This window comes from Pithys albifrons, chromosome Z (assembly GCF_047495875.1).
Source record: "Pithys albifrons albifrons isolate INPA30051 chromosome Z, PitAlb_v1, whole genome shotgun sequence".
In the NCBI taxonomy this organism is placed as follows: domain Eukaryota; kingdom Metazoa; phylum Chordata; class Aves; order Passeriformes; family Thamnophilidae; genus Pithys; species Pithys albifrons.
The window spans coordinates 58584098-58872455 of NC_092497.1; positions in this window are offsets into that span (position 1 = coordinate 58584098).

Genomic DNA, 288358 nt, shown 5'->3' on the forward strand with positions numbered 1-288358 from the left:
CCAATAAAAACAAACTAAATATAAATTAATATTTCCATAATCTTTCAAATATGTAAATTTCAACTGCACAAATATTTAAACTGTGCTTATTCTGTATATTAAATGGTCCTAGTGGTAAAGGGTTGATTTGCATTTGAACCTTTGAGAGAGGAGAGTGCTGATTTGTAATAAAGGAACATATGTTCTGAAATAACTGTGTGAGTCATATGACACCAAATACATAAATTGTAATTCATAAAACCAGCTTTTTAAGTATCTCCAACTTAGTGCATGACATTTTATATATGATAATGGAATAGATGTGGATTCTAAAATTATATATTAAAAACTGCTTGCACTTTCTTTTATAACCTACACTGAGCAAAATTTATTTAAGCTCATCAACTTGCTCAGTAAAAACCACATCAGGTCCTTTCTTTTTTAATGACACACCTATTTAATTAATGTTTTTCAAGATCATGTACCTTGCCCATTCTGCAGATTGAACTCAATATTTTCTTTGGTCTTCTCCACCATCATGTCAACTGCAGGAAATTAAAACTTTATGCTGTTGTACTTCAGGTTTTTTTTTTCACATTGTTATTATTCTCTTTAGAATATCATCCTGGTCAGCTCCAATCTTCTGTTAACACCAACCTCTAGGCTAGATTGTCAGTTTTTAACCACAAATTTTTCTCAGTTTTTCTCTGTTATTTACCCACAGAATTTCCTTTACTAGCTCATCTGTAAAGCTACTTTTAATTGTTCCATGAAATATTGCTCCAGAGAGCCCAGGGGAAATTAACCAGGTAACAGTAACTAGGTTGAATAAGAGTTAGTTAAAAAATTAACCAGATACAAGTGATCAATCTTTGAGGGCTACTGGTTTATACATTTAACTTACTCTTACCTTTCTCTTGCTTTTATTCCATTACCATGCAGTACCTCAAATTATTTTGAAAGCAAGAGTTTCTATGAAGGAAAAATGAAAGAAAGGAAATACAGAGTTGGATCTACCTTAGCTGCAGTCAAATAAAAGAAAGATTTGGAAGGAGTTATAATTTTCTGTAAATGCCCTGTTCTTGAGAGAGATTGAAACGTTTCAATTTGTTTCAGTATATTCAGTATAGCCAGACACTGTTGTACCTAAAGCTGGTGAGGCACTGGAACAGGTTGCCTAGAGAAGTGGTGGATGCCCTGTTCCTGGAAATGTTCAAAGCCCGGATGGATGAGGCTCTGAGCAACCTGGGATAGTGAAACATTTCCTGCCCATGGCAGGGGGGTGGCAATGCCATTATTTTTAAGGCCTCTTTCAACTCAACCCATTCTAAAGATTTTAATCAAATGTTCAGGGGAGCCAATGCCTGATTCACATGCAATACTACTTTGAGTACAGTTTCACAAGTTAGAGTTCATTAAAAGCAGTAGTAATTTGTGTTTGCAGAGCATTCCATCATTTCTGGTATTTTTCTTTCCAATTTCTTTATCTTTTAGGGCTTCATGTATCCATGCATACTCTTTTTAAATAAGAGGTTTTGTCTTTTATTTTTTTAGGAAATAGATAATGTAGAAATTCATCAATACTTTATTTGCACTCACTTATTTGGTGCCTTTTTTTTTTCTTAAAAACCAACCAACCAACCAACCAACCAACCAACCAACCAACCAACCAACCAAAACAACCAAAAAATGAAACAGTTGCTGTAGTTTTGTTTTATAAAATGTTTTCTTCATTTTCCATGCTTCAAAATATTTCTCTGATTTCCTACAAATAGAATCAGAGCAGCTGTGATTGGCTAAACATTCATTTCTGATTTATCTTTCAAATTCATGCAATCATGCAATTATCTTAATAAGACAATGTTTTCAATGAAAGTAGAATGGATAGGCAATTACCCACAAGAGATGGATTTATAACAGAATGCTATATAATCTAAAATTTTATATAGATATATATTTACTTAAATTCCATAGGAAGTTTTTAGAATCTGCTATATACATCTGAAGAATTTATTCTTCATACTAAGTGTGTCTGAGATTTACATAGACAGACACCTGGTTTCAGAGTTCATTTTGAATATTACCTCAAAGACCACACTTTTTAGGGAAAATATTGTGAAAAATAACCCAGTACAACGTGAACTCTTCTGTTTTCGGAGAATATTCTTGCAATTAATATTCTCTTGGGAATTCCTGGACTGATAAAAACAGTCTCCCACATGTATTGGAAGGAGTGGTAGGAGGCTCTTATTTTAACTGTTTCAAGATTTGTACAATAGGTAAGTTAATGCAAAATGTAAAAATTAAATTATGTGAATTATTTTCTTGAAATGTACAAACTTCTTAGATGTTTTAAAGTGCACATTGTAGAGCAGTTCTAATTCATAATTAAATCTAGAAGGAATGATAACATGTATCTTCTTTCTAGTTTAACTCTCAAAGTAATAACAGGGATTTAATTGAATAATAGTCATGAGATCAATACAATTAAAACCAGTGGAATGGTCTAGTGCTGTTATTACACGATGAAGCTTTGTATTCTGAGTGTTTGTACATTATCTCAAGGACCACTGTTTTTCTGTGCTAGTTATTTCAGCACATAAGGACCTCGTCCAAGACTTGGAAGAGTAGAGACATTGTGTGCTGTGGAGATTTTTTGCATCTTTCACTCCATAATTTTGTATGAGACAATTTTCTAGATATTCCTTATTACTGATGCTATTTGTAATAAAATAAGTATAGCTTGTTGTAACTGCTCATAGAGTCATTCAAACTACTACTAAGACAAATCATTTAAAATTGAACACCTTAAATACCTCAAAATATGCACTCCTCCATATGTTTGATTTGTTTACTGTGTTTTTAAATGGGTACTCTTTAATTAGACCTTGAAAGGCAAAAACTTCTCCTAAACTGAGCCATGCCATAGAAAAATAACAGAGGCACCATGAAGATTTTCAGTTCATAGCTCCACTAATTTAACAGACCTGTAATTTGCAAGTAAATCAAGCTAATTGTCAGAAATAGTCACCATTTTCTGGTTCCTTCAACAGCCAGTTCTCCAAGGCTCTCAGCAATTAATCTCTCCTGCTGTGTGATTCTCTTCGAGAAAGGGAGTATATTGTTTGAAGACCATTAATAATTTCAGCCTGATTGCAGAGCGTTCTAGCTATCTTGTGATCTGCAATAGACTCTTTACAGAGAATCTCCTGTATCAGTCACATTTTTCTTTTATTTGTTATCCATCAGGCAAAAAAAAAAAAAAAAACGCAATCAAATTTCTTAGGAAAACGTAAATTGCTCAAATTATTGTGTTTTTTGTGTTTTTTTTCTATGACTTCATCAAACTAGCAATGTTGATGTTAGTAGCTAGGTATTTTTCAGAAAGCTGTGTTTTAGTATCAAAGCTTTAAAAATAAGAGGAGATGGAACGTGTTTTATATTATTTTGATGGCGACTTTCCTGTATTCCAGTGCATTTTATTATTTCAATTGCAATTTTGAAAATAATTAGTCAGCAAATACAAGCATATGTGTACATTATGTTCTTAGCATATGATTAGGCAAATGACAAAAAAAGAAAAAATAATATGTCCTGAGGCTGTCCTTTTGTCTTCAAGCATAACACTCAAAATAAAGGGCATGTCTTTCCAGAAGATAAATAAAATATATTCCAAATGCTGAATCAATTATTATTTTAAGATAGTTTTTTTTTAATTGTTAAAGACCTCTAAAGTATATTTAAGATCAATGCGATATTTACAGGAACTCACTGACATTGGGGTAAGGTCAACATAATGACCTCAAACTGACACATATATGAACTCACAGCATTCCTGTAGAGACAGTAAATTCAAAGTCTTTCAGTGAAAATTATGTTGAGTTGTTTCCACTTTCTGTTGCTCAGATATATTTTAACCTGCAAGAGTCTGGCATTTTATCAAATTGTAGAAGCATCTTGGCATGTGAGCAAAGCAAAATACTTCATGCTATGATCAGACTGAAGTAGCAGTATTTGGCATTTTTGAGGTTCTCACACCCACCATAGCAAAACAAACAATCAAAGATTAGCAAGAGGTCTGAAAGTCTGCATGCAGTTTTAACAGCTTTTGTTCCTATGTGTATGGGTGTACACACAGCACCATTTCATATCAGGCTTCGTTAGAAGTAACTATCACTCACTGGACATTTTCTTTCATTTCTGAATCAAGACTGGGAAACATACTGCTTGTCATATGTGTGAAGCCTAGGAGCTTGTCTAGTTAAACAGCTTAAGAAAAAGCTTTTAAATATTAATTTAAAATATTATTAACAGATATTTTAAGCCACAGGAAAAAAACTTTGAATAAGTATTTTGAAGATGTTTTTTCTGTATACCGGATTTCTAAATCTCTCCAATTAAAAAGGCAAAATGAATTCCACAAAACCTTTCTTTAAAATGTAAAATCTAAATCCAAAATGTTGTCACACAAGAATTCATATCTCTTAATGAATATATTTTAAAGTAGGAACTAAAATAAATGTTTCATATACTCGAATAATACACCGACCTTACTGGGTGTGGAATTTTAATAACTAAAAAAATAGGTAAATAAATAGAACAGTACTAGGAACATTTAAGCTAGAGAAGAACAAGGAAAATAAATACTCTTATAAAAATAATACATTTACTCTTTAAACAAACCTAAAAATATTTTAGAGAAGAGGAAAGGAAGAGGAGAGGGAGAGACGGGGAGAGAGCAGGAAAGGGAGAGGTAGAGGGAGAGGGAGACAAGACGATACGAGATGAGAGAGCAGTTTCAGCTAAAAGGATGACAATTTAATGACTGCTCTAGGGTTGATCAAAAGTTAAGGCATCTTACTAGAGGCATTGTCCAAAAGCCTCTGCTGTGCTAGCAGAGCAAAGGAACTCAAAGCCTCAGTGGGCAGCAGCTAGGCTCCACTGGCTTCTCCAAAAAGGTAGCTCTCAAAGGATGCAACAGGAGAGAAGCTGCAGCCATGCATCTAGGAAAGCTACAGTAAAGAGGAAAACACTGTTTTCAATTGGTTAACCAAGGACCTGTCTTCTTGGCATACTGCTAAAGGTATCAGAAAAAAATCACTGAAGTCAAGGTAGCTGAAGATCCCTTCTGGAATTTTCTAAATTTCCTTTAACTTTAATTGTACTCAGGGATAGCAAACACATTTTGTGGAAAGGACTGAATGCTACCTAGACTTACAGATATTAGCTTCTATATGTATTGAGTATTGCATTACTTTCTCCTGCACAAAGTTCACAGTGACCTCACCAGATTGTACCCAACATTGTAAAGGAAATAAATACCTTAAATAATAATTATGAACAAACAACCTTAATGTTCTTTTATCTTTAATAATCCATTGTCTTTACACACATCATGGGAAAGTGTCTTCATTAGAAGAGACTTTTCTAACCAGGTTTCTTCTTTGATTATATCAGGCTGACGACAAATCACTAGTGGGGTTCTGCAGGGATCATTCTTAGGGCCAGTTCCCTTCAACATCTTCATTAATGACTTAGACACTGGACTTAAATGTATAATTAAATTCTAAAGATATTAGATTGAAAGAGACTGAGGGGAGACCTCATTATGATTTACAGCTTCCTCATGAGGGAAAGGGGAGTGGCAGGCACTGAGCTCTTTTCTCTGATGATGGGTGACAGGACTCAAGGGAATAGCATGAATTTGTTTCAGGGGAGGCTTCATTTGGGTATTAGGAAAAGAGGATGATTGGGCACTGAAACAGGCTCCCCAGGGATGTGCTCATAGCACCAGGGCCATCAGAGTTCAAAGAGGTATTTGGACACTCTCAGGCAAATGGTGTGATTCTTGGGGCTGTTTTGTGCAGGGCCAGGAGTTGCACTCAGTGGTCCTTTTGAGTGTCTTTCAAAATACGATATACTATGATTCAAAGGTCAGATCCAGGTACACAGTTTGGTTTCTATTTCTTTCTCCTTCTTCTATTGTTTTTTTGTGACTTCTATAGTTGGTTAGGGGGTTTTTGTATGTTGTTTTGTCCTTTTCTCTAATTTTGTCCCTTTGTTGTCTCCAGGGAGTAGGATGGAATGTTCAAAAAATTGTCACCCAGCTTCACAACTGACACTCCAAAGAATTATGAGGTGGGTCACACCTTAGTGAATAAATCCATCTGCAAATTTCTGCCTTCCATTCATTTCACGTTAATTTCATTTCACAATCTTTCATTTCACAACAATAAGGACTTGGTCCATACTTCTTGTACCAAAAAAAAAAAAATTCAATCCTGAGCAAGCTGAATATATAGTAAATAGCAAAACACCCCCAAACAACCAAACAAAACAGCAACAACAAAATGTATCCAGACCCAACCTAGATCCACCAGCAAACCTTGTTTAGCTTTAACTGAATGACAGTATCTGTATGCAACTTTTTAAAGTCATTCAGTAAACATATGGAGAAACTCCTAGTGACTGGATTCCTCCTTCCTTATGCTTCTTTGAAAATGTCAATCAAAACCAAACAGAACCAATCCTTTAACTCAATAAGCCCCCAAAACCCCAGAACAAAGAAAGAAACAAACAAACAAATCTCAAATCTTCCATCTGTGCATACTTGTCTATGCCCCTGAATTAAACAAGCCAAATAACTGTGGCAAAGAGACACTGGCTCTCAGCCGGATGCTGTAGCATTAATAGGGAGCAGAATGCAAATTCCACACATGGGAGAATATTTTCATGTGGTGACTCAATATTTTTCCAAATTGGATTCAAATAAATTCCAAGCAGTAACGTTATTTTTCACTATAAATATTAATTTTCGGGGCAATTTTTTTTCCTCTGACTTCTTTGACACTTCTCTGTCAGTGGTTTCATGAACATCACATGAAGGAAGTTCAGCTCTCCCAGAGCTTCAAAAGGTTAAAAGAAAAGTACTCCTTTTTTTTTCCTATGAGTTATAAATTTTGTTCAGTAGTTGTTGTATACTCCTGGATAGTTTCTCTGTGAGTTTACACAGATGTTTTGCTTTTCATTGCTATGCAACTAATAAATTTCTGGGCTAGTCCAAGTCTTTGCCTCTGTGTTCCATTCTCAAGCCATTGATTCATGACAGTTATTCTTTCACCCTTTTGCTAGCAGAGTTTGCTTGTCTTCTGCACTGGCTATATATACTTCTTTAGCTTGTGCAATACTGGGAAGATTTTTCCATGTTCATCCACTTGCTGTTCTTTCCAAGTGTTACTTATATGAGGAAGGTCAAAGAATCAAAAAAACTCCATTGTTTTTAGACTATACATATCAAATCAACCTTCACTTTCTAGAAGCTTTTGATTTTAACATATTGTCAGAAATATTCCTGAAGGTTTCAATTTGTTATTAATTCTGTGTATTGACAAAAACCAGCCATACGTATTTGTACATATTAGTAATAGTCAATTGTCCACAAGTGTAAACAACATTGAAGCAGTAATGAAAAGACAGAAACAGTTTTACCAAGAGTCATCCAATGCATTGAACTTTACTTAGAATTATCATCCTTTGAGTTGCTTCCTCTAGGTTTTTTGTTGTTTAATAAAGGGAAGTTGAAAAACCATCTTTAGTTACCCTTGAGTGATTCCTCATAATTTAAAAAAAAAGAAAAAAAATTTCAAAATTAAATAACAGTATGAGGTGTCTTGTGAGGGATACAGTCTTAGGAAATGTAATTCCTCATTACTTCCATGTTAAATCATCAGTCCATTATATAAATATCTATCATCGTAAAGAAAAGAACTTTTAAGGTTCTCCCTCTATGACAGCCTAATGTATTGATGGAACAATCTGATTTTCTTCCTTGTGATTTCTAGACACAGAGTAGAAATTAAACTCTTTTTCTAACTTTTTATAGGACTGGGTTTTGAAGGGATTTCAATAAAATTTACTCATAGGAACTTTATAACTCCTGAAAAGAAAAAGCAATGTATTTTGTTCAGGTTATTGTTTTAAGGCAATGCAAACAAAACAAACAAACAAACCAAAAAAACCTAAACCAAACAAAAAAAAAAAGGGGGGGGGGGGAGAGAGAGGGAGAAGGAGGGTGTAAAAAAAAAAGGATATAATTTTTATATATCTCTATTCTTATGCACCTATGTACATCTCAGCTGTATAAAATACTTCCAGAAACTGTGAAGGATTTCCTAAAAATTCATGTTCATCTTTAAAGTGCCTCACGTAGTAATTGCTGGTTTATGTAGAGTTCACTTGGAGTCCATGACTGAACTGAGGTCCAAGAACCAAGAACAATCACATCCTGAATAAGACTGGATCCTGCCTCATCAAGACATCACATATATGCACCACTAAGCGGGATACATTACCCAGGCTAGATAAGACAAATTAGACGAGTGTAAAGCCAAAATCACAACTACTTCTAAAGCAAGACCAATAACAGCTGAGTCTATCAAATCATGAAAACATCTGTTTTCAGCTGTTCTTGAATTTACATGTAATTCTTTATAGAAAGAGTGTGGTGTTTTTCTCTGATTTTAATTTTTTCCCCAAAAAATATAAAGTGACTTTGAGCAGATTTTAGAGGGTATAGTACTACAATGAGATGTATAACCTTAAAGAAAACACTGTGTTAAACTAGAGAAAATAAGAAAAAAATAAGGGGAAAAGGCAGATGGAAAAATAATTTTGTCTTAAAAATTTATAAAATTATGAAATCAGTACAAAGATCAGGGATCTTTTGAGCACAGTAGTAAGGCATTATTTCCTGTATGAATAGAGTTTCTACATGTAAAATGAAGATCATGTAGACTTTCATACCTTCTGAATCAGAGAAGGTTACTCCAGGTTTATTTTATAGTATATATAGCAGTTTAGAAAGCCAAAACTTATTTTTACTGTCACAATTATTTAAACCTTTCTAGATACTTGGGGTTTTTTTGTTTTGAATTTTAAAAACTCGAACATAATTTTATTTTATTATACATAATTTTTTTTCTGAAAATTATGTAGCCTTTGACAGAGTAAAATTACATTGTGCATACCATAGCAGTTCTGTCTTTGTCAGGAAGCCTGGTTCAGGGCAGGAAGCAACAAAAGAGAAGGAGCACATGAACTGTGAAGCTGGGATCAAATATTAAAGTGCTGTCACTGGCTCCAGACTGTAACACCAGTTCACTCAGAGTCTTGGTTTGAACTTCTGTGTTACATCTAAATGTGAAATCAGGTTCACAAGCACAGAAGTCAACACTTTTCTTACCCTTACTCCCTTAGAACAAGAAAAGCAGTGATTCTCTAAGACAAGGAAGTGTCTGCTAAGAGCTAACAGTAGTTTACAATATTATTCTTTTCTGGCACAAAATGTAATTTGCAAGATAGTCATATATTCTGTATTATGCAGTGATGCAGATCTTAACTTTTCAAAGTACCTTTGACAAGATTCAGAGTCACAACGTATTTATAATTATAGTATCTGTTACAAAAAGAAGCAGGGATTTTTTCCTATTTTTCCTCAGGCACCAAACACAGAGATAAAACAGAGTATCAGATTTCTCCATAGACATGCACTGAAGGCTGAAGTTTCATGGAGATTCATAAAAGAACACCTCAGTCTACTGGAAAAAATCACAGCATTGCCATGAAAACTGTAATACTATAATCAAATTTCATCATGCAATAAAATCCACTTCAATACTTGTGCTTTCAACAGATTATGAATTAGGGATCTGCACTGTTTATTCCTAAATAATCTCATTTCAGTATGTTTTTAAGGTGTATTTGCAATACAGTCTAGTTAACTTTGAAGGATAAAAATACTGTACTCTATTCTGCATTCGTCTACTTATTCCTCATTAATATACTTGAGACTGGCAAAACTAGAGATTCATAGGAGAAATTCATCTTCAAATATATCAGGAAGGGAAATTTCAGTTTTACATTTCATTGGGAATAAAGTATTTTTCTACTTTTTGTTCGACCTGAGTGGTGGTTGGCTTCTGACTCCTTCAGCCAAACAGGACAAAGAAAGAATACCAGGTGGTGAATATATTTGGTCAACAAATATAAAGTTCAAATACTTGTCTGCATGTGTAACAACAAAGGATTTTTTTAGTTAGTTCAAATACAGAGCACATTTTAGGGAAATCACAAAGGTCACACAGCCCTTGACCCTAACTGAGTAGTAGCACCAGGTTGGCTGAAGATGACCTTACTGTATTTTCTCAGAGAGATTTTCCACTGCTATAAGAAAATTGTGTTACATTGCATATATCAAATGTGTCGTCAGTATCTCCATCATGAGAAACAACCAAAGACTAAGGCAGCAGAATTGACACTTAGATGTCTGCAGAGCATGTAAATGCAAAATTGTGACTCAGCAAACATATTTTTGAGACAACAAACTTACCGGGTGAGAGAACGCACTTATGTCTATTAACATTCAATAAACTGTATTTCTGTGAAACACTTGAGAAGTTCAGCCTTTGTGGTCTCCTGTATCTCCCACAGATTCTGTTTTCCACTTAAACTTTGAGCTGTAACAGCTCAGTGGTGGAAGGCAGGTTTCCACTATGCTGTTTCTGAGTGTTGTATGAATTTTCCTATGGATAAAATTCTTGAACAAGTCCTCAATTTAGGCCTGTTCTATGCTGACTGTTTGGAACATTAGATTGCTGAATCAGAGTCTTTGCTTTACAGCTGGATAAATAAGCCAAATTCAGACCATGTGGTACTTTCTTTTTGGAGATATAATTTCCTATTTATTTTTGAAAGAAAATGTAATCATGTTTTACAGATTCGTTCTCCCCTACATTAGAAAAGGATTTAAGGCACTCTTCCATGCTCAGCTTCTCCTCTTTAGTTTGCTGTAGTTAGCTTTGACCTGATCAAGTTAGTTTTAATTACTACACCATTACTAGAAATGTATGAATATATGTGGGACTCTTTCTAAAGAGTATCCTGCAAAACAGCCTCTGTCCCTCTTGAAAACAAGACTCACACTGGTACAGGCTTATACTGTCTTCACCTGCACCATGCCTAGACTGAAATGGAGAGAAAACAGATGCAAATTTATCTTAACCCATTACCTATTTTATAGAACAGCATTATCATCTTTTTAGCTACCTTTTCAACATGATTATTATGACTTTAAAGAAGGGTAGAGTGTTGATTAACTTCTATAACCAACACAGAAACAAATCAGAGGAATATTAATTGCTGAGAAACCTTCATAAATTAATGAGGAATTGCACAGCCTGAAAAGAAGATTAAGGGCTGCTTTTCTCTATCCTTTTCTACTTCTGAAATTCCATTATTATGGTGGGAAAAGTGATAGCTTTTGGTATTCACAGAGAACACTTTCATTTTTTCAATCATGTAAATTTCATTTGCTCAGACATCTATAACGAGACAGAGGTAGCTTACAATAATTTACATTTCAATCTCCCAAATGCATGTGAAGTGGAAAACAGTTCTGTGACAATAAAATTTTATTAGCTGAGCTAAGTGTAATTTACAGTTAATATATGAAAAACTTCTCAGTTCACTTCATTCTGTCTGATAAGGCAGAAAGAGCAATATATTAACATAATGGATCTGTGAAGTGGTTAACACTGTTTACTCAACATGTCTATTACACATGGAATTTTAATTTGAGACTTTTTCAAAGAAAGTGACATCAACAATTGACAGTTATTGATTCAGCAGCAAGGTGATTTAACTGTTTTTACATAAATGAAAATCAAAATCCAATTAAACTTGACTTTCTAGCTGAACTATTTATCACTGACAGAATTCTGGGTGATGACTACTGCCACATAATAATTTAGGAGAGGAAGAACCCCTTGGTCTCTGTGTTATCCACAGATACAGCAAACCCAGGGGTATCTAAGCCTTCCTCCTCTCAGTCGATATAATGTCTGTCTGTCCATGCCCCCAGGAGTCCTTCACAGAGAATATTTCAGAATAACCAATGTGGCACTATAAGTCTGGTAAGCTGTCAGACACACAGGCAGCCTTGGTTATGCGCCAAGTCTGCTCACAGTCACCATCCCAGAAACATAAATAACATGGATCACACTGTAAGTCTGGGCACATTCAGTAAGATTCCACATTCACAAATAGTGCCAGTTATTGATTGTTGCCATAGAATAAGGCTCAGAAGTTTCTGTTGATAAATACTCTGGTATTAGAAAGTATAAGTCAGTAGAAGTATAAAGCTTATTCAATAGGTGTCCCTGTATACAGGGTGTAGCCCATCAACCACCCCAGGAGTCTCCTGTGACCTCCTCCCCTTCTTGTTAGCTTTCTTTGTTGGAGAAAATATGAAGTTTCAGTTGGTGTCACTTAATTATTAGGTGAAGTTTGAGTCTCTTTAATCTTAAATGTACAGAATGTATAAGCTTCACTTCTTTAGCATATGCAGGGATAGGAAATATGTATTTTCAAGTCAATGAAGTAAAGTTCTGATTTCTGTCACTTGTTGACCCATTGTTCTAGCTTACTTCCCATTAACAGCATTTTTTGAAACAGAGCATGACCACAACAGCTTTGTGCCTTTCATTCCTTTTTTTCATCTCTCTCAGGACAGTGCATCAACCTTCTTCAGTGTCCCTGCTCCTAAGGTGTGCAGAGAGTTTTTTTTCTGGTGAACTGTGGCAAACATAGAGACTACTTCTTGCTGAGAACTGTATTTCAGTATTTTTCAGCAATGACTAATAGTTTTGTAGGCCGCACTTTATTGTAAGGAAATCAGATTGATTAAATATAATATATTCTTAAAACCTTATCTTTTATATTCTTTTTGTTACTTGCAGGCAGTAGTCAACCATCCTGAAAAAAAAGTATTTAACAGTTAGCAGCATGGGTGAAATCCTGCACTTTTAAAGGAAAATCAAGATGGAAAAATCAAAAGCTTGTATTCAAATTTTGAAAAGCAATTAATCCCACAAACAAGATAATTTTTTAAAACTAAAATAATAATTTAATAATAAAGTTTCCTTTTGAAGTTAAAGTTAAATTTAGGTTAGTAAATTGCAACTCTTTTATAGAAAGAGTATATACTTATACCATGAATATAATCCATGAATATCACACATTCAGACCCAATGTTCAATTTATGTCTTTTGTCCCTGTATACTATGCTTATTCTCTTCTTACCACTGTGATGTATTGGACAAAATTAAAGGGGAAAGTTACAGAAGTTAATGAAGAAACAGCTCAACTCACTGCAAAAGTGAGACATCCACCTATAGGTGAAAGGTTATGTATTGCATAGGTTTCAACTCCTGAAGTTCAAAATAACTTGAAGGATAGTGTTGAGAGTATCTAACAGTCTTCTTAATTAAATTGCTTCTTGTTGGGAATTTCATTATATTTTATGACTTAGAACTAATAGCGTCTACTGCTTTTAGGTGCTACATTTTTGTTCCTTGGGACAATGATACTCTTATGAATTACGAAAATTGTTTGACAGTTTGATTATGATAGTGGTTCTTCATGCTTTTCTATCATCATAGAAGCTTACATGATGTTTTCCTTCCACAGACAAAAAGTATGATTTGTGGGAGCTTAATACCCCCCAGATTACACACAGTCAACACAGACTGCAGACCTGTCAGGGGTCTTCAAGCACCACATCTTCTTTAAATATATTTGCATTTATTTCCCAGAGTGTTGATTTATAAAGTAAAATGGAATGGTTTAACGCAAAAGAAATATATGCCAGTAGTTATTGCAAATATTAAAACCTGTCTTACACATCTAAAACTGCAATAGACCATGGAAGCTATAATAAATGTAACAAAAATTCTAATAATCCTACACTTTTATTTGGATTTGTCTTCCTTTTTTTTTTAATTTATTTCCCACCCAGTTTTTTTCCAAATCTGCCACTAGAAAGGGTATGGCATTTACCTCTTTAATGTCTATAAAGACACAAGTTTTCTGCAATGCTTGTGATATATCTGCTAGTGGAAGAAGCTGAATTTAGAAATGTCTCTGCACTTTGGAAATTCACCTCACATAAAAAGTACATATGTGTTGTGAAGGGAAGATCCTTCTGTAGTAAAGCAGGATGGCTTTTTTTTTTAACTGCCACTGGGCATAAATGTTTTGTTTTCCTTTTCCCTGGATGGTGAGATTATTTTTTGCCTGTGGCAATTCTCCATGTGGGAGGCCATGGAAGTGGGAGGCAGCAGAGGACACACTTCTCTGTTCAATATCTCTGGCAGTGTCCTGGTTGAGGAGAACAGAAAGATGTTCTGCAAAGCTGCAGCATGCTGGTGTTGCCTCCCATTTGTCATCTTTCTCATGAAGGCCTCCAAGGTGCCTGACCGTCTATTCTGCCCACTCGAAAACTCTGCTATGAAGTGATGCAGCCATTTCCACAACTGAAAAAAAAATTACTTGTTACTTTCTTAATTCAGATGGTGAATGCAAATAGCTGGTATGTCACCAGAGAGACTAATGTATGGAAAAAAATTAAACCTGATAACCCACTGCTGGACTGAGTCAGATCCTTCACTTTACATCAGGAAAATAATGCATCAGGAAATATAAGAGAACACTTGGCAAGTCAAAGCATTTTTGTTATATTTTATCAATTTAATTTAGGGGCCTTTTTTCCCCCATAAAGGTATGCAACTAGTGACAAGCTACCTGTTCCAGAAAGCATATGTATGTTACCAGCTTAAAAACATCAGATCTCATACACACATGGCCTATCCAACTCTCAGACTTGGGTAAAAAAGGAAATGTCCTGATCTGCAGGCAAAGTCTGAAAGCACTCAGTACCAATGAATCTTGATGGAGACCCTGAAAAAATTGCACAACCAATGCAGGAGCTCTGGCATCATAAAAACACTTATAGGCTACAACCTTCAGATATTAGCAGTGAGGAAGGGTTATTGACTTTATTTGTGCCTGAAAACATCAGAATTTCAGAGTGCTTCAGCTGATACAAGAGGTGGTCTGTTTTGTCTATTCCTGGGTCTATTCCTATAAGATGCGTATATATTCGTCTCCAGACTGATACACCATTTGCAGTGTTCTCTTCCTTTCTTTCAGAATTCTGTCTTCACTATGCATTTATGGCAGCATTTATGACCTATTTTTACAAAAACTGTAAGAAATAAGACATTACAAGAGAACTCACAAACAGATCAAATGATGTTTTGTTGTTGAACAACTACTCTTACAAATTCAGACAAGAACTATGTTATTTGATCACTACATTAGGTTTAACCTGACATTTTTCTTCTGCATTTTCCATTCTGTTGGGAGTAGAAACAGAATTTTGCAGAACTAGAAGAAAATTGCTGGATGAATATCCTTATCTAGTTATTAATTTATGTAACGAACTTGCTTAGAAATTCATGGCACTGTCATTACTGAGGTATAGTGACAAAACGCACTACATCTTATACACATTAAGGATTACAGTAATTCACTCCTACATCTCTTATTGTCCCCCTCTATGTTTCTTTGCAGTAGACAATGTCACTAAACAGCAAAGTAACATTTTCTATCAGGAAGTAGATGGTGCACTGTTATGGGTCTAAATCTAGGCTTCAGTTTTCAGAGTGGTCCTTAGATTGTCATCCAACTTAAGCTGGGTCAGGCTAGTTGACTTCTACTGGCCAATGGTATTCCATACCATATTCCAACATCATCTCAAATATAATTACAGTAGAGTAGGAGGTGTTCTCTCAGTTCCTGACGGCTGTGGTGCTAGGTGGATGTGCTCTGTGCTCCTCTGCTGATTAGGCTCAGCACCACCTCACCGCTATGTTATCTACAGGAAAGAAAAATGTTTAATTTTCTCTACTTGGGTCTGCCTCTCAGGCGATTGAGTTCTCTTGAGTGGTTTTGTAGCTAAATGATGGGATTTGTGTTTGGAAGAGTTCAGTTTTCTATTGTGTGGGGAGATGAAGGAATTATTTGTTCTATCCAACTTGTGTAGGTGTGTGTTATAGTGCAGTTTTCTTTTAATTTTCTCTTTTCTGTGTAAATATATAAACCAGTTTTAAGTTTTACAATTTTTTTTCTCCCTTTTCTCATCAGAGGGAGGGAGGCTTTGACTCTGTATTGGGCAGATGGCATTTTGCCAGCTCAATCCAATACATGCATTGAGGATGTAATATCCGTCTTTAAGTTTCTTGGCTCAGAGATTTCTGAACCTCTAAAACTCACTTTGGTTTCCTAAAAACAACCACAAGGTTGTTTTGTACTAAAGTGTATATGGTTTATTTTTGCTTGCTTTCTGACACAGGATCTATTAGTCCCTATTCTAAGGAACTATGGCTGTCAGCCATTACATCACTACATATTAATTAAAAGCTTCCATATTCAGCTTCAGAAACATTTTTTTTATTTTTTTTTTACCTTCTGAGTATTGCTAGAATGCACTGTGGACCAAAAGCATTACACTGGTTTCATTTTAGACTTCAAATTTTAATTCACAAACTAAAGGTTTAGAAGGTGAGTATGTAAAGACATTGTGAGTGCCAATAATTTTTTTCTACTCTACACTACTTAATACCTCTGATAGTAGAACTATCACTTTGCATCACATTAATTCTAAAAGAGATTTTTCAGAAAGGTGTAGATACGTATAATGATGTTAGAACTCACACACTCACTGGTTTAGAGAAAGAAACTGTTACCTAATCATTTCTGTGAACATACACAATTTCAAATTCAAGGTAAATATTTATAACAGCAGACCTGGATACTTGCATTTAATTGTAGCAAATATGACACAATTAAAGTCTGTTGTGTATGAGATTTATATATGTTATCTGAAGACATTGAAAAATCATATTGTAGAAATTAACATACAGACATTACTGCTATTAATTTTTAACTTCTCTTTTAACCATGTTGTGTAGAACAGATGAGTGTAAAGGAGCATTAAAGAAATTTGTCACAGCTCCTTCTCTTAGAATTCCAACACTCAATGCGCAACAAGCTAAAGATTTGGACCATGACAGTATTGATGCAGAATGCAAAGCAATCTTTGCAAGGTTGTTAGATCAGCAGAACTTATGTCTGAAAAATATTTCAAGGACAGAAGGTGCAAGAAGGGATATACAAAGCAAGAAGTTAATAAAGCAGTTCTGGTGACAGGAGTGAGGAATATGTATGTGTGAAAGTAGATGACAGAGAGTGGTAATAAACTGGGAAAAGATCAGTTGTTGAAAAACTTCAGCCTGCCAAACAATGAGGAACTGGCAAACAAAGGACTTCTGAAAGTAGGACTCTTGCCTGACCCTTGAAATGCAGCCAGTAGAATCTCAGCAAACAACAGTAAGACTGACCGAGGAACGCCATGTAGAAATGAGAGTATAAAGACATCTAAGCTTATAATTGCATTAGTTTTTTTCCTTTCTATTCATAAACTTCTGTTCTTAAAGGCTGTATAATGATCTGGTTCACGTTTCTTTTTCAGCACAGCAAACTTCAGATTCTTTAGAGTAATGGTGTGATATCAGAATGTTTGAGGAAAAGGTGACAATTTGACTCTTTATTCTCAAATTTGCAATGCTATTATTCTAACTGAAAACTCATATCTGAAAACCCAGGAGGTATTCTTTCCTCACACTTCTGAGCTGGTTTGAGCGAATATGAACAGGAATTTGGAACTTTCTGAACAACAGAAGGGTTCCAGCTGGTAGTTGATAGAAATAGATTCTCAGCCAAAACAGGAAGAATAGAAAGAAGCCAAAGTTTGGAGGAATGTATATTAGTACAGCATGCATTACCATATGTTTGCATATACAAAGATACATCTGCACATAGGCACTCAGTCAATATTAACATAATCTAGGTAAATGAAAAAATATTCTATAATAAAAATAGAATGTTCTGTGGTAAAACAACTGTCACTGAACATACCTACCTCTTGAATTATTCTCCATTTCAAAATAAAGTTCAGTACAAAGAAGATCAGAATTAGTGAGTGAGTCAGAACTTTCATAGCACAGTCTGATGGTGTCAAGGAGAAGAAAAAGCAAAAGTTTCCTCTATTGGGCAGGTGCATTTTTGGGATTCTTATATAACTGGCAATGTTACACATCAATTACAGATGAATAGATGCTAATTAATTATGCTTCAAAGAACATATGACATTTGGGGCTTTGTGTATTTCCTTGAATATTTGTTATACTTTGCTGTAGAGTGAACATCTTCATTATTTCTCTCCTAAATAACCAATGTACTGTTTACAGCATAAATAAACCCCCATATCAGGCAGTTGTTCTTGTCACAAACAAGAGCTTTCCGTCCATGTAAGTCTTGAATGACATGTTTATAAAAACAGCTGATAACATTTTACAGCCAACACATTCACAAAAGTTGGGGGGGGGTGTTAGTTTTTTTTTTTTCATTTTAAGTTTTGTTTGGGTTCTTTTGGTTGGTTGGTTGAGGTTTTTATAATGGAATTGATTTCATCATTAACATACTACTCAGTATTTAACACCCGCTCAAGATATACACTTTATTGACACAAAAATGATCGCGTTCAGGTGTCACTTCAGAGGGCACTGACTGCTGCAACACAAGACATGAAAAAGGGCTTCAGAAATAATGGTAAAAATATCAAGATGGAGGCACAGAGAGTGGAGTTATACTCTATTCACTATCCATTCAGAGTTCTCGATTTTTATAAGAGCTTTTTTGTCATTTTTGCTACCTGCTATGGCAATTGAAATTCTGGTTTTGTTAATATAATAAAAATTCACTTCACCAACATGATAGAAAGTCACTAATACTATATGACTTTTATCACATTAGTACCTTTTTCATGGCATTAGAAGCTCAGTAAAGGACAGGAAACTCAATGATCCTACGGCAAAGTCCCTAATAGAAAGTAGTAGTTACCAATGTGCTATGAAAGATGTATTATTTCACAGGAATTAAAGCTTTATTTGTTATATTACCTGTTTCTGAAAGACTATTTCGCTGGTGCAGTTATAAACAGCTGATTTTTTGTTTTGTTTTTGTTCTTGTTTTTTTGTTTTTAATCACTTTTGAGTTTTTTAAGCTAAAGCCACGATATACAAAATTGATTCATTTATAAATGTGCTTGTTTTTCTTAATTTGAAGATTTTAGCCAAAAGAAGTAGGGCCTGATCTAAAGATGGCTTAGAAAATTAAAGCGTTTTTGCCAAATTTTGTGGGTTAAATTCATTCATAAGTAAAAGCATAGCCAAATATTTAATACGTATCTGTGTCAGAGCCAGAAAGAGAGGTGCTCAAGTCACTTGAAATTCCATATGGACATTTATTTCAAAATAACCTTCAAAAGTTATCTAGTTTGACATCAGTCACAGAATGTTTTCAAGTCACTTTCCTAATATCCCAATTGAGACTTTTGGGAGGGACAGGGGGAATAAAAAAATAGTACTGCATTTTAAAAAATTATTTTTCCTATCCAAATGCAAATTTATTACTATCCAGATTATTTTTTTAGAAAAAACCTAGAACTTTCTTTTTTATTGGGTCTGGATTATTTTCCATCAGTCAAAACAACCTGTTGTAAAAACCAGTGGTGTTCCCCATGGGTCTGTATTGGGTCCAGTGCTGTTTAACATCTTTATTGATGATTTAGATGAGGGGATTGAGTCCATCATCAGCAAATTTGCTGATGACACCAAGTTGGGAGGGAGTGTCGACCTGCTGGAAGGCAGAAGGGCTCTGCAGAGGGATCTGGATAGACTTGAGAGATGGGCTGATTCCAATGGGATGAAGTTCAACAAGGCCAAATGCTGGGTCCTGCACTTTGGCCACAACAACCCCCTGCAGCGCTCCAGGCTGGGCACAGAGTGGCTGGAGAGCAGCCAGGCAGAAAGGGACCTTGGAGTACTAATTGACAGGAAGCTCAACATGAGTCAACAGTGCCCAGGTGGCCAAGAAGGCCAATGGGATCCTGTCCTGTATCAAGAATAGCATGACCAGCAGGACCAGGGAAGTGATCCTTCCCCTGTACTCTGCATTGGTGAGGCCACACCTTGAGTACTGTGTTCAGTTCTGGTCCCCTCAGTTCAGAAAGGATATTGAGGTGCTGGAGCGGGTCCAGAGAAGAGCAACAAGACTGGTGAAGGGACTGGAGCACAAGTCCTATGGGGAGAGGCTGAGGGAGCTGGGGGTGTTTAGCCTGGAGAAGAGGAGGCTCAGAGGTGACCTCATCACTGTCTAGAACTACCTGAAGGGAAGTTCTAGCCAGGTGGGGGCTGGTCTCTTCTCCCAGGCACTCAGCAATAGGACAAGGGGGCATGGGCTTAAGCTCTGCCAGGGGAAATTTAAGTTGGATATCAGAAAAAAATTCTTTACAGAGAGAGTAATCAGGCATTATAATGGGCTGCCCAGAGAGGTGGTGGATTCACCATCCCTAGAGATTTTTAAACACAGATTGGACGTGGCGCTGGGTGCCATGATCTAGTAAATGGACTAGAGTTGGACCAAGGGTTGAACTCTATGATCTTGGAGGTCTTTTCCAACCCAATCGATTCTATGATTCTATGTCTGAAACAAACAAAGACCTACTCCAGCAGGTGAACATCACCTCCAGAAACTGTAGGATCATCTTCAGGAATAATGAGTCAGTTGGGTATAAATTGACACAATTTGGTATGGTATAAATAAAGCCACAGGCAAATTCTAAGGCTTAGCATATCCCAAAGATTTGTGCTTCTATTGCATTCCTTTCTGAAGCTACAGACACTTGAGGTGACTCCAGCCAACGCAGCTGATATTTATATATGTCTGAAAACTTGTCTGTATGAGCAATGAGAGATTTCTGTGGCTTAGTTAAAGTATTCTGGAGAAAGAAAATACCTCTCCCAGCAGAAAACTGTTTCTGTATTTATCCAAGAGGTGATACTGTTAATTCTTAGATTTTTGCTGAAGCATTATTAGCACCTCTGCCATCAGAAGAGAGTGAAAACTAAACTGCAAAGTAGACAACTTTCTTAGTAGTTTCTGATCATTTGAATGAAACATTGCACTCAAATGACAAAAAAAAAGGGGCAACAAAACAACAAGAAAACAAAAAAAACACCACCCCAAACACCTAGGAAAATATTACTCATTTTCATGACCACAGAATTGTTGAATATGCCAAGTTGGAAGGGACCCCTGAGGATTTCCAAGTTCGACTCCTGGCTCTGCACTGGACGCTCCAAGAATCACACCCTATGCCTGGATTAGAAACCAAATATTGGAAAAATTACCTCCTGACTGAAAAATAAAATAAAATAAAATAAAATAAAATAATAAAATAAACACCAAAACAAAGAAACAAAATAAACAGCAAAAAGGTAGTATAATGACAACAACATGGTTTCCAGGAGCACGGGAGCAAAGGTCTTGTTAAATAAATTGGTTGGTTTTGTCCTGACTAGATTATAAATGCAGTAAATATAATGATTCTGATATTATTGTAGATCTGCACTTCATGGCATTTGACACGAGTGATTTTAAAATCTTGCATTGTAAGAAATTAGCAGAAAATATGCAAAATTACTTCGGAGTAATTTTTGTATTTAGAAATCTGCCAACAATGCAATCTGGGCATTTTCTAGCAGCAGAGATGAATATTTGGCCTGAATCTATTGTGATAAACCATTTAAATATAGATATTTCTGTTTTCAACTCACATTTGTGGGATTCCAAAGAATGAAAATAGTGCATGCAATAGCAGAGCTTCTTTAACCTGAAGATAATGAAAAAAAAATTAAATGTTGTTTATTGTGTTGTTTAATGTATTCTATTATTATTTGGTGGTAGGTTGGCCCATATAAAAGCAATAATTTTAAATAGAAGAAAAATTACCTGGCCTTTTCATATTAAAATTTTGAAATATTCTACCTTACCCAGGGTTCTCTCCTCAAGATTAATCTCAGAAAGAATAATGAAAACATAATGGAGCAGATCTGTGTACTAGGGTAATAATGTATTTTTTAAACTTTGACCCATGTGAGTTATTAAAGAGAAGTCTCATCAATATTCCCCTTAAAGTACTACAAATAAAATAAAATTAAAAAATTAGAACTTTGATGGTTTTCAAGACCTTCCTATTAAAAGCTCAAAATAACACGATTATATTCCTGGAAAGGAAACTAAATAAATCTTCTCTAGGGAAGTTTCAAAATTAAATGCAATGTCTAACTCTTAAGGTCCATTACATACATAAAAAACCCCTTCCAAAGTATATGAAGAATTCATTTAACTTGGCATTTCTAAAATGACATTGGATATATATTTTAAAGATATTTTGAAAGAGTGTTAGAAAAAATTGAAAAGTTGGTTCTGTATGGAAGCACAGGTAGATACCAAAACAGAGCTGAACCTTCTTCTAACGAGCTTCCACATTTCTCCTCTTTCCTCTAAAGTGGCCTGACTGGAGCACATCAATGAAATATGTTCGGATTTCTTCTGGACAACAGTGGATTTAAAGAAAGGAAAGTCTGTAACAAGGATACTGATAATGGTCATATTGTTGTGCTTTTTTCTGAAGATTGGGGTATACTGTTGCCAACATACAGATTGGGAAGGAATCACCTTGTGTTTTCAAATTTTACTTGGAGGACTATACAAGTAGGGAAGAGATCAGTACACACAGAGTCTGGGTCAAATGCTGTGATCATATATTTACATAATGTAATCTTTGCTCTTTCTCTGTTAGTCTTTAACCTCCAAAAATACATTTCTGATAGCACAAATATTTTGTGTTACTAAAATCCTTAGAGACTTAGCTGAGAATTTTGTTAATAAGAAGTGAAGATAAGTAGCAGGTTTAAGTGGGAGGCCCTGTGGAATCTACATCCTTAATTCCTTAACTCCATTACATATTTTAACTTGATAAATTCTCATAAAAATAATAAAAGTCAGATGCTAGATTCAATTGGTAATAGGAAGAGGAAAAATGATGCAACAAAGAAACAACAGTGCATTATATGAAGTATCCTGTATACTTTGCCACTTAATTTCTAGACAAATCTGTATTCAATTAACATTTTTGAAATGTGGTCATTCACTACCCTAACTTTAATGTGAGCAGGAAGCAGCACTTGCAACAACAAAAGGAACAGCAGAGAGCTTTAACATCTGGGAAGGAATTCTGCAGGACTGCGTTATGCCCCTGCATCTGTTCAGGATTTATACTGAAATAGTAATGCACATTTATCTTGAGGGTTACAATAGAGGAATTCAAATTAGAGGAAGCAAATGCTGTAATATCAGGTATGCTGCTGATGCTGTCTTTATCACTAAGTCTGAGGAATCACTTTACAAGCCAGTAATGAGAGTGGCTGCAGCTAGCTCAGACTGAGACTACCCGGGAATGTAAAAAAAGACAGAGGAGTGACATAGAGGACTGGAAAACAAAATATTACAAGAATATCACAAAAATAAGATCAGGAAGTCACAGAAATAAAGAGTCTTCACAAGTCTTTCACTGTAAGAATATGAAATTGAATTCTACCTAGAAGACTTTAGCATCCTCTATGAAATAAATAAACAAAATAAGTCAGGGAAGAAAATTGAACCATTTTTTATTCCTGATGGTGTGTCTAATCTGACAGCAAACAGTAAGTCATGGTTATAACCTTCATTTTCACTTTTATTTTACTTGCCTGATTTACATTGTTACAAAATATGAACAATCTTCTATTCTTTAAGCATCTTATTTTGTTTTCTAATTTGTTCGAATGCATTTTATGAAGAAACTATTTGTGTAGAAGGATAATATTTTCCCAAAATTCAACCGATATGAAAGAAACACAATAAATGTATTTGTACACTTTATAAACAATAATTTTATGTTTATATAGAAAGCAATTAGATATTATGGTAGCTGACAACATAATCAACTACTACCAACTAATTAACACAGTTGGAGAATTTTCATCCAGTCAAACTCTACTTACAGAATACAGAACTACCAAGATGATGGATAATAAAACATCTATTTTAAAGAGAAAATACACCATAATCTGCTATTCTGACTATTTGAAATAAATTGAAAACATAAGGGTAACAAAAATATTCTGGATTAAAAGTATGAGAAAGAAGAAAAGGTAGCAAAACAAAATTAAGATAAAGGTGCTGGCTAAACCAAATTAAATTAGGGAAGCATTTGAAACTGGCAAATTAACAGTTTGATTGATACAATTCATGGAACACTGACTTCTATGGAATCACATATAACCCTTCTTTCAAACCTATTGGTTGTGATAACTGGAGAAAAACAAGATGACACTTTTATTTATTTTTAAGATTCATAGAATTTTATAACTAAATAAACATTAAAATAGTTACTGAAAAAGCTATTTACATATTTTTACAGCGGCAGACTTTTGTGAAGGTACAGTACATAGAAAGTGTAATGAATAATTATCAAGACTGGAACTAGAGTTTTTTTTGCCCACATTTTCCCCAATTCTTTCTCAAGAGGGATGCCTATGTGTAGGGGCCATATATACTGTGAAAATGTCATAAAAATCAGATATTTAGAACTAGCAGTTGTAAGAATCATAAATTGTTATCTGAAAAACTTGAATTACTTGACTCAAGTTTTTCAGAAACTGTTTTCTCCATGTATCAAAAAGTATTAAATTTTTAAGGCGTAGTTTATGTATGCTACTAGATTATAATCTTTGCTAATTACTTTTACTTTTACAAATTCACAAAAAAAAAAAAAACCAAAACAAAACAAAACCCAACACTATAACAGGCAATGAAATTCTAAAAGTAATTTCTAAAAGTATTTAATACAGTACTCATTTCACAGTATTATTCAACATCATGTTGCTGACACAAAGACAATTAAATACATCATGCAGTGTGCTAAGTGCCAGTAGTAATATTTGATTATAATTTAAGGGTAGTTTAAACAAATAGCATAACTGCAGGATGCAACATAATTGCAAAATAGCAGAATGAGATGATACAAAACAAGAATTGACTGAGAATTTTACTTTCCTACAAATTATCTCTTTTCAGAGTTCAGTTTTAAATTCCCTTATATTTAAATCCCTATTTGCACATCTGCTTCAAATAGGGCCTGGAGGCTGCAGCAAAAACAGTGAAATCAATTTTCCCTCCATGTCCACTTCAAGTTCCAGACAAATCTCTTAAAAATATGCAATGCATTTTGGTAAGGTGTATGCACAAAGTCATATATTGTCATGTAAAGCTGAAGAAATACACACAACTGTAGTTCTACATAAAACTTTAGAAGTTTGCTGTAGTCCTTGCTCTTACAAAAAATTGCTTATCCTTTTGTGTTTACTGGTGTTTATTTAAGTATACATGCTAGTCTCTTAACAAAAGGGTATCTTTCATTCATGTAAATAGGGGACAATTGCATTACTGCATTAGTGAGCTTTCATCTTTATCATCATATTTGCAAGTATGTATAAGTTTTATGCATGAAGTTTGTGTATAATGAATAAGTATGTGAATAAATATATGCATCTATACATATTTATGTTCATATGTATGTATAATCTAATAAGCAAAATATTTGGCCATGCAAGCAATTGTGTTAAAACAATTCTTATAAGGGATCATTTCAATGACATCCCAAGTGAGAAAGCATCCATATTTCTGATCAGGTTGTATTTTAGGTTTTTCTTTAATGCAGAGTTGTAGGAGGTAGAATAAGTTGATCTATGACAACCTCCATCACTGTGAACTTTTATTCTGTCTTATGCTAATGGCAGGTCATTAATAACACTTGCATAAGTCCCCAAGCTGTCAAAGTAAATCAGAAATATTCCATTCACTCTGATGAGATAGATTCAAGATTTTGGATTGTGTGCAGTTTAATATCTTATGTTCTTTGGTATTAAAGATGTGTAATTTATAACACACTTGAGAAACAACTGTGGATGCTAAATTTGACTGTTCTCCATACAGAACTTAAAATAAGAAGATAGGTTACACCTGTATATGACCTATAACACATATAATTACTCAACATGTCATTTGACAAGGATTGGGCAAACCCAGTCAAAACTGTTTTCTTACTAATAATGAGGAGATAGAAATATCAAGGTGCATGTCATCTTTTCTCCAATGTTGAACTTTTATATTTTCCTCCTTTAGCTTAGTTTGAAAGGCTTTGTGTTGATAAAGTCTCCAAAGAAACCAGTAGGTTTTAATGTAAAATATCATCCTCAAGATAGACTCTAATTTTTCTTTTTTTTCTAAGGATAAAAATAGTATTATCTTAACATGAAAGGTCTATCTCTTCTCTTGCTGAGGGAAAAAAAAGAACTTTAATATAGCCCAATTCATCAAACTGATTCTTTCTTGCTCTAGGTTATTTCTCATTGATACTCCCTTTGGTTGCTATGAGTTTTTAAATTAGTGTTTCATACATCCATGTAGCACAAATTATTTAGCCAACTATTACCTTAGATTTGGATTCATTACATGTTTTTATGACTTTATCATTGTTCAGCATTATTACACCCATAAGGGAATGACTTGTATTGCCATAGTTACAAAGATAGAAGTATTTCATTTCAAAATCAGCATCATTTCTGTTCATAATCAGGTCAGGAGCAAACATTTCAATGTAAATAAGTTGTTCTTATTTATCAAGACATCTTTTCTCTAGAACATCCTTATCCTTTTACAGTAAAAAGGTCCAACTTTTTTGTTTGGTTGGTTTTTTAATGAAAACAGGTAATTCTCAAACTGTCCTAAAGCCATCTAATACTAATGCTGGAACAAGGGATATTGTAAGCTGCATGTTAGGAAGCACAAGAGGTTTACATCTTGCTTAAAAAACAGCAGTCTGGGCCTGAATGTTCCTATTGTATCTCACATTTTGGAGTCAAGGGAAAGTTTCTTTGCAGCTTACTCTATGGAATGCATAAGCCTACCATTTATATTATCATCTGTTCATCAGATGTCAGTAAAACATTTGTTTTAGGAGCTATTATCATGAAAGTACTTTGGTTTAAGAATACTAAGTTGTTTCTTACTTTGTTCCAGTACCAAGTGCAAGGCAGTACAACTCTTACAAGCTCTTTAGAAAGCAGTTCTAAGTGTATAAACCAGTCCCTTAACCTAACTTTCTAAAAATCAACCTGACTAAAATTCTGCCAGTTCAAACTCCACATTTTCTCATACAAAATCTAGGTGGTTGTAATGTCTTGCAAATGCTTGCATTAGTTTAAGCACTTGGTTTGCTCTGTATGTCCTCAGAACACTTCAGAAGACAGTCCAAATACCCTCAATGTACATTTAAAGTGAGATGTAGAACATAACTTGGGCATTGATATAATTCAACTAAATTGGTAGGAGACAGGTTACTAATGCTGCTCTTCTTAGTTTCTGTAGGTGATAAGACATGCTGATTCACATTCTGTAGCTTTTTGAGTAGCTGTAGTGTAGGTGACCTGTAGTTAACTGTTAAAATAAACAATGAATAATCCTTAACCTGTCTGTCACACAAAATTTGATTTCCAAGCCAAGATACACATCTTCAGTTCAACTAGTGTTTAGAAACTCTATGTAAAATAATTTGGACATGCTCCAGGTTTCTAACAATGTTTTGCACTACCATTATGTGTCTCATTACTTTGATGCTGAGAGATTTTAAATATAACCACTCTTTAAAAATAGAAGTCTACTGTTTATATGTAGTATGTTTATAACAATGTAATAGAAAGAGAAAACTTTTTCATGTACGAAAATACGTGTTTAAAGTAGCCTATTACACAAAGAGGTACAAAATACCTGGATTTTAGGATAAAATTCATTATCTTTTAAAACAGTAAGAAATATGAAACATGGAAAATCAAATACTATCCAGCAATGCATTACTTTATTCCAGCCATCTGTATATTTAAGCTAACATAACAGAAGTAAAAAGTTTGAAACAAGGTAAGCAAAAAGATTTAAAAAGCATTGATTCCCTTCAGTGGTATTCTTTGGAAATTCAGCAAAATAATAAACTAAAAAATCTTTGAATAAGATCACAATTACTTGGCTTTTTCTCATTATATACCTTTCACTCAAAGAGAAGAAACCAAGATTTTCTTTGCCAGAGTAAAGGGTTGGCAGAATGCAAAACTGGTTCACTGTTTTGTTTTTATGTTTTCTTCTTTCTGAATTATTCATATGGTTGCTCTTGAGAAAAAATAATGATTATGGAGCACAAAATCCCAGTATTTTTTTCTTAAAATGTATCATCTTTACAAAAATAATATTATTTCCTTGTAAAATGCTAAACTGTGAGACTAATTTAAGAGTGTATATACACAAAGAGAAATTTATACAATAAGCACAATATTTAATGAGAAAATCCTTTCCTCAGGGAAAAAAAAAAGTAACAGAAATCAAGACATCTAGAATTAGTGGAGCAAATATTCCCAATAGTTATGCCTACTACTCAAAAAACATATTCTAGAAAATCTCAGAGCTGGTGAAGGGTCAGTTGGCTCTTGAGACTGCTCCAAAACTTGCAGTGGTTAAGAGTGATGTTTTCAAGCAAACCAGGTCAAGCCTCTGGTGACACCTGTTCACTCCAGTAGAAATCAGAGCTGGTTCCTGAACTAGCAATAGAAAACTATGTTATCAAGCTGCTACAATTACTCCTTCATCTTCAGGATCCCCATTATTTCCATTCCTGACAAAGTTGAGGTTTTCCTGAGGTTTCCTTACACTTTGCTAGAAATTCTTTATCTTTTGCATATAGGGAGAACTTTCCCCCCCAACTTTTCCCCTCCAAATTTGTTTTTGGATTTATCACTACATCACACGGCAAATCATCCTCCTGGTGCTTCAAGACCTTCAAGACACAGCACTAGGGAAAGGATACACCAAGAAACTGTAATTAGCTGTTTGTCCTCTCCATCAAGGAGAAGAGAACTTTCAAAAATGGATTCATGTTGTGTTTTGTAGCTATTTCACAACCAGCTATCACTTTTTTTTATTATCTTCTAGACTTTATGCACAGTAGGACAGGTATGTGAGATTAATAGATCTTTAAAACTGGGACTTGTTTTTCTGTTTGGTAAGAAAGATAAAAGTACTAGTTTCATCAAAGTGCTACAAAAACCAGGTTTAATACCTACTGGAAACATATTTCTGATGGAAAAATGGTGTAACTAATAGGCTTTGCATGAACATCTTTAAAGCACATATTTGTACAAAAGGCATCCTCTTAGATAAAAGGCGTGCCTTATAGAGAGAGCAGGTTCTTTGATGATCAAAACAGTTCTCTGCAACAGTCATTAATCATGTGTGGTATTGTTAGTTTTTTCTTATTGTTATTCTTAATCTTTTCTCTCTTCAGTGATTAATTTGTTTTCTTTTAAGGTCACTCCCCTCTTTCTTCATTTCTGTTATTTCAGTTTGTCAATATCTCTAAGTCTACTTTTGAGTCTTGTGCCTAATAACAAAAAAGTAGTTTCTCTTTTATTGGTTTGTCCCCACCTCTGGCATTGAAAAGGACTTGTGAGGGTTACTTTTCCCTGTGAGCTTAGACCAAATATGTATACAGTGTAGCTTTTGTTTTTCCATGATTAATAGAGGTATCTTAGTTATGACACAGGCCTATTGTTTTAAGTCTTGAAACTTTTCCCCAGTGTACCTTTCTTTTTTTCTAGTTAATTGTCCAGGATGTTGAGTCAGGCTTTTTCTACTAGGAATAAATATATAAAAATTTAGTGTAGCTGTCCTTTACTTCCTCATTTTCATATTTTTGTTTATTAATTTAATATTATAGTAGTCAAACAAAGCAAGTATTTGAATATCTATGTAAGTTTGTGGGGGTTTTTAACATACCTCCTTTTCTTATGACAGAAAGATGTTACTGTATTTTAAATTTCAGACAAATGCTAAAGATAGTTCTAAAGGCAAAAGCTAGTTCTAAACTATCCAGTATAAATATTTCCATTTTTTTCAAATACTTATTATTCTTCATCAATTTATACTGTGGCCACATCCAAGTGGCCCACTGAGAACATATGCTTCAGTGTATTAGATGCTGCAGAAACTTAGTAAAACATTGTTCCTGTCTTAAAGATACACCTAGTCCTTCAAAGACAAGCTGAACCCAGTTAAAACAGATGCTCACATGCTTATAGCTGTCATGACCAGTAGCTAATCTGATGCAAGAGAACAGGAAGTACAGTACTATTAGTCAAGAGTGTTGAATAAGGAAAAACAGTTCACAGGACACACAGCAAAATTCACAGTTTCACATTAAGGAGTGGTGTGGTCAATTACTCTGAAATTTCATTGTAGTTCAAGCCATAAGGCTCTCCATAAAATATTTTTTTTTATATTCTAAAAGCACAAAGCTTCTTTCTCAGGATAAATAATCCACTATTTTTGTTCCATCAGGTAGCCACATTCATTATTAGCCAATTCTTACTTATGTTACCCTGAATTTTTTCACTGTAGAAATGGAGACATTTAGCTAACTTTGCTGAGTTCTTTACATCAAAATTCATCAAAGCAAAGCCTGTTCCTTAATGAGTTTCAACTTGTTAGCTTCCATTCACTGGTTCTTGTTGGTTGCTAAACTGAGGAATCCATTTTAAAAAGTAGTTCTTCCCATAAGTACCCTCTCAGGGACTGTGATCAAGTTCCACTTTGATGTCCTCTTAGATAAATTAAGTAAATGGACCTATTGGAATCTTTCATTATAAGATATGTCTTCCAATCCTTTAATCATGCACACAACTCTTCTCTGAATTTCCTCAAAACTATCAGCATCTGTTCTGAGAGCTCCAGAACTCTTTAAAAATATTTTCATCTAAGACAAGTAAGCTACTATCATCATCACTTAGTCATCCCTGATTCCTTATAGGAATTTTATATAGTTTGGCTATTAACAAAAAATCCACCATTCATTTTTGAAGCATTGAATCCTTTCACTGTTATTTCTAACTAGTAAGAAGAGGTAAGAAAAAGGAAAGAAAAAAGTCACAGAGAACATTTTCTTTTTCTCTTCACATTCTACTTACAAGTCAGTGCTACTACCATAGCAGAGAAGAATGGAATTGTATTACCTGAAAAGGCAGTTGCTTTTAAATAGTAATACAGAATTAAAAAACATGTTGTTGCTTGAAGCACATTAATGTTGATTTACTACCCAATAAATACAAAAAGCTTCCACTGAGCCTTACAGGCCAATGGAGAGAAACAGCACAAAGATACTTCCATGATTAGTTGTTTGCCTAATTACAAGCTGTGGCTGATTAGACATCTGTAGTGTGACTTTCATGCAGTGGTTTCATTCCCTGTATCTAAACCTCTGAGTCCAAAAAGCTGCAATCTAGACTGCCTGTAGGATTCCACCAGAATTTAAAACACTTTAGGGAAGTCATCACAGCCAGATCTTTCTTACCCCAAATTTCTACATAATGGCTGATAAAAACTCTGTTGCTGTAAAAGTATTGATTAAATGTCTGGTAATATGCTGTCTTACATGACAGGTGCACCTACTATGGGTTATTGCATTAAGCTAATACTTTCCACTTGCTTTGATTGTGGCTGCCTTCTATCATTCACCTGAGTAGTACAGCACAAAGATCTTCTGAAGCACATGTTCTGAGAGGTAATTCTAATGGAAAAGCAGGTTGTTTTTCCATCTGGACCAAAATAGGACAGGTTTTCTATTAAGGTTGGATTAAGCTGCTTCTGATGTCACTTGGAAGAGCTCTTATTTTATGATTCAAAATTTTTGTCTGTTATTTAGGAGGGAAACTGAAAAAAAAAAGAAAAAAGAAAAAATACATTCAAGAGAGCAACAAGGAGGGAAGAAACCCTTCCCTCTACTGCTCCCTCCACACCTGCTCAAAAAAAAAAAAACAGCCAAAATTTTGAAACAAAAAAGGATCCTCTAAGTGTCTTGTTTCTTCCATCTTTTCTCCCTTTCCCCCCCTTTCATTCCTTCCTTTATTTTTGTCTTTCCTTTTGCTGCACTCTTCCCCTTTTCCCACTTTTTCTCCTCTTGTCCCTTTCTTCTGTGTTCCTCTTTTCTTTCTTCTGTCTTCTCTTTTCTGTGCTGTTGAACTTAGCCCAAGCAAACAGAGTAACCGCTTGGCCAAAATGCAGCTGGGAGCTGTATAACCTGGTTCTGTTACAGCTGTTAATGACAGTGGAATGACTTGGGCTCCACAAACGTGGGAGAGACTGCCTCTCTCACTTCCCAGGTCAGGCTTCTGTTTAAGCTGCTGTCAGAACTGCAGCTGGTAGGAGCACTTTGATCAGATAGCCAAGGGACAGACAGAGAAAGAAAAAAAAATAATTGGTGTAACTTGACAAACCTGAGACTCTGACTGCCATTGCAATGAGAGAAAAACACTAAATACTGTTGAGAGAGAATGAAGGTTTTCAGAGCTGAGTGGACTAATTCCTTCCTCCTTACTCAGCTCAGCTCAAAGCAGGGCAAATTCATGTTAAAACCATCCTTGCAGAAATACCGTGATATCCTTGTGCTGTATGCAAGAATCATGCTTGAAATTTGTCAGTTTAGAAATAAAATTTGTGTTGGTCTTTTAGTCTTATTTTTGGTTCTGTACAATTCCATCTTACTTGTGTGACTTTTCTTAGAGTCCAAAGTCAAGGACAGTACTTTGATTCTGCAGCTCACTTGCCTTCTTTCGAATTTGTTTAAAATGATTAATTTTTAAAAGGCTTCTGTAAACTCCTCCTTTAATTCTTCCTCTTTGATCTTCCCAATATCCAGAACAGTATAGAGAAATTAGAAAGATTTCCCTTTTCCCTTGTACCTTCAAACATTGCTAAGGTTTTGAATGCGCTTAGTTTGCTGCCAAACTCCATTACCCACTGCTTTTTCACATGAATTACATAGAATTATTGACAAGGTGTTAAAACTCCCTTTGCTCTCCTAAGTATCCATAGGTTTTGTTATTATAAAGTACTTCAAAACTGAAAAGTTGGTGAATATTCTCTGTATGTGTGAAAAATAGCCAGGGTTGGACACTGATGATATAATCAGAGAAATAATAGTCCTGCAAAGAATGTTACAGCATGTTGTTGGGCCACTGACTGCACTATCAGCCTTCACTCTACATGTGTTCCTAACACTAATCCAAATAAATCTATTGATTTAGCTTACTAGTAATAGTTCTATCTATAAACATTTATTTTCATTCATTATCTTACAAAATGTATTTCCTTCCTGAACAAGTATCAGAGCCAAAACTGAAGAAGGAGATGAGAGAATGAAAACACATATTCCCACTCATAGTGGAATACAAGTTATTAATAACATAACTTTAGCTAAAATTAGAATGCTTTTCTGGAGAATTCTTTTCTTTTTCAGAGTTGTTTATCTGGACAGCTGTTGGCTCCGTAGCTCAACTGCATTATAGAACACCAAATAGGCAGAGAATGCTGCTTGTTTGCACCGTTCTGGCACAGATGTTGTGTTTGACACGGAAAGCGCATGGTAAGTCTGGTGCACATCACTAAATTGAACTTACTGTACATTTGCAGGCCAGCTAGGCTGATGTTGTCAAACCAAAGCCCCAGTGACTGGTCTGTCAACCTGTCAAATCTGTCAGTTGCTTCACAGTATTCTTTAATGAAATCTGAATTTCAGCCACTTCATTGAGATATTAAAAACGACAAAAGGCAGAATACTGAGAAAGGTTTATGTCATACTTGTACTAGTCATAGTCCTAGAGACCACAACCAATAATCCAAGTTGTGTTTGCAGTTTATGGACATCTAGGACTCATATTTTCTTTTTAATCCAAGAGGAACAAGTAAGTTAAGCAACTGTTTTTATAATAAAAAGTCATATATTTATATGATGATCTACAGCACAATGCAAAAAGCTTTAAGAGTCCAGAAGTCAAAATACTAGAAAGCTACAGAGGCAAATATATCCTATATGTAACATCACCGCCTATTGTTGCAAAACCCTATCTTGTCTGAATCTTAGTTACTATAACAGAAATAAACTAAAATTATCATAATGAGTATAGAAAACCGTTCAATCTACTTTTTTTTGATAATAAGTGTGATAATTTAATGAAGAAAAAAATGTACCTTATAAGGAAACTCCCCAGATCTGCTTGCATTCTTCAAACTTCTACATTTCCTTCTTTTATTTTGCACACTTATACTCCCACACACCAGAACAAGTTTCCCTGTGGCTGAGACTTCTACTAGTTTAGCCTAAAGCAAATGCCTATTGCTGAGTTATGAAGCACTGGAAATAGATATTTGTAAAGAAATTATCAGTGACACTATAATAACTTCCAAATCCTGTTTATACAAAACATGCTGTAGTTCTTGCTGTACTTAGAGTAATTCTGATGTGTTTCTTTTACTCCTTAGGTTTTTATAGCCTGTCTATTCTTTAAGGCTGACAAAATCTGCTGAAGCATCCTAAATCTTTATGTCATGCTGTTCTCAGATCACTTTTAGTGTTCTATGGTTATATGATATGTAAAATGTGAAAAGTGTTTTTCATCCCTCTTATTTCTAGAAGAAATATATTGTGTAGATATTACTGTCAAATTATGTGTTATTTCTTTGTGCATATCATTGCATTACTGTTACCTCCTAAATAAAAATAAAATTACTCACTTTTTTTTAGCAGATACTTTTTTCTTAATTACAATAATCTTTCCTATGAAATCACTTTTATAGATGCTCAAAAATACTCGAAATCAGAACTTTTGTTAATTGTTCTGCCCAATTCATAATCCTATGCCTCTCAGAGTTTGCTAGCTTCTTCTGGCTCTTCTGAGTTCATCATGAAAGTTCATAGCAACAGACGGTGTTACACCACACTACTCAGCCAGTTCAAATTCTGCTAGGTACCATTCTGCTCTCCTTCTACCCATTGGTGAAGTTTTACTCATGGCCATTGACCCAGATAGAAATGAAAATAAAAGACTTCCAGTACACTTCACCTGCAAATACACCAAAAGCCCCTTATTAAGGGAAACTCAAGTTTATAAAGGGCTCTGGGGGGAAAGTTCGGGAACTTGGACGAAATTGGGTAAAAGTAGGGGCTGAGTGTGTAACTAGGGAAACTGGATAGTCAATGGGGCCATGGTCACCAAAGGCCAATGGGAAAACAGGGTCTGGGGAAAAGATGGGAAGATTAACCAATGGGATTCTAGGGATCAGGGCAAGGGCAGGGAAAGGGTATAGAGGGAGAAGACAACATGGAGGACAAACTGGGGTAAGGTGTTAAAGGTTCAAACACAGGAAGGTGGTGTTGGGAGGAGTCCCTCAGAGAATTTTTCTCACCTCACCAACACAAAGATTTAGGGCTTGGAGTGCCAGGACTGAAGACAAAGGATGGCTGATGACTTCAGCTGAATGGTGGGATGGAGGTGAGAAAACAGAACCCCACCATCTGGGGATGGGGAGAGGGTTTTTTCCCTGTGTGCTGACTGGACTATTGGGGCTTTTTCTTTGGGCAGTGGCTGAAAAAGAACCATTGCTTGCTGGTGAAAGCTCTTTTTCTGGCTCTGCTCTCTGCTTTTCCCTCTCCATCTCTGGGCACCCTGAGCTTCAGAGAGAGAGAGAGAGAGAGGGTGAGAGAGAGAGAGAGCAGAGTCACGTCTGCTTCGAGACACACTGCAGACTCTTTTTTCTTCCAGGGGACCAACTTAGACTGCAAGGAGATTCCTGGGAATTATCACCACTCCTCCACTCCCAGCCTTTCCTTCTTTGTTTGGAACAAAGGACAAGGAGAGAGAGAGAGTCCACATGAGTGTCCACTCCTTGTCTCTGCCTCGCTGGGAAAAGACTGAGAATTCACCTCGCAGCCAGCTAAGGTGGGACACTGACACTATCCATAAATATAACTGCTCCAGGAGGAATCTACCGTTTGGAGTTTGTTCTCTTTTGTTTTCACTTTTGGTGCTGGGGTGTAGTTTGCTCTGGTCTATTTACAGTTATATCTATATCTACATTTATTATGTAGATATATAGTAGTTAAGAAAAGTTATCCTTCTTATATCCATTTTCTAATTAAAGTTCCTTTTTTCTTAAATTTAATAAGGAGTGATGTGATTATTGTGGAGGAATCCTCTCCTCTGTTTTTTGGTAAACATTTTGGGTTTTCCCTCAGACTGAGACATAAGGCTATGAGGGAGAAATGAGGAGAGGGTACACAGAACTTTTATGACCAAAAACACAATAAACACAATGAAGTTGAACCAAACTTCAGTTGTAAAAGTCCAAACAGTCTCTCAGGTTTTTTTGTGTTGTCATCTGATGTGTGTTCTCTCACAGTTTACAGCTAGGGTGGAGGAGGGGGTGGAACACTTCTTGGATTTTTTAAGTTTTACATTATTTTTTAAATTTGTTTGGGTTTTTTTAAGTTTGGTTTGTGTTATGGTTTGCTTATTGCTTCTGATATTCTGTCCTTACTGAAGTTGCAGTGACTGGCTTTAAATCGTTATGGTGTTTCCTCAAGGTTTTAACGTTTTATGCTGGCTTTCCTCAAGGACTGGCTGCATTCTAGGACTGAGAAGTAATTTTCCTTAGCTTGAGATAGATATAAGTAAAACCATTCAAAATTTGATGATAGAGGTGCATTCATAGGGTAATTTGTCATAATATTTAGGTATCATTTTTATGCTATGGTCATATGAAAATTATCATGTCAGTCCTAACAAGAGTAAAGTGAATCAGGCATGGGTGTGTCACATACAGGAAGTTTTAGTAGATTAAAACAGTAAAACAGAGTAGAATGAGAGAAGTGTGGTGAAAGTCTGACTGCAGATGCATGGATGCACAGGATAAACTTTTGAGGAGACCCAAGGCCACAGACTTGACTCTACAGATTGGCTAAGAGAGTACTGCATTTGTTGTTGATCTGCTATGAAACATCATGGGGATCATATCAGTTAATTGGTACTATTAATACAGTTTTCTTAATTGCTTAATAAAACTGTAGATCACATCTTAACAAGTTGTGTGTCACACTAAGAAAAGGGAACTGTGCTACTTCAACAGAAGTAGCATGTCTTGAGCTCTTTGACCTAGTTATCAAACATGCAAATGTGACTCCAAACTAAATTTATTAGAGCCTTGCACTGAGCACTGGGATTTCCCTTAACACAGAATTTATGTCAAGTAATTTGTGATGTTTAGGGCTTCTTTCTTAACACAAGTTTTCCCTAACTGCCTTAACTTGCAGTGTTGAGCAGTAGAAAAAGTAGAGCTATTTCTCTAATACATTGCCTCTGTGAAAATATTAGAGATAATGGATAGTGGAACTTCCACTACTAATAGGCAAGGCATTTTCCTGAAATTACAAAACAGACCATAGTAACACAAATCATAAAATTCTGTCACAGTTTTTTTTGTTTTTCTAAAATAAACTTATCTTCATAAAAGCAAAATAAAAGTGGAAAAAGGGAGTGTTTTTTGGGATTGCTGAGTCCAACCTTAAACTTAAAGTAACATCTTCATAAGTATATAAATTAACTACCTTCATATCTTTCTATGATTAGTTTTCAGGTTGCAATCACAAACTAGTTTCTGAGGTTTTTCTTGATGGAAGTCTACATTTGACATAGTTTTTGTACTTGTTGACAGGGCCAGATTTTAAAACCTACTTCATTAAATGGCAGTAAATCAGCCATGAAATAAAACCTTCCTTTCAACTATGTTAAGGGGACAGTAAAGTTAGAAAGCAGCTCAGGATGCCAATAAACAACCCACATTAAAAACAAACAAAAAACCCCCAACAACCAAAAAAACCCCAACAACAACAACAACGAAAAAAACAAAAACAAACCAAACAAACAAAAAACCCCCACACCCTGTGCCGTAGATAGTTATTTTTCAATATTTAATTCTAAATGAGAGTGTGCATGGGTTTTCCATAGCAGATATCTGAAAATAATGTAAGTATGTACCCAGATGTGAAAATATTTGTTGTACCACTCCCACTTACAGTATAAAAATTCCGTTGGGGAAATAAAGATGAAATTTCCCATTGCTGAAATTTCCTATTGTTGTCTTTAAGTTCAGTGAAAATTTTCAAATAATGGCATCTCCATTTTAATACTTCCTCATCTATTTTCTCCCAAGAGAGTATTAAGATGTATGATACTGAAAATATTCAAAAAGCAAGGAATTTCAGGGAAAAAAAAAAAAAAGTAAAGATGTGTTGGTTTGACCTTTTCAACTGATATTGAAAGCTTGCCCTTGAAAAGTCAGAATATCTTACCTTACTGGTTAATATCCAGAAAAACTGTAGTGTACTACTGAAGATGAAATCTGTTTATGGATTCACTGAAAAATATTATGTTTGTGATTCTGTAAGTTGTAAAACATCTGTTTCTTTATATTTCTGCAGAGGAAAAAGAAAGCAAACAAATCCGATACTGCTACAATAGTCCTTGTTAAAAAAAACCCACAAACAAACAAGCAAACAAACACACACAAAAAAAAACAACCCAGAAAAAAAAACACAAAACGAAACAGCCCGATGCTTTTTCTTTCACTAGCATTTTACTTCCATTCTGTAAAGATACTTCATTAGTGCTGGCTCAGGGATAATGTGCTGGTTTAAAGGTAGACCAGCAGGGAAAATGAACTCACCACAAGAGAGATTATAAGTCAGAGGCTAAAATTTAATAATAACATTACAATAAATAGACTGACAAAGAGAAATTGCTTTCAACTCAAAACCTAGCAGTATAACCCAGTGCCCTGGGGCACAAATCCAAAGGGGTTTGTTTGCCCTTGTGCTGAGACGCACATGGTTCCCCCCAAGTCCAAAGCAAAAAGAAGTGAGAAACCTGTTGGTGCAGATGATGGCTGTAGTCTGGTCAAGAGCAGTGATCTCCTCCTGTTGAGGTCCTGCTGCTCCTCTGGATCCGACAAGAGGTTCCCAAGGTCTTCTTACCTACCACTTATGTACCCTCAGGGAGCACCCAGTCCCTCCCCCTGGGTGGGGACTCACACAATGGGTGATTAACTCTGGGAGTCATGGAGTATTGTTGAACCATTGATGGCCCCTTAACAGCCACGCCCCCTCAGGCTGGGTGGAAGGTGCTAATGACTCCCTGGGCAGCTCCTGCTAATGGTCCATTGTCCTTGAGAAATTAATAGAGGGGGTAGAATACACAGCTTTGATCACCCCCACACAGTGTTAACTGGTCCCTCCTGCTGAACTAGGACAGATAAACAGTATTTTATGCTTAAAGTACTTGATGCTCTCCCTTCCTTTTTTTTTTCTTTCTCTTCCTTTTTTTTTTAACTCAACTAGCATTCTCTCCCATTAATTACTTAACATATATATATATAATATAAAGTAAGTACTTATAAAGTACTTGAGATATTTTTAGATCATAAAGTATAAATCATGTTGGCATTTCTATATTTTATTCAGCAAATGGGAAAAGCAGGAGACTCCAAAACCAGGGGATCAGAAACATTTGTTTTGATTCACTTGACACCTTTTGTTTTCAAATATTGATGGAGCCACACCTAGCAGAGCCAGTGTAATCAGATAAGGCCATCCGACACTATTCTTCTCTCAGGCTGATTAGATGAACAAGACTATGAAACTGAGCAATTTAGAGGTGAAGACTTGGTGATTTAAGAGCACTTAACTTTAAGAGCACTGCTCCATTCTAGATGATAGTAATTATATCTCTTCTGCTGAACTCAATAGGCTTACAAGTGTAAAGCTCAGTTGAGTAATGTGTACTATGAGAGAGTTTCACAGCTCAGGTCTTACTTGGTTTGAAAATTAATTGGCATTCTCACCATGGTATCTTCTCACAGCTACCGTGTCAAAACAGTGTTAGAGATAGGGTAATCTCTAACGCTTGCATGGCATATGACAGGAATGTGTTGGGTTGTACAGACATGATGAGGCAACATTGCGACTTTTAAGAAAAAAAAAGTTTGAAACTGAGTGGTGAATTTCAGATGGAAATTTTTTTAGGTCCCCTTTAAAGCCCTGATGGCCTGTCTGGAAAATGGTATAATATAATCTGAATATCTCAAATACTTACACACATTTGAGTCAAAAAGTATTGGCAAAGGCTCACTGTTCCCTCCCTAGTCAAGTGAAGGGCTCACATCATTGAGTTTTCCTATTTTGCTCCTGCATTAGTCAGTTCCTTTCCATTAAAATGTACTAATTTCTTTTTAATTGGGTAAGAAGGAAGAAGGGAGGAAGTAAATAAAATTGTCTTGGTTATAAGTTACTAGTACATGCTAAAAAAATATGGCAAATGGCAGTAAATAACAAATATTAATTCAATGTTTTTTGGGGTGTTTTTAGTATTTATTTAACAGCCAGAAACACCTGAAATTTTCAATTGTGTTGTAACAAATGAAAGCAAGTCCTGAAAATCAGAAGTCCATCAAAGATGTTTCAGTTGTATCAACTACAATATCACTGGCCTATACAGCCATTATTCTGATATGATTGCAAAGACTCTTCTTACACCTGGTCTGCTACATAGGAGTAAAAAAAGACTAGACTCATCACTACAGGAGAAAATTTTGTTCCTCAACTGGTATATGTAACTGAGAGTACTGCATTCAGGGAAGTTCTGCCAATCTCTGTCATCTAAGAACATGTCCAACCCTAATAAGAATATAATTTAAGTCAAATTTTGCTGTCACAGAAATTATACTGTAATAACCAAAATACTTTACTACAAATTATTTGTTTTAACTAGATAGGTTTTATAAAGACTGGATCATGTAATTATACTGATGCAATTATTATAAACTTATTGGATCACCCTCAGTATCCAAAGATTCTAGCATGAATTTGGTACAATAATAGAATAAAGCTAAGAAATACATCTATTCATGATTTAAATGTGACTTCCAGAGTGTTCATCTGCAGTCTGCTCTAACAGATCAATTGCTCTTTTATTTTCAACTGATTTCGGTTTCTGATCATAGATACTTATAGCATATCTTTGCATACCAAGATAGAGATCACATATCACACATCATCACTTCAGCTATTAAGGTTATGGCAAGTAAAAATTCATGGGCAGGATTTTTTTTCCACTAGAAGAAAATATTAGAAAAGCAAAGGAAAAATATTTTATAACGTAAAAGAATTAATGATAAATAAGGGATTTTATTGTTCAAGATTATCATTATGAACTGAGTATCTAATAAAATAGAGAGGTATCCTGTAGTAGTGTTTGTTATTTAATGTTAGGAATGAGGATCCTGTTTGGTTACCTTTATTTTTGTTTAACTCTAATGTGAGCTCATCATGGAAAACAAATAATTGCATATTTTTATTTTTACAGGCATTTTCAAACCTAAAATATCTTTCATTTCAAGATCATTAACAGATGACGCGACCTTGTCATCATTTTTAGAATTCTAAAATTGTCTGATTTCTAGGAACCTGAAAAGGTGACGATGAGTGTTTTTGAAAGCAACTCCAAAGCACAGATCACCTTGCAATTTGCTCTCCATGTCATATAAGAAAGCTGAGCATTTAACAGGATGGTCTAACAATTTATAATGAATCAAAAATATCATTGCTCTACATGAAGAATAAAGATTGATCACTGATGATCATCAGCTTCCTGTAGTCCTTGAAAAATGAAGGCAGTTAACTGGGTACAGTCATTTTAGTCTCTTTTTGTTTGTAATAACCTTACTTTTTCCTCTCAAATCACAAAATTGCTAAATGCATTTATAAGTGTTGTTTTTACATTCAGGAGAAAAAGTAATATTATTTAATATTTCTTCCAGGCCTTAGAAGGAGATACTTTCTACTACTAAAACTAATATTTAAAAATACTCTATATTTTTGTTGTTTCACATTTCACAGAGCTGGCTTTGCTCCAGAAAAGGAAATTGTGTCAGACCTGGAAATTTCTCTTTTGTTACTAATGTCATATCAAATTCTTCAAAAATAAAGACAGGCATTGATAGATAAAGGAATTTCTGTGGTAATATTAAAAATCTTGAAATTGCACAGACTGGAAAACTATGCAAAATTTGAAAATAAATATTCCCATGCAACAATTTTTAAATAAATGTCATCTTTTCTAGACATTGAAATGTCTTCTCCTAGTCTTGGAATTTTTGTATGAATAATGAGATTAACATTATATCCTGTCATTTATTGACAGGGCTTGCGTTTTTGGCAATACTGAGTATTTCAATCTTTCTTTTTTCTTTTTTTTTTTTTTACAAGGCATGTGCAAGTTTCATAAGTCTTTACTTCTGCAAATTCATTTTTCCTAATAAACATTTTTGTACTAGTGTTAGGCCCCATGTGGCTTTAAATAGACCAATAGCAAGTCATGATTAATAGCAATAACTCAAGTAAGCCATTGATCTGGATGACATCATCACACTAGATCTTCAGCTTCTTGCATGGATTTAAGAAGTGTAGCCTGGTTCATAGCAGATAGAAAAAACATGGTGAATTTTATTAGCCTTTCGAGGCAACTTGAAAATCCCAAGGCCGCCTGTGATTGCTTTTTTTTTTTCCTATTATACCCACAATGTTATAGAAATCATGCCTAGTATAGTAGAGTGATGAGGAAGAGGCGGATTATCCTTGCATGCAGAAGGTATATTATGCAGTTAGACTGTGGTGCCACACTGAGAGGAAAACTCAGACAATAAATGCCACAAAGCATGTGAGCAGCAGGGAGGCAGGAGTACAGTCTTGGTAAAGTGCTCCAAAGTGAAAATCAAAGTAAGCAGATAAAAGCAGACATTGGTCTGGGCTTTTTAATCAGGCGCCTGGAGCAAAGCAAAGGCAGGAAAGATAAATCTGTGCCTGTGTTATGGCACAGAGGGAGCACTGCAGTCGATCAGGTCAATGTTTATGTTAACTGTGGTGGAAGTCATCGAACATTCACCTTTCACCCTTGCAAATGAATCAGCAGGTTAGAAACTGTTGTTAATTTATGAAATAGCATGCAAACTGCCTAACTATGTAGATGGAAACTGAAATGTAGGCAATTTGAAGCAGTCCCTGGTTTAGATGGGGTGTTGATATAGTGAAATGTGTAATGTGAATGTGAGATGGCGTTTTGAAACATCCATTTGTGAGAAAGTAACAAGCAATTAGAAGAAACATGGACAAATTTGGAATGGTAGAAACAGCTTTGGATTTAGATAAACAGCTGATCTCCTGGTCATTTACCTTCAGATAGTCAAGCTTGCCCTTTTGGGTTTTTTTGTTTTTTTTTTAGGAAATAGTAATAAAAAACCAAAACAAAACACTTACGTATTTTCCAATTGTCTTCAAAACAGCACAGCAATTCTTTTCCTAAGAGCTCAGGTAGTGACCTAAAACATAGAGCCATACAAATGACTGTGAGCAGAGGAGTCTTCAAACATCTCTCTGTACGAGCTCAGACCTTCCTCAAATGCCCAAACTTGTAGAACAGGCACTATCAGAGCCTAACCACAAAATTTTCTGTTCCCCCCCCCGCCACTGACTAATTGTAAAAAGCATAAGAAAGCAACTCACAGGATTCCCTTAAGCTATATTCACTAGCACTCTGGGAGTGCTCTGTTCTGGATCCACATGGCAGACTCTTGGGGACATAACTAATCAATCACTCAGCTACCTCAAGTACACTCTCATTTCCACAAGACAAACTAGCTTCCTCAAGCATGGAAACAAGCAGTTTCAAATTATGTCAGACCTCTTTGGAAATAATTCACTTTCCTGCAAAGCTGGTGAAGAGCACACTGTTCTCATCACTCTGTCCCCAAGGTAAGCAGCATCTCCTTCACAGACATGGAAAAGCAATTATTCTGTTAACATTTATGGGTGGTATTGCCATAATATTTGGAGCTGTTTTGCTGGCATTCCTCAGGTTTTGTCTAGTTCCTACATCTAAAGCCAGTCAGCTCTTGACAGTTCTCAAACTGGAAATGTTGATATTCACAACTGCTGCATTGTCTGCTCTCAACTGTGAAGATCTCCAGATTTCCTGAGAAAGAGATCTTAAATTCCCTGCTGCATGCTGTTTTAAAGACCACCTGTCTACAGTGTTTACATGATAGTCACTATCTACTATAATGTAGAATCATGCCTGTGACTAACATAAATGGCATTGATGCCAAGCAGAAGGCAAAGAATAGAGGAGGTATTATGCTTATGCTGAGGGAATTTTCTAAGCTGGAAAAGAAATATGTAGATTTTTTTATGCGTTATCTTTTCTGCACCATCCATCCCTCAGTGTTACAAACATAACATAGTATGTAAGCTAAAAAGACCAATGCCACAAATAACACCCGGAAAAGCAGAAGAGTATGGTTGAAATTCATAGATGTTTTGACTTGTCATCTTTTTCCTCCTACCTGAATTAAGGTTGCACTCATTAGTTTTAAACTGATTACAGTAGAAAACATAGAAACAAATGGAGGGCAGAATAACCTGAATGCAACTATTATGGCTACATATAGGGACCCTCTTCCAAGTTAATAAGCAGCTATATATTTTTTAAAAAAGTTGTATTGCTAAATTTAAGCTTTCAAGGGAAAAGAACAAGCAAGAAAACAAACAAAAAGAAAAAAAAACAAAACAAAATATCTTCAGGCATAAGAGCAGTGAAATGTAGAACAAAACAGTGAGAATAATTTGAAAAAAAATCTATTGAGTACATGGAAATAGGTTTTGATTCAATAAAGAGGTCATTGTGTAAATTACAAGTAGCATACCCTGCCGGATGCAACATAATGATCCACAGGTTATTAAAGACAAGAAATGCCATGTCCTCGCTTTACAAATATAGTCTGACATGCTGCAATAATTTATACATCTTAAGACCAAGAATATGATAGCTGAAACAACCTCTATACAAATTCAATCCCCATGACTGGACAAATGTGACAGTTTATGGAATTCACTTTTTTAAGTACTGTACTTATGAAGGAGCTACATGCAACATCAGAAAAAAACACTTGGCAGAAAGGTCTTAAATGAGGAAATGCAGACTAGTTAATATATTCCTTTGTTAGTTGGATTCTTTTTCATAATCATCTAATAATTATTGGAAAAAAGATGGACTCGAGGCTTAATTTATTATGATTTCTGTAGGAAAACCAAGCCAAATCTAACCAAAGTAAATCTCTCCTACTCTGGAAGGGCACCCCGTCAGGTGCTTGCTTCTGACAATTACCTGATGGAGTTACATGTTTTCTATTAGCAATATTACAACAGAAGTTCCTTACAATGTCAGTGGCAGAAACAATGCTGGGATTACAAACAGTATTCACCACATAAGTGCTGAACAGATAAAGAACAGAGAAGATTCTGAATAGGTCATCTAGGGAAATACTGACATCTCTGCTTGTTGCAGTCTCAGGGAGGTTTATTTCCTCATAGTTTTGAAATGAATCATATATTTAACTTCTTTTATATTTTCTTCTTTTTGATAAATCTCTTGTTTACATCTCCTTTTCTTATTACAAATTTCATTAAAATAAGCACCTAATATTAATGCAGAAATTATTATGCATTTAAAATATACACAGTGAGAAAACTAAAATGTTAATATTTCCATGCAAAGACTAATTCTGATATAACACATGTATAGTAAAAGATATGTGAAAGTATCTCTTGGTATACCAGTAATCCAGAATACCATATGCTGTAAGTGTAGTGTAAACATGGAAATTTTAACACTGTAGTCTATTGATTCATACACATTTGATTTCTCATGCAAAAACCACAGTAGATGGGATTTCTAAATGCTATAAAATATTACAGTTAGACTGAAATTATTTGACCTCCCTTGATCCAAAAGAACTGAAGCTCTGCTTTAATGTAATTGGTAACTGTGTTGGGTTTTATGCATGAAAGCACCTTTGGAGATGGGTACTCCTTTTACACTGTTGGGGATAGACATACAAATATTGCCCCTACTGTTTCATTAATAAGTAAGAAAGCTAATAAACTGTGGTTCAAGATAGGACAGTCAATAATGTTCATGGCACTTAGTTCCACTCCATGAATGAAATTATAAAAGCCTAAAACTGTGTGGAAGACCTAATATCTGTCTTTGCAATTAAGAAGATTAAAAAGTTTTTAAATCTCATCACTCATTATAAGTATTGTGGGGAAAAGTATATAAGCAGAGAAAGTGAAATTTGTGTGGTGAACCTATCTCAGGATAATAAAAGGTTTGGATGAATCTGGAGATCTGAGATAATCCACAATGAATTAGGAGTTTAACCTTCAATTTGACATGTTCAAAAGCATCTTCATAAAGGAATTAAGATTATATGGCACATCAGTCAATCTTCACTCATTAGATATAGATGAATGAAATTCTGTTCAGAACTGCATACTAGTCAAGTGTTAATCAGCTAATCCATTCATTAATTTGATGCATGGTCAGCTTAGAAATTTTTCATCTCTTACACCATTTTAGCCTCTTACACCTTATTAGCCTAGATCTTCTTTACTTCTAGTAGATTTGAGCTTTGAACCTGTTCAAATAATATCAATAATATTACAATGTAACACTGTAGGAAGGGTATCATGCTCTCAGAGAGTGTCCAGAGTAGGGTGACCAAGATGCTGAAAGATCTCAAGGGCCAGACTTGGAAGGAGCAACTCTGTTCACTGGGTTTCTTCACCTTGGAGAAGAGAAGGCTGAGGGTCACCCCATGACAGGCTGCAGCTTCCTCAGAGGGGGCAGTGTTTGGGGAGGTGCTCCTCTCCTGTCTTGGTGACCAGTGATTGGACACAAGCAATGGACTGAAGCTTTGCCAGGGAAAGTTCAGATTAGACATCAGGAAAAGGTTCTCCACTGAGAGGGTAGTTGGTCACTGGAACAGGCTCCCCAGGGAAGTGGTCACAGCACTATGTCTATCAGAGTTCAAGGAGTACCTGGAGAACATATTTCATCATATGGTTTAATTTTAGGTAGTCTTGCAAGGAGTAGGGAGCTCTACTTGATGGTGCCTACAGGTCTGTTCCAACTAGAGATATTCTATAGTTCTATGATATATGAAATACTGTAACTACGGTAAAGCTGATTCATGACCTTCTTTACCTGTTAGCAAGTTATAAGGTCAATAACTGATCTATTTTGCTGAAAAAGAGGAAAAAACAAAGAAAAAGAAAAAGGATGATGAATTTTAAATCTGCATTGAAGAAGTACTGAAGAGGAATAAAACAAAAATAACATTTAGGCATCATAAGTGTAAAAATGTTACAGTCTGAAGAACAGATTCAGACAATCTGCTTAGCTTTCAGTCTCATTCATGAACTCAGTCTTTTTCTCAAAAAAAAAAAAAAGGAAGAAAGAAAAAGGAGACCCCTTAATAGCACATCTTCCAAAAATGCTTATTCATAACAGAAAAGAGACATGGGGAAGAAACAGTATTCTCTCTTGTTCAGAGGAATGGAGGAGATAAATTATTCATGAAATCCAGACTGAAAATGAAGTGGAACATCTAAACATCAACTATGGGCTGAATTATTTGGTATTTATTAGCAGGCATACTACAAGCTACAGTGACATCTTCAAATTATATTTATTAAGGGAAGCAAAGAGGAGAAAGCTTTCTCTTTGGAAAATATTTGTGCACATCTGCACCCATAGAGCCACAGATAATACGATAAATTTTATTTGCTCTTTTCTTTCTTGGATGCCAAGATTGTATGAAAGCATCTTGCTTCCATGTGCTAGAAAAGCTTATATTCTATCTATTAAACTCTAGATTTATTACTCCATGACTAAATATACTCATTATATTTTTCTTCCAGATATCAAATTAACTAATCTTGCTTACTGTATGCAATAGCCCAAAAAAACAAACAAACCATGAACACTTCTTCTTCTTTTGTTTTTCTGGGTTTTTTTTAAACAGGAAAATTGGAATAATGTTCAATTTTTATTTAAAAGAACAAAACTTTAATGTTAATTTTAATTATTGATTTTAGTTTGCATTTATTTTAGGGAGATTTAGCTTAGTATTAAAATAGTGTACAATTACATTAAAATCCTCAGCATCCTCAGTTACTGAAACCAGTTTCAATAACTTATGCAGGGTAGCAGTGTAAAGAATTAACAGGTCTTTAAAGGACAATATTCTAGTATTTTAGGGGTAAACAGGGCTGCAACTTTTAACCCTTTCAAAAATAATATTTTTTTTTCAAAAAGGTTAATAAATTTGTCTGTAAGTGGGAGTGGAAATAACACTAACACACACGCACATATGTATCCTCTATTATTAGAAGGTTTCATGCCCTCTGTTTCCCATAGTGTCCACAGCTCCTTTCTCCAGGAGAGTATTTCTTTCTAATAGTCTGAGTGTTCAGAGACAACACATGCATCAGTTAAAACAAAAGCAGTGTGTGGAGACTTTTTCCTGTTTCCTGTCTAAAAGTATTGCTTGATTTCGTTTCAGTATGAATTGTCATATATGCATCAGCCAGTATATTTTTCCCTCTTTCATGCATTTTAAGATCAGAAAGAACCATTACAGTTAAATATTTTGTCCCCAGTGTATCCCAATCTCAGCTAATAAAGTCTCTGTTAGGCCGTCTGAGCTATAGCACAATGAGCTTTGATTTAAGACTATCCATAATGCTTCCATAAGAGATCTAGCAGTTAACTGCCATGACTGGTTATAATCTGCACCTTATTTCTTCTCTCTATCTGCTTCAGTGCTTTGTAGCAATATTTCTACTAGTTGTACCATTATTACTTTCAAGAACACAATATCAACTCATAAAGTGAGTTTTCATCAATACCTTAAATGTTTCTAAAATACAGGGGATCTGACCACAGGCTTATAATGAGTTTTGCTTCATTCTACCAGAGATTCAATACTTTGTGACATATAAATAGTATGATTTACTCCAGAGATAAGTACTGTGGAGTTTGTTTTGCATACAGGATGAATTTTCTATTTACTAATAAATTTACTAGTTTCTATGTCTTTAAGAAATAATAAAAGAATTTCTTGTCTTCTGAGTGTTCCAAGCAAAAAACCAACATGGGCAACATTATTTGCATAAAGTTAAAACTAATTGATAATGTTTGTTTGTTTTGTTTTCTTTAATTAATCACTTTGTAGTGAGGGAAGAATTATGTTTATTTACTTCTACTATTCAATTTCCTTTAGTTAAATTATTATGTTTATCAAAGTTTTTTCCCTAGCCTATGGTAGCACTAAGACCACATACTCCTCTCCAGGATACACAGACACTGAATTGGAATTCCCACCCTGTGGTGACATCTTATTATCCAAAAAACTGGTAGCTCAAAACAATACGTTCAAAGAAACTGCAGATTCAAGTAATTTTCAACAAACTGAAAACACTTCATGGTTATTTTAATTATACCACAGGAAAGTGTTAATGTTAATAGGCAATATCCAAGATATCTTTTCCTCCAATCTCTAACTCAGGCAGAAATATGATGACATCCATACAACCATCTGTACAACAGAGATGAATGTGAAGTATACACAAATATGGCATTTTGAATTACTTCTAACCTTTTCTGAAAATATAAGCAGTAAAAATTATGACTGCATATGTATTGCAAAACATCACCATAGGTCTGAGTAGCATTTTTCTGTAAATCCTCAATATGTAAGCTCTTCTGTAAGATGTCTGTATTTGTAGAAAGGATTTCCATATTTTCCTTTGATAAATTAAATGTTATTCATAAGTTCAGTATTATTATTATTGTTATATTTCTGATATACAAGCTGCACTTTAATTAAAGTCTTGCATATTTCCTGCTAGGAAATTCTACATCTACAGTTATTGTTATTTAGGATATGACAAATGAGTCCTGTCATGCAGTTTATATGCCACAAGCGTCATTGTGCTTTATTCTAGTTGTATCAGTAGGTAGCAGCTAAGTGTATACAGAGGTATTTTGTTCTGCAGGTTGGATATCCTCCTGGTCAGCATGCTGGTTCCAGAGATAGTCTTGTTATGCATCCCCAGCCACACTTTGAGTTAACATTCAAGGCCCTTAGTTTCCAGGCTGCCTGAGGCTGAACTCATTGGTGAGATAAATTATCCCACCCCTCAGGGACAGAAACAAGCCACCTGTCACTTGTCAAATAACCAGCACTACTGCAATGGTACCTAATGTCCCACCATCCCACCTGCAGGCAAAGTGGCTGTTATGAAAGCGTAGTCATGGATAAATGTGATGGAAAATAGGGTGAGATGAGAAGGATTTAGATAAATGAGACCAGGCACAATTAGTAGGAAAGAGTGCTGGTAATGACTTTATAGAGAAAGCTTTTAAAGCAACAGTGACCTTCATATTTTCTTATTTCTGTGTGTTGTATTTCTATGAAAGGCATGTCTTACCTTCTGCTAGTCAACCTTCTGTTGTTTCTGTCAAGGCTGACACTCATAGTCTGTGTTTTTCTCGGATTTGGGAAATGTGTTTTTCAGTCAACTGCAAGCAACGAATAAGGGGCACACTGCCCTGAAAGTAGACATTCCTTGTCAGGTTTTCCAGTTAATCAGATCCAGAAGATTAGCAGCCACAGGAGCTACAAGAGTTGCACTGTGTTCTATTGGCATTAGGAAAAGACAGTTTCAGTGCGCGCCTCTTCAAATTCAGCTACATTTTTGCTCCACACTAATAATGACTTCAATTGACTGAAACCAGCAAAAAAATATCCAGTGAAGTGTCATTACATGACTTCAGTTAAATGCTTGCTTTGAAATGTGTCTCAGAAGATATTGTTTCAGTGAGTTTACTGCAACATGCTGTGACTGAATGTTTAATTCTAAAAGATGCACTGTCATTTTAAAGTAGTAGCCTGTGCAGTTACAGATTAATTACTAATTTTAGATTCTGTGCTTTGTTTCCCTGAAAATTAAGAAACAGTGTGACAAAAATTGCCAGAGCACAAAAAAAAAACAACAACAAAAAAAACCAACTTCAAAACAGATTAATTACAATGCAGTCTGTCTGTATCACAGCTTCAGGGACATGATATGTGAAACAAAGCATAAGCACCATACATTAACTTAGACATAAGTCATGCATCTCTTGCCTCCACATTATGCAAACACAGGCTCATAATGTAAAACCAGATGAGATAGAACATTCCAATATAACACCTTTTTATCTGAACAATAGTTGAATATTCGCTTGATCCTATATTTTATCACAGGAAAATGTAAATTGATTTTACAAAAGTGATACATGTGTGATCACTTTAAATTGATAGTGAAGGGTAGGACATTTAAAGCAAAATAAATATAGGTAAATAACAATATGGAAAAAAAGCAGTGGTCTAAATAAAGTTGAGAAGCAATTACATCATAAAGCAAGTCAGTTTTTAGTGGTTTTGTGCTTTTACATTTTAAAGTATCCTTCTAAAACCTTAAAGATTAGTTGTATAGTGACTAATCCATTTGATATCACAAATCTGTATTGAAATGTTGACAGAGATTTAATTGGTTTAATTGATTTAATTGATTTATTTGGTTTAACAGGGTTTGTAAAGTAAATCTCATTTGAATATGTTTTCTGTCTCAATTTTATAAACCTCCATGGCAGCCACTTCATCCCCTAGTTCCCTCAGAACATGTGTATTCATCTTATCAGGTTCCATGGACTTGTAGACCTTCAGTTCCCTTGGATGTTCTTGAACATTATCTTCTCCTACAGTGGTGACTCTTTACTCCGGCTGTTCCTGCCTTTCTCCTTTGTGACTTGGGCAGTGTGGCTGAAGCACTTGCTGGTAAAAACTGCCTTTAAAAAAAAAAATCTACGTTTCCAAAGAAAAAAATAATTATCATATGCTTGGCAATCATGTCTTCCAGAACCTGCAGGAGAGAGTCACCACATTTTCCCTATTTTTCCTTTTCTTGTTGCCCTTGACATCTCTGGCAAAATGTAATTCTATCAGGGCTTTAAACTTTCATAACCTGATCCCTAGCTGCTCAAACAATCTCTCTATGTTATTCCCAGACTACCTGTCCTTGCTTCTATGCTCTGTAGACTTCCTTTTTGTGTTTGAGTTTGTCCACACAAGCCTCCTGCTGCTTTTGTCTGACTTCTTCTCTGTTGGAGTGCCATCACTCCCGAACTTGGAGGAGGTGACACTTGAATATTAACCTTCTTTCTCAGGCCTATCTTATCTCTATGAATTTATCCCATTGTAATTTACCACAAAGATCCCTGAGGAAACCGAGTCTGTTTTCTCATATAGTCCAGGGTAGTGAGCTTTCTTTGAGCTCTTCTTGTTACCCTAAGGATCAAATCTCCACTGCTTGATGGACACTGCAGCTCAGGCTGCCCTAGAGCTTCACTTTCTCCACCAGCTCCTCTTTCTTGGGGAGCACCTGTCATTGTTGGATCCTCTGTCACTTGGAGAAGGTAGTTATCAAAACCACATTCCAGTAACTTCTTATGCCCTGCTGTGTTGTCCCTCCAACAGACACTGGGATGGTTGAAGACACTCAGGGCTTTTGAATGTAAGGCTGGTCCTGTCTGTCTCTAGAGGTATTCATTTGCTTGGTCTTCCTGGTTGAGAGGCCTGTGGCAGACCTGCTCTGTAACTTCACCTGTCCCTGCCCTCATTTTATTCCTGACCCATAAGCTTCTCATTCATCCCAAGGCAGAGCTCCCTGCACTCCAGCTGGTCACAGATATAGAGGGCAACACTGACTCCTTGCCTCCCTGCCTGTCCTTCCAAAAAAGCCAGTATCCTTCCACCTCAACACTCCATTCAGAGAAGCCATCCCACCACATCTTTATGATTCATAGTCCTGCAGGTGTGCCCACATCTCTGCCTGCCCTTGTTTATTCCATATGAGACCTGTGTTTGCATGGAGTCAGTTAAGTTGGCCTCACCATGAAGCCAACTTCCTGGCTGTAGTGGCTGGAATTCCTTGGTGCTGCCCTTTTAGTGCTCTCTTGCAGACCTGCAATTCCTATCCTGGCTCTCTCTTGCTGGCCCTGACAACAAACTGGTAGGAGTGGGAGGTACTGTGGTTCCCCCCCCACCCCCTCCCATTGGCAACTATTCCTTCTATATTTCTTTTCTGTTTCTTTTGTAAAAAATCATAAGCCAAGCCTCAAGGACCATTAATTTAAAAAAAAAACAGAAAAGAAAGGAAAATAGAGGAGTTTTTATGTTTTTATATTTAGCATCAGGGTCAACAGTCCCCAATCTATTTCTCAGCACATTAATTGAAAAGATACAACTGTTAAATTTTAGCCTAGTCTTTTCAATAGAGTTTGATGGAAAACAATGAAAGGACCTTATTGTTTTGGGGAAGAAAATACATAATAATTTAAAAAAAAACTTGTTCATGAGAAGCTGACAGACAAGAAGAAACTGACCACCAGACAGAAGAGAAGGGTCAATTTTGAAAGATCTTTAAAGAGAAGGCCAAATGTACTTTGCAGTTTGTTCAGTTCTTGACAAAGCACAATGAACCATAGAATTTTCCCTTAAAAATGAAATATGTTGTGTCATAATTTGCTAAAAAAGGCGATTAAACTTGATGCGTTTAGAGGAGCAGATGGCTGTGCCTCCAAGTGTTCTCCCCTTGGGTTTTCAAATAGCAGAGGAAGCAGGAGGGAGAAATACAAGATTATCAGTATGCACTGATACAGATTAAATTCTAAGCTCCACAATTAAGAATATTTTTGCTGAGTAGAATTTTTCTGAATTTCTTCTGTTTGTAAACTAAATGTTTAAAATAGTTTCTTTAGTTACTTTTTATTTATGGGTATCAAACATGATTAATTGCATCTTCATTGCATCATGACTCCAGAAGTGGTCCCGGGATATGTAAAAGAAAGTAATGACTACAAAGCAAAGTAGGAAGTATTTTTTCTCTTTATTTTGTATTTCTCTATCATTGTCAGTACATTTGAAGATGAGTTACATATTTTCCAAGAAGCTACATTAGTGAAAAAACACGTCTGTCTGCTTACTTTGAAGTGCTTTTGTAAGGAAGATATAACACCACTCCTTCATGGCTGTCCTGGCTTCCAGCTGATTTCTTACTGGCATTAAAGGTGACCTTTAAAAGGTCAAATGGTTTGGTTCCTTGTTTCCCTAGAAAATGTCATTTTCCCAGCATGATACCTGAGCAATTGCAATCAGATTTCAGTTCTTTTTCGCAGAAAAACAGACTCCTTAATTCCACAGCTTACCCTGTTTTGCCTAAAAGAAAATAGCCTTGCTCTTTTCCTGGACCAGGTGTGGGCATAGCAACTGAGAAAGGATAGGTTGGACTGTCAGCCATTGAACAGGCATCAGAAAGGATTCATTCACTGGCTGTTATGTTATTGCACTGTCATATTTTATTTCTTGCAGAGGTGCTATCCAATTCATGTTATTCAACAATTCTGTGATATTACTTTAATTGAGAACTCCAGATGGAATTTTGTTTTGGTTTTTGGTGTTTGGTTGTTTGTGGGGGTTTTTTTGGTTTGTTTGGGTTTTTTGACTGTTGTTTAGTTTTGGGTTTTTTTTGATGTTTCGTTTTGTTTTGTTTGTTTTTAGAGCAGAGCAAATACACAAATTGCTTACATTTTGGTTTCCTAGGTCTTGGAAAGTGTGAACTGTTATACTTTGACCAATCCAGGAAGGGACTGCTTTCAGTTTGTGATTTTTTTTTGTAGTTGCACATAACTTCATGATAAATTCCAGAGCAATGGTCCTGAATCAGTTATGTGGCTCTCACTGAGTACCTGGTCACTCTCATCTGCATTGCATTATGACTCCAGAACACAACATGGCATCTGTAAAATGAAGACAAAGGGAAACACCAAGGTAACCAGTTTGGGGTAAGGAAGTGCATCAGATGTGATTGTTGTTTTGGCTTGGTTTATTATCTCATGCAAATAAAACTTAGATTTGCAAAGGCAAATAAATCTCCAATAGAGGCTTTTACTTACTGCATTCTGGGTGGATCTTCTACCAACAAAAAGAATATAGAATTTGGGAGTATTAGACCACCTGTGCAGACAGAAGTAAAAGGTTATTAGGGCTATGCACAGCCTGTCCTTTAAACTTCTTATGGGATTTAGGTTTTATTTTCTTGTTCCATTCCCATGTGAGTTCACATGTCCTGAAATTCACTGATAGTGTCTGATTCTTGCTTCAAATATATCCACTGCAAAGGCATAAAGGTCTACCAGAACAGCATGGCCTCGTGACTCTTGACTCACGTCTGGAAAAGCTGTAACATTAGAATCCCCCTCCTATAAACCCTTTAACAAAGCTATAGAGGAAAACAGACAGTGCCCTCCTTATGATGTTTGCTGCATTAACTCTTCAGTCATTCAGGTTCAGGTTTGAACACCTTCAAGATCATGATGCTTTGCCTCTGCCACCATTTGGATACTGCCTTGACCAGCAGCAAAACACAGTCTCCCAATCCTGCTTGTCTAAATTCTGTCTTACATTGATAAAGTATGGTTCAAATAAGCAGACCCAACCAAGCCATTGTGATTTTTTCCAGGAGTATATATGAGAAATTCAAGGATGCTACAGAATCCTACCAATGCGAAATCAACACTGAAGAAGTAGAGCAGAAAAGGTATGTCTCTTGGAATAATTTCAGCTAGAATAATCAATCCCAAGGTTTACAGGATTTAATAAGGATTTAATAGGGCTTCTCTGTTGTTGCACCTCTGAAAGGTTAGCAAACCATTTAAAGAAGTTAAGCTGGACAAATCTTTCAAAGCTCCAAGTGTGCAGTGTATTAACCCTGGCATATTCCACCTGCTTTCAGTGTGTATTGTAGCATCCTTGTCCAATTCATCCTTTCTCTTACTAATGGGCATACCTGTGACAACTGTATGAACATACTGTTTAACAGTTTATTCTAACTTAGTATATATCTAAATGACATTTTATGAAATATTAAAAACATCTGGAAACTTCTGGACCTAGGCTTATATTTGCTTATTTTCTCTCCCAATCCAAAGACATCTAACCTCACTGGCTGACTCAAAGGCAGTCATAATAGTCTTGTCAAAAAAAAAAAAGTACAAAAAAGTAAGATAGGGAATGCATTGTTCCTATAGATTTGAGTAAGGAAAGTACCCTTATTCTGGAAAATACCAAATCACAAAAAATGTCTCTTGATTTAAATCTTTGTGTCATTCTGCTGAAGGTTTTTCCTTCAATAAAATGCCAAAGTCATATGTTACAGACTTATTTCTCTTGAGCCCTTCTAGCATGAAAAGCACTTTGGACATCAAAGCTGAAATTTCAGTTGCGGTTCAGGTTTTTTGTTCTTTTTTTGTTGTTTGAGTTTTTTTTTTATTGTGAATAATTCCTTTTTAATTCAGAGAAATATTAGTATTTTCACTTTCCCTTTTGCAACGAAGAAAAATAAGCAATTATAATTTATGATTGTTACATTTTTTTCTGATGATTAGTTGCTTTTTCTTTAAAATGCAGTTGCCTGTAAGTTTTCTTCTGCTCTTTTTATTTTCTGCACTGACTCTTTTGCAGAAAATATTTACCTTAGAAAAGATAATTATAAACCATCACATTTACTTTGTTTTCCCCTGTAGCTGTTAATACAAAGTTCAAATTGTCTTCCATGCCTGTCAAAAACACACACGTTCAAAAAAAGAAACCCAAAACCCTGCAACCAACTGAAAACAAAGAAACAAGAAAATATCAAACCCCAAAAAGTGTGTAGTATTGAAAACTCAAAAGGTCAACTTGGTCACTGCAAGCCTGTCTTATTGAATAATCCCCCTGAAGAATACAGATAATCTAAAATTACATTTTACACTGGGAACCAATAAAACAAAGTACACAGGTGTAGTCAATGTGAGATTAGGACAGCAACAATGGAATAGAGGAATAAGAAGTATGGTCTTACACCCCAGATGGAATTGTTCATGTGAGATTTTTTTTTCCTTTAATGAAAATATTTAGTTCTGCAATGTTGATACAAGAGTGATGAACTGGGGGGGTGTTGATAATATCAACATGGAATATGCAAGTTTCAATTGCCAAAAGAGGCAATTGAACTAATTAGCTAGATACACATTTGTACCAATTACATTTTCAAAGGCTTAGAAAGTGTTGCATTTTTTTCACTTGGCTCATTTATGACCATGAATATGTAGTAAGAATTATACTAATCAGGTAAAGCACATATATATAGGTAAAATTTGGTGTAAGACATTTCACTGGTTTACACTGATTCTAACATCTCTGATTACTTTGTACATGCATTCCTAATTCAACTCTTGATATGGCAGGGAACACATTCATACCCAATTTAAGAGAAAATGAGTTTTGAAATATTTGCCCTTAAGTGAACCTGAACTAGAAACAGATTTATATTTTTCAGAAAATGTGTTGGAATATCAATTCCTTGCTTTTCATTAAGACATTCTCAAAGGATAAGATGAAATAACTTCCTTAGGACTGTGACCTACATCCAGCCCAGAAGGATGATCAAGAGAAAGTTCTGCATCCACTGAATTCAACAGCATGTCTGCCTACCTTTATACAAGTAACTCAGCCATAGAAAATCACTGATTCATCACAATTGAGCAAAACAGAACTTTTATGTCAGGCATTAAATTTAGTTTCTAGTTGTGTGTGTTGAAAATCTCTTGGTAAAAGGAAAAAAAATGAGAAAGAACATGGGTTGTAAAGGGGCTCATAAAATGCAGAATCAGGACTCAAACTTCCAAAGAATTATTAGAGTACACACACACACACACACAAAAAAAAAAAAAAAAAAAAAAAAAGAAAATTTAGCTGTTCTTTTATAAATAGAAAAAAAAAAAAAGAAAAAAGAGAAAACGCACAAAACCCTAAACACACCAAAACCACCAAAAAAAGCCCTCTTTCTGAATTATATGTTGTATAAATGGGAAAAATATAGAATATGTTGCATATGAAACACAGTCCACTGTGTGATTGATTAGACTTTTTTTCCTGCAATGTAATACTTCTATTATAGCTGTTTGGAGCACAAATCCAAGGATGGACAAAGTCTACTGGAGGAAAAGAGGATAAAGAGCACACTTTTCTCACTTTAAAACACACAGTATGTCTATTTCATGAAGCAAAAATTCTAGGAAAGCAGCACATGTAATTAATATATTGTGTCCCTATGGGAAACAACTACAAATATATGCCCTAAAAAGTAATAAGGTAGTTATACACCTCTTTTTTTTTCAGCAATTCAATAAAAAGTGCCAGCTCTTTCCAGGAGATCCCCAATGCCTCATGTCTCATATGCCAGTTCTAAAACCACAGATAATCTTTCTTACATGATCATATCCTCACACCTGCCTGGAAAAACCTTTTGAAGATTTTAATAATGTTTCAAGGGTAAAGGACACATTATATCAAATTGACACTTTTCCTCCAAGTGTTTTTTAATTTCTTAGTTTAAGACCTATTTTTTCTTCTTGGAGGAGATCTCTTTTTAGGAATAAGACATATGTAAGAAAGTTTAGATTCAGAAGTCCTTCACTTTAAACCAGGATTTTTTTTTTCAAGCTATTGAATTACATCACTTATGAACAAAGATATATAATGTGAATTTTTACCTTTGTTGTGAAAATAAACTTACATGGGCTGATCTGTAGGTCAATACAGACACCATATGCAAAAAAAGAGGACCCAGACATTTTCTTAGGAGTTTTAATTCCTGTGAATTCCAGTCAGATCAAGACTTTCCTCCATACTTTTTTAAATCCTTGTATTCCCAAAAGATGCAATGGAAAGGCCAGAAAATGTAGGCTGTATTGAACCTGTTTTTCATAATTTCTTAAATCCTACCTGTTGATTATGAGGAATGTTTATGCTATCCAGTATCTAAAAGTTTTAGTCTATTTCTATTCACTGCTACAAACAAAAATGTCAAATGCTGTTATCCCTACACGTTAGACAAGAGTCTGTAAAGCTCACCTTACTGTATTTCCAGGTACTCACAGACAAATATTACATTGTGTTATGCAGGGATTTTGTGACCATCCAACTGTCATTACAGACATCCTGAATAACGTAGCCTGAGCAAACTAAGTGATTTCTTATACAATCTAAATGGTTTCTTCTGTAATCTAAATCACTCAATCATTCTATCAGTACATCCAAGTCTTCTACCTTCATTGTTTTTATCAGAGAAAGTAATCTTTGAATATCCATATAGTTGAGTTACCTTTTGAGATCCAGTCTCTGAAAACCAAGGTTTGCTAGTCAGGTTTGCTGGCCATCCTCCTAGAAAATAAACTAATAAATGGAAACATGGAACAGACAGAATAACATCTATTCACTAAAAGAAACTCTAAAGGTCAGAGGACTAAAAATGAGCTATCTTTAAGGATGAAAATGAAATTTTCAAATACAATCTAAAAAGTAATAAAATATTTTCATTTCTTTTATCTCTAACACACTCAAACCCCACATAATTTATCATAACTTGCTTAATTTTCTTTTTAACAGTACATCCAGTGTGAAAAACATATTCCAATATGACAAAAGGAAAAAAATAGATAAGGTGTCTATCAAATGTAAATTGCCCATTAAAAAGGTTTAGGTTTTCATATGCCACAGCTGGTTCAACAATCATTTCTGTATTTCTGTTTACTTCATCAGTTAAAATATGAGAGATTTCATTCTTCTCAACTGCTGAACTTATTTTTTTGTTGTCAGTGAATATAACCCATGGGCATCTTCTTCCATAACTGTTGGTACTGCAATTCCTGATGCAGACAATTCACTCTGATAGAATAAGTAGCTGAAGGACAGCTTGTTGGAGCTAAAAGGGATCCATTTTGCCTCAGAGACATTAAAAAAAATCCCAAACTCAGATACTGGAGCAAAGCCTTAGTCTTCAGTCTGCATTTCCCTACTGAAAAGATAACAAAATATCACATGACCTGCTCAGGGGTGTTGTATGAGCATGGTTTATCTGCATCCAAGACATGACCCTGACTGCTAGTCAGTTCCAGAACAGAGCTCAGCATCTTGTTACAATCCCTGGAGCCATGCAGCTCCAAAAATCTTTTGTACTGTGTATAACCTTCTGAATTTCTCTCTCTTCTTTTTAAAATTATTGAGCTATTGCTAACCCTTGCACATAATATTCCTTTGTCCTTTGCAATGAGAGTTTTACAAGAGTGTTTAAGGTGTAGACTGAGTGAATATGCACAGCAGACAAATGGCCTTTGGATTTAAGAGTCTCCAAGTACTCACAAACATGAATGGCTGAAACATCTCCAAAGAAATCACTGCAAAGTATTGGATTACAAATCTCCCTGAATATGTATAAAATTAAGGAAATTTGAGTGTGCTGAAATATAAAATAATACCCTGTTTTAAAGCAACCTGGAATAAAAGGTCCATATCTGATACAGAAAACACACAGATATTTTCAGGAAAAAAATTAAAATTAACTGAGAAAAAAAATTTGTTATTCTTGCTTCCTACAAGTGTTATATTTTTTTAAAGTAAAATATAATTTCTTATCAGTTATACAAAATAGTTTTAAAGAAAATTGCTTAATAGTTTTATTCATTTCTGAGCATACACAATTTTTAATTTCTGCTTTCTTGTAGAGGAAAAAAAATGAGACCTTTAAATAGTCTTTTAAAATTAAGTTAATCAAACAAGTAAAACCATTTTGTTATTTTTCTGTGCTCTCTGTTTAAGCAGAGCTTGACATTTCATTCATCTCCATTCTGAAAATCAGAGTTAAATACATATTTGCCTCACCTCCTGCATATCAACATTAATCACACATATATATATATATATCTCTGTGTGTGTGTGTGTGTGTGTGTGTGTGTGTGTGGTATATTCTCTGTGTTTCTGGCATGATCAGATATCAGAGGCACAGTATCAGTTTAGAGCAGAAAGCTTTCTAAATCACATGATTTTCTGTGTGGACAGATGATGGAATGAGTTACATACAGTTTTTCAAGATTAACTCAGAACATCTTGGCCTTTTAGCATTTAATGTAGACCATTACCATTACTTTTAACAAAGTTCTTATGTGTGAATAATCTATACCATCTGCTGAGTGTAAAAACATAGCAGAAAAAATATAACCTGGACACAGAGTTATTACTTTTCCTGGTGTATTTTATGAATAAATGCTCAGAATAAAATTCTGTTCCTGGAATAAAACTATTATTCAGAGAGAATTTGAAGATCAATAAATTTTGTTTGTCCTTCCACACTCTAATCCTTCAAAAGGCTGAATATGAGAAAAATCCTTATCAATTATACACTTTGAATAGCTAAATTACATAGGAAAGAGTGCCTTTTTTAGCTCTGGTGATTTTAAGTACTGTATAGCAATGTAGAATGACAATGTCTAAAAAAAAAGAGCTGTTCAACATGGTCCAAGTGCAGTAGATACACGTACAATGAAATAAGAAGGCCAAAGAAATAAAAAATGTAACAAACTAAATGTCTAAATTCTGTATCTGGATGTTTACTGTCATTTGCAACATGGATGATCAACTGTTTAATCATCTTACACAAACATGAAGGTGGAGTGATTTTCCTACAACAGTTAGAGGCTTCTGTGTGAGGAGTTCTGGTATTCAGTCATATGTGACACTATACACTGCAAAACAAAGAAAAACATGGCAGTTAGCCTTTTGTGCACACTGGTTACACCCTTTTCTAATTTCATGACTCTTTTCCTGTCTACTACTTCTTCCATGATTAGTCTATAGAAACTGGTGCATTACGTATGGGATCTGACAAAGACACAAGAGGCTAAAATGGCCTTATGTCATCAGCTTGTGACTGCAAATTTCAACTACAATCACTCAGCAGTGTGGTGGGTTAACGTTGGCTGGATGCCAGGTACCCATCAAAGCTGCTCTATCATTCCTCTCTGCAAGTGGACAGAGGAGAGAAAATATAGTGAAAGGTTCATGAGCTGGACTAAGGACAGGGAGAGATAAATTGACAGTTACCATCTTTGGCAAAACAGACTCAACTAGGGGAAGCTAACTGAATTTATTATTCAATTTATCAATTGAATTTATTTATAAATCAGAGCAGGATGATGAGAAGTAAAGCAAATCTTAAAAACACCTTCACTCCACCCCTCACTCCCTCTTGGACTCTACCTCCCTCCTATCAGCTGTGTGGGGACATAGGGAATCACATAGTTTATCACATGATGTTTCTGGCTCTGATGAGGGAGAGGAGTCCTTCTCCTTCTCCATTGTGAACTGCCTCCCATGGGAGACAACCCTTCATGAAATTCTCCAGTGTGAGTCCTTTGCACAGAGTACAGTTCTTCATGAATTGCTCCAGTATGGGTCACTCTCCCATGGGTTGCAGTACTTCAGGTACAGGCTGCTCTGGTGTGGATCCCCCAAAGAGTCACAACTCCTACCAGAAGACCTGCTCCATCCCAGGCTCCTCTCTCCACAGGTCTGCAGGTCCCTACAAGGGGCCTGCTCCATCCTGGGCTTCTCACAGGCATCACAGACTCTTTTGGGCATCCGCCTGCTCTGATGAGGGGTCTGCCCTGGGCTGCAGGTGGATCTCAGCTCCACCATGGACTTCCATGGGCTGCAGGGGCACAGCTACGTCACCACTTATATCAATTTAAATACATGCTTTCACATTTTGCAAGTAATATTTTCTTTTCTTTTTATAAATATAAAATCTTCAGTTAATTCCTAGTCAAAGTCTGGTAACCTAGGGCACTAGTAGCCAAATAGATCACCCAGGGACATATAGCAAAATTATCAGAACATAAACATAATAGGCAATTTGCAAAATGAAGGACAGAAAGCCTCAAACACCGCAAAAAGTAAAGGACATGTAGACTGTCATAGTTGAGATGGAGTTTGACACAAAGCCATGAAAATTTAACACATTGGTAAACTTTGTGTTGAATATTTGGTTTGGCCTAAGAAATACAGCAATAACTGAAAGTGCTGAGCACCTTTAATTCCCCAGGGCCCCAGTTCTTCCAGATATTGCTCACCATCTTGCATGATTACTTCCTGACTAATTCTCTCTCACATTTATTTTTGTTCCATAAATGCTTGCTGATCCTAGCTTGCCAAGCCAAATGCAATGACCATTAATCCTACAGCTTGTAAACCATCCTGACCAGAAAAATATATTTTCATAGAGTGAACAACTTGAGACAGTTGAAGTTTTAGCTTGAAAAGCAGTTAACATCCACAATGAGGATAGAAGAAATCTAAGGGGAGAGGAAGAGGATCATTACTGCTTTTTTAATGAAGCATTCTTATAACCAGAGTTAAAAAGCTATTGCCCGTATCTGTACATTATTTTCAAATACTTAGTATGTTACATGGAAAAATACCAAAATTATGTATCATATCAAGCATGCACTTTGCAACCACGGCTGTCTGTGAGAGTTGTGTCCACTCCAAAGAAAATACCAGATTCAGTGCAGGCATATGTTTTAAATAATCTAGGGATAGTGTGCAGTCAGGAATAATTCATTATACACATCTGTAAGAATGCTGTGTTTTAAAAGACACAGTTTTTATTATAGCTTAACATTATTTACTTAAGGAGAGGGAGAATCCTGACAGTTTTAAAGAATCAGTTTTCTTCTTTAATTAAAAAAAAACCCTGACACCAAAAACACCAAACCAAAAAAGAAAGGGAGGGGAGGGAGAAGAATGAAAAGGAATCCTGCACACTCAATTCAGTCCAGATTTTATTTGATCTTTCTGCCTGGTTTTGTGACTTCTATACTTTTCACCATGATGAAACAAAGGATTAAAGCTTAAAATCCCTCTCCTTAAATGGAAACAGCTTTTACCAGGAGCAGACAGAAATCTTTATTCCAAGCTGACAGCAAAAGGCTGCATTCTGCCCTTGACACAGCCACCCACTACCAATCAGGGTGAAGGAAGCAGTGTGCATGGGCTGTGAGTCTTGATATTTGTCAGAATTCTGCTTTGGTTTCTTTTAATTTTCTTTTGAGGTGTGAGGAGATGGATTCTGGGAAAAACAAACAAACAAACAAAAAATGAACACCAAACAAAAAAACCCAGCAAAACACTAACTTCCTGCATGAAATTAGTGTCATGACCATGGCTGATCTTGATCTATGCTTCTTCAGAGCATCACTTTGTCAGACTCCTGCCAACATACTGCATTCTTGGAAAGGAGCTGACTCACTGAGTCTTCCCCATTCCAATGCTCAAAGCATTCCTACCCAAGCAAGGCCACTGTCTCCCATAACATACTCCTGGAAAAGCTGGCAGCCCACAGCTTGGACGGACACTCTCTGATGCGTTAGGAACCGGCTGGAGGGCCAGGCCCAGAGAGTGCTGGTGAACGGAGCCGCATCCAGTTGGCAGCCAGTCACTAGTGGTGTCCCCAGGGGGTCAGTGTTGAACCTCATTCTGTTTAATATCTCTATTGATGACTTAGATGAGGGGAGTGAGTCCACCATAAGAAAGTTTGTAGATGACACCAAGTTGCAGGAGAGAGTTGATCTGCTGGAAGGAAGGAAGGCTCTGCAGAGGCACCTGGACAGGCTGGAGAGATGGGTTGATTTCAACAGGATGAGGTTCAACTAGGCCAAGTGCCAGGTCCTGCATTTTGGCCACAACAATTCCATGCAGTGCTACAGGCTGGAGACAGAGTGGCTGGAGAGCAGCCAAGCATAGAGGGACCTGGGAGTTCTGATTGACAGGAAGCTCAACATGAGCCAGTGTGTGCCCAGGTGGCCAAGAAGGCCAATGGCATCCTGGCCTGTACCAAAAATGCTGTGGCCAGCAGGACCAGAGAAGTGATCCTTTCCCTGTAGTTAGTGCTGGTGAGGCCGCACTTTGAGTGCTGTGCCCAGTTCTGGGCCCCTCGATTCATGAAGGATGTCAAGGTGCTGGAGAGCATCCAGAGAAGAGCAATGAGGCTGGTGAAGGGACTGAAGCACAAGTCCTATGAGGAGAGGATGAGGGAGCAGGTGTTGTTTAGTTTGGAGGAGACTCACAGGAGACCTTATTGCTCGGTAAAACTCCCTGAAAGGAGGTTGTAGCCAGGTGGGGGTTGATGTTTTCTCCCAGACGACCAGTAGAAGCTGTGCCATGGAAGGTCTAGGTTAGATATTAGGAAGAAATTTTTTACAGAAAGAGTAATCTGGAGTTGGAATAGGCTGCCTAGGGAGGTGGTTGATTCATCGTCCTTGGAGGTTTTTAAGGCAAGACTGGATGTGCCCCTTAGTGCCATGCTCTAGTAGGCACAATGGTTGGATCAAAGGTTGGACTTGATCTCAGAGGTGTTTTCCAACCTGGTGAATTCTACAATTCTATGATTCTATGGGCATCTCAAACAGAGGTCTTCTATGGGCACCTGAAATGAAAAAAGGTAAATCTAAGCCATTGGCAACACTTCAGAAGATGAGATATGTGATTTTTATATTTGGAGGGTAAGTTTTTCTATGGTATGGCAGAAGGGACAGGAGTGGCATTTTGCAGCCTACAGAACAAGGGAGTATGTTCAGCTGAAGCTTTCAGTTACCTTCTGCAGTTCTATGTAATCACAGCCTTCCAGTTATTGGTTCCCACAACCCTGAGCTTGCTTTTGGCAAGGAAAAACTGCAGTTACCGGCTTGCTGTTTTACTCTCACCCACAGACCCTGGATGTTCATACCTCTTTGAACAGCAGCAGTATTTCTTTAATTTGGGTAATATTTTCATCCCCCTACACTTGTTTGCACTTCCCCTTTGTATGCAAAGTGTATGTTGAATTAAGTGTTGAAGAGAGGACATATTTTCTAAATGTGCTATCAGTGGAACATCCTTCTCTTGAAGGAGCCATCCTTTTTTTTCCAAGTTTCAATTCTTTTTCTTCCCTAATGCTTGAGAAGGCTAACAGCTCTGCCTTGATTGGAATTACCATTACATATGGGTGGCAAAATCTGGAATAATCACAGGGACCAGAATCCAGTCCTATCTGGTTGCTAGTTTTTGCTAAAAATAATGTTATTTCTATTAAGCATTGTGCCCTTTTCGGTATAGCATAGTTAGTAGGATTTGGAATTTCTATTGATTGTGTTTTGCCTTTGTCTTCTTGCACAGGACTCCTTGTGATTTTGATATAGTATGTATGTAATCTATGTTATCATTAAACTAATTTCAGAGGAAAAGTTTATAACAACATTCCTCCTTTTTGCCTTCTTCTTCAAGATAAAATGAAAATAGAAAATTATAGGAAATGGGTATGCAAAAGAACTTAAGATGTCGCATAAAGATGACAGCAAGAGATGCCCAGTAATGAGTAGTCGTGGCAGCAGGGACAAAATTATCTGGCCTACTGCAATATTTAATATTCTCTATCTCAAGAGAAACACTGATTTGTGAGAGACTGCAAGCTTTTAACTACAAGTATTTGACAAAACAAAGTACTGCTGAAGAAGTCTATAGGCAATGGATTCATGCTATATAAACAAACTCAATACAGCCTTTGTTCAGCATAACAATTTTTGACAGGGCATATAGTACTAATAAAAGGCAAATTAACTGCTTTATGGACTCTGTACTGACTTCAACATTTTCATACTATGCAAACTACATTAATCACAGTTTCTGAACTGAAAAATTAAAGTTACAGAAGCTAGATTTTAATCACATTAATTATAGTTTCTATATTTAGCATCTGTATTTATAATCACCGCTTACTTAAATTAACTAATTATTATAACAAAAATATTTAATGTAAAATTCACTATACATTCTAATTGCTGAATAGTAAAAACTTTATAAATATATCTCCCTGCTGTGATCTACCATGACAAAGATCTCAAGATTGGGCCCAAATGCTATTTCAGAACAATTTCAAGTTGATTAAAATGACAAATACAATCAATCATAATTTAAAGGTAATAGCTCTACAGCCCTCACTGATAAAAAAACCACATCCTAATAGGACCATAATCATGCAGACCCTGTAGATACCAGCAAGAGGTGACTGTTTGTGACATTCATTGCCTCTGGTATTAATAGTAAAATATTTCAGCAGAGTCAAAAGACTTCAGCAATTTGAGTCTTAAAATCGCACTCTGTGAGTGTGTAAGTATATGAGGGTGTGAGGGTGTGTGTGTGCACAAAAAACCTGTAGATTACACCCTGACATGTTGTTTGATTTGTATCATATGTGCTCTTTATTTTGGCACCTCGTATGCAAGTGCCCACAACCTTTAATCCAAGAAAAGTTCCCTACAAACTTAAAAGTGCTTTGTCTTTATTTCATATACCAGGAAATGAATGGCAGAAAAAAAATAACTGGTTTGCTAAAACTGTTCTAAAATGTTTTCTGAGGAAAGAAGTAAAAGTAAGAACATATGGCCAAAACCAACCCAAAACACTGGACTATTTTCTTCAAGATCTTTTCCCATATTCTGTTATTACACTTGAAGTAGAGGAAAATAAAACAACTATAATTTCATTCAAAAACAAAATCAAGTGTAATTCTTATTTTAAAAGCAATTTAAAACAATAAAAGTAAAGTAGGAAACAAAAGAGCATTTAATATGGGCCTGTTCACATTTATTTCATATTTATTTTTATTGTTAACCTTTTGTTATATTCAGGTGGTATAGCTTTTGTTCTTCTCTATATAACTGTTTTTCCCTCCAGCATTTAGGTGGTCATTGCTAGAGTGGACCTTTTTTGCTAGAGCTGAATTATCTTTCTTATAAAAGGTCATTCAGTTGTAAAGAGAAATTCCTTAACCAGAAGCCAAAATGTTGTACCAAATGGAATTGTGTTTGCCAAAATGATGCTATTAAGGTCACTGAGATAACACCCTTTGATACAATTCAATTATGTCATCCTGGTCTTTTAAGCTTGGTTTATGAAATAAACCAACATGCTTTCTTTCAAAAATATTTTTGTCATGAATGATAAAAATATTCCATTCAAAAATAAAAAAAAAAGAAAAGGAAATGTATATTTTGCTACTGTTGAGCTCTCTATAACTTTAGACAAAATTTCTTTCAAGACCAAGTTGTTTCTTTAAATATTGAGATTTCAAACAGTTTTTGTGATTTTTTTTTGTAAATACTTAAAAAGAAAACAAATAAATACAGTAAAATATTTCCTATTGGTTTTGCTTGTTATTTCTTCTCCAGATCAGCTAAACATACTTGAATGTACTTGCACTTTACATTTGCATTCACAATTTTTGAAGGCTCTTGATAAGCTTCTTCTACAGTCGTCTGTGAAGTTATTTCAAGGATATGAACAGCAAAAGTGAAAGGTAAGCATATTAGTGTGATATGTTACATGTTTCCAGCTTTCAAATTGTTACTATTTGGATGATACTACATCAATTACCACCTGTGTCCAAAGTAGTATAGTATTTTACATGGGCTCCTCTGCATCCTTTAAGAGATTAAGATTACTGTTTTTACCAAGTATAGTCAATTATTTGTAGCTAACTAAAGGGAGCAATTCATTCTGAAGAAAAATACTCAATGACTACAAGAAAGTAACAGAAGATAACACTGGTTTTAAGTACCATTTGCAAGTATTTCAAATGAGTGGTCAATTCCTGATGTTGCCATTGACATACATTCAGGAGATTAAACTATTGACAGGGATGATAAAGAGCAACATAATGGAAGATACCACTAACAGGTTGCTATGTTCTTGATACATCTGAAAAATTAATTCCTCCTTTTGAGCAACTGTATAATAATATGCTGGAATTTTTGTTCATCTAGAAATTTTATGATAGATTTAACTCATTAGTTAATGATAATTATAGCTACAGAGGTTTCCTTCAAGATCTTATTCCTCTTGTTCTGTCGCTGTTTAGTAGAAAGGTTAAGATTAAGGAAAAACAGAAGTCTTACAAAGGTTAGAGATCAAAAAATGTTAAACACTTAGATTTTTTTGAACACTCAGCTTTAGGGCTAAAATATAAATAAAAGAAATGTTTGCTGAAGTAAGAAGGCATAATGTTGGAAGTACATAAAATGGGCATTTCAATTAGTAAACAACCATGCTTAAATTTCAAATTTTCAAAGTAGATCCACATTTCAGATTACTTTATTGCAAGAATACTATTCATTTTCGGTGTGGCTTTTACAGCACTGAATGCCAGTTGTCAGGAATAACATTTTAGAATTATTTATCAACTGACCTTACCTGCAATAGGAATCCCTTAGATATCACAGTCAAAAATTCATATCATTAACTTTTTTTCACTGCTCCACTTGTGACATGAAACAACTATGAGTGTTAAGATCCATTTTGCCAGCAGTTTGATAGTGTTGCTATCAAACTGTGCAATGCTCCAGTGTCATATGCCCCCACTGATCATAGTGAGGTCTTCAGCTGCTTCTTTCATTTCTGTCTTGTCCCTTAAACAATGAATTTCTGTTGCTTTTGCACAATTTTCTCTAGTAGAGAATATCTCATTCTTTTTAGATTCATCCTAATTCTAACAGTCACAGAATCTCAGTTATTTATCTGTCCTAAGTGCCATTTCAAAGACACAGCTATGATAACCCTACCTGTGTTCAGGACTACAACCATGTAGTTAAACTTCCATGTTATGTGAAAGTCAAGCATACGTACATGTACAGATTAGGGTCACATTCAGCCACATATTTTTCACATCAGTTTTAACAACTGCTGTGATCCACAGGGGATTCTGTTATCCTGCTTAAATTCATTCTCTAGAATTTTATATATGTTTTTCCATGTTAGGCATGATGGAAAACTTTTTTGTAATGTCTGCAATTGCACAGTACATACAAACTATTCTTGAAGTAAAATCATTTAAACGAGTTCAGGTGTACTACATCAGCACAGAGAAGTGATTTACTTACACTTCATTCACAAACTTGTCCTCTAATGATGGGGGTTTTATCCTTTCTCCCTCTCATTTCTCCAAATCTTCCTGTGACTATTCATAAGAGATTAATTCTCAAACTTTTTAGCAACTCAGTCATGCTAAATAATTTAAATTTAAGTTTCCTCATGACTTTTCTACACGCTCTTTTTCCTATGAGATATAAAATCAGATCTGTCCAATCTCATTTTGGTGACCAATAAGACTCTGTTTCTGCCACGTCTTAATTGCTTTTGCCTTAATTCCTTCACTTATGTATGATAATATTAAGTAAGGCCTTTCCATCATTTTTAATTATAAGTGTGACTGTGAATAATTATTCTACAAGTTTGCAGGTTTTATTTCACATTTACAGTGGAAAGCATATAATTTCTTTTAAAACTATATTCAGACCTAAATTCAACAGAAAAAAATGTAAATTAATAAGAGATATGGTGCTCTCTTCTAGGAATAGTCATACATGCAGAAGATCACAAATCAGTTTCTCTGAGATCAGCAGGATTATTCCAGATTCAGTCCATTTTAATGAGAGTGGAAATAGATACAACACATAAAGCAGGCAATTTTCAATGCAGAATACAGAATACATCTCAATTCACCTTGCCAGTGATGGGCTGGTTTTGGCGCCCTAGGTACATTTGCAGACCATCTGAGTCTGGTTATATTTTTGGCTTCATTTGTCTGTCGTAAGCAAGTATACCACCAGAAAGCAACTTTTATAATTAATAAAGGCTGTAATAACATCTGGTTACCAGTTGGTAGGCACAACATCACAAAGATGTAAATCTGCCTCACTCTGCTCACAGAATACATCCTTAAGAGTGAATACCACTTATGACACTCAGGGATAAAACATTCCTATAATTAACTTCATACAATATTTTAATTGTCTAGGGTAATGAAGGTTTTACTTTTTTTTTCTTCTGTTTTTTTTTTCTAGTTTACTTTTACACATTTGTAAATGAGAAGTAGTCTTTAAGAGAAATCATCATGAGTCTGTGGCTACATAGTGAATTGTTTTGGAAGAGCATTACTGACACATAGGATGGACTGAAATGTCTTGTGACAACACATGTGGGAAAAGTTGCCCATTTGCAATAGGAACAGAGGGCTATTGACTTAAAATGAGTTTTCCATCAAGGAGAAAATAACCATGATACTCTATGACCTCTTTTACTAGAATATTTATTTTATTCACTATTATTGATGTATTTACCATTACAGTACCTCTGTGAGGCAAGGAATTACTACAAACTACATCTTTCACATAGAGAATTCAGCCACAGTAGGATTGTGAGCAATTTGCCCATGGTCACACAGGATTTATATGAAAGAACAGGGAGCTGAACCCTTGTTTGTCAAGCCAATCAACATTTTAAAACCAAAAGGCTTCCTTAGCCATCTAGGCCTCTGGCCAAAACCAAAATTGAACTCCATCAGGGACTTTTTGTAAACTCTTCAAATGAGTGTTTCCTACCAAGTATTCTTTCTTTATAGACAGTGGGAGGTGAGGAAAAGGTAACAAATAAAATAAAAATAAGCGCATAATGTATTTTAAAAGAAGGAGCTGTTTCAGTAAGAGTTGTGGATACAAACTTCCTGATATTATGAAGCCACTTCTCTAAATGCCCTCTGGTAAGTTTTATGTGACATTTCAGACCATATATTTAGAAAGAATAACTACAGGTAGACTATACAAAAAGATAGAAGGTTTGGAACTCAGCCTTGGTGTACTCTCCATAAGTTAAAAAGAGTAATGTTGCAAATATTATAGTTCTTTGCAAAAAAAATAGCAAAAACCTAATTCAGCTGCCTGACATGTTTCCCAAAAATGACATTTTTAGGATCTTTTAATTGAAGAGTAAAATTCTCCCTCTGTCTAGGATGACTGACATGTGGCTGGCAATGGGTGACATGAAGGAAAGGAAAAAACTTAGTTCTCACCTAAACTGAGCTGACACTAACATGATTTGGGCCATGTAGTAGCTAGGATCAGCTATGCAGCTTCTGCTTGTGATCAGAATTTTGTTCTCTTTATTAGGTGTAGCATCTTTCTAACGTTATTTATGACCCTAGCACTAACCACATTCCCAGAAGAGTGCAGTTCCAGGAATTATATTACTGCTGGAAGTGTTAGCTTCACATGTACTACTTCTGGCAAGGCTGTGACAGCACAGTATGTTTATGTTTGTGTGTGTTTATGTCACTGCTTCTCCTTATGCAAGAGAATGTGATTTTAAGTATACTTATCTATTAGAAATGCTGGTAGCTTTTATTCTAAAAGCACGCGTAACTAGAATAAAATCCCTCTAGAGGTGCAAGGTAAGAAATAAAAAATGTGGACTAATTCTATAAATCCAAGTCATATTTTTTACTTGACAAATAACAGTTATCAATCTCATGCTAAGTGAGTGTTTAAAGTTTTAGAAGTCAAAACAATTGAAAAATTGAATCCTCTATCATAAAAGTTAGTGTGACAATTCATTCTTCTCAAGTGTCACAGAGCCCTAAATTCCCAAAGACAATTCATTCTGGAATAATAAAATGAGAAAAGTTCTAAAAATGCATGTGTCATATTTTTTCTCTAGTGATTCCACACTCTTAAGATGCATCTTCTTATTTTTAGTTTAACAAAATAATCATGCTATTTTTTTCCATCTTTACTATATACTGAAGGACAATGCTGAGAATTAGACTGTGCAATACCATCTATTCCAAAATAAAAATCAGTTGAATGATGATACAACATGCTTACTTTTCTGCGAAAAATAAGTTTTAGTTGGAAAAAGCATTCTTAGATGGCAAAGCAAATTACTCAGAATTCTTGAAGGGTATTCTTTTTAAGGTTAATTCCTTGAAAAATAATCTGTCAAACTATTTTTAAAATGTAGAAGAATATAAATTCATTCATGTCTCAAACTGCTCCTGTGTGGATGGTATCTCTGAATTTATTTATATTTTCTTCTGAAAATTTCATTAAATTTATTTATGATTTTTAATAATCTTCACTGTATTTTTAAACTTTACAAGACTGCTACAATAGAATCATAGAATCACAGAACCCTAGAATATGGTGAGTTGGAAGGGATCCATCAGTATCATCAAGTCCAACTCCTAGCAGCAGGAATCTCACAATGTGCCTGAGAGCATTGTCCAAACCCTCCCTGAACTCTATAAGGTTTTGCACTGTGACCACATCCATGAGGGAGACTGTTCCAGAGCCCAGCCACCCCCTCAGTGAAAAATCTTTTCTTGATACCCAACCTAAACCTATCCTGACACAATGTCAGGTCATTTCCTTGAGTTCTGTCACTGGTCACCACAGAGAAGAGAGCAGTGCCTGTCTCTCCACTTCCCTGCATATCCCTGCAGTGCAGTCTCCCCTCAGTCTCCTCTTCTCCAGGCTGAACAAAGTCTTAGACACTCCTCATTAGGCTTCCTCTCCAGACCTTCACCGTCTTTGTTGCTCTCTTTGGATGCTCTCTAACAGCTTAATGTCTTCATTATATCATGGTGTCTAAAATGCCCTCAAGGTCAAGCCACTCCAGAGCAGAGCAGAGCAGAGCAGAGCAGAGCAGCGCAATCCCTTCTCTTGCCCAGCTGGTGATGCTGTGCTTGATGCCCCCCAGGACAAGGCTGGCCCTCCTGGCTGCCAGGACACTGCTGACGTATGTTCAATTTGCCATCAACTGGGACTCTAAGTCCTTTTCTGTTGTGCTGCTCTGCAGCCTCTCATTCCCCAGTCTGTTCACCCAGCCAGGGTCACTCTGTCCCAGGTGCAGAATCCAGCAATTGCCCTTGCTAAAATTAATATGATTGGTGATTGCCCAACCCTCTAATTTGTTGAGGTCTCTCTGCAGGGCCTCTCTGCCCTCCAGTGAGTTGACAACTCCTCCCAAGTTAGTATCATCTGCAAACTTAATTAGTGTACCTTTGAGACTAGTGTCCAAGTCATTAATGAAGATGTTGAAGAAAATTAGGCTGAGGATGAAGTCCTGCAGAACCCCACTAAAGAGAAATTGCCAGCCTGATGTCACCCTATTCACTATAACTCTTTGTGCCCTACCCACAAGACAGTTGCTCACTCATTACATTATATTTATCCTGCTGTGTACTGGACATTTTTTCCAGAAGGGTCCTGTGAGAGACAGTATCAAAAGCTTTGCTGAAGTCCAAGAACATTGCATCTGCTGTCTTTCCTAGATCAGTTTGGTGGATTACCCTGTCATAGAATGAAATCAGGTTTGACAATCAGGACTCTACCTCATGAAACTGTGCTGGCTGTGACCAATGACAGTGTTGCCTTCCAAAGGTTTTTTTTGGGTTTGTTTTTTTTTTTTAAACTTCCCCGAATAATATTTGCCATTATTTTACTGGGCACTGACATGGGACTGATAGGCCTGCAGTTTCCCAGGTCTTTATTCTTGTCCTTCTGGAAAACTGGGATAATGTTCACCAGCTTCCAGTCAGCTGGGATTACTCCAGATTCCCCAAAATGCTCAAAAAATCATGAGAGAGGTTTTGAGATGACACCAACCAGCCCTTACAGGATTCTGGTATGAATCCCATCAGGCTCTGTAGATTTGTAGGGATACAGTTGGAACAGCAGATCCTGTTCAGGGTCTTCTGGGAGTTGATCATCCTCTCATGGTCCTCCAGTTAAGGGCATTGAGACCCTCTTGGTTCATCATCCATGTTGAAGGCAGAGGCAAAGAAAGCATTAAACACCTCTGACTTTTCTCTGTCCCTGTGTGTGAGATGACCATCCTCTCAACCTGTAACAGGTCAATGTTATTTCTACACTGCCTTTTCACATTAATATATTTGAAAACACTCTTTTTATTTTCCCCCTCAGTTCTGGCAACTTCAAATCCAATTGAGCTTTGGCTGCACAAACCTTCTTCCTGCAGTGGCAGGCAGCATCTCTGTATTCTTCCCATGTCATATAATCTTGCTTCCACTGGGCTCACACCTATTTTCAACTTGTTTCCACGAGAAGATTCTTGATCGGCCAAATCAGCTTTTTGCCTCACCCGCTTGACTTCTGACATTTGGGAATTACTGATTCTGTGCCCTTAGAAGGTGATCTTTAAAAACAAGACCAACACTGATGGACCCCAGAACCTGTAAAAATATTTTCCCAAGGGACTTTATTAACTATTTCCTGAAGCAGCATGAAGCCTGCTCTCCTCACTAGATGGTCTCTGTGGCCAGGACAACTACAAATCACCACTTCGCTCATGACATCTGCTCTGTTAACAGGCAGCAGATTAAGGAGGGCATCTTTCTGAGGCTGATCCCTTAGGCTCTATTCCACAAAGTTGTCATTCAGGTTTTGTAGGAATTTTCTGTCCCAGGTTGTATGAGCTGTGTGATGCTCCCAGTTAATTTCTGGCAAGCTGAAGTCCCCCTTGAAGGACAAGGGCAGTTGATTTGGAAGTGTGCCTTAGTTCCTCAAAACATAATTTGTCTATATCATCGTCCTGGCTGGGAGGTCTATAGTAGACTCCTGGAATTACATGTACATTATTTCTTTGCCCTTTGATTCTTACCCAGAGGCACTCAACTGTACCTTTGCCAGCTGTGAGCTCCGTGCATTCTAGCAATTCCAAGACACACAGTGCCACCCTTCCACCTCTTCTGTCCTACCTATCCCTCTTAAAGAGCCTGTAACCATCCAGTAGGGAATTCCAGTCACAGGATTCAATCCGCCAGGTTTCACTTATGCTAGTGATGTCAAATCTCTGGGACTGAGCCAGAGCTTTGAGCTCCCACTGTTTATTTCTCATGCTGCACGCATTGGTGTAGAAGCATTTCAGAAATGGTACGTTGTACCCAACACCATGTGAAGCAGGTTGAGGGATCGCATTAGTGCTCCTTTCCTCAAATTTTGGCACACCGCCCCACTGCTTTTCACTGACAAGCTTGGTATTTTCCATTTCCACTTCCAAGCTAGTTCAGAACTCTGTCAACAAGGCCCACTACCTCCTATGCTAGAACACTTTTCCCCCTCTGAGAAAAGAATGTCCTGTCAGGTGTCAGTAGACCAGATATTGACTCGATAGTCAAAGAACCCAGATAGTCAAAGAACCATAGTCAAAGAACCCCAATAATATACAGCAGATAATCCATGTAGACATTGATTTTGCCAGAAGTATTGCTTACGTCCATTGTTCTTTAAAAGTGTCTCCAGCATGCCATTCACAAATATGGTTTTGCTTTCAATACTTTTTCCACCATCATGCATTCTTACTTGAAAAAATGAATGAAGCAAAAATGTCTCTGTACATTGGCACACATAAAGTAGTGAGGTCTGACTAGCACATTTTCTTTCTTGAATTGGGCAAAACACCTTTCAGTCAAAAATGTGATTCTGCTCTTTTTTTTTCATTTCTTCAGTGCCACTTACAGATGTCAATCTTACGGAGTCACAGCTAACGTTCAGTGACCTGTTTTATGCTGTATCTTTCAGGAAGAGGAGTAGGATTTTTTTGTCACGGATTGAATGACACTGCCCAACTGGTAAACAGGGAAAAGCAATAATAAGCAAATGCTTTTCAGGGGCCACTGACAGCCTCAAGATCGTCAGCATAAACAGTCTGCTCTCCCAGGCATATTACAGTCTATCACTCAGTGAACTGCTTCCCCATCCAGCTTTAATGTGGTAGTGGCTATTGTTGTGTGCTATTAAGAACTACACCATAACGGGATTTCAGAATAGATGCTCAGACAAAGAATTCATCAAGGCCTGAACTGGCGACAACCATCAGGAAAATTTGCTTATTTGACCTACAGATAGATCGAAAACATTATAGGAGAGAATAATATTGGTTTTCATATGTGTGTGTTAGTAAACAAGAAAGTTTGTTGAAATTATCAGATCTATGGCTTTACATATTTTGGAATTGTATACTGCCAATTCTCCCCTCTATCTTCAATTCTATTGAAGTTACTTTTGAATTGACTGAGTTTCCTAAAAGAACAAGATCTGAAGAGAGGAAAGTGATTTAAAATAGCACTCTAAGAGAAACACAAATGAAACTCTATAAATGCCAATCAGCACACACAAATGCCTAGTTAATTGTAAGTCTATTTTGAATGCCCAGTAAGTGTGTGCACAGGTTTAAACTAGCTACGAAGTAAATTATTTCTTTCCTGGACATGGGTATTGATGGAAAAACCTGTGATACCAGACCTTACTCCGTGGAAAACTGTCCTTGTTAGGGCGTTATTAAAATTGAGATTTATTAAGATTGAATTTAGCATCTGATGAGTAAATCTGGCTTTTCTTCTGTCTTAAACATTTGAATTATAAAACTGACTTTTTTGTTTTTTCAATTATAATGCAACCAGGAGGGATAATTTTTGGTTTATGATTATCTTTTTTACAAAATAAGTAATTCAAAATACTAATATTGTTTGCTTTCAAATCCTGACCATGAGGATTGGTAAGAAACATTGCATACCTTTAAAACAAGGTGGATTTTTTCACTCTCATTTTGAGAAAATATGTTTATGTAATTAACCACCCTATAACTTAAGTGACACCCTTTTCCATTTCAATGACACACAACAGAAAAGAGGTCTAGCTAAATAATCTCAGTCTCTGTCCTGCTATTCAAAATTTTGGAAATTAATTTTAGCACTCATTTGTTAAATAATATGTCTAGTAATGTTGCTAAACCTACTCAACATAGCCATACTCAAACCCAGCTTTCAGACTGAGAATTTTTATCCTTTAAGAATATCCAGGAATACATTCTAGATCAAAGTGTGCTTGCAATTTCACTCCAAATACTCTCTGCTGCATTGAAAAACTAGTGATAAAGCCATTAATTTGGTCCTCACTTTGCTTATCTTATGTCAGGGGAAATATCCAAGACACAACTGTCTAACAAGAATGTTTAACCACTGCAAACTTGACTGTGATGGAGGAGAGGACAGCATGTTTATAAGAGTATTTTCGTAGACTTCTGTACATTTTTAAAGTATTTTAGTTTGATAGTTTTGTACTTTTCTCATAAGAAACTCCTTCCCTCTACTGTAACATACATACCTGTGTACAGAACTCCAGGCTTGTAAATGGCCTTTTTTTGTCTAAGGTAATTCTGATGCTAAATTAATTCCCTTGAAAATTCTTTTCTTCATTCCCTTACAAACCAAAAAATATATACTACCCTATCTTGAAATGAAAGGATTTGATAGGACAGAAAGGTGGTTCTGAATAAATTGATCTCCAACAGTGCTCAGTGCTCACAGAGGTGTTATGATAAAATGATCATGTGTGTGTGCTATTTTTTTTCCCCATAAGAAAGAATTAATAAATTGTCTACTTGAGAAAGTAAGTAATATTCTTGGACTTATACGAGTCCAGTTAACAATCACTACAAAATGGTGGACTAGGTATAGATGGCCTTATACTTCATTAGGGAAAGCTTGGTAATTCATCTTAGTAAGAGCAGGAGTAAAATTAGAACAGAGTGGGAACAATCATACTGAATAGTCACTGTCTGGTTCATTCTAATACGCAGCAATATTAAAATATGATATAGCTGAAACTCATTTGTTCTTATCACCATACCCATGTCATCATCATTCTCAATCTTAATAAGCAGAATCTTAATAAGCAGGAGCATATGCTATTTAAGTCAAAGCAGTAAAATAGTACTTGAATAAATCCTTCCAAGCATTCCCCTTCTTTCTATCTTTTCTTCCTTTTTTCTGAAGCAACCACTGAATCTTACAGAGATGAATGTTCTCAAGTTTTGTAGATGATTTGTGCCTGTTTGTATTTTGATCCTTTGTATTTATTCTGATCCTTTCCCTGCTCATTGCGCACACCAAAACATCCTGCAATCCTGCTTGTTGTGTTAGCTAGATTTATAGTCTTCTCTATAATAAAATACATTTTTCCAAAACTTGTCTTGTGCAATACAAATTCTATTACTTCTACTTGCACAATATTATTTGTCCAGTCAATTTTAGGAACTGATGTAAGGTTTTATGTCTTTAGCCATTATTTGCACAAAAACAGTCTTCATCATAATTGCAGTTTTTTTCTTGGACATCTGAGTAACCATTCAAGAAATTACCCTAATTTCTCAAAATTACTCAAAAACCCTTATCTGATTAGATCAGGAAAATATTGGATTCTAAATAAAATTGTGGTTTGAGGTATGTAATTCTGTGAAAAATTCAATATTCCATGAAGACATCACAAGTGAGTTCATTTTCCAATAGACCACAAAATGGAGGGGAGGGGAGGGGAAGGGAGGGGAGGGGAAGGGAGGGGAGGGGAGGGGAGGGGAGGGGAGGGGAGGGGAGGGGAGGGGAGGGGAGGGGAGGGGAGGGGAGGGGAGGGGAGGGGAGGGGAGGGGAAGGGAAGGGAGGGGAAGGGAGGGGAAGGGAGGGGAAGGGAGGGGAAGGGAGGGGAAGGGAGGGGAAGGGAGGGGAAGGGAGGGGAAGGGAGGGGAAGGGAGGGGAAGGGAGGGGAAGGGAGGGGAAGGGAGGGGAAGGGAGGGGAGGGGAGGGGAGGGGAGGGGAGGGGAGGGGAGGGGAGGGGAAGGGAGGGGAGGGGAGGGGAGGGGAGGGGAAGGGAAGGGAAGGGAAGGGAGGGGAAGGGAAGGGAGGGGAAGGGAAGGGAAGGGAAGGGAAGGGAAGGGAAGGGAAGGGAAGGGAAGGGAAGGGAAGGGAAGGGAAGGGAAGGGAAGGGAAGGGAAGGGAAGGGAAGGGAAGGGAAGGGAAGGGAAGGGAAGGGAAGGGAAGGGAAGGGAAGGGAAGGGAAGGGAAGGGAAGGGAAGGGAAGGGAAGGGAAGGGAAGGGAAGGGAAGGGAAGGGAAGGGAAGGGAAGGGAAGGGAAGGGAAGGGAAGGGAAGGGAAGGGAAGGGAAGGGAAGGGAAGGGAAGGGAAGGGAAGGGAAGGGAAGGGAAGGGAAGGGAAGGGAAGGGAAGGGAAGGGAAGGGAAGGGAAGGGAAGTTAAAAATTGTGATTTCTTCACACTGCATGAAGCTTCAAGTAGAATAAGGGAAGAAAGAACTGTCATATCTGAGGCTTGTAAGTCATCTGTGGGTTAACAAGACAGAAAGTCATTTCATATGTTACTGTATGTGAAGGTGATGTCCTTTAAAAGTGCTCATTACCATTGTAAAAGTGAACTTTGGATGTGTAAATATGTATTATAAAGTGAATATTACTCTCTTCTCCAAATCTGACTGAATGCCCAGATGTATTGCTAAGCACACAAAACGTTCACTACATTCTGTATTTTATCATTTCTGTATGTATCCTTTTTATTAGCTAGGATTGCTGGCAGAAATTGGGCAAACCAACAAAGATTGACAGTGCAACATACTTAGACTATGCAGCATGGAAGATCCTAATGAAAAGCTCTCCAAATAAACAAATATGACAGGGGGTGTTGAGGCTGTTGTCTTTTTTTGAGTGAGTGTGGTCTGGTAGACTGTATTCATGAGGAAATATTCTGTTCTACAAACAGAAAGGGGAAGGGTCTCTTGGGTTGTCCCTGCTGGTGCTGCAGCCCCAGAGCTAGCAGACACTCTCAAGCTGCGACCTGCTTTACCTCTGTGGGATGTTCACTGGAGTGGAGTGAGTGCAAAACCCACAAGTCCTGCGGCAGCTCTCTGTCAACACCAAAGGAGAGAAATGGGTGAACTGACTCCCCAGCAAGTCAGGGTCTCATGACACATGTTCCTCCCCGGCAAAGCTACCAGTGCAGGATCGGTCCTTGGTAATAACAGAGCTTTGCAATTAATGTTTCAGCAAGATAGATAGAAAAAGTTCATCCCTGTTTTGACACTGTAACATTTTCTTTCAGTTTCTAGCAGGAACAGCAGATCACTAATTTATAGTCTGAAGGCCTGAGTCACAAGAAAAGCCAGAGGCAATTCCCACCCATCTTTCCCTCTTTAAGGAGGCATTGCATCATCAGGTCATAGGGGGAAATACAAGATTCTGTCTATCTGAAACACATTGTTCTTGATTATGAAAGTAATTTCCATGGAATAAAATAAAGCCTGATCTATCTGACCACTGTAAATAAAAACATTGTACCAAACTACTGCTTTGGTAGCTTTAAATACACATGGAAGTGTCAAACACAAAACCATAAAATTTGGAGTAACAAAATTGTGTTATCAAAGGGAACTATGATTTGCATATACAACATGTGATTTGCATATACAATGTGACATTCAGAAGTAAAACTGATGAGAAAAAAATTAAAGACCTTCTTTAGACTTTTCAAGCACTAGATTTAGTGTTTAACAGCAAAACATTTTTAATTTATACTTCTGTAGTTCAAAATAGTTTAGCACTATATGAGCACACGTGTAAATAAGTAATGCAATAAACAAAAGACCAAAAAGAAACTTAACAATATAATTCCAGTACAATTGATGAAACAATGAAAATGTTAAAACAATTTTTGATTTATTATCTCATGTATTTTTTCTCTTTTAAGTAAACTCCATTGTTTGAAAAATATTTTTAAAATTAATTGAAAGAAATAAATGTTTTTATATTTTTTCTTTCAAGTTTGTTTGTAGCAAAATTATGCAGCTAATTTTCCCACTGGGTGTTCAAATGTGCCAAAACCAAGTTAGATGTGCTAGTAAAACACTTTGAAACGTTTGCTTTATGTCTATGCCTTCACACAGCAAGGTGCAATATTTAGAACCTGTGGAAAATAGGAATGTTAGATACTATCCCCCATCACCCAATGATGCAAATTTATCAAGTAAAGAACACCTCTTTGTATATATAAATTTACCTAGTTTGAGTTAGACATGGAGATCTGAAGTACTGAGATGAGCTCAAGCACACTAAAAGTTTGCCTAATGAGGACATTTTACAATAGAAATAAAGAAATAAAACTATATCTACAGATCTTTTAGGCTAAATGCCTTTTTAATATTTAGATAGACATACAGCCAAATTTTTTTCTGCCAAACATTGTGTCCTAAGTTATTCAGATTGAATGTTTTGATGGGCATCATTAGGACATTTGTATTCACTGTTTGCAAGGAGACACAAATGCCAGCAAGAAACAGGTCAGAAGCCTACTTAAAACTCATTGGAACATTCAGGCCTGGCATGTTCATATGTTTTGCACTCAAGGGAACTGGCTAATGGGCAAGAGGGGTCTGTTAGCTCAATGAGCTCCTGCTCAGGTTTTGGCCAATTTTGTAGCTCATGTCAATGCATGGTGTCTGTTTACAGCAGTGCCACCAGGTCACAACAGGAGCAATTATTAGGCAGTGGAGATAAGGAGATATGGGATCTCTTGAAGCCACTATCACCTTCAACCTGCTGTCTCCTGCAGCTGTCATCTCCTAAATCTTTGCACATTTACTACCTGGTTCTTCATTATCCAAAAAAAAAAAAATACCCACACACACACACATAAAAAAAATCCACCAAAAAAACTTTTAAAGTGAGTCTAGTAGTAGTCCAACCAACGAATTTTTCATGCCTCCCTGTCACCTGCACTGAGATGGAGGAGGAAGGAGGAGCACTCTTTCCATATGCTAGGTGATGCTTTTTCTCATAGGTGCACAGGTTACTGAATTAATGAAAAATGAAATAGCTCATTAGAGATTTCATGTTAAACTGCAGAAAGAGGACAATTCCCTGTTGTATTTATTTTTAACCCTATGAGCTCATAAATAAAACCTTAATTTGCAAATAAGGTTGCTATATAAACTCAAAAAGTTCAAGCTGATCATGACAAAATAACTGGGACAAAAAAGTAATTTAGCCCCAAACCCCTATAACGCTCTGAAACACATGTGAGAGAAGATCAGTGCACTTGTGTGCTGCTAACATCTGCTAAAAGGGAACTCACAAGTCTCACTAGGTCAGGTATCATCTCCCCTTACCAGAATATTATGGAAACCATAGACAGTAATTTATTTCCGCCATTATGCATGTTGCTTATAAGTATGGAAAGTTGCTTTGTCTATTTCAGGATGTCCCTTGTGGGGAAGAAATATTATTGTGTACTTTCCTTTTTCTCACCATTTTTCCTAGGCCTTGACCCCTACATAGAACGAAATAGTTGGCTAATGGGCCTTTCCTCTGACCAACATGTTTATATTCATCTATAAACAGAGGAATTACTTAATTGGATTGCATAAAAATTTTAATAGGAAGCTTAAATGTTTCTTTTGCATGTGACTTGATGATTTTAAGGTGTAAGGACTGGTTACAGACAGTTGCTTTTTCTAGTAAACTAGTTTTTTCCCCTCTGGTTCATTTAATTTTATAGCAACCTTATTTGACTCTTAACAGAGAAAATATAGAAAAAATATGTCATCATAATGCTAATCTTATTGTTCTATGCATTCCACTAGGAAACTGCATCACACCTTAGATGCAAGAGACTGATAATAACATTTACAGACAGTTTTTTATGACCCAGTCCTTTGAACAGATAAAATCAATCGAACCACCTAATGATGTGGATTCAGTGTTAACAGGAAAGCTTCTCCTAAAACAAAGGATTAAAAATTGGATGTTTAAGTGAGGAAAGAAAGCATAGCTTTAAAAAATATTTTTGAGAACCTTCTAAATCCTGAGACAGAATACCCTCTGTAATTAATTTTTTTCATACAAATACATATACAAGATATATCTGAGAAAAAAAGGGAAACTATAATTAATCTCTTTTTTTAGTGTGCTTGCATTGTTGGGTCACATCATAGGAGAGACAGTGGTGTTCAAAGAAGATAAATTGCAGGAAAATGGATATTATTTGTCCTCCATCCCCATTGTAACTTTTGCTCTATGTTTATTACCGTGAATTAGAATTTTTGAGTGAAATCCAATCAGTATAGAAGGCTCTCAAATGGCATTCAAGCTTTTAATGAACTGATCAGAATGAGTTTAACAAATCCTTCATGTGCATAGAGCCTCTGATTACAATGAAATCATTCCAGCACATCCCCAGGGTATGATAGACTCTTTGAGCAACAAAAATTAAACTGCTTGAATAAACTGCAGACACAATGAATGGCTTCGACCACAACTACATTCAGGCAGTTTCTTGGAGTCAGTCAGATTAGCCAGCTGATATTTATCTAAAATACTTGCAAGTTACCAACCTTAAATTTCAAATAGACATGAAATGTGTAGGGAACTGAGTAGAGTTAATTCCTACCCTGATGCTCTGTGTTTTACACCAGACACAGGACAAAACTTCCATCCTTTATGCAAGTGTCCATAGGAAAACTTCTCTGCATTTTGCCAGGAAGTTCACTGCTGATATATTTTGCTGAAGTACGATACATCAACAAGAGAAACAAGCAATGACTCCTGTGTGGCGTAGATATATCATAAATATAACTACTATATAGTAAGTATAGTAAATACAAAAAAATAGAGTAAATCTCATTTTATTGGTTCTTTCTGTGTGCCCTTCAAAATAATCTATCTTCACGGATAAGAAAAGGAGGAACAAGTAGCAATTTTTGTGAAGATCTAGAAAACTTTTAATTTACACCAATTTTTAAGAAGCTCGCTTTACTTGAGGAAAAGGATAGTTCCTGAACATATCACGTGGAGAAGAAACTAGAATCTGCCCTTTTCAATGCATGTTTCATGAAGTTTATTTACTTTCTCATAGAATAATAGAATCATTTAAGTTGGAAAAGACCTTTAAGATCTTCAGGTTCAACCATTAACCATTAAAGACAAACCGGCAAGAGAAATGGACCCACCACAAGAGAGATTATAAATCAGAGTTACAATTTACTGAAAGATATTACCATAAATACACTGACACAAAGAGAACTTGCTTTCAACTCTCAAAACCTAGCAGTATAACCCAGTGTCCCGGGGCACAAACCCAAAGGGGTTTGTTAGCCCTTGTCCTGAGACCCGTGTGATTCCCCCCCCAAGTCCAAAGCAAAAAAAGAAGTGAGAAACCTGTTGGTGCAGGTGATGGCTGTAGTCTGGTCGAGAGTGGTGAGCGTAGTCTAGTCATTAGCGGTGGTCTCCTGCTGTCAAGGTCCTGCTGCTCCTCTGGATCCAACCAAGAGGTTTCTGAGTCTTACCCACCACTTATGTACCCTCAGGGAGCACCCAGTCCCTTCCCCAGGGAGGGGACTCACAAAATGGGTGATTAAGTCTGGGAGCCAGAGGGTATTGTTGAACCGTTGATGGCCAATGAGCAGCCACATCCCCCCAGGCTGGGTGTGAAGGTGCTAATGACTCCCTGGGCAGCTGCTGCTAATGGTCCATTGTCCTTGGGGAATGAATAGAGGGGTTAGAATACACAGCTTTGATCACCCACACAAAGTGTTAACTGGTCCCACCTGCTGAACTTGGACACCAACATTGCCAAGTCCACCACTGCACCATGACCTTAAGTTTCACATCTACATATCTCTTAAATACCTCCATCACCAATACTAGGGAAAAATACCTGTTTTGAGAATATTTATTTTGTCAGAAAATGTAGATAATGAAAATGATAGTTAACACTTTTTCTGTGAAAATAACAATGTGTGCTATGAAAACTCAACAGCCTCTCATTTATATCTCTAGATTTAATCTGTAAAATCCTGCAGGATCTGTACTCCTACTGAAAAATTATCCTGAGTTTAGTAAATGAGACTATTGGGGCTGTAGGCATGTCATGGATTTAAGAACCAAGGCAGATGGTGGTGTTTGAGCCCTGGATTTAGCTGTCTAAACCTTATATACCACGCAGGAAAGAGAGGCAGATTCTGATCAGAATCAGAACAGGTTAGGAAACTCTATCTGCTGAGAGATGTCTGTGAGATGTGACAAGTCTTAGAAAAGTGAAACTTCAGCCTTCCATCTGCAAAACAGTTGAAATAAGATAACTGGTGATATCCTTTTTACAAGGCAGCATCTCCTTGCTTCTGGGAATTTGCCTGATTTGATGAGAAAAATACAATCAAACAAAGAATATTGTCAAATTCTGTTGCATGCAATTTCCCACATTACATAAAATGGAAAAAAAAGGAATCTTAAAGGAACTTAATTAACAAAAATTACTCATTTGCCTTTTTTTATTTTTGGTTATATGAGAGAACCAAAAGTGTGCTTCTTCTATATTTATCTGATGTTAACACAAAGTAAATAATATTATAGTCTCTAAATATGTATGTCAAATTCCTACAACATGGAATCTCAACTTTCTTCTTTCAGATAATTCTGAAAGAAATCCTATATTATCAGAAATGTAAAAATAAACCTTCAGATGTATGTATTTTGCAATTAAGTCTCTGTATGCGTGAGCAATCTGTCTTTGATTATTTTCCATTGTTTTCTCCATTACTGTGTCAGTTCTGAGTATTGTGACTAGGCAACTATAAAAGTTAGTGAATTGTAGTAACACAGAATACCCTCAATTGAAAGAGGCTCATGAGGATCATAAAATCCAGCTCCTGACTTCCACAGAGCAGTCTAAAAGTTAAAATCCCCATCTAAGAGGTTTGTCCAAATGCTCCAGGCTTAGGGCCGTGAGTGCTTCCCTGGAGATCTTGTTCCACTGCTTGACTATCATCTCATTGAAAAGCCCAAAACCGCAGCAGTACTCAAAGTGAGGCCGCACCAGTGCTAGGTGCAGTGTGACAATCACTTCATTTGACCATTCAACTACACTGTGATTAATGTGCCCCAGACACATAGCTGGCCCATCCACGCACCTTGTTGTACTCTTATTGAACTTATAATCAACCAACTGCCACTAAGATTCCCTTTGAAAGGCTGCCCTCTGCCCTCTTGTCTCCTAATGTATAAGCAGATCCTGGATTACACCATGGCAGGTGCAGAATCCAGCATTTGTCCTTGGTAAGTTTCTCACTGTTGGTGATTTCCAGCATTCAAATCTATCATGATAGCTCTGTATGGCCTCTTCACCCTCAATTGAATCAACAGCTCTCCATGATTTAGTACCATCAGCAAATTCAATTAGTGTGCATTCGTATCCTGTGTACAGGTCATTGACAAAAACATTGGAGAGTTGGCACAAAAATTGAGTCCTGAGGAACATCTCTGGAAAAAGACCACCAGCCAGATGTTACCACAGTTACTACCAATCTTTGTGCCAGTGCTGTTTGCCTATGTGATGGGTTTGGTCCATGGCTTCCTTAGTAATCAGGTGTAACTGGTTTGTCTACAGATCCTGCCATGTGCTGGATATTTGGCCCAGAAGGATACTCTAAAAAGCTTAGTGTTAAAAGTTAGATTTTTGGCTAAGAAATATGAAAATATAACTGCAAATATCTCAGAATTTTAGTTTGAGCACTCATTGCTGTTTGATTTTCCAACACATACACAAGATAATTGCAGGAACTAATTTTCAGCATGTCCTTCTATGTTGATAAATCTGTTAATTTCTTAGAAACATCCTCCATTAGCTCTCTTTCTTGAGAGCTTTGTACCATGACATTGTGAATCCTTTCTAAATTTCAGAACACTTGTATCCATTATTGATACAGAACACAAAACTAATTTCCTTTCTAACTCAGTACTTTTTCAGAGAAGAATATGTACCTTTCTTTACATTTCAATTACTTGTTGCATATGTAAAATTAAATGTTCTTTCTGATATTCAGATGAAGTTGTATTCAGAGATTAAATTAAATTCCAAATGTAATAATTCTTTGTTAAATAAATTTCCCACATCTACACATTTCTGGGACTGATAAAAAGAAATCCTTTCCTTTTTGTCACTAATCTAAAATAAACCAAAAAACAACAGAAAGAGGAAACTTGTTTATAACAATGTTAATACCTAAAAAGATATTTTAGTGTTTCTGTGGATGCATGGTATGTAACTTCAACTTTTAGAAATGTTGTTGTGAGCAACACTTAGAAAATTAGGTCCTGATCCAACAGCTGAACTGGCTGAAAATGTCAGCAGACCAATCATTCTCACAGAGGACTCTCACAGGACTTGTTTGCGTAAAGATCTAAAGACTGTGCTGGGGTTGGGGGGCGGGGGGGGGTGTTGGATGTTGAGAGGGTGGGGAGTAGAAAATGCAGTCTTTTTTCTTTTCTTTTTTTTTTTTTTTTTCACTTAGTAAAGGATCTGATATTTTTCCTGGATGAAAAAAAGTTAATTTTTTTTCGAATGAAGCTTAAGATTTATTTGTTAGGGGGCAGGAGTTGGAGAATTTAACCAAAGCTGGCTCACCTTCAAGTTTTTGAGAATTTTCAAGTCCAATTGATATTGTTAGTCTTTGAAACTAGCTCCAGCTAGCTGCAGTGTTTCACGTCAGAAGAGAAGGGTTTATTGCTTGCTGTAGCAAGAAATGTCTTTGAGCCATATGACGGTATTCATATATTAGTTTATAAATTCTGAGGGATCAGACTGTGCAGAGAGTAATACAAACATAACTTTTAAATATATTTGAGCAAAGGGAAAATCAGGCACCAGCATATAGTTTCTTGGATTATCAGAATCAAGTGTGGCCTTTGGGGCTATATTGCACAGACATTACTAACCCTGTGTTTCAGGAATGTTTGCCTTATGAGCACAACTTAGTCTGAATTCAAATTGAATTCCTTTGCAACTTCTTTCTTGGAAATTAGGAAACGTTCCGCAATGTGTACAAACAAACAATAATCATTCCTGTATTTTCTAATTTATTTTTAATTTAAAGGAATCAGATAACCTCCAACTTGTTTCCTCACAAAATATATGTTACTTTGGTTTCCTATATCCTAAATATCACAGTAGATTAAATTATGACACAGATTTTAAAGCATGTCTGTTGTATTTTATTATAGTTACTTACTATATTGTATATGAAGTAATACAATGCAACAGAACTAGAATGCAAGGAACTTAACACAGCTTGTGCTTATACTTTTCTTGGACAGTGCTGAGGTTACATATAAGAAATGGACAAACTTCAGGTACATGTTCAATTAATTTTCTGTAGTTCATAGCCCACAGTTTTTAACTATATGTCTCTTACTGTTCTGTGTCACTTGACATTTATGTCAAATCACTAGAATGTCTGTCACATCATTTTGCAGTCTGACATGAGGATGTAGTGAAAGAATGGAATGTTAAAAAGAAGTCTATTTGTCTTGGAAAACTGGAGTCACCTCAAACATGGATACCATCTAATCATCATCTAAGAATAATTTTGTATGGAAAATCATATGTTTCTATAGCCCCTTATTTTCCTCTGCAGCAATTCAGAAGTGTGCTAGACACAATCCAAGCGGACTGAAGTGACATTGAATTGCTAAGGGTTCTTTGCCTTCCCTTCTGCTGAAATCCTCCACCTGAATTACATCCCTGCTGTCACAAGTCATACAAAACAAGTTGAATGCTCATTATGTCTTGAAATCTCTTTGTAGTTGCATTATGCAATCTATACATAGCTCTAAATTGACAGCAGAAAAGTCAAACATAATTAAGTGCAGCATATCTCTTTCTACAATTAGAAATTTTGGCACAAGTAACTCAATGTATTCAAAACAGCATATTTGAAGTTTCATTAGTCTGACGACAGCACATTTGTGAGCTGAGGAAGACAAGGATAAAAAAGGTTTGAATACACAGATAGTTTTATTTTAAAATACACAATTCTTTGGTAACTTCTCAAGAGGAAAACTGGTTTGGTAAAGGATTTTGTGAAAGGTATTCTTTTTGATTGGCATATTGCAGCAATATTCAGAGTAATGTTTCTAGGTAAAATAATGGGAAATCAGAGTGGGTTTTTTTTCCTGATATGAGAACATTACTGTGTCTCTTTCAAATGAAAAAAAATGTTAATTCTTATTATGAAAATAAACAAATTTGTTATGCTAAATTTTATAAAATAATTGTGATGGTAAGTATTCCTTAAAGGTTACATGCTGCTTAGATTTTAGCCTTCCATTTCAGTAACTGAATCTCTGAAAAAACAGACCTTCAGTTTCAGCTTGATTTAAAATCTACTATCCTCAGTGGAAGTCTATCTACCTTCAACAGAACTTTTGAAGAAATTATTGGATAGAGGTCAGCAAACTGAAAAAAAATCATAATTTCCTTTAATCCATATTTTTATTTAATACTCATTTATATTCACATTATTTACTCTCTATTAAAAAAATACCTTTTGGGAGAACAATCATTAAACAAACATACTTATTCTCATCTGCTCACTTTCACTTCTTATGTGACAATACATTCATGATACAGCAAACAAGACTAAGTTCTTTTCTGTCTTCTACATCATTAGTAAGTGCTGAATATATATATCCTCCTGCATAATCTTTATTTAATCTAATATGTACTTCAAGAGCAAAACCCTCAAGATAGTTAAGGATGATTAACTGACCTAAACAACCTACAAGTTAATTTCTATATTATGTAATATAGATAGAAATTTGACCTGAATGACTCACTTTGAGGATGTTTTACTCTGTGAGAGCCAGCTATGCCAAAGTGCCTGAGCCACCTTCCATTGTCCCAGAAGTCCTCAGAGAATTAACTCTCATATCTCAGCTAAACCATCAGGGCTTCCATTACTGCAGATCATCAACTGCAAAAAAAAAAAAGAGCCTCTTCATTGTCCTTGCAATTGGTAAAAGATAGATCACTTGCCCAAGTCATCTCTTTGCTCAAAGCTGTAGTCAGAGCTTTATGTCTCTCCTGATCCATGCACAGATCTTGAGCAGGCAGGCAGAGAAGTTCAGCTTTGTTGGAAACTTCAGTCTGCCATCTTGGAGTTATCCTTCTTGTTACCATACAGCTAAAGCAATACTGACAATAACAGCAGTGACTAACTGGAGTTTATATTCTTCACTCTTAAAAAAGCACTGAGAACTGATATTCAGTATCTTTGCTGTGAACTGATACTGATGCATGAATATTGATCAAAAAAACAACCAACCCACCAACCATAAGAGCACCAAAAAACCCCCAAACAAAACAAACAAATAAACAAACACAACACAGGAAAACAAAAACCAAAACAAAAAAAAAATGACCAAGAATAACTTTGTATGGAAAATTATATGTTTTTATTTTACTCTGCAGCAACTCAGAAGGGTGCTAGGCTCAATCTGAGTGGACTACAGTGACATTGAATTGCTGAGGCTTCTTTGCATTCCCTTCTACTGAAATCCTCCACCTGAATTCCAGCCCTGTTGTCACAAGTCATTTGTGTTTACTGTTTCTAAAGAGAAAAAAAGGTTTTTTAAAAAATGTTTTCCCTCAATTTGCATCAAACCGAATTTCTAATAGTCACAGTGGCTTACAAACTCAAAGCAGTATGTTTTAACTCTGTTATCAGCTTGTTGAAGTTTTCAGGTCTGAAACATTTTCTAAAAAATACTTTTCATTTCAGCCAATGTTTGAGATTTGTTTCAGAAATTATTAGCTGAGGACCCTTGTATTGAGGTATATATCGATCTGATTATAACAGTTCCTTCAGTCCTGGAAATCTAGAAAGATTTTAACAAGACAAATGAGTCAGGCAATTAGAGAAATCATATAGCAATAACCCCATTATTTATCTTCCAAGCAGATTTAGTATGAGTGCAGGGACATTCTTTCAATGGAGGTTGTTTTGAAATAAATAAGCATTACTTACGTTGGTACAAAGTGATGAATCCAAGCATCCATTATAACTATAATTAATTAGTGTTCAGATTAATTTTATTTTACCAAATTCTTGAATGTGGCCAGACCCAAATAATGACAATATTATTGCCAGGAGTAAAGCATTCTTGCTGATTACATCATGAGAATAGTGCAGTGTCTGTAGTTAAATAAACATTTTATACACATTGAACAAAAAGTTAGCTTCTTATACTTTTTCTCTAAAACTCTGAATTTAGAGAATTGTATTTTTCCAGGTAAAATATTATATTTAATTTCACCTGTAAATCGGAACAAACAAGATTTTTTGTATTAATGACCTTTTTAAGTGACTAATATTTCTTGTCCATGCTGTTACATAATTTCTGGTTCACTTCTTGATGAAAAATACATAAAATCTTCATAAGAAAAATATATAAAAGCCTGCCTGGAAAAGAAAAATTACTACTCAGATTGCTAACTTTGAAATGACTGAAATGAATTTTTGGAGAAAAGCACGCACCTGTTATGAATTATCTCACCTGCTTCCAGATCTCGCACAGTTTCCTTGATTTTTCTCCCACATGCTTGTTCCTTCCTGCTTGAAAAGTGTGTTGCTCAAACACCATAATTATTACAAGACATATTCATGTAACTTACGATCTTCAGCACATGTGCATAAAGCACATGCATATCATACATCTAGATTATAAACTGAAGTATTAACATCTCTAAATGCTACTCCACATCCTTTTGGAATATGATGTCTTAAAAAAATTACTTGAATACATTACTTTGATTCCAGTACCACTTGTAAACACACTGAGATAACAAGAGTACTTCAATATTTACTGCTTAAGTAATTTCAAGAGTTTCAATGTAAACAAAAGCATATAATCCAATATATCATCTATGAAAATTTGATTTCAATCTTTGGACAGCTTATTATAAAAACTTTTAAACAAGTTCAGGAGCTGTCTCTGCTCCAGATGGATCAGGATCTACAGTTTCCTTCTGAGATGTGTTTGCATTTTTCAAACAGATAACAGCTTTAATATATTGTCTTTTGAGAATGTCCTTATTGAAGTTATCTTTTCTTTCCTTCTTTTCCAAAAAGGAAAAAAAAACCAAAACCAACCAACCAAACCAACAAACCAACAAAAAAAAAAAAGTCAAGGAAAAAAACCCAACACAACCCCCCCTAAAAACCCTAACAAACAAATAAAAAAAAGCCAAAAACCAAACACACACACCTCCCCTCTAAAAAAGAAAACCAAAACCCAAACCAAAAAAAACCAAACAACGAATCAAAAAAACCCCACACCACCAAAACACCAGGAGAAAGCAAAGTAGTCTTTATAGACCTAAAAGGTTTCTAAATTTGGGAAGCCTCAGTAGAACAAAACTTAACAAAACTTGGTCTGAAATGCAAATGTGGTACATGATATACAATAATTGTTGCAAAGAAATATGTAATAATTGTTACTAGCCAATAGCAAGCCTGCTCCCATCTCCTGCTAGCAAAAATATACAATGACCTGCGCAGTCCTGTTTTCTCAATGACATGAAGAATATAGTATATATTTTTAAAAAGTGAGTGATGAAAAATTCACTTCCTCTTTGAAAACCATCTCTTTTTAAAAACATTATGTCAACTATTCTTTCTAATTTACTGTAGACTTCAGCTTTTTTGTCAATTCATCATATTTTACAAAGATTCTGATTTCCAAAAACAAAATATCCCAGCAGTTAAAATTCAATATTCATTCTGTGTTTCCTTGTGAAACTCTATTTCCTATCTTATTTTTGTTGTAGCAATACTGCCCAATTCTTCTTCTGAATATTTCTGTTTGTTCTGCTTATGTTGGATTACACATAGCCTTTTCTCTGAAAACAGGAACAAGAAGTGCAGATGCTGCAGTCTCCATCCTCTATTATTGCATGCATTGGCACATCCACTAATTCTTGATCACACAAATGGTAAACCCTCTCTGTGAGTGACTGGGCCAGCTTGCAGTCTTCCTTCTTGTTTTCCAAGGGCATGCCTCCTTAGGTACATGCTTCTAAATCACGACTTTTTTTGCATGACCAGATCTAAAATTAGAATTTTACATCACTGCATTTAATAATTTCTGTTAATTTAACCCTCTTTCTATGAAATTTTTTCTACAAAAATGGACATGATTTCAATAATCAAGTAGCTTGATTATAATTATGGTGGGCAAATAAAAAGGCTGACAAATTTTATTTTGGAAAATAACTGTGTGTTTGCAATGCCTAAATGAAAACCAGATGTAATTTGAACCATTTAAACTCAGATGGTCTAAGACCCAAACAATATCATGCTATGTTTTTTCTAGAAGTGTGATATGAAACTCAAATATGACCTGTATTTTCTACTAACTCTACATACTTTGTGCATTGTCTTCCATTCATCAGCATTCCTCTTTCCAAGTTTCATGTGCCAATATCTAAAATTTGATTTAAAATTTCCTCTATCAAGCACACACACACAAAAAAAGACAGTGTTATCTTTTAATGAAATGCAAGTAATGATTTAACTAAACACTAATATGAGGCAACTTAGGGCTTTTTAGTGAAATGTAAGTAATTATTTATGTCAATTTAAAGGTTGTCTTGCCAAAAAAATATTTCAATTGCAAAAATTTACAATTAAATATTTTTATTTTCTAAACTATATTTGTAATAAAAGGTAACTTTTAATCAAAGCTCAGTGAATTTAACTTGTAAAGTTTTTTTTCTCATTAAAATTGTATTGCTTTGTAGCTGTAAGCAGTCTTTTCCAGTTCTAGGCAAAACCAAGACTCATTTGTCTTGCATTGTTCTTTTGACTAGCTCTGTTAGCATTCTGTATGAAATCAAATATCTAATTAAGGGCAAGAGGACACAATGAGGCAAAACACATTCTGGATGTCAGTGTAAGAAATCAGAAGACTGAAGCTTGTGGGATTTGGTCAAAAATGCCTAACTTTATTTTAAAATTTTGTTGTTTACACTTTTAATTAAAGAGTCTTTAATGTGCTTTTTTGAACTAAGACTAGCTTTGAGTTGGAGTAAACCAAGATGAAATCTCTATAGCCAAAGATATAGAGATTTCATCCTATTTCCTTGTTATGTAGTTGTGCAACATGCAAACTCTTACTTTTGAGCATCACTGTTCTTGAACTAGAAAATTAGTAGATATTCCTCAGAGTAAGCAAAGTAGTGTTTGCTTGTTTGCTGAATTCAGTGGAGTCTGACTTTTACCCAAAGTTTGCCTGTAGACTGTAATAGAGGTTTTTCCTGGTTTTGGCTAGACACAAATTTACAGTGAAAGACAGAGAGATGTACCCCTTCTATTTGCACCTTACAGAGCAGTAATAAGACCTGTAGGAGTTAAGTCAGAAACACACTGCTGTACAGCTCTACCCCTGTTTCCTTCCTCCCCTTCTTCCTTCTCCCTCTAATCAGATAAGGTCTACATCCATCCTGACTGTGTTCTCAACTGTATCTCTCAAAAATTGTATGCATTAGAGACAACTTTCTTTTCATTTATACTACTGATAAACCAGATATTGATTGTAGGATTTTCAGATCTCAAAAATGAGTCCATCCTTGGTGATCATTATGCAACATTAAATTTGAGAAATCTGTAAGTTCTTCTCTTTGGGACTATTTTTAATTAGCTATTTGACTAAGGATTATGATAAAATAAGGTCTGTGTTTTTAGACATAAAGAACAGATTAAGGTACTTGGAACATAGCGACAAAATTAAGATAGAATCAAATGAGACAAAAATTTAGAAGGCACATCCTCTTTTGCTTCATATTATGCTTGTTAGAAGAAATGGTCTAACAACATTATGCTGAAAGTTGATGAAAGTTATCACTTTCAGGAAATACAGTTTCTTTTAGCTGATTTTATTTGCCTGAAAGTTAGTGACTGCAAAATCTGTAACAGTAGATCTAGGTACTGGAAAGGCCAGCTGGAATTATACTGAAGAAATGCTTTTAAGCAAATGAAGCTATTAACTTTACAGGATTAGTTTACTTGTCAGTGGGTCCAGAGTGAGTCTGTTTGTATTTATGTCTTTGTCATATACAATAATTCTGATAGATTGTCTGCTCTTTGTGGCAGATCAGAGTTCTACCTGAGTTTGCAGAAATTAAGCATATGACCTACATCACCTCCAGAAGTCCTGGGGGAGAAACAAAAAGAAATTTGCTTAGCTAACTGAGTTTTCAGTTGTCAAGTTCCCAGATCATTGCTTCTTCAGATGTTAGATACCTGGCAGCACCACAGTTCAGAAACAGTGTCTAGGTAGAGATCATACCTTGGCATATCAGATATGCTTGTACTGTGCATATTTTTTTCCTTTACAAAAGGAAAGTATATGCCTGATTAGAAACTGATGATGCAAAACTAATATTAACATCTGGGAGATTTTCATTACTATGATCACTCCTTCTTAATTCTGTTCCTGAAAGTCACCTCAAAGTTACACTCAAGTCTGTGAACAGAGTACCTTACACACTATAGTTATGGTGGGTTAAGGGCTTATTTAACATCTGCATATAATTCTACTTATATTTTTTACTTACTTAATTTATGGCATTTTATAGGAAGATGATGAGTAAAAGACATCCTGGGAGTCCCATAGGACAGTCAATCACTAGGATATCATCACTCATGTTAAAGAGCCAATGTGTTGTTTTAATCACCTTCTGAATTATAAGACCATTATTCAAGGATGAAACATTTTATGCTTTGAACTGCCAGACATTTATTCGCTGTATGAATTCTCACATTTTAAATTGACTCTAAAGGAATCATGTCTGAAAAGCATCTGTTGTTTACATTTGAAAAGAAATCTAACATTGTGTTTACCCACAGATGGGATGGATTGAACACTGTTTTCTACTGCAGCTCTGTCACTGCCTTTCAACAATGAAAACATTTATCTTTGGAGACACAATTCTTTCTAGGAAACTAGGCAAGAGGAAGCATTGCCTGAGGATCCAGGCTTCTGCTTTGCATGGCTTATGTGCCTTGTAAGGCCCAGCATCTCTCCTTGTAAGGCCCACTGGAATCTCTCCTTACAAAACTGAGTAGTCAGAGATGGGAATGAACTCAAAACAAAGTGTTGTGAAAACCATAAGGTTATTCATCAATCTAATCTTCAAAACAAAACTGCCACAACAGCAATAAAAGGTGGAGGAGTGGAGGCAGTGTCAATATTTTCAGCTCTGTTTTTCATAAAAAGTAGAGTACCTTCAGCACTGCATTTGATGCACATTGAAGGGCTGTGATTCAGTGCTTTCAAGAACAAGTGATAGATGACATAATAAGACTCTGGTACATGCTTAAGCAGAGGATTTTGAGATGGTTTGTTTGTTTGTATTCAGATCAGTACAAATTTTATCTTATAATTCTTTTCAGATTCTTCACCACATTTTGTTTTCAAAAACTGTGTAACCTATTATTCAGTTTCAAACATAAACCACAGAGGTGCTACAAACAACTTTTTCCTGAAGATTTTTCCTACCTTGGCTAAATCTGAAGGTTGGAGCCAAGGTCAGTGCTGGATCTCAGAAGAATAAACCAAGGTCTTTGCTGATTTGACTAGATCACATCTGTTTCATATACACCATCATTTAAAGGTATCTTAGACAGGTTTGCACAACAGATCAGGACCTCTGATCTTCAAGTCCGGCCACCCAGTACTGCACACAGAGATAAAGCATTTTCTGCAGCTTTGCTGAGTTTCCAGAACCCCATAGTGCAGATGGCTGCTTCAGACAGCAGACGAACAAGTCAGTACTGCATTCATGCCAGCCAGGAACTGCTGTGTGCCTGGGGGATTCCTCAGCTTCATCCAGCTGTGTAAATGGATCCAAATGAAAGTGGGAACCCAGCCAACTAAATTGTCATAAAATCGCCATTAAAGAATTATACAATTTTTTATTAAGTCCTTGGCTTCCTATTCATAATTAGAGATGTGTGAGTAAGTAAAATAATTTGAGCATTTGCAACTAAGTTATTCCAGGTGTTATTAAACTAATATGATGTAACTGACATGTAGCATATTGCTTACTGTCCCCCAGGAACTGCACAAAGGAAACATGTTGTGTCTCCTGAGGCCAGTAAGATGGGGAAAACATTTTTATGAAAAGATTGAACTGTTTTAAGTAGCATTTTAACACCATAATCCAAACCATACTCCTACATTTTATGAATTAAATCTCTTTCATGGTGTAAGACGGAAAATTTAATCAGGATATTTGAACTGTGGAGGTTTTGTAAAATAACAAAATATAAAATGATGCAGCTGAATGAACACCTGAGTGGAAGGAATACAGACCCAGAGACAAATACTCATAACAAGGAACAGCCAGCCTGCTCACAAAGAGCTTGTCAAAGCATACTTCCATAGATGCACTTCACTCATTAAGCAAAAGAACAGGTTTGAAACTGGGGCAATTTCAACAGAATTACTAGATGTTTTTTGCTTGCAGTGAGGGATGATAACAACCCAAGAAAGAACACCAGAAGGAAGCTATAGCAATTGCAATGCAGTGCTGTTGGTGTTCCATTCTTGAAGAGCGTTACATTTTGAAACCCTGCTGGCATCAAAGTGCAAGCATTATTATTTAGTCTATTTCATAGAAGAAATATCTGACCCAAGGTTGGATAAGGTTTGTTTGAGGAGGTGTAGACAAGTTGTGGAAAGAGAGGTAGTTGCAATAGGAAAAAAACCAAAAAAACAAAAAAACAAAAATAAAACAATCTGAGGGATTGAACCTAAAAAATCTCCTGCCACATAGCATCGTATTTATGTTTCCCAAAGCATAACTATATTGACATAATTCTCAACTTCTCATGGGACTATTTTGGATTTTCATCATTAACATTAATAGAAATATTACCACACTACTTTGTAAGCCTAAGAAACTACCTTGGTTCTTTAAACAGGTTCCTGCTATACCTTCCCAAGAGAACAATAGTGACTTGTTGATGGCAAATACGTGTTGTACACACCTTCACACCCACACACATACATGATTTTTCTAAGAAAGGCCGAAGAAATTTCATTAATCAGAAAGAGCTTCCTGTCATTCTAATTGAGCAGCAGCGGTAGCAAAAGGCAGCCAAGACAAGTTGCACAAGTCTCACATAGATGCTGGAAGATATTTCAGACTTCTGGCCAGTGCTTCACTTTTTCTGAACTGAGTAAGTTTCTCCTGAGAGCCTGATGCAAACAACAAAATGAATACCAGACAAGCTTCTACTTCCATGGTCTGAGGTCTGTATTTCAAATTTAAAAAAATATATATATGTATAAATAAAAAATTTCTACTTCTCTGAATTTGGGAATCACATAGTCAGAACAAAGGCAGTGCAAATTGTATTCTCTCTGGATTTACACATAGAGAATTAGTCACAGGATGGAGTAAAAACTGCCATGATCTTCCATGATTAAGATGTCACCAATTCTGGTCACACATTGTTAAATGATTACATGCCAGCCTACTTGCAAGGATTTTAGTGTAAAATAGGCTTCTTAGCAACACATCCAGATTTTCTTCATTTCTTTTACATAATATATAACAAAATGAAGTTATCTATTGCAAAGCTGGTCAAAAGAGTTATGAAGGAGAAATATTGTAATTTTAAAATAGGGAAATTTGGAGGAATGTGTCAGTTTCTATGAAAATGTCAGTGGGAAGCCTGGGAATTGAGAGAATAAAAAACAAAACAAAGCAAAACTGAATAAAAGAAAACCAGCAAGATTTCTGTAGGCAGCATTTATACACATGAGAAATAAATAACATGAAATCCATGCCTCTACTTTCAGTCAACTGGAATAAGAACTAATTCACTCTCTGAGCCACACATAAGTATCAAATGTCATCAACCTGTTTGTTATTCTAGGAGTTACTTCTCTCTTATTAAAAAAAAAAAAAAAAAGAGTTAATGCATGTTATGTAATCTCATTTTTGACATAATGGATTTTCTAGAGCAAAAGTACCCTAATCTTTCACCTCCTTTCCACACTTGTACAACACAACTGCACAAGGCAGGGAGAGAAAGGATTAAAGGTGACAGCTAGCAGCTTCTAAGTAGAGCCATTATACTACTTAGTCCAGTATGCATTCATACAATATACATATAACTGTGTAATCTTGATGTCTTAAGTTTGTATTTATTTGTAGATTTTAATATAGCTGTATAGTTTCTCACACTTAAGGTAGCAGGTGACAGTTTCTAAACCACTTTCTCACGGCTTGTGCCACATTGTTGAGTTGCTATTTAACATTCTCTTCCAGGAAAAGACTTAAACAAGTATATCTCATTTGAGACACATGCACCTGGAAGGAAATAATAAGATATATTATACTCAAAGATAGAAAGCCCAGAAACCTGAGAGAAGCTCCAAAGAAGGCATTTGATGTGAGAGTGATCATGGGTAGGAAGTAGGGAGGTCTTGAGACCTCCAGCTCAATTCCAGGAGGCATGTGAAGGGGCAGACCAGAGGGAGATTATGGAGGAAGACAATTCTTGGGTTGCATGTATCTGTTAGATAAAATAATTTATTAGTGTTACAAATTTGTAACAACCCTATTGTGTGTGCACCTATGTATTTTGTACCACCTGAAAGCTCTTTCATTTAAGACAAACTCTCTGGTTTATCTATACTAATGTTGTCTGGAAAGTTCTTTTCTGCCCTTTTAGGTAGAAATCTTTGTTTTGATTTACTGTCATTTGTATCCAAATCTCTACATTCTGGGTTTTGGCTCTTTTATTTATTTTTGGTCATTTGGTGGGTTGCTCTTGGCTAGATGCTAGGTGCTCACCAAACAAGTCTGTTACCTCCATTGCTTATCAGAACAGTGAGGGTAGAAAATAAAGATCGAGATAAAGATAGTTTAGTAAAGTAAAAGCAAAGGTGATGCCTGCAGAAGCAAAAAATAGAACTTACCCTTCTCATTCACTGGTGATGCCCAGTGCCATTCCACTCCTCCTCCACTTTTCCCTAAGCTTTCCTTGCTGAACAGACATCATATAGCATGGAATATCCCTTTCATCAGCTTGAGTCAGTTGTCCTGGCTATGTATCCTCAAAAGATTTTGCCCCAATCCAGACTACTGATTGATGGGGTAATGTGAGAGGCAAAGCCTTGATTGTTTGCCAGCTCTGTTCAGCAGCAGTCAAAATATTGGTGTATTATCAACACCTTTCAAGCTACCCATTCAAAGCCCTGAAAATTATTTTTTTTCTCTTTATTGTTGTTACTTCCCTTGTAATACTTGATCTCAGACATTCCCAGTCAAACAGCAAGGCTTCACCTGTGTGGATGAAGCATTCTCAAGGTAAGGCACAGCACTAAGCTTAAGACAATACAAGATGTGGTATCTGCACTGGGTTTCTGAAATTTAAAGCATAAAGCACAGCCTGCTTCATCAGGTGACAGACAATAAGTCATAAAAATGTTGTGAACATCTGAACTACACTGGTTTCCAAATGCAATATCTTTTTCTTTTGCTAAAGATGATCTTTCCTGCTCTCTGTGTTTTTAATTTTGTTGAATTTTACTACCTAGCAGTGAGATCTCCTTCAGGAGCAGAGTGGTATGATTTTATTTTCATTATGAAAGAAGGATGACTGCCTGGTTCCATTTGCAACATACCATCTCCATTTTATTGTTATTAAGTAATTATGTATTTATAATGGAGAAAAAAAGTTATATAGTAATATTTTGATTCAAAACATGTAAACTGTTCTGTAGCCAAGACATTACTGTGAACCTCAACAGAGATTCAATCTGTTCATTTTTCTGTATTTTTATTATAGTCTAATTTGCCAAAGTATTTTTTTATACTAGCATTCTGGTACCTTTCCAGAAATAATCCACAACCCCTCAAATATTTGCCATCACATTGAATAAAGATAGTAGGTTTTGCATATGTAAAATTAAATGCTTTTTGAAATTTTTCACCTTGGAATTTTTCAACTTGAAATTTCTGTGTCATCAGTGCTTAAGGAAAGTCTATATTTTCTTAAAATGACAAACACAAAATATTTCATGGGATAAGACATCAAATTCTGCTTTATTTAGTATTTAAGTTTCTAAACATGTACAAAAATTAAACATATAGTCCTTGCTCCAAAAGAGTTGCATTATGACGACAATAAGTATTACCAATTTTATAGAATGGTTTTAAGGGAGGATGAGATTCAATATAGTATTATCTTGTAACTTAAATATTTAACTCCAACTGTGATTTTGAGAATTTCTGCTCAGTTGCTCACTACTTTTCTTTCCTAGGTCCACAGTGAGATGGTTACCACGCTAAAAGTGGAAACCATAATTTTAAAACCATGCAATTGGACAGCAGATATGAACTTCAGTTTTCTCTATTTTGTATAAGAAATCTACAAGCAACAGAATATTATATAAAAGATGGATGCATAAAAACTATCTCATTTTGCCAAGCTATATTCTCTAAATAAATGACTGAGTCTGACTTCACTTTTAAGAAGTAAAACACACAAAGAGTGCCTCAAAGAGTTTTATATGTGACAGGCAAGTGAAAAAGCCAAAGATCTGTTTTTGCCCCCGATCACTAGTTTCCCATTTAATCTACAGTCAAGAGAAATGTAGTCTAAAAATTTAGCACAAAGATCAAAAAAACATTCTTAGTAATTTCATAGGCATGACTAAGATGCCTAAGATCAGATTGTGCTTGGATTTGAGCTATCCTTGAGAAGTACCTTTCTTTCTGTATGAGGGCCATAGTAGCATGAAAGTGAAGGTCCTTCTACGTCATTTTGATACATATGTATACATCACTGGCTCCATCTGCAAGGTCTCACATATTGTTTATAACAACTGAGGTCATCAGACAGAGAAAGGATATGTTGAGTCTATACAAGCAAAACTTAATTCTCAACAATGAGAAAAAAAATATTAAAAAAACCAAACCTACACAACCAAAACCAAGACAAGAACCAAAATCAAAAATCAAACTGCACAAAACTAAACTAAACAAGCACAAAACAAACAGACAAAAAAAATAGCTAAGTTTTTCTCTTTTGTGGTAGGCAAGTACCTACCAAATTTGACAAATACTTGGCATGCTTGATTTCCCTCTCATGAGAGGATCCATTGAATGGGTCAGGATTTGCAGTAAAATACTCTTTGAAAAGAAAAGCCTCAATCTATACAACATCTTACCAGCACGAGCAAATTCTGCCTTCTATAAATGATCTCCAACTATGAAAATTTCCTTCTCTAAGGTGACTCACAAACCCCCACCCACACCAAATGAGCTTGAAATAAAGTCTTTAAAGAATAAAGTTCTTGTCCTCTATAAGCAGGATCCATATAAGAACCATATGAGCTTTTACATGAAAAGTAAGTCACTCAAATATTTTAGACAGAGAACAGAGAGCAAAGATGCCAGTTATTACATCATCTAACATTGGTACCATAATAATGGCAATACTGGCAAGATAATGAAACAGAATCTATAGGATGTTAGAATAGCTGATGTTCTTGACCATAGGACTTAGTTGATTATCTTTAGAGATTAATTCCTTTTCCTATTACATCATTGTCGCAGGTTTGGCCTAGCTTTTTACCAACACTGGACTGGCCCCCCTTTCCCCTCCCAGAACTCTGCCAGCAAAGGAAGGGGAAAGAAACTGAAAAGAAACAAACTCAAAGGAAACTGAACTGAATAAAAAAGAATAAATTATATTTTTTAACATTTACAACCACACTGTATACACAGTACGTAGGATCCCACCCCCAGGGGAAAGGGAAAAGGGAAAAGGGGACTGATCAACCAGAAAATTGAGAAAAAAACAAAACTAAACCAAAAGAAACAAATGAATCAGACAAACACAATTAAATACCTCAAGAAAGAGGAACAAGCATGAAACAATCTCACCCAGGACAGGAGAACCACCAATAACCAGAGGGATCAGACTCCAGCTTCCCACCAGCTCTCCCGCCCAGGAAGGAAAGCCCAACTAAACCCCTCCTCCCCTGCTACGTGGAAGACACGTGTGGAATACTTGTAACTTCCTTAGATACAATGGTTACTGAGGAAGCCATGGGTCAAAACATTAAAATCATACATGGAATTATTAATTTTCTTCCAGAATAACTGGCAGTCAAAAGTGTTCTCTTTCAAATTTTGACCACATTCCTGGGAATAGTATGATCCATTATGTAGAAAGACCACCTGACCTATCATCTTTTACTCCTATAAATGTGTTTCTAAGGTAGTCAATACTGAAATTGTTTGCAAAATACCTACACTCTGAATCATAGACTTTGTGAGAATTTTTAGATACAGTATTTTATGATTATGGACTCATCTCCATCATTTAAACTATTATTCCTCTTTTTTTTTGTCAGTGGAATGCTGTAAAAAAAAATAGTGACAAAAGAGTGAAAACCAGGTTCATAATTAAATTCTATATTAGGATCTCAGAGACCTTTTGTTGAAGAGGAAATTAATTATAATTTATATCATTATTAGGGCAAGAGAGGTGAAAAACATTTACACATTTAAACACATAAAAATTCATTTATTTGATATATATTTTTATGATATACACACAAGGAGGAATAATATGAAAATATTCCAATTCCTCATTTGTTAAAGTCCTTCTACAGAAGCTTGTTATATTATCAACTTTCAATACACAAAATGGTCAAAGAGACTTCATTTTCTGAGAGCATTTTTTTTTCACAGAAAACAGGTTATCAGAGTGGAAGTATAGAATGAGTTATAACTGTTCCTTCATCCAGCTATATTATCTATATGTAAGCAGGAAGTGTACTAATGCACTTCACATAAATACAAAATTTTTTCTACTTTCCTTTCCCTCTCCTTCCTCTTTTTTTTCCCATTTCTGTTCTTTCCTTCCTCACTGTGTGTGCAGGAGAATTTTCTTTGTGTGTGTTGTGTCTCACTATCTCTTCCACAAGGACTCAGCTCCACATTTTTCTGGACGTCGATATCTAAAAAAACATGGTTCATTCTGCTAAGATTTCCCAGCTGAATTCAAGAGAGTTATATAAACAGTAGTCTTTGAATACAAACCTTAGCAAGTGATGAAAGGGCTGAATAACTATCTGATAACACAATTGGCTTCATTTATCTGTTAAGTCAAAGGAAGTAAAAAAAATGGTAATCAAACTGGAGGCAGTGTAATAAATGCCTTCCATGTGACATTCTGGAGGTCCTTATTTCTTGAACACTACACATTTTCTAGTAATTTTATTTTCTTGTATTTTGCTTGTTACTCCTTTTTGTTTTTCAGAAATTCCTAATCTATACCTACAACATACCTATTTGTTGAACCTTAGGGACTGTAACTTAATGCTTAGGCCAGTCACCTGTAAGTCTATAGTCTGCCACGTCTGTTTATCAACAGTGTGTTGCCATGCTTCCCTGTCTGGCCATTTTGTGGCTCTGAAGCTGTGTGGGATTCAAGATTGTGAGCCATTCAGTTAGTACTCTTAAGACAGGGCTTTATCACTTGAGAAGCATTTATCTGCTGAAAAATCCAAAGCTATGAAGAAGTAGCAGATACTGAGGAGGGGCGTGGGGGATGATGAAAATAAATAGGCATTTCTAATGTCAATACTACAAAATTTCACCCAATCTTGTATGAATATCTAGCCCACTTTTACCTCAGTTTGAACCATGAGCCACCAAATAATTATTTTCATCTCTACCCCAGTACTGTCCAGTTCTTCACCATGGACACTGGTGTGATGCACCACTCCTGATCACTTGACCCATGTATTTTCAGTGCTGTCCCTCACCAGTCCAGTGGGACCAGTGTTATTTAATGTTTTTGTTAAGGACACAGATGAAGGGATAGAGTGCACCCTCAGCAAATTTGCAGATGACACCAAGCTGAGTTGTGCTGTTGATATATCTGAAGGATGGAATACCAGCCACAGGGACCTCAACAAGCTTGAGAAGTTGGGCCATGGGTATTTCCTGAGTGTTAATAATAGCAAGTGCAAGGAGCTGCACCTGGGTTGGGGCAACCCCCAGTATCAACACAGGCTGGGGCTGAACAGATCAAGATCCTGCTAAGGTTTTGGGGGTTCCGGTGGATGAGAGGCTGACATGAGCCATCCATGTGCACTCAGAGCCCAGAAAGCCCAGTGTGTCCTGGGCTGTATGCAAAGGGTGGGCAGCAGATCCAGGGAGGGGATTCTGCCTCTCAGCCCTGCTCTGGTGAGACCCACCTGCAGTGCTGCATCCATCTCTGAGGTCCCAGCACAGGAAGGACATGGACCTGTCAGAGAAGTCCAGAGGAGGCCACAAAGATGACTAGAGAGGTGGAGCATCTCTTCTTTGAGAAAAGGCTGAGAGAATTGGGATTGTTCAGTCTGGGAAAAGACGTTTCAAAGTGCTCTAATCGCTGCCTTCCGGTAGCTGAAAGGAGACCACAAGAAAGAGAGAGAAGTACTTTTTCAAGGGCATGTGGTGACTGAACAAGCGGAAATGGCTTCAAAATGAGAAGGTAGGTGTAGAAGAGGTGTGAGGAAGAAATTCTTTCAGGGTGGTGAAGCAAGCAGGTTGTCCAGAGATGTTGTGGTTGTCCACCCCTGGAAGTGTTCAAGACCATGTTGGATGGGGCTTTTCAGCAAGCTGGTCTAATGGAAGGTGTTTCTGCTCATGGCAGAGAGGTTGGAACTATATGATCTCTAATGTCACTTCCAACCCAAGCCATTCTATCATATTATGATTCTTTGATTCTATGATACAGAACAACGAGCTACCTTTTGTTGATAGATTTCATTATTTAATAACAAAAACCCCCAAATCTTAAGCCTAAATCCATATCCTGAATAGAAAAGTGCCTTAACAGCAGGTGCATTTCTGTCCTTTGTTTTACAGCTCTTCTACTTGTGATTTCCCTCTGTCTCCTGTGCCAATCTGATTGCTATGCTAATCCTCTTTCTCTGCCAACTCATCCCATTTTTTTTCATCATACCTTCACTTAGGCTCACAAATTCTCTGTTCCCTTGCTCCATCCAGCAAGCACTTCACTGACACCACAGAAACCAGCCTCCTTCACAGGCATCACCAGACAAAACAACACCAATCAAATTCCAATTTAAGTTTCCCTGCTCTCAGTATTATACTGCATGGCATCTCCTGGCAACCTAGAGGATAAATTACAGCAAAGGCCTTGCTTGTCTCCTGAACAGAAAATGCTTGCTTCATGCTGTCCCTGACAGCTATGTGAAAATTCAGCATGCTCATGACAATCAACATTGTAAAAGAATCTAGTAGTCTCTGGTAAGTTTTTATGATGTTGCCTAAGCTGCAATTTGGGACAGTTACACTTTTGTTAAATCTGGACAAGATTTTGTATAATCTCAAAGGACATTTTTTCTGTACATGGTAGCTTGAATGCTAGCAAATGCCAACACTCTTAGCAAATTAACATCTATAATGTCATAATAACATGGAGTTTGGCAATTCTCTTATGCCCTTTAAACAAAGGCATGCAAGCAGAGTGAAAGTCCTGTCCAAAATGGTTAAAGCTTGGCAAGCTTAAACTGAGGTCAAGGGTCCCATAATAGAGACGATTACCAAATTGACATTAGGTATCATTGCCAGCACCATCTGTTGCTTAAAACACAGGAAGAAAAATTTGTACAATGCTGATGAAGCATTATGTTTTAAATCATGATAAAATGGAAAATAAGAACAAAATGTTTGAGGTATTTTGTGGGGCTTTAGTCCATATTCTATGGAAGAATCATACTTTGCCTGTACAACTGTATGTCTGCTTCAGGAACTTAATAATGAAATTCTCTGCTTGACACTGTACCCTTGCACAACCCTAATAGTATACTCCTCTACTAAAGATAACATTTAAAGATAGAAACTCAAGTTTTCTGACCTCTGCAAGTTCAATTTCACAAGGACATCAATTTTACCTGTGAGCTCCAAACTCTAAACAGTATGCCACTTCAGTGTTGTCTAGTACTGGACTTTGCATGAGCCAGGCAGAATTAATTTATTTCCTTTTGTGTGTTTAGAAACAGAAAATTACTCAAATGCAGCCAAGTAAGACAAAGGCTTAGAAACCTGAAGGGAGAAGAAGATCTGGAATTATTTATTCATTTTCTCACAAATTTATAGTTTTGCTTGCCATTTCAAATATTTTTTACTGCCACATACTACTACATACTCAAAAGTCCACTGAAAATATTCCATTAATGGAAGGAGGTGATGGCTAGCAGTGTGACTACCTAATCTGTGTTAGGACTACTATCAATAAAATGTATAGCCCCATTTCAGTTTTTGCCCTGAAAATCTAAATGATCCTGTAGAGAGCAGATAGTTACTAACATTACAGAAATAAATGGCCCAATTTCTTCTACCTAACATCCTTATTAAACATAGGAATCTAATCAAATACAGAAAACTCTTGTAAATGAACTAGCACAGACTAACCTGGGGTCTTGTTTTAATATTGCAAACATAATGATTAGCAGCTGCCTGGAGCCTCCAGAAAGAAAACTGTGAGAAATCAAAACCTTTCTTTAATTTTGCAGTTTTGTTGTGAAAATTAAGATAACATGCTTTTATCTTTTTCTACCTAATCAAATACAGGTGGAGAGGAGCCAAACAGAAAAAAAAAAAAAAAGAAGGAAAAGGAGATACTATAGTTCTTGTGTTTATTGGGGATGTAAGTCAGTTCCATAAAACAACAGACACTAAGTCACTGAGCTTTCATAAACCATTTGTCAAATTAAAAAAAATTTAAGGTTTTGTCTTACTCACATGTGTCTTTTAAAATAAACCCATATACAAGGATGTAGTTAAGGTCATGTGCCTGTAGGAAGACTATTTTGCTGAAATAGCTTAGGTTACTCTGGTTAATTTCTGAATGACATTTACATTGTATTTTTAAAGCAATTTTCTAAAAATAAAGGGTTTTTTTCTGGAAAAAATACAGCCTTTTTTAATTAGAATAAAACATACTTGAATATATGTGTTAATAATCAGAAAAAAGTTATATAGTATGTACATTTAAATAATAAAATCAAAAACTAAGAAAATTCTATTAAGGAATCACTCTAATGCCCTCCAATATCATATTGATTGTTGTTTGCATGGAAAAAATGAATATTTGTTTTATTATAGTGAATATCCTGCCAGTTCCCTTATATTTTAATTAAGTTATAGACAATGATGGGGTTTGCAATGATAGTGAGACTTTTATTATGTTTTTATGTTATGAAAGGTGAAATCTTCTCATGTCCTTTGTACAGATATGTGTTCTCCTTGAGTATAAACTTCATATTACTACAAAATCCAGACCTAAAAAAATCTTTCCATTTAGCCAGGCTTGCTTCTTAGGGTGAAAGAAAAAGAAAAGTGGGAACAGAGATAAGAAAAAATCAAAAAGAAATGGTCACTCATATCAGTGGATGAGAGGACAGGTGGAGACACCTGCCAAGATGCTTTACTGGTAACACATCTAATGGAGTTCCACCCCATAACCTCTGATTAAGTGTAAGTGATCACTATCGTGTTCAGTTTAAATTCTAAATACCTTTCTACCATTCAAAATCCTCACTCCCAGGCTGGACACACTGGCTCCAGATCTCAGCAGAATCTTCCAAGATAACTACACAATGGACTTTGAAGACTAAAAACACAGGTACAGGAGGTTAAATATACAGCATGCAGGAGACAGTAACTTTTTTTTAATAACTGAATTCTTATTGATATATTTTCATGTTATTACTGTAACAAAAAGTACTATAATGGGGAAAAAATTATCTTGCCTGGTAGTGTTTCAGAGTGCCCTGTTTTTTAATAATTACCAATGAAGGAGAGCACTTATATATTGAGAGACATGCACTCACAGTAGATGAGATTGTGTTTCATGTCTGTATTGGAAAAAGTTTAGGAATCACTTAAGTCCCTACTTTCCCAGGCTTGGACATTTCAGGCAAATAAATTTCCAGAAAAGAGCTCTTTCAAGTTGTAACACAGGGGATCCTATGAGTTTTCAACATGGTGAGTGTCACTTAGACAAAGGAGCACAGCTGACTGCTTAGCATATAATAGAACCTCTTCCATACAGAAGCTCCAGCTAAAAAAAGGATGCATCTAGGATGTCATTTTAAAATGAGCAGAATTACAGTCTTGCAAATTACAGAAGTCTTACATGCTAGTCAGTCATGAGCCAAAATCATAGTGCAAAAAAACCCCATAAAAATAGTAACTAGTTTAGAAAACTATGTGAGTCATGCATACACATAATAAACACAGATTTTGTACACTTGAGAGTACATATGAATAAAGATAATGTTCATGATCATTGAGCTGAAAAGAAGTGAAGTGGAAAAAAACAAGGAATTAAGATGTAAAAAATAAATTTCCAGGACCGCAGCTTACCTAAGTCTGAAAATTTATCTGCATTTTCTGTAAGATTTCTTTCATAGAAATAATCTTCTTCCTTAGGAGGGATAAATGCTACCACTTCAGGGGCAGAACAAAACAAATTTAAAGAGATTTCTCATGACAGTTAAATTCTTGCAGTAGCTGAATCCAGTGCTGTTCTACATAGACCAAGTTCAGAGCTGATTTAAGTGGATCCAACACTGTTTAATAAAGTTGTGTAAGTTTGATTTCAGGTTTTTTCATCATCATAAAACAGCTACCCTGTGAAACCTAAAATGAAAAGTGTTTTTTCTTCTAAGTTCTCCCTAGTGAGAAAGAGAGCATTAGTGATCATTATATGGATATTAAGGTTCTGAATCAAGTGATGTGGCATGTTCAGCGTGAACTCTGACTCCTCACTTCCTACACTCCACTGGAACCTGCACCTTTCATCCAAAGAAGTAAAATGTATGTTTTATTTCTGTAAATGCTTGCCCACACCACCAGAAAAACCTTTGAAAAAAGAAATACATCTCAGGGCTTGTTGCTGCATTCAATTCATTTGGAAGGATGTATTAAAGGAACTGTAAGATATATTTGTAAAGGAAAAAAGAAATTAAAACATGGGCATAAAGAGAAACTGTTAGGTACTGGAGACACGAAAGTGAGTTTTCCTGAGGGGGGTGGAAAGCATTCTGGAGAAAAGATTTGCAAAGCTACAGTAAGAAAAGTGCTTCAGTGACATTTTTTCATCTACTAATGAAAGCAGCATGCAGCTAAAATGTAATTGGTTTTGCCCCAAAGGCCAATGTGTTATGCTACTACACCACAACGCCTCCATGTGTGTAACGCATATTGGTACAAATAAGACACAGCAGAGAACCTAAAAGGCCTCAATTCTTTGTTCTTTAAAGCTGATGTCAATGATAACTCTCTCCAACTATAACAAAGAAGGCTCAGGCTTCCAGTGAGCTGGGCTCATAAATCAATTCACAATGAGCTAGTGGAAATATTGGGACAGTATCATACAACACACTAAGCAAAGTGGAGCTGAATTTTAGTCACACAATTGCTCAGAAATTCTGCAACATTTTACATTTTAGAAGATTTTGTATCTACTTTTGTAGTCTCTTCTCATTTACGTTTACAGAAATGTATTCTCTGATTTCATAATAAATTCAATGTATTTTGTATTTAAATATTGTGAAGTAAACTTATTCCCATTCAGACATATTTTTAGCAGTTTTAATATATTATTAATATTAGTCTCATTTACTGTCTAATTTCATTGTATTGATTTACAATCTCCTTTTTCTGTTAATAAGGTGTCTTGGTTTGAGACTGGCAAATGACATGTTGTGAAAGAGAGGAAATTTGATAGAAAACCATGACTTCAAATTGTAAAACCAGTAAGGAGTATTAAGACAAACTTTCTCTTTTTCTATTTGTTTTAAATTGTTTTAAATTCAGAATTTATGCAACTAAAAATAACAGTCCTGAATGCCTGGCTCATGGTGCCTTATGCAATGACCAAAAAAATCCCCTAGTTTGATGCAATTTGTATAGCTTTTTCTGTCTTGCAGTTATACTGAGTATATAACATGTATGAATACATTTCAGATCTGACTATAATTTCCACTTCCTCCTTTGTTTCAAGGCTATTTTCACATACCAGTTGTAAGCCATATGAAAACAAAAGTATGATGTACTTGCTGTTTCAATAGGACAAAAAAAAGCTAAAGAAATCAAGATGTTTATTAGTCTTTACAACTCTTTACACAATGGATATAAGAGAGTAATTAATTGATGTGTGCTCTGTCACAAAAAAATTAAAATTCAATATCTTTACTAAAATGAATAATTTAAATTTTTTTCTGATTTCAAGAAGCAGTTCAGACTAAGGCATTTGTGTTGCTCCTTATTCAGTGTTCATCTTAGTAATCTGTATTTAATATGCACAATTGTCTTGGTTTAAGGGAAATCAAAATGTTTACCAAAACCAGAGAGGATTCCTCCTCAATAACTATATCACTCCTTAATATTTTTTTTTAAAAAAGGAACTTTAAAATTAGAAAGTGGATATAAGAAGGATAACTGTTCTTAACTACTATATATATACATACATATGTAGATGTAGATATAAATATAACTATAAACAGACCAGAGCAAACTGCTCCTCCAGCACCAAACAAAAAGGACAACCTCCCCCCCCAAAAAAACACAAAAAACAACCAAACAAAAATAACTGTAGGTTCCTCCTGGAACAGTTACATTTATGGACAGTGTCAGTGTCACACTTTGGTTGGCTGTGAGGTGAATTCTCAGCGAGTCAAAGACAAGGGCGTGAACAACCCATGTGGTGCAGGGTGGAGCCTTTTTCGTGGGGGAAAAGCAGCCTCTCTCTCTCCTTGTCCTTTGTTCAAAAAGAAAGAAAAGCTGGGAGTTAAGGAGTGGTGACAATTCCCAGGAATCTCCTTGCAGTCCAAGTCAGACCCCAGGAAGAAAAAGTCTGCAATGTGTCCTGAAACAGCTGTGAGCCTCCCCTCTCTCTCTCTGAAGCTGGGGGTACCCAGAGATGGAGGGGGGAAGGCAAGGAGCAGAGCCAGAAAAGAGCTCTCACCACTTAGCAAACAGTGGCTCTTTCCCTGCAGCTTCCCAAAACAAAGAGAGGCCAGTACACAGGGAAAAACCTCTCCCACTCGCAGGTGCTGGGGTTCTGTTTCTCCCCTCCACCCCACCATTCAGCTGGAATCCGAAGTCATCAGCCACTCTTTTGTCCTCAGTTCTGCCACTTCAAAGCCCAAACCTTTGTGTTGGTAGGGTGAGAAAAATTCTTTGAGAGACTCCTCTCAACACTACCTTCCTTTGTTTGAACCTTTAGCAACAATCTTGGATCTCTTTCTTTCCTGAGAACTTAGGTGATTAAGTGAATTTGCTTAACACAAAAATTCGTATTTAAGACTAATTCCATCTGAGTTCTATGTCAATCATTTGCTCTTCATGTTTGTTTTTTGTTTGTTTGGTTGGTTGGTCGGTTGGTTGGTTTTTAATAAGGGTAGTTAATTTCTTGAAAAGGTAGTATAAATAACTCCAGTACATTCCTTTGAAAAATTAAAACATTGTATTAAATCAGTTTTCCATCCTTAGCTGTGCTTTACATGACAAATATTGCTCTTTAATAACTATCTTTCAGCACCTGACCAAATGGTGTATTCTGTGAGAAGTCATGAACAACCCTACAGTGAAACACAGATCTTGATAATACTAAAGAGACTCTGTACTGTGGAGAACAATTTAAAACAAAACAAAACAAAACAAACAAAAAAACCTCACACCACCCTGTATATTCTGTGAATCATAGAAGATATTTCAAATGTAGTTTTAGACTGTTCTTCATTAAGTGGTAAGAACACACTAGGTAACTGATTCTATTTTTTAATCCTTTTCTTCTTCAACGTGATCTGACTCCTCAAAAGAAGTGACTACTACATCACAAAGTTGTGTAGGAACAAAGGCTTTCATTTTTAAGAGGTTTTTTGTAAGTTGTCAGAGAATCATCTCTTTTGGAATTACCAAAAACTGAGCCCTCAGAATTTACCACAAAGAGAATGTTTAAAAAAAATAAAATAAAGTCAGGTCAATTTTCTTGTTGTCTCTTGAAAAGAAAACAAATATCATATACTGTCATTATATTCAAATTATTCACTTTTCATATTAAGATGAATTCAAATATATAAAGATATACATAAGAAAGATATGTTAAAAAAACCCAAAAAAGTAAAAAGCAAACTTACTGAAGAATTCAACTTTTTCTGAGAATAATTTTTCTTAGAAGGTAACTGATTCCTATGAAAACTGCTGCTACCAACAAGTAGCATTCATTTTCTGAAAGAATATTCCAATGGGAATTGCTAGTCAGCTCTACTACAATTGTTCATCACCATTAAGTAACTTGCATTGATATCCTTTCTGTCTTCAGCCAAGGACATAAAGTCCTCACTAGCTGGGGTAAAAATGCAGTTCAGATTAGACCAATCATTTAGAAATTTTTGAATTCAAAGAGTAAAGTTGATATTTCTTTGTGAGGCTTTGAACACCACTCTTGCAGGATCAAATCTCTCCAAAGTTTCTGACAGCTAACATTCTAGAAGGAGTAACCACTTTTGCAAAAATCAAAAAAAAAAATCCTCAGCAAATTAGACACAAAAGTTAAATATTCTCAACTGTAGAGGTCAATGTTTTGAAATCATTTCAAGTCCATAGAAACCAATACATGTTTTTTTTATCTCTAATAAAGTGATATTTCTATTTATACATGCCATTCAAGGTCCTAATTTCCATAATAATGGTAATAAAACATCTTTATTGCAACTTTAAAGCTTATAAAGTGAAGTCAAAGACCTGTTGAATGGTGGGATCTTTCATTGTTTTATCCCCCAAAAAGTGATACTAGAGACTTTTTCTCTTTTTCTCTTTTTTCAAGTTTTGAAGGTACAAATTTTAATACAGAACCCTTTGGCTTCAAGCCTTTCATCCTTAACCTTTCCTTTGCATAAAAGCAGATTAATACATTCAGTATTCTTTTAAGAAGTCTATGCTTGAGTACAAGACTCATCATGCATAATGAGATGACTAATTAAGATGACTATTACTACTTCATAATTTGCCTCTTCTTTTTTGTGACCTATTCTTTATAGCATTGACATAGGTAACTAGATTTCTGAAGAACTAACCCATTAAATGTATCTTCTTTTAACATTGCACCACTTCAACAAGATAACTTCATATTTGAGTGAATGCACTTAATTTTAAAAAATGTTCCTGAGAAGAAAGGATATATTTAAGGCTAATAACTCATACAGAGTCATGTTTATTCCATTAAATGTAAATAGTGATGCCATTTCTATCAGTTTCCGTGATTGTTCACACACTGCTAGTGAATAAGCTTCTACACCCAACCTGTGGCTTCATCACTCCTTCAGAAGGAACATTATGGCTATCAGAGTGGATTTGGGCATGACTTGACTCCAGATACCTTCGAGAAACAGTTCTGTTTTTTTTGAAACTTGGCAAAGCAAGAATTATTTCATTGTGGGTTACACCAGAGCTTAAGAGGTACCTTGTAAAAGAGGAAAAGGTCAATAACAGCCTCCATGTTTCGGTAATATTTTCTCTCTCCATCCTTTGGCATTCACAGACAGCTGAGTGGGATTTTTATCAAACAAAACCCTGCAATGTTTGAGACTGAGATACTTTTGGATTGATTAAATCCTGATGGGTCATTCCAGATCATATTATTGTAATCTGTTTATTGATGAAGTCCACTGGAGACTTTAGACACAGAAAAACCATCAGTATATGACTGCACAGAATTTAGGACAGCTTTTTGCCTGGAATTCACTGCTCCTTTGATCTCTGATGGACAGTGGTCTTTTCTCAAGTTACAGTGAAATCAGGTATCATTACCTACGCAGACTTAAGTTGTTCAGCTATATTTACAGATGGAGGACAAAAATACAGGTATAGGTGGGCTCTAATGTCTTACTTTCAGTGCTTTAGATATACATTTCCTTCAGATCTTAAAATAACATGACAGAGACATGCACTGTCTCCCAAGCAGCTAAACCTTGGTATATTCTAGTAGTAAAGACACATGTTGTCCATTCCGATATGGTTCAAGGCTATGACCATGGAAGTGAAATTATAAGCCAGATAATTCAGTTTCTTTTTTGTTTGCAAAACTGATAGCAACTTTTAGTGTAAGACCTATGAAGAAAACTCACATGTATTTTCTTCTCTTTCCACAAAGATTTTAAATCATTACATTTACAAGAAATAAAATCATTTCCAAAACAGGATATTTTGCCTTTACAACAGTTACCAATGTATTTTTTTTGGTAGTGATTTTATTATTAATACTAAAGTTTAAAGTGCCAAGAAAAAGAACAAGTTTCATATATTGTCAGCTTATCTGCATTCCAAGCAGATCTGTTTTATGCTTCAGTATAGTTCTTTTTCTCTTACTTTCCTGTCAGTTTTCAATATGCTAAAAGGACAGGCTATAGTCAGCTTCTCTTCTCTCTCTTCCAGCATTTTAAACTGGTTCTTCTCTGTTCCAGCTTCAATGTTTTATATCATCTGCCTTTTTTGTCTTGCTCTAGATAGGGACTTGGTGTTAGAAAATGTTCTTTTAGCAGCACCTGATGTTATTATATCCTGTAGAAAGCTTCCCACAGATTTTGAAAAGAAATGAGAATTTCAGTGTGAATCTGATGTTCATTTAGAAGTGAACAATATTCAGAAATTATCTAAATCATGCTGCATAAAAAAAGTTGAGTTGGGAGGAGAGAATGGCATACTTCTTCCTATTACAGTGAACAGAGTAGCCTTAAGGACTTTTGATATATCTGACAATCTTGAAGTTTGAGAGATCTACAGAAAACATCTAGGAAACAAAGGACTAATTTAGGCCCATCCCAGACGTGTATCCTGTCATAACTATTATAAACACACACACACACACACACACCACTTATGTTTTTCATATATTGCATGCCCACATATTGCTTCTGAAAGTGATTGAGCTTCTGGATAATGTCCAGAATATATTCAGGACCAGGCAGAAAATTAAGTGTTTATTGATAATTTTAGTGCTTTAAAAGCATATGAACAGGTGATGGACCTTGCCTGCAACTAGTAAATGTATCTTACTTTAAAAAGTACAACAGATAAGGAAATATAACTAATCATTTATTAAAATATAAGAAAAAATTAAAGGAAATCGTACTTTTAAATGACAAGACATTTATAGAAAAAAAAACAACTAAGACTGTAAAACTCAAGGGCCACTTGCAGAAAAATGTAAAATGAGAGAAGTTTAACAAGTATAAAATATCCCAGGGAATACTTATGCAACTTGTGTAAAAATAATAAATTTAAAAGTTGTTTCAAATTTGAAAGTTGGTCTTCTACTTACAAACAGACCAGTTGTAATTGCATGGTTGATCATTTTGCTGACACTAATCACACAAGGTTTATACTTTTAGAAAGCCATTGCCCTGATTCATGTTATATCTGTCTTCTAAATATTATCCTTATGTGAGCATGCTTCTTACTTTTTAACATTTCCACAACTTAAGCAGTTTCATTACAAAGTTTATAGCTTTTATAGGTAACAAAGCAGGCTACCTTTTATAGGTAATATAGGAGGTTTCCCTTCTATAAGGAGAAAGATATGTGGATCATTTATTCATTCTCTGAGCTTAAACATAATATAAAGAACTGTGGACTCAAATCCATCACCCTGGGAATCATGAAGGAAGACTTCGCAGTTATGTCCAGCAAAATGACAAAATAAGTAGAATAATAAAAGGCGGAGTTCAATAAATAAAGCTTTTATAAACGTTGTTGTCACTTTTATCCTGCAAGTGTAAGTCTTACTCCAGTTAACGGTATTAACATCTATCTTGGCAAAGCAAGAATTCACCAAATTATCGGTTCACCAAATTATTGGTTATTCCAAAAAGATTTTTCTTTTCACTACTGGAAACGATCTTTATCTTCTCATTCCTATAATGAAATGTAATCAGAATAAAGTTTGACCCAGACAAATTAGAGGTCTGGGCAAGCATCAGTCATATGAAGTCTAACAAGGGACACATTGTGAGCCTGGGCTGAGGCAACCCAGGAGGTACGGACAGACTGGGGAACAAGAAGCTGGAGAGTAGCACCATGGAAAGGGGCCTGGGGGTCATGGTCAGTGGCCAGTTGGATATGAGTCAGCAGTGCCTTGGCAGCCAGGAGGGCCAGCCCTGCCCTGGGGGATATCAGGCACAGTATCGCCAGCCGGGCGAGGGAGGGGATTGTCCCGCTCTGCTCTGCACTGGGGCAGCCTCACCTGGAATATTGTGTGCAGTTTTGGGGCACTACAATATAAGATATTAAGCTATTGGAAAGCATCCAAAGGAGTCCAATGAAGGTGAAGCGTCTAGAGGATAAGCCACATGAGGAGCATCTGAGGTCGCTTGATTTGTTCAGCCTGGAGACGAGGAGACTGAGGGGACACCTCATTGCAGTTACAACTTTCTTGTGAGTGGAAGTGGAGTGGCAGGCACTGATCTCTGCTCTGTGGTGACCAATTACAGAACCTGAGGGAATGGCATGCAGTTGTGTCAGGGAAAGTATAGGCTGTACCTTAGGAAGAGATTCTTCACCCAGGGAGTGATTGGGCACTGGAACATACTCCCTGGGGCAGTGGTCACAGCACCAAGCCTGACTGAGTTCAAGAATTATTTGGATAATGTTCTCAGGCACATGGTGTGACTATTGGGACTGTCCTATGCAGGGCCAAGGGCTGGACTTGAATAATCCTGGTGAGGCCTTTTTAACTCAGGATATTCTGTGATTCTCTGATTTCTTTCTTTTATCAAAAGATGTGAGTGTAAACAATCAAACTATAAATATTTCTCCACAACAGTCTTAGAGATATTAGACGGCAGAAGTTAGATTCTTGAAGTTTTGATTCTTTGTGTTTTTGTAACATTGTTTTGCTAACTTCTGTTTCCAACTGGTGGTCCCTCATTTTTTTATTATTTTAATTTGCCTAGATTTTTTAATGCTGCTGATTTCATTGTGATTAGGATATCTCAAGTCATGTTTATTACGTGTTTTGGATATTTATACTGACTACTAATTTAATAAAAATATTTATGAAGGGAAGTATTTCAACCTAAAACTCAATGCCTTGTGAAGTTTTGGCACTCCATCGTGCCTTGTAAATCAGATATCTGGAGAAGAAGCTCTTGGATACTGTATTTTCATATTTTCTTTTTATCACCCTTTTTATCCTTTATGCACAAGACCAAGGAGTTATATAATACCATGAAATAGAACATGTACCACAATCCTGAAGAAAAAAGGAAAGGAAAACATGGCACAAATGAGTTGTTAATCTAAGTCAGTTATAGTACCATCAGCTACTATGGCCCTCTCAATTACAATGCCTCCCTCTCCTGCTTTTTCCTTCTGTTACTCCCCTACAGTGACAACCCCAGGTCTCTTCCATCCCATTATCAGGATGGCCTCAGGTCTACCCAGGGGCTTCACCCTCCATCATGATTCTTTCTCCACTAGATGATCTACATCCCTCTAAAACCACTTCTTCCATCTTTCCTTTTTTTCCGTGAAAGAAGTAACTATATTGCTGTCACATTTTAAAATATGAGATTCTGCCATGCCATCCTTTACTTCTTGTTATGTACCCAGACTGCCTATCATTGTGTACCACCACAGTGCCTCTACTCTTTCAGTTTCACCATCGTATTCCAAAACATTTCTATTTCCCTATATTTTTCAATTCTTAGTCCTAAGGGCACAATACCTCCGAATTCCCAATCTGAGAGGAAAGCACACACTATCTCCTTGTTTGATGAACCACCGATGGTACATGCATGCTGACTGACTGACTGCAGGATGAGAAAACACTGTTATCACTCACTAGGCATCACACAAACATTTACAAGCTATACCTGGCTAACATTTTATATATGTTGTAGTATCAAGAATACTTGTGAGTTAAGAATATCACAGAAGCTGAAAACCAGGCACTTGGTCAAAATAGAACATTTCAAGAATACTCAGCCATTTATGCTTCTCCAAAGTTTATGGAAGACATTTATATGTTGTTGCATGCCTTAGAATTAAAATCATATTAGACACACAATGGTGTTTGTGTGCTCAACCCAGTAGATGGAATGTGAGAATATTTACTGAACTGGAACCAGAATATAGAATTGCTAGAAAACTTCTGTTTTCTTGAATTCCTATGAGACTGAAAGCTGGAGTCAAACCTCAACAACTAAGCCAAAATCAAGTCAATTCTGGACATGCTCGAAGAAGAAATTTAAGTATTATAGTATTGTAGGTGTCTCCAGGGTTAAGCAGCAAATCGATAGATGTTCTTAGAAACGGAAATCTTGTAGTATACAAATCCATCAGGAACAGTCTAGACATGACTTTCACAACTTAATAAAATATAGATATTTTTCACAGAATTTGGATAAATCTTGATGTCTGTCTTAGACTGGTTTTAAAAAATACAGACTGATTTTAAAACATACCTTCAATACATTACTGGTGCACACCCTCCATGTTCTTCCTGTTGCAGGAACAGTATTGTGACCATGGTAATTAACTGCCTTTGCAACTATAAACTTTCTCTGCAGAAATGCTTAAATATTTCACTAATTTCTAAGTCTAGATATCATTTCTACCTGAGAGTTGCACACGGAAATTCCACGTTCAAATCTCACAAATAGATTTTGCTTCCAACACCAGCCAAAATTGGAAGAATTATTTTGGAAACATGCTGTGAATCATTTTTTTGTTCCCTCTGACTTAGACAAACCTGTAACAATTAAGAATAGTTTTCCATAACATTGTGAGGCTACATTTTTCTTAGTCCTCTGCTTGGCTGATGACTGCTATAACTATGTGGTAGCAATTGTAAACCACTGCATCTCAATTCACATTATGTAGCAGATTATATAGCATAATTTTTCTAGTTTATAAAAGTAAGGAGACTGATTCTTAATTACAATAAACAACTTGCCCTAGTCACAAAATTAGTCAGGGTAATTGTTCTGAGCAGAGGCCCTATTATTGATTTAAGCCATGAATTTATACTGACTGCATCCTCTTCCATAGCTGATGGTCTTAATGGTTTGTTTCAGGCCCTCCAAAAAGTATAATATTTTCAGCTTCTGATTCAGTCCATTTGGTTAGAAAATTCTGGTTTTTAATTACTGTCATTTAATTGTCATTACATGTTATTGTTTGCTTAGAAATTACTTTTCAGGAATATTGAAGACATCTTCCTTAGAGACTTCAACAAAAAGGAGGAGGAGACATACAACAACCTTCAATCCCATCTTCAAAGTGTCTAACGATGTCATACCAAGAGATGGAAGCAGCATACTGAGACATACATCAGGGAGACCTGACTATCAAAGAGCAGGGGAAGAGATCCTGTAATGCTGAGGTATCATCTGTTTTTAAACAGGCCATGGATGACATTTCATACTAACTGAAGTAATGTTCTGTCATGTGCCAAACATCTTTTCCCAGTAAACTGACTTGTCCTTAAAAGATAAGAAAAATCTAACACGTGAAAACCTTGCAGATCTCGCTTCATTGCTATTAAGAGTACATGTCTGGATCTTTCTCAGCCATTAAATGGGAAAGTACAGCATGAATAGGATAACTAATAGTATTTTCTGACAGGTAAGAAGGAGAAAGACAGGTAGGAGGAGAAGTCTCCATATTTCTGAGGAGTATATCTCTATATGTCTGTGTAGATGTACCTATATAGTTAGGAGGAACACAAGAATACAGCAGCAGGATGAAGAGACTTGGCAAAATGTTAGTTTTATTATTCACCAAAATTAAGACTCTTTTGTCAATTTAGTATAAGACTCTAGAAAAAGGAAAGGACCTGTCTGTACCCAGTACTTCTGATTCCCAAAGAAGAAAAAGAAAAAGCAACTCTTTTGTCTATTTAGAAAGAAGTTAAGGTATAGACTCTTTGTGATAGTAGTGTTTCCTAAAATACTCTAGACAATGACAGCTGTATTAGAATGAGAACAGAAAACTAACCTCTGCAGTTATTGAACAGCTTGGTCTAGCACCTCATAAAGAAAAAAGCAGAAGGGATGTTATTTGGTTGGGTTGAATGGGAAGGCACACCATCTGCCTGTATCAAAGACTATGAACAGCATCATTTGGGAAACAGCACTGCAAACTGCAAATAGGTGCCATGGTCCCCAAGTGGGTAGGACCTGTCACATCCAATATCACACAAGAATGCCTGATCTTTAGCTCCAATGGAAGATGCTGCTCTGTCCCAATAAGTTCCTCCCATTTCAGCAACCAGGATTAAAGGTACAAACAGCAATGCAGCAGAACTGAAAGGAATGAGTCAACACAATCATCTCCATGAAGCATTTCACTCTGCTTTAGTGGGATGCAAAGTTTTCTTCAATTATCACTCCCACTGAAATATCAATGCTATTTCAGCACAAACAGAGCAGGATATGGGCTGTCCTACATAAGAATTTTGCTAGGCAACATCACAGGATCACTTGGGTCACTTGAGGCAGCAGGCAATGCAGCAGGCAACCAGGCCCTGGGGATCTGACCTCAGGAGAGGTCTCTGCTACCCCTTGCCTGAGCATACCAACCATTGGTCTCAATGAATTTATACCAGACTACTTGACACCACAAGTGCACTGACATTGCACACAGTAAGACATGGGACACCAATTGTCCCTAACAGAACTCATCACATTGACAGTGATAAACTGGGATACCACTTGGTGCCCTATTTTATACCACTGTATAAACTGTAATAATGAGGAGCAGCAGGATTTTTTTATTGAGTGGACTGTCACCCTCCTTTATATGCAAGGTGCTATCCCAACTGGACTCCACTTCAAGCCTTCTGAACATATTGATAGGGCAATAGCTATGCACTTGGATGAGAGAAAGATTATGGATGTAGTTTACCTGGGCACCAGCAAAGCTTTCCATATTGTGTTGAACAGCACTCTCCTAGAGCAATGGCTACCTTCCCAAACTCCTTCCTCCCGCTGGAGTCATGCGCTTTACTCAAGAGAGAATTAAAAACATAATTTATTAATATAAAAAACCTCAATGGTAAGTGCAGCAGTGATTTAACAAAATTCAAGGTATCCTTGATTATTTACTCATAGAAGACAAAGTGAGACAAAACTGTTAGAGAGATTCTACATTTAGTCAGGAGATTCAAAAAGGATCACATTTTTTTCAAAACGTCTCAGACAGGAGTCTATGTGCAGTCACATCCTCTCCTAGTCCTAGACTTGGTCAATGGTTTACATCTAATGGCTTATATATGTGCAATTAACCCTTTATATCACTGTGCAGTACACAGCCGTGCAGGAGATTTTAATGGGCCCTGTGCTGTCCACTATTTATAAAGGAAGAGATTTGACTTATATTTACATACCAGCAAGACTTCTAGGTCAGGACTCCAGACAGCCCTTGGTTACCATATTGCCATCTGTCCCAACAGGGAAGCAGGAAATGACTCCACAGAAACAGACTGTTATACTTCCTTCCCCTCAGTTGTCATCTCTGAACACAATGCTGTGTCAGGGAATACCTGTTTTGTCACTCTGGGTCAATTGTACAGTGTTTTATCTAATCCCCACTTTTTTCCCACTCACAGCTATACCCTGCAGTAGTGCAGAGTGGGGAAAAAGAGATAACCGTACAACTGTGCAAACATTGTTCAATAATATACAGGACTTTGGTCAGTTAACAGCACTATTTCAATTGCAAGTCCAAAACATAACACCATATGGAGAAAACAGTATGGAAGAAAACTAGTTCCATCCCAACCACACCCTGTACAGTTCTACAAGGTTTCCAGGAGCACTTGGGCTTACACAAGACTTTAGTAGCCAACCAGTCTTACTGAGACAAAGTGTTCCCCCTCTTGGTCATGAGGAGTGAGGAGTTTTAAAACAAAAGTTCTCCAAATGATATGAAATAGAAGAAGCTACATGACATATCCTGTTAGGTCAAAATTCCTGTGTTTTCCACTGATTCAAACATACCTCCCAACTTGAAATGATTAAGTAGTAACATTGTGGCTAGTTTCTGTGTTATGTGATACCCAGAAAAAGGGTGTTTTAACATAATCAACTGCAGTTCTCATCAGTGACTTTCCCTGTTGCATTGCCATTAGACATGGAATGTCTAATTACTTTTGACACAGTCCCTAGTCAACAAGGCTTTCTTTCTTGGCTGAAAATTTAAACCCCACAAGTGCTCTCCCTCACGTGACAATATTTTCATCTTGACAGTAGTAATACAGAACTTTTCTGGCCCTGAAAGATTGCATTTCAGAGAGGAACCATGAGAATTACACCCTATTGAAAAAGTTCAATATTTTAGCGCAGCCAAAAATGTTTTTACAATGTGTAGTTGGAAGTTCCAAATACGTGATTCATGAAATTATATTTACCAATATTTGCCTTCTACAGATTTGTGTAGGTCAGCCCAGCCCTATCAGCCTGAGGCCCAGACAACAGAAACTAAAACTTCCACAATATGTCTTAAACTTGGAATGAGCACCAGTACTTCACAGAAAAGTTTTGAAGCTCTCCAAAAGTATCCCTAAGTCTCCATTTTTTTCCAGTATTCTGTGAAAAGAGAATGCTGGGAGTCCACCTTTTGTCCAGTCTCATAAGCTGTATAAATTAATGCACATCTAGAATTTATACTTAGATAATCACACATATATATATGCGCTAAGTGTACATACAAGACGTAAAGGTACAAAGTACCCTTACAAGTTACCCTTGTAACCAAGTTACAAGGGTAACTTATAAACTTTTGTTGGAATACAATATGTATTACAGATCTGCAACCATTTTTCATCACGATTAAAATTTCTGTGGGTGACAAAATGAAGAGTTATAAAATTTACTTCCAAGTAGTTACTTCAAATGGTGTGTCACAGCCCTGCACCCGTGATCAACTGGGATCCATGCAGCTGGAAAACAAATAGCTGGGGTGATATTTTTTAAAAGGGGACCTATCATCCTATTAGCTCACTGTGAGCTTATGGCACTATGCCACAAAAAGAAATATTAACCACCACTTGGGCTACATAAGGAAAAGCATAGACAGCAGCTTAAAAAAGGTAATTACTCCACTGTAGTCAGCACTGGTGAGACCAGATTTGGCATGTTGCTGTGGGTTCTCCATTGCCACAAACAAGAGAGTTCAGTACATGCCTGGTAGGAGGGTTAGAGAGCTGGAGGACATTACATTTGAGGATAGACAGAGGCAACACTTCCACTTGGTTCATCCTGAAGCAGAGGTTGAAGAGGGATCCTATTGCTGCCTTCAGTTTCTTAAGGGGTGCTATAAAGAAATCAGATGCTTCTCAAACATGCAAAGAGAGAGGATGAAAGGGATCAGTAACAAGTCAGACCATGTAAAATTTCAACTAGATGGAAGAAAAAAACATCATTTACCAATGAGTGCTCTCGCCCATATGTCCCCAAAAGACTACAGTGTCTGTCTTCAAAAGTCTTTAAAAATAGATGGACTATGTGCTAAGCAACCTTACCAACTTCTGAAGCTACATCTGCTTGGAGCAGAATTAGGAATTAGATGTCCTCCAGAAGTCCCTTTCTGGCTGGTTTGGTCTATGATTTTCCATTTCTTCCAGAGAGAAAATCACATTATTAGGTAGGAAAATTCACAGAAAATTAAGTTTTGTTACCATATGCTCTCTATTGAAGAGCTTTATAGGTTTTCTTAGTAGAACAGTCAGTCTTACACTCTTGTGTTTCTTGTTGTTTCTTTTTTGTTTTGTTTAAATTATACAGATACCAAGAGTGCATTGTCCGAAAGCATTTCTCATCCAAATTGAAGCCAAGAAGATTTGATAAGCTTAGGGAGGGATAATATAATTTCTCACTCAATCTAGCACAGGGTATATACTAACATATATCCAAAACAAGCTTCCAAAAAAATGGCAACAATTTTCTTTTCAAGGCTTCCCCCTCAAAGGGCAAAAACTGTTTGCTACAGGGTATTGCACTTCTTTTTCTCTGGTAGTGTCACTTTCTGCATCTTCAAGAATGGAAGGAGGACTTTTGTCATTGTCTCAGGAGGCAGAATATTACCAGGCAGTCCTGTCTCCCTGGCTGTGAAAAAATTGACTATAACCAACTCTACACCTCTCCTGGAAAGACCAACTATCCTCTAGTGCTTTTTACAAGGCAAGATCAACATATATTTAGCAGTGAAAGTATGGATTGATTATGCCAGATGAATGCCAACATTTAAGGAAGGCAGATTGATAATACAAAAGGTAATATAATTGTGGTGTGAAGAATATTCACATAGTGTTATTGAAAATGTTGTAACACACTCCAGTTGAAATTCATTTCTGTGACAGCTCATTAGAGAAATTGTAACAAGATAAAACTCTGGATGCATACATGTACATGATCTCAAAATCAGGACATCTTTGTATTAATAAGTGTAGGGTGAAATGAGCAAAATATGTTGCATTTCATCAGTGATATTCTTATGGGAATTATGAGTTCAGAGTTGAGAAACAACAAGAATTTACAAAGTCTGCCAGATGACAACTCTCACTATTACTTCTCTCCTTTTTTTCCATTCCCAGCAGCAATTTGCCTGAAAGAATTAGTACATGTGATTAAAGAATGTGAAAAAACTTAGATGAAAATCTGACCACAACAAAAAGGTGCAACATGTAGTATAATCCACTGCAGAACGAGATACTTTTATCTAAAATTTACCTTTCTTATTTGAATGCTTAAATACACCTAACAAAAACATTCTTAAAACCTTCCACAGCTCTTCTGTTTTCAAGCAGACTTTTTTTTGGATGCTTGTAGAAATGTACTGATTTTTTTTAAATGTTATTTTCAAGCTGTTCAGCTCTTACTGTGTTAGAGATTGATTATCATATGGGTTTCTCTCAAAGAAGGATAAATATTACTGTGATATAAAGATTGTATTGGCTGCCCTTTGCTGAAAGATTAGTCAGAATTTTGTGCATTTTCTATACTTGAAATACCTTATATTTAACAATCTCAAAAATTTTTTCTTTATAAATACATTTATTCAGTTAACATGAAAAATTCATAGCTAGAACTTATAATAAAGAATTCTATTTTTCAGAATTCTAAAGGAAGAGAGAAAATGACAACTTAAACAAAGTAAGATTTGAAAAACAATCATAAAAATACTAACTGTAGAAAGTTAAGATCTGTTTTTCGTATCCTTTTTCATTTGGAAGTTGAGGTGCTTCAGTGAAATTATGTCCTGTGTGATTATCTTTGCACATGTTAAGACTGGAAATAAATCACAAACTCATCTACATTTAAGGAAAAAAAATGCAGCAGATCTTTTAGCAAATGTAAACTGGCAGAGCTTCTATGAACTATAGCAACTTACACCAACTCAAGGTCTGATCAAAGCAGTAAAATTAGAAACTATTTCAAAACTCTGTATGTGAAATGAAATTCAAGACATATTTTCCCTCTACTAGGAAAAAAATGGTACAATATTTGGGTAGATTAGTAGCCACACATATCAGTAAATATTTTACCTATTTTGTGCAAGGAATTTTCAAAGAAATTGAAAGCAGAAAAAAACAATATTTGCTAACCAAATCTGAATACTTTCCCTACTACTGGCATAAAATGTTAAAAAGTAAGTACATAAGTAATGAAATCATAAAACTATACAGTAGTTTAGTGAGTCACTGAATTATTGATGTTAACATTCTAAATTGGATAATAAATTGGCTTAGTGGCATTGCTGATGGTCAGGGAAAAGTGGTAAATGGATACAGATGGAGTAGGAGTGTGACAAGTGGATTGTCAGTGGGGTCTGTGCTATGTCTATTCTTGTTGATACAGTACTATATATCACTAATCTTCAAAGCAATTTTTCATCAGCTTATTGACTGCCTGATAGCTTGAATCCATTTTGTTATTTTCATAACTGAAGGGTAGTATATATTAAAATCTGAAACTTGAACTATTTATTAAGCACTTATTTATTTATTTATTTTCTGTTACTGTGGAGCTACTAAAACTATTATTGAAATAAACTGTAAAGAGAATTGTAGGATTAAAAGTTTGCTATTTATATTACATTATTTAATAATTTAACAACAATGGGATTCCATATTACAAAAACATTTTCTCTGTGTACTTTCTTAAATATAAAAACACTGAAAAGCTTGAAGGTAAATTTGGCAGTTATTATACAGTTCTCATCTGATGTTAATGTTGAAATAAGCTGCTATACTAGGACATTTGTTGTGATCTGTCATCCTTATCCAAACTGGATTGGAAGATAAAGCCAGTACAAGGCAACATGTTACCTGAACACAGAACTGTTTTAAGAGAAGGCTGCATCTCTCCACTCTGTGTAAAACCTTTTCTGTAACCTTGACCTCAGACATTCAGGTTTGTATGTCTCAGTTCCCTACTTGAACCAGACCCTGAAATGATATGAAGTTGGTAACTCAGTGACCAGACCTTCACTAATTATACCATGTTAAGAATCAACCAGAAAAGAGTTCTACAATCACAAAAGCACATTGAAAAGAGAATCAGATGTTCAGGTTACAGGATCCAGCCCTGAGAGATGATAAGTATGATGGAGCATGTCTAGGAACTACATTAGAGGCAGTTAAGGGAGAACACCTAATAATCAGGAAGGATACAAGCCTATGGCCAGAGGAGGCAGGACTGCTGAAAGAACAAGTACTGCAATAAAACTTTCATGGTGCAATCCCTGTATTAAACATTTGGACAGATGGAGGCAATTTGGAAACTATGAAGTTAACATTTGATAGGATGATTTAATAGAGGTCTTCTATAGCTAAACCTTCAGGAACAGTAGGCTATTGAAATTGCATGGATAACTTCTGGAGAGTCAATGCATCAAGAGTCTGTAGTCAGTCAGATTATCTGTGTCACTTGCATTTGAATAATTGTCCATATATTGCCAACTGATACTACCTTGTTTGTACTGTCCTGTACCTATTCACACAGCTGAGGATTCTTTTTGGTCAGTCATTTGCCTTATGCAAGTGCAACAGCTGTTAGAGAAATGTCCAGAAGAGAAAAATAAGACAGCAAAAGACAGTGGGTGACTTAAACTTCCCAAGTATTAGAGAATCCTACTTCGGCAGATTTAGCCCAAAAGTTTAAGGCAACCAGATGGGCAGATCTATAACAATTACATTAGTCTGTATTTCCCAGTGATTGAAGAAAGTAAATTCTTCGTCTCCAGATGTCTTCTCCTATTCCTTCTCTGCTGAAGCATTAGGACTTAATCTCTTCTTTGATAATAGCAGGTACTGCATTTAAACCAGCCACATTCCTGCATTTTGCTTATTCTGTATTTATTCAAAACAGAAATAAAAAGATGTGTGTACAGAGACCCACAAAGTCCCTGTTCTAGCCAAACACAACTTTCATTGCCTTCATGACTATGACTACCATGCAAACTACAATCCATTTCAAGTATATTGCATATTAGTTTGTGTTTCTTAGAAGACCACTGCAATCTCTTTCACTACCTCTCACAAGTTCAGCCTCATATACACTATATGGAAGCACATTTTTTAAATCTTTACATAGTACAGGAAAACTCTAGATTAAAACATTGTTATTACTCACTTAGAATGAAATTTTGTCCATGTCTATAAACTGGTGTTAATTCTCATCTACAAGATCTCTGATGGTAAATACATTTTTAATGATTACAGTCATCCCTCAGAACAGCTGTTTCCTGAACACTTTTGTAGTTGTTTTTCTGGTGCTAGACCTCTTAAATAAGCTGGCAACAATTTGTTCAGTTTTAAAAGAGAATTAGCCACTGGTGCCAATTGTGTACTGACATAAAACTTTAGTATACTTGGCCCTAAGTTTCTCCCATATGGAAGAGAAGTCTCCTATTTTGAGGTTTTTATTATTTCATTCATCCATAATTTATGTGCAGATGGAAGAGTCATTCCTTGACTCACTCATTCTATATTAATAAATAACTAATTCTTGTACACCCCCAGAGTTGTATATCCCCTCAAGGTTAATTTCAGAGGCAAAGCAGCTCAGTTCCCAAGCAATTCTGAGGACAAGATAACTGTTGTGGATCATTTGTGTAGTTATAAAAGCAGATCACAGATGGATCATTTGCACAGTTATAGCTACTGTGATTTTTACTTACAACAAACTTGCAGAAATGTGAGTAATATCTGTTCTTGCATAATTCTATAAAAGCACAGAGAAGAAAAACAGAAACACAAAAGCAACTGCTTAATGATCAAGTCCTTATCACAGTCTAAAAGTTAATTTCTCTTAACAGGATTCATGACTGAAATCTACACTTTGATTAAAAATAAAATGTTTCTAGGCTTGAAGACCATGCCTGTAACTTTGTAAGGCTGACACTGTTAAACAACTTTTTTCTGCAATGTAAAAATGACCAAAATTCATCACTGAAATACATTGATTAAAGTGATAAGATTCTGAAAGCTTCAGATAACTTACTCCTATGATTAACCAATTTTCTTATGAGAAAATTAGCAGAAATTTTGCAAAATATATCTACCTTCACATACCATGCTACCTCGCAAAGCCTTTTGAGTCTTAAGTATCAGACAAAAAAATCCAAAAAACAAAACACCCAAACAAACAAGAAAAAAACCCAAACACCAAACAATAAAAATAGCCTTTCATATTCTATGAGAAGTCAATGTAATCACATACAAAAACCAGGGCACATGAGCACCATAATAAAGAATTTGTATTCAAATTGAAAAAAAGATCAAAAAAGATTCTGTGTGCATGTTTTTACATTTTTACGTTATATCGCCTCTGTTTTCAAACTGAAGTGTTGATAAAGTCCAGAATCCTGTAGAGTTTAGAATTTCCAATTGATTGTTTAAGACAAGCTGACTATTAAATGTGTTATTTGGAAGTTTCTTCCTTGGTCAACACCTCAAAACTCGCAAATTTTTTTTCTCTCATTTTTTTCCTGGAGTTTCGCCATGATGTTTTGGGGTTTTTTTCGAAGAGGAAAGAAGGAATTTACTTTTGGAGTATAGCTAGACAAGTCCCTAGGAATTACTTAAACAAAAGAATCTGAAAAAAACCCCAACCCTACATGTCTTGACTATTTTCATACAGCTTGGAAAAGTACAGTATCTGCTTTAAAATAATAAATAAATATCCTTGTATCTTAGAAAAGTGTAGAGGTAGAAGGAACTTCAATAGACTACCTAAACATTAGCGGAAACTAACTTGGAATCAAGTGCAGAAGTACCGCTGCAGTAGTCATATGCCTGATCTGCTTCTTAAAGACCCCAGAGAAGAAGATAGTGTAATTTAATCAGCAAGGTCAGTCTGTTCCAGGGATTTACTGCAAGGACTGTTTTTTGTGTTTGTGGGTTTTTCTCTAGTACCTAAGGTAAATCTCCTTTGGTGCAAATTAAGCCCATCTGTTTTTATCCTTCTACAAGCAAAGCTGATGTACATTATTAGCATGTCCTTCTGTAGTCTCCTGTGTTTTACTAAAAAAAAAAAAAACACCAAAAACAAAACAAAAAAAATTCACCACCTTTTAGCGTAAATTATATTTTCAAAATCTCTGGCTGGCTTTTAATTTCCTTTACCCTGATGCTCTCAAATTTATCATAAAATGTATTTCTAGCTAGCCAGAGTATACAAAGCCAAAATATCATAAAAGGTCACATGGATGGAATAATCACCTCCGGGCCTTTCATATGACTTTGCTGTTAATACATTCCAGGATCACATTTGCATTGGTTTAAAAATCAGTTTTAGAATTGAAGGTTCCTCAGATCTTATTTTTCGAAGTTCTGCTGCACTCATTAAATTTGTTTTCCTAAAATGTGCTTTTCTATTCTTCTTGCATATGCCTTTACAAAATTTCTTGTTGATTTTAGGTGATTTCTTCAAATTACAAAGATAATTTTAATCTTATTCTCTGACTTTGGCATCAGAGTTAGGTTTTATAAACATGCTTCACACTCCTTCAAGAGAATTGTTAATGGAAATAATAATTTTCATTATCTGTTGAGTACATACAGTCTTCTCACCTGAAGCTTCGTTACATGATCATTTCCACAGCAACAAGTTTTGATGTCAGAAATAAAGTTATGGTCTCATAGAAATACAGCTGGAACAAATGAGCTCTTAGGAGCCAGATTTCATGCATATGTGCATAGTTAAGCAGTGAAGTGTCAGGGATAAATATAGCATTTATACAATATAAAAACAGTAGCCAATAATTTTTACTCATACAGAATTCTTGCTTGAGCAACAGCAGCATAATTAGCCCATGCAGTTAAAGAATCTGTTTCAGAAGTACTTTTTTAAATGAAACTTCTTCTTCATGTGTTAAAATTCACAGTAATTAGGAGTTGTAAAAGTTTACCATATGGGATCAAAAACAAAAACATTAAAACACCGATGTGAAAGTGCATTTTATGCATCACTGACATTTCACCAAAATTTCATTTGAAGGTGTGGAAGACACACACTAATCTCTTTGCACAATATTTAGCTTTAGAAGATAGGAAGCAGTAGGATATCCAGTCAGACAAAGAAAACCCTCAGAAGCACAGGTAGAAGAAGCTTTCATAGCTCCAAAAATATTAACAGAGTGCACAGAGCCAAAGCAATTAACACTTACTATAAAAATTCCAGTGAAACACCATTCTACAAAACCCCCACATTTTACAGAATTTAAATATTATACTTGTAAGCTAGAAGCAGAAAGGAAGAAAGACTATGCATGTCCTGGAACTGAAGCTATGTCCTTGAGGAGCTGTCTGACCATGCTATCCAAGTCTCCAGCACACCATCTGCTTGGGAAAGCAGATTTCATGAGAAATCCATTGACATTGGGATGTCAAAATCAAACCCAAACCAAAACCAAACCAAACCACCACTAAACTAAAAAAAATCCAGAGGGTTGCATATCTTTTCTTCATACACACATACACACACATAGAGAGATTTTTGAGGCCCTTTCTTCATGCTAAAAAAGGTGTCATTTCCTTAATGAGGTGAACTCCCTTTTTAGCCACAGCTCCTAAAAACTGCTAGCATTTAACAGAGCTGCTCTGTATACTGCCTTGTGGTATATCAAATCATAAGGAATATACTTCTAAGAGCCATGTACTTCACTTTACTCTTTTCAGACACAGCTGCTCTTATGTAACACCAATTTTCATCTGTTAACATCCATATTATGTAATTCTCTCAGAGATCTTACCTAGAAATATTATAAGTATTATTATAAAGGAGGGGAGTTGTCTAAACTATTAAAATGCCTGTCTAAGTGTTGGTCTGTGTTGCTCATTTGTAGTCTTGATTTCTGTTCTGGACCCACCTCTTAAACCATGTCCTTCAGTCAAAACTGGTGCCTAGATTATGACCAATTTTTTCTATACCTTAATGTACAGAAGGAAAAATTAGTCAGTGAATTGAACAAGTCAGCTGGTGTTCCTGGGAACTTCCCTGAGTTATAAGACGGCTGTAATCCGCACTTCTGTATAACAGAATATTAACTAAAGATAAATGAAAAAGTGATTCATGATGATCCACATTTTCCTGTAACAGTATTCTCTCATGACTAAAGACTCATTAGCCTTCATAATTTTAGTGTTCTTTTCCAGCATGGAAAAGTTTGTGGAATAATTGCTTTTATCATTGCGACCATTTATTAAACCTCTCAACACATGTGACAAATTATGTATTTACTATCCAAGAGTTACTTTAATGAAGCTTTGTGAATCTAACAATTAGGAGTCTTTTAAGTGTTCCAGCAGTTCTTGGTTTAATTTTTCTTCTGTGCTTACCTTTTCTTATCTTCAAGATATTAGAAAATAGTCTTAGGGTCATCTGTTGCCATGGATTTTCCTTCCTTGCTGGATAAAACAACTTTTGACAAATTTCTAGAGCAGCTTCTCTTTTTTTTTTTTGTCTATGTATCCTTATGGAACTACAAGCAGGTAAATAGATTTTTTGGGGAGGAACTTCTGTGACTCTCTACAACCCCTTGGTGTTAAATATTTCCTGGCAAAACAGAATTTTGCATTGTTTTATTGTGTTCCTTTCTTGCCCTCTAGCTACCTTTTCACTGTATATATCTCACTAATATGAAGCAAAGATTTTATTATCAATCTTAAAATTTGGACAACTCTCTACCTATAAAAAATATTCTTATGCATGAATGCTGTAGATACTTCTGCAATGCTTAAGGAGTTTTACTGTAAATCAGGAAGAGAAGTATATCAGGATACCTCAAACATAACTGTTTAGGCTTATGCAGTGTAGGAATTCTGAAGCTGGACAAGCATTACTAGAAAATCCAGGAAAAATCAATGCAGCAAATAATTACCATAAGTATTTCTCTTTACACATACAACTAGTTCCATAGGAATCTAAAAGATTGCTTAGCAAAGTAATGAATTCACCTGTTTTGTGGCATAAATTTTCAAAAATCCATATTTTAGTTTCCTTAAAATATACACATGAACTATCTTTCTAAAGAGTTTTAGTGTTAGGAAGAGAATTTCATAAGCATCTTCAAATAGATACCCACAAATTTTAATTGCATATCCTAATTATTTAATTAAAGTTAGTTCTGTACATGAAATCACATAATTAGAATGTGTCGTTGGGTAAAAATTGCAATTTGTAGTTAAGTAACAAAATGTGCAGTAAGTGGGTTTAATTTACAAGCTATATGAAGGTTGATTAACTATGTATGGCATTACCTCTGTAGATCAGATTTAAAACTATGCTTAGTCATTTCAAAACAACATTTTTCTCAAAATGCAAAATGGTTAGTTGCTTTTTTTTTTTTAAATTCAAAATATCTCAGGTTTTCCTTAGATATTTTCAAATCAGAGAAAAGTTGTTTCTCTTAATTTTTAGGTATAGATCAGAACAAATCAAGGAAGTAAACTTTTAGGTTACCTGTAAGGTAATAAACTCTGAGGTATGAGAAATTTTACTAAATCCTGTTGTGCAAATATTCATATAATTAAGTTATCATAATATACTTCTAGGTTAGCCCATATGTAGGCAGCCTTGCCAGAATTGTAATTAAATTTGAAAATTTTAATTACTGGTGGCTAATTCTCTATCAAACATCTCATTCTTTACCAACTACTTAATCTCAAGGATAATATGGATTTCTTTAATTTATAGATTTAATTTAATTTAAGGATGTCTTCTCAGTTCTTTTCAATAATACAATATTATTGAATTGATGTTCAGACTCAAGAAAACAAGTGATATCTTCTATCAGAAATTCTTCCTGTTTCTTGTATAGCAAAAAGTTATGAATGTATATGGAGACATGATAGATTTTTTCCATAATATAACTAACATTCAGTTTTTATTTTTCAATATTGCTAACCTCCTTCTAATTAGTTAATTTTCTGCAGATTTTATTTTACATTTCTTAGAATGTAACGTTTTAATATTTGGAAAGTAGAAAAGTATGTAGTGTGTTACACTGATCTTGGTACACTGAATTTAGAAAGCACTTACATAACAAGGGGAATAGATGGATTTTCTTTGTCAGCAACACGAGGTTTGGCTACTTTTTCTTCATTAATAGGTATTAGCTAACAGTTATTGCTAACTTTAAGTTAATTTTTATTCCTATGATAATGTTCTATAAAAAAGTGTGTAAACTAATGCAAAGAATTCACTGTAAAAATCTGGGATCCAGATTTTCTGTTTCAAAATGTTTAATTAAACTTTTATTTCTACCTATTAACATTTAAATCTCAGAGAATAAAGTAAGATTAACTATCAAATGTTACTTTATGGCACTTAATCTTAGCTTAAATTTTTGTTTGGCCTTAAGAGACCGTGGTTTCTATAAATTTTTTTGAAGATCAACTTTTTTCTTTTATCCATTTGCACTTAACTCCTTCTAACTGCAGCTCAGTCAGTTTTTAGCTATGTTGTTGACTTAGAAGTACCATTTTACTCAGTCCACACTGTGACAGTTTTTAACTTATGTAGTGTATAACAATCACTCTTTTTCATATATGTAAAACTGAAGGTAAATTTAACTCTGGGCTCACATTTGAAACTCAGAAAATGCTGTTGTGTATACCACATGCTGTGATGATATTGCCCAAAACAAATTGCCCAAACAAAAACAAGATCAAAATAAACAAAACAAAACAAACCCCCTTGCCATCTTATGAAAGATAGAGGAATACTTTTTTACGTGTTAGTAAAAAATTAGCTCAGGATATGTTCCAGCTATATACAGTGGATATTTCACTCTAAATCCATATTTTTTTAGAAACAGTAGGGTGATGGTTATAGCAGCAAGGTTTTAAGAGAAACACTGTTTTATGAAAAATAGTTGAGGAGAGTTCTTATCTTTAGTAGATCTGCTTATGCTGCTGCCTTGTCCTACAACCTACTGAGCAGGGTCCTCCAAAAAATCATTTTGAGGTGCTAAAGAGAGTCTTTTTCAAGTTAGTTGCATTAAGCTAATTGTTTCCTAACAGATCATGCCTAAGCAATGATTTTTTTAACCTTTATCAGCATTGAGTTAAATCTCTCCGCACTGAGAAGTTTCAAGGACCAGAATACAGCACAATCAGAGAGATGGCCAGCCACACATTTCTCTTCAACTGAGAAACAGCCACATGAAGCATATGAATTCCATAAAATGGCCTTCCTTTCTAGTTCCCAGGTGCAGAAAGAAAAATAACGTTCCCTGTGTCTTTCTGGCATTGGTCTCAAAAAATCCCCTTCAATCCCATTACCTGAAACTGGGAACATATAAAGCCACCCTCAGGGTTTAAACTATTTCACAATTCCTTCTAAATCTCAAAGAAAAATTTGCCAAGACAATGTTGAAACATGGTACTTCCATATCAAATAATTTTAGAATCTTCCACTTTCTGAATATTTTAATCTGTTTTCCTGGTATTTCTTGAAAATGTCTATTCTGACCTGCTATGTATACTAATGAGAGAGTAGTTTTGTCTGGCAAAGACCAAAATCAAACTCAATACAGGGGAAAGGCATTTGTATAAAGTGTTGCAAATTATTTATATAGATATTGTGCATTTTATTTAAAAAGTATAATTAACAGTATTTATTATTCTACAGTTCATCCAAGTTAATATTTCTATTACATACGTAAAACATTAGTCCATGTACTATACAGCAGTTGAAAATATCTGCTTCAAAAACTGCAGTGGCATTTTACTACATTGCTAGTCAGCTGAAGAATACTCAATGCCAAAGAAAATCATGATCCCATTTAAAGTTTCTAAGTAGTTTTGCTGGTTTAAGGTGTTCATATGAGTGTGACAACCATTAATTAAATATTAAAATTTTTGAAAATGACCTTTTGTAGATATCAATAGCCTGTACTGCAAAGCCACAGCTACACTTAAGCTTGTTAGAACAATTTAAATTTATAATAATGACCATTTTTTATGCATAACTTCATATAAGGTTACAGTTGAGCTATCCAAAACTGTAGGCAGCAGTATCTATTTCACACATTACTATCTTCCACATTTACGATAAGGGGGTTTTGGAGTGCAGTTGGTGTCATTCTTTTGCACAAAAAAATTGTGCAGTTTTGAGAAGTCATCAGTAGATTAACTGGAAATATAGTAAAAATTGCTTCTCTCTTTTTTTCTTCTGTGTATTTTTGATCTTCAAGTGACTCTGAACTTCATACCTCCCTTATTTATTCATTCATTCATTTCTTAATTACTAATCAACTGAGTGTTGCAGTTTCTAAAAAACAGTTAAGATTACTTCAGTGCAATCATTTTCATTCATACAGATCCATAAGCAAGTTCCTCTACAGTGAATGATAAAACTTGTATTGGCTTCAGTGAAATGGGTAGTCATCCAACAAGTGCAAAGGGGATATTGTAAATATTTACAGTTCATTCCCCTGAAGAAGTCCAGCCTTGTCTTCTGCTTAAGCTGTAGAACATGAGAACAATTGTCAGCACCATCTCTGCAGAGATTATAGCGCCACTGAGAAGTCCTTCCACCTCAGGCAGCTGTTACAGTGTTTAACCATCTCTCTGTATTGTGGAGATTACCAAAGTGTTTCAAGAACTCTTTTTTCCTAATATGCTGGAACTAGATAAGAACAGTAGACATTAATAGAAAAAGATATTTTTGTCTCATCATAACTGCACTTTTAGCAGTAAACAAAAGAGATAAGAAATAATGTAAATTAGTTTTGCTCATATCAGAAATATATTACCATCCAAAATCATCTCCTTACCTAAGTGCTCAGTATATCTGAAACCAAGTCTTTAACATACTGTTTATTTCATTTTATTCAGATCTTGTATTTTATCATGTAAACTTATTGTTTTATCCTTTATAGATTAACTACCGGTGTTTCTAACAAAAACAAACAACCCTTCATGACACTTAAAAAAACCCCCAACTTCAGTATACATGATTACTCTACACTCCCTCAGAAAGATAACAGAAAATTAGCAATCCAAACTGCCAGGTATTCACAGAAACCAGGTTTTTTCCAAATCTGTAAAGTGACTGAATATCAATGTTTGAGCAGGATGTCAGCTTTCTTTTTTTTCTGTATATGCAAATTGAGTGAGCAGTAATCTCAACATTGACTGAGGATTAAGTAGATGGTGAGAAAATGGAGATTCCCTTGTACCCAGCAGTCCTTATAACTGCTAATTTACTACATGATGCTAATTAAATGAGGCTGGCTTCGTAATGGAAATATATGGTGCCTGAGTAGAAAAGCTGTTAACATAATTATATCTGTTACACAGGGGGTGTAGCAGATTGCAATTATTAGAAGACTGAGTTTAAGGCTACCTTGTGTACTCTGATGTCAGGATTGGCTTTTATACTCCTTCACTTCCCAAATAACACTCCAATTTGGCATTAAAACTTCTTTTTTTTTCCAATCTCAAACACATGCTTTATAAATTTAACTTACTCCCCTAAGTACTCAGTTTCCAAATTCAGTTCATTTTTTAACAGTTAAGGCAATTGTGAATATCCCTGGGCATCTTGTCAAAACATTAGCACAGCCCTCCTTTGAATGATTAGTTATGTAAAAGCCTTATCTCAAGACACACACATAAAGTGGCCTGAGGGAACAACAACAAAAAAACCCCGGTTCTGACCCACACCAGTCACTCCCTCTTTACTTTCTTGAGATTTGATAGCAGAACATCTATAGAATTTTCTTAAAGACAAATATTTTCTGAAGTAAGTCTGCTGAATTACCTGACTTTAGTATGAGTTTGAATTACCTTAGTGGTTTATTACATCTGTCCTCAACACAGATGACAGACCAAGGGAGTCTCAGTGCTCTGAGCTGGAGGACCAGGACTATGAGAACAGTCAACTCCCAGCTGATCCCGAACTTGTGCAGGATCTGTTGTTCCAGCTGGATCTCTATAAATCTGTGGGGCCTGATGGAATTCATCTGAGAATTCCCAAAGAGCTGGCTGATGTCACAAAACCTCTCATGATTTTTTGAGCAGCCTTGGGAATCTGGAAAGGTCCCAGCTGTCTGGAAGGCAGGGAATGCTATCCCAATTTTCAAGAAAGGCGAGAAGGAAGACTGTGGAAACTACAGGTCTGTCAGTCTCACTTAAGTGCCCAGTAAAATCACGGAAAAGATTATTCTGAGAGGTATTGCAAAATACCTTAAGTACAATGTCATCAGTCACAGGCTGCACAGCTTCATGAGGGGAAAGTCCTGCTTTTCCACCTTGATTTCCCTCTATGACAGGATAACCCAACTAGTTGATCTAGGAAATGCAGTAGATGTAATTTTTTTGTACTTTGGCAAAACTTTTGATAATGTCTCCCACAAGATCCTTCTAGACAAAGTGTCCAGTACAGTGAGTGATCAATTGGCTTAAGGGTTGAGCACAAAGAGTTATAGTGAATGGGGTAACATCCAACAAGTGACCAGTCACTCATGGCGTTCTGCAGGGCTCTATGTTAGGCCCAGTGCCCTTCAACATCTTCATTAATTACTTGGATGCAGGACTTGAAGGTCAACTAAGTTTGTTAACTAAATAGACAGTGCTCTCAGGCACACAGTCAGATCCTTGGAGAGTTCTTCATAGGACTCAATGATCCAAATGCGTACCTTCCTCAGCATATTCTACAATTCCATGTTTTCCTGGAATCCTCATTTGCACAAACTCTAAAATCTTCAATAGTTCATGATCAGGAAACTCTCAAAAATTTTGAAATAGTAACACATTATTTTAAAAGAATGCATATCAGTATTTCCAATTCAATTTAGCACCCCAAGATAAAATAATTCAAGTGTAATGTTCAGTGTGGAGGAGTATTCAAACTTTTAAAGTCTTTTATGGATGATTTTAAAAAGGTAGGGAATTCCAAGGCCTTTAACAGTAATGAAAGCTGTTTATTTTGAGTGTTTTTGAGTACCATGAAAACTATGTCTATTAGACAAAGGCATCGGGGGGGGGGGGGGGGGCAAAAAAACCCAAACAAAAACAAAAACCCAAAACCTCAAACTCTAACCTTTAAAATCAATAAACAGAAACATATCAGTAGCTAAAATTGTTTTTCTCAAATTATGAACTATTAAAATCTCTCTGCTCTCTGCTGCTACAAGTTCATTTTGAAAGGTAAGAAGCCCTAGCCTTAGGAAACATGCAAATAGAAAATGTTGTTTTCAGTCACTAATATTCAAGGCATACTTACTTTTAGACAGCCATCCTTCCACTCCCAGAAGCAGAAATCCAGGACAGCTACAGATATGCCTCAAAAGACTGGGGAAGGATGGTTGCTATAAACAAACATTAAGTAGCTTCACAGCAGTATACCTTTCTGATTCTTTTTTATCTTGAAGCATGAACAAAATAGCTGAATGCTTTATGAAATTTTTGACACTATATAAAAACTTCAACACTTTTTTCCTTAATTTTTTTCTGATTTGCTTGCTCTTCCTTCATGTGTTTTTCTTCTGCATTTCAGATCCTTGCTTTTTTCTTTTCTCCTTTGGTCTATTTTCTAACTCTTCCCAGTCCCTGTTCCTTTCTCACAGTCTTTGACACTCATTTTCTCTGCTCAATCTTTATTTCACTCTCCTGAACTTCCACATAGATCTTTCATGGAGAAAATATTTTGCCACAGATCTAATAAGCAGAGCAGTGTCTGCCACCTACCAATATATTACATCTCCCCAGTATATATTAATTTTTTCCTATTAGAATGGATGGGGGTAAGGCATAACAGAAGAGGAATGAAAGTCCAAGCAACACAGAAGGAGTGAGAAGGAACCAGAAGCCTGTGACTTCTGACTTGGATGAAACCGTAGCTTGACCAAGAACAATTTACCAAGACTAGTTTTGAGTTGTTCCTTTCTAAGTCCTCAAAGGCTGTCACACTGAGGGTATTTAAGAGGTCTAGCCAAATAAAACAGAGACATCAAGGTTTTAGAGTCTCATAAGAATAAACATTGTATTTTCAATGAAGCAGTATGTGTGCAACTTTTTACAATCAAAGTATCAGATTCACTTCGCAGGCAGTCCACTTCGTGGAAGTGTATAATGTTTAGTCATACTATATTGCTGCTGTGTCACCCAGATTAAGTGAAGCAAACATTCATCCTCAGATTAATCATGACTCGATCAATGCCTAAGCTTTAAATAAAACCCCCTAGTGCATCTGAATATCAACTCAAGCCATTTTTGTACTACATCTCTAATTTTACTATAATGAAGCTACAAAGATTAAAAAAAATTCTTTCTCCATCAGAGAAAAAAAGCAATAGAGTTTTTCACTGTTTGACCATGAGCTGGAGAAGCCTGAAATGGGAAGGTTACTGGAAGGCAACGTGATGGAAATCAAATTCCCAGGTGGTGAAATGCTGAGAAATGTGTAAGCTTTAAAAATTTTCCTCAATTATGGGCTAATACAAGTGCATTGCCAGGTTTTGGTAGCAGAGGAACTAAGGGGTGACTTCTGTGAGAAGCCAATAGACACTTCCATCTGTCCATCAGAGTTGGTGGTAATACCCTTTGGAAGGAAAAAAAAAATATATTGCACAGGTGCAATTACAATCAAAGAAGAGAGAAGAATACTTGAGAACAACTCTGCAAACAAGGCCAGTGGGGAAGGAAAGGGAGGAGCTGCTATAGGTGCCAGACCTGAGATGCTCTTACAGCTCATGGTGAAGACTGTGGTAAGGCATCTGTGCCTCTGCAGCCCAGGAAGGTCCTGAGAGATGCAGAGATCCACCTGCAGCCCACAGAAGAGATCTACACTAGCATAGGTGGATGCTTGAATAAAAGTCCCTGGACCTGTGGGAAACCCATGTTGGAGCAGACTACTGGCAGGGATCTGAGGGCTTGTGGACAGGGGAATCCACACTAGAGCAGATTTCCTGGTAGGACTTGTGAACCTGTGGGTACCCACACTCGGTCAGGCTGATTCTTGAAGGGCTGCACTCCACAGTAAAGGGACCCATGTTACAGCAGTTCATGGAGAACTGTTGTCTGTGGAACAGACTGACATTAGAGGAGTACAAGGAGAACTGTCTCCTATGTAAAAGGGGGCCATGCTGGAGCAAGGGAAGGACTCTTTTCTCTGAGCAACAGCAGGAACAACCTGTGATGAACTGAGTGGAACCCTCATTCCCAGTCTTTGTGCACCTCTGGCAGGGAGGAGGTAGAGCCGAGGAAGGAGGGAAGGGTGGGGGGAAGATGTTTTTACTTCTCATTATCCTGTTCTGATTCTGTTAGTAATAAATTCAATTAATATCACAGTATTCAGTGAGTGATCTCTCCCTGTCTCTGCCTCTACTTATGAAACTTTTTACATTTGCTCTCCCCTGTCTTTTTGTGGAGAGGAATGATGGAGAGGCTTTGGTGGGTATCTGGCATCCAGCTAGGGTCAACCCAGTACAACATGTCTCAGTCATCAATGTTGTTGAGTGACTTGTTTGTGACAGTTTGCCTTGTCTCATGTTAGCATGAACAACTATTTTCCTGCCACTAAATGGTGTAATGTAAAAGCCAGAGAGAAAAAGAAAGTTCAAGTAATTTATTGACAACCAGTCTCTTAAAATAGTTTCACTTTATTCTCGTAACAAAACAAGTGGAGTCTGCAATAGCAATGAAGTACTGGAATAAAACAGGATTTTATTAAACTTGTAGCATTTTTCCATATGACAATTAACTTAAATGTGCCTGATGGATTCTTCTGTTATTCTTTTATGCTATGTCAGACTTTGAGTAAAAATAATCACTATATCATTAGAATAAATTATTAGCAATTGTAGTAATTGTATCATAAGTTCCTTGTGATTGGAATATGGCCACCTAATTACCTATCAGTGTTTAGGAGCCCAGATCTGCAGATATGACTGAACATTATGGCTTAGGAAAAAGGCTGTGCGAGCTTATTCACCTACAAGACAATATAGTTTCCTACAGTATAATTTAGAATAAATTTTAGGTAGCTCTGATTTCTAGGGGGTACAGAAAAAAAAGAGCTGCAATACAGCATGTGGCAAAGGGCAAAAGTATTGCCTGTGTTGCCCTAATTTCTGCTATCTAACCCTTCTGAGTACAGGTACGTTGGGTTCAGAAGCAAAATTTACATCAAGTAGGACCCACAACACTGAAAATCTTCGTCAAATTTTCTGCAGCAGGGAATTATTTTTCTCCAGTTTAGCACAGCACTGAGCACTCTGAGGGCAGTCAATAATTCATCAATCACTTAGAATAGCTGAGGAGAAAGAAATAAAACTTTGCAACATCTACAATTATAAAAACAATATAAAAGTTATTAACAATTCTTAGAGATCTTACTTTTTCTAAGAATGATATTTTGGTATTTTTAATGCCTGCAGTGATTTTTTAAATAATTATGCAATCTTCCTAATGTGAAACTTGCACCTTTTAGAAGCAGTTATTAGGATATTTAAGTCCTCTGAGGTGTTACTGTTTCAGAAGTATTCATACACTGAACAAAACAATCTTATACAACAAAGACAGTAAGCAAGGAGTTTCTCACAGGAAAACAAGATCAAGTCATTACAAATAGTTTGTTACTGGTAAAGATAAGAAGTACCTTAGCGACCTCAGGGGTTAACAGGTTTCCTGAAAAGAGGAAAAAAAATGTTCAGATAACTGAGGTACAAAAGTAACTCAAGCTTTTCTAGACAAGCAAGAGAAACTTTCCCCTGTAAGACAGGCAAAGAGACTGTCAGACCACAGGGTGTCTGGAATATCACCAGCTCACAAAATATTCTGGTATTAACACCATCAGGCCTGCTCATTCACCCTACCCCCAATTGCTATGCCAGTATATAAAAATATCATCCTTCTAAACGTATATTAACGGGATGATATGCCTTGCTCACAACAATGGCAGTGCTAGTAAAATTGATGAGGAGCCTGGATTTTTCTGCTTTTTACCAGTACACAGCTAGAATACTGATTGCCTTTCCCTAACTCTCAGCAGATTTACCTGTTCTCTACTTTCCTTGTCAAGGATCCTGACACCATCAAACAATGCTACTACCTAGATGATTTGCTCCTTCAGTAGGTGCACAAGGAAGAAATCTGCATGAAGCAGGACCTTCAGTCTGAAGGGAGTTTGAGTGTCCAAGGGGATCACATTATTGAGTTCTACAGATGGCCTTTGATAAAAAGATTGTAGGTGATTTCTACAAGAAAATAATTTTTCTTACAGTAAAAAGAGGATCAGGTTCACCTTGTTCAATGTTCAGTGCAAAAGTTTAACACAAATCCCAAAGGAGTGAAGAGATGATGTTTCTGAGGCACTTTTCCACTCCACTGATCCTCTGTCTGACTGGTTTCCAAAGGGAAGACATGCTCTAAGTTAAGTTTCAGATGTGTTATGGTGATAACAGTGGTCCCCCAACATCATCTGCACACCCTAAAGAGACTGAATTCTTAAAACCCCTGCCTATTCTTCTGTTTCCTCTCCCCAGCAGTGGCAAAAGCGTAGCATAAAAATAGCCTCAGACAGTATGTAGAGGAAAAACAACTGTTATTTCTGTTTGCAGTTTGTACTAGTAAAACAAGTTAGACCTAGCAGGTGAAGATCAGCCTACAAACAAACAATTTTTTGTTAAATATTTGTTTTGATGCTATTTTTATTTTCAGTCACTCTGATGGTGAACGTATACCACACTCAACTGTTAACTCAAGTGTAGCATTTTTTTTTCTCATCACAGCTATATATTTTGATATTATTACAGTTTGTATTTAAGCAACATCTTGACGTTCTTAAAAGTGTTACAAACTTTTTGATCTTCCATTCCTGTGTTATAATTTTCAAAAGTATCTTGCCCAGAAAATATGTGTATCAGGACAATATACTGTGAAGATCAAGAAAAGCTAATCAATAATAAGTTAATAATACATTTTTCCATTTCATTTGGAGCATTTGAAAGTTTTAGGCTGGGGTTTCAATATTTCAGCTGGGCATATAAGACTAAATTTTCCAAATCAGTTCTATTTTGTATTACTTACTCTTACACCATTCTAGTAGTCCCAGATAAGGAATGCTTACCAAAAGTTTCTCACAATAGGAAAATGGTCTCTTACAGTCTATTGCCATCTTCCATCCTATTAGGCCAGTGCAAACTTTTAGCACTTAGTAGGTCGAGAAGAATAAAACACAGGCCTTACCTATTCTCCACTCTGTGTCTGAAGATGTAAGAAAATCAGGCACAGAACTGATGCTTAACAATACCAGCTTGCCTGGGGGAGATACAAAGGGTAAAATACTGTTTGATGCTTGCTCCTGATTTTACATTTGGAAAAATCACAAAGTAAACAGTATATATTGGCAAATTCTACATCTTTTTTGTTCTAAATAGGACTTTATATTTCTTGTATACATGTAACAGGTACAAAGAGTTACACCTGTACATGGAGAAATTATGGATCTCCTGTCTTTTAAGTTGTGAATGTATCAATATTTTGGGGGGGAAACAAAAACCAAACTAATAAAAAAAAAAAAAACCAAACCAAAAAAAAACCCCACATAAACCTAGAAGAAAACACATCTTTTCCTAAGCAAAATTTTAAATGACTGGAAAAAACTTCTACCTCTGTCTCTCATGCTCTTTTGATGTCTAATGTTAGTACCAAACTTCATATGAAGAACTTTTATTTCTTTTATTAGAAAATTCTTAGAAAAAGTCCGCTCTGGGGAATGAATAATAAGCATTAAATACAAGTGTAGTAAGGGCCAAATTGTCAGGGTTTCAAAATTCTATCCAAGAACTGTGTGCGCACTGTTTTTCCATTCTTAGAACCAATGTTTGGAAAAGAAAATTGAGTGTTCAAGAATGATGCTATCAATATTTGCACAAAAGTGCCCACTTGTGCATGCAAAGCTGGTTGGGGTTGATTTGTCTAATGGGGTATTCACCTGAACCCGAATACTTATTGTAATACATTTCTTTTTTTTTTTTTTTAATCTTATCCTTTGCTACAGAGCCACAGGGAGTCTGCTTCACTTTGTCAGAGCCAATCTAATTTGCCATTCTGCTCCAAGGGTAGGAAACATATGATTCCCCAGCTAAATCAAATAAACATACTTCCCTCTTCTTTGAAGATTACTGGAATAGCAACATGAGTCTTTTGCAGATATCACCCAGGAAGGCAGAGTTCCTCATTTTACCATGCATTTATACTTAATTTAAAACCTAGAGAGGATTCAGTTTGTTTCTGGAAGAACACATCTATAGCACACAATGCACTTCGTGGCTCAGACTGTGGGCTTCAAAACATCTTGTGTGAATTGTTGAGCATGAGGTTAATATCTTGGAAGTGGTTTTTGACTTTCTAAGCATTTAATATGTCATCTCCATTTACAATATTCAGCTGACATAACCACCTCAGCAACCTTCCTGCAAATGTTGGGTTTGGTCAGACTAGTACTAAAGTTCTTTAAAATCCATCATGAATGTGAACTGACATTATTTGTGTTAGTGAAGGTTTGGATTTTCTAAAACTGTAAAAGGCATTTATTTCTCCTAAATGTACCATGTTTTATTATCATCCTCTGTTACACTTTGAAAGGATAGAGGCAATAAGAGATTTCAAATGAATGGAAGTACTGTACATGCATATCATGACTACATTGCTATTAAACTAGTATATTTTTCTTTCATTGTCACCTGATAGTCCAATTTTGTATGGCTATATAAAAAAAAAATTTAAAAAGTGGAAAGAAAAAAACTTCAGAATTATTCTTGCTGCTGCAAAAATAGGCAAGAACATTTGCCTTTTCATTATACAGAGAGGTAGAAAATTATTTAAACATACTGTGTCTTCTAAAGCTCAGCTATGTCACTACAAAGTATCTCTTCCAAAATCTTACTTTTTCCTCATAGCTGCTTTCCAAGGTGTTGACCTCAGCTAAAACTTTTCCCTGTTAGTCCTGATGTGTTAACTCAGATTCAGTCTATGAGAGCTAATACTTGAATAACAGCTGCAAGATAAAAGTATTACTTGTATGTTATAAATCAGGAGTTTTCCACACTGCAGAAATCTTTGGACGCTATCTCAATGACTCCTTCAATACACATTACATTGTTTTATCACTGGCAGGTACTGAATGCATCCCTGTTTGAAGCTACAAACTGTCTTAATTACATGACACACTCCAATGTTTCATGCTCCTCTGCAGGCACGATTACCAGGGCTGTAACTGGACTGCAGGCACACACCTAAAACCCAATAAAGAATCCATTTTGGATGCTGCCTAAGATGTTCTGCTACTCCTTTCATGGTCTGTTTATCTTAGTTTTTTTCTGAAGAAGTAAGTGGAAAGGAAATACATCTTTGGCTAAGATTTCAACCTCAGATGAACTCAGTGCAAATTTTCACAAATGCAAGCATATTAGATTGTTAAATACTTTTGTTGTCTTTTGTATTTTGTCAAAATTCAATCAGGTGAACTGTGCATGCATTGAAAGATTTGAAAACTATGCTGTCTCATATAAAAGTGCAGGGTGCTAGCTGTGCATGTGCATTTATGAAAGGTACTTTATGCATTTTTTTATTTTGTTTTTCAAATGCACTGGAGTTCGTCCTTTTAATTTTGTTAGTATTATATTATATGTACCGTATTTTCCTACAGTTGCTATAGAAACTCTATATTACTGATTATCAGATAACATCTGGTAAACAGGATGTAAAGAACACAAATTGACACTCTCCCCAGCTAGGTATTGGATACATCTGGACTTTTGCAAAGTATCCTTTGTGAAAAGTAAAACTAATCCTATTGTTTCCTGTATGAAAGCTCCTGCTTATCTGTCTCCTTTTGTCACTAGATCCAATGCTGTCAAGTATATAATGTTGTCCTCTAGAAGAGAAGTTAATGAACCAAATAAGAATGCATATTACTTGGAGGGATGCTGCACAGGACACTCACAGAAGTGCATTAACTATGGGAGAAGAAAATCTGCACTTGTGAGTATTTTTATAAATCCAGCCCAGCAGGCATGGCATAATATTAAAATTACTTTCTCTCTTTCTCACTCCCTCTCTCAACTATTAAGTTATCCTATCTTGTTCTCATCCTTCCTGTAGCCCATTTTAAAGAAAATATAAATTCATGAAAGAAATTACGGCAAGTTACATGCATTTAACTTGTAAAACTAGCAGGACTACATTACATATAGCTCAAGTATTTTCTTGTCCTTGAAGCTTCCCACCTAGGGGAAAAACACCTTAAATAACCATCTCAACACCCTTGTCATGCACCCCCATGACATGAGATTCCATTTAGCTTTTGTAAACGTAAATATTCTTGACTAAATTGTGTATAATAAGAGTCTGAAGTCAACAATAACTACAACAGTACCAACGTATTGTGTTCTCTATGTAACTACTAGTCAATGTGCTACACCACTAAAGCAGAATAATTTTGATTAAAAAATTAGAAGGTTTTAAAAATACAGCTTAGACCACTTACACGATTGCCATCACTTGGATGGAATACTGCTAGTTCTGTATCTAGTGTCAGGAATTCAAAACATCTGACTGAAAGACCTATTGCATTAGTAATGTTACCTGTTTCATCCACCTTACCTTTCTGATCTTTTCTCCAATCCCATCATCAGCTAGGCCCACTGCAGACAAACTTAAGATTGCTCTGTCCGTACTAAATGATGACATGGCATGAGCTGGCTCTGATTCAAATGTTTTTGTGCTGTTCCCCAAAGGCAAGACGTTTGCCAGTGGGAGAGAAATATAATTTAATGTATTTTCTATTAACTCAGGGCAGTCTTGATCCCCTAAGCTCAGGGTAGCCCCAAGGCTATATCAACTTGTATAAAAGTCTGAATAAGCTTCCAGGTACTTAGAAAATGCATCAAATAAAAAGTCCCTTTGAAATGGGGTATAATCTTCCACATTTCTTCCTGCATGCAAAGGTGGAAGAGAAGAACTGGGAAGGAGCTTTGCTCAGGAATTCAGGTGTTCTACTGGTCCTCTGTACTTTGTCTTGTTCTCATGAAAGTACATGCACAATATGGTGATAAGTCCTCTGTACTTTTTCTGTCATTAAAAAAATCTGAAAACCCTAAAACAAAACTAAACCCTGCATAGTGACACTGCCTGTAATTAAATGGCATAATGGATATCAGAAAGCATGCAGTTTCATTGTTATTAGTCTCTTATCCCATTTGCTTCTCAATCTTCCTATCTTTTTTGGATATTGAACAAAATATATTATCTATTCTGTTCCACTAATGAAGGAGAAAGTGACTTATCAAAATGTATTTGTGTGATGTTAACTGTTATTGATTAATAGGATTTCCATTCATTTATTTGATTGAGCTATAACCTCCTTTTTTGAAGAGGCATTTTCATCTCTTAGGCTTAAAATGTTCTTTTTACCTATGGTTAGTGAGGAGTTTGGTTTTGTTTTTCATATTCCACATATTTTTGCATTCTGGTATACTACATATCTTTCTAATTTTCCATTTCTTTTGTAAAAATAATGTTTTTTAATGAAACTTAAGATGACTGAAGACTGTAAAATAAGTAAAAAGTGGTGCTTTTTACATGGGAGACATTACCTCCAAGTTGCAGTCTTCCCAACAAAAATTTTTTCACAGAATGCTGATAGATTCAAAATGAAAGAACAAGAAAGAGTAAAGAAGGAAGGAGTGTACAAAGAGCACTGTCAGTACTAAACTGGCACTTTGTAGCATTCAAATGCAGAAGCTACCATGTATAAATAATAAAGATACCAAGGGCCCCATGAATTACTTTTGAAAAATAAGCAAAGAAACAATAAGAAGTCAGGAAAAAACATTGTGTTAGCATACATGTATTTAAAGCAATGCCTTGCAATGCCTTGCCTCTGTCATGAATATCAAATTGAGCACATGAAAAGATTTGTTGTTCAGACTTATCTGAAAATTTCTGATTGGACATTGTAAACTGAAGTCATTGGGGATTTGGGCCATTTTTCATATAAAAATTCATGGTTAATAAGTTTTCAAAGTGCTTCACAGATGCTTCTGGTTTGCAAGGTTTTTCATGCTCTATGCAGTTTCATTCATTTGCCTCTGCAGTTCTCAATTCTTAACCAAGCAGTTAATAATGCTGCTAGAATGTGAAATCTCTCTATTGAGCTGATTTCAGAATGCCTCTATGCACTCTTTGCTCTTCAGGTTTTAAAAACTACTCTTTTGCTGTGCATTGTAACTTTATTTGAGAACCACTATCAATTATCTTACATTGATTATTGTCTAAATTAGCTGATTCTGAAATTTCGTCCAATGTTATACGCCAATAACTTTTAAAAGTCTCCTCTATTAATACACATTTAATGGGCAAGAGACAAGTGTAGACAGGATGTCTGAAGTTCTTTTATCACAAAAACCATTGATTAACCTGGTAGAATTGGAATGCACTGAAATGAAGATTAATTTATAACAACAATAGCAGAATTTTCAGCCTCAGGAAGAAGGGGTAGGAGTAAATTAAGTGATAACCCAAATGGCTTTAGTAACAAAATGACCTTTTTTTCATTTTACAGCAGTTACTTACAGCTTTGGTCACTGTGATTTTCTACTGAAAGCACACACAGGTAGTTTATCAATAATTCCATTTAGAAGAAAGGGAAGAAAATTCTCACATTAGGATGTCAACACACTGCTAAAATAGAATGTGACTATCAAAAGGCTAGTTTTTAACTCTGTACCTTATAAACAGATACCTGGCCTCTCCTCACAGAAGCGGAGATAATTTTTTCAACAATCCTTTGCTGACCACTTGATACATATTCCTGCAAAATCTGTCATTATGAAAAGCAGTGATAAAGATGACAATAAGTTGAAGATTTCTTTATCCAAGTGATCAACTTGGTCAACAAAGTGAGTCTGTATATATCTAGCATTTCAAATTATGCTGCAATCTACACACCTTTTCCAGCACTCTTTTTGCAGTATGTTTTCAGTACTAATTTGTTTGCTATCTCCCTGCTCCAATAGCTTGGATGACAACTAACCATTGGATTACCTAAGTGTATATATTATAGATATAGCAGTAGATTAGCATAAATTACTAATTATATATTAAAGATCAGATATTGGATATTTATATAAAATATACCATTAGATACATATGGCAATTAAAACTAGGATGGTTGTGTCATATTGCATTCTTTATTTTTACATTTGCTCTAAAGAGAATTTGAAATAAGGTGAGGAAAGAAAAAAATTTTATGCAATTTCCTAGGTTTTTGACCACCTAGAATCACAGAATCACGGAATATCTCAATTTGAAAGAGTTATGTAAATGTCATCCAATGCAATCCCTGCTCCTCACAGGACTACCTAAAACTAAATCGTATGACCAGGAGCATTGACCAAATGCTCCTTGAACTCTGGCAGGCTTGCTGCTGTGGGGAGCCTGTTCCAGTGCCCTCTCAGTGAAGAACCTCTTCCTAATGTCCAGTCTGAACTTCCCCCGACATATGTTCATTTCTTTCCTCCTGTCAAGCCACCAGTCACCAGAGAAAGGAGATTAGCACCTCTCCAGCCACTGCCACCCTTTGAGGAAGTTGTAGACCACTTTATCAGATGAGTAATTTTCCCTCAGGAGTCATATTACCACAAAAAAATACACATATACACATAAAAAGGAATTCTGTTATTTCAAGATTTTAGCCCAGTATGGTGAATTCAGAGATTATGTTCTTACTACTTCAAAGAAGGTGGCCCACAAGAAATGCTCAGCCATAGATTTAGAAGGGAGATCAAAAAGATCAATATGTATGTTAAAACAGTGATCACTGCATACCTCAGACACAGCGCAAAGGAGGTGGAAGCACCTGAGGTGATTGTGACAGCAGTTGTAGAAAAGACCTTGCACAGTCCAGCCTGTCACATAAAGATCAGAATTTTACCTTCTCAGAGCCAGAGCTTTATACAAATTTGTCATTTGTGTAATGCTGAGCTTTACTGAGCTGAGATATTGTGAACTGTATTCTAAGGACATAAAATAAAGCTTCGTCTAACTCTCTCTCTACTCACTCTACTGAGAAAAAAAGAAGGAGAAAGAAATAAAATTCAGCCATGGTTCACTGATAGAACATGTAGAGATACATATCTTAAACTGAAATGCCATTTGATGCAGAACATCATCCACTGCAGCATGAATGGATTCTATTACAGTCACCATGCAGTGGATTGCTTACTGGAATCAGCAACACCTTCAAAATCTTCCTGGAAAAATATTATTATGCAGAGTCACAGGATCTAGGTGCAAACAGTGCTTCAGGGGTAATTTTTGAACAAAACAGAAAACAGGACCTTTCTTGTTATTATTTTATGTATCACAGTGTCATACTTCATATTTGCTGGAACTCACTACAAAGCAGAGGAGAAGGCGTTGAAATCCCTGCCTTCATTGCTACCTAATTTAGACCCTTTTAAAGCAGTGAGCATAGATTCACCATTAGGGCAACAGGGACAGTTTTGGAGCTCTGCACAGTGTAATTTGAACTGCCTCCCAGTAGAATGCATACCACCGTTAATAACTGCTCCACTGCCCTGACACTGCTCAGGCATTGCCTGCTTTAATTGTATTTCAGAAGGGCAAACAACTATATATATCAGTCGACTACATTTCCTTTTCATTATTATATTACACCTCATTGAAAAACTCTGAGCCATCTAAAATGAAATATTAATTTCCCATCTCATTTCCCAAATCTCAGGGACAATATGGCCCTGAAGTTTAAGGATGATAGTGATTCAACTTATAAATAAAAATAAAATGGAATTTTGCATAAGGCATTGTCTCCTAATGCATTTACTCTGTCACCTTTGTCATCTATACTGAGTGCAATGACAAATATGGAGTTGTGTGTCTATTTATCCCTTATTTAAATAGACAGAGTACTTATGCAGGGCAGGTCAAAAAAGTCAGTTGTTGGACCCTGCAGAGAAATACTTTATATATGCAAATAGATCTGCATAGTGTTTACAGCATCACACCAGACACTACTCTGACATTCTTTATACATTTTTAAACTGGCTCTCCTCCCTTAGCTTCAGAGAAAATACTCCTAATTTAATTGCCCATATGTGATATAGGAATTGGATCTACTCTATTTCTTCAGATAAAAAACTCCTTCTAGTCCTCCAGTTAACCTATGAGGTAACAGTTTCCCACAAATAATGAAGGGAGACTTTTATGCAGTGATTGAGCTTTCAGTGGAAATGTCTCATCGGGTGGCTTCAGAATCTAGAGTTAAAGGACTGAAATTGTACATGCATTTTATTAAATTTCCCTAGTTTACCAAAGAAAATTTTTTATATAATTTACATATTTGCTTCAATTCCTGCAAAGGCAGTATCTACTTCCCTAGTACTTTTATGAGGACTGTCTAGCACACTATCAAAAGTAAAAGCTACATAAAGCAAAATTGACATTTACCTGACCTCATGATGAAAGTTACAATAACATCTGTTCATCCTAAATCTTTCATTTTGCCTCTTTCCCATATATTGACAAAATTAAGATAGACTTTGTACACCTTTCTGAGGTAATCAAATCCCAAATCACTTAGCAATGAGACCCTGAGGTTAATTTTAGATATATTACACCAGCAGCAGGAATCTCGTCCTAGAGTTTTATAGGTTAAAAACAACCTCCAACTAGAAACTAACAAGCTGCTACTGCAGCACACACACTGACTGATTACAATTAGCATGAAACAGCACTGGAAAAGTGGATATCCCTACACCAAAACAGCTTCAATTTCCAGATGGTCTTATTAAGATGTAGCCTCGAGTACTGCAAATTACATGACTGTGGTCTTTGGACCCAATCCTCAGAAGGCATTGATTCTCATAGCTAGGATATTGCTCTTTATATTTAAATAGTATTTAAATTAGACCAGATCTTACAAATTCTCTTCTTCCTTAAAGGAATATTAACTTTTGAAGATGTATCTGCTTGCTGCTGACTCATATAGGAAAAAGCACTGCAACAGAATCTCTCAGAGAATTCTTCCTGAAATACATGTGAGACATAACAAGCCAACATAGTTCAACTACTATGTACTTAAATTCATTAGCTTTTACATCATGCTCAGTTCTTACACAATGGCATAAAAAGTAGCAATGGATTCTTCACTGAGAGGACTCTGCATTTCATATCTCTCACAATAGAAATTTTTACATGTTTGTCTTCTGCGTGTTTTTTTTCAGTTACTGCTTCAGAGTCTACAAAAGCCATAGAAATGTTGTTTGGAGGAATTTCAGCATGGGATTGCAAGAGGGTGTTGATGGTGGAAGGAATGCAATGAAATGAGTATAACACATAAAAATGAATATAAGTAATCTCAAAAGTGAGAACACAGAAAAAACTCTGCGGACATTTGCAGGAGGACCAGGTCAGGCACTGGTGCTGTAGATGACTCTGGTAGACATTTTTAGCAACAGATACAATGAGGATGCTCCTCTAAGGACTCACCAAGGCTCATTAGCTATTTCAAAGCTAACTAAAACACAAAGGCGGCTGAGAAAAATTCTATAGGTATGTAAAGTCTTACTAAAGGATCTTGAAGTTCTATTTTCTTGTTAATCACTGCTGTGTTATCTACAGCTTCAAATAATCTTTTATAATCTGTCTGATCTGTAAGAAAAATTACTAATCTACCAGGCACCCCATTCCTTTGCAGTCACTGGAATGTTCAGCTGCTCTTGCAATACCCTGCACGACAGCTCTGTTTTCTAGGCTATGCACAAAGCCTTTTAGGACTTGCCAGTGGAGGAGAGAAGGAAGCAACTTACACAGCCTTAACCAAGTGTGTCTGCAGGTGCTGTGGTGAGACTGACTAACACCCCAGGGCATATGCAAGGGATTTCTAACAGAATGCTCAGCAAACACTACATACTTGAAACCACGCAGGTCATACCCACATACTGAATTCTGTGGTTTTTATCATAACTAAAGCAATGTCTAACTTCAGCAGTTTTCAATATTCTTTTCTGCTTTAAATAGAACAGTATGGCTAAAAGTCATAGCAGAGAATTCATGGCCAAATCTGCCCTAAAACCCAGCAGCCTGGCAGTTTGCTTCTCCCTGTCTGTAGTTCCCAATGGACTACAATGTCTGTATTACCATTTTCATTGATGGTTCCAGTTTTAATGAGCAGGATAACTCAACCAGTGGTTAAGCTACTACGGTATCAAATCTTAGGAGAGAGAAGCAAGAATCCTTTCTAAATTGCACACTCTGAAGACAATTTTCTGTCGTAGGAAGATGATTTCACTTTTTGTCATGGTTACGCAAACCTGTGAAAGAGAGGTATGAAGGCTTCAAAAAGATCACCTGCCGCCTGAAAGCTCCAGCTCTGTAACATATATACCTAATTGTTATCTTTGTTACTACAAGCAAACTACTTAGTACTGCCTGTAATACAGAAAATTAAAGGCTATATATAAAAAGAGGATATGCAAAAGCCATCCACTACTGCAATAATGAAAATACAATTAATCACTACATGTGTTGCCAAAGAAAGATTTGCTTGTGGTAATTATAGAAAAATATAACCTTCTGTGGCCAGAAAGGAGAGTAATAAAATAAGAATAAAAATAAGTGAGAATAAAAATATGTAGCAGAGCACAGCAGAGTCAGGAATACAACTGCAAAGCCTTTAATAAGTTATCGAAGTGCCCTTACTGGCTGCTTTTTTCCCAATTCTTCCTAATCAGTTGTAGTTTTTTATTTATTTGTTTCCTTCCATCTGGAACAGTAGTTGCTATCAAGGACAGCAGGCCCAGAGGAATATCTTCTGTAAATAATAAATATCCTTCCACCCTGACTGTACTTCTCTCAAAAAATAAATAATTAGAATAGTTGACTGACAAACATGTATTTAGCAAGGCTCCATTTTATTCCCTTTCCAGGTAACTGTTCCTGGCTTTGATTTGTTTGCTTTTGCCTCTTAATGTTTTTTCCTGCACTAAAAATAAAACAAGCCTGTCCACTGTTTGCCTGTACTGGATATGGATAGTGCTAGATGTCAGAAAAACTGTTCAATTTTTAATGCCTTTAAATGATTTTGATACTTAGTTTTGATATAGTTTTCTACTTAGGAACATTTTCTTCCTGTTTTTATAGAGTGAAAGCAAATAACAGTATACACTCTTCTGTTTGACATATGTGCAAGCTAAATAGAAAGCTGAGGGGGTTGAAGCACTCACTTTGCATTAAAATGTCCAGGTTAATGTCCACATAAGGGAGAAGGGAATATAAGGAGTTCCTCCACTTCCCTACACAGTCAACTTGCACATGCAGGGAAGACAAAAACACCTCCAGGCTGCTTTGAAAATGCAGATATACTGCCAAATTTCAAAGTTCACTTTTGTCTTTATGGGAAGCACCACAGCCAGACGTTTGTTTCTATATCCACAGATTCACACCCCTCTCAGCAACAGATAGTGGAGCTAAAGCAAACAAGCAAGAAAAATCAAGACTCGGATTTCAAAACAGGTGAATATTTGCATTTCAAATACAATGTGAAGAAATAGAAGCCAAGGTAATCTTTTACAATAGGTCTTAAAAAAGTTCCCTCAAAGAAAATTAATTCAAATGGTGAACATTTTACATGAAACTTAAGTTACAAACCTAATGTCGCTCTTCTTTTTAGTCACTCTCTATGTTATCTACAGCTTCAAGCAGCCATTTTTTATTGTTGCTTTTTAATCTGCCTTCAATATTTCAGAGAGTTACAGGGGCTATGTGCCTCAGAGAAAGATATCTGATCATAGAGAAGTTGGGCAGCCTCATATGTGAATGTAACAACAGATATGTGGCAAATAAAGAATTCAGCACAATGGATATCAGGTAAGAAAATATTCAGGATCGTGACTAGAACTTCTCATGGGAAATGCAAGGTCACCCCAGGATTGCTGTGACCCTCTGTGTGGCTGCAGAGGCTGAGCCCCAGGACAGAGTAGTCTAATTCCAGCATTGACGTTTGTTCCTGAGGTTGGATATCAAGCTGCATGTGGAGACTCACTCCAAATATTTAACTTGGTCCTTCTGCAGAACTATTCCTTTTTCCCTGTTGCTAACTTTCTTTCTAGTGTTTACCTTTGCTAAAATGACAAGAGTGAAATGCAGACTAGTATACTAGTTTCTGTGCCCAAATTCTATGCAGTCTGGCTCTATCATGGATGGCAAAATGGAATAGTTGTGGATTAAAACTGCATTTAAAGGAGAAAGTTTCTACAGATTAATACCCCAAGGTCCATTTCCTTAAAATTATTCACACAGTATGACCAAAAAAAAAAGAATTTTTTAAGGAACAGTTTCATGTTATTACAAGATTTTAGATAGTTTCAGACAGCTTGATAAAATTCAGAGGCTACTTAAAAATAAAAAAATAAATCAATCAATCTGGAAGGTTATGACTTTTTAAATATAAACGTGGCACAGGTAAATGATGATTAAACAAGAGGTCACACACCTGGTGTACTGTTTTGCCCTAAAGACAAAGCAAGCAAGGTTCACATAAATGGAAAGAAATAATAAAACTAAACTAAAATCTCTTCAGCAGATAAGACTTGTCAGTAGAAACTAGATAGTACAGGAATAAAGACTATAAAAGCTAGAAAGAGTAGCAAATAATTACCTGTAGGAGTCTGTCATTATGCCTTTGGAACATTATGGTAGTTAAAAAAGGAGTTGTTAATAACATTTAGTTGCTCAAAAACTTTAGAAAAATTCATCTAGCCTCATCCCTTATAGCTACCTCTCTTATTACAACTTTCAAGCTTCCTTTCCTTGTGTGACTTATTTTGTGCAAATCTGATAAAAGAACTCAGACATTTGTCTGAGTCATTGGAAAAACATTTTAAAACGCCTTCTAAGTATATTTATATATATGTATACAAATATAAAAGGGATATATATACAGTAAAGGTTTCCATCTATGAAAGTTTACTTTTTTCAGCCTCTCATAACTACTTGGGTGTATTTTGTGTTATCGGAAAAACCTCAGGCTACACATATAAAAAAGTAAATATATAATAGTTGCTTTACTTGCTAACAGTTTTTGCCAGAAGAAAGCAAACACATTGAGTCTGAAGGCAGTATTTTGTCTATAAGATTGAATAGACATTCTAAGTTTTTTATTATTTTTAGTAAACAGTACCTTCCTACTCTTGTTGCTACTCAGACAAACTTTTCACAGTGAAGTAGAATGAAAAAATATATACCTATGGTGGACAAGTTATGCTTTCCAATAGGTATTTTAGAATTTTGACTGTGATGATGAAGAAGGAGATTGTAAGGTGGAATGGAATTATCGTTTTCCTTCACAAAATGAAAACAGCAATACCACACGCATATAAAAATAGTAAATCACACTGTAAAGCTAAAGGAAAACAATAGGAGGATTTTCACAGCAGACACTATGCATCTTCAAAAAGTCAGTTCTATTACATTATTTATCCCCAAATTTCATAGTGATAACTTATATGAATTTGTTACAATATTATCTCTAAATTTCCAGTCATTTGATTTTTAAACTGTTTCCCTGAATCGTTTAATGAGAACATCAAATTATTGAGCATCAACACCTCATACAAAGTAGAGATGATTTATTTCTCTGCTTGCTCTAAATTTCTCTACTTCTAATTGCACAGAAATCTAATGGGTACAAAAACCATCTCAAGATAACTAGATGAGTCAATAGTAGCGTTACACATAGTTCAAGGGGTAAAGAAATAAAACAAAAGCAGGAATTTTATAGTTGGTCTTTGTTAAGAAGTTGATTTATAGTTGTTAATATTGTCCTAGAGTGAATAATTCCTCATAAAGCAAACAATATTTTGGAAATGTAACTGGATAGAAAACATGTTTGCATTGGTAGCTGCCTTCAGTTTTCCTTGAGATTTTACGACTGTGTGTGCTGTCCATAACCTGCACTTCTGTGCTGGTTTAAAGGTAAACTGGTAGGAGAAACGAACCCAACACAAAAGAGATTATAAATCAGAGTTACAATTTAATAAAAATATTACAATAAATGCAATGATACAAAGAGAAATTGGTTTTAACACACAAAACACAGAAGTATAACCCAGCACCCTGGGACACAAACACAATGATGTTTCTTAGCCCCTGTGCTGAGCCCCACGTGGTTCCCCGAGTCGAAAGCAAAAGGATGTGAAAAACCTATTGGTGGAGATGACAGTAACAGTCTGTTTGAGAGTGGTGGTGTGTGGGGGTGACAGTGAGTACATCCCTTAAGGAAAGCAGGTTACAGTTCTCCCTTAAGGTGAAGAGAGCTACCTGTGGTGTGTGTGTGTGGTCTTGTGACCAATGAGAGGCTGCGGTGTATGTAAGGTGAATTGATTAACCAATTATGTAGTGGCACGTTGAATGGGAAAGGGCATAAAAGGTGTGGATGATCTAACAGGAACTACTTATACTACTACTGCCACTACTATGAGCTGTGAGGAACTGTCTGTTATCTATCTTGAATAAACTCTCTAAGTTGTAAGTCTTCTGATCAAGCCTTCTGATGTCTGCTATGCCTGAGCCTTTCTGACCGCCATCCACGCTGCACCCCTGCTCAGGACTAAGGGTCGATCCCAATACTTGGTGACACCTATACTTGGTGACCCCTATAGTGGTGTCCTCCTGTCAAGGTTCTGCTCCTCCTCTGGATCCAATGAGTAGTCCCAGAAGTCTCCAAACCCCAATATTAAATACTCTCAGGTCCAGGTGGGAACAACCAGTACCTCCCCCAGGGCAGGGAGTTCCACAGTGGGGATCTAACTCTGTGAGTCATGAGGTATTTTGGAATCATTGATGGTCCATGAGCAGTCAAGACCCCTCAGGCTGCATGTGGAGATGATAACGACTTCCTGGAGGGGAGTTATCACAGCTTTTATCTCACAGGCTTCTTTAACGCCCAACTTGCAGCCCGAGGGGTCAGGTGGTCCATTGTTAACAGTTCATGAGAAATTATATAGAGGGTTTAGAATACACAGCTTTGGTCACACCCACATGGTGATAAACTGGTCCCAGCTGCTGAACTAGGACAGTGTCATATGTTTAAATATATTTTCTCATATCTTTTTGTGCCCCAGTAATTCAGATATACATGTAAATGCTCACTGCAGTCTGGTCAAAAGTGGTGGTTGCAGTCCGGTCGAGAGTGGTGGTCTCCTCCTGTTGAGGTTTTGGTTCCTGAGAATTGACATAGAGGGTTTAGAATATATGGATTTGGTCACAACCACGCTGTAATAAACTGGTCCTGGCTTGCTGAACTAGGACAGCCTCCTTTACCTTCATGTGCCTTCTCAGTCATTTGAGAGGATGTGCGGCCTAATTTATGCTTTTAACTACTGCTATACCTGAATGTCTTATAGAAATTACAAAAAGTCAAGTGTAAGGTCAAAACAGATATAGATTGTATCTCTCCTTTTCCTTCAGGTTTTCGTAGCAAACTGACTACAACTTACATTTCTTTCTCTTCACCTTGCCTTTGCATTTATCATCACTTAGCTACTGTTCCTAGAAGCAGCAATTAGTGTAGAAAGGCTGCTGTGTGGAAGTAATGTTTACATTTCTTCCTGAACATCTTTCATATCAGTAGAGAGACGCTCGATGTTATTGTCTGGGAATGTCTCTCCTTGTAAGAATATTACTGCACTTCTTTCCCCTGTTGTCAGTGGGGGACCTTTACCTTTCCAATGAATCTTGAGACTCAAGCGATTAAATCCCTGAGACAATCTGCCTTCAAGTCTAATGAGACCCCTGAAGATCAAGATCAGGAACCTGAAATTACTGAAAGCTGTTGCACCTGATGTCATTGACTTTAGTGAGACAATTTGAATTTAAGATTGCACAAAAACTGTGCCCCCTTTGCAGATGGTACAAAGTACAAGGGCATAAATGAGATTTTACAGGATTCAAGGACAAAAAAAAAAAGGTTTTTTTCTTTCAAACAAAGAATAATCCTTGAAACATAGAATCATAGAATCATAGAATCAATTGGGTTGGAAAAGACCTCCAAGATCATCGAGTCCAACCCTTGGTCCAACTCTAGTCCATTTACTAGATCATGGCACCCAGCGCCACGTCCAATATGCGTTTAAAATTCTCTAGGGATGGTGAATCCACCACCTCTCTGGGCAGCCCATTCCAATGCCTGAGCACTCTCTCTGGAAAGAATTTTTTTCTGTTATCCAACTTAAATTTCGCCTGGCAGAGCTTAAGCCCATTCCCCCTTGTCCTATTGCTGAGTGCCTGGGAGAAGAGACCAGCCCCCACCTGGCTAGAACTTCCCTTCAGGTAGTTATAGACAGTGATGAGGTCACCTCTGAGCCTCCTCTTCTCCAGGCTAAACAACCCCAGCTCCATCAGCCTCTCCCCATAGGGCTTGTGCTCCAGTCCCTTCACCAGCCTTGTTGCTCTTCTCTGGACTCGCTCCAGTACCTCAATATCCTTTCTGAACTGAGGGGACCAGAACTGAACACAACACTCAAGGTGTGGCCTCACCAACACAGAGTACAGGGGAAGGATCACTTCCCTGGTCCTGCTGGCCACGCTATTTTTGATACAGGACAGGATCCCATTGGCCTTCTTGGCCACCTGGGCACACTGTTGGCTCATGTTGAGCTTCCTGTCAATTAGTACTCCAAGGTCCCTTTCTGCCTGGCTGCTCTCCAGCCACTCTGTGCCCAGCCTGGAGCGCTGCAGGGGGTTGTTGTGGCCAAAGTGCAGGACCCAGCACTTGGCCTTGTTGAACTTCATCCCACTGGAATCAGTCCATCTCTCAAGTCTATCCAGATCCCTCTGCAGAGCCCTCCTGCCTTCCAGCAGATCAACACTCCCTTCCAGCTTGGTGTCATCAGCAAATTTGCTGATGATGGACTCAATCCCCTCATCTAAATCATCAATAAAGATGTTAAACAGGACTGGACCCAACACAGACCCCTGGGGAACACCACTGGTGACTGGCCGCCAGCTGGATGCAGCTCCGTTCACCAGCACCCTCTGGGCCCGACTCTCCAGCCAGCTCTTAATCCAGGAGAGGGTACACTTGTCCAGGCCATGGGCTACCAGCTTTTCCAGGAGTATATTATGGGAGACAGTGTCAAAGGCCTTGCTGAAGGCCAGATAGACCACATCCACAGCCTTCCCCTCATCCACCAGGTGGGTCACCTGATCGTAAAAAGAGATCTTGTAATTCTCAGAATCTGAGAATAAACTTGTTAATGCTGTGGTACCATGAATCTGGCTCTTCCAAGGCGGCTGAAATTTTACTTGCACTGCTTACATACTTTTGACTCTACAAGACTTGGCTCCAAGACTAGTAAATATATTAAAAAAGTTAGGTAAGAACCTAGAAAAAAAATTTGAGGAAGCAGTGGGAAAAGTGGTAGAAATGTACCTAGAGCAAATAAAATGTTGTTTCTTTTGAAAAAATATTCCTGCTAACAAAGCAAGACTGTGATACAGTTAAATTCTATAAATAAAAAGTAAAACATAGCTAGGGATTCAGCATAAAATACTGAGATTCCTTTCCCATGCAGTCTTAAATAAATAAAAAGAAATTATTAGGCAAGTGTGACAAATGAATCATCACACACATATATTTGGCACTTACAGTAGGTGTTTATAAATACAGTCTGCAGAAAGATTTTGGAGTATTAAATCGCACAGATCATTAAATGCTTTCAATACTACTATCATTTACTGCAACCTCCAGATGGAAAATTAAGGAGGAAGAAGGAAAAAGCTGTTGTTTAAGAAGATTGTGGTTTACTTTTTGCATGTTTAAATTGTATGGCTATTTTACCTTACATTCTTCCTACGACAATATTATACCAGCCTTTTACTTCAGCATATTTTCTTTCTGTGGTCTCAATGCAGGCTTCAGTCAGGAACTGGTCTGATGAACTCTAACTGAATACAATAGGATTTGGCTACTTAAAATCAAGAACGTGATATTTTATTCAGGCTGGTCCAAACCACTTTCTCCGTAGGAAAATTCTCTCATTTACCAAACATTCTGCTTCTGTTTTTCTTTTTCCTTAAATAATTTTTAATGTTCCAGCCAACTCTTTTGCCCAGTGTGGTCTTTTCAGATCCTTCCACAAGCTCTAACTTTGTAGTCTTTGTGGGTCATTCCAGCACAATGAGCCTTTGGAGTCTTAGGACTCCAAGAGTCACCAGAAAAGTTAACTATTAGAGGACTCAGTTTAACTCTGTGAACTGGTAACATACAGATAGATCACGGCATATGAAATTCCCAGTGGAATACAAAACAGAAATCCCACACTGATTGAAGCAATCAAGACAGATATCTACATGGACACAATATACAACCAGATGTACCAATTCGCATCTGGAAGTAATAGCTGCAGCATAAAGACAGTTCAAGAGATCCTGCTACATTGAAACATTCTTAAGTGTCTGAATACAAAACCAGATTAAAAATATCCATATTTGGAACACCTGAAGTCCCAGAATCTCATGATAGCACTGAAATGCTTGAGCTGCTCACCATCTATGTCAAGCCTAAATTCCACAAACATTTTAGTGTCCATATTTTGTGTAATTCCAAAATACCTCACAACATCCTTTTTAGGTCAGTGGACCAGCTGAGTAATTGTCTTCAGAACAACTGGCTTGATTCAGACTTTCAAAAAGTAAATAGGACACCCAGTGGCAACCCAGGGACGAAGGCCAAGACATACAGGTAAGTTGTCATACCTGCTCACAGGGAAGCAAGAGACAGGGTGTGCAGGAAGGAGAAAGACAGATTAGACACCAGAAGATGGAAGTGTAGCTGAGCAGTTGGAAGATTAGATGTTAGATATGCAGGTGAAGTTCAGGGAAGTCAGAGAAACTAGTAGCTTTTAAAATAATTTAATAGGAGTCTGGGAAAAAGAAACTCTTAATAAAGTAAAATAAGTAAAGAGAAAAAGAAGACTGTCTTTATCCCTCAACACACTAAAGTCATAAAATTTAAAAAAAAATTTTAAAAAAGAGTGGAAATCCATTCATTTATATCTTCATAGTTCCAAGGGATCTCTGAAGAGATCACCTGTGTCCTTATTCCAGAAAAATTATGAACCTCTTTAGTAATCTCTACCTTTCAGACATGACTGAAATTTCTTATTAAGTGCCAGAAACCGCATGTACCAGTCAGGAAATCTCTCCCTGAACACCAAGGCATACAGAAACTGTGAAGAGCAAGACAAAAATCAAGAGCATAGAACACAGAAGAAAAGGATTCCATGCCACTAGCTGTAAACACTTTCAGCCCTCTGAGTAGATGTTCCCAAAAAGAGCTACAAAGCGAGAGCTAGGACTGTCTCCTGCACAAGTTGCCTAATCCTGAAGAAAGATGTCCTGAGACTGTTCTACTGGGCCGAAATGTGGTATAAAACTGCTTGGGTCTTGGCCACTAATGTCATGGTAATGTACAGCAGCATTTTTCCTATTCTAGTCAATATAAGTTTTCAATGCAATTCATGTTCACTCTCTATGAATAATATACTGAAAGACAAATCTGTATATGGGGAATAGGTGAATTGACTGCATGACAGTCTATTTTATATCATTTTGGATCCCTTCTAAATATTTTTAATTATACTGTGGTGAAGTATCTAAAGTGTAGAATTGAAATAGCTACGTCAATATCATATTGTATGATTTTCAGAGTATTGAGTTTTTAAAAGATGACAATACTTTGGTGGTGAACCGTTTTGTCAAAAGGTTGTAGTTCAATACAACTCTTGCAAAGGCAAAGAATGGAAAAAATTGCAGGACATATTTTTGTATAGGACTAGTTATTGGGAATTTCAACTAATATTTAGGAGCTCAGTTCTAGACTTCTATTTAAAACATTGTCAGAATAGAACCTGAAAACAAAACAAAACAAAGAAAAACAAAACAAAAAAACCCCTCAACAAACAAAACCCAGCCTAATTCTTGACAGTCTGCTGTAGTGGTAAAACAAAGAGTTTCTGCAAGTCAAGGCGTTCAAACTTACTGGAATCGGTTTCATACAGAGAACTAAGGCCTGAACCCCTGCAGCTTCCTTTGTGTCCTTATTTTAAGATACTGAGAACAAAAGAAGCAATGAGCAGTTTTATCAGGGCTGTAAGAAATGGGAGCACTAATGATAAGAATGAACTAAAACATATATATTATGAGATGTTAGAAACTAAAACACTTCAGAATTCATTAGAGTGAAGGTTGTTACCTTTCTAGTACATTCAGTGAAAAATCTACTCCTAGGTGTTGTCTTATTCCCATGTTTAGCAAGAATACCAAGGATCCTGATTGCCATAGTCAAGGTGCAAAATATTTTCTGTTTACCTATCTCTCTCACTACTGTTGCTATGGTGTCAACAAAAGCCTGAATTCCATGCAGCATACAGACTCATTGTACTCCACAAAGGATCAGTGGGAAAAACAAGACATGCACTTGTAAGTACTCGAGATTACAATAGGACCAAAATCTCTGCAAAGTAGATACAGTGTTATTGTGTTGACACATGGTCAAGTTGAAGGTGAAAAATAACCTTAATTGTTACAAAAATACCCCATGTATTTACTTGCCACTGTTGATTTGAGATTTAAATTATTTCTTCTCTAAACAATTCTATGAAAAAATTAGCTGAAGAAATTCTTGGTCCTATTTTTTAAGCAAAACCCCTGTTTAGAGCCCTGCCATAATAAAAAATAAAAATAATAAAAGCCCCCACAATAAAGCTTTTGTATAATGAAATGGCAATGAAGGAAAGTGTACACAATGTCATAGCCATATATTATATATCATTATGAGGTAAATGGGATTTAAACACATCTTGGCTGCTTATCCAAAAGTGTTTAAACAACTGCATAATGGTTTGAAGTTTATACAGAAAGTAAACATTAGAACTCAAAAAGAATGTGAGTGCTGTTTGTAGCAATTTAACAAAATGTAGAAGAAAAAATGTGGAAGAGCAAAAGATTGGTTCAGTAAGCTTTTAGTTTTTCCAACTGCACTCCTTGCCAGTCAGACAAGTTTTAAAAATTTTTCTAACATATTCCCTTTTTTTTTTTCCCACTCACTTTGTTTCTCTTGTCCTGTCTGGTTCCATCTACATCTCTTAAATAGCATACAGGAGAGGCTAGGGATCATTTTGCCATCAAACAACCTGATTTGTCCCCATAAGGCAATCAATTGCTTATTATTCTTGGTGCAGGCCCTGTGCAGACAGTTGGAAGAATTGGGGAAAGGACAGTGTACCCTCTGAGAACATAGCAACTCCTTTCTAATAGAGAACAATGCATGAGCATCGGCTTATGTCTTTGTCTTTTCTGCTGTGGCTGCAGAAAATGGGGCAGAAACGAACACTAGATAGAGATGGTAGATAGATAGATAGATAGATAGATAGATAGATAGATAGATAGATAGATAGATAGATAGATTCCTACCTAAAAATGTAACTTGACATACTTTTGGGTTGGCAAGCGTGATATTTTAATATATGTATATGTAAATATGTGTGTTTTGTGCATGTTACATGTTCTTAAGAACATTTTAAAGAGCAAGAATGATTCCGGAAGTGAGAAAATTCTTGAATTGTAAATTCCGTTATGTTTCACATAACTGTGATCCTTTTACTTTGGCAAGTTCTACAGGCATGTTTTCTCGGACCCTTCCTCCAACAACATTTCTCTTTCATTAGCTGGCTTTCTGTCTTCACCACTACCAGTAGCCTCTAGCTAAACCTCAGATCTATCACAAACAGGAGGCTGGGTCAGATGGCTGCAAACTAGAATAGTCCGGACAGAACAAAAAAGATTTAAGTTGGCAGTCCTGCCACAGGAAGTCTAGCTGTGAAAGCTTCCATTCTGCCCATGTCAGGGTTCACTTCTGTTTGAACAGGCATGACTTAATAACTGTGCCTTGAAGTGCTGCTGTGTGCATTTCTCTTGAGAATGTCTGTGGAATTTTGGCTGAAATCAGAATTTCTACTGGATCTCTCAGTGGCCCCTATTCCCGAATATAGTTGAACAACTAAAATTATTCATCAGCTGTTATTCAAGAAATATCCTATTTTAACACTCACTCTTCAAACAGAAACACTGAACAAATACTGTTGTATGAAACAGAGTAAGCCTTTTTTTGATCATTAGATGAAAATTTCAAACTTGTTTGCACACCTGATCTGGTCGCTTTAATATTCGGAGAGGGTGGGCAAAAAGCCCACCACAAAAGAGAACAAAAATTCTAAATCACAAGTAAAGTAGTCATCTTATTGGGCATCAATTATAGATCTTGGAGTCATGTAAAAACACAAAAATTGTTGGATTCTCTGTGAAAGTCAAGACTAACTCCAACTGAAAGAGCAATTCCTACTGGCATCTGAAAAGTGTCTGTAAAATCACTTTTGGTAAAAACCAGAAACAATAAATCTCATCTCCTTGTAACCACACTCTTTCCTTTGATTGGAAACAGAGGTGCCTGTTGTCAGTTTTAGTATTTCCCTCTCCTACATGTGTCATTTTAAGAAATATAAAGGTCATTGTTCCTTACTCTTTCCTATAAGGTTCCTCTGAGAGTTCATGGCAGAAGACAGAAGCTCAAAGGACAGGGATGTGTATGATGTTATGTGCTAAGGAATGCAGTCACTATTATCCACATGAGAGCATAATATAAATTTTTCATTTAATCTTGTAAATCAAAGGTGACTCTGCTTCAAAAGTGAAGTATTTTGATAAAATATATTGCAGTGAAAAAAAATGGCCACACAATTGAAAAATACAGGTATGGAGATTTGGATTCCAAAGACCTTATTCACATTGTTTTCTCAACATACATTACCAATTATCCTAACAAAGACCCTGATTTGTACTCTGACACCTAGGATTATTATGCACCTTGAAAAAACTACGTGTTTGAGTAGAAGATACGCTGATTTATTATGTGACAGAATCTTCATTTAGTAATGATACTTTATATGGTTTAGAGGCAATAAATCCCATGGAATTTGGAAGGGTTTTAGCTAAACAAGCCTGATAAAACACTTTGTGTGATAAATCCACCAGTATTTGAAAAATTATAAATTGGTTATTTTCCATTCTATTTTCAAGATTATATCGATCAATTGTTGTTGTAGTGAAGAGGTATGCATCAAAAGAAAGTAGGAAGAAAGCCATTTTTCTGTAGTTTTGTTGAGGTTTCAAAAACAGCATTGTGAGAAGCCTAAGAGTCTTGGGCTCTGGATGAAAATCTGACTGTCTTTCCTGACCTTCTAGTCACTATATTGTAAAAAGTCTTTATATACACCTTCATCTCTTTCCATGTTCTTCTCTAGTCCTTATGCTCCACTAACAGTGATAATTCTATGAAATTAGTGCTTTAAGCATTTCCCACACAGGCACTAATTTCACAGTCTCTCTCAAGATTCTCCTGTCTCTTGTATTGTGATTAAGCTTGTTCATTAAGTCACAGTTTTCCTGTCTTCAAAATCCACTCTAAAATCTCATTTATGCCTTGCTGCTCATAATAACAGAAAAGAAAAATAATTAACCCCATTGATAAATAAGCATTAATTAAATGTTTATGGTGTGCATATGTCTCAGCTAGCAGGCAGGTAATACTGTTGACATAATTTTCCTCTTTTTGTTCTTCTCTTTCTCCTTGACTGAGGTGATAATAATAAACTGAGTTCTTCTGTGAACAATCTTGCAGTGTTTGGTATTGTTGTTTTGGAGGGAATTGCCATCTGAAATACTTCAATGTCCTGAATACAAAACTAAATTATTTAAATTTCTTCTATGTTCTCTCAGTAGGAGTTAGAGTTTAGTTGCCCCAAACCCACACTCTTTTGCTGATCAATATACTCAAAACCTTTTCTTTCCTTAGATTGCCATGGACACAATGTTCCTTTGATTCACTGCTTCACTACATGGAAGAACTGTGGTACATAACAGGCTTTACAGTCAAACTCTCATGGAGCAAAAAGCAGGACCCTGAGACATGCTTTTAAATCCCTTGTTTATCTAGCTATATCTTTATCCAGCTGTTCTTTACTTGATGAACTCCATTGCTGATTAATTTGGCTTCTCTTGGTAGAGCATTTCAAGCTTATATTTATAAACTCTGATAATAGGTAGGACATTAAAATACAAGTATGAAAATAAAAGAATAAATGTAGCAAATGATGGATTCAATATCATATTGGAACTCACCACAAAAGCAGCACCAAGCACACTATCTGTTATTACCACAGTAGTATTTTGCTGGTACATATTAATGAAATACTTCTGAAGAAATAATCTTTACTATTATTGCTTCTTTAAAATAGATCTAGGTTGGACAAAAGCTCTAGGAAATGCCAAACCCCAATTGTGGTATGTGTTGTTATGGAACTGGTTAAAACTGTTGATTAAATTCAAGATGAAATGCACATCTTCTTTTGATTACAAATACTGTTTAGTTTTTGAAAGCAAAGCTGATAATTTCAAAGTGTCCATATCATAAAAACTCTTTTCCAGTGTAATTCTTCAATTTTAATTTCAAAATAAATTAAAAAATAAAAAATTAGTGTTTAACCTGGTGTAATAATGTGAGACTGTTCGTTAATCTAGCATATAAAATTATAATAGGATAAAACATAAAAAATTGAGGATCAAATTGGGCAAGGATGGAAGAGAAGGACTGAGTTCATAATTGCTACCATACAGTGGAATATGCCTTGGTCACCTTTTGATTTATAAGCCAGCAGCAAAGCAATTTCAGAACTATATGCATATTTTTAATTCATTCTTGGCAAGTTCACTCATATCTGCCAGATGCTCTGCATTTTGCAGTAGCAATCTGAATCTCCTGTCTGCTATAATATTTCCTGCCATGCTAAACATATCCATTCAGGCTAAACATCTATATGCTTGTTGATGTGCAAGCAAGCAATCCAACAGGCTAAACTGGCAAGATCAGCCCAGTGGAAAGTTTTTATTACAGATTTTCAGATGGACAGTTTCCGATTTCTCTAAGTAGCTCATCAAGGTAGAAATGCACCACTGCAGGCAGCAATTGCTTTGCCTTTAGCTGAATTGGTGCAATAGCATTTTTGTGCCAGATTTCTCCAGAGGTTCATGCTTTGGAAAGCTTGAATCATGGTACTTCTGCCATTGCCACTGCTGGGAAAAGCTAAGCAGAGCGAGAAGTGGAAATTGTTGGAGCAGCTGCCACCTGTGCTGTATATGATTGAGCAGAAGCTGCTGTCCCATCAGGTTTTGTGCTTTTATATGCCAGAAGACCCATATTAACCCAACCCATCATATATTTTTTCCAATGTCACAAAGGGGCTGTGGACTTCAGACCATTGTTAGTGTTCCAGGGTCACTGTGTGGGAAGATCTTTATAACCCAGTAATAAATTGCACTGGTGGTAGCTTTCACTGTAGTTTTCTGAGACAGAGGGAAAATAAGCTGGAAAACAGAAAAGTTGGAAAACCTTAACTGAGACAGGTTTTTCAGTGTTGTAGACCACATCCTTGGCTGATGTAATCTAGAAAGCCTAAGCAATGTCTATTTATGAATAGTGACAGCTCAAGGCCTTTCAACGAAACTAAAGACCCCTTCTAAAGATTATGTCTTATGCAGATGACCTAGCTTTATGTCCAAACTCTCAAAATATTCCAAACTACATTGTTTTGCAGAATATTCAAAGAGCTGCTCACAAGATAGCTTATGTTTAGACATTTCATCATGTCATTTAAATAGCAGCTTGAGTTGCCAACTTTAAGCAACCTCACTTGAAAATCATGACTTATTGAGGGTTGATTTCTGCTGCAGACATAAAACCACAAAAGGACTTTTCTGCTTCCCGATTCATGTTGACACCTGCATTTAGTTATTATATCAGTCTGGATGGAGCCAGATGAAAGCACTGATGAACTTTTGTATGTGCTGCCTGAAAATGTCTACATTTCCAGATCTCTGCTAAATGTAAGCACTGGTGTACCCAAATATCTGCCCATAGCAATGCCTGGCTAAATAACTATAACAATATGTTTCATTGTCAGCTCTAGAAAGGACACAAACTAACCTCCTAATGGAGAACAAATACAAGTCAGGAATAGAATGCAACTCAAGTGGGGAACTGACAGAAAAAAAGTTTAAATATGAAAGAAAACTTGCCAACATGATGGATGCTGATAGTCTAGCCGTTACGCAACACACGTCAGAATTTGGAGGCTTCTTTTTGTACATAGGAGCTAGGTTTCTTGCAATTTCACAGTGCAAGTAGATGTACAGCAAACATTAGAGTGGGAACTTTTTATTAAAATCACTAATTTTATCATAATTCAGAAGGTCATAAGGGACTATGAGGATGAAGTGAAATAAAAACATCTCTAAAATTACTTTATGGGAAAGAATAACAAAGATTAGATTATAAAACCATATTTGGTTCACTGTTTTCCATGAAGAAAGCAGTACTAAGACAATCATCAAAACAAGATATTCTTCATCAACTCATTCCATTTTCATATTCTATCTCCCCTTATTAATAGAGGATTATTAATAATACACTTTTCACTTTCAAGTTTTCAGTTTTTCTGCTATTAGCATGACACCACTCCATAATCACAACAACAAATACTATTTTGTACATGCCATGCTGGGATATGACCATTTCTCAGCTGGTTAAGGCAATATCCCAGCAAGGCACATGGAATATCTAATTCCTTAGTGTTGTAAGTACTTTTTATCTACCATTAGGAGACAATTCCTTGGTTTTCTTGTATGAATATTAATGGCTGATGCCAAATTTTGTCCAGAACCTGTGTATGAATGCCAGCTATTTGGGGGTTTTTTTTTCCCCTTCTCTTCGATTTTGGCAATTTCAGGTAGTTAATTCCTCTGCAGTACACTTTAAATATTTACATCAGGAAAAAATAATTTTGTGGACATGCAAAGCTGAAATTTTGTAGAATTTCATTAGGGTGCTGACACTGACTCTGTGTTTCTTTAAATGCAGTTTTCCTTATGCTTCATGTGACCTGCTGCCAAACCTGTCCAGCATGAAAGGTTGAGTTTAGAACCTGGCAAGACAAAATCACATTCTTCAGGTCCTTCAAAGAAAGCCAAGGCAGGGATGCTCAAAGAAGACAGATCTCTTTTTTTCTGTCAGGTCTTTTGTCATTCCCACAAGGTGACTTAGTAAATACTATTTCTGTATTTTTCAGTGCTGCAGTTTTACAAATTCAGTTTTCCTAGCAATAGAAATATATACTTGAAACATAAATGCCCACCTGACCGAAGAGTAAGCAAATAAACCCTAGCCTTTTTGACTTCCAAGAAAATCTACAGGCTCTTGGCTTTTGGTCTGTTGTGTTTGGGCAGTTGTAGGTCATACCTAAACCACTAAAACATACTTTCACTAGTGCCAGTCAGATAGGTTTGTATTCTCATATTGCAGCATCTGAGTTCTCCTGGTTAGACATTATGCATATTTTTATGAAATACAAGAAATATTCTCTTTATACTTTGTTTTACTCCACTGACATGGATTAGCTGTTTTCCTCTTGGTATATGTAATTTTTTTCCCTGCTTTACCTATGTTGTTGATAACATCATTCAACAAAACTTCTTACCCAACACTCACTTGAGCACTGCAGTTTAGCAAGTGGTAAATGGTTTGTAGGAGTGAAAATCTTACAACACTATTTCAAGGACTGAACAATTTGAGAAACATTAGCACGATTGAATAAAAATGAAAGGCTATACAACAAACACTAAGACTTTACTTTTTAAAACTCTCTCACAAAGGTCTCTGCTTAAGGCTTAATTTCTAAAATAGAAAAAATAAAAGTGGTTTTAGCAGGTATTTTACCACACTGTAAAAATTAGAAAAGCAGCCCATTTCCATGGAACTCAGAATTCTTCAGTCCTTTCAGGCAGTAAATAACAGTAGGCATTTTGTTATCTGGAAAAATAAAATATTATGCTTTCAGATTTTTGTATTCAGCTACAGATTTGCACCGGGTTTAATGTCTCTTTATTTCCCATGTAAATGGATTTTCAAAATTGTTTCTGTGGGAAAGTGAAGGCATTTTTTTTCTATTTTTCCACTTAATGTCATTGAGCTGGCATTTGAGTGAATTATGAAAAATCAAGAACCTGAAAGCTATGGCCCTGCTGAAGTCCATTGTATAGTCAGAAGCAATTTATGCAGAACAATGAAACAAAATCCAATAGATCTGAAAATGTGAGTAGAGAAAGCAGCAGTACTTTGTTATATTAATAATTTACTTCTCATTTTCATCTTAATTCTTCATATCTGGGGAGGGGAGGGGGAGGGGGAGTTGCCCTCTTACAGAAGCAGCCACAGCATGAAAAATACCCACTAGCACTAACAATTTCAGATAGTTTCCACTATATTCAAGTTTGCTGGAGTTTGCCACAGCAGAAAGTTCAAGCCGTTTGCTCATGCTCAGTTTTCAGATTGCCAGTGACTAAGCATGTCTTTAGCTATTAAGAGAAGACAAGGCTTGAAAGAACAATTTCAGTCCAGCCAAAGTATTCAGGTCCTAATTCTTATTTATTACTCTAATTCCCACCGAAATCAATAACAGCTGAACATGGAAATATCTTTGCTAACTGGGCTCTTTAGTACCTTGTTTACATAAGCAGACAGAGCTACCATAGACTTCGTACCAAAAAGGTTGTGGCAATTAGGATCTGCCCCTTGAAAGACATAAGTGTTTACTGATTTTGTGTCATGTATATTACAAGACAGCAAAAGCCTGGAAGAAAGGACCAATTAAAGCTGTTACCAAAACCTCAATCACTTGATTTCTGCTGGAGGAAAAGACCTGCTTCTTAACAGTCTGCATTTAAAATAAGTCATTCACATTGACTTTCTTTTTTATTTTTATTTGAAATTTCTAAAAAGGAAAGCAAAATGTTCTTTCTGAATTAAAAGTTAAACATATGTCTATGACACTGGGTTTTCATATGAACCAAAATCACTTATAATCACACCAAACAGAACTGGAGGAAAACAAATTCCTCAGCCACTGGATACTTGCAATTTCTGCAAACAACGGGACATCTCTCCTGTTGAACCACTTTAAAAGTGTCTTGGTCTAGGCAATAACAAAGACTGTGGACCGAGCAGCATCAGAATGGGACTGCTGAAGGCTAACAGGAAAGCACATAACAAACACAACCATGAGGTTTCAAGATTTCTAACACACATTTGAGGAATCTGGCACTGTCAACGTTGCAGTGCCCATTCTGTCATCTGATTAATTTCATTTTTCAAGTCACAAACGAGTCACAGAGGCTACTTAGTTTGTATTGTGGACTCTAATCAAGTGAGGAGTAGAGAACTTTGGTCAGGCACAAGATGACAAAGTCGCCATTTGGGTATCGTTTTACTGTGTGACAAGTGAAAGCATATTTATACTTTCATTCCGAAGGTGATTGTAGGACCAGAATCTTTTGGCACCTGCAAGGAGATTGAAATTTTTAGTCACCAGATACTCACTCCAAATTTATTTATTTTTGCTCCTCTCTGTAGATTTTGTTCCACAACTTTTGAAGCCTGCAGTCATACACAAGTCATATGGTAAAATAATTCTGGTGTCTTCAGATTACCTCTTTTTTCACTTGTGGCAGTGTGTGTCGAAAGAAAGAAATTGCAAATTCTGCAAGTGGAAAAGCGAACACTGAATGTATTACCATGAAAATCAAGCAGATTAAGAAAGCTATTGGAATATTGGAAATTACCATCAAAATCTTGCAGAAATGCTCTAATGCATCATACTGGGAAGCAAAAGAGAGAAAAATATTAATTTTAGCCTATGCAAATCCTGAGTGTCCTCTTGGTGCTTTCAGGACTCTGAGCATCATTCCATGTTAGTACTGTGCTAATTAAAACTTCCTGAGCTTTTGCAAACAACCAGACACTTGCTTGTCACATTTTCTAAAAATTCTTTGGGAGTGACAGATTTAATCTCCCAAGAACAAATGAGGAGCTTGCAGAGTTCTTAGAGAAAAAGCTTCTGTAATTCTACTCTTTTGGCTTGAGAGAAACTCTGAGAACAGCTTTTTTTAGGAACCATGATGAGTGTTCCTACTTCAAATCCAGTAGTTAGAGCGTTAATAAAGTTCCTTTCATAGCTAAAAACTTGAAATTAATCTCTCAAAGAACTGCACACAAAGAAAACTTCAGAGAAATGCTTCTCGTCACTGTCTGTCTGGATTTCAGATCAGCAAACAGGTGTCTCCAGCTAGAGGCTATGATCTCATTTAGATAGAGCATGAGAAAATGGCCTCAGAAATAGGAAACTCCAGAATTTATTAGCCTTTATCATGTAGAAGAAATATTGTGCATCATATAATACTCCTGATATTCTCCTTGCAAACATTCCCAGCTCCTAGGGCAGTTTTGCTGTGAAAACAAAGGGAAGTAGAGATTCCCACATCGTTTCAGTTAGAGACAGAATGAATATAGGAAGAAGGTTCATAACCTTATCAGAGAACAACAACCATTTCTTTTCAATGTAAACTTAGAAATTGCAATCTGTGTCATTCAAAGACACAACTATCAAAGTATATTTCTGTGGTATTTTATCTATTCCTGGTTCAGAAGCACAGACTGGCACAGAAATCAAAGTCTGCCCATGGAGACTTTTAGTTATGCTAGTTGTAACTCAAAGATTGTCTGCAATTCACAAAGGTGGGCCATTGCTCTTCAGGGTGAATTTCATGTGCTGGTGTCCAAGATGCTGTGTGGCATGACTAAAGTAAGTCAGTGTAAAGTACCTTCAGGGAATATAAATAAATTAATTTTTTCGTTTAGATATTTGAGTTTTGCCTTTTAAAATTCCTCCACTGCTATTTTATTTAAAAGAATGAAGTAGGAATAGTCTAATGAAATACAACTATAATAAAATACAGCATCTAACTAGTCAATCTCATATTCTGTTTAGTTCTATGGTGTATTACAGATGACACAGTGACGTAAAAAGCAGCAAGGTATTTCAAGTCCCCTTGAACAATGAGATGATTTATAGTGGATAGTTATTCAAGGAATTGGTAGGTATCTATCCTCAGTTCTGTACTGTTAACTGTATTTTCACAGAATCACAAACTATTCTGAGTTGAAAGGAGCTCACAAGGATCATCAAGTCCAACTCTTATTTTGAAATAGCAAATGACCCCCTGACACATTTTATTTTTCTTTTAGTTGATTCTTCGCTGTCCAAGATTGGGTTTTTTGCATTCTGTGGAAAGTCTAATCATCTTGCCCCATAAAATAAAGCAATAATTAACAGCAAGCAACTAATAATCCCCTGAAACTTGTATTTAGTTCTTATCAGATCTCCTCATAGAAGGCTTCTGAGCTGAATAATGAAATGCCTTTTGTAGACAACTTAAAAGCTATACTAACTCATAAATCCCATGAAGATAAGCACTACTAGAGTAACATGCTATACACAGCCACTGAGCATTTACCACAAACACCTACAGAGCACAGCAATTGGAAAATTAATCCAAAAAGTCTGCTGTCAGTATGGCTGTTTGGACATCCCTGATATTTCCTCTGGTAAATCAGTTCATGTTACATCGCATATGTCTCAATCAGTAAGGTAGAACACAGACCACAAATACAGTCAGGTTGAATTCCTAGGTACTGCAGTATTCACTGGTTAACACTGAGTTGCCTGTATTTTATGATATAAAACATTCAAAGGGTTGACTTGCACAATTTCATAGTAGGAATGTTAATGCCTCAAGAAGAGTTTTGTCATTTAAATAGCTCTCTATGACATTTTTTAATGTAAAAATGCTTCTGTAATTTACTGCTAGAACCCTACATACTTCCAACTCATAAGCACATTTTTGGTGTTGATATTCACTTGTGATCATAATTTTTAATGTATTTATCTTGCAGAAAAATTGAGACCAAAATCTCATTTCATTTTGCTGACACACCCTTAACGGATTCTACTGAAGTTATGAAAACATGTATTTAGTGGTTTAGGGAAAAATCTGGAAAAGAAGGCCTGTTATTGGTATTACTACTTCTTTTTCATCAGAAAAAGATGTATGTGTGCATCTTGATACATACTATAGAATGAAGAAATATATTCTAGAGGAAACACTGTCTTTTAAATGAGCTGAAGAAGTTTTACAACAATCTGCTAACTCAGAATGAAACCATCAGAGTGTCTTATTTCCCAGAAAAAAATGTGCTCTCTGGTGGAGCAGCTGGAGAGAAAGTTCCCATGTGAAAATGGAAATAAAAAAAAATATTTTAAAAAATCACTTAAAAAATAAAAAAGAAAGAAAAGTTCCATAGCATTGTTTCATTTTGGTTTATTTTTAAATATAGTGGTTTAAAAAAAAAAAAGGCGCATTTATTTTGGCAAATATCTTAAGAATACAATTTACACAGTTCTATGCCCTCATCATATGATTCTTCAAAGTGTTTGAGGACACTGACACAATTGAGGAGTCTATCCTGAGGACAGGACAACAGAAAGTAACAAGGTTCCCTCTTTCCCTCCCATCCATTCACATAAACAGCCCAGATCCAGACTATATGTCAGAAGAAGCTCATCCAGAGACCAAAACAGACTTTGAGCTATAGGTGTTATCTCACTAAATCAGAAGTGACATAGAACTTAGTAGAAGAAAGTATATGAATCACCTAGTAAATAGATGTTGAAAGGTTTTCACCCATTAGATCTTATGCCAATTTCTAAGTGAAAATGAAGCCCTAAAACATAAATTTCCTTCATCTTAATTAATGCACTCATCCTCTTGTACAATAACCTTCAATGCTTGTTATCAGAATAAATGCATTACTCTTCCTAAATTTTAAGCACTGAAGAATCTCTGAAATCTAATCTTAGTCTCTCCGCATTGTGATCTTTCATTTTATCACTTCCCAATTTGCAAATTGTTTTGAACAAAACTACTCACCTGATTAGTCATGTCTACTCACTCTTGCTGCTGCATCCTATCCTTTCCAAGTTCCAGCAGTGTTTCAACAAAGTCTTGTCACAGCTCAACACTTTCCATTGTACCTGTTGTTTTAATAATATTTGTATAGCTAAAATTTTGGCAGCTTCAATTGTTCTTAATTTTATCATAAACTATCTTTTACATGATCATACCAGAGCTCCAATCCAAAATATATTCTCGTCTTTTATTGGTATCATTCCAGTCTGATTACTTATTACCTTCTCTGGTTGATTTAAAGTCCAGTATTTTGCAGTTTTCTGTCAAACAGCTCTGTTCTATACTCTCTGTTGATGAACACTTTTAACGTACCACCACTAGAAAATGCTTTGTTGTGTTTTGGGGTTTCTTAATACATAATCTATTGAACTAAAAATTTTCCTCTTTATATTCACTGCTTCTGTTCATGTGAATTGTTATAAAATGTGGCATCACCTTTCTTTAAAAATCAGATCTGTTGAAAAACAAAGTCCTATATTCCTTCCAGCAGGTCACTGATCTACAGTGTGCAAAGCTATGCTGCTTCCGATTCCTATAGAACTACTTTTCATCTCAGTTGATATCCTTTCCACCTATTTCAAGTCCTGTTTCTTATTCAGGACACTAGTAAATTTCTTTCATATTAGTCATACATGTTTGTGGCTGGACTGAAAGATCTCAGAGGTCTTTTTCAGCCTGAATGATTCTATAATTCTATGATATAGAGATCTTAGAAGTCACCAAAATTAATTTCAAAATCTGGGATTTTATTTCTCCTTATCTGAATATTCAATTGTCTTTGAAATATTCAAATAAGTCAATTTGTGTATTTGGTAATATCTATCTTGTTAACTGAGTCTAACAAAAAATTTTTATTTTTAACCTACCTCTCTCCCTATTTAGACAATCAAGTTTAGTGATCTACCAGCTTCTTTGCCAGATTGCCTCTCAAGTGCAGTGTTTACCATTTCTCCAGTATTCAAAGACTGTAGCCTCTTTTTGCTTTTATTTGTGCTATAAATATTTTTTCTACAATTTTTTAAAGTTTTATAGCATTTTCTAAAATTCTGCTATAGACCGTGTATTTCTAAGGTCCTCTTCATTTTTTTCTATTATTTTTGGAGAGATATCAATTGCACAATATGTCTTTATTTCATAGGTGATAAAGTTTATGAAAAATAAATGTTTCTTTTTTTATTTTGTTACATTCATCCCCTTTTGTATCCTTATGGCAAACACTGTCTGAAAAATTTATAATATCCAGGGCTATTGCTTCTGCTGTTCAGTTTTTCTGGTAGGCTCTTTGCATGAGTCCATGACTATCCTAGTTATACTTCAAAATCTTGGCTCATTTTAATTTTGTAAATATTTACTTCTGTGGGTTCTTTTCCTGCAATCCAGGTTCTTGAAGGCATGTCATAAGAAAAGCTGAGATATTGAAACAAAGGTTAAGTCTTGGAAACCCTGTTGGCAGAATTTTTAAGCACTCAAGTGCCTCTGAAATCAGTAAGGTTATAGGTGTCAGTATGTGTCTAAGTACCTTAACAAATCTTACTTTCTGTTTTCACTTGGTTCAGTAGAATCATAAAATTGTTTGAGCTGGAAGGGACCTTAAGGATCACTAAGATCCAATTCCCTGCTTTCAGTAGGGACACCTTCCACTAGACCAGGTCACTCAGAGGCCCATCCAGCCTGGCCTTGAACACTTCTAGGGATGGGGCATCCACAACTTCACTGGGCAACCTCTTCCAGTGTCTCACCACCTTCAAAATAACGACTTTTTTCCCGTTATGTAATCTAAATTTCTCCAGGGCAAAGGCTGAATCATTTAGCATTTTCTTCAATAGCTAAAGTAGACATTTAGTTATACTCCCAGAGAGTTTATTGTGGTTGTTTGGCCTTCACACATTGGAAAAATATTATCTAAGGCCCAGATCCCCAAAAGTAACTGAATGAAAAACTTGAAACAATGGTTGTTAGATTAATAAAATTTGATAGGTTACGATCTGAGTCAATCATAGTAATTCACTATGTTACTATAGCTTACATTCTAACAATGTTTCTATATTTAGATTTTTGTTCTATTTTACCTGCTGTCATAAACTGGCTTTTTATTTCACTGTCTAATAAAGCCCAGAAACATTTCCCATTTACTGCACCCCAAATAATTGTTTCTGATGTGCTATCAGTCCTTCTAAGTCCCTTGTTACTATTTTCCTCATTCTGGGAACTGCCACATCCAAAATCCATTTGCAGGTCTCCTGTTTCTCACACTATCCAACAGGTATTTAGGGAGAGAATACAGGAAACAGCAACAACAGGTCTTCCAACTCCAGTAACTGGAGACTTAGGAGTTCCCAGACCCAAGATTTCAGACAGGACTATCACTTTATAAGTCACTAATGAAGCTAACTCTTTTGTAAACCAATTATATTTGGTTACAACAATATTCTGGGGTAATGAGTAATTCTACATTACTGTGAAAAAAACATTTCTTTCTGCCTTGTAGACACATATTATTCTATCATTAATTACTCTTATAGTGTGATACATCATAAGTTCATTCTCTATATACTTTTTAATAGATTTTATATTTTTTATAATGTCCACTTCTTTATTCATATCTCTTGAAAGGTCAGATGCCCCAGTGAATGTACTCTGTTTTTCAGTTAAAACTAACTGAAGAAAAGATCAGAAATTGCAGCTTGCATCACCTGCAACATACAGAATGTCTAAACTTTCCTGTCTGAAGAAGAAAAAAAAATTAAAAAGTCAGTGTAAAGACAAAAGAACTACTCCTGTAGTTGTTTTCCAAAAAATCACACTAAACTTGTATCACAACTTTTATTCCTGAGTCTCAGGGACTCCTTTCTCTGTAAATGTACAACCAGTTTATTAAAATATGATGAATACAGTTCTACGAGATAACAAATTCATGCAAGCAACATATGAATGATAATAAAAGACAAAGGAAAATATCTCCTGTGAGAAGGTAGTTTAAGTAGCTTACTTATTCAGTAGCATTCATGTGAAACAAATTAACCAGCCAGACACTAAAAATGAAGGGTATTTAGGAGTGAGACAATACAAAATACAGTTCCATGGATATTGCTGCATAAGTGTCACTTTTTTTCATGGTTTTTACAGCATGATTGAAACTAAGTTTACATAGACCCATCAATTTGAGAATCTAGATCAATTTTCATTTGCATAAATAGACTCCAAGTAACCGAGAGCTAAATGCAAACAATAGTATTGTCTGTAGCTTATCCTGTGATAAATAGGAGAAAAACGGTTTAATAGCAAACACCATAATTATCCATAGCTCTCAGTTTACAATTAGTTTTCTTTGACAGTTAAAGTCATAAATGCCAGCTTTAATCATGTGTTCAGGTTGATTTAGGCGCTGCCAACACTGCAAGAGATCTAATCCTCTTTCTTTCCTTCTCATAATGAAATAATAATGCAAATTCACCACATTGATGGGATGACCCATGTGAATTTATTATAGGCTTGGAGAAGTCTCTTGAAAGGGATAAATTCTTTCTGAGTACAGACTTGAGGTAATTCAAACCAGACAAGAAAAAAAATGGAGCTGTCATCAGAGGCCAGGATACGGAATGGATTTAATTTGTATGAATAGGCTTTTTAATAAGTATAACAGGGCTAAACTCCAGCTTTACTAAGGGAATATTACTGCTGTCATTTTCCAAATCTGGATGCACTAACTTTATTTGTGGGATGAAGATGAGCTCCAAGTCTCAATTCTTGTTATGCTGCAGCTTGAAGCAGACAAAAAGATACTGCACAGTGGGCAGACCTAGTGACCAGATCTTCTAATTATTTGAGTTAAGACAAATGGAACAATTAGCTCCTCGTAAAACCATTTGTGGTACTCAGTGACACGTACCAACCTTTCTTGTAGAACAAACTCTACCTTTTAGTTAATGTTCAGATTTTTATCAGGTAGGGCTTGTTGTCAGTATGATAGAATACTTAATTATTTTAACTTCCAAGGGCCATTTCAGCAAGTGAAAATATATAACACTACCTAAAAGGGTAATTGTTTTCAGTAAATAAACAGATCAAGAACACAGAGATTGAAACTAAAAATTACACAACACAGATGTAAGTTTTAACCATGTATTAGATCACCACAAATTACAGCCCAATTAGCAGAATAAAAAGATTTCCAAGCAAAAAAGTCTTAATTTCATTAAGCAACTGTCAGAATTTTCAAGCTATCTCCATGGGGTTCACAGACATCATTACCACTACCCTGTTTTATGAAACTACTGTTCTGGCCACAGCAGGCTGCCCACATAAGTAACACTGGGTTTCCACTGAAAAGACAAGGGAAGAGCATTAGTACAGATGTAAAGAGACATGATAAAATTCACCCCTTTCTTTTTCATTTTCTTATTTATATGAATTATCCAAAGCATGTTTTCAAGTTTCTCAAACAGAACCAATTTTCTCTGCAAAGCTAATGAAAGCAGTCTTTCTCATTTGTCTTGCATGAAAACCAAAAAGTAATCTTGCTCACAGTCTTGCTGAAACTTTTAGTTATCTGGTTAAAGAGCTATAATAATGGCCTTGTTTGATGATCAAAAGGAAATCCAAAGCCAAATGTTCTGTTAACTTTTTATGCAAAGTAATATAATACTTTACTTCGTCTAAAATTTTCAGTTTCATGTTCTGCTCAGTCTAGCATGCCTAAAAGTTTTCTCTTAGTTTTGTTAGAATAAGAATGCATAGTATTTCTGCTGCATGGTGTCAGGATTTCAGATATTATTGAGGAACAGCTAAAGCTTTTATTCTCTTTACCATTCAGTACCCTTCAGTCTTCAACATTTTAAAATTAGAGATTAAATGCTTAGTGCAAAAATTTTATAATTTAAATAAAACAAAATAAATGGCTATTTAAATTCAAAGCAAGGGATAATGAGGGATACAAAGCTACAGGTATGTTTGGAACAAATAATAATTTTCCACTTAGCTTCAGTCCTGCAAACCTTTTGTTATGTGAAAAATTTCACCTGTTGCATATGCTTACTTTCTTTTTGGCCATAAATTTTTATGCATAAGGATTTACAGGAGCAAGAATTGGTATAATAATGGGAAAGTAATAAACTCTGCTGAAAGCTGATTGGAGTTGTTTCAAAGTCTGTATTTTCAATCTGCACTGCTGTACCTGAAGGTATGCACACATGCTGCCATATCAGTAGGATAAAAATGATTATTGAACAGGGTTATTTAAATAAACAATTGTATCATTGTCTTAAAATGGCATATTGAATCATAATAGGTGTGGGGTTTTTGCAGGATAGATACATGGGTTCTGTGAATTCCACTACTGAACCATCATTTTTTACAGTATCTGGTACCACACATGGCCACTAAGTTCAACCAGAATGAATATTATGATCATACAGATGTTGTTGTAATTGATTAAACTAGACCTTGAAGTTGACAGTGGAGAAAAATATTTGATTGTGTGGTCACCTTGTAAATAACCTGAAGAATATAAAGTATAATTAGAATCATAGAATCATAGAATCGATTGGGTTGGAAAAAACCTCCAAGATCATCGAGTCCAACCCTTGGTCCAACTCTAGTCCATTTACTAGATCATAGCACTCAGTGCCACGTCCAATCTGTGTTTAAAAATCTCTAGGAATGGGGAATCCACCCCCTCTCTGGGCAGCCCATTCCAATGCCTGATTACTCTCTCTGTAAAGAATTTTTTTCTGATATCCAACTTAAATTTCCCCTGGCAGAGCTTAAGCCTGTGCCCCCTTTCCTATTGCTGAGTGCCTGGGAGAACACTAGTGTTTATAAGCATGCCACTTACTGTTTCAGGAGTGTTACAAGATTTCCTTCCTACTGAAAGGTATAAATAATGTTATGGTGAATCAATCCATGCTGTTTTGCATCAAGTGTATCATATTTTCTGAAAAATAATTCTTTAAAAGCTTTCTATAACAACATAATTCAACTCTAAAATTTCTTACACTTAGTATTTGACATATAATTTTCCTTCACATTATTCATCTGATACCAACTTTATCCAAGCTCCATTTGATAATTTCTCTAAAAATCTTTCTTGACTTTTCTAATTTCAGTGTTCTCAATTTGATCTTTTGCTGATAACACTAACAACTCAACCTGTTAAGAGTCACTAATGCCGTACTCTGATCCAGCAGTGTTCTCTGACTCCATTGGAAGGGATGGTATTCTTTTATGGAATATCTGGTCCCCTCTCTTTTAAGAATAAAAGCCCACAGAAATAAACTACTGCATGTTGTCATTTACCAGAATAAATGTATTTCTTTTTTTCAGAATGTTATATTGAAATCATTGTACAAACAGGCAACGTTTTGTTATTTTAAAAATGGTGGCTCTTTTTCAGCTCTTAAAGGGGAAAATCACATAACTGGAGGAAAAATTCTTGATTTTCCCTCCATGATCTCCCTATGCTTAGATTCTAGTCTCACCCTTCTACTCAGTATGTCACTATATTTAATTGTCAACAAAAAATGTCCTGAAGCAATTATTCTTTTAAAGTTAATTTCAAAATGTTTAAAAAGTAAATGCTAACACAACTTTTAACTATATGTGAAAATGTTACTACTGCAACATCTGTATTTTTTCCTCAGGTAAATGAGACTGCAATACAAAAAGATGCTTCCAATAGCAAAGAGATCAGTTGACTCCACGCCTCAAACTTAAAATTACCTACTGAATGAGAATTTCAAATAATATTCTTTTCTATAGTTGTTAAGAGGCTATCAAAATGTGAGGCCCTACCAGAGTGATCATGGAATTGTAGAATCATCAAGGCTGGAAGATACCTTTTAGATCATCCAGCCCAACCATTGAAAAAGAGAACAAGACAAAATGTGTTGGCACACTGGGTTTGGGGTTTTTCCCCCTGCATATGAAGAGAAATCATATTTTGGAATATGTGGCACAAACAAGAAAAGGGCATAAAAGCTAAGGCTGTTTTATTTATATATGAAAAAACTACTGTACATTAATAATCAGTGCAAGTTTTCACACTATACAGGAAAAAAGTGGATAATATTTTAATATAGTCAGGACAGGCAGGTTTATGGTGTCCTTAATCAGAAAATAAGCTAAAACTTTTGAAATATTAAAATGGTGTGCTGACAGGCTTTCTAATAGCTGCTTGTTTTATACCTACGGAGTATTTTAAAGACCACAAGGACTTCATGCTTGCTATTCTTCATGCATTTTTCCCATCTCTGAAAAGAAACCCCTTAAACAACAAAGGTTGATGTTAAAATGTGAAGCTGGACTGTACATGAGACTCAGGCAGCAGAATAATGCAGGACATAGGCCTCAGAAAAATACTTAAGTTTGAGTGGTATGAAAGGTGCCAAGTTAGATTTCACTCTGTTTTTCTGTGTGTTCCTAGTGTCACAATGGACTCAGCTCAACCTTACTCGTACTCATTTGATAGAGCTCATCAGAGCTCTATTTCCTACCACCACCCACATGCAAAGAGGAGCTGACAATCCTGACAAGGGCAAAATGCACTACGCAGAGAAAAGTTTGTACTAAAATGCCTTCCTGAGCAGGAAAATATTTTCACTGCTTAAGTAGGTTTTCCTGCATATTGCTAGAAACTTCAAATGCATCAATAAGCGTACAGCATATGGGTCAAGTAGGAGAAAAATTGTACATGGATCACATGGCATGTGGAATAACAGCAGGAGCAAGATCCATAAATAAACTGCTTGCTTGTATTCTATCCTACTTCGATCCCCCAGTCTCACACAATAGAGTTCCTTTGTACTACTACAAAGAAGCTTGCTATGGTGACCAAAGGAGAGGCTTAATTTGTGCTTACAAAAAACAACATATGTAGAGCTCTTACAATTACACACTGAAAATGCACAGTAGTCATTACAAGAATATTTATATGAGAGGGCGGAAATCTTTTTTCTGGTATAAAGAGACATTAGCTACTTTGACTTCAGTGCAAATCACATTTACCCTTTAAAGGTAATCTGTCACTTTTCATGTGGTACTGTTGCTGAAAAAGCAGCTGTGTTCATTTCAATGCTGAATTATTCGTTTCTCCTCTACAAAGGAGCAAAATTGCTTGATTGTTCTGTATCACCCTTTTCTCTTTTCAGGTAGAATGTTAGAGGTGAATCATGACTCCCTTAGTGCAAGGTATTTTTGTCAAAATGAAATGCATAATCAACAGTTAAAATAATTGAGATGTTGTCCAAGTGTCTCATTTCATAGACCTACATTAATTCCACAAGCCATCTTTCATTATAAATTAGATATTCAGCACTGTTGCATTGTTTCTCAGATGACAGTTATATAGAGTTTAATAACCTTCAGATTTCTTTAAATTGCTTCCTTTTTATACTAACATTTTGTTGAATTTTCAAATAATTACACAATAAGGGATTAAACTAACCAAATCCCATACTGCTGAGTAATAATCAAGTGTTTAGTTGCTAATAATCAAAGCATATATCAAGCATCTTTCTAAGTAAGACTTATTTATAATAACTACAGTGGCCTAATTTAGGTGAGGTGGATGGAAATTAAAAATGCAGTGCATGTGCAAGTGTAGACATTCACACATAAGACAAAAAGAAAAAACTAAACAAAACACAACAAAACAAATGAGATATCAAGGATAGCATTTTTGGTTATTACAGTCTGTGCACATGAACATGTCTGACAGTCAAAGTAGAAAAATTCCTGCTGTTTTCACACTGAATGAGATTTAGAGGAAGAAACCATATGGTCTCCGACAATCTACATCCTTTCTGTGTGGAAGGACTTCCCTATCTGCCTGGAATGCTTTCAAAGGCTGGGTTTAGCACCATCTTAGCTAGGCATGTCAGCATTTTCAGTTTAACAGCTTTGTTGAAAGACGTAAGAAACTTGGTAATGTCTAATCTAGATCAACCAAAAGAGAAAGACAGTGATACTCAGAAACTACTTTAGCAATGACCGGACAGACTTTCAAAAACATTTGCTGTCATGACCAACTTTACACTAACACAGTTCTTAATGGCCTTTTATGAGGCTCGCTATCTCTAGTTGTTAATTAAGACAATCTCACTGCATCAAACTAAAATAGAAGTTTAGTTTTCAGTCCTCATTGTCGGTGGGGTATAACAGAATTGAGGAGTGGTGGACAAAAGCATGCAATATTTACATTGAGGCACTTACATCACTCCTTACACAAGGATATTACAGAGTACAAGAAAGGTTACACAGAAAACTAATTTGACACACTTATACACATTTTTACTCTTATACACACTATTCAAACTATCTACAGCTAAATATGAACTAAAATATATTTCACAAAAGTGGTGGGTCTAAACAGTTCTTCTCTGTCTTATTTTTAACCTTTTTAGTAGGGCTTTTCACATGCATCTTTCCATGGAAGATAGCAGGTTCCTTCTCTCACTTTTGCTATGAGCTCAAGGTCACCTTGCAGATGCCAGTGTAATCTTTGAGCCCTCAATCTGGGAAGCTGCTTTTGGCTCTTCTGCTTGAAAACGTGTATGTTCCCTAAGAATTTAGTAGAAATTTTATGAGTGGAAACACTACCATGGGATCATTATAAATTATGCTCAAATTGCATTCAGTGCATCCTCTTATGAGTTATAAAACCAGGGGCAGAAGGGAAATATGGGATTAAGAGAGAGCTGGAAATGAAGAATAAATAATTTTACAGGGAGATTTTGCTTTGTTTTGCAACAGAATATTGCAATACAGTTTTCTTTTGATAACGGTATGGAAAGTAATAGCATTGTTGGCATATTTAAAATTACTGGTTATTTCCAGACATTCCACCAAAGCTTTACATATCTTTGCACACTTTCTCAATATTAGAGAAAATATCTCTTGACTCAGCTAAAGAAATACTACAAGCTTTTCAAAACACGTATGGAAATTTTCTTCCCAAAAGAACTAAAGCACAGACATGTCCCACAACACAAAGGTGCAGGTCTGAGAAGTTATCTGTTAAGGAGATGGTGACGGTTGACATTACCTGTCTGCCTTTGGTTCTCCAGTCTAGGCACAATGTCTGTATGAGTCTTGGTCCTTAGACTTTCCATTGACTTCCTTCTTGAAGTCCCTAGGAATATAATATTCCCCAAAAAGGTTCCCTACAGCTGACTGTTTGCTTATATGCCCAGAGTGTTGGAATCATCTCAGTGTTGCACAGTCTGGTGTGTAGCTCATGACCAAATATATCACATTATATGTACTAAGTATTTCTCCATCAGCATCTTGATCAACAGCAGGACTTTCTGAGAGAAACTGAAGTGAATTCAAAACACAGTAGAGGAAAAATCATTGATAACAATGATGTTATGTAGTTGGGTAATTTCTATACCACTCACACTGATTATACAAGACCAGAAGGTATTTCTGTCCATCATTATTTAAATACTTTATATCAAATGTAATACTTGTGTGTGCAAGGAGGGAAAACTAATTCTCCTCCTTTTCCTCCCTAAAACAAAGTTAACCATATTCAGTTCCAGGGAGACCTTGCAAAATCATTGAGGAAGATAGAATTAAGTGACCATTTATTTGGTATAGAAGATAATCTGATGTAAGACCCCTTTTCCCTCACTAGTGAAGGAACCCAGCATGCTCTTTACAGATGCAGCATTGTTCTTTAAGTATGATAAGTCTTGTTTGACATAAGTAGGAGCTTTGCCAAATTTAAAAGGAAATTTGTACTCTTCTGCTCTTGATTGGAAGACTGATTTTTCCTAAATTTCCTTTATTACTTGTGTGTATTTTGAAAGTTGGAAAGTAACATAAATTTCGAGGGCTTTCTGCTCGTAGTAACAAAATCCTCATTCTCTTACTGTTACACTGTCTTAGAAAAACAGTTTTTGCCTTTTCCCTAGTTGCCTAATATCATTCCTTGAATCATAGAATCATAGAATCATAGAATCATAGAATCGTTTGGGTTGGAAAAGACCTCCAAGATCATCGAGTCCAACCCTTGGTCCAACTCTAGTCCATTTACTAGATCATGGCACCCAGCGCCACGTCCAATATGCGTTTAAAAATCTCTAGGGATGGTGAATCCACCACCTCTCTGGGCAGCCCATTCCAATGCCTGAGCACTCTCTCTGTAAAGAATTTTTTTCTGTTATTCAACTTAAATTTCCCCTGGCAGAGCTTAAGCCTGTGCCCCCTTGTCTTATTGCTGAGTGCCTGGGAGAAGAGACCAGCCCCCACCTGGCTATAACTTCCCTTCAGGTAGTTATAGACAGTGATGAGGTCACCTCTGAGCCTCCTCTTCTCCAGGCTAAACAACCCCAGCTCCATCAGCCTCTCCCCATAGGGCTTGTGCTCCAGTCCCTTCACCAGCCTTGTTGCTCTTCTCTGGACTCGCTCCAGCACCTCAATATCCTTTCTGAACTGAGGGGACCAGAATTGAACACAACACTCAAGGTGTGGCCTCACCAACACAGAGTACAGGGGAAGGATCACTTCCCTGGTCCTGCTGGCCACGCTATTTTTGATACAGGACAGGATCCCATTGGCCTTCTTGGCCACCTGGGCACACTGTTGGCTCATGTTGAGCTTCCTGTCAATTAGTACTCCAAGGTCCCTTTCTGCCTGGCTGCTCTCCAGCCACTCTGTGCCCAGCCTGGAGCGCTGCAGGGGGTTGTTGTGGCCGAAGTGCAGGACCCAGCACTTGGCCTTGTTGAACTCCATCTCACTGGAATCAGCCCATCTCTCAAGTCTATCCAGATCCCTCTGCAGAGCCCTCCTCCCTCCCGGCTTTGTATCAAGCAATGGAGTCATTCCTGTCAGATTATCTAGACATTGTGGCAGAAGAAAGATGGGCTTTTTTGGTTTATTTTTAGTAACTCTTTTAATACTATAATCTATTTCTACATGTGGGGCAGTGATACCAGAAAAGTCATACCTTAAAAAAGTTATGTTCCATATTCAGTTTTGTAAGTGAAACTCAAATAAGGTTTTAAAATCTGCTGTGTTGGATACAACTCTGAGGGACCTGGTCAAGTGGAAGGCATCCCTGCCCAGGGCAGAGGGGTTGAAGCTCAATAACCCATAAGGTCCCATTCCAACTCAAACCCTTCAATGGTTCTATCACCATCTCTTGACTTTGCAATTTTTTCTGTTTATTACAAACTATGTATAGAACAAATATGATTGTTGCAACTTTTAAGACAAAAATACCTAAGCATAAATCAATTCACAAGGGTGTAAGCTTTCTAAGAACAATGTAGAATAGAGGGAGGGGCACTAGTTTCTCAAAATGAACACGTTTATCTGTTATCTAACTATAATCATAGTGGATGCAATGTGTTTCATTCTGTGTTCTGTACTTACAGCCTTCCTACTTCTAAACTCAAATGGCCTCATAAAAGGGCACAAAGGCATGCTTTGTTTTATAGTCTTTTTATCATGTAGAAAATGTGTTTGTCTGTATTGTGCAACAAACATGTTATTTCAATCCATCTGACAGTGGCAAAACTATGCAACAAGTATTTCCCATTCATGTTTCATGTTTTCCTCAAAAGTGTGGATTCTTTTCCTATGTACCATTTCTTTCATCACATCTCGAGGAAATAATATTTTATTTTCCTGAAGCAGTACCACTTTTGTGTCTTATAAAGCATGTACTGCAGAAAATACATTTTCTCAGAAGAGTCAGTAATAAGAATTAGTAACCAGCACTGAGAACAAAGGACATTAAACAGAATAATCTGTACACAATAACTTTGCAAGAAAGGATTCCAATAAATACTTCCCTAATTTCCATAGTTTTATCTTGCTGTTTGTGCTGATCAAAATTCTAAGTCACCTCTCTGAGGAAACTACTCTGTATAGTTTACAATATCCTCTGAAGAGTAACTTTTTTTTGTATATGCTTGTTTTTATACCACGTGGGTCACAAGGAGCCCAAACCTGACTGAGGTACACCCTCATCATAAGATCAATTGGTAGTACTAAGAAACAGACAATCAAATATTGTTCATCCTAACTCATTCATATAAAAATATTAAGCAATCCAAAAAAATTCATTTTTTATTTTGATTCTACTGTGAATACTGTTAGGGTCCTTTCAATTCAAACAAGAAGCATTCTCTATTATGTTTCTAAGGTTCTGCTTACATGCTCAAGCTCACCAGAGTTCTCCTAATGACCATTGTAGATCTGATGTATGAAGATGTTCCCCATTTCTGCTTGAGAGCTAAGCATGCCAAAATTTCAGTTGTCTTAGGAGAATTGCTGGATATCAAACTTTTTTTCAGAATTGGTAACCTCAAGAGCAAAGCATAAATAAGCCTGAAAAATTGACAAAGTTAGAAAGTATCCAATAAATGCAATAATGTCCTATGCACTAGGTACCTGTATTTAGAAATAGAAGTTTTACCTATACCTGAAGTTAGAATTTTTTCCACACTCTCATGTTTTGTACAGGGTGCAGAATTGCTCTACATCAAGCTTTCTCTGAACACTCTTGCAGCTGTCTCTCTTGCCACAGCAGAATCCCAACCTTAACATCATTTTTCACACTATAAAGCATGATATTAGTCCCTTTGGTCTCAGGGGGTATGAGTAATACAAATAGCTTAGATATAATGCCATATTTATTTTCTTTAGAGTGCAGTAGAAAATGTGATTTATTTTTCAGCTTTTCATAAAAATTATCTTTTCTAAGAGCAAATTCCAGTAAGCATAGATTTTTTACGCACTGCGTCCCTGAAAAATCAAACAGAGAGCATCTACACAAAAACTGCAACAAAAGATTCTGTGCGCAGCTGGTAGCAATCAAAGGCCCAATATTACCCCATCACCAGAGGGACCACTTGTCACAGCTGCCCAATGACAAACAGCAGAGGGGAAAAAACAAAATATGGTTTTCCTTAGGAATTAGACCATAGAGAAAATAACTTGACACAGAACTTATAAACAATAAAGCAAGTAGTTTAGTTGTTTTAAAATATGTTACATTTTCAGCTCAGTGTTTCAGCCCTTCATTCAGTACAATATTTTTCTAGGTACCATAACAGGCACTTTGTAAATAAATAATGGTAAGATGGTTAAAATATTAAGATTAATAAAATGGGAAAAGTTTGGGTTACTAGCTCTGAAAATTGTTAGACTGAGCATTTTTTTTTATATCTCTGAATTAACAGAGCACAAAAAGACATGAGAAAATACATTTAAACATATGACATTGTCCTAGTTCAGCAAGCTGGGACCAGTTTATCACTGTGTGGGTGTGACCAAAGATGTGTATTCTAAACCTGCTATGTCATTTCTCATGAACAACGGACCATTTGCAGCAGCTGCCCAGGGCACACCTGACCCCTCAGGCTGCAAGTTGGGTATAAAGAAGCCTGTGAGATAAGAGCTGTGATAACTCCCCCCTGGGAAGTCATTGGCACCTCCACACCCACCTGAGGGGTCATGTCTGCTAATGGGCCATCAATGATTCCAAAAATACCACATGACTCACAGAGTCAGATCACCCACTGTGGAACTCCCTGCCCTGGGGAAGGTACTGGGCATTCCCATCTGGACCTGAGGGTATACAATCTTGGGGGGTTTGGGGACTTCTGGGACTACTCATTGGATCCAGAGGTGGAGCAGAACCTCAAAAGGACTGCGACCACCACTCTCAACCAGACTGCGACCGTCATCTGCACCAACAGTTTTTTTACCTCCTTTTGCTTTTGACTCAGGGAAACCACGTGGGGCTCAGCACAGGGGCTAACAAACACCATTGTGTTTGTGCCCCAGGGTGCTGTGTTATACTTCTGTGTTTTGTGGGTTAAAACCAATTTGTCTTTGTATCATTGCATTTTTTGTAATATTTTTATTAAATTGTAACTCTGACTTAATATCTCTTTTGTGTTGGGTTCACTTCTCCTGCTGCTTTTCCTTTAAACCGGGACAGAAGCTAAAGCATAGTCTGAATACTCATGTTTTTTGCCAGGGTGTGGACGTATAGGAAAATGAGGTTGATTGGCTACAGTAACCAGTAGGCATACAATTTCCTAAGGTGTAATAGCTCTGAAAATGAGAGAGTCAGAAAACTTGGTAGTGAGATAAGTAAGGAAAACTGCATTCCTTTCTATTTGTTTTGGTTTGAAGCCTTGGCAAAATGCTCCCTCTTCTTGCCAAGAAAAGGGAGGAAAACCCCTCCAAAACTTAAGTAGTTTATAGAAAGAGGGAAAATTAAAAGTACGCTACAATACAATACACATATACAAAGGTAGAAAGAAACAACAACTCCACTCCAAGTCACCTACCCAATAATACAGATTTCACCACCCCAGCTACAAAACATCCAAAGAGACATCTCCCAACAGACAACCAGCAAGAGAGGAGAAAAAAATAATAAGATGTTTACTTTACTGAACCAAAACCAGCTTCAAAGCAGCAGTGAGCAGCAGTGAGGCCTGGCTCCCCAGAACAACACACATGTTCTTCCCAGTCAAGTAGCCTTGAAGGAAAGACACAAAGGCACCTCCCTCACTCCCTTTTATACCTGTTTTGATGTCAGGTGATATGAAATATCTCTTTGGTTGCTTAAGTAAGGTGTTGCTTGTCCCTTCTTATCTACATAACACTATCTTGGTCTACTAAAACTGAGAGTTAATCTAAGTGTAACTAAAACTAAGGGCTACCTAGGCCAAAACTACCACACCATTCCAGCAAGAGATTTACAAATTAAAATTCACAGTCTTACATAGATGTTGTAGACAAACGCTGAGATGTCACTGAGATTCTTTAAGTGCTATTCAAGCAGTATCTAAATTCACAGAAGCATACAGTCCTGTCACATGTGAATTTCCATATTATTTCAGTTTCCAAAGGGGATCATTGACAAAAACCTCACTAAATCTTAATGCTCTGCAATCCTGTCTTCCGTTTATGTCCCTGGGGGAGATGTTTAAATGAGGTATCACTTAAATTTCAGAGCTCTGCTTAGCAAATAGCGTCACAGCAAATCTGCTTGAACTCTTGCTGTACACACACTGTCCTGTATGTGATTTACAAAACTGTTTCGCTCTGCTGAATGCACTGTGACGGTTGCATGATGCACTATGGCCTGGAAGAGACATCCTTTAGACTTGGACCAGGAGGAAGAACTATCATTCTCACCTACCAGAAGAACAGTCAAATTCTGTTTCAAATAAGAGCAGGTGAGAACTTGTCACTTAGAGACAATCTAATTGTACAGCTGGGTAACACAGGTGATACATCTTTTTTGCTACTGTATTTTACTGGAGATTCTGACAGGACATGAAGTATGTAGTCAGCTGAAATTTATATTGCTCAGCAGTGGTCTGACCTTGTATATGTCATCTCCAGAAATTTTATTTCTGCCATTGAAACATAAGCATTCAGATTAAATGAAAGTCATATCTTTGCTGGTTCCTCAATAGGGGTTAAGTGCTTCCCTTTCAGCTCTGCCAGAGATTGGACCCTCTGAATCTCATCTGCCTCCTTATATAGTGTATAATAGCTTATCTCACACCAAAACATTCTCTGAAAGTAAAAAATTGAATTATGAAGACTTCAGGTATTGTAGTTTCATGTTATCCATCTACAGAAGCCAGAAACGTTGCTTAGTTGGAGTCTACATTTTCCATCTAAAAAAAAAAATTCCCCAAACCCAGTGGTAGTTAATTTTCCATCTCTGCTTTTATCTACTTTATTTTAAGTAAACAAGGAACCATATTGAGGCTTTACAAAATTCAAATTCTTAAAAGGAAAAGTTTGATAATAATTTCAGAAGTTTCACAACTCATAATAATACCAGTTTGCAGGCATTGACTGGACTTTGAAATGACTGGGATATGGCCCTGCATTAAAGCAATCCTAGAGCAGAAGTGAAAAGCTCTGATTTGCTAACAATTGGTATAATAAATGGGTGCTGCTGCTGCATTTTAACAATCATCCTAAGAAAGGAATAAAGCATAAACTAAGGAAATTTCCTCAAAACTAAAAGACCAGTATTCTCAGAGAGGGATCTAGGAAGTAGCAATATTATTCCCAGCTGTTCTTCTAGTTAATTGAGTAAGATCAGCAATAATATGTCTGAGAATAGGGAACATCTTTAAAAACATGCAATTCCTCTCTTTCCCCACACTGATATATAAAAATATAAACAATATAGACAATTTAAAGTAAACTTTATGTAATAAAATAAAATCTCAGTGTTTTTTCCAAGGTCATCAATTTTTTAACAAGAATTTTAGGATAAAATAAAGTCACAATTAAATGCAAGGTATGCCTAAGACTTCTCCTAGCAGTGACCATACCTGCACATTAATTCTTTAGGGAGTGAGTGACTTGAAAGAACATCGTTACCCATTATATTCTGCTGTCATTGACATATGTTGGAGTTAGCAGGAACTGAAATTGAAATCTCTTACCATGTACTTTTGTGTATTCGACCTCAAACCTGATCTAAATCTGATTACAGATAACAGAACATGCTCTGAACAAAGGAATTTTTTTATCAGTCTGGAGACTAGACTAATACAATATTCTTATTCACTGAAAAATGAAAAAAAAAAAAAAAAAAGAGAAATCCACCATGTCTGAAGAGTTTGCAGCAGCAGGAAAGGCAAGAACTGATTTTGTTTTTTTAATATCCCAGAGACCCAAGAAGAAAACTAGAGTACAACAAGACAAAAGATATAAAATTAGAAATCTGCAATAGTTAGCTTTTTTTTTTAAAGAACAAAAAAAATAATAAACCCCTTCCTTATGTTAGAAATAATGAACATTAGGTCTCCCCATGAAACATATTCGAGTTCATAAGCATAATATTTTCTGTCAAGAATAGTCTGTTGAAACATGCACACAGAAATTTCTAACATCCTTTAAAACATGCTGTAATGAAAGAGTAATTATTAAAATAGTCAAATCCATTTATCTATCCACTTTCCAGCCTGAATAATACATGAGATAATATTTACATCAGTCAAAGATATTTCAGTGTTCTTTAAAAATAAAAATTGAAAGTGGAGGGCATAGACAAATCTAAGCTGTTGCTGTTTGGTTGTTTCCCAAACTGTAGACTTCAGAAGAGATTTCTTTCTATTGACCTGCTTACACTCATTGGAAAGACTTTTTCCCAATCAATGTCTCCACAGAGAAACTATTGTATTGAGTTATTCTAGTACAAAGTCTACCTTTATAAAATAATTTAAAGAAACTCACTCCAATTATCAAAGTCAGAGCACATGCCAAAGTTAGGGTTAGGCTCTTCACTGTATAAATGTGTTTGAGATAGGAGCTTGCAGAGATATAAGAAAGCAGAAAGAGCAGCTGTGAAATACCTCTAGCTCACTAATCAATATTTGGTAACTCAAATTCCAAAGCAAGACTATAACTACTTTCCTGATGACCAGTCACACTGAAGGAAAAAAAAAAAAAGACCTGTTTTGGGATGTTGCCTAAAGAATACAGGGGAAAATGCTGTGGCTTTATTTTCATTTTGCAAGGCAAATCTAGTTCAGGAAAATATCCAAACAGAGATTTTATAGATGGTAAGATATTTATAAATCAGATATTAAAATAATTAGTATATTATCAAAATAAGGAAAATGTGTTGAAATATTATCCCTCTGAGATTTAATCTAGCATAATACCACCATACAACCTTCACTTAGAAATATGTATGTATTCAATTTGAACCACATCTTCCCTCTTCCTTTCATGAGTTTTCACTTCCAATGGTGAGTATCAATAATACACATTCTTTTCAAATATGGTATTTTCAAACAATAAGATTGGAGAGTATAAAAGATGTTTCTTGTATTCACATAAAGGCTACTTGGAGAGGGAGTGGGTCTAATGGTGGAGTATTTTGAGAATTTGCTCAACAGAAAGGCAGATGAGATCAGATTACTTCTCTCAATGCACAAAGCTAAACTGAAAGGCCAGCTTGTCAGCAAATGTTTAACTACAATGAGATTCATGCCTGCATACAATACACTAATTGGATATTTCATCATAATTTAAGTATGGGAAATTGCACATGGTAATCCTATAGCAGGCTTACACTAAATGCTGGTCTGAATACAATTAATAATCTCTGCATATTTAGTGTCAAGCTTCTAGGAAGACTCTCCTGTGGTTGAGGCAAAAAGAACTTGAAGTTTGGAAGCAGTTCAAGAAATATGATGCTGGTAAACAAATACTTGTTAGGCCTGTAAAAAAAAAAAAAGAAAAAAAAAGCAGAGGTGGGGGGTGGAGGGGAAGAATTACCACAAAGCAGAATGCAACATGAAGTGAATTACCTTCATGAAAATTTAATGCAAATGACATCGAAGCAAAGCTAAGTTTTATGCGGTGTTGTGCAAAGAAAGCTGGTAAAATGACAATTTATAGAGCATTTTCTCTTTCTTGCATGCCACAGGATATAGCAGTAAAATGAAGGAAAGGCTTTTTGGCATTATTACTTTTGCAGAATATTTATATGTTTACTACCTGAATATTGCTTTTCAGAGTAGACCTTTCTTGTTGTTAAGACCATACCTATTTTCTTCCTTACATTCCTGTTTCTTTCTTCAGGTGCACACTTCCATTTTCCAAATCTTGCTCTTTTACACACCAATATCTGTAACTCGTCTTAGAGTCTGATTTGCAATGATTAAATACTGCTTGTCATTTAGACTCTCAGGCAAAACTCTTCTATATGGTGAGCAATAATACCTAACTCACCCCAGTTGGTAATAAAACTGGTGTGTGGATCTCTACAAGGACAGCTCGGAAAAGGAGAGTGAAAAACTGAACCTATGCCATGAGGAACTCTCTTGTAAAGTGTCAAAGCAATGTTTATCATGATCATCAAGTTGTCTCATTCACTTTCGTGTCAACAAAGACACACATCACAGGCAGGAGGTCTTCCCTAGAGTGGTGAGTTTACCTTGTCTAGCTGTCACATGTCCACCAAGCTGCTCTATCACTCCCCATCCTCAGCTGGGAAGGGCAGAGGAGATATGCTGAAAGGCTTGTTGTTCAAGATAAGGACAGGGAGAGTTCACTCACTAATTACAGTCACAGGCAAAACAAATTCCACTTGGGGAAATTAATTTATTGCTAATCAAAAGAAAGAGTATGATAATGAGAGAGAAAATCTTAAACCAACTTCTTCCTCCACCCTTCTTCCTTGGCTCAGCTTCACTCTCATCTCTTCTACTTCTTTCCCCCAACTGGCACAGGTCTCAATTTGAATGGATACAGCCCTTCACAAACTGCTGCACTGTGAGTTCCTCCCATGGGGTGCAGCACTTCAGGAACACGCTGTGCCAGTTCTGGCTCCCCTCTCCATGGGGCCAGAGGTCCTGCCAGGTTCTTCATAGGGTCACAGCCTCCTTCAGGCATCCACCTGCTCCAGTATGGAGTTTAGCATGATAGGTATTCTTTATTTTGAATATATCAAAGTATGGTTCTGCTTCTTTAGTATTAAACACTACTACTCCCTAGCAGCCCAGACTTTCATCTCTTTAACACAACCTCCAAAGACTCTTTATTGAATGTATATTTTAGGTACCATTCTGCTTTCAATGAACGGTGTTTAAAAGTATCATCAAGACCTTAGCACAGAAAGAAATCAGTCTAGGGATGGTAAACGGTCTGTGGTCTCACAGGGATAGTCTCATTTGTTAAAAAAATTCAAGCTATACAAATTTAATATCCTTTGCTACTACAGAGAATGTTATGTGGAACTCATGTATAGGACATTTAGAATCCTGCAGTTTTCCAGTCTACCAACTACATGAACAACTAAAATTAAAGAAAGTTATTATTATAAGCTAAATAACTGGTATATATACATCTTAGATTTCAAATTAATAATGTATCTAAGCTTTTTAATAAAAAACTTAAGTGGTTGGTTGGGTTTTTTTTCTGTAGACAGGTGCTTATCTACATCTCTGGGAATTATCACAGTTCTCACAGCTCACCTTGTTATCTAAAACTTCACTATATTTTTTTCCTAGGGTCTTGTTTTCTTAGGTTTTCCTTTTTTTTTTTTTTCTTTTTAGGGCCATCATACAAATTTTTTCACAATAATGTCCATATTCCAAATTAAAAACCTACAGTCTGGGCTGTTAATTAGATTTTCATATCCAGTAGGTAAGCTTTGAACCTCCTAAAGCAAAGGTGACATTGATAGAAAAAGAAAAAAGAAAAAGAAAAAGAAAAAGAAAAAGAAAAAGAAAAAGAAAAAGAAAAAGAAAAAAGAAAAAGGAAAAGAAAAAGGAAAAGGAAAAAGAAAAAGGAAAAGAAAACATCCAATTTAAGATCCAATATTATAATTCTTCTATGAAATAACTACATTTTCTAACAGCAGATTCATTTTTTGCAAAATGCAAATCCTGTTAAAAATCCTCTCTGCAGCTAATCCTTCTTTGCACATATTTTGATTTATAGTCTATTAATTTTTCAAACAAATAAGGGAACATTTGTACTTTTTTTTCTTTTGGGGCATTGTTGAATGCTTGATGAGATGAGATAAAGCCTATTCCACTTTCAACAGGGTGGCTAACTTCAGCTGCAGTTGTCCTCAATTAAATTTACTTAACCTCTACAAAGTTTTAGGGCATGTCTAGCTATGCAAAGCTTTCTAGTTCAGGGAGGCAAAAGAGTTATCTGAGCAAGTTCAGGTATAAGGAGGAGTCTAGGCATTTGGCACTGAGCTTCTCCAGGAGTGATTTGGCCCACCGGATGATATGCTGTATCATTGGATTTAACTAGTTCATTAACTTATAAAACATTAGAGCATACCATTAGACTTACCCAGTGGTAGTCAGCAACAGGTTACCACTGACCATGACCAAAGGCATATTCAGTGGCTACCAGAAAGGGTCAACTACTTCTTTGCTTACTTCTTTTCTTCCTTCATGAGAAAGGAACCAACATCAGAGGGACAGGACTCAGGTTTGCTAAACACAGGAATTTCCAAACATATGAAATGGTCTTTTACCAGCACCTCTGCACTGAATGAGCCATGACTCCCAAGATTGCGGACTACATTCATGTCAGTAAAAGCTGAATTTAAGACTTTTTTAAGTATGAAAGTCACACTTAGGTCTGACAGAATCCTGTGGGCTCACAAATACAAAAGCATGTATTTTATTGTTAATTAGCAGAATGACTGTTTAAAAGTGATTAAGAAATAATTTACTTGTGATTCATTAGTGAAAGTGGATCATTAAACAAATTACCACATTTTGCTAAGTTACTTCTGAGACAAGAACTCTGCTTCAATCATGTACCACAAATAGGCACAGAACTAGTACCTTACCCTGCATCCCAATATGGAACAAAAATATTTAATTAGTTCTATAGTTAAAGGACAAAGCCAACATATTCTCAGATATCCTGTGTAATAACCTCACATTAATACTAAAATGAGGAAGCATAATCCTGGTTTCTTTGTTCAGGCATAGTTCTCTTCTAAATTTAATGTTCAGATTTAGACCTGAAACTAGCATATGAAAAATACTCTTGTTATCCAATAAGACAAAAGCAAAAGAGGCAAAACGTTGATACAGCCTGTGATTTGATTCTAAATTAGGAATTCTGTTTAGCAAGATCCCTTCTGGGGATCCTGAGAACAAAATCTCCAAAGATTATGCCTCTTATCTCTTCCTTGCCTTTCACAGTCCTCTAAGGAAATATGGCTGCAGAATCAGTGAGTTTTATGCATCGAACAAGCCTTGTCTATTTGCTGTCTCAGTTTAGAGCTGTGAGTACATCATATATGTTACAGAATTTGGCCTCAGTCTTCTACAATCAATAATAAAAACTGCTGTATAAGCTCTCAAAGTCCTTAAAATCTTGGTGGTGCTAAAGAGAAAATTAAAGATTTTTTGGAATTTAAAGAGTTGGACATTAATTTAGGTGCAATGACTTGCCAACTAAGAATCTACCAAAATAGAAGAGACAAGCTGGGTAACCTAAAAGTCTCAAATTTCCTGAAATATCAGCACATGACAATTCCACTTTCTTAGTTTATCTCATGACAGAAAATGGAAAAGCTGTACCACTAAATCAGCCAATGGTTTCAAGTGGACTTTCTTTACTGTGAACAATGTCTTCATTGTGCAGACAGAAATCTATCAATAAAAATTAGAAACAGGAGGTAAAGACAAAACAAAAGAAAAGGAAAATCACTTAAAATGTTTAAACTAGAGGTTATTTTCTTTGTCAATTACATTCAACTTGGTATGGTTTTCATTATCTGGGCAATAAAATGGAGTGGTTGTCCTGAATTGGAATGATCTCAATCCATGACATTCAGGACTGTGACTATTTTATGATAACCACATATCCTAGAATAACCTTTTTCTGCCATTGCAATGAAATAAGGAATCCTTATAATATAAGCCAAGTATGTATTTTCCTTGTTTGTAAAATTTAAACTGGCAGTTCAGAATGTTTAACAGCAGTTCCAGCTGAGGCTTGAGGTTCATGTGGATTAAACTGCCCATTTACTATGGCAAAGAAGCAACCAATCAAAACTATGCCTTGATATAAGTAGGGTTTTTATTCGGCTGTAATGAACCCCATACTAAAATTTATTTGTATGTAGGTCTGCAAACTCAAAATGATACTAGTTCATTACTCTTTTTGATATGTATATGTATTTATATATGCATACACAAATACATTTGCTTAACAGGTCAGCAAGCATGGAAGAATGATGGACTCATTCCTTCCTTTCTGTTAAAATTTCTAAATACTTACATCCAAAGAAATAATAGTAGCATAAAATTACACTGGAAAAATTTAAATGTTGCTCTATAAACCTCTTAAACTCCCCAGCCATATAAAATAAAACTGAGTCTCAGCTCCAAAAACTAAAATAACTTCTCTGCTTTAAGACCAAATATTTCCCAAAGCTGGCTTTTTGCTAAACCAATGTAATTAAAAAGCTCAGCTTTTGAGCTGTAAAATATCTTGCTGTCTGTAATTGTGGTAGGTTAAGGCTTAACAGTTCTAAATTATTAGTTATAAAAGATCCTTTCTAATGGCACACAAAAGTCATCATTTTTAAGGGAAAAAATAAATATAATTTCAATGAGATTGAGTAGCACGGAATATGAGATCCAAGAGTTAGAGATATTGAGAAAACATAAATAATTCAAGGTTTAAAATGCTGATTTGTTATTATTCTAGAAGAAAGAGATTTCACTAAATTTCATAGCTACCTATCCCTTAATCTCAACCATCTTGTAAAAGACTATGACTTATCCACAAAAAACAACATTTTTTAAGAGTCATGGCAAAAAGAACACAAGAATGATTACTTTTTTTTTTTTGGTTCCTCATCTCAGACTTGCCTAATTTGGCTAATTTGGCTGATTTGCCTCAGGAAGTGGAATGTTTTGATACATTCACCATTTTAATATTTTAGTTAGGACCTGTTCTACTTTAAATATAGAAGTATATTTTTAAAAATGTGCAACTTTCCTGTACATAGAGCAGAATTTTAAACTACAACAACAGAAGTCTGAATTTGAATGTTATTAAATTTGCTTGGTCAGGTAACTCTCAAGACTATTAATGGATGCTTCCAGAGAGACTGAGAAGCATTTTAAAAATGATAGCATTAATTAGGGTTAAAGCCCCTTGTTAAAAGCTTCTTATTTGAGTAACCTTTAATTGTCTTATATTTCATTTCTGAGGTTGAATGTTGTTATTTTTCATTTGTATATTTGCATTAATTCAATTGGTGAGCACTTGGAAACTCAGCCAAGAGATGCATAAGCCAAACATAATGAAAAGTTTATGAGAAATTTTCATAATTTATGAATTTTCATATCTTAGGAAAACTTTGATACATAAACAGCAAAATGAAAAAAGTTTCAGAAATGTGTTTAACATCAACTATTAAGCTAGTAGAAAAAATCAGTGTTTTATCCTCACATTACTGCAAAAAAATCCGTTGGCACTTAAGAGTTAGCAATGGAATTGTGCATTCCTTATATAATACTTTAAATCACTGTGAAGGCCGTGGAGAACCATAAGTAAATGTACCTAATTAATATTTCAGTCAACAAGACATAAAATATGTACAGAAATCCTTTATTTGGTAATCAATGTGGAGATAACAGATTGATGAAAGCTTTGTTGTTTCGAAAGATTCTTCTTATACCTGGTGTAAGAGAACCTCTGTTTTAAAATCAAGGCACATTTAATCTATCTGTCAAACCTTTTCATCCCAGTAATTGAGAACATGGACATATCATCAATCCAGTATTTCGTTAGTGTTCATATATAGTCTACACCAGCTCATTTAGTCACCCTTGTGTTTCTGTGTATGCTCCATACTTCTGACATCTGGGATGATGGATATTCTTGTAAACAACATAATTAGTGGTTAGAACTTGAAGAACCTCCCATTTTCTTCAAAACAGCAAAAAGACCTTTGCTAAATACTGGGAATGCACATGAAATTCCATGAATGTAACTTGCAAATAAATTAATTTGGAAAAAAAAAAAGCCTCTCTGGTCAGGTTCTAGGAGAGAGAGTGGCCAGCTAAGGAAATATGAGAGTTCAAGGAGGAATATGTTAATGTTCACCAGAAGTGTAACGAGGAAAGAATTTGAAGGAAGTGCAATAGAAATGAATTTGAGCAAAGCTTGCAGCAATAGCACCTAAAACCACAATAATCATGGAGAAAGTCCACCAAGCCTAGTTAGTTATTATGTGTGAACAGCATTACCACAAGAAAAGAAATTTGTGTTGAAAGACATGCCCAGACTTTCTCTTTATTTCAAGAGTATTACATAGTTTTGAATGAAAACTTTCTGCAGAAGTGTAGTAAAGGATAATACTTTACAATTTTTTTTCTATGTAATAATAGAGGCACCATGTGACATGCTCATTACCACAAACATGCCACAGATATGTTGTATTTAATCATAAGAGAAAATTGAAATAATCCCAATTGATGTTATGTGGCTGTTGTTGGCAAATATGAACTGTTGCTAGTAAGCCATAGAATCATTACTGTAAACATGAAAGCAAATGGACTGGAGGAAACAGGTAAAATATATTATTGTGGATTTGCTTTCTATTACAGATCAGCTCATATTTTTTTACAGAAATAAAAACTTTTAAGCCATATGGTAGTCAGTACCATTGCTGTATTCTGAGCTTTACCTTTACATGTTTTCTATATTTTCTTTATTCTTTCTTTTTGCCTTTTATTCAGTAAGGGAGAATTCAGAAGCCTGAGAAAAGCTCTTAATGGCAGACAATGTTTAAAAGGTATTGCCTTCCCTGTTTAAGAGATCAGATTGCCCATTTGAAGGTAAAATAATCATAAATTCATGAAAAGTAATGCAGATAGAAAATGGACTGTAGAAACTGAAAACATTAATTACTATGGAAACAAACTCATTTATAACTATGAAATACTTCACATTGGCTATGCTAAAGTAACTGAAACTCCTTCTGTAATATCAGTGATATTCTCATGCTAAGTGACTTTTATTCAATTGAGTTCTGTTGAGTCAAATATTTTTGGTTATATTTTTATTTCTACAGTAGGTGAAAAGAATTACAAGATATTATATATGTCATACAGTTTGAAGAATAATCATTTTTATGAAGATTCAAGTATGTTATTATCATATGAGTTTGAACACAGTTTTTGTCTGTAAATTCTTGAAACTGTTCTCCAATTCTCCTTTATTCATTAAAAAAACCCCTTATCCATAATCTTAAATGAAAGTGCTGGTGATAGGCTCTCTTAAGAGTAACTGCATCCTCTGCAATAAAATGGACAGTGAGCCTGCTCCAATTTAAAAGAATAATTCAGTAGTCCTTTGTAATGGTTTGGACGGTGTCTAACAGCTTTTTTCAATGAGCTTTTCAATAATAAAATAAGGTGCAATGTGTTGGCTTGTGGCAGTATTTCACTAACTGTATGTGGTGGAAAGTGAACTTACAGCAATGTATTGGAACAGGAAAAGGATGAATTTTACAGGGTTTGCTTTATTAGTAACAATTTTCATCTAGGTTCACTGGCCACATGGGGATCCATCTGCTGAAATTAGTCTTCGAAGGGTAAAGCTACAGACCAGCCTGTCTGGCTGTATTAAGGTAACAGACTACAAAAAGGGCTGGAGCAAGAAATTTCCACTTCAGGGCTGGTGAACAGTAAAAGAATGTGTCTGCTGTTGGCAGAATCAATCCTTCATCTCTTGACATGTCATATAAAGTCTGTACAGCAAAATGAATGTGTCAGTGTAGCACAGCAGTGCTGGTTTAGCACAGTGAAGAGCTGTGGTGTGTTTCTACGCGTACTGGTATTCAGGAAACTAATTCCTCCAGGTTTCCGGGCTCCATACTCAGCTTGCAGGTGCATAGTGACACCTTGCTGATTCTTCTTCAATTTAGTTGGTGTACCTGCTAGCTAGAGAAATCTGGCATAAAAGTGTCCTCCTTGCACCTTCCTATTGCTATCAAGGAAGATCCCTTCAAGATTTGGCCTTGGACCTTAGAGGTACTTGTCTTTGCACAAAGATTTACTCAGTCCCAGCTGCAGTTTTTTTGGAGTCCTCAGAAGAAGGAAGGCCTTAAATCTATGTCTTAGATCACCACTGATTATAACTTAAAAAGCATTAAGATTTTAAATGTCCATGAATCATATTATTTGAACAGTGTTCTGAGGGTTTTGATATTAAAGAGGAGTCTCACTGCTACAATCTCATCAATACAAGTAAGTATTTGTACAGTATATCCTGTAAAAATATCTTCTGAACATTCTCTAAGTCTTTATTTAGTGCACTATATTTATTATGGACTTAAATATTACCCTAATTTTAGAGGAAGTATTGGTGAGATTGCATGCAGATCCCCTAGTGAGGCAGCAGTATTCTCTGCAGAGCTCCAGTACAATACAAAGGAAAGAAAAACACTGCTAAAATAAGGAAAACCTAAACCAAGAGTTAAACAAATAAATAAACAAACAAAAAATACAACTGAAAAAACACCAGCTAAATAAAGGTCTGTGTTCAGAAAATGTATTTTAAGTTCTGCACATCCTAGCAGACATGGAAAAATCAGGAACTGAGAGCCAAATTCATCGTCAGTGAAGCCGTGATGAATTCTTTGCAGGTTTTACAACTGCACCACTCTGTAAAGAGCCCTCAAGTAAGAAAAATTAAATATATATATAGATGGAGGAACTCATCCCCCCCACATGAACTCATCCTTAATAATCCACTGAAACTCATAAAACATAAACCACATCAATCCCCCTCAGTACAAAACTAGTTATTAAATGCAAACCCCAATATACCATAAAACTCAAAAGAAAATGGGAAAATGACACTAGCAATGTACTGTGAATGTGAATGTTATAACATATGGAGGGCAAGTTTATAAAACAGCAAGACATGCAGATCTAAAATTAACACACTTCAAGCTCCTGTGGAGATTGTACTGGACTTCAGAAAAGGGATGCTAATTACATTTAAGAGACTTATGAATCTTGGGGATATAAAACATAAGTAACATGTTCTTGCAGTGTACTTAAAGGTCCAGATTTTGGTGACCCTGTACTTTAAATTCAGTGGAAAATGTTGCTTTCTCTTTGTTTGTTTTGCCACTGTGGAAGAAGCTCTTTGTCCCATATTGAGTAGATCATTCCTTGGGGACATATTCCGCAGAACAAGAAAACTATTCCTGCAGTAGTCTGCTCCTCTGCATCAACTTAACTTATTGTGAAAACAATAAGATTAAAATGTTTGCTTATAGAGATTTTTGATCTTTTTTGGTTGGCAGATGCTGCCAACTCTTTGTACCACAGTATCATTGCATCTGATTTATTACATGCATAGTGTTGCAGCTCACATTCATTTCAAAATTTAAATGGCTACTCAAAAAAAAAAAAACAAACAAACAATAAAAGCAAACAAAAAGCCCACCAAACCCATTTCACTACAGTAAAAAAGAAAAGAAATACTAGAGTCCATCCTGAACATCCTGACTGATGTTCGGGCTACCTACTACTTTGTTTGAAATTTTGAATGGCCTATTGCCTCAGTGGCAGCAAGCCCCTTTCTAACCAGGAGGAAGCTCAAACAGTTTGCACACTGCTTCTGAAGTCTGAACTGAACTGTCCAGAGATGTTCTTTGGCTGTTCTCATACAATTTCTGTTGCTGTTGGTCTACTGCCTTCCATTAAATTGCGTGACCAGTTTCATAAAATTGTACTTAAGTTTCCAGGTTGCATGGGGTGTTCCTTCTAAGTTTTACAAAAATGACAACTCCCACACTCAAACTTATTAGGAATGTAATGAACTAGCAACTTTCAATAAGTATTATAGTTGCTGAAAATAGCAATTTATGTACTGGAGTGTACTATGTGGGTGTTAGACTGTGCACACTTTTCTTAGCCTTATAATGAAGGCCAGCAGAGCAACTAAAACACATGATAAATTTTAGCAGCAGTCCATTTGTCCGCCTGCCATGCTCCTGTTTCCCTCATTATTTTTCTGAGCTGAGTGAGTGAACTGTTCAGAGCAACACCCATATACCCTAGACACCAGGTGGGCAAAGGAGCTCAGCAGAGGGGAACATTTTATGTTCACATGTTTGCAGACAGGCAAACAGCAAAAACACAAGGCCTTAGCACATCTTCTTCAACAGGGTTTGTTCACAGGCTTTGAAAGAAGCATAGTTTCCTTCTTGCTGCACACTTCTGTACTGAAGGCTGGAGTTCACTGCAGTGCTCCCATGTGGATTTCTCTCTTGTTAGTGCATAATTTAGCTTCTAACTAGTCCCTCATGTTGCTGAGCAGCTGTTGTTCACCTTTGGTGCTGAAAATTGTACCTTCAGTGTGGTTTTGGTAAAGTCAGTCAGTACTTCAGTTTTCAGATATTTAAAAAATGAATATCAGTTTTACAAACTCATTAGTTTTTTATTGGGTAAAATTTACTGGCATATGGAAAGAAATATATTTTTACAAGACTTTTCCCTACAATAAAAGTGCTCTTGGCTGACCTGACATTTTGAGAGTTATAAATAAGGGTTAAAGCCAGTGTTATTTTAATCCGCGCAGTTGTTTAAAACATTCATATCGCCACTTTCAACATTATTTTTGTAGGGGAAGCTGATTACAGTCTCAAAGTAACTGAACATCCCTTGAAAAGATCACAGTGCTTTCAATTAAATTCACTTGGATGGAATTTAGGGATGTCTCCCTGAACTGACTACAAAGTGGTTGATTTTCAGAGTGCCACTTAATTTTCTTATTTTTAGAAATGCTCCAAGACAAAATGAAATGTTTATTTCAACTAAAACTGATAATTTCCTTCAGTTAAAATTTCTCAACAAATTAAATTTGTTTAAACTAAAACTATTTTATCTCTTCAGCCAACTGGAAAATGATTCTAGAAGAATCTCTTTATTTAGCTGAAAGGGATCAAGCAGTACCCACCCACTAAAAACATAAATGTATAATTAATGCATAATTAAATGTATAAATTTAGTCCCCTAAATTTTTGCTAAGGTACTGGCACTCATTGTTTAAAGTAAAAGTCAGCTTCTTTGATTCCCCTATGTTAAATACTTACCTATGCATTTTGTCACACTTTTTTCTAATATCTCTAGCTAAGTAAAAGGGTAGAAGAGGAAAATCTGAGAAGCACTGTTCACTAACTCGTGCATTCACTGTTATAGCTGAAAGTTTCTGATACAGCTAATGTTGTAGTGCAGGTTTCAAATTAATCCACAATAATGTATTAATAGAATTGTATTGTCTGCTACTACGTCAGTGTAGCCAAGATGGTCTGTCAAGATGCCAAATGGAAAACTTAAAATGAAAAAATGGAATATCCTAAAGCAATGAAAGTGGATGGAGACATAATCATCCATGTTCAGGAAGAGAACTTTAATATGTAGTAGAGTGCTGTAACAATCATAACCAAGGACATCTCACTTTGTACAGAAACATTTGTATTTGGTAACTAAACAAGAACAAATAATGAAGTACTAAATCCTACAACAAAGACAATTATTTTCCTCATTCAAATGTGAAAGGTGTGATTCCTCATTCACAAACTCATCATTGAGCCAAAAATCATGGAATGGAGGAAGCCCTGCAGACAGACTAAACATGTGTGTTCTATGACTTATTATTTCTTACACCTCACATTCTTACAAAGAACATTACAATCCGTTTGTTTGTTTGTTTGTTTGTTTGCTTTAGAGGGACTTTATCCACTCTTAGAGGCTGCTTCTGACAAGCTGTGCTTTGTTTCAAGAAGAAATGCTGAAAGTAGAAAGAAGGCAACAGGGGTGCATTTCCCTTTGTGTACAACTCTTTGCAACTAGAACTCAAGAGCAGTCTTGGAGTATTGCCAAGTCAAGGCAGGATTGACAGCTATGACCATTGCAGCTGCAGTTTGAGAAGTCTTGGAACCACTCCTAACTCACACCAATTAACAGAGTAATGGATAGTCTACCTGGCATCTTGTGGAAAGGAGGCACAAGATCCTTCACCCTTCTTTCCTTATTTGCCACAAACCTCTGCTCATCTCTGTGCTGCCGTGGGAGTTCTGGATACACATCTGAGTTTTCTTCCATGGAAATGAAAAGAGGTTTTACAGCAGGTGAAGCTAATATGGTCATGCACAAGGTCAAAAATCATGACCTTGTGTAATTTTATCTGTTCAGCAAAGACTGACAGATGCAGCAAGAGGAAAACACAGGACTGCAATTCTGGAGGTGCTTTTTTGGGGATGTATTTTAGCAAGTACCTGTGGCATCTTGCAATATGACCAAAGAACTTATATTTAAGATCTGGAATAAGTACTACATACACTGCATTGTCAGGATTAGTTCCTTAGTATTCCCTTCATGACAAAGCAGTTTCTAAGTTACATAAATTCAAAAGCAAACACTTGTCAAAATACTTTACTAGTAATTACAGCATTTATACCTCCATAGAGCAGTTTAAATCCTTCTGACACTCCAAATATTATTGAGGGTGACTTTTAAGTTTCTGCCATTTGAAAAATCTGAGGTGGTTTAAGCAATTATGGCACCAGAGGACTTAATGTGCCTTAAAATCATACACTACTCTGAGGACTTCAGGCAATTTAAGCACTTATGCCATCATAAAACAGTTTAAGTGCTTAGACTATCTTGAATGTTTAAGGTGGTGTGCAAGATCATACTACATCATCTAGGATGATTTGAACAGAAAATCCTTTGTCAGACTACTGTCTGAGAATAATTTTTTAATTACTTGATTTTCTTTTAAATGAAACATTGTCTGATAACTAGCTACAACTTCACAGAAATTATAAAAATGCTTTTACATTATTGTTATTGCAGTTAGTTCAAGTCAAGGTTAGCATATTACCACTGCTGACCAGAACTGTTCTCTAAAAATACAACACAGGCTTTAATTTCTACACACAGCAAGATTTCTGAAATCAGGGACCAGCTGGTAGTGGACAATTTTTAATTGAGGCTCACATAAAGTTTCCAGCATAGGTTATAAAAATCATCAAATAAAACCTGCCATCTACTTTTGTATACAATAAAATGATGCTTTCTACAATACTTATACCTCCTAAAATATGTCCTTCTATGGTTGGAATGAAAATACTGTTTCAGGCACATAAATAAAGATTATGGTTTTTATGAAAACCAAATGTACTTTAGAAATCCTTCATGTCTAGTGTCCTAAGAAAAGCCAACATGATGTTCTGTCACATACCAGTTTGACTCCATCACTGTTGCCATCAAAGTAATGAACTGACATGCAAAAATTGGTAGAGCTGCAAAAATTGCCATAATTAATATTTTTCTCTATGTGTGACTTCTGTGTATTCAGAATCACAGAAACACAGATTATGATGAGTTGGTAGGGACCTACCAGGATCACCATGTCCAACCCTTAGCCCTGCACAGGACCATTGCCTTCTTCATCAGGGAACCCTGTAATATTCTACTCAGGTAGAAAATGACTAGGCAACAAAGAACTACAAATAAAAGCCTCAAATCTCAACACTGTGTCCACCATATTGGTCACATCATACTAGGATACAAAATACATGGTTGATGAAGGGAGCACCTCTTTCTGTCATCTGTGTTAGTGGCACAATGTGGTAGGAATGGCAAATACTAAAATCATACGGAAAGTTAACAGTGTTTCAGCAGGTAACTGAAATCAGCCAAGGATACTCAGGGATTAGTTGGATAGAATGTGCAAATGTAGGGTATGTCAGTCCTACATCTTACTCTTCTAAGTCCAAACTCCATGAGGTAGGCATTTTCTTTCACCTTTGTATTCATAATTTGTTTTATTCGCTAGCAATTAAATTAAAATATAAATAATATGCCAATACTTGTTCAGATACTAGTCTTTCTCTGAAGACTGAAAAAATACTCTTAGTTCTAGAATGCAAGTACGAAGCCACACTGGGAAAATTAGTTTCACTGAAGCTCCTACCACAAAAGAAAACTGATGCTGCATCAAAACTCATCCACTGATCTGTTCTCACTATCTCCCACCAATTGTCAGATGCTTATGACAGTATTTCTGCAAACACATGTTAAGAAACATTGCCTAACTATGCTTTATTTTTTATTTATGCTAATGAAACTAAATCACTCTAGCAAAGAACAAAATATTTGCTACTCTCATGGCTAAATAAACCCTGTGGAAAGTTTTGAACAAGCTTTCCAGTCTTACTGGAAGAAATGCATTCATATGCACAGAGAAAGATCTGACCAGATTAAAAAGTCTGTCCCTGTAAAAATCATATGGGATGTACTCTGAGCAGACTTAATTGCTATTGATATGGGAGAGGAGTATCAGTGTGCTACTCTACAATTAGTTGTTCAGATCTATTCAATCTCTTTTACAAGTGCAGATCAGTGAATAACTTCAGGAAGTTAAACTTTGTAAGCCATTCAGATGGGATCCAGGCATTATTCTTTAATTATTTTAAAGACTGAAGTCTATAGTGTGAGAAAAGAATAGCAATGCTGAGTTAATCATACTCTCATTGTAGTCTCACAGGAAGACATCATTTGCGAGCTTCCCAAAAAGGATGATATAGCTGTCATGGGTTTGTGTCCCACAATGCATTTCTTTTTCTCTTCATTAATCTGTCACTAATTCAATCTGTGAAGGCTGTGTCATAAACATATCTTACATTTCTCCCCAATAATGTGGAACATATTGCAGCATTTTTCATTTTAGAAAGATTCCACTACTATTTCTGTTGCCAATAACAAGTTCATAAGGTAGAGCTTTCAGTCCATCCAGCTCCTGCCCCTAATTAAAAGCACTTCTTGAAAACATAGAAATGAAAAATACAGAAAATCATATGGGCATTATGTTATCCTTCATGGCACCTATTAGAAGTATGCAACTTTTGATTTTAGAAAAATAACTTTTTTTTCATGGCACTGTTTCTTTCACATGTGTACTTCAACCTGTTTTCTGAAAAATAATTTATAAAAAACCCAACAACTCCTCATAAAGAAAATTAAAACCTGAAAATGTATATGGTCTAAGATGGCAAAAACAAAGATCTTGAGCTTGGTGAAGAACTAATATTGTTAAAGCTACAATGAAGCCACTTCTGAGACATGAATGCTCAAAAGATTAATACTATCAGACAGTTTAGCACAGGGAAATCCTTTCATATTCATTGGCAGTTGTCAAAATTGTTACCATCTGATGACTGCTTCCCATTTAAAATAAAATGGGTTTGGTGGTCTCAGTTCTCATTTCAGGAGGCCCTGATCCACTTCACAAAATGTAACAGCATTTGACACTGAATGACAAAAGAGCCAATCTTGGCCATTTAAACAGTACAATTACTTTCTCACTACTGAAAATATCAAATTCAGGCATGTGTTCCCACTATACCAAGGTTTTTGCTGATGTGAAGACTCTTTTTCTCCAGGACCACCACTCTAAAACTGAAATATTACCTAAAATGTAATAGTGAATTTAACAGGGAGTAATAATTTTTGTATAATCTATAAAGTAGTAATGTCAGCATTTTAAATACATTCTTTACACACTCAATGAGGCTCATTTATATCTTATTTGTGATCTTCGAATTCATTTTGCAATTGCAAGGAGTGAATACACCCATCCCAGACATACTGTCTCCAATACCAGGATATGTTATTAATGGCAGAAATTTTAACTGTACCTCAATCTACAGTTCATTTCCTGATTTGTTTGATTACCTAGAACTGTCTCAATAATTCTGAGGTGTCTGTGCTGTGTTTACATTACCTCAGTGAAATTGGAGGAGATCAATATGTTGAAGCAGCTGGTGCTTGGCCCCTACAACTACATTATTTACAGTCAGAGCTTTTTCTTCACACACATTTCGTCCGATCTCCTGGTATAGTGAGTTACAATATAAGTGTAGCAATGTTGTCCAAGAAAACAGTCAAACCTTCAAATTCCAGTGAAAATTTGGAACACATCTGGTATACACCTGGAATGTGATTTGCAGTTTCAGGGGTTTCTTAAGAAAATTACTTCACACACACTAAAGTTCTGTGAATTGAACCAACTCTCAGTAACTGGAAATGATTGAGAGATTCACTTCAAAATGCACTACTACTCCAAATAAAATGCTAACTCTGAGGGAACTAACATTGATTCCTTTCATGTTCCCAAAGTGGATAGCAATAGATCTAAGTGATGCAATAAATGGATTCAGAAAACTAGCAAAACTAAGAGTAAAATAGCTTCATGCATTCTGGAGCTGCAGAAGTAAAAAATGGTTTTTGCCTTCTGCTTTAAGCAGTCAGCTATCACAAGAGAAATTCCATACATCTGTTCACTATTAGCTTGTGTAGCTGCTTTCTCCCTGAACACTTACTCACAGGGTATACAACTGATCATTAATGTTATACTTTCCTGTTGGACAGGACTTAGATGTTCTGAAGAGCTGAGTTTTTTTCTGTTACTCTAAAATGTCTCACTGTAACAGTGCCTCCAGCGTAAAAGTCTCCTTTCCTGTGTTGCTTTTGTTTTCAGTTTGCAAATTTACAGAGGAAGCTGTACCTTCAGCTTAGTTTTAAAAAGTCATACACAAAAAATATTTGTCTTTTATTTGGCATTGCAGCCAGGTGAAGGTTAATTTCTGAAAATGAAACCCTAGAGCTATAATTCACTGTTAGTAGGTCATGCTGTCTAGAATGGCTTTGTTCTAAAAAATGGTTAAGCAAACATGAACTAATATTATTCAAGATAGTTTCTGAACTTAATATGATATGATTCTATGATGTTAAAGCTAGTATGATAGCATTTTTTTCCAGATTTAATCATTGCATTTCTTTATTTTCAAAAATAAAGTCCTCCAAAACAGAACACTAGAAAGTCATATAACCACTGTGTATCATCATCAATAGGTATTTTTTAAAAAACAGAATTTCATTCTTGTGACTGCAATTCCATAGTAGTCTATTTCTGACATGAAAGTTAACACAGGTAACAGTGATGGATCGTGTTTTGCATTACTGTGACTTATCTATTTATCCAAGGGTTAAGTGAATACATATCTCTTATACTTCTTGACACATTTGTAGCTGCTGGTTGATGTTTTATTAAAGACAGAAATATTGGTATATAAATTAGAAGCACACGAAAAACTCTACATGTATCTATCCACATCCCCACAACCACAATATTCAAGAAGCCCTCAGTACGAAGAGCTAAAAAAATAATAGGATAAACAAGATTTCTCCATGTAATACATTTGTTAGGGACCACAGATGACCAGTGATAACATCAGCAGCAGAAGACAATTCCAGAACTTCATCTGCTTGCCACATCTGGACCTCCAACAGGGTAATAGGTTCACCACAGGAAAAAGGGCAACTGTGTTGTGATCATTGACAAATCCTTTCTTGCCTGACATTATCTCAGAAAGGCACCTGGAGTTTACCTCCTTCCTTGCTCTTCCTCATTTGCTGATGACCAACATGACCTTCTAAAGAACACAAAAACATCCCTCCTTCATTTAAGATTGCTGTTCTGTACCAAACACATATCTGTCAATATCAGGTATTACTTTTTTTACATCTGCCCTTGACACAACACCAAAACATTTGTTCTTCCTAAAACTTATTCCTTGTTTTTTCTGATTTGCTAATATATTTTCTCTGATTTACTATTGTTTTATGTATTGTAACTATGCTGCTAGTGACTGTGTCTGTTGTTAGTAGATTAATAATTTAAATTGTGGAAACACTAAGACCATTTTGACTTTCTTTAATTAAACAAATTCTATGTATTTGATTTTTCATTGGATTTAGAGTCAATCAATGATGGAATTGTTAAGGTTAAAGAAATTTTTCCTAACATCCAACCTAAACCTTCCCTGGCACAACTTGAAGCCTTTTCCTCTTGTCCTGTCACTGGTTGCCTGTTAAGAGGAGCCCAGCCTCTACTTGGCTGCAGCCTCCTCTGAGGCATTTGTAGAGAGCAATGATGTCCCCATCGAGCCTCCTTTTCTCCAGGCTGAACATCCCCCGTTCCCTCAGTCCCTCCTCATAGGGCTTGTGCTTCAGACCCTTCACAAGCTCTATTGCCCTCCTCTGGATGTGCTTCAGCACTCCATTGTCTTTCTTGCAGTGAGAGGCCCAGAACTGGACACAGGATTCCAGATGTGACCTCAGCAGTACCCAGTGCAGAGGGACATTCACTGCTCAGTCCTGCTGGCCAGACTATTTCTGATCCAAACCAGGTGCCTTGGCCTTCTTGGCCACCTGGGCAGACTCTGGTTCATGTTCAGCTGCTGTCAACCAACACTTCCATGCCCTTTTCCACTGAGCAGTTTCCAGCCACTCTGCCTGCTCCCTGTAGTGCTGCAGGGGCTTGTTGTGACCCAAGCATAGGACCTGGCATTTGACCTTGTTGAATCTCATGTGCTTGTCCAGCTGACAACAAAATGTAATTCCACTCATAACCAATCTCTAGCCTTCGACATCCAAACAGTTTTTACCCAGCAAAGAGTACATTTGGCCACACCAAGAGCAGCCAGTTTCTTCAGCAGAATGCTCTAGGAAACGGTGTCAAAGGCTTATTAAATTCTAGATAGGTGACATCCACAGCCTTTTTCTCATGCACTGAGCTGGTCAATTTGTCATATGGGATCAGATTGGTCAAGCAACCCCTGCCTTTCCTAAACCCATGCTGGCTGGACCTGATCCCATGGTTGTCCTGTAAGTGCATAATTGCATGATGATCTGCTCCACGACCTTCCTCAGCACCAGCCTGAAGTTTCCCAGATAATCCTTCTGACCTGTTCTTGTAGATGGGTGCAACATTTGTCAACCTCCAGTCATACGGGACCTCCCTGGAGGATCAGGACTACTGGTAAATGATTGGAAGTGTTTAGGTTTTAATTTGAAAAAACACCAACATTTTAAAATAATCACTATAATTTTGATCTCAAGAAAGATCATTCTCCTGCAAGACTGCATGTGCTTTTGTAAACATCCTATCCCTTTAAATTAGTACACATATTTAAATTGAAATCTTGACATAAAATACCTTCATGGTCTCCAGATTGAGATCAACTTTCCATTCTCTGCTTGTATGCCTCTTTCCAAAGACCCAACAATGGATTCTGAGAACAGTGCAAAGCTTGGGATATCTTCATTCCAGGTGTACACACCTCTAGCAGAGACTTTGTGAAAATATGACCTAACAACAACAAGCCAAGATATTCACTAGACACCTCTCATTTGTATTGGCAAATAAAGAACCTCCATTGACACAGACATGGTGTGATAGAAAGTACATCTTCTTGTTCCTCTTTACTAGATCAGTTGTCCTGTTTCTGCTGAATCACTACATGATGCTCCTTCAAGGTATACTGACTTCTTAGTGCAAACCTAATTCCACACCAAACAGCTTTGGAGTGATGGGTCTTTCATAATATGAAAGAGGATGAAAGTACATGAGGATATTAGATAAAACCCAGATCTACTTTTTTTTCCTACAAAACTGTGTGAAAATTATTATATAAAGCAACGAGAAACAAAGGACCAGGGACACAATTGTGTCAGTCATTTTGTTCCTTTTCTGTTATGTACAATAGCCTGTATTTATGTACTGTTATTTGTAAGATGGTATTCTTAAGGAAATTAATTTTGTGCTAAGTCTGAATGTATTGGCCTTCCTCTTGTCCTTTTTGTAACTAGCAGTGCAGAGATATTCGCATTCAGAAACTGTAAGTAGATCTTGCAAACTAAACTCAAGAATAGGAATAGTAAACTCTTAATTGTTACTCTAAATGAAATATTAAGAGGATCTTTTTTTTTCTGTTCTGCTCAAAAAAAACCCCAAAATTCTTGCAAGCAAAGACATGTTATCCCAGTATTAAAGTAGTCCTTGTTTAATGAAAGAATTCTTTGTTCATTGTCTTCTTTTTCCAAATACCACTGTAAAAATCTATGTTTTAATACTAGTCTGACAGACTTCTTTTTACTGTCACTCCAGATATCCTTAAGAGTCACAAACCAACAGGAAAGATTGGCCTACAGATGAAAAACAAAACAGTCTTTTAAATAAGGTATAAGCAATTTTTTTCCCAAAAGCTGACATATATTTTATGAAAACTGTTGGACATCAGAAAGAAATGTTCTTCATTGTTTCCATTTTTATTATTATTTATTATAATTTCATAAAGCAGTCCAATGCAAGCAAAGTATCAAGAAAACAAGACACATTAACTGAAATGACTTGTATTATACATAAATATAGCATTGTTGAACCAGTTCTTTTTATGCTCTGCTGGTCATTTACAGGTAATCAACATTCCTGTGGAAAGCTTGAGGAAAATAAAGCCTTAGTAATTAAAGCTAAATATATAGCACACTGTGTTGGTAGGGACTTCACAGAGCAGTTCTCTTTGGCATTGTCATTACACTATCACATAGTTTTAGAGAGCTTGCAATGACAAAGTGTCCAAAATGTAGTACATAACAAGTAGCAAAATAATTCGTTATCTAACTTTTCAATCACAAGGGAAGTATTGTTCTTCATGTGATCTGATTTCCTGACCTTATGTTTGTACTATCACTTTGGGCCATGTTACTGCATGTATCAGAACAGACACACAAAATGACAATTTGATAGGTCATTTTGATATTGCCTTTCTTCAATTAAAAAAAAAAATCCTTAAGGAGTAAATCTGGGGAAAGAAACAACTTGCAGTAGTTTTTTGTGAATTTCCCAGCATTAGATCTGTAAAAAGTTCAGACTCCTCTCCCAAACAAATCATCCCCTGAGTCAAGTGAGTGAGTCCACTTATGCACACACCACAGACAAACAAAAGAGTTTTAAATCTTGCCCTGGAAAATTAACTCAGTGGCAGTGTTTGATGTTTAATTGAATGATATTTACTAGTGTTTATAATTACGGTTTTAATAATGAGATAAAAAGCTTCTCTGTCTTGTTTGCAGCCCATCTTTTTCCAAACAGTTCCAAATATTCAACCCAATTTGTCTCATGGTAATTCAGTATTTCACGAGAAAAAAAATTAATTGAGAAGGGAGAAAGTAGAAAGGGCAGCTCTAAATGTTCTTTTATTTTGTACCAACAATGTTTTGGAGGTTTGTTTGTTTTTTCTTTCTTTCTTTTGGTAGGGAATTTTTGATGAGAAGTATGTAAGTCCACTTTCTCTTGTTACTTTCACCCTACTGAAATTTTTATTTTTTATTACCTTAGAGAAACAGAGTAATGTCGCAACTAACAGATGACTCCAAGTTGGTAATAGCACCACAGGAAAACTAGCATGACTAAAATTCCCTTTAATTCTAGTATCCCTATTCATAAAAACCTGAAAGAAGCAGGTGTACCTAAGAGCACATAAACTCACTGAACTTTTCCAAGTATGTAACATTTTGACTGTATTTTCCACCAAAATACTGAACTTCAACAAAAGAATTGACTTTTCAAAGTGTAATATGCCAAATAGGAGAAATTTTATATAACGCAAGATACTTTTCAGATATCACAGAATCACAGAAACACAGAATATGCTGAGTTGGAAGGGGCCCACAAGAGCCAGCAATTCCAGCTCCTGGCCCTGCATAGACCATTCCTAAGAGTCACACCATGTACCTGAGAGGATCATCCAAACACAGAATCCAGCACTTGTCCTTGTTGAACTTCTCATGGCTGGTGTTTGTTAGGGTCTCTCTGCAGAGCCTCCCTGTCTTATAGGGAGTCAACAGCTTCTTCCAGTTTTGTGTCATCTGAAAACTTGCTCAGTATCCCTTGCAGTCCTGTGTCCAAGTCATTTATGAAGATGTTGAAGAGCACAGGGCCCACAATGGAGCTCTGCAGAATAGAATAGTGACAAGTCTCCAGTCTGATGTCACCCCATTTGCTGTCACCATCTGTGCCTGACTCATGAGCCAATTGCTCACCCAGTGTATGACTTGTTTATCAAGCTGTGTTCTGAACAATTTTTCCAGAAGGATCCTTCAGAGACAGTATCAAAAACTTCACTGAAATCCAGAAATATTACATCTACTGTCTTCCCTTGATCAACCAGGTAGCTTACCTTATCATAGAAGGAAATCAGGTTAGCTGAGCAGGACTTTCATAACTAGAATTTTTCACATGGCCTAGACTTTTCCTGATGAAAAATCAGTTGCAATGGTTCAACCACTATCCCCCACTTAATGGAAGAATAGCTGGGATACACTGATATTCTCATTACTTAATATATTTTCTTTTATCAAGACACTGGAAGTCCTCCTTAAAGTGTCCACTTATGGAGCTTGGAAAAAGATTTTTCTCAGGAGTAGCTAAGGAGTTGCTCTGAGGAGAACACTGTACTCTGTGTCCTGGCCTGTCTGGGATGTTGGGTGTTAAACACCTATAGTCCTACATGAAGTAGATAAAGTTATCAGCAAGGAAAAGACATTTGGTCTCTGCACCAGCCCTATGGATTCCTCTGAGCATATTTCTTTCTTTCTTTTTAAGATACTCTTACTCCAATCCTTTCCTCCCTCTCTTTAGGAGGAATAACTCCTGATGGCTTAGTCTGGAGTTAAATTGTCTCCTTCCCTTTTATATTTTGTAAAGCTAAGCAATCATAAGGACTTCATCAGCTGACGTAAAATACAGTGATGGTGAGCCATTTTCTCCTGGCAAGGCAATGTAAGGCAATTTTCAAAACAATGTAGCAGAAACAATGATCCATTGATTTTCAGAGAAATATATGCAGAATCACTATCTACTGCTGGAATATGTGTTTAGAGACATGTTGATTAGAATTAATTCTAGAAAAAGAGATTCTCATTTAATTTCTTGCTGTTAGTATTGGTGGAATATTTTAGGGTAGACAATATACTCAAGTGCAGACACTGGCTTACACAGGAGATAGTGTTTGATTGAAATCTCATGTGTTTCCCTTATATATTGACTAAACAAGAAGAAAATTTCATGAGCACATATTGAGGAGAACCAAATTCATTCATAATATACCCACAACAATTTGTGTTTTCCCATAGTCTCAAAAAAAATCAAGGAATGCACCATCCCTAAACAGACTTTGCAAACATAACAACATTTGGTTCTAGGCTGGACTTTCAGATCAAATTATTATGCCATTCACACTAAACCCCTTCTTTATTTTAAGTTTTAATTGATTGAATCTCAAACCACTGATTGTCAACATTTTGTCAACCAAGATCTACCTTCTTGGGATAGAAAGCAATACAATCATACAAAAGCTTCGTTTTGAAAACTTTATATCTGACCTTCTGCTGTTTACCCATGTATATCAAATTGATCTCTGATGAGAATTTTGGAATTAATTTTATTTCATGTAAAAGATGAAGACATTCATCAGCAACTCAATAAAACCCCAAAAGATTGAATATTCTGTTGCATTTTTAACTCAAGAAAACTGACTCCTATCTATAAAAGGACAAACAAACAAAAATACCAACATTCCAATATACCAACATAAAGCTTAATTGCATACTGAAATCAAAGAATAAATGTACAGGTTTTCCTTACCTGCTCTTTTACCAACTCATTGACTATCCTTTTTTATTTCTCTCTTGAGCATTGCTTTATGCATACAATACATACAACATGTAAGTTATGTTGAGCAATCTATAAGTTAGTGATTTTTGAAGATGAAGATGGAGCTTCTAACAGGAAGCTGAAATGCTGTTTTCAGAAGTACTTGTTATGATACTCGAGTCCTAAACATCAAACACTATTCAAAGAGGTTTTCATTAACCAGCCACAAAGACCTTGAGTGTCATTTTCAAGCAATACGAAGGAAAAATATTCTGGAAGTATAAATTATTTCAACAGATCTCAGAAAACAGTAGGGATATGAAGAAATAGTGGAACAATTTCATAAAGAAGCTTTCCAGTTTTGAGACAGATTGGTAAAACGACACAAAAAGATACATCACTGAAATAGTCAAATTAGTCTGGTTTGGCACATATCTAGTAGCAACAAAATAAAATGATGCTAGTTGCTTGTCTTACATGCTCATGCTGAGGCCACTTCTCTGTCAAGTCCCATGTCTCCCATAAGCAACAAGTTACATTTTAAATAACAAACACCTCTTCCTTCTATGTCAGTAAACTGCTCTGTGGGCAGATTGCGGAGACTGTTACCAAGTAGTGGAATTTTCCTCTCTCTTCAACATCCAACCTCTAGAAGCCACATAAAATATAAGTACATTTTCTGGTGTTTTACAACTGGAATATTTCCTTTGGTGTGCCAATGGCACTGTGACAGAGTATCAAATCAGAGCTGATGCAGCTAAGTCCTAGAAGTAGACCTAGAAAAATGCACAGCCAGTGACCAGTGCTAGATCAGGCTTGGAGGTTGTTCAGTTTCAATGTGACAGCACTGCATTTGAAAGTACCTCATCCAGTTCTAGTGTGAATTGTCAGGTCTGTACTGCTTCTGGTGTTCAATCAACTCAGCCAGGACCAGGCCACCTGTTAAATGAGAGAATGACATACAAATATTGTTAGATCTGATAACTAATGAGCAATACTTCTGCATCAAAATCAGTGCTGTTTTTTTGAACATAAGGCTCTCTTTAGATTCTGAGATGATGTCAGGGAAGAGAAGCAATTTATTCTGTTACTTTGCTGTCTTGCTGTCACTTCATTGCTGTTGGCTGTCCTGCACTGGAAGGTTTATAAAAACAAAAAATATCTAGTTGCATAACTTCATGTTTTATCTTATTCAAGACTAATAAAATTGCATTCATGCTAACATTAACCTCGTCAAATTACAAGGTAAGTAATTTTCCTTCTACTCCCTGCATTACAAAAGCCAGCCTTTCTGCATTTACAAAAAGCTGTATGGCATACTGACATCTTATGTATGCAGCAGAAAGACAGTAAGACCATGACTTCTAGGTTGTCCTTCACATTAAGAGGGTGAATGAACAGTTCTGACTTTGCTCAGCCAACACAGCAATTTCATTTCTCTGGTAACATTTATACCTTTATGTCTCCAGTTCCTTTGGATGACAGTCCAAGTGCAAATGACATAGGAGAGCAACAATAAACTTCTAATGAGAATATTAGCTCATTCCAAATAGGAATGATTTACCCCACATATCAGTGTAATATACATTTGTCCTTCATTTCAGAAAGAAAAAAAAAAACAAGACAAAAAGAAACAGGCAGAAAGAAGGTAGAATCACAGCATCAACATGAATATTTTCCACTAAAGGAACTAATATAACAATTTATCACATGTGCATGGCCCTTTCAAGCATCCATGTTTCAAAAGTCTCATGCTAAAATGAAACAATGAACTGTTCTAATTACTAGTTATGATTTTGTTTCTAGTATTCCTTCTGGTGAGCATAATGTTTTCTAAGTATATACAAAACCAAGAAAACAAAGGTTCTCAAATTTGATTTATAAGTGATAGTGATTTTATTTTCAGGTGTACAATTTAAGAGACTGCAAATGAGCCTATTATTGCAGACTAAATATTGAACACTAAATTTCTTCTGCCTTCATGATGTGTTCTTAAATTTTGTTCCCAAAAAAAGCAAAGCACTCAGAATCCCTGATTGATTTTCAAAATCCACTTCATCATTACACCAGAGAACTGAATTACAGAGGAGCAAAAGTGATCTGACACAAAAGCTGAAACACAAAACAAAACAGCTGGACATATAATAACTACAGTTGTTTCACTAATGCCACATTTTAAAACAGATCTTACATCAGTAGTCATAATTAAATTAGTTTACCTACGCAAATATTGCAGTATATGATTCCCTAAATAGATTTACTTTGCTGTGAGCAAAATCTAGGATAAGCTGTAAAACTCTTAAATTTTATTCTGAATTGCCATATTTAAAACCTGGACTGACAACTTTGACATTGAATGTTTCAATTACATTTTTCTTCTTCAGTTTTTCTTACATTATGAATTCCTGTGCAATAATAATGTTGACTAGCAAATTATCACATAGGCAACTTTTCCACTAGCTGTTCTTTAGAGAAAAACATTTCTTCATTCTATTACTATTTTTAAATTGCTCTCCATGGAACAAAGTCACGAGAATCTGAGCCATACATTTTTAAAAGAAATGTTACTTGTTCTACTGCCTAAAAGGGCTGAAGGAGAAAATAAGCCACAGGCAGGATCATTAGAAAAATAAAATAACCCAGGACTGCCACTGCTGCTACTACAATGTAAAACTGCATTGCTAACTAGAAGTCTTCATCTTGCATGTTAAGAAAAAGTCATAACTAATAGACATTTTGTGCACATGCCTTCTTCTGGTGCAAGTATGTATCTACAATCCCTAATGCAAGCAATGAATAAAATCTGGTTTTTAATGAACAGCAGCAATTTGGGAGCAGAAAAACAAGCAAAAAACATGAAACGCCATCTGAAATATTCCTGCCTTTCAGGAACACTTCTTTTTTTCACCTAGAATTCAAGTGTTTTCCCCTGTATCAGACTAGAGCCTCATAAATGATGCTTTCTCCTTGGCCTACAAAGAAAGGAGTTAGATTTATAAAGTTTTTCCCTTACAGTTTCACCACACTCAGTCTGACTTATGTTTTTCTATATCTTCAGTACTTCATAATCGCACTGAAGTTCAGGTAAGTGCAAAAGTCTTGCAGAAGTCCTGACTGAAGGAGTAAGAAATATCTACAAAAGCATATTTTATTGTGACTTTCATTTGAAATCTAATTTTTTTTTTACTTCGGAAATGGTGGTTCATCTCTTTAACTACTGTAGTTTAAGACAACACTTGCATGTTTTATGGACAATGCTAAACATCTGTTTGTACACTCTTCCTCTCACAAAATGATTTCACATTACATTCCTATTAGAATCAACTCTTCTGCTGAGGAGATTGGTACCTCTTGGGGTCCTCTTTTGTGAGGGGTTTTTTAATATTTCCCTTTTTTTACTTGTGCCTGAAGCTAGATGTAATAAGAGCATACTGGATGCTAAAGTCTTCTCCTCCTTTCTCATACTTTAAAACCTAAGGAACACGGACCTGTAACATTATGCAATAAATACACTTTTGGTAAAATGTGGATTAGAGACCAAAAACGTAGCAACCCAGAAAATGTACTTTTTCAGGCAGTTATGCGTCTCTAGCTCTTAAACCATTAGATCCTGAGTGTGTCATACAGATGGCACATTCAGTCCCTGAGGAGTGATGTTGCTGTCAGAAACACTGTACCAGATGTACAACTAAGGAACACCAGCACTCATGGCTGGAATGAAAATTCTGGGAGGCAGAGAGAATTGGGAACACACACGCAAATGTATCAAACTTAACGGTTATTGTGACAGTCCTTCCATAACTATGGTAAACAAATTTAATGAAAATGAGTCTCTGCCATCTAAAATCATAAAAATAAATTTATCAAATGTTTGAAAGGCTAAACAATAAGCAAAGAGGGCTTACTAGTTTGAGGGTTTTTATCTGAGTCAATCAATCTGCTCTTTGCTAAATTACGCTTTGTACTGTAGAAGCTTAATGCTACTATGTTTGGGAAATTTAACATTCAGATGATTTTCTTAAACTTCCAATAATATTTCTACAAAGGTAATTTCAGTTCACCATAATAAAATCAAAATTATTGTTTTCCCCATTGTGAACAATTGGTTAGTTCTCTGTGAGTATAATTTAAAATTCTTGCTGAGGAGTTAAGTAGTAATCAGTATCTAAAAATTCTGTTACTCATCAATCTAACAAATTTGTCATACCACTCTGACAGAAGGTTTTACAAACTTGATTTATCCGTCCATTTTTAACCACTGCTTGTCTACATGGAATACTCCAGTGTTTGTTTATCTCTGGTAAATCTTTATGTATCTCCTTCCTGCTGACTTTATTCACACTGATGATAATAATATTAGAATACTAATTCACAGACTCCTTCATCTGACATTTTTAAATAAGTTAAATTTTGTTTCAGGACAATACTTTTATTTGTTAATCTTCCATATTTTCTCCTTTTTTCCTTCTTTCCCTGTCATCCAAGTTACTCTGAAACAATAAATCCTTGTACTTTAAAGACATACCACTGAAATATTATTTTTAATTTATCAACAGTCTGTTCTTATCTGAGCTGGAACTGAGCAGTTTTTGAAATTACTTTTCCGTTGTAAAGCTCTATGATGTGCCTCTGTTTTGATTTTTAAAAAACTGAACTTTTTTTTCCCATTTTTGTTCCTCCTTCCCTTTTTCTCTTTTGCAATTGAGTTCAAATTATAGAGTTTGAAGAAGCCAGTTGTCCACTCACAATAGTAAAGCTTCACTGTAATATTGTGAGAGTAGATATCATTTTGGTATCAAGAAATGCTTTTCTGAGCATTCTTCTTGAACTCCCAATTTATAAATTTAATTCCAAGGATATCATTAATATTTTCCTGCTTCCTGTTTATGTTTGGACTAAGAGTCATACAAGACCATACTCCTCACACCTGCACCTGCTGCTAGACTGAAACAGTGTGCAAACAGTCAAAAAAAGGAAGGTAATTATGAAGCTTTTACATTTCAGAAACAATTAAAGAATTTAAGAGAAAGTAAGCGTTGGCTCCAGCATTATGAAAATGTGTTTTATATTTCTGTTTTATATAGGATTTTTCATCTCTAAATTCCCCTAATAATTATTTCTATTCATTCAAAAAAACAGTTTTATTTCAGGTGCTCTGGAGATTTTCTAATTTATAAACCATAACATTAAATCAAATATAAATTTATTAGTCAAGTAACTCATACGTGGGGCTCAGAGACTGGAAATAATTACATCTGTAGTAGTCAACATTGTGGATGGGAATTTTCCAACAACAATTCTAATCCAGCATTCTTTTGATAACTTTTCAGTAGTTGTCTACTTCAAAATCTCGAAAGTCACAATTTATCTATTTTCCTAACTCTCGTAAGAAAAAGTATTCAAGAACAGTCACTTCAAAGGAGGGAAGATGTGGCCTGTGTGTATTGAGATATAATTGAATCATGTATTATCATTGAGTCCTTCCCTCCTGTGTTTTGCTTTGGCCTTACTGTCACCTACTAACTTCAGTCTTCAAAGTTCAGAGTTTTGTCAACACTTTTCCTCTGCTTACTGTCCTTTCTTGACACAAAATTCAGCTAAGGTAAGAAAATTGAAAAAATCCTCTATGTATTTCTTCCATTTGTTATATATTTTGTAAGGGCAGGGGGGACTGCTTTGGATGGGCTGTTTGGCTTAATTTTATAAATAGCTCATTTTCAATCTGCATAAGAAAAAAAATAACAAGACATCAACTTGCCCTTAAAGGTAATTCTCTTCTTTCTTATGGTACTGCAATTAAATGGAAACAAACACACAAAATTCTATAGTTAACAAAGATGTTGAATATAGATACTAGAGACTCAACAAAATTTGATTCAGAATTATTTGACATTTAGCAACTGTCTGCCTGAAAATAAGACATATCTGCAAGCCACAGCTGAACAGATCTTCCTAATTGAATCTCTTAATTAGCAAAATAGTTTTCAGGTTCTATAATCTAGCATAACTAATATTCTACCAGCTAATCAAGCTGACTTGTTTAAATTGGAGTGCAACTACTGAATCCAAACAGTCTTTCTTTGCACATGGATTTCTGTGCAGATTCTTCAATTACGCACTTTTCTTTCAATAACAAATTGGATTTATGTGCGCTTTGGGAGGAAGAAATTTAAATTTTAGCATACATCTTAAATTATCTGTGCAAACAATGATCACTACTTTCCCATAATAGACACTCCAGGTCAACAAAAGACTTTTTGTTACAGCATTTGCACTACAGATGATGGGCAAGTTTCATTATTAGTGCTCTGGAGACATTTTTTCTGGTTTGGAAAGAGTTCTGATCAGCACAATTACTGCATTTGGCTACTAATTTCAAGGACTTTCAGATAATTCTGAAGTGTAATAGATAAAAGGATACTGCAAGAGAAAGACTGACACCTGTAAGATAGATACATGTTGCAGTACATCTTACTGTATCTGCATGTATTAAAAACATGGAAAAACAACTGACATGTAACACACGTGTCCAATAATGTTATGATGGAACTATAATGAGTCTTTGAGGATATAATTGTTTGATCACTCATGCAGGTCAAATTGCACTCTTCAAATTGACCCTTACCACCCATTCTGGAAGAGAGTAGCAAACAAGAACTTTACTGACAGTGAAAGTGTCAGCCAGAAAACAGGACACTCATAAATGTGCTTGACATCTTAATTTTACAGGGTGTCCTTAAAAAATATGTTAACAATTGGAGCTACAGTAGTCAAGAAACATAAACAACTTAGAAAATGAGAATATAACAGATCATAGAATCATAGAATCAATTGGGTTGGAAAAGACCTCTGAGATCATTAAGTCCAACCCTTGGTGCAACTCCAGTCCCTTTACCAGATCATGGCACTCAGTGCCACATCCAATCTCAGTTTAAAAATCTCCAGGGACAGTGAATCCACCCCCTCTCTGGGCAGGCCATTCCAATGCCTGATTACTCCCTCTGTACAAAAACAAACAAACAAACAAAAACAAAAAACAACAAACTCACCTACAAGAGCTAGTTGTGCCCTGTTTGCCCACTCCTGTTGGGTGCACAAGCAACTGCTGTCACCCATGCTCCTTTGGAGGCTCTTATATAGCCTCCTCTAGAACCTGCCAATGAGCCTGACACACCCCTCACTCACCTGAATAGGTTCCCAAGGAATAGTCACGCCCAGGCAGGAAATAGATTTGCTGCCACATGTGAGGATTTAAACCAATAGGAAGTAAAAGGAAGAAACTGAAATGGAAATTGTAATAATAAAAATAATTAATAATAAATGTTCTCATTTTCACAGAGAACATTCTCACTAGATATTATTTTGTAGATACAGACCACTCTAATTCCACCATATTTCTACACATTTAGTTTATCATCTGACTCCAGCAGCATTCTAAACCATGTGACCATTTGGTTTTTCACTGGGAATTGTTCCTGCAATTTGCTGTTTCATGAACCATGCCTTAAAGTTGTTTGGAAAAGTGCTTTTTGTAAACATTGCCAATGACTGTGCTAAAAGTGTCCTGCTACCCAGGGACATGCCATGCCACTGTTTAATTTAACAATATAGGTATAGCCAAAGACATTGCAGTAGTGGACTCATTTCTTACAATTATGTCCAAATTAAAACAACCAGAAGAAAAAAACATAGAATAAAAGGTTTAAAAGTTTACAGCCTAAAGGAACTCCTGGCAAAAATTTGTAAAATTTATTTGTCTAGAATAAAAGTGGTTTGGAACTTTCCTGGTTTTATTGTATAGGTGAAGGAGAAAATTTAGTGAATACTGGAAATCAGACACTCAAAGCCTCCTAGGCTCCAGATGGTGTGACCCTGCAAGGGTTAATAAAATTTTAGTCATCTCCATCATTCCAACATGTCGGTCTGTTTGAGATATGCAACATAAATAAACCTGAAGGCTACTCTAAATTGCATCAGACAGCTTAGTGTCCCAATATTCATTTATAATTGAAAAATTCTGGTATAGATTCTTTATTTTTTTATACAATCTCAAACCTCTTCACATTGAACAAAGAAACACAAAAAAAAAAATTAATTTCATAATTAGTCTGGAATCTCACAATAAATGCCTATTTGGTAATTGTCAAAGCTAGCAGTGATGGTTGTTCACATCAGTGGCAAGTCATTGCAACAGCTAACCCATTGACCAGCCCAGGAAATTTTTAAAACATTGACTCTAAGTAAAAAAACACAAAAACAAAAACAAAAACAAAAACCACAAAACAAAAAAAACCAAACAAACAAAAAACAAAAACAAAAAAACCCACACTCTTCAGTACTATTAAGAAAACAAATGCTCTAAATACTTAATTTTCTAAATTTCTAAATTTTCATGCTGTGGTGACTTTCAGAATGAGCAACAAGTCTGAAGTCTGTTGAATTCAGCACCGTTTGATGTGCCTAGTCTTTGTTCACTGCCAGCAATTCTTCAGTCATGCACATTTAATATATAGAGACTATTAATAATTTCGGAAGCTAATCTTTTCAAAAGCATACAAGCAGATAAAGAGTAAAGACACAGATTAAAATGCTCAGAAGCAGGTACAATGTCAGTTGCCAAGAGTAAATGATCTCCCGACATTCCATATATTAAGTATTACCTGGGCTTGTGGTACTGATTATAAAGTTGTATTATAAATGTAAGTAGGCTACATATATAGAAAACAATAAGGATTCATTGGGAAAATAATGTAAAACTCAAAGGAATAATTCTTTCATCTTTACTTAAACAAAACTCCCACTTACATTTACTAGGAGAGAACATACAGGTTTATTTAAGGACTGAGGATAAAGATTGTCTGCCCAGATGCCTGGGAAACTTACTCTCAGCAGAGTTCACATTAAAAGAGAAAGCAATTTAGAAGAGTAGATCTGATTGGAAAAGACATCTTCATCAAGTCACAAAAAAGTTGCTTTTGTAAAGCAAGAGATTTGGTCAAAATTCCATCCAAAACTAAAAGAACACTAAGAGTGTGAAAGTGGCAGATCTTCAAGCCAAACAGAATCTCAATTAGTTGCAGGAATGTCTATGCTGTGACATATACATCAACTTCAGGCAATAAGGATAACATAGATTCTGCCCTATTAAGTTCTCCTCCACACTGATTTAACCAGGAAATGAATATTCAGGATGAAGAAATACTACAGGAAAACAAATCTGCTGGATGAAATATGAGTAGGCAGTGTATAGCTTGCTTGTATCCCAATAACACAACAGAACAGTTGACAAGATTCTGTTAGGGCAAAATGCGATTGCACAATTTGTGCATAGTGTACTTAATTAATCCACTTTGTCCTTCAATCTTCTGGGAAATAGTCACTAAAAGTACAAACTGAGAATAATAAAACTTGTTGTGTTAGGTGACAACCTGAAAAGTCTAAAAACCAAGCTAGCCAGAACTGAGGGTTCTTGTCATCAGACATATAATTCACAAAGCCATTTTGGTAGTTGGAATGAAAATGCTAATTCTCAATTGTCTACTTAATTCACAACACCTACTGTAATACATACACTTGACTCCTCCATATTAAGTGCTTCATGCAATCCCATCCTGGAATCTTCAAAGAATGGTAAAGCCCTGATTTTTGTCAGAACTTCATTTAAAAATCTTATTTTAATGCATTTAAGTTTCATTTTTCTTCATTGAGTTGTAATAGCTCACTTACTTAGGAAAGAAAACTACCCTATTTATTCAAAAAAGGCTCACAGAATGTTTCATTAATTGAGAGACTGAATTGATTGGTTGTTCTTCAGGGTTGAATAATTATGTAAAATGATTATTTAACACTGTAGGGAACAATCTCTTACTGACCCCCTGAGGGACAGACTAGGTGACCTAATTGGTCTTTGCATTTCACTTTTTTCTGTTTTAATGTAGCTCTGCAAGACTGCAAAACGTAATAAAATGTATTTGAAATAAATAGAGATGAAAATTAGTCCTGTAGCCTTTCAATAGATCACATCTCCTGTGTTGTGTCTATCTGTTCAAACAGTCCAGAAGTTCATTGTACCGCTGGATCTCCTCACTTTACTATATAAAGGTAAACCACAGCGGAATTTGCTGCTGATGTTTATGCATACTTTATCCCCTCAGCTGAATGTGGAATGGTCCAGGTAATGAGATAAAAAGTAAGTTGAAGATTTAAACTTTTGCAAAAATGAGAAAAAGCACAGTCTTTTTCAATAACAACATCCCTACTCGTTTGTGGTCAGCTTCTTCAGTCTTCAGCCCATAGTCATTTCAACAATTCAATGATATGTCAGTTCCCAAGAAAGGGTAAATTTAAAAAAGAAAAATAATAGGTAGATGAGAAGCCAGATAACAAATTTCCAAGACAGTACAAGGTAGTAAGAGCTTAGAGCTTTTCTAAACCTCCTCTGAAAAAGTCAAAATCTACTTGTTATTTATTGAACATTGCCAATAATCTAGAGTGAAAAGAGACACTAACACCTTACAGTTACATATAGAAAAAATCACATTCTTTTTTTAAATATAAAATACTATTTTTCTTAATGTAAAAAATGTCTTTTCAGAGAATCTTCCTGAATCTATATTCATTAACCACAGATCAATTCTCAGGCTTTCCCTACCAGAGAAAAAATTGTAAAAAGATTCCTTTCTTGTTTCTCTGTATTGGCATTCACTCCTAGTCTCACTCTAACCACATTAAACTGATTAGCTATGTTTATTAACATAATAGTTGCAGATCAGGACGCATGTTGAGAAACATTATATGTCTTATTAAAAGGAATTACTATTTGTGCACTGCCACAAGGACTGATCAAGTGAAAGTCTCACAACTTCCTCTTCCATTATTTCATCAGTATGAGAAATGTCTCATTTGTAATCTCCTATCTGCTTTCCTCTAATCTTTTAGAACATTTTCACAGTACTAATAATACCTGATTTCCCCTATCCTCAACCTCACCATTTTAGTAACTAAATGAATAAAAAAAAATCTAGTGTAAAAAGAAACCCCACCCTTATATGAAATTAATCTTTGAACATAATGAAAAAAAGCATGTTTTGGTTTACATCTGATTAATACATAAACAGGGAGGAAGACAAGTAGCTACTCAACTAAAGAAACTCTATAGTACTCTCTCTTCCTACAAGCTCTTGATGCAACCAAGGTTTTAATTTTTCACCTATAATGTGATTTCACAAAATTAAAGAGGTGCTTCATAGACATAAATTTCATTTAGTAAAATCCTTCTTGTTCCCAGGTTATGTTATAATTCTGTGCCATGTCTGAAGGGATGTCGTTAGAGAACGACACGAGTGTAATGGACACCGAAGAGAATAGTCAGACTTTCTCATCTTGTGATGAAAACTGGAGAATGAAGATTTTTTCATTCTCAAGCAGAAAATACTGACAGTGGAGAGAGAGTAGACTGACACAAAAAAGAAAGAAACAAGCTTATTCTCTTGGTCATGGATATGCCAGTAATTTCACAATGAAATTTAGGCTGGCCATTACCAAATACTTTCTGTCAGCAAGAGCTGCAAAATACTTTCTCATATTGCCTAAAAGACTTCAGCCTTCACATCTGCATTTCTCTATTAATATAGTTAAAGTTAACGTGTCTCATTTGTCTAGCTGGCAATATCCACCTTGCTTCAGAAAAGATAGATTAGGCAGCTCTTGAGAACCCTAACAGCCTGTTTCTGTGTATCTTCATCATGCATGGTAGAGTGATCAGTAGATGGCCAGGAAGATATACGCAGAGCTCCAACACAGTTTATTATCTATGTCCTCCTAGATTTTTAAAAAATCACCTCAGAAGAAAGTCCACTTCCATTTCTATTATTTAAAAAATGTGTCATGGCTAACTTTCCATTATATAATGTGTGCATATGCAGTCATATGATGGGTAATAGTTAAGGGAAAATAGCATGTTGATCAATAAAAACATCAATGTTTTTCCTTTATTGATCCAAGAGGATTATGATGGCCACTGTGAATTTCTGATGGCAATGCTCTTTGTCCTACCCCTTTTGCCAGACACTACTCAGGAACAGACAGGGAGGAGGACGAGTGCGAAAACATGGCACATAGCTGCTGCTTCCCCTTGTCTGCCTGAAAGCATACTGAATCCACATCATGACAGGGAGAGCAGAGTACTCTACCATCTCCCAGCCTGGATCCTGCTTTCTCTGCCTAGAAAGCAGGTTGCCCAGCAGGAAAGCGCTGGCCCTGCAGACAGGCATGCCATCAATAAATACACTGGATGCAGTTCAAAATGTAGCACAGAGTAACTTGTTCTATAGCATTAAAAACAGGAGGCCACATCCACAGCTGGTGTAGCTCAGTAGTCTCATTGTTTTATACAGATCAGTCCTGATTTATGTCAGCTGAATGTCTGATTCACACAACATTGATTCTTTTGATCTTTGGATTCTTGCAGCATTACTAAGGCTGGCGTTCTGAAGCAAAGCTGAAATTTTGAAGCTGTTATTCTCATTTCTTTAACAAAAAGCTTTTCCAGCTCAGAATGTATGTATAAATACGTCATATTCATAGGTCTAAATTTACGCCCTACTGTGCATGTTATTAGTCTGCGTAATTTTTTTTTCTTTAAATGACCTTTTTCATGAGTACTTCTTCAAATCTTTCTTATTGAAACCTTTCTTCATTTAAAATTAACTTTCCTTTGATTTAATATGTACAGGATGCCAACAGGTAACTCAAAGCATTAATTCCATCTTTGCGTAGAATTTGATTGCTTATAATTTGAAACTATTAGTCTAAATCAGATAAGAAGGGAGGAGAAAATGCAAGCTATTAGCAAAGTTACTGTGACTATGAAAAGTTGCAAAAAAATGTAATCCCTCTAGCCATTTAACTGTGAATGATATAAAGGTAAAGATAAAAGAACATTTCTGACTACTATTCACACAAAAATTGCAAGTAGTACACATTAGCAGGATTTGCTTTTAACACACTGTACTGGAAACTAAATGGCAATGATGACTTTGAATAACAGGAAGCATACTGAGAAAAACCAAAATGTATTAAAAATACTTAAAATGCTAAACATAGAAAGCATTTTCTAGATCAGGAATATTTCTAGGTGAGTACCAACTAATATAACCTAAACAAAGAATTGGAGTGTTGTGAAAGCAACCAGAGGAGCTAAAATTAGTAAAAACAGCTTTTCATTTCCAGTCATGTGGGCTACACTGAAGGAGCAACAACACAGTTCTCTAAAGAGTTCCTGAATCTCAATGCACCCTTCTTGTTGCCATAAGGTCCTAATTTAGAATATCTTGCCAGCTGGCTCTTTGATATTATCTATTTTCAACTCAACATTAGTAGTACTTTTACAGTTGTTGCCTAAATACCTGTGGAAATAGACACTCAGAAACAATATTAATGGAGAAAGATAGATGATATACCTTTATTGAAAACTTCCAAAGTGCACACACACAAACATTACACATCCATCCCTGTGACCAGCAATGTTTCAGTTTTATAACCTCTCTAGCCATTAGCATATATGTTATTTATGACCAACCATGGTTCTCATTTGTCTTGGTGCACCACCCATAGAGGTCCTCAGAAATGCCTCTTTGAGAAGCTCCAGAACCTCTAGGGCTTTGCAGGTGGCTTCTTCAAAAATCTGTGTCCTTAAGAGAGCTTCAGAATATGTGAGAAAATGTTTTACTAACTTCTAATACCACCTAATATGTGAGCAACCCAGGAAAATCCACATAACCTATATAATACTAAAATTCTACAAAATATACACTAAAATCCTTTGACATTACAGTTGTCCCATGGAAAAAACCAGTGGTTATATCAGTATTATGACATGTAAGTTTCCAGAGACCATAAATGCATCTGCATTCTGAAGCAGTGGAAAACAAGAATCCAATGATAGTCTTCATAAAGGAATTTGCAAGAACAAGTCTCAAGTTTTCACAATGCTGAACCATTTTAACTTTCTGAATGCTGCACAACCTCAATGGTGAGTGACAGTACCTCAGGAAGCAAGAGCATCAGTTGTATGCCAGTCACAGCAGTATGCATGTAGATAGGCTAGAGGGTGAAACATGGTATCAGGAGCAGCAGATCATTCTCTTGAGACCAGAAACCAAGTGTTCTTCTGAGCTGTAAAGAAAATTTTAAAAATACAACATTGTTTCCTCTCATTGAAAATAGAAAAAGAACTGGCTAGAATTGTAAAGAAAAACAGTATGATGCACTGGTAAAGTCACTTTACTAGAATAGTTCCCTCTCTATTAGTAGTCATTATCTGTGCAGTCTTGTACCTCACAACCTGTCAATACTTTGCATCGATTCTCAAATCTTAGATGGTTCCCATTTTTCCATGCAGTTGATGCTTTAAGGAAAAGAATACCAATTCACACAGCTATCAGATAAATGAAGAAGTAATGAGGACTGGATGAGATGAGATTTTCCAAGTCTAACTGAAGATGACAGGAAACTATGAGCTTTCTTGCTGGATTTTTCATGGTCACTTAAGGAACCAAGAAGCAAGTTAGTGGCAAATGCTACTTTGGTTTGGAAAGTAGGGTTTTTATTTTTTTTTCTCTCTGTTAAAAACAAAAATTTCCTAAGTATTTAAGGATCATGAACATCATCTACCTACATTCAATAAAGTGTTGAGGCAGTTTCTAAAGTACTTATGATTGTTCCAGTTAGCTCAAAAGGATTATAAAGGTATATATAATTCTTATCTAAACTACTGTAATTTCAGAAAAGATTGCAAGTATTTGATAGACCTATCTTCTGAACAATACTTTACATTCCCAAGAGGTATGGGGATTTTCCTGCAAATGGTGTGGTTTTTTTTTTCTTTTTTCCCAGTAGCATAGCTATTTTTGAAATGTTTGTTGTGGTGTGTCCTATACAACAGATATGACTCACGTATACAACTCTATTAAAACTGTCCAATTTTTTATAGCCATGTGCAAAACATACACCTAACTTAACTTCAACAATGACAACTCATATACCTGCATTTCCTGGCCCTTAAGGATAGAGATTAGAAATAGACTTTACACATTTGCTTATTTCTCTGGCCCATCTGAAATATTACCGAATATTTATCCCTTGCAACACACTTGTTTCAGTAACTGCTCAGGATGCTGTTTAAGAATAACAAGAATACTCATGATTTCATTTTTTTAGGGTGGCAAAAGATAATTTAACTGGAAATGAGCCAGGAACTTTACAACTTTTTGGAAATATCTGGTATGCAAATTTGTCTTCCATACTTTTCAAACTCCACTGCACTATGGATACACTGCAAGAGAAATCACCAAGAAAAAATGAACAATATAGCAAAAAAATTGATAGGTTATGCAATTGAATTATTTAGAGGAATATTCAGATGGATATCGAAATGAAAGAAATCTAAATGAACATTACAAGACGTGTGTGAATTAAAGGACAGATTGTGCACATAGACTCACCCCTGGGCTCATGTCCTTAGCATATGTGATTTATAAACATTGACTATTCTTACATACTGTGAAATGGGGAACAGCACAAAACAAATCCTGAACCATTTTCTTGCCCAGCCATTTTTGCGCTCTCAAGCATTTTATGGAAGGATAAGGAATACGACAATTTTTGCACAGTGGAGGAAGAAAACAAGGTGCCCTAAACCAACCTAAGAGCTTGAAATGGAAAGAAATAACATAAGTGTCTTGGGATAGCTGAGGTGTCATTTCATAGCTGGGATACTAAGAAATAGAAATATTAGAGTCTATAGAATATCAGTTGGAGGACTGTTTTATAAACATGCAGTGTCCAGAGGCAGCAGAAACAGAGGAAGATCCCCATAAAGTTTCTCTTGACAAGCCCACTACCAGACAATTGATCAACATTTCTTAAAAAATAAAATTAGTTTCACCTTCACTCAGCTCATTTGTTTGCTGGTTTTTGAGCCTGTGCTATGTTATCCTTTATTCATCTGTTAAGCCTTAACTTTCCAATCATATTGCTGGTGACAGAAGTGCTTTGTTGAAATTAAAATTTCTACAGGTCAGCACTAGTGAAGTAATTTTTGCTTACTGCTCTGTATAACCGGTGCTAATAAATTACATTTAAATTGAAGAAAGATAGTAAGGCAATAGCTCATTCTGCACTATGCATTGTCTGCTTCTCTAAGAATAAGTACTGCATAGCTTGCACTCTCATAGACAGCTCTTCAAATGAACACCACCTGCAATGACATAATTAACTTTCATCAATATTGCCATTATTATTCATAAATAATTTTATCTTTCTAATAATGAAAATTATCAAAAATATCTATCATAGCATCTACCAAAAGGCTGATCATTAAGTATTTTTCCACATCTCTCCATAGTCATTATATTTTTAATGATAACAATGAGATTCTCACTCTAAAAGCGATTTTATTTAGGGATTTGTACCAAAACAGATAACTGCTAAAACAGGTTATCATCAGACATCTAAGATCCTACTGTATAGCTTGTCACTTATCCCAGAAGAGAAAACATGGCGTTAGAAGTGTAGATCAGTTTATAACTATAAATGTCCCACCAGTAACTGCTGTGAATGCTAGATTTGTATAACTAACACATGCTAACTCTGAACTTGTGTTTTGGGCAAGCAGGAGTCCTATACAAAATTTATAAAGTTTATTTAAATTTTCACAGTTAGACTTATATTAAAAAGAAGTGCTATAGTCAGAAAGTTTATTAGGGCTGATTTCACCTGATGGTCTTGATTCTGCAAAGAGGTGATCTCAAGGCTAATTTTAATCCCATTGGCTTCTGTAAGATCAGCTGATTTACAGAGCTGAGAATCTAATATATATTTCATCATCTAGTTCTTTGTAGCTGTGTAAAAACAAGAAGAGACTATTTCTTTCTAAGACAACAATTCTCATCTGAACATTTCAAATAAATATGCAAGTTTTACTTATCTACAGAATACTATTTTGAATTATAAGCAGTACTGCTTCCATTTGGAAAATTAAAAAACTGAAGTACAGTTTTATATATGATCAAACATACATCTTTTTTTAAGACAGCTAGCTTCCTATAGCTATTTTTTCAATGAGAGGTCATGTAACTAGTTTTTTAAAGCACAGCTATAAATAATTATTGGGCCCCTAACTTTTTACATGTTTCACCTTAGCACACACTAGGACAGAGTGTTGGCTTTACAGTGTATTTTCAGACAATGAGCTTGTTTGTTTGGAGTTTTCCCGTACTGTTTCTGTTCTCTGCTTTTCATTCTTCTTGTTACACAGATCTTATGAATATTTTCCTACATATCTTACCTTATGAACTAATCACTTCAAATTCATTTCTAGCATGATGCTACCATTTAAGATGTCTACTAACCCTCTTTTTACTGGCATTGGTAAATTTATCAAAGAAAAAGAAGAGAGGAAGAGTAGAGAAAGAAGAGGAAAGAAAAGGAGGAGAAAAAAGCAGAGGAGAGAAGGAAGGGGGAGGAGGAGGGGAAAGAATTGGAATCCCTGTTCACAGAAGTGTGTTTGAGCCAAAGACATATTCAAATAAAATCAACAGATATGGGTGAAGGCCCTGCTCATAGGAAAAAAAAAGAAAAAAAAGTCTTGTTTCTAGAACAATTTGCTTTTCCTGATGTAGCTAACATCCAAGTCACAAGCCTCAGTCTTACTAATAAAAAAGACTAGTCTGTAATTTCTACTTCCAGCTTTGCTATGACTGCCACTATTTCAACACTATATATGCCTATTAACAGCACTCTAGTTCTGCTACCACCCTGTTTCAACAAGGCAGCAGATATGGGGAATGCAAAGCAAAAAAGACCTTTTTGATAATCTCCCTGGTCTGTGTGATGGTTCTTCTCATATCTAGAATAGAGTCTATTTTGTGCTCTTTTTTAAACCTGAGCATCATTATTCACCTCAGACCATTACTTATGTCATCAAAGTGACCCAGGACCTACAGCACATCTTGCATATTTCTTATGCCTTTTCTTAAACAAATCATAATAATACCCTGTCATGTTCTACATATCAATATGCAAATTCTGTAGTAATAGAAGTCAGAAGTGAAATGATGGATAAATCTTACAGTTAATGTAAGCAATGCAAGCCATGACTGTTTTTTTTTCTTCAGTCCTAGAGAAGTAGAGCCATTTTTATAGTTTTATAATCTTTGACCTTAGATGAATATGAACATGAGTATTCTCACCTCAGCTTCCTTAATGAGAAGGCAATATTTAAATATCTGAGGTACTGTGAACAATTAAGGTGGAGGAATGTTTTGCTTTTGTTTTTTGGGTTTTTTGCCAGAGAATTCTAGCATTTTATTCACAATGTGAAAAGAGGTTAAAGGACTGACAGATTTTTATCTTTCTTGAAAGAACTAGAATCAAACGAGACTCAGTTGTAAGAGATATTTTGGTGTGATGCTTACCCCCAGGGAAAAGAACATGACCCTTCATCCAGCATCAGTCAGACCAAAATGCACAGGATGCTGTATTCCTGTCTTTGCTATGATTATAACAAAAAGAGTAAAGACCATCCGCAGGTACAGCTTTTGAACTGCATTTAAAAGAGATGTGCTGTGCACACAAGCAAAAAAAGTAATGCTTGTTAAACACTTGTAGAAGAAATAAAAAACATTTGATGTTTTTTGGTTTAGGGCCTAAGGTATCAAACGAAGAAATACAAGAATAGGAGAAAAAAATCCTAAATTATTGAGTTGGTGAGTGTCCTGGAGTTTGAATATGTGGGAGTGATGAGAGAACAAGACAGTGTTAAACACTTACCTGCATCATCTTCTCTCTCAGATTAGAGCTCAGTGGAATTTATTGCCAGAATATGCCTGTCTTTTTCTTCCACTGTTTTTGCTTTAGTTTTTTGTTGGGACTTTTTTGTTGTTGTTTTGTTTTGTTTTGTTTTTTAATTTGTCTTCCATACATTTTAAATTACTTCAATTCCTCTACAACCTTTCTCTTCCTTCCCTTAGGTCCAATGTCAGACTTGTGTTTTCCTCTTGTTGGGTTCTCTGTTTACGAAGTTATGTCTTTCAAACTGTCAAGGTCTCAGAGTCTTCATCCACTTTATCTGCAGTTTCAGGAAGTTTTCACATGTGGTGAAAGTGTAGTAATGTTCAGTGAATGTCTGAGACCACCTCTCAGTATTTCAATAGTATTTTGAAGTCAAACTCGTCCAGTAATATCACTCTCCATACAAAACCAAATGAAAAAGAGACTTCATAAGTATGCCAACTAACAACAGTTTGCACAGAGCAGTCATTTATATACCATGCTGTAGCATACCTGAAAACCTGTGAAACAACTAGCAGTAGAAAAATAAAGGTGGGTGTGAAGAAGTGCTCTCAATTTTTTGTTTACAAGATTACTTTCTACCACTTAATACACCCTATATGTCTTTATACTCAACCACATGTCCTGAACAGTGAAACTTAAAAACAACAAACTGTAAAGACGTAAGAAGGGAAAAAAATCTAAAACTTGGAGCTATTACTGATATCTAGCTATTTTACTCATATGAAATACGTTTTGCAGAGTAGAAATATGATAAAACAAGTATTTTAACTAGAAATAAAATACAGAAAAAATATGCATGATATTTCAAAGTACCTCTGCTTGCCTAACAGTGTCATTAAGCACAATTTGCTAAAGATAGCAGCCCCCAGATATACTCTGTCTTCTAAAATTATTCCAGAGAACAACAGTTTTTCAATAAAGAGTAACAGAATTATATTGCAGTCTGGTTGAATACGAAAAAGGGGAATTGAACTAAGTGACAGCTGGTCTGTTGCTCTAAATTAAGATTCTCAGAGGGAATGGGAAGATGATTCCATCTCATTAAAGAAAACCAAATTACATCACACTGACCAATTGTAGTGGGCAGCAAAACAGTTTCTGATTGGCCAGGGAGTATTCCATCACTTGGCCATGGCAAAAAGGCTGTCATTCAGAATATACTGGAAGCACTCATCATGCTTATTTGTATAAACAGATGAAGGGATACATCTCTAATGCACTTTACTTTGAAGGCTGGTGTGACAATAAGAAACCTGATTAGGCAAGTGGTATTGCTTTAGAGGACAGTTTCTGAAGAGAAAGGAAAGCATTAAAAGAGTCAAAAGGGCGATTTGAGAGGTAATTCAATTTTGTGAACTCTAAATGACTTGTGAGGCTCCACATGAAATGCTGATGAGTTGTCCACAAGACTAAAGGGATGGGAGTAGAGCCTCCTGCCTGTTTCTTGCCACCTTTGTATTTTATTCTTGCAATTGCAAAATGCATTCAGTCAGGGAGTGGCACAAGTACACTGAAATGTAATTTAATGTCTAAAATAATGTTCTACTGCAATCTTTGCATTAACATTGTCACACTTAATATTTCATTCCCTTACATGCAGCAGTTCTAGCAATTCCTGTAGTTAGAATCAAGTTTCCTTATTCTTTCTTGAATATCGTAGAATTTTCATGAGGTGGAAGAATGGATCATTTTGTAAAAGAGATGCATGGGATAATGCAGAGAGATTACAGTTGGGAGAATGAGGGGCAGACAGGGAAGATAAGGGGAGGAAAAAACCTGACCTTTCAATGCATTGTATGGTAGCACTGTGAATATGTTCTGTCAGGAGCTGGAGATGGGAGTGGAGAATGGTAAGAAAAGCAGGGAAGGACACCACAACATTGAGAAGGAAAACTAATTTCTTTCATTTAACAGTTAACAGAAGTAATGTGAGGAAATGTATCCCTCCCCCTTTAACAACCATCAAGTTAACATGATATCTTTTACCATTCTGAGAGCTACACCTTTTTAATATTAGCTATATCAATTTATTGTAATTAATATACTAAAATTTGCTATCTAATCAGTAATAATGGCTCTAAAATGCAACCAGGAAAAGCCTTTCATTTTTTACCATAACAACTATTAAAGTGAATAATAAGTATCTGTTACAAAGCTAGCAAGAGAAGTGGATATTAAATACTGCTCATATGTTACTACAGATGTTCAGTTAAGGATACATCTGCACATGGAATTACTTGTTGTTTCAGTTACATCCCACATTAAACAGTTCTTCATTGTTCAGATTCTAAGAGCATCGGTCTGCCCAACCAACCATGTCCTGCTGCTGTGTCAACCTGATCACAGGGTAATCGTGACCTTAAATATGCATGTGATTCTCAGACAAGGCACTGCGCCTCCTACTTGTCCTGACTGCAGTGTCCAGTGGGACCAACTCAACCCTCAAACCTCTTCACTATGGTTAGTACTCCCTCTTTTCTTTTATCTTCATGAATTCTACAAATCCTATTTTCAGAGGCCAAACTTTATATTTGTATTGCATAATTAGGTGTTAAGTGTAAAAAACAATATGGAGACTATGCACTGATATGCCAAAGTCCATCAATGACTTAACATTTCACTTAATATCTGTACATTGTCCCATCAAGCCCTAGTTAAAATAAATCACACAATTCATGTACTGTAGAGTTTCCCTACCTCCTGGAATTTGGCTAACTCAAATGTTATGCCTTCCTATAGGACAGCATTTATGTGATACAATTCTTAGCAGAATCACAGAACCGCATAACTTGGAAATTATCTCCAAAAGTTATCTAGTTTGGTTCTAGTTCAAAACAGGTACAATCAGAGCAGATTACTCAGGGTCATGTCCAGTCAAGTTTTGACAACCTGCAAGGATGGATCTCCTGCATCTCTCTAAATAGAATGTTTCAAATTTTCACTGTGTTCATGGAAAATTGCTCACAGTAAAGCAAATAAGCAGAATAATGAGTGCTCTTATTTGAAAGCTGTTTAGCTTCTGTTTACAAGAAAAGCAAGTATCTGTGCTGTGCACACTTTTTGACAGTCCTCAGATTTGTGTCCCTTACTGCTTAGCATCCTCTCAGGACAGACTATTCTGCTTACTCCTGTGCTCTTTCCAGTGTTGACTCACACCACAATCCTGTTACACAGTGATGAGTTGGCCTTTATTAGATGTTTTTACTAAGCTAAGTATTTCTGAATACTAATGTAATGTGTTTCAGCTGATGCGGCCACATTGTACTGTGTTTTATATGAACTTTTCATGATCCTGGTGATTATAAAAGTGGAGGGGAGGAGAACAAAATTACCTTAACCCTGCCTTAATCTCACTTTCTGCTTTTTGGTACCTATCTTTATACTTTTCCTTCACACTTTTCCTGCTTGTTCTTTTCCAGGGAAATGGATGGAAAAATAAACCCCAAAACTGTTACAATACCTTATCTCAGTACTCACAATCCCTGCAAGTGATGTAAACAAGCAAAAAATGCCAATCATCACAGTCTTCTCTAGCTTTCTCTTTTTCCTGCTCTTTGTAACAGGAGGCAACCTAAACTGTACCATTCCTATTTATTCAACAACCGCAGAATAGGAATTATTGTGAGAAAGGCCGGTAGGAAAGGCTTCATAGTGGAGCTGTTTTCAGTGGTAGGTGGGTGGGATTCTGTTTGCAGTCACACCGTTGTTACGTTTTAGCAAAATAGTAACTCTCCCTTTTGTCATCCCCTTTTCTCTTCTCATGTTAGCTCTCCTATCCTGCCATAGTAACCTCCTTCATTCCTTAGCATGCACAGCAGACAAACTCTCTTTTGCAGTAATTAGAACTGACAAAGAAAAATCAGATCCTAGATACGCAACTATTGAGTGCAAAGAATAGATGATACTGTATTAGTTCCTATACTCATCTCACTATTTTAATCCATACCTTGGGGGTTTTTTTATATCCTTTGCAGAAAGTTGAGTTCTCTTAACTTTCTATAAAGTACATTTTAAAGCATGTAAAATCGTATGCATTCCATAAATCTTAAAGCAACAGGCAGTAATTTCAACTGCATTAATTTATAGGAAACTTTTCAAAATAATTAAGCTTAACGATTGTGTAGAAATCCTTGGCAATCATCAAGACCAAATATGTGCAGTATATGGTTATACCCAGAGAACCCAAACAGTGTTCGGAAAGTGCCATCTACTTTGACACACTCTCTGAGCATATCTAAGCTGTGGAGAACATACATTTTTATGACTCAGACAATGGAAGAAGGAAGTCATCACTGTTCATTCCAAGATCAGTGATGATGCCCTGTAAGGCATGTAGAATGCCAGCTAGGATTATTCAACTGTGTAATATCAATAAACATCTTGTAGGACTCCCTTTACCCTCTCTAAACACGCCTGCTATCTGCTTCTATCAGTGTCAGGCAACTTGGAGGGGAAGAGCAGTAAAAAAAGGGAAAGGAAAAGCAAAAACAAAAGTAAAAAAAAATAAGTGGGGAAAAAATAAAAAGAAAAATAAAATGGAAAATTTAAAAAAATAAAAACGGAGATAAAAAGAACAAGGAAAAAGAAAAAAGAAAAAGAAAAAAGGAAAAGGAAAAGAAAAAAGATAAATAAAAAGAAGAAAAAGAAAAAACAGAAAAAGAAAAAAGAAAAAGGAAAGAAAAAAAGAAAAAGAAAAGAAAAAATAAATATTCTCATTTAGACACACAAATATTCTCTAAATTAAAGGCTGAAATCTCAGTAGCAAGTGAAAATTCTTGACAGAATGGAATATAAGTCTTGAAGGTAAGAAAGTGTTCATGACAGCCATGGAGCTCACAAATGTGTGAGGATTAAGATCATAGAAAAACTCCAAAGACCAGTTTGCAGAGATCCTAAAATCACTCAGAAAATCTCCTCTAAGTCACTTTTCCCACTCAAAGGTACATCTTCAGATGAATCTACCAACTTCAATGACCTTGAAGAACTTATCTACTAAGGATAGACTTGTTAACAAAGACTTCTAGAAGTAAAAAAAAATATTTCAGAAGGTGGAATTCTGACCAGTGTAGCACACGCCAAATGACTAACATTGATCATTGAATCTGGAATTGCCTTGTCATGGCAAGATCTACCACAATGCTATTCCAGATGCATCTTCTGTGAGAAATCTAACAGCCCTTTCCCACTAGAAAAAAACACCAAATTTTTAAAATACCCTTTCTGAAGAGGTAATATTGTTGTATCGATGGTTCTCTTGCTCTCAGTATTATTAACTTTCGATCTTAAGATAGTCAAAGCTGATAATTTAGAATGCTGCTTTTCAAATTGCTGTTTTCACTGTCTTAAAAACTTTCACATTTTCACAACTCATTCAGGGTTACTTTTACTTCTACTACTAAGACTTCTTGGGTTGTCTTATTTGCATTTTAAGGAAAAGAATTATTCTTATAAACTGTGATGAAGAGCATACATAGTTTAAATTTTCCATGATTAATCCAGCAATAGCATAACTGTATTCCATGTGATATAAGAACGAAAGACCCTAGAAACAGAATTTTCAACAATAAATGTTATGGAAAGAGTAACTAAATCTTATTGCATACAAAAGAATTACACTGCTGCTTTTTATATTAGTTCATGCAGTAACTTGTTCTATTTCCAGAAGACATGTAAAAAATATTTTATACAGCACAATGAAAATTATATGACCACTGAATTTTGGTGGTGACATTGAAAATAATAATAGCTCCATCTTTATCAAAGCAACACAAAACTTCTTACCTCATGGTTAGATCAACATCATAATTTTGAAGGCTATCTTCAGTTGGGTAGGATGCCACTACAATTCCCGGACTACCGGATACTGGCCTACGGTTCCTGATACCTTCTAATTTCACATCTCCTAACCTTTGATGACAATCCCTCTTTCTTTTTCATTACGTGCATGGCAGGTATCCCATAACTTTATTCAAGGAAGGTATTGTCCAGGCTGTAGTCTAATCGTGGCCCATCTAAGCATGGCCCATCTAATCACGACTTCCTTCCATTGCTAGGTGAAGTAAAATAACACTTTTCTGTGGTACATGACTTGTTAGCAAGGGTAATGTCGAATAACCCATGTTCCAGGACATCACTGAAGAGACTGTCACCATTACATTGTCTTGCTGTGGTAGCAGCGCAAAAATTTTATTATTTATTACCTTTTTGTTTCATAAATATATGTATATATATACTCAGGTCTTCAAAACGACTCCACGTGAACCTTCCTCTGTAGCAATAATCCAGTCCCAGCACCTAAAGCCCAATAGGGAAGTATCTCACTCTGGTTTTGAAAATGAAACCTGGGCAAAAACCAAAGAGCAATATGGATTTTATCAGGTATCTCATACAGGAAGTGTCATTAATACTCTTCAAAATTTAGCAGACTTTGAAATACACAGTAACAACCTACTCTCAATAAACTATGCAATAGCGTCCATCACAACCACCCCAACAGCTTACTGCCCACAACAGCTATCTATAGTATATTGAGTGGCTGCAACGGGAGGTGGCAGATTTCACAAAACAGGTTAGGTCTTTCAGGGTAATGTGTTCATATGTACCAGAACACTGTGAACAAATGAATGCAAAATCCTCAAAAAGTATTCCTCTAACCATTCCAAAATGTTTTACACATTCCTAGTTTATGACACAACCTTTTGCCCTGTCTAACGCTTGTTTTGTGAGCTCATAAACACTGCTGCATCAAGAAAAAGCAATCCAAAAATCTGATATAAGCAGTTCATCAGTGTCCTTCTTATCCTCCTCATTGTCCTCCCACTGCAGCTGGAGACATTTATCTACCGGTGGTCTTGCCAAAATCTCTGTAAAAGCCGCCTGGTGGTCTGCTGTTGGCCCGAAAAACTGAGACCAATTGTCAGCTAAATGTCAAATGTGACTCCACAAGCTGCAGTTCATTTAAAATGACCACCACCATTTAGCTGACCTTGAAAATAGTGAATGCTAACTGATAAGAAGTAGATCACAGAGATTTATATCCCCTAGGGCTTTTAGATTTACATCTGCTTCTGCCCAGTTTCTGGGGGAAAGTAGCATAAAAGCATCATTGAAGGTATAACATGAGAGAATCATTTCAGATGAAAAAATATATTCATAATGCACTGGCTGCATGACACAACTGTATTGTAGCAGCATAAGATCAAGAAGTATTTGGTTCAGCATCAATTAGATATGTCAAATATAAGCAAACCTACTTGTTTCAAGGATTGTAATACAAAAAGATGTTTGCGTTATTCCCAAGTACATGGTGGTTTTGACATGTTTTTCAAGTCATTGAAATGTTATAAGCAAATGCGAACACAAATGTAAAACACCTCCTTACATCACTATTTGGCTGTTAGGTTCACATTTTCCAACCTCTTCAAACATCCTTTGATTAGCCTCCCAAAACACAATTCTAGTTCAATTTCCATTATAACTAACTACTAGCCTAGTTACACTCATTTCTTAAGACTTGTGTATATAATAGGGCAGATTTGATTAAGGTTTAACTAAGAAATAGTATCCTTTAAAATCTATATGTTATTCATAACAATTCTTTGTTATTCTTGGTCAGATCTGAGAGAAGTCAATATTCTAGTAACCTAAACACTACTTCATGAGGCAATGGCACCATAATCTGTTAAAAGAATATTCATGCCAGAAGGAATAGCCATTCTTTATCAATAAGGCTTTGCATTTATCAGGTAACTGCTTTAGTCGAAATACTTAGAGGCTTGACCCTTTAACTTAATGTATAAATTGATTCCACTCTGTCTCACCACACCTAATGAGCATATTTAGTTCTTCGTCAATATAAGCTACTGATTAAATGAAGACAGTTAATCAGATTGAAATAAAGATAAGAGATATTTCGTCTATACCGGACTGGAATACACTCTTGTCACTGCCTTTATCTGTGGAAAGAAACTTAGATCCAGTCTCTTACATCTTGTTTGATACCAACAGGCAAGGCCTTCAGGCAAGTGTTATTTCAAAGGCAGTGCAAAGATATTCACAGATGTACTACTCAATTTGCGAGTCAAGACAATGGTTCTGCTTTGTGTACAAATGCTCATTGTACATCAAGGAAAGCAATCATATCCTGTCCCTCTTTCTGCAAATGATAACTATTTTTAGTGCTGAAAGTCCTTGAGAAATACACTGCAACAGAACAGAGGGAGCTTTACCCACTTGAACAGAGCTTTAATGTATATTTTCAAAAAATGTATGGAAACATTAATTTCTTTGGAATGTGAGTGGAACACAGAGACTTTAGATGTTTCCACCAGGGAATAAGCAAGTAAAACTAGAGGAATGTAACTATAGAAATCATTACTTCTTTTTCCCCTTTTATGACTGAGAAATTTGTATAGCAGATATTAACACAATTCCACATTGAATCTCACCAAAGTCTGCAATTACACTTTGGCTCACAATTTTCTGTACAAAAATAACTCCTTTATGATCTAATATATCTTAATTAAAAATAAAAAAATTCCATGAAACTTGCATTAGCACAGAACAATCATAAAAGAAGTCGAGTATATACAGACATTTTATAAAGAGAGATTTTAATTTTTTTACAAAGATTATACTCTGTTTTCCTCCTAGTTCTCTGTATAAAGTATTAATATGGAAAAAGAAATATTTATGCACTGTAAATGGTGTGGATTAAACTTATAGAAGCAAATCTCTCTATTTTTCCCCTCTTATTTCAGAGCTGAGTGATTATTCTACATTTATTCTTTGGCACAATGGCAGTTTGTTGAATTATTAGTAGTTTGGATTACATATTGATGTAGTGGAAATCATTAATTGCAAAATAAATTCAAAGTATGTGAAAGAAGCTTATGTAGAAGAAGGAATTCAATCCCAATGATGATTAAACTCTTAAGACAGAAATTACAAGACATACCTGTACTGCTTTTCAGTGAATTTCAAGTGGTGACTTTTGCAAATATTGAAACAAATAAACACAATCTGCAGACCCAAAATTTGCACCTCCTCTGATAGTCTTCACTTATACTTAGGGCTGAAAGTCTAAGTCTGCAGTGACGCAACTGGAATGTAAGTCTTAAAATGATACTGGTGATGCCTTCAGGTTGGAAATTGCTATCACTCTGTGGTTCCATTTGCTCTGTATCTGGTCCTTTAAATTGACCTGACTCATAGCTAGCCTTCATGTATTCCAATATCACAAAATAAATCACTTATCTCTTCTTGCCCACCTAGTAATGTACGACTCTACATACCTTTACCAGAATCTCATTCTCGGGATACCAAAAATGAAAAATTTTCAGTCTAGATGTACAGCTTATTTTTTTTTCTTGGAGGGAATGCTAAAACTACTATTAGGATTTATGAAAAATTCCTGCAAGTCATAACTATGTTGCCAGCAACTTTGTCTTTTCCCCACTGAGTATTGTCTCTGCTGGTAGCCCAGAGAGTGATAGTGATGATAATAAATAATGTGTTTTTATCTTAAACTTACTAGGCTCTGGTCAGCCCTGCAACAGCCAACCACTCTCTTAATTCTATTGCTTGCATTACCCTCTTGACAGTGAAGGAGTCAGAAGTTTGAATGATTTTATCATTTCAGTGAAAAACAATCACATTTGTGATTAGCCCATTTGGAATTTAATCTGGCTAACAACAAGTATACCAAGGGCTTCTTCAAACATATGAATAGCAAAAGGAATTTATTGGAGAGCTTGCAGTGCTGGGTTAACATTTGTACTCTTTTGTCTTCAGGAATTTTCCAGCCTAAATGCCTCTATGGTTCTAAGATTTGCATATACATTAGTTACCAAAAAAACAGCACTATTAAACATATGTCATCCTCTGGGTTACAATTCAGGTCATTTTAAGATGTCCTTTAATTAACATGACTCAAGTGTGACAGAATGACAGTTATCTATGAATTCTTTTGCATTCTCTCATGAAAGACAAGGAAAGGAAATTTGCAATTTCTTAAATGTATCTCACTGGATAAAAACAGGTTTCCCCTGTATCACAAATAAGGACGTATGAAATATGTTAAACATGAAACCTCAAAAAATTTGTGTAATACTGCCACCTCTTATTTATTATGTGGGCCACAAAAGATATAAAAGCATATGTGAACATATTGAAACAAACAAAATAATTTTAAAAACCATAAGCATATGTTTGATATATTTGCAGCACATATTAGATATTTTAAATATATGAATACAAAATACAGATGGTTTGACCATATGGTTTCACTAGGGCCAACATACACAAACTGTACAAGGGAAAATCTGATTCTTAGACAACAGTTACAGATTAAAATGCTAAAGGGTTAGGGGCACTGCAGGTATACAGGGGTGTATCTCCAGTGGTATGCAGGGTTATACCAGCTGTAAATTCACTGACCTCAGTGGTGTAACAGCAGGTAAGGATTTGTCCTACATGCTCATAAACTCTGATAATATCATAGCACATATAATCCAAAAAAAGGTAAATTACTATTCATCCATGACTAAATATCAGTCTGGAACCAAGACAGCAGAGACAGCACAAAATAATCCCAAAATACAACTGCAGACAGAGTGCAACTCAGTATGACTGGCAAATCTATGAAATAATGCATGATTTCAGCAAATCTCATCATCCAAAATAAACATTTGAATATGGCATCAATTTGTGACCAACAGATCAGGCTTTTTGCAATAAAGCCAAACCAATCTTCCAACCCACCAAAAAAAAAATACAAGACTAGCAAGAATTAGTGAGAAATGGTCAGTGAGATAAGAAAAGAATCAATCAAGGCAAATATCTCTGACCAGCAGAAGCCACATGAGTCATAGATATATTATTAGATAAGAGAATTCTTCTCACTTTCTAATATTAATTCTTTCATTTGGAGATTTGTTAACACACAGTGCTTTATGACATTTTTTAAAATAAAAATAAAATCTGTGAGTCCTGCACAACGACCAGTTTGATGAACTATATTTTATGGTGGAAGGTGAAGAGAGGATAAAAAAAAACTGTGGAAGATTGCAAAGGTCAGTGCTTTAAGTATATTCTTTTGGCCAACATCTTGTAGTTTGGATTTTTTTTTTTAAATATGTTTTGCTTATTTGTTTGGAATTTTTTCAACACCTTGTCCTACATAGTGATAGCAACCAAATACTTTTGTTCTGTTTATCAGCGAGGTCACCTGCGCAATTAATCTGGCATCATGTTTAAATAACCTCACCCTTAATGGGCAAAACAAAGCTTCTGCTGACATATGAGAGACAGAAAATGAACATTGATTTTTGTAAATAATTCTTTGACTAGGCAGGTTATTTTTATTTCATTACATCTATAGCCTTTTTGTTTACCCAGTGTTTTACATCTTAGCTCTTATTCAGTAAATCACAGAGCCAATTGCTGAATTTTGAAAATGAGTATAAATCTTCATTATTTATAAATCATTTGTTTATGCCTTGTTTCATTAAGGGTACAGAATTAAGAAGTTTATGCTATTTTTTGAATATGACCAATACTGCATGTTGATCAGGTGTGTGTGTGCAAATGTAGATATATATCCATAGCTGTAAACATCGGTTTAAAATGTACTGATCTGCTTGAACATCTCTGGGTTAAGTACCTTTTTATTAGAATAACCTATTTCAAGAACAATTTCTTTTGGTAATAAAACATACCTTAAACGTTTACACTTGACCCTCTAGTTCCTAAAAAAAATCAGAGTATTTATACTTCCAAGAATGGATTTTCATTTCAACTGAACAAACCTGGTGATGTTGATGAATTAACAAAAGTCATGGTGTTTGCAATGGGAAAAAAGCAGAAGCTCCCATTGCAGCCTTTGAAATTAGTGAAACTGTCAGACAATCAGTGGAAGTAGGATTAACATTAGCAAGCTGTTGTTTTTAGTTGACCTTTCCATCACTGATGACACTAAAACATTAATTAAGTTTAGCAGCTGACCGACATGTTGTATACAAGATGTTGGGGATATACCAGAATTGTTGATGAAGATCCAGTCTAAGATTCTGAAAAAATACTCCAACCTTTACAGCTTTTCTCCATAGATGGTAGTTAATATGAACAATAATAACTGTCCTCTGTGGAGAGTTATAATAACAATAATGTCCTGCCAAAGCCTGGCAACAATGAAGGTGAGAAATCTTTGGAAAATATTTTCATGTATTACAGCATTTCTTCTGCGAAATCTCTCAGACTGGTCAAGGATGGGTGAGACACATAACCATGAAGCTGAGCTGATCCTGTGAGCAAAATTTCCTCAGGAAAATAAGAAACAAGGAATCTGCTTATTCAACCAGACTCAGGAAATCCAAATAAATAGGACATGAGATATGATATTTTAGGCTTCAAAGCTGCTAAATAATATTTATACTTATGTTAAAAATTTTGAAATCATCTCTTGTCTGATGTTAAAACAACCAATACAGCCATCATGTTGCACAGCAGGCTCCATTGGTTGTGAGGTGGTACCTGGGATTCATTTAGTGTTTTAGTAATTGAATCAGTCCTAATGTAAATTATTGCCAATTTCTTTACTCCAATATTGACATTTGTTCTGAATGTAATTTACCAATAATTTTCAAAGCATTTTGTAAATGTGAACACTTTACAGTGGTGTTGTTAATGACTAAAAGAACTATTTGTGTTCTTCAATTAAAAAACCACCAAGTGCATGTCCTTGCCTGTTCTTGCATCTACTCTTTTAGCAAATGCAAATGTTGGAAAATGAATAGGTGTTTCTGTTAAGAGAATCACTTGTTTCTTATTCTATATATTTAAATTGGTTTTAATCATCAACACTTCATATATAACACATCCTTTATCCCTCCCCACTGCACACACACTCTAAATTTAATTAAAATAACTGAAATGGAACTACAGATAATTTGTTTTTTAAATAGACTGCCACATGCTCCATTTACATAAAACCCATTAGTTTGCATTAAATACAAATTAGCTGCTGATATGAATTAAATCACATATAAATAGTTCAGAATAGCCTCAAAACCACGTATTTTAATTAATATAACAGTTAACCAGATTTATCTGTAAGGTAATCAAGACTCTCACTCATTCATTCTTCAGTGAAATAGGCCAGAGAACGAAGGGCTGTCCTGTAACACTGTTATTTTACCAGCCACATAAAGACACGGAGAATGTAGCAGTAATGCTTGAATTCAGGCATTCATAGCAAATTATACTGGTTTAAAATGATTCTGCAAATGCCAAACTAAAGGCAACATGAACAAGATCTACAGCACAGGTAGAAAAGGAAGACACTGAAAAACTTTAAATCTTGAATGTCTAGTTGTTTCAGAAAATTAGGGATGCCATGAAGGAACTGCAAAGCTGTTGTTTCTGTAGCCTTTCTGGACATAAAAGTAAAATATAATGTGACAAAAGGAGGTTTTAATACACTTCTTCAGTAACTGGCCCAATACAAAAGCAGTCATTAAAAACTCAAGGCTACCAACTTTTCTCTCTGACAGGTAGAGATACCAGCAAAATGGTCTCATTCCTAGGTTATCATACTCTCGTCTTCAAAAATGGGTACAACAATAGTTCCTTTACATGTGATTTCTGTAGTTAGGGTCCTGAAACAGAGCAAAATGTTGCCAACAACTCATTTTAATGACACCATGTTAGCCATCGTTTTCTTAAATCTGCCACTATACAGGTCCATAAATAACATTTTGGCATACATTCTAGGAACTTTAAAATGAAGGTTTCCTTCAAATTACAACATATTTTGAGACATCATGTGTCTGAGAACAACAGAAGTGGTATCCCTGTGCCCTTCGTGTCAACTCAAAACTCACAAGATTAGAGGGATCTGTCAACAGTAACATTTAACAAATCAAAGAAACTGCATCCTGTGGAAAGCAACACATGATGAATTCAGTTCCACTGTAACTTAATGAAAAAATAAGAATTAAAAAAAATAGCAGTGAAGTACTCAGGCTGTATAAATCCATTGTCAGAGTGGAGAGCAATAGAAGTAGCACTAATGTAGAAATTCTACAATCATTACAGGTTACATTCATTAAGTTAAACTGTCAGATGTTGCAAATGATTCATGTGGTTTTCCTGCTGCTACTGAGGCTGTAAGTTGTAATAGAATCAGAAGTGATTACACAAGGGCAGAGACAATACGGGAAAACTGGAGATCCAGTTTAATATCAACTATAAGAAACCAGCTCATCACCATGAGTGAACAAGCCAGGTCTGAGTGACTCAGCAGCTTGAAAGATCAAGTCCTATTTGTGCAAAAGTTGGGTTAGAGTTTGTTTACCATCCAGATAGTTAAAAAGGTACTCCTGAGAGAATGTGATTGCATAAAGGTGCTATTTGGGTTGTTTAATGGTTGTAGGATATGGTCCTTAACTTGCATTTTTTTAAAAAAGTAAAGCTGAATTTTTCTTAATTATACTTCCAGCTGAAGGTGTATCCAATACACTGAAGTTAGAGATAAACATCAAAACTAAAATGCCTCATCTGATTGCAGAATTCAACACAGTATACAAGTATTTATATTTAACAGAAGGAGAATTTGATCTGATGTCTCTAATTTGGCATGCATATACACTCAAAGTAATTCTATTCTGTTCAGTCAAGAAGAACAGAGCATAATTAGCAAAGAATTAGTCATCCTAGATACACTGATTCATCTTAGCTGTGTTTTACATAAAGTATTAATATACAGTGCATAATATGCTGTGTGTCTTAATTTTTAAATGATTTAGGAATATTAAATCCAAGCAAGGTTCTCTAATGTAGTACAGTTGACACTAATATCCCAAGGAAATGTACAAAGAGTGCAATCAAAAACAATTCTTAGACATTTAAATAAAAGTGAGGGAAATATGCTGCATGATAGCATCTTTGAAAACAAAGCAGAACATTCATTATTCATATTAAAACAAAAAATATATTTAGATCCACATCTGTTTAACATGGATTTTTCAGGAACCCATTTTGCTACCCATAGCAATGGAACATTTGCATTCCTCCAGAGAGGTAACCATCCATAAAGACTGAGGAATTTTACCCAATGAGTATCAGTAAAATAAGCAGCGGCAAAACAGTTATTTTGCTTCTTAAAAGCCAGCTTATTCAGTAAATTATTCATTGTAAGAAATATTAGGATCGGCTATGTCAGTTACATCAGTGTCATATTCTATTATGATCTGTTCCGAGATATAACTGACAAACTAACAGATAGGATGTATCACAACAACAGTTAAATCAAGAACACACAAGTACTCCCTCAAATATCCAAATATTTTCAAATAAGCCCAGTCACTCCATACAAGAAACATAAACAAAATCTAACCTTTTTTAAGAACTTAAATCACTGACCAAAGACCCAAGCCTTGAAAACTTTTAAGTAGAACTACTCTGAAAAGATTTGTGAATGCATAAGTAGTCAGGACTAGGACCAAGTTAATTGAAAAACATGTTTTCAACTGTTTTAGTGTATTTATTTTTTTTTAAAAAGGGGAAAAACAAACAAAAAAAAGAAAAAAACCAAACAAACAAACAAAAAAAAACTAAAAGTCCAAGAAAGATTATTGGATGAGTATGCTGTGGCAAGAAACTTAGATAGAATTGTTCTAGAAAAATTATTTTCTATAATCTAAGGCTGTACCTCCTGAGAAAATCCTTAAAAGCAGATATTTCCTATAAGGCCACAATTTCCTGTAATTAAACAATAACTATTCTGATTTCTTTGTAAAAAAAATAATTTAGAGTAAAGTCCTAACACTCCAAATCAGCTTCTGAAAGTAGGAGATTTTGATAATAAAGAACTTCTAACAGTTACTACTTTTCCTTTCTCGTCTTAATAATCTTCTTCTATTACTTCAATGATTTTCCTAAAATATGGCGAGACAGAGGTTTCTCAAAGACAGTGGAAAGGGACACAGGAGTTACTTTAGACTGACACTAATTTAAAGCCCTACTAGTTATACAGTGTCCTAGTTCAGCAGGAGGGACCAGCTAACCCTGTGTGGGGGTGATCAAAGCTGTGTATTCTACCCCCTCTATTCATTCCCCAAGGTCAATGGGCCATTAGCAGCAGCTGCCCAGGGAGCCATTATCACTTCACACCCAGCCTGAGGGGGCGGAGCTGCTAATGGGCCATCAACAGCTCAACACCCCCTGGCTCCCAGAGTTAATCACCCATTGTGTGAGTCCCCGCCCAGGGGGAGGGACTGGGTGCTCCCTGAGGGTACATAAGTGGTGGGTAAGAAGACCTTGGGAACTTCTCGTCGGATCCAGAGCAGCAGCAGGACCTCAACAGCAGGAGATCACCGCTCTCGCCCAGACCACAGCCCTCGCCTGCACCAACAGGTTTTTCTTTTCCTTTTGCTCTGGACTTGGGGGAACCACAGGGGTCTCAGCACAAGGACAAACAAGCCCCCTTGGGTTTGTGCCCCAGGACACTGGGTCATACTGCTGGGGTATTGTGAGTTGAAAGCAATTTCTCTTGTGTGTCAGTGTTGTTATTGTAATATTATTATTAAATTTTAGGTCTGACTTATAATCTCTCTCGTGGTGAGTTCATTTCCCCTGCTGGTTCACCTTCAAACCAGCACATCTTTTGGCGCCCAAGGTGGGGCCACGAGAGAGAAGTCAGAATTACAATTTCATTTTGTGTATTTGGATACAGAAACTCCCTGACTACCATGTTGCTTGATGTATTCATGTGGATGGTGTATCTGGGCCTGTTCATATTTCGACACATGGGGAACCATGTGCCTGTTTTGATGCTCTCTTTAATACCAGGGAGAAGGATCAAAATTGCTTTATTAATATACTATGTTTATGTTGTCATAACATCAGAAGCACTGAATTTCATTGTGAATGTATATTCAGTCTGGTGTGCCTGTCCTGGTTTGGGTTGTTACCTCTGGGGTCTCATTAAAAATAGCACCCAGACTGTGGGGAAAACTGGCGGAGATGGTTACTTCCACCTTTTCACCTCTGCTACAACAATCATTGAAAATATTGAGCTTCCTTTTGATGTTAGGGACAGCATAATCCTACTGTTTGTGCTGTTAGTGTTGCTTTGTCTCCTCTGTACTGTATACACCATGTTTAGGGTCAGAACTGGGCTCTCTAAGGAGACTTGCTGGAGGCCTGCCCTGGGAGCGGATGATGTTGAGTGGCACGGGAAGTGGGAAGATATGGGCCAGTATTTGGAGACCTTCTCTCCTCAAATGATCTGGAAATTCACCCCGGAACAACTGCAGAACCCTGCCAAAATGCTAAGCTATGTGAAAGGAAGATGCTCTGGTAGTCCCAGAGATGTGCAGCTCACAGCAACCTGCTGGGCCCTGGCCACTGCCTACCGCACACTGCTTGGTGTGGTACAGCATCATCAGGAGGAGGGGAAAAGGAGCAAATCCACAAGCACCATGCCCACACAAACCACAGCTGAGCCAGAGAGAAAGGGAAACAAATCATCCAGCACCATGTCCACACAAACCATGGAGGAGCCAGAAGGACAACAGAAACCGATAGCAGTTGCCCCTGTCCAGAAAAGAAAATCAAAGACCAAATCAGTTCGTATAGCGCATGATGAGGAAGAGTCAGGACCTTCATCTCAAGCAGAAGAAATGGAGCCAGAAATAATCACCCGGTCCCTATCCCTGGGAGAGCTGCGTGAGCTCCGGAGAGAGTTCACACGACAGGCAAATGAGTCCATCTTGACCTGGCTACTTCGAATCTGGGATGCTACAGCCAATGATACAATTCTAGATGGGAGTGAGGCAAGGCAGTTGGGATCCCTTTCTCGAGATGTTGTCATTGATCAGGGCATTGGAAAGAGACAGGAAACTCTCAGCCTCTGGCGGCGACTGTTGTCAAGCGTGAGGGAGAGATATCTTTGTAAGGAGGACCTCCACGTACAGCAAGGACAGTGGAACACGATGGAACAAGGTATCCGGTGCTTAAGGGAATTAGCCGTACTGGAGATGATCTTTTCAGAGGATGAGAGATTCCCTAAAAGTCCAGATGGTGTCCACTGCACATCCCAGATGTGGTTAAAATTTGCACGACTTGGGCCAGAAATGTATTCTCGCTACCTTGCAACATTGCAGTGGAGAGAGGGAGAAGACAAGGTGGGTGCACTGGTCAGCAAACTCAGAATTTATGAAGACACTGTCACTGCTCCATTACGAGCCCATGTCTCAGCTGTGGAAACAAAACTGGCTGAACTGGAAGAGAAGATTAAGGAAGGACTCTTTCATAACTCTCCAGAACAAACGAGAGTCTCTGCCATCAGAAGCAGGTGTCTTCCAGCTAAGGAGAAAGGGTACACTCCACGCGGCAATCTGTGGTTTTACCTCCATGAGCATGGAGAAGATATGAGGAAGTGGGATGGGAAACCCACGTCTTCCTTAGCAGCTCGGGTACGTGAATTGCAAAGAGGCACAACTAACACGGGGAATTCTTCAAGGTTGAAGGCTGCTCCGGTCTCTCGTGGGCAAGGCTCCAGACAGTATAGGAATGATGATGTTATGCCCGATCCTCTTGAAGGAACCTCCCGGTCATATTCACAGGGAGAGCGCAGTGAATACCATGACCAGAACTAGGGGGGCCCTGCCTCTAGCCAGGTAGAGGAGAGGGACAATCGGGTTTATTGGACTGTGTGGATTCAGTGGCCTGGCTCATCAGACCCACAGAAATACAAAGCTTTAGTGGACACTGGCGCACAATGCACGTTGATGCCATCAGGATACATCGGGGCAGAATCCATCTCTATTTCTGGGGTAACAGGGGGATCCCAACAGCTGACTGTACTGGAAGCTGAAGTCAGCTTGACTGGGAAGGAATGGCATAGACACCCCACTGTGACTGGTCCAGAAGCCCCATGTATCCTTGGCATAGACTACCTGAGGAATGGATATTTCAAAGACCCAAAGGGACTGCGTTGGGCCTTTGGCATAGCTGCTGTGGAGACAGAGGAAATCAGACAGCTGAGCACCTTGCCTGGCCTCTCAGAGGACCCTTCTGCTGTAGGACTGCTGAAAGTTGAAGAACAATTGGTACCGCTGGCCACAGCCACAGTGCACCGTCGGCAATACCGCACTGACCGAGACTCTGTGACCCCCATACACAAGATGATTCGTGAGCTGGAGAGCCAGGGGGTGATCAGCAAGACTCACTCACCCTTTAATAGCCCCATAAGGCCAGTACGAAAGTCCAGTGGAGAGTGGAGGCTGACGGTGGATTACCGTGGTCTCAATGAGGTCACACCCCCTCTGAGTGCCGCTGTGCCGGACATGCTGGAGCTTCAGTATGAGCTGGAGTCCAAAGCAGCCAAGTGGTATGCCATCATCGACATTGCCAATGCCTTTTTCTCCATTCCGTTGGCAGCAGAGTGCAGGCCGCAGTTCGCTTTCACCTGGAAGGGGTGCAGTACACCTGGAATTGACTGCCCCAGGGGTGGAAACACAGTCCCACCATTTGCCATGGACTGATCCAGACTGCATTGGAAAAGGGTGAGGCTCCAGAACACCTACAGTACATCGATGACATCATTGTATGGGGGAACACAGCAGGGGAGGTTTTTGAGAAAGGAAAGAAGATAATCCAGATTCTCCTAAGAGCTGGCTTTGCCATTAAACGAAGTAAGGTCAAGGGACCTGCTCAGGAAATTCAGTTCCTAGGAGTGAAGTGGCAAGACGGGCGTCGCCAGATTCCAACAGAGGTGATCAACAAAATAGCAGCTATGTCCCCACCGACCAGCAAGAAGGAAACTCAGGCTTTCCTAGGTGCCGTGGGCTTTTGGAGGATGCATATCCCTGAGTACAGTCAGATTGTAAGCCCTCTCTACCTTGTGACACGGAAGAAAAATGATTTCCAATGGGGCTCTGAACAACAACAAGCCTTTGAGCAGATTAAACAGGAGATTACCCATGCAGTAGCCCTTGGGCCAGTCAGGACAGGACAGGATGTGAAGAATGTGCTCTACACTGCAGCTGGGGAGAATGGCCCATCCTGGAGCCTCTGGCAGAAAGTACCTGGGGAGACTCAAGGACGACCGCTGGGATTCTGGAGCCGGGGATACAAAGGATCTGAGGCCAGCTACACCCCAACTGAGAAAGAGATCCTGGCAGCTTATGAAGGAGTTCGAGCTGCCTCAGAAGTGATTGGCACTGAGGCACAGCTCATCCTGGCACCCCGACTACCAGTGTTGGGCTGGATGTTCAAAGGAAAAGCTCCTTCTACCCATCACGCCACTGATGCCACATGGAGTAAGTGGATCGCTCTGATCACGCAGCGAACCCGGATAGGGAATCCTAATCGCCCTGGGATTTTGGAAATCATCACTAACTGGCCGGAAGGTGAGAGTTTCGGATTGTCCTCGGAAGAAGAAGAGGAGCAGGTGACACGAGCTGAGGAGGCCCCACCATATAACCAGCTACCAGAAGAGGAGAAGCGATATGCTCTCTTCACAGATGGCTCTTGCCGCATTGTAGGGACAAGCCGGAAATGGAAAGCAGCTGTATGGAGTCCTACACGTTGAGTTGCAGAAGCGACTGAAGGACAAGGTGGATCAAGTCAGGTTGCAGAGCTGAAAGCTGTTCAGCTGGCTTTGGATATCGCCGAACGAGAGAAGTGGCCAAGACTCTACCTTTACACTGACTCGTGGATGGTGGCCAATGCTCTGTGGGGATGGCTGGAGCGTTGGAGAAAGGCCGGCTGGCAGCGCAAAGGGAAACCCATCTGGGCGGCTGAGATGTGGCAGGACATCGCTGCCCGGGTAGAGAAGCTGAGTGTGAAGGTCCGTCACGTAGATGCTCATGTACCCAAGAGCCGGGCTAATGAGGAGCATCGTAACAACGAGCAGGTGGATCGAGCTGCCAGGATTGAAGTCTCTCAGGTAGATCTGGATTGGCAGCATAAAGGTGAATTGTTTCTAGCCCAATGGGCCCATGATGCCTCTGGTCATCAAGGCAGAGATGCAACATACAGATGGGCTCGTGACCGAGGGGTGGATCTAACCATGGACAGTGTCTCACAGGTTATCCATGACTGTGACACATGTGCTGCCATCAAGCAGGCCAAGCGGGTGAAGCCTCTATGGTATGGTGGACGGTGGTCGAAATACAGGTATGGGGAAGCCTGGTAAGTTGACTACATCACACTTCCCCAAACACGCCAAGGCAAGCGCTACGTGCTGACCATGGTAGAGGCAACCACTGGATGGCTGGAGACATACCCCGTATCTCACGCCACTGCCCGGAATACCATCCTGGGCCTTGAGAAACAAGTCCTGTGGAGACACGGCACCCCAGAGAGAATAGAGTCTGACAACGGCACCCACTTCAAGAACAGCCTCATAGACACCTGGGCCAGAGAGCGCAGCATTGAGTGGGTGTATCATATCCCCTACCATGCTCCAGCTGCCGGGAAAGTTGAGCGATGTAATGGACTGCTGAAAACAACCTTGAAGGCGTTGGGTGGGGGAACTTTCAAACACTGGGAGCTGCATTTGGCAAAGGCCACCTGGTTGGTCAACACCCGGGGCTCCATCAATCGAGCTGGCCCTGCCCAATCAGAACTCTTGAATACTGTAGATGGAGATAAAGTCCCTGTGGTCCATATGAGAGGTATGTTAGGAAAGACTGTTTGGGTGAGTCCCACCTCAAACAAAGGCAAACCCATCCAAGGGATTGTCTTTGTTCAAGGACCTGGTTGCACTTGGTGGGTAATGTAAAAAGATGGAGAAACACGATGTGTACCACAAGGGGACCTAATTTTGAGCGAGAAGAGTTTGTAATATTTCATTGTATATATGTGTATATATATATGTATAGGTAAAAAGGGGATTAATTTGGGAATGACTAGATGGAGTAGAATAAGGGGTGGATAATGTCCTAGTTCAGCAGGAGGGACCAGCTAACCCTGTGTGGGGGTGATCAAAGCTGTGTATTCTACCCCCTCTATTCATTCCCCAAGGTCAATGGGCCATTAGCAGCAGCTGCCCAGGGAGCCATTATCACCTTCACATCCAGCCTGAGGGGGGCAGAGCTGCTAATGGGCCATCAACAGCTCAACACCCCCTGGCTCCCAGAGTTAATCACCCATTGTGTGAGTCCCCGCCCAGGGGGAGGGACTGGGTGCTCCCTGAGGGTACATAAGTGGTGGGTAAGAGGACCTTGGGAACTTCTCATCGGATCCAGAGCAGCAGCAGGACCTCGACAGCAGGAGATCACCGCTCTCGCCCAGACCACAGCCCTCGCCTGCACCAACAGGTTTTTCTTTTCCTTTTGCTCTGGACTTGGGGGAACCACAGGGGTCTCAGCACAAGGGCAAACAAACCCCCTTGGGTTTGTGCCCCAGGACACTGGGTTATACTGCTGGGGTATTGTGAGTTGAAAGCAATTTCCCTTGTGCGTCAGTGTTGTTATTGTAATATTATTATTAAATTTTAGGTCTGACTTATAATCTCTCTCGTGGTGAGTTCATTTCCCCTGCTGGTTCACCTTCAAACCAGCACATACAGGCAGCTTTGAAGTTAAATTTTAGTCAAATCTAGTTTCATTAAATGACATTGTAGATACACTTGGCTTGGTTTTGAGTAGCACTTGTAGCGTAATTAGTGCCACTTAATAGAATAATGTAACTGAGGGGCATATGGTTATTAATCAATTTCCAATATAAAGCTGGCTGCTGTAATAATGGGAGAAGTTACTGACTGATGAACTATTCAGCCTGGAAACTGACCCTTACTGAATCCTGTCTTTTCAAAAAGCAGCAGTCAGGCAGAGAGCTCAAAATAACTTGTTTTCTAGCACTCCCACAAGATAGGTCCCTACCAGGTACTATAAAATGTAAGGCATTACATTTTCAAATAGAGAACAAAAGAATATAAAAATGTCGGGACCTGAAAGTACAAGTCAATATAACAGTCTTCTTTCAACCAAAATTGCAACATTTGCTCTGTCTTAGTCACAAAACTTTGTGACAAACACTGAGAACTTATCAACGCCTCCTACCAATGTTAAAATGTTTAGGTCTTCTGTTTAGGATGTAAAGATCTTAATGAATTTTAAGTTTGCACAGATACCTATAGAGAAGCTAAAACCAATTAAAAGTTCTTATGACTCTCACAATACTGAGGTGATTATCTGCCCAGCATTTGATGATCTTTGAGTCATGTACGGCGTACTGGACAAATCAGCCCCTGTCAATTCTGAAAACAAGACAAAGCAAAACAACAACAACAACAACGATAGAGGTGAGGATGATATAATGGGCTTTCCCACCTGGATTTCCTGAAAAAAGCAATGTGACATACTGGTTGGCTTTGAATAACTTCCCTTCCAAGACTTCCATTTTGAACTGGCAGTTTCCTATATTACTTCTGACTTGATCAGAGGAGGATCTAAAATATGTATTCAAGCAGAAATTCATTCTGTCATCTAAATCTCATGGCTGCTGCAGCAGACTAGAGATGCTGCAGTGACAGCTACCTTCACAAGTACTCAGAATACACGCATGATTTCAGAACAAGAGTATGGGAAGAACTTCACAGTAGTAAGCACTGTTACAGGAAAAATCAAAATCGATAAGAAGATCATGGCATGAAAACTATTGGCATTATTAAACCAGGTGATACAGGAAAGTATCCTTGCCTTTCTACTACTGTGAACAAGAAGCTTAAATCAAGCATAGCTTGGGAGTTAAGTATCTCATTTTTACCTCAATAATTAGGACTATTGCATAAGCAAATGTGAGTACTCAAACAAATAAAATCTGCAGTGAGATTATGAATAATATTGGTGTTTATACTATGACTATTAGATGAGTGTTTTTGCTTCCCACCAAGGTGCATAAGTCCTGTGTTCCTAAGCATACGCGCTATTTTGTACAGAAATGATGTAATGGTTCATATTTTGAAAATGAGTTATTGCTACTCCTCTTCTTCATCCCCCCAAAATAATGGCAAGAATGTGTTTTTTTAAAACTAAAGAATATATCCCAGCATAAAATTCCCCGGCAGAAGATTAATAAATGGTAAGCTCATTATGTAAGCTCATGGTTTCATGGTCAACTAAAATCGATCTAATTTATGGTCTCTGCTTATTCCTGGCGACAACTCAGCAGAGGTTTCAGAATGTTCCTTGGATCATTATGCAGGATTTGTGATGTTCATTTGTGGCTGGGTTTGGAGGTTTAAGGGAAAATTTTTTTAACAAGTAAGGAATTACTGGGGTTGACAAACAGATTATTTCTAAGGTTTTCCTTGCAAATAGAAAAACAGAACTCTGGACTATTGTCAAAAACTAAAAGAGTACTTTTAGACAGAAAAGTTTTTGGCTAAGTAGCATCTTAGTTACAAATACAAAATGATATGACATTTAGATATGTAATCTACTGAATTATGTTTTCCTCTGATTATATATTCTATATCCAAATTACAGCTACAGTCAGACTCACTTGGCTGGATTGGCAGACCTTGCACATATTCACATAGACTGTTGGTTCATGCATTAGACTTGGAATGAAAAAATAAATTTCAAGCAGACAATAAGGCTATTTATACTTCCAGATTTAGTTGTTTTATGTGAAATAGAACCAATTGAAGAGAATGAGATCACAAAGGAGACAGTATCCAAGAAATATTATAGGATTTCACAGCAGAAACAACTTGTGTAGATTTTGGTTCAATTAATTTACTTTCACAGTGTCCAGACTTCTGTGTTTGAGAAGTTTTAAAAAGACCTGTACTTCTACTATGTTATTTGAAGAAAAACTGATTTTTTTCCTTGACCCTTTTTGCAACCCACTCTTCCTCTATAATAAGAATTGGAGAGATGAGAAGTTGTTCAATATTTAATTTGCATTCATACCTGTTGCAGACACTTTGAAACTTGATCTAATAACACTTATTGGCAAGGAAAATTTGAATATTTCCTTTACTAGACACTATGAATGAATGACTTCTCCCTCACAACAATTCCAGGGATTATGTTAGTGGGTTTTTTGTCAGGAATTAACTCTGAATGTCCATATATTCATGTGAAATTCATTACTAAAAATATTAAGCACATCACTAAGGTGTCAGATTGGACAATGACAGCAAACTATGGGCTGAAGGAAATGCAGAGCTATCCTACCTGTCCAGAGTCCCAGGGCACTTTGCCCAGGGGAGTCACTGCACCACTGAACTCAGATGGAGTTTCCCACATTAAAACCCATCCTAAAAACCTTGAAAATTTATGCTGAGATTTGAGGCAAAGTTAGAGTGCTCACCCTGGAGTAACATTACCATGTTAGTCCTGGCTATCAACTGGAAAAAGGAAAAGAACCTGAAGGGGTCTTTTCATTATTTAAATAACTAAATTCTCACTAACTTGTTGATATAATTTTTATCCAAAGCATTTTTCAGAGAATGCAACTATCCCCTTCCTGTTCCTCCTTTTATATACCCACACATCTGGGCCATACAGTTTATGCAACATACGCAGCATTTAGCACGTTCAGGCAAGGAGATTTTCTTTTTTCACTTTGCTCTTCTGCTATGTGGAGCAGATAAACTGAGTAATGAAGGCTGTTTCGTTGAAGAGGCTAATTGAACTAACTGAAAATTTGAAGAAATCTCCAAGATAATGAACTTAGAACATCGAAAATGAATGCAGAGGATATATGTAAATAATGAGGGGAAAAAAAATTTAAGAAGACCTGTTTAATTGACTTACTGAATAATGGAATAATTGGGAATGTTTTCCTTCTCCTGTCTATAAAATGCAGTAGTTAATTAATGTATCATATGAACCAAACAAAGAGTGCCTGAGAAGGGCAGGAACTGCTCTGTGAATTTCTCAGTGAAGTCAGATGGACATATTTTCTAACTATATGTGAACAGTATTCCAGTGTTAATCTTTAACAGGTTGAATAGATGTATTAATTATATTCTGAGATCAGTGTGCTACTATTCAGTAATTTTTACACCAAATAAATAAAATTACAGACTTCTGACTAGAATATTTCTGTACAGTCCCCTAAAATCCAAATTCTGATTGTTCCTTAACTGTAGTTTTAATAAAAAGTGCACATTTATATTCAACCTCTGGCATGAGAAATACCAAAGGAAAGTATGAGATATGTACCTCCTTAAGTATAATAATATTTCATTCCTAATGAGGTCTTTAGACTTGCTATGGGCTTTTATATTTAACTAAAGATATTTCTAATGCTTTTTCTCCTTTTAAAACAGATTTTTTTTCCTGAAATTACTTGGAGTTTATAAAGATAACTGCTTTTCCATTGTATTTTGAAATGGTTTTTTTGCATTTTAGTTGAAGATTTTGTTTTAATCCATATTATTATCTATCTTTCTAGTAAAACCTAAAACTATGCAGTTTATAAAATACACAACTTGCAAAGTGATGCTAACTTTAGTTAATTTGCCTTTTATAGTCATTCTTTTCCCTTTTCACAATGAACTACAAAAAACAAGTACATCAGTCTTGCGTGGCACGGTCCACACAAGTAAATTTCACTGGGTTTAGTCTTTGAGATCACAACACAGATTTTTGTGAAGAAACAAGATGCCATTCAAATAAAGGCACACAAGGTCGGATATTTATTTCACGCTATTGCAAATGAGGAATAATGTTAATGAAGAAAAACACAAAGACCCCACAAATGTGTTGTGATACAATAGAATTTACTATTTTTGTGCTCTTTGTTGTACATCTACCAATATTCAATTTCTTAACTTGTTTGACATATTCTGCTCTCATCAATCTCATTCACAGTATCACAGTATTGAGTTATGGGAAAGATCTCTTTGTGAGAATGCACATTTATCAAAACTTTAAAAATCAACCATAAAATCATGAGATAGATACACATGTACAAAAAAAAGATGTAGAGCTGAGTAAAAATTATTTTCTTATAAAAGTATTCCAGCATTTTCTTAACACAAATGAAGAATGAAAGACTTGGAATTATGAGGGCCTGCAATACGATAAATGTCTCCTTGAGACAGAATGCTTCTGTGGGATTTAAAATTAGTGTTTTCTTTTGTTATTTAAATTATAAATGCTGAGATATGGTTCAAAATTATAAGTATAGTCACAATCTTTAAACTGCAGCCATGGAGAAGCATCAAGGCCATTCATCTCTAAATTTCCATATTATTCATACTGAAGCAAGATAAAAAAATCTTTACTGAAATATTGCCTTCATTGAATGAATAGAAATTTTTCCTGCTCATACAGGTCTTAATACTTTTCCTTTTGATGCAACAACTAAATGTTCTTTAATTCTCTGATACAGAAGCCTAAAGTTTTATGTTGTGTTTTGGTTTGTTTGTTTGTTTTCTTGGTTTGTTTTTTCTTTTTTTTTGGGGGGGGGAGGGGGGTGTTGTTTTTTTTTTAATCACACCTTTTGAATTATAAAATACCTCTACTTCCATGTTTAGCCTTTGATTTCAACACCTTCAATTTTTCTTTCAGCCCATTGAAGAGAATAAATATGAAAGTTCCAGAGCCCAAAGAATTCCCAGTTGTGGTTTAACGGCATACACACAAAGCCTAAAAATAGTCCATTAGTAATTTGTAAATAAATCTATGATCCAGAACCATCTGTCTATACAGATATCTCTTCTCTAGTTCACACACAACTTTTTTATTGCATTTGGTGAAATAGTACTAATGAGGAAGGCTATTGCAATTTGGCACAATTTTTGTGGTACTTTCAGATTATAATATTTTGGCAAATAAAATATATTTTGTTTCAAAGAAACTGCTTATATTTTATCAGTCTGTGTTCAGTATCAGATTATTCATGTCACAAATTCCCCTTGGTTGATGCAAAAACTTATGAAAATGTAAGAAATTTTTGTCTGATATGCATATTGGAATCAGTGAGGGTGATATCTGATTTAAATAGATTCAACAAGAAACTTCCTAATGTTGCCATTACAGAAATATTTTGAAATATATTTGACATGGCCACGTATAGATAAAGAAACTGCCCCATCTTTCTCACTCTAGAGAGTAACAGGATACTCAGACAATTGCCATTTCTTACTTACACAAGTCAGTTGTGATTTTCTCAAGGCATTGGAGAAGTAACCATCACTGAGGGAGGAGTTGTCCCTTCTCTTTGGGGCAAAGAATTTGTGCCCTCACTTTTGAAAGACAGCAGGAACTGCAGGCTTTGGCGTCTGGTTCCTTCAGTGACTCACCATTTCCCCATCAAAAGTTCCAATTCTTTTCCTTCCCATTGTGAAAGCCTCAGTGCAACTCTGTTTTCACACCTTCTTTTTGCTAACACTTGACATGACAAATCCCTGAAATGTATGGTAGGTTATACCTTCTTTTGTCAGCAAAATGTAAAAATCACTTCCCCTCTCTTTGTCAAAATATATTGGGCTTGTCCACTCAATGTCCTATATAACTATACCCCAACATCCCATAAATGTACCTTCTAAGTGTAGATTGAAAAACATGATAACCACAACTCATGTCAGGACATATCAAAGAATATGCCATAGTTGTGATACTAAGTAAAAAATGCTTCCACATATTTCAGAATATTTCAGCAGGAGCTCATTTTTATTTATTCAATACTGACAAAGTTTTAACAGAAATTAACATGTTAAGTTTTTATACTATCTGCAAACCCTGTCTTGTAGTTACTGATGATGTTGCATTTGTTTTATCCCAAAAGGCCTAGCCTAAATTTCAATTGCACTACATCCACTTAAAATTCACTTTTTTTGTCAGTTTAGCTCCCTAACAGTATTTTAAAATACTTAACCACACATCTTGTTTAAATTGGTATGAAATACCCTTGCATATCTCTGGTAATCTTTCCTTGCTGCGCAGGACTGGTTTTGTTGTGATCTTCTCCCAGACTCATTATTACTAAGAAAACCTTCTTGCCCACATAGAGTGGATTCCATAAAAGAATAAGCCTTGAGTGGTCAGCCACTAATGCATTCCTCTTGCTGTAATATCTGGCCCTTTGAATGAGTCTTCTCTTGGAGACATTGACTTCGAGTGCAGAGTAACATTTGAGATAACTCTATCTACATTAAGAATTTTAAGAGCTACATTTACACCTGCTCAGCTAAATTTACTTACATTACATCACATCAACTTTCAAGGTTTTATCTGAGTATGTCTATGTACAATGGCCCAACCAAAAACTGTTTCAGAGTCAAGTCATACTTTTCATCATCGATGCCAACTATATACCAATAAATAATATTTTTTAAGTTTTAGCCAGTTATTTAAATTAGAAGAGCATTGTCCATCTTTTTCAACCATCTTTTGATGGACCTTTTGTCATGAGACTATTTGAGAATACTTTTAATAAGTTCATTGTATCAGCCAGATCACTTTTTCTACATGTCCATACAATCATAGAAAGGTTTGTGTTGGGAGGAACCTAAAAGATCATCATATTCCAACCCTCATGCCATGGGCAGGGGCACTTTCCTCTAGAGCTGGTGGCTCAAAGCCCCATCCAATCTGGCCCTCCAGGACTGCTGTCCTGATAGCAAATCCAGAGTAGTGAATTTCTGGTGCTTGCCTCCTCTTTGCCTTCAGAAACTCAAGTTCCACTATTTCGTGTTCACTCAAGAAAGACCTTGAACTTCTATATTCTTTTGCAGTCTTCTTGCCTCCACTATGGAAGGAATTCATCACTGGTTTTCATGATTTGCCAAGTTGCTCATCAACTTTTTTAGTATTCATTTTGTCTAATCATAGTTTAACTTTTAACTTGTCAAAGTGTTTGCCCTTTTTCCTGTTTTAAAATTACTACCACTTTTTGAATATTTTCTAAAAATAATTGTTCTTACATTGCTAAATCATGATACCTTTGAGGTGGAATCTTTTTTTGTTATATATGTCTCGGTTTGAGATAAGCAACTGCCAACACCCCAAGCACAAAGAGAAAAGCCTCCCTCCTAACACCAGAGAAAGGGAGGAAAAGAGAGGGGAAAGAAAAAAAACACTTCAAACCACGTTTATACTAAAACTACATATATTTTTCACAGAAAGGAAGAGACAATTAGATGAGAGGACAAATATACACTCACACAAGTCTGCAACAACAAATTCCCCACTTCAACTTCTTAACGAACACACAAATTCTACTGTCTTAACTTCACATTACTTAAGAAAATACTTATTCCCCAGGGAGACAAACTTGAGCAGAAAGGAGAGACCCAGAACAACACATTTTACTTTCCTGAGGTACCCTGTGAGCCAGTGGTGGGCCTGGTCCTCTCCATCCCCCCTGGGACAGCATTGTGCCTCCTCCCAAGAGAAGGGCTGAGAAGTGACTGCCTTAACCACTCCCACACTGGTTCCTACTTCCCTGGAGATGATGTCATAATGTGGTATGGAATACAAAATTACTGGCTAGATGAGGTCAGCTGTTAGCTCAGCCCACCTCAAGTCAGCTGACAGCTTTGGCCTAATCCAAACTTCAGAGCCCAAATTTAGGCCCACCTAGGTGAACCCATAACAATATATAATCCCTATGGTCGGTAAATTCTAACATTACATTTTTAACACTTACGAATAATGAACTCTCTTTTTTCTGTACCTTTTTAATATCTTTTAAAGCTTCTTTTTTCAAGGAGCTTACTTTTACACATCTCAATGGTAACCTATCTGTCTTCTCAAACTTTTTGACTGATGCATCTTTAATTTGGCTATGTGCTCTTCAGCATCTTCATAAATGACTTCAACACAGGACTTGAAAGCATGCTAAGTTTAATGATGATACTAATTTGGGAGGAGTTGTTGACTCCATCAAGGGTAGAGAGACCCACAGAGATACCTTGACAAATTGAAGAGATGGCAGTCGACAAGTGCTTTAAGTTGGAACAACTCACTGTTCTTTCTGGTGACTAATAATAAGATCCAAGTGAATGGCATGAAGCTGGGTCAGGGAAGGTTTATTTTAGATATTTGGAAAAGATTCTTCACCCAGACCATGACTGGACACTGGAACACTCCTTAGGGAAGTGGTCACAGCAATACGCCTGACAGAGTTCCAAAAGCATTTCAACTTTGGACAACTCTCTGAGGCACATGGTGTGAGTCTTTGGAGTGTCCTGTACCAGGTGAGGAGCTGTATTAAGTGATGCTTGTGTGTCTCTTCCAACTAAGGATTTTCTAAGATTCTATGATTTCAGGTACTTGGGGCAGTTCTAGAGCAGTCCTTCATTTGTAGTATTTTCAGGTAAGCCATGCTAATTGCTCACAACTGATGGACTAAGTCAAAAAACAGCTTCCTCTCTTTTGTGGTCAAGTCTCTTTACCATTTTATTACTGGGCTCTGCTAATTTGTTTAATTGTGGTACTTGGGACATTTTATTATTTCTGTGGAGTAGACTTCACAACATTTTGTCTCACACTGCAGTTTGTTTCTGATGACTCTTTGCTACCTTCAACATATGCATATGTCCCATTCTACTCAGTGCAGTAAACTCAGAGTGCTAGCCCTGCCTTTGAATTTGTCTATGTTTTTGCCTTTTTTTGTCTCGCCTGACTTTTACTTCTTTATTATTTAATTTAAAACAATTTGCATAAAAGAAGGCACAATTCTACTTGTGCTTCTTTTGTCTTGTCTTCCCAAGCAGCAAAACATGCTACTTCTTGTCTGGGAATTGCTTGATTTGAGGATAAATAATTAGAACTGAATGAGTAAATTATGGACAAAATTTTAAGAGCTTGTTGTTTCAGGTATAAGCTAATGTCTTTGAATTATTCAATTGCATTGTCCTATAACTATTAACCAAAGACTTTTTGCTGACAGTTAACATGCCTCAGAACATAACCAAGGGCCCCTTTTCATTGTTTGCTGAGTGACAATTTCAGAGAGACTGTTGACTCAGAGATGTAGTGTGTTATTCTTTAACCCCTAGGTATTTAAGATGATAAAAGCTGTTTGAGAGTACAACACAGTGGTCTCTTGTTATGTTAAACAAACACTCTTATTCAAAAAAATCTCTATTTTAATTCTGTATTTTCATTTTTCCTAATTTTTTTCAAAGGGCCAACACTGAATAAAGCTTTTGGGGTAATTATTTCCCCCCTTCTTTTCTTGTGAAAATAATCTCTTTGATAACAAATGACATGGGAAGTCTATTTCCTTTCCTCTAATGAACAGTGACAGTGTAAAAAATTTTCTGCTATGGATAGAAATATTTTTGTTTAAAGAAAAAAAGTGAAATAACAAGGAATGCGAAACTGTAATATTTTAAATTCAGGACATTTATAACAACATACACTGACATTATTTTCTATTTCACCCATAATACGGCTGTTCTTCCATTGCAATATTAAAAGAATGGAGAGTTATATATACTCTCTTGGTCATTTTGCCAATTATTTTTGTATACCTGTAACTAAAGCCATTCTCAGTTTCCATATCAACCTTGAGTTGCAGAGATTAATACCATAGCTTAACAACAGAAAAGATGATCTGTGTTGTTAGTGGATTTTTTCACATACTTGTACAAATAAGATTAGATGCAGTATGAAGAGCAAGCTGTAAGCACATGACATTTTCTCAATAAGTGTTTTTCATTATTTTGAAGCATACATAAAACTCCTGCCACATCAAATCTTCTAACTCTGCTCCATGTGTCATCTAGGATTTGAATTCTGACAGTACCCCACTATCCTGACAAGAACCATAACTTCTGTTACGAAATATGTTATTTTCACATACTGAACTATCTAACCATACAAAATACCCAAGTTTAAATCCATCACATGGGAATAAATCCTTTGGAACTTATGTATACCCAGAAAAAATCTTTCACTGACTTCTGCGTCCTTGAACAAGAACAGGCAGATTTGTTCAGATATGATCAGGTACTTGCATTCACACCTGCATAGACTCCACATTCAATAATTTGGATCATACTTGAGATGTTTAAAATATAGTAGGAAATACTCCTACAAAATATTTAAAGTTATGAAAACAGAATCACATATAAATCAATTACAATCTTGCCATTAACATCGGTAGTGTCTTATTAATCTTTGTAACTATGATGTAAGTAAAAATTAAGAGGTTTACCAGGATAATTGTACAACTATTTGTCAAGGTGGAAGGCATCTTTTCCTTAACTTGCAAAAGGTACTTTTATTTCAAAATAAGGACACCTTGATAAGAAACTGTTTCAACATAACTAGCACAGTATAGTTATACTAATAAGATCATAATTTATTTCTGTGTGAAACAGTTCTTAGATGAAGTTTCATAGATTGATGGTTTATTTTATCTTTTTATTTTTTCTTTCTAAACATATCCAAAATATTACTTTATGTGACATATGAAACTTTAATCACGGAAAAGTATGATTGAAATAGTCTAGGATGCATTATTTTATGTGTGTGCCACTCCCAACACAATCTACTACCTAGGCAAGGAACTCAATAGGATTCAGATTACATATCTGTAGATGTATTAATGACAAAAAAGAAAATCTACATTTATTTTATGGACATTTTTTTAAAAAATGAATGAGGACTAATAAATCCCAGGGTTTAAGTCAACCATGAGCCATTGGGGAAAAATAATTAATTGATTCTATGGCTATCTACTGTAATAAACTCATTTCTGCTTTGAAATCACAAATACTTATTTAAATAAAATGTTTGACTATACGTGCAAGTTATTTGATCCCTCACATTGTGATACATTCATCTGCAGATTTGTGCATGTTATATAAGTATCATACATTTCCTTGTCCTTTCTGAACCACTGAAGAAATTTAGTCAGGGATGTGAAAAAAGTACTCAGCTGTGAATATTTTAGCAATAGATACAAAATGCAAAAAAATCAGTAATTTGTACAATTATCCCTCTGTGTGCTCTTAATTACATAGAAATTTAAAAGTCTTATGACTAAAATTAACAATGAATTCTGAAGTTCATAATATAGTTTTAGATGTTTGTAGCAGGCTCACAAAAGTAAATGCAACTTTTCTGCATTGGTTGTTCAGATATCAATGCAGAATGTAAAACACATTCAATTTTCCAGGATGAAGGAACATGTTAATTCACTTGGGGAAATAAAAACCATTGCAAAACAATCTATTTTACTTTTCCAGTTATACAGCAACTAAAAGACCATTTCTGTTTTGGTGTATTCTTTCTTTCACTGGCAACAGACTATAATAATATCATAATTTCATTTTATGATGAACCCAGCAGTTTCTCTCCCTAATAGCCTTCTTAGACTTTCACTGTCATTGCAATGATTGCAAGACATGAATGCCTCCTGCAGTGTTTAAGTGGCTTCAGTGTATAACATAACACATTTTTATAAGCAAGTGACACTTAGTTGTGTTTTCAGTTCTCCAAAATAATTTAGAATGCACATTATGAGTTCAAATAAATGTGTTAACTAACAAGACTGCAGCACTGCAGCAAAGAAAAATTACTTTTTCTCTCTTTGAGATTCTTTGTTAAACTTCTCTTGCATCTCTTCGCAGTGTTTAAAGAAATGAATAAAATATGATAAAATAAAAAAGCACATGAAAAACCAGTTTCAGATAGCAGAGGCTTCTTCTAAATTGAAAACACCTTTTTTTTAAAGGAATGTTTCTTTTTTGCTTAAAGAGGGCTTCATATTTCTAGTCTAAAGGTTCTATATCAAAATACCGCTCCTTTCCTTGATAGAATGCTTGCAAACTTTTGAACTAATGCCTAAATTGTATTTCATTTCTGGATTATGGCTGTGCCTAATCATCACTATTGATGAAATGGTTATGTTTCACCAAGCTGATAGTTGTTCAGTTCTCTAAACCCAAGAAAACTATAATGGGGTGTAAATGGCTACTATGTGAGCATCCACTTTCCCTGGGGAACTGCTGTCTTCTCTTTGAGGAAGCATATATAGTCCATCATCAGTTCCTGGGAATCCATATTTTATGGATTCTGATGAAAAACAGAAGAGTATCCAGCTCTGAAAATGTGATATGTTAAATAAGTGTCAGATTAGAGGGGTTTCTTCTGCAAAGCGTAATTGAGTTTTTAATTCAGTCTACTAATGATTCATGTAGTACCTAAAAAGAAATGCAATCTAGTCTTCTATTTATCTTCAAATCCAATAGAACACAGGCAAGTTTCATCCCAAGAATCTTTCTGAAATGCAAAGAAGAAAGGGAAGGCAAGGCAAGGCAAGGCATTTGCATAATGTTGACTCCCAAGCTATGATTTTGCTTAATTTTTCTGTATTTGAGGAAGTTCAGTCAAGTTTACCACAGTGTTATAAGACTGCACCTACCAATAACCTGTTCTAAACTTAAACTTATATCAGCTAATCAGCACTCAGTGATACTGCAAAATCTCCATCTGACAATTGCTCACTCATTTCTCAGCTATTTAGGTCACTGAAATCTGTCATCTAACCACTACTATCATTATTATTCAGTATTCACATATTTATATATTACTTATTGTGTGACTGATTACTGTGCTTGTTACGTCCCAAACAAAGAGCTTGGAATTTTCATGTTTCAGTGACACATTCTCAGAGATCTTAAACCTCACACTTTAATTCAGAATTATACTTTTAGTTCAAAAGAAAGTATTACTTGAAATAAAAACAAGATCCAAAAATTGAGTAAAGTGACAGGGAAAAAATTAGCCATATTGTCATGGGCACCTGAATGAAGTCTTTTAGAACCTGAAGACTGTAAGAGAAGACTGAAGCACAGTAAGTTAGATAAAAAAGACAACAAAAGTGTGCGTTGAGCCGTAGTCATCCTCCACTGTGTTGATGATTTATGCCTATTCCCAATGTTTGAGATGGAGCATCATTATAAGATAAACTGTAACAGAAACAGAAAAGGACCAGAATCTAAATATATCCCATCTATAAGAATATGGCCATCCAGTGTGTATGTAATGACTTTTAATACTCCTTATTTAACAGCTCTCTCCTTAGGGGGTTGTAAGTGAGGTACTGAGAAAGAAGCACTCAGGAGGAACAAACAGGGCAGTCCAAACTGCCATAGACAATAAATGCTGAGAGTCTCTATGTGATCATAAAGGGAAGGAAAACATTTTAGAATGTCTGTTGCAGCCCACCCAATGAGGAAAAGCTAATTATTCATTCTTTTTAAAAACAGAATCCTGATAAATATGGAAAATATCAGTTTTAAAAAAAAACATCACTGATTAAAGAAAACATCAGGTTTTAAAGATTAGTCCACACACTAGTTGGGAAACACAAATATGAATAGGGAATAGGCTGGCAGCATTTTTGTACATGTTCTTTGGGGCAAACGGAAGAAGGAGAAAAAGACTGAGGGAAGACTTTCTCCTAGTGTGGTTCTTCCCAGCAGTTATTAACCCAAAATCAAGAAATGAGACTAGATTGACTCATGAGAAATGTACCTTAAAACAGGAGAACCTCTAGGAAGGATCTCAGGGAAAGTGAATCTAAAGGGAAAAGGATAAAAATGGCAATTCCTTAAAAGGCATTGGCAGGCATTTTTAAAAAGTATTCTATATTCAACATGAAAACTAAATTTTCCAAGGCAAAAAGAAGACAGGAAGCATAGCAAATTTTTCTGATAAGCTGTTCAATGTCCTGAAACTCAAGAAGGAATGACCAAGAGAGAGCAAAAAAGGCAAATGTTTAAGGAAAAGCAGAAAAAAAAAAATCAGAAGCACATAGGTACAAAATTAGAAAGGTCAAGCCTGAAAATGAGACACAACTAGCAGGGAACATAGAGGGCAAGAGCAAACCATATTACAATTAGATTAGGAGCAAACCCAAGCAAAGAATGAGTTCATGCCACTACAGAAACTGGAGGCTAATGACAAACAATGTCAAGAAGTCTGACATGTTTAATGCCCTCTTTTGTTTCAGTTTTCACTGGAAAGGTTAACTTTAATCAGGCAATTAATTATCAATGACAGAAGGCAGTAAGAAGGAAAACAGATCCAGAAAGAGTTTCACTGTTCTCTACCTGTGTCTAATGAAATTCACCCCAAATTATGTGGAAGATTGCCTGGGGCAACTTCTGATTACCTTTGAGGCTGGCTAGGAACCTGGAATCTGGAACCAGGCAATGAAGGGAAATAATGTCAAGTAATGTGAAGGAAAATAAGGGGCAAAGGAACATTCACTAATAAATTAAGTCCGGTCACTTAATTCAGGTGGTCCAGGGCTTCTGTGTGATATAATGTCCCTCTCCACTGAGAAGACATGGAAGGTAGTTCTGTCTGAACATACTTAAATTATAACATAGGTTAAATTAATAGTGCACGTCTTAAGAAAAATGCTAAAGTGAATGATGAATTATAGACCACTAACCTTATTTTTATATGGTCTTATATGACTTTCTAGAAGACAAGAAAGAATATTCTAGAGGAGGGTACATAACTCTTGCCTATGTAACTGAAATTTCAACTTCAATATCTCATAAAGGCCGACTGAGAAAGTTTCTGCAGCAGTCAATGCAAAGTTTAGCACTATTCAAGGGTTTCATTAGTAACTATGATCACAGAATATAAATTACAGTGTAAGGTAAGTACAAAACTAGGTTCAATTTTATTTTTAACTACAAGGATAAATAGAGTAAGGACTCACTAGATATATGTCCTCAGTCCAGGCACATTTGAATATTTTTTGTACTGTGGTATTTCATACTACATTTGCAGATATACCATACTGCATATACCTATTTGCAAAATAACATTAAAATCATCTTGAAAAAACTAAAGAAATAGTCTGAGTTAACTACAGTTCTGTAATGATTTGAGCAGTAATGAAATTAATTGAGCAGCAGCAACCAGCAAGCATGATTTGAACACAGTTCTATGAAAAACTTATCTGGAAGTTAGAGGACATCATAGCCTGACTATGAACCACAGTCATGCTACTACTTAAAAGAGAAAGGAAAAACAAACAAACAAACAAAAAAACAACAAAACAAAACCAACCAAACCCAACACAAAAACATCCCCCCCAAAAAACCAAAAAATAAACTAATTTCATACTGTTGTCAAATTTTTCGAGACAACAAGCAGCTCTTTAATAAGTATTTTCAGGTGCATGGTATCTGTATGCACGCAGTATAACTAAAGATTGCATTCAATCCAGGAACAGTCCACCCTCAAACCATCTTGGTGCCACCCTGGAACCTCCCACAGATCTGCCCCTTGATATAACTCCTTTGATTGGAGTCAGGGGTCTTCATGTCACTTTTCCCTTCTTGGACCTTTTCCAAGGTCCCCAGGTCTCCTATTGTTTTGACTATAATGTGTCCTTTTTATTTCGTTGTGCTACATGGGTCCTAAGCAGGTTATTCTTGCAGCTATCTTACCCTTAAGACAGAAACTCAAGAATGTAGTACACAGGTAGAAACTGTTAGCTGTTACTTCAAATGTAAGAAACTTATACAGCTGTATAAAAATCTACAAATATAAAAACATATACAAATACACAAAAAAATACATAAATATACAAATATATAAAATACTGTAATATGAAAGCTGCAAAAACATACATGAAATGTGAAGCAATATTTGGGTTCTATGGTAACTGTGTGTAGTATGACCTCATATGATATATACATCTTGATTTTGCATTAAACTTCAGGTTGGACATAAATCAATCTGAAGGAGATGAGTAAGAATGAGAAGTACAAACACCACCACCAGTCTGAATATTACATACAAATTAATTTGATTGGGGGGAGGTCAGGGCATCCTAGGAAGCAGGAGAGAAAGAGAAGATTGAAAGACAACTGTGCATTCCCTGACTTGTGTTTTCCATATTAAGCTTGAAACAAGTCTCAGTAATTCACAGTCATCTCTGTTGTGCTTTCTGTACTCTATCATTCTGATAGCTCTAAACACATGAAGCCATTCTCAAGAAAAGTACTTTAGACTTTAACAATAAGAGAAAAATATTTGAAGAAGTTGCTGCAATAGTTTCAGGCTTTCCAATTTGCAAAATGAAAAAAGCAGGATTCTATAACTGAGACTTTTACAAGAGGTGAAAAACATTTTACTGAAGAAGTTTGCTGCAATAGATAAAAGACTTTCCAAATTGAAAAAAAAAAAAAAACAAATAAACAAAAAAAAACCAGGATTCTATGATATCTCTTCCTAAATCATTAGCTGGGGTAAGAATGTGCTATGGCCTTTTTCCTTAGATCAAAGGGGTCCATCCAGTCACCAATTTATTGCCATGCACAATTTTTATCTTATATATAATATATAATATGTCAAGAGTTCATGCTCATTACAGCATGTTAAGGGCAAGATAGCAGGGGTTTTTTACCTGAATAGTGATAGTGTTTCTGTTTTTTCATGATTTGTCATTTACAATACTTTGGGTTATTAGAGCATAGAAGAAGAAACTTCTTGTTAGCCAATAGTGTGCTTCTGTGGCCAATTTCCTGACTTTTCCAAAAAATGTAAGGTTTATGAATGGATGACATGCTGGAGAGAAGAGATGCCATCTAGAGGGACCTCAGTAGGCTTGATAGGGGAGCCTGTGCAAACCTCATAAATTTCCACAAATCCAAGTACAAGGTCCTGGACCTGAGTCAGGACAATTCCAGACACAAGTACAGACTCGGAGAAGAAGATATTGAAAGTAGTCCTGAAGAGAAAGACTTGAGTTTCTTGTGGATGAAAAGCTGAACGTAAGCCAACAGTGTGTGAGAGACAGTTTGTATCCTGGGTTGCAACAAAAGCAGAGTATCCAGCAGCTCTAGGGAGGTGAGTCTGCCCCTCTTATTCTGCCCTTGTGAGACTCCACCTGCAGTGCTGTGTCCAGCTCTGGGGTATCCAGAACAAGGAAAACATGGACCTAATAGAGTAGGTCCAGAGGAGGGCCTTGAAATTGATCAGAGGGGTGGAACACATCTAATAGGAAGATGGGCTGAGAGTTGGGGCTGTTCAGCTTAGAGAAGAAAAAGTTTTGGGAAGATTCCAGGAGGATTGTGAAAGAGAGGGAGAACAACTTTTTACATGGCTAGATAATGACATGACAAAGGGAAATGGTTGTAAAGTGAAAGAGGAGAGATTTAGATTAGATATTATAAGGAAATCCTTCACTGTGGGGGTAGTGGGGCCCTGGAACAGATCACCCAGAGAAGCTGTGACTGCTCCAAGTGTTAAAGGCCTGGTCAGACAGGACATTGCACACCCTGGTCCAGTGAAAGATGTCCTGACAGTGGCAAGGGGTTGAAACCAAATGTTCTTTCAGGTGAATTTCAACACAAGCTGTTCAGTACTTCTACGATTTTATGGACCATGGTAAGAGAGAGGGGTTATGCAAGGCAACCTAAAGGCAAACTCCTCATAGAGAGGTGCCATAATTTTCCAACTTGTTTAAAAAAAAAACAAACCTGCTTTTAAATTATTTCAAAATAGTTAAATTGACACCAGAAAGTCTGAGCAAAGTAATATTATTATTTTGTGCAAATGAGTACTTTATGATATTTTTCCCTGAAAGTAAGCAATTACCTTTTTTAAGTTGCCACTACTTAATTACATCACACAGCATTAGAACTGCCTTTTGAAAGATTAATTTCCATTTTTTTGAAAATATTAGATATATTTCCTGACCTTTTGAGTAATATATCATAGCCCAAGATTAAATATAACACAAGAAGCAATGTCTTGGTTTTGTCCTGTTATATGAGTCATTTATTTTTTTCTTTCTTTTTTACTGTTGCTTACAGGAGCATCATACAGACCATGCTTCTGCATATAGTCAAAATCAGTCCATAAGAATTATTTTACATAGACTGTGTTTCAGATCTGTGCTGCGTAAAAGTTCCGCCACTGAAGTGATAAACCCTCTACTGGACAGATTTGATGCATGTTCTTCTTCTAAAATTGTCAGTAGCTGAGTTTTCAGTATAAATTTTGTGTGGTTCCATCTGGGATATCATGTCTTCCATGACATCAAGAAATGTATCATGTTGTTATAATTTAAAGACAAAAATGCATCAAGTAATTTTCCATATGGTGTGTCCCCCAGTAGAATTCATTTTAATATGAATAATATACAAGATATATATATAACCTACAGAAGTCCATTTGCTTGTAATATATGAAAGAAAAAGAGAACAAAAAAAGTAAACAGAGACCTGTTTGCCTTGATGCATGTTTGTCCATATTTCACTCAGAATGCTTTGTTAACATAAAACAAACTTTAATGTTTACAAATATTTTTATTTACAGGCTTCTGCAGTAAAATGATATCAAATCATTAGTGAACTCAAAGACTGTGTTACAAAGCTCTGTAAGAATATTGGCCACTAAAGAACTTAATGTCTGGCAGATGCTCAAGACTAATGATATGCTCCCTACTACAATTAAATTCTAACATCCTCAAAACTAAAAATGGGCACAAATTATATTCTAATGGGTGCCAGCCACAGAAATAGCTCAAACAACTTAACAGATGCAAGGCATTTAGTATGTTTTAGCTTATGATTTTAAAACATCTTATAGATTATTTGATACCAGGCTGCAACTTATGTTTCCTGGTTCAGCAATAAATTACTTTGTCAAGATTGTGATCTTTAATACTATATGAACTTCTGATTGCACAGTGCTTCAGAAAATGTGAACTGTATTAGTCCTGAAACATAACACAAGATCAAAGAAAGTTTTTCAGTGTACAAAGGTGAAGAAAGGATTTCTAGTTAATATCTTTAGGTGAATTCTGTTGTGAAATCTTATCTACCGCCACAAGCCATACCCAATGAATAAAAGTACATCATTCAGCATTGCATCCTGGAACATGTCCATTGCTGCCAAGGAACACTGGGAAATCACAGGTAGTTAAGATTGCACAGAACAGATACAGAAGAATTTATATATATATATATAGCATATATTATTTACCTTATATAGCTAACAAATAGGAAATTATGATAATTTGCATAACCATATTCCTCAGTCAAAGCTGCTATATAAAAAAATCAAGACTCATTTACACTCATCCCCATTAAAACAGCCTTCATCTTTTTAACAAGTATGACAGTTTTTCTGCATTTTTGATACTTACAGCAAAGTTACTGAGTTAAGCTTGATAACAATTAGAGTAGTTGATGCTGAGCTCATCCTGAGTACATTTTCCATGCATCGGGGAAAATGCAGACATAGCTTTCCTGTGCCTATTTTAGCCTTCCACCTTCCAGATATGACCTGTAACCTCAAACAGATACAAACTTGTAATAAATTACTGGATTTAAAAGCTGAGTCATATTTCATTTAAAAAAGGAACAATTTCAGATTATGCAATTTTGAATCAACCTGTAACCTTCATGTCACTGTAACTTGCCAGTGTAAATTATATGACTGGGCTGTTTTCAAATGCACTTGGAGCATAAATTGATAGAACACCTTAGGAAAACTGCAGGAACAAATGTCAAACTTTTTGTGGTTTTTTTTTAATTTAGTAATAGATTGCATATAGATATTTATATTAAGCTAAAATGACCTTCTTAATATTTGGTTCATACTTATAAAGCATACAGATTTTGCCTGGGTCAGTACTTCTCTACCATACACTTATATAGACATGACAGCCATAGTAAATCTGTTTATGTATGTGAAGTTGGTTTTATAGAGAAAGAAATAAATTTTGGAACCTGGTTTTAAGTTTTTCACAAGTATTTTTGCACAAAAAGCAAGGCAAGATGCAAATAATTTTACTACAGAATTTAGTACCTATAGTAGTGATTTGCTGGTAAAGTTATGCATGTGAATATCAGAGTAGTAAAATGTAAACTATAGAAGACAATGTACTCAGCAATCAAGTATTTGGAGACACATGAGAAGTGTCTCCCTCCATCCGAAGAAATAAATTAATAAAAAGATATATAAAATGTAAGGTGAATTGATCTAAGATGCATAATCCTACCATACAAACAGAGAGAAAATTTTGTCTGATGTGTGTTACGTGACTGCGGTGACAGATTTATGGGCTTGTGAGAGTTAGAAACAGGTAAGTGTTCACCAGTCACCTGTCAACTACACTGGTAAACTGTGAAAAGGTAAGTTAATTTCTTGCTTCTACTCTGGGGAAATTATAAAGAAACTGGAGAAGCAAAGAAAACAAACCAAACCAAGAAAGAAAAAAACCCAGCACAGAATATGCAGGTCTCCTCAGTCTCACACCAAACTAGAGCTAATGCCCCAAAACAAATCTATGCAATCCTAAGTATAAGAAAATCTATTTTTGAGTAGACTTAGTAAACACTGTACAACTTGCATGCAAAAACTCTTCCTGGTAGTCCTAATGGGCAGAATGACAATGCAACTTTTGTTCCAGATTGTGTAATGCCAATGCAAGGTTTACGTGTAAAAAACAATGAAATAATAATAGTAAGATTAAAATTCACATGAGTGTCTCAGATCTTCTAATAAAACATGTCTAAAATACTAAATGAATACTTGAAGGAAAAACTTATTGGATACAGATTTTAAATAGTGCCAAATAAGGTAGAATATTGCCAATTTGAATTAATAAGTTTATTTGAATCACAGCAGTGACAGTAGTATATCATTAAAGAAATCCAATACTGTATAGGGAAATTCATATTTCAATAATATGCATTATTGGGAGAAATATTTTGACACTACCACTCAGAGTAAGGCTTGACCTCTTGAGACTTAAGTACCCTTGATTATTTTAAGACAACAATCATATAAAATGAAACTATTTAAAAATCTATAAAAGTATGGAGTTACTTAGAATATCTAGGTCAAGTAAGTTGAGAACATATGGTAATAAAGTTGGTTTTGTTATTAAACAGTTCCACAAGGATTTGAAGAGAGATTGCCTACACAGCCTGTAAAGAAAGAGCCTTTGTTAAACTATACATGCTCGCATACACATATCACCTTTTGCTTCGAGCATGTATAAATTATTTTTCTCTCCAGTGAAACATTTTTTCCTACCACTTGTTGCCATTTTAAATTTATGCCTTCACATAATCATGTTCTCACTTTCTTCATCTGGTAAAAAGTTCACATGTGTGGTGAGAATTGTTGGTCTTCTGCTTGTGGCCATACAAAATTCAGTTCAGGCAATGTGAAACAAAAAATAAAGTTTTCAATTTACATATCTAAGTTTGAATAGAATCCAGAGATCTAACTGACACTGATAAGGTCTACATAAGTAAAGAAAAGGGAGGAGATGACACTACAGTTGAAGACTGCATCTCCAAAACAATATCAAAAATTACTATGATGCCTAAATGTTGCCAAAATTCTAACTTAAATACTGCAGTGGATTGACACCAGATGCTGGCCAAATACCTGCTCTTCCTTTCATTCACATCCCTCTACCAGGGAATGGGGAGAAAATTAAAAACAAACAAAAAAAAACAAAAAAAACCACACCAAAACAAAACAAAAAGACCCATCAATCAAAATAATGACAGTTTGATAAAGAAGGTAAAAGCCATGCATGAAAGTAGGGCCAAATATAGAAATTAATTCACTACTTCCCATTGTCAGACAGATATTCAGCCACTTCTAGGAAAGCAGCACCACAGCACACAAAATGGGAAGGCAAATACCATAATTACGGATATCCCCCCTCCTTTTCATTTTTTCTGAGCCCTTATTGCTTAACATGATGTCATATGTTATGGAATATCCCTCAGCTGTCCTGACCATGCCCCATCTCAACCTCTTCTCATACCCAGCCTATTCCTGTTTGGGCTGGACAAGGAAAAGAAAGAAAGCCTTGACATTAACCACTCTTCTGCAGTAGTCCAAACACTGCTTTGGCCACAGATGCAAAGCCCAGGACCATACAAGCTGCCATGAAGAAAGCTGACTTTGCAACTTCATCCCAGATAGATCCAGCTGAAAAATTGAAAGACAAAAGTCTTCTACTGAAAGAAACTACTTAGCACTAGAAACACCTACATACCAAATGCAGCTCAATTTAACACTTCCCTGTGTTCTATTTTGCCAGTTTTCCCAATTCACATCCTCAAGGGAAAGTCCTGCCAGACCCTCTCCTTGAAGTCCTTCATCAAGGAAATAATCACAGTGAATTCTGGTCAGAAGAGCACAGACTGGGACAGAATTTGCAGTCATTGAGTCAGTCTCCTCCTATCATAAGCAGACACTAGTCTCTATCACAAAACATCAGCATCACACTGCACCGCTCCTGTTAGAAAGCTATTCTAAAAGCTCTACTTTACCATGAGAAAATTGAAAATTAAGCCTGTTATACTTGCAGGCCAGTGTATACTTACAGGAGAAGTTCTTAATAGAGTCCATGAAAACTTCATGCAAATTGAAGCAAAGAGTCAACAGATTATTTTAAAGGAGGCAGCAAAGATGACAGTAGTTTTACCTGATGCAAGCACCAAGATGACAGGACAAGGTCGCTCAAGACAGATGGAGCTCCATCCTACAACATCATGTTCCCTCTGTTCTCTCTCACCTGGCGAACTTTCCATTCCTTTCTTTAGAGAGGCACATTTTCACACAGCTGAAATAAAGACCCTGAGAAGGATTTTAAGTGTCCCCTTGTAATCAGCAATGTTTATTTGTGAACTGAGAGTGAGATCAAGTAGATACTAATATACTGGTCAGGTAGATACAGCTTCACACTTATAAGTTTCCCTGTGCCCAAGGGCTCATGCTTAAGTCTTATTATGCAGTTAAACCAACAGTCAGAGCCTGAAAAGAGCAGGAGGAGAAGAAAATATGTTTGTAGAATAGACTTAGTAGCACTGCCAACAATGAATGTTAACATCAAGTTTTGGAAGTAAACTGTTTGAGGTATAGCTTTCATCTTGAGACAACTATCTCATTGTTTTGAAAACAGATATTTATTCTATTGATTCAAATATAAGTTGCTAGAGACCACACAAGGTACATGAACTAAAAGCAGGACACTTTAAAAGCCATATTTAACTGATGATGAGAAAAGGGTTTAGAAAAGAGCTGAAAATGCCTCAAAGGGAAAACTTAGATCCATTAATCAGATTTGGAAACAGTCCAGGAAGCAAACATGTAGAGAGGACAAAACTGGAGAAAGTTCTTTGGTAAATAAACACTGAGACAGAGAAAATAAAATAAAGTAATAAATAAAATAAAAAATAAAAATAAATGATGGATGGATGCATAGAAGTAGTTCAGGCAACTAATGTGTTTTCTTCTCCTGTGATTACCTGATCACCTTCCATGTTATCAAGAATAAGTAACACAAATAAAATTGTGCCTTCTCAAATTTTCAGAACTATAAGAACTGCAAGTGAAGTCACTGAGAACTGTGTTTTAAATAAATGGAGTGCTGGATAACACTGATAACAATACTGAGGGAAGGAAAACAAACAAAAAACTCTACACTTTTTAATACTCTAAAATGAGCAGATAAAATTTTTCTTACCATGTCTGTGCCTCTGCTCCTCAAATATAAATGGAAAAATCTTTCTGAAGAAATATGAGCCAAAGTCCACAAACACACCTGTAAATGATCAGTTAATATAATAAATAACACAGTAGAAAAGAGAGAAGTAAAAATGTGTCTACAAAGCAGAATTTGGAGAACATGTAGTTTCGTATCACATATGTAGATAAAAAATTTAGTAGCTGACAACTGAGTGACATCACACACCATTTGCATGGAACAAATCTTGGATCAAACAGCAGTATTTAACATAACAATGAACTGCTCAATTTTGCAAATGTGCTAGAGGGACGCTATTTTCATGCTTTTCCTAGTTTTTCAATTGACTTTGCAAATTTAACAATGTCCTTTTAGTATGATTTTCTTTCATGAAGAAATATACTTATGTCATGTTATTTAATTAAAGTAGCTATAGTCAAAGAGACACATTTCAGCTTCCATATATGCTTTATCTATGTAGACCTTGCTTAATTTCCCTGAGAGCTTAGTTTCAAACATGTATTATAAACCTGCTTTCATGAATGGATGTCTTAATAATAATACAGCCATTTGTATTCAAACTCCAGCTATCTCACCTTTGGGGACCCTTTGTCTCAGAGACTTGATTCACTATTAGTATAGCTAACAAGGTTCCAGTTCCTCAATATCAGTCTCCTATTTAGTTCTAATTTGTAATATCACAACCTTTGCTTAACCTCGGCGTCAGAGAAGACTTCCCGATTCTATTCTAGACAGCAAAGTTGCATTAATTCCTCAATGTACATTTAGACCAATGAAAATATGATGCTAAAAAGTCTTTTTCATCCAAAGGGTTTTATGTGAGCTTAGTAGCAGAACCTATGTCCACAAAATTAAAAAAAAAGGAAAAAATCCTTGTCCTTTACTTTTTTGCTGCAAGTAAAACAATGCTTACCCTTGAAAGATTTCACAAGCTTAACTGTATCATGAAGATTTCCAGTTTTTTTCAACAGCTCTGTCTCCAGCAAATGTATAGTTGATATCTCAGAAATAAAGAAGAATACCTCACGCTCAGGACAGAATCTATATTTTCAGTAAAATATTCTGCTCTTCTTCCAATCACATTTATCAAATTGTGTTATTATAGCATATCAGCTTCTTTTGTTAGAGTAATTTATGATAACATGCAGGACTGTGAAACATCCTATCATTTTTAAGAATCATTCAGATGGTAATTCTAGTACTGAATTATTTTATTACAGGACAAAGTAGTTATAAAGCTAGTTGGTTGGGTTTTTTTCAGTTGTGATATAGGTTTAAGTTTTTCATTTAGCCAAATACAATGTCTAGATGTAGCAATAAAGGAAATTTTAAATTTTTCTACATTTGGCCTCAATAGAAAAAATGAGAAAATTTTAGATTATATTAATTTTCTTCATTGATCACTACCACTGCTTAGTATTGGAGAATTATTCCAAATTTGTGAGCCCAAACTTTATATGACTTCCTAGTCTCTCTAACAATAAATAAATACTTCACCAGACCCACTCTCTTTAGACAGTATAGACTCATATTAACCTGCACAAACAATCAATGTCACAAGATGGAGTTGTCAGACACATCTGCTTGCTTCTTTATGTGATACGAAGTGTTCTATTTTAAGAAGAAATGCCCTTTTAGTAGTGCAAGGTTTTGGTCAGAAGGGCTTTGTGGTCTCTGACTGAAGTCAATGCCTGCAACTGAGCAAGAACTTAGACACAGACATCAGTAGAGAGCTGAAAGGTCTTTAAGAAGTTTTAAGTTTTGTTTTGGAGCTGATACATACCAAAAATAATGGACTATTTCAGACATACTTTTAAAAACCTGATTGTTGAATTATATAAAAAAGCAGTCATCTTGGTCAATGATACTGTAGAAAGTTTCCTTCCTTACTTTCCTCTTACAACTGATTGTGAGTTGTAAACTCACACATATTTAT